The sequence below is a fragment of the Tamandua tetradactyla genome, chromosome X (assembly GCF_023851605.1).
Source record: "Tamandua tetradactyla isolate mTamTet1 chromosome X, mTamTet1.pri, whole genome shotgun sequence".
NCBI lineage: Eukaryota > Metazoa > Chordata > Mammalia > Pilosa > Myrmecophagidae > Tamandua > Tamandua tetradactyla.
In genome coordinates, this window is record NC_135353.1 from 72,532,559 (window position 1) to 72,820,916 (window position 288,358).

Below are 288,358 nucleotides of genomic sequence, written 5' to 3' on the forward strand. Positions count from 1 at the left end.
AAGAGATTTTAAGGCGTCAACCCCCTTCTTTTTTTGAAGACTGTGAAGCTGGGGACCTGAGTGGTGAAAAAACTTGCCTAATGTGACAGGCCTGTGGCAGTGCAACTTGTGCCACTTTGTGGACACATACGTAGTGAAAGACAGTGTTTCACTTTAATATACTAGCAATTTTCTCTGAAATCTTTTCTTCTACCTTTCCCTAATGAAACGGAACTCTCCAAACTTGGAAACTATACTGGGGTCCCAATTTGATGGTCTTTTTGTCTTATGTGTTAACATTACAGACATGTGGGAGATTGAAAATTGACCATTAGTATATTATGTGATTATGCCCCTCCTTCTCTTTCTTTTCCTCCCCCCCCCACCCAGCTTCAAAGAAGAACCCCTATCCCTTGATATGACCTTTTTTTTTTTCCAGGTTTTCAATATTCGTCCAGTTTCCTCAAAATTTCAAAAATTTTTATTTTGAAAGAATGAGAGAAATAAGACAGAGAAGTATCAATTACCAAGAACAATGATACTGAAGAAAATACAATTCATACTCTCCCCACACACAACCCCCCACCCCTTTCCCCATCCCTGGCATGTTAATATTAAACCACCAAAGCACATCTAACAAGGAAAAACAGCAGCATATGAAGAAAAAAGCAAATTTTCATACTGCTCAATCCAACTAACATATATCAAATGTCCTTCCCCCAGTGAAACTCCACCCACCAGAGTAATAGAGACACCACCAGGAGTGATTTGGAATTCTGCTTATTCTAGCAAAGTTCAGAGAAGAACCAGTAAGACTAGTGGATTTTTTGGTAGAGAAACACTGGATACAGCAACTCTGTCAAATTTCAGATGACTTAAGAGGACAGTTAGAGTTGGAGATTCAAATACTTCTAACAGGACCAATCCCTGCTCCCTCAACTGTAACAGTGGAGCAACTGCCAAATCTTGGTTAGTTGCTGAGAATACTGAAAGTGAAGCAGGTTTTGGTTTAAGAAAATTAAAAAAAAAAAAAAAGATGTTTGGTAATAAGTTTACTGCTTCAGCTTCAAACTGTGAGTAAAGGGGCTTAATAGGTTGGTCTTGTACAAAGACAAGGGGAAATTTCCTATTTAATATTTGAAAAATAAGACTATTAACTGCACATATCTCTTGTTTTAATTAAACTCAGTATGGTATTTAACATTTAAACAACCGTTCAAGTAGATACTAATAATTTTACATATAACCCAGTGTCTCAAACTGAAGGAACCTTTTCTTAATGTGGTGAGTTTAAGTTTTCAGCTTAATCTATTGAGGGATTTTCCCTCCCCCCCCACCATGGGAATACACCACTTATTTTATACCAGAAGTATATAGGATTCTCTTTAGATGAGGTCTATTTTATTCTGCCTTTGCTGGAATCAAGCTATAAAAGGAAGGATACCTGTGCAGGAATAGTTCAAAGTCAGAGCCTTTTCCTCTGCACATACATGTATGCAAACACACACATGGTCATTAAATTCATTTTCCTACACAATCTCACAGTCACATGCTTGCTGGAGTCCATCTCACAAATACACTTCAATAGTAGCCATATACATGTACATGCAGCAAGATGTGAGAGTTGCGCAAAGTGATTAAAGGTGGTGCACATATGTCTATGTGGGGAGGTCACTTAGGATATAGATATATACACAAGCCAATAGGGTCATTACTTTGTAGATTATATTTTTCCCTCTCCCCCAAGATAAATAAATCGGATGAAAAACACACACTAACATCTTACTGATGTCATGGAGGCAACTGCCTGAAAAGTCCACTTTTTGTACTTCTGCTTTCCTATGACACCTTCACTTTGCCCTGGGGGGCCTTCTCATACAAGGTGGGCTGCTCCTCAGTCTTCCTGGGCAAGGGCTTCTTCACAGAGGACCGGTCTTCAGGCTTGCGGGCAATCAGCAGGCGGCAGGTGAGCAAGATTCCGAACACCAGGGCGTGAGCATAGCGTTTGAGAGGATCACCAACCAGCTGGTGGAAGAAGAGCGCAGCCAACACCAGCAAGAGTAGGAAGAAGTTGGCCACATCTTTGGGACGCCCAGGCACAAGGGTCATGACGATGCCACAGGCCACCTCAAGAGTTCCAATGCTTTTGCGTAGGAGAATGGAATTGATTCCCATTTTCTTCAGCAAAGGGAGGGCTCGGACATAGCTCTTGTAAGCACGTTTCTAGAGTGGAAATACCATAAGGAAATCACTGCATTAACTATGATTTTCATGTTAGAATGATGAAAACACAACCAAGATGCTTCTTACCCACCATTCCCCTTCCACACCAGCCAATGGCATTCCCATTTCTTTACTGTGTCCCCTAAATAAAAGCCTTGTAAATAAAATAAGATCAAAACAAGCAATCTCCCGAGATACCTGTGATTTAAACCTCATTGAAAACACCAAATGGAATAAGACAGATAATTGGGTTTTATAGTTAATAATTTTTTCTAATTATCAATCATAATGTTAAGAATTTGCAAGAAAATTCACTGGGCCCATAAAAACTGGTATGTGTTAATTACATCCACATTTTCCAAACCCAGATGCATACTGTGCCAGTTTGAAAATGTTTATGTACCACTAGAAAAGCCATGTTTTAATCCTAATCGATCTTGTGGAAGCAACGCTTTCTTCTAATCCCTATTCAGTACTGTATGTTGTAACTTTAATTAGCTTATCTCCATGGAGATGTGACTCAATCAGTGTGGGTATTAAACGTGGTAGGTGGAGACATGTCTCCACCATTCCAGGTGGGTCTTGGTTGTTTTACTGGAATCCTTTAAAAGAAGAAGCACTTTGGAAAAAGCTAGAGAGCAACAAGAGAGAAAGCCAGGAGGTTCTAAGAGCGCAGAGAACATAGCCACAGGAAGCAGAGAGTCCACCAGCCAGCAACCTTTGGAGATAAAGAAGGAAAATGCCTCCCGGGGAGCTTCAAGTAACAGGAAGCCAGGAGAAAAAGCTAGCAGAAGACACTGTGCTCACCACATACCTTTCCAGATGAGAGAGAAACCCTGACCGTGTTCGCCCTGTGTCTTTCCATTTGAGACAGAAACCCTGAACCTCATCAGCCTTCTTGAACCAAGGTATCTTTCCCTGGGTGCCTTAGATTTGGACATTTCTATAGACTTGTTTTAATTAGGACATTTTTATGGCCTCAGAATGGTAAACTAGCAATTTATTAAATTCCCCTTTATAAAAGTCACTCCATTTCTAGTATATTGCATTCTGGCAACTAGCAAACTAGAACACATATGAATACCAACAAAAATGAAACAAGGCAAAGGCACAGCATGGCACAGCCTTACTAATTTGGACATCCCTAATTTGGGATTTGTGATCATTCAGAAAAGAATTGAGCTGAAATTTACATTTTTGGAATCTAAAAAAAAACTTTTAAAGTGTTTGCTAAGCAAAACCAAAAATAAAAATGTGTGCAAATGTTAGCCCCTTTTATTTTTGAAATATGGTAAGACAAAATCATGCTCATATTCATTGTGGTAAATCCCCAGACCTCTACAAGACACTATTTTACTTAGTATAGTTCAAATTCATTAATTTTAATTCAACAAATATTTATTGAACATCTACTGTGTGTTATGTGTTGGAGATATAAAAAAGAATAAGACAGGGTGAAGAAGCTTTTGTTCTAGTGGGGAAAACAATAAATAACATTATAAAGCAACAAGGATAATGTTAGATAATAGAGGTATGCACAAGGCAGACATCATAGGACAGAGGAGAGAGTAACTGGATATATTACAGAGTAATAGAAGTATATTGTCTTAGAGTAATAGATAATTCCAAGCTTTATGGCTTCTTTTTTGCTTCATTGCAAGATGATGCACCAGTGAGTAAATTGATGAAATTTCATCAAGAATTTTATTGGATTGGTTCCCTGCTTTGTTTTCATTATGTATCCTTTCATTTATTCCATATTTATGGAGTGACTCCTTTTGCTAGGCACTGAACTAGGTGCTCTAGTTACAGATATCAATTATTTAAAGGCCCTGCCTTCCTGAAGCATGCAGTTTATAAGAGGAAGAACAGAAAATGTAAATACATAAGTGCACTAAAGCATTATGGGTGTTGAATAAAATTAAGTAGTGGGTAAAGCAGAGGCACAACAAAGGAAGTGGTCAAGTTTCCTAAGAGGAAGCCTGGAAAAAGCTAGAGTTGAAATCTTAAAAGATGAAGAGGTATTAAAAAAAAGGGGGGGAGGAAAGGGCATTGCAGGCAGAGGAAGCTCCATGAGCAAAGGCCCTGAAACACATAAAAGACTGGTTTGTTGACAACATTGCCATACTTCAGCATTGGTTGGGGGAGGGAAGAAAGAAAGGTAAGACATGAGACAGGGGAGATATATATGGGTCATATCACAGAGAAATATATATGTTGTGCTATGAAACCAGACTTTATTCTATAAATCAGAGGGAAAGACATAATCAATTTGCTTTTTAGGACGTTCCTTCTGGAGACAATATAGAGAGTGGATCTGAAGTGGCATGCATGGAATCAAGGAATCCAGGTGAAAAACTAGCTAGTCACAGTGAGAATAGAGGGAAGAGGACAGATTCAGGGATGATTTGAATGCAAAATCAATAGAATTTGGTGTTTTATTGGGCATGGACACTAAAGGAAAAAGAAGAGTCAAGAAAGATTTTCAGGCACGGATGCCTGGTTAGATAGGTGCTACCGTTCTCCAAGTTTGGGAATGCAGCAGGAAGAACGCGTTGGCAGGGGAAGACAGGGAGCAGAGGGGGAACAAGCAATTCAATTTGGGGATGTTTGAGTTGAAGTATCTCTAAGACAGCCATGTAAGTGACTGTGTCTAGTAGGCAGCTCAGTAAGAGGGGTACGAGCTAAAGATACAGAATGGATAATCATCAATATATAATATTGGAGAAGATAGCATTGCTGACCAAAAGTGTGTACAGTAAGGAAAATTGTGTGACAGGACAATAAAGGAACCAGAAGAAGAAGTGAGTCTACAAAAAAAACAGACAAAAGGAGGCATGTTCAGAAAAATAGAAGGAAAATCAGGATAGATAGAGGCATGGAGGCCTAGAAGAATTTCAAGTGAGAATAGTTGAAAGCATCAGATGCAAGACAAGTGTTATAGGAATAAGGCAGAAAGTCAACTAACCACTTACAAGCGTCTGGCACTTAGAATAGTTAAATCATTTCTTCTCGCTTCTGCACAAGTGAATGCAACTTTATTTCATGGATTAATAATCATGAGTGGCATGAGATGATTCACTCTGAGGACTGTTAAAAGACTGATGGTTAAGTGAAAAAAGCATGTGTTTATATTCAAACAAACTTGGTTTCAAATTCCATCTCCTCCACTTTCTAGTTGTATGTCATGGACAAATTATTTGATCTCTCTGAGTCTCAGTTTCCTGAGCAGAAACCAGGACTAGGATGAGATGAGAGAGGTTATGGCCATGGCTGCAAAATTTATGGGGGCTCCATAAAACTCAATCCAGATGAATAATTCCATGATGAACAAAATTGCAAATTTTAAAATAAAGGCAGGATCTGAACTAACACCAATCTCCTAAAACTTCCAAAAATTTGAGGAATAAGGAATAATACCTAACTCACTTTATGAAACTAATATCATTTTAATACCCAAATCAGGTAAAGACGCTACAAGAAAGGAAAACTATAGGCCAGTTTCCCTAATGAACATAGATGCAAAAATTCTCAACAAAATACTAGCAAATCAAATCCAACATGTTAAAAGAATTATACACTACAACCAAATGGGGTTTATACCAGGAATGCAAGGATGGTTCAACACAAGAAAATCAATTAATGTAATACAGCACATAAAAAAAAACTAAAGGGGAAAATCACATGATCATCTCGATTGATCCTGAAAAAGCATTTGACAAAATTCAACCTCCTGAAGAACAAAGGAATGTCAATATTGCAAGGTGTTGAAAAGAGATGGTAACTCATATTTTAAAACTTTGGTTTATGTGTAAGACTAAAGCAAAAATGTTTACTTGGTGCAAAATTTATAATTTGACTAGTGCATTTCCTAATATAACTTATGCGACAGTTTAATTGAACACCATAACTACATGGAACCTTGAGTAGGGCATGAGATTTGGTAGGTTTGCCCAGAGTGATGCCCTGATAAATCCCAGAGTGATCTGAACAGTGAATAAAAAAGTATTTGCAAAGTCCCCTTGGGGATTTTGTGATTTGTTCATATGAAACTTAACCCCAGAAAGGATAGGCTAAGTCTACTTAAAATTAGGCCTAAGAGTCACCCCCCAAGAGAACCTCTTTTGTTGCTCGGATGTGGCCTCTCTCTCCAGCCAACACAAGAAGCAAACTCACTGCCCTCCCCCTATCTACATGGGATATGACTCCCAGGGGTCTGGACCTTCCTGGCATCGTGGGACAGAAATCCTAGAATGAGCTGAAGCTCAGCATCAAGGGATTAAGAAAACCTTCTCAACCAAAAGGGGGAAGAGTGAAATGAGACGAAGTGTCAATGGCTGAGAGATTCCAAACAGAGTGGAGAGGTTATCCTGGAGGTTATTCTTACGCATTAAGTAGATATCACCTTGTTATTCAAGATGTAATGGAGAGGCTGGAGGTATGAAAATGTAGAGCTATGTTCCAGTAACCATGTTTCTTGAAGATGATTGTATAATAATATAGCTTTCACAATGTGACTGTGTGATTGTGAAAACCTTGTGTCTGATGCTCCTTTTATCTACCTTGTCAACAGAAGAGTAGAGCACATGGAATAAAAATAAATAATAGGGGGAACAAATGTTAAAATAAATTTAGTTTGAAATGCTAGTGGTCAATGAAAGGGAGGGGTAGGGCGTATGGTATGTATAATCTTTTTTTTTCTGTTTTCGTTTTATTTCTTTTTCTGTTTTCGTTTTATTTCTTTTTCTGTTTTCTTTTTATTTTTTTTCTGAATTGATGCAAATGTTCTAAGAAATGATGAATATGCAACTAAGTGATGATATTGTGAATTACTGATTATATATGTACAATGGAATGATCACATGTTAATGTTTTAGTTCATTTGTTAAATTTTTTAAATTAATAAATAAATTTAAAAATATTCTAGAGATAATCAGAAAAAGATAAGTATGGACTGAGTATTAAATTGCACTAGGCAATTTATGTTTATTTTGATAGGTATGACAATGGTATTGTGGTTAGACAGGAAAAGGCTCTTTTTTTTAAGAGATGTGCAGAGATGTGGCATAATTTTATTCTTGGCCTGGTGGCTTAGTCTCTTTCTCTCCCTCCCTCGCCATTTTGGCACGTCTGGTTCTTCTAAGCCTCTGAATTACAAGCCTCACCAGCGACTAGTGATGATGCAGCCTTGTCTCTCTAACCCTATTGGCCTTCTCCTTAGTCCTCCACCTACCCAACATCCTCTGCTATGGGTACACTCAGGAACAGCATCTCTATGGTCACAGTCACTCATCCGTCCTCCCTGTGTGATTGGCTACCCTCCCCTGGAGGCCACACCCTAACTCCGCCTCTCCTCAAACTGTATATAATCCAGGGCTCGTCAAGCCTCGTGGTCTTTAGCTTCTGGCGGCCCTGGCATAAGCGTCTACCAAAAATAAAGCTACCTCGCTTCATGCCTTAATTGGCTCGGCCTCCAGTCCTTTAGACCCCCAGCGAGGTCTCCTGCGCGCGCCCCTTGGACCCAGACCCCCGGCTCGAGCCCCTTTTCAGCATGTGGCAGTGTCGTCTAGCAAGCAGTGAGAAGCTGAGGAGTAGAGGGTCCCCGATAGTTTAGCGGTTGGCCCAAACCGCACAGAGATATGTCATGATGCTTTAATTTAACTTTAAATTACCATAGGAAACAAAAAATGAAGCAAATATAGCAAAATTTTAATTCTAAGGGATGGGTATGTAAGTATTCATTATGCTATTTTCTACATTTTTATGTTTGAGAAATTTAATAATAAAAAGAAAAAATTAAGACAAAAAAAAAAGAGAAGCATACTCACTGCCCTCCCCCTATCTACATGGGACATGACTCCCAGGGGTCTGGACCTTCCTGGCAACGTGGGACAGAAATCCTAGAATGAGCTGAGACTCAGTATCAAGGGATTGAGAAAACCTTCTCGACCAAAAGGGGAAAGAGCAAAATGGGACAAAATAAAGTATCAATGGCTGAGAGATTCCAAACAGAGTAGAGAGGTTATTGTGGAGGTTATTCTTACACATTAAACAGATATCACCTTGTTAGTCAAGATGTAATGGAGAGGGCAGGCCGCGGTGGCTCAGCGGGCAAAGTGCTTGCCTGCTATGCCGGAGGACCTCGGTTCGATTCCCGGCCCCAGCCCATGTAACAAAAACGGAGAAACAGAATACAATAAAACAAGAAAATGTTTAAAAATGTTTCCCTTTCTTCCTTCCTTCCTTCCTTCTATCCTTCCTTCCTTCTCTCTGTCTTTCCTTTAAAAAAAAAAAAAAAAAAAAAAAAAAAAAAAAAAGATGTAATGGAGAGGCTGGAGGGAACTGCCTGAAAATGTAGAGCTGTGTTCCAGTAGCCATGTTTCTTGAAGATGATTGTATAATGATATAGGTTTCACAATGTGACTGTGTGATTGTGAAAACCTTGTGTCTGATGCTCCTTTTATCTACCTTATCAACAAACAAGTAAAGCATATGGAATAAAAATAAATAATGGGGGAACAAATGTTAAAATATATTTAGATTGAAATGCTAGTGACAAATGAAAGGGGGGGGTAAGGGGTATGGTATGTATGAATTTTTTTCTGTTATCTTTTTATTTCTTTTTCTGAATTGATGCAAATGTCTAAGAAATGATCATGATGATGAATATACAACTATATGATGATATTGTGAATTACTGATTATATATGTAGAATAGAATGATCATAAGTTAAGAATGTTTGTGTTTGTTGTTATATTTTTTAAAAAATTAAAAAATTAATAAAAAAAATTTTGTGTTTGTTATATTTTTTAAAAAATTAAAAAATTAATAAATAAAATAATAAGTCCCCTTGGGGGAATGGCATGAAAGGGGAAAAATTCAACTTCCCCATGTGGAGAATTCCTGATATTCTCACAGACATTGGGGACAACCAAAGCAATAGGTTGAGCCCTCAATCTTGGGGTTTGTTCAAATGAAACATCCCCACGAAGGATAGTCTGGGCCTGTTAAAATTAGGCCTAAGGGTCACCCCCAGAGAACCTCTTTGTTGCTCAGATGTGGCCTCTCTCTCAGCCAACACAACAAGCAAACTCACTGCCCTCCCCCTCTCTATGCAGGGCATGACTCCAAGGGGTGTAAACCTTCCTGGCAACGTGGGACAGAAATCTTAGAATGAGCTGGGACTTGGCATCAAGGAAATGAGAAAATCTTCTAGACCAAAAGGGGGAAGAGAGAAATGAGACAAAATAAAATGTCATGGCTGAGAGGCTTCAAACAGCCGAGAGGTTATCCTGGAGGTTATTCTTATGCATTATATAGGTATCACCTTTTTAGTTAAGGTATATTGGAGAGGATGGAGGGAAGTACCTGAAAATGTAGAGCTGTGTCCCAATAGTCATGTTTCTTGAAGATGATTGTGTAATGAATGATATAGCTTTCACAATGTGACTGTGTGATTGTGAAAACCTTGTCTGATGCTCCTTTTATCTATGGTATGGACGGATGAGTAAAACATAGGGATTAAAAATAAATAATAGGGGGAACGAATGTTAAAATAAATTTAGTAGATTGAAATGCTAGTGATCAATGAAAGGGAATGATAAAGGGCATAGAAGAAAGGGGAAACAAAGGCTAAAATATATTGGGTAGCTAGAAATATTAGCAATCAATGAGAGGGAGGGATAAGGGATATGGTATGTATGAGTTTTTTTCTTTTTTCTTTTTATTTCTTTTCCTAAATTGATGCAAATGTTCTAAGAAATAATCATGGTGATGAAAATACAACTATGTGATGGTATTGTGAGTTGTTGATTATATGCCAAGAATCGAATGATCATATGGTAAGAATGGTCGTGTTTGTATGTTTTTATGTTTAAAAAAAAAAAACCCTATGCCACCTTCTGAATAAAGTTAACATGATAGAGAAGAAAAAAAAATTCAACCTCTTTTTTAGATAAAAACATATCAAAAGATAGGAATCAAAGGGAACTTCCTCAATATAATAAAGGGCATATATTAAAAAACCCATAGCCAGCATTGTACTCAATGGACAGAGACTGAAAGCTTTCCCCCTAAAATCAGGAACAAGACAAGGATGCTGTCAATTCCCACTATTATTCAACACTGCACTAGAAGTTCTAGCTAGAGCAATCAGGCAGGAAAAACAAATAAAAGGCATTCAAATTGACAGGAAGAAGGAAAACTTTCATTTTCTTCAGATGACATGATAGTATACTTGGAAAATCCTGAGAAATCTACAACAAAGTTATGTGAGCTAACAAACAAATTCAGCAAAGTAGTGGGATATAAAATGAATGTGCAAAAATCAGCAATGTTTCTATACTCAAGCAATGACCTAACTGAGGAGCCAATTAAGGAAAAAATTCCATTCAAAGCAACAACTGAAAGAATCAATTAACTAGGAATGAACTTAACTGGGGATGTAAAGGACTTATACGTGGAAAACTACATAACATTGCTAAAAGAATTCAAAGATCTAAATAGGTGGAAAGACATTCCCTGCTCATGGATACAAAGGTTAAATAAAGTTAAGATGTCGATTCTACCCAAATTGATCTACAGATTAAATGCAGTACCAATCAAACCTCCAACAACCTATGTTGAAGATTTGGAAAAGATAGTTACCAAATTCATCTGGAAGGGAAAGAGACACTGAATAGCTAAAAGCATCCTTAAAAAGATGAAAGAAGTGGGAGGTTTAACACTTCCTGATTTTAAAATTTATAAAGCCACAGTGGTCAAAACAACATGGTACTTGCACAAAGAGGTACTGCCCAATGGAATCAAAACGAGAGTACAAAAATAGACCACCAAATCTATGGTCAACTGATCTTTGGCAAGGCCCCCAAATCCACTGAACTGGGACAGAATAGTCTTTTCAATAAATGGACATGGGAGAACTAGATATTAATAGCCAAAAGAATGAAAGAGGACCCTTACCATACACCCTATACAAAAATTAACTCAAGGTGGGGCAGGCCACGGTGGCTTAGCAGGCAAGAATGCTTGCCTGCCATGCCAGAGGACCCGGGTTCGATTCCCTGTGCCTGCCGATGTAAAAGTAAAAAAAAAAAAAAAATTAACTCAAGGTGAATCAAACACGTAAATATAAGAACCAGTACCATAAAGCTCTAGATGAAAATGTAGGGAAATATCTTTAAGACCTAGTAATAGGAGATACCTTCCTAACCTTTATACACAAAGCACAAGCAACAAAAGAAAAAATAAATAAATGGGAACTTCTCAACTCCTCAAAATCAAATGCTTTTGTGTCTCAAAAGACTTTGTCAAAAAGGTGAAGAAGCAGCCAACTCAATGGGAGAAAATATTTGGAAATCACACATTGGATAAAGGTTAGACATCCTATGTATATAAAGAAATCATACAACTCAACAACAAAAGAACAAACAACCCAATTTTAAAGTGGGCGAAATAAATGGATAGACATTTTTCTGAAGAGCAAATACAGATGGCTAAAAAGCACATGAAGGGATGCTTACTTTCATTAGCTAAAAGGGAAATGCAGATCAAGACTACAATGAGATACCACCTCACACCTATAAGAATGGCTGCTATTAAACAAATAGGAAACTACAAATGTTGGAGAGGATGTGGAGAAACTGGGACACTTATGCACTGTTGGTTGGAATGTAGAATGGTACAGCTGCTATGGGAGGCAGTTTAGAGGTTCTTTAGAAAACTAAATATCGAGTTGCCCTATGACCCAGCAATATCACTACTCAGTATATATCCAAAAGAGTGAAATCAGTCGACACAGACATTTGCACACTAATGTTCACAGCAGCACTGTTCACAATCACTAAAAGATGAAACTATCCAAGTGTCCATCAACAGACAAGTGGATTAACAAAATGTGGTATATACATAAAATGGAATATTATGCAGCAGTAAGATGAAACAGCATCCTGGACCACATGACAAGATGGATGAGCCTTGAGGACATAATGTTGAGTGAAATAAGCCAGAAATCAATGGATAGATATTGTATGATTCCACTTTTATGACCATGGTAAAGCAGATGGAGGTGAGAGATGCATTGACTGAGAAGCAGATTGGCGAATGATGGTATATACATATGATCAAACATTGTGCTGCTAAAAAAACGAAAGAAGTTGTAAGGCATGCAATGATGTGAATGAACATGTGGGACATTTGGTGAGGCAAAATAAGCCAGAAACAAAAGAGTGATTATTGTATGATCTCATTTAGAAAACACCTATAAGAAAACTTAGGCCTAGACTGTAAGCTTTCATAGCAGTCACATGTAGTCTGGAGTGATAATTGCTATTTCTGGTGTTTGAGGGGCTGCTTTATATATGTATAACCTGGTATTTAGGGATAAGAACAAAGTCAATCAGGTCAGGATTAAGGTAAATCAGAATACAGGGGTAAGGAAGACATTGCCTGTAGTTTAGAATTTCACCTACTCTTTGAGACAAAGGAAGAAAGGTTTTGTCCAGAACCTAAATTTTCAGTAGCACATAATATAACTCAACCTGTCTGGATAGATCATTTAAACAATCCAAACAAACGTAGCGCAGAATAAGAATGAGAGCCTTTAATCCTATATAGCTTAATGTAATGCCTGGATACATCTCAGAGTATATTAAGCAGATAATCAAAAAGCATCTACATCAATTCCCGGATCATTCACCCCCCCCCCCAAAAAAAGTATTGGCGGTGGTGTGAGGGTAATTCAGCGGTAGAATTCTTGCTTGCCATGCAGGAGACCAGGGTTCGATTCCAAGCCCATGCACTTCCCAAACAAACAAACAAGCAAACAAACAAATGAAAAACCAAACAAAGAAAAATCAACAAATGGTGCTGCAATAAAGGGATACTCACATGGAAAAAGGATGAAATATGACCCCCACCATACAGTATACAAAGAAAAAAGAAGTATTGGCAAAGCCCCTTGAGGAATGGGAAAAAAAATATGGAACTATTACACTTCACCACCAGGGAAACCCCGGATACTGTGTCAAACATTAGGGACACCCAAATCAAAAGGCCAAGGCCTTGATCTTGAGGCTTGCTCTTGTGAATCTTATGTATGTAGCAGAAAAGCTTAGCCTACCTATAGGCATGTCTAAGGGTCACCTCCGGAGGACCGCTTTTGTTGCTCAAATGTGGCCTCTCTCTCTCTCTAAGCCCAGCTCTACAAATGAAACCATTGCCCTTCCCCCTATGTGGGATAAGACATCTAGGGATGAAAGTCTCCCTAGTGGCATGGGAGATGACCTCCAGGGATGAGTCTGGCCCTAGCACCGTGGGATCAAAAATGCCATTCTGCCCAAGAGGGGGAAAAGAAGTGTAACAAATAAGGTATCAGTGGCTGAGAGAGTTCAAATAGAGTCAAGAGGCTACTCTGAAGGTTATTCTTACACATGCTTCAGTTAGACATTGCTACTATCATAACTAGCCAAACCACAACCCAAACCATCCCTGCCAATCCTAAAGAATACTTAGGGCATTATATAAGATTCTACAAAGGTTCCATGCACTAGCGTAACTTTGCAGAAACCTACAAACTCCAGATAAGTCTCTGGACCAGATAAATCCTGAAATGCAGAGGGTCAGCCTTTCTAGAACATCAACTAGTTCCATCCCCCTATCCCATCATATCAACAGCCCCTTCCAACAAGAAAAAACTATAATGACTATAGTCCATATATATAATGACTATACCTCTAAAGAGTGAGAGAAAGATCAAAGGTGATGGTGGAGTTATACAGAGAAGGTCAGCTTTAACAAATGAATATGAGTGCTGAATCAGTATATTGATATTTCTTTTAGTCTCCAGTACTTTAGAGCAGCTAGAAATAAAAACTTAAAATTGTGGAATTGTAACCGAAACCAAACTCTGAAATCTGTTCTACAACTATTTGTTGCAAGGTACTTTGAAATCTATTGCTTTTTTATATATATGTCATTTTTCACAAAAAAAGAGAAGGAAAAGTATAATAGAGAAGATAGGATTTAACAAATGAATATGACTGCTGAACCAATATATTGATATTTCTTTTGGTCTCCAGTGTCTTGGAGCAGCTAGAAGAAAAAATGAAAATTCATGGAACTGTAATCTGTACCAAACTTGAAATCTGTTGTAATTACTCATTAAAAGTTACTTGGAAATTTATTGCTTTTTTGTATATATTATTTTTCACAATAGTAAAAAAAAAAAGTCAAATAAATAAATAATAAAAATAAAGGCAGGGTTTGATTGAATGCCATAAGTACTTGGAATCTCAGGCAGGACATGAGATTTTGTTGGTATGTCCAGAGTGATGCCCTGATGAATTCCAGAGTGATTCATTCAGTGAGTGGAAAATTATTTGCAAAGCCCTCTTCAGGGAATGGTGAGAATGGGGAGAAATTCAACTTCCCCAAGTTGAATTCTTGATATTCTCACAAGCAGTGTGCACACCAAAGCTATAGGCTGAGACCCGAGTCTTGGGGTTTGTTCATATGAAACTTAACCCCACAAAGGATAGGTCAAGTCTACTTAAAATTTAGGCCTAAGAGTCACCCCCAAGAGAGCCTCTTTTATTGCTCAAATGTGGCCTCTCTCTCCAGACAACACGACGAGCAGTCTCACCACCATCCCCCCCTCTGCGTGGGACATGACTTCCAGGGGTGTGGACCTTCCTGGCAACGTGGGACAGAAATCCTAGAAAGAGCTGAGACTCAGCATCTAGGGATTGAGAAAAACCCTAGAATAAGCTGAGAATTAGCATCGACCAAAAGGGGGAAGAGTGAAATGAGACTAAGTGTCAATGGCTGAGAGATTCCAAACAGAGTCGAGAGGTTATCCTGGAGGTTATTCTTACACATTAAGTAGATATCACCTTGTTGTTCAAGATGTAGTGGAGAGGCTGGAGGGAACTGCCTGAAAATGTAGAGCTGTGTTCCAGTAGCCATGTTTCTTGATGATGATTGAATAATGACACAGCTTTCACAATGTGACTCGGTGATTGTGAAAACCTTATGTCTGATGCTCCTTTTATCTACCAAGTCACCAGAGGAGTAGAACATATGGAATAAAAATAAATAATAGGGGGAACAAATGTTAAAATAAATTTAGTTTGAAATGCTAGTGATAAATGAAAGCAAGGGGTAAGGGGTATGGTATGTATAATCTTTTTTTTTTTCTGTTATCGTTTTCTTTCTTTTTCTGTTGTCTTTTTATTTCTTTTTCTAAATCGATGCAAATTTTCTAAGAAATGATGAATATGCAACTATGTGATGATATTAAGAATTACTGATTATATATGTAGAATGGAATGATATGTTAATGTTTTTGTTAGTTTGTTGTTAATTTCTTTAATAAATTAAAAAAAAGATTAAATAAAAAAAAGGCAGGATCTAACCCTGCATTTACCCAACCTCGCGTCACTAACTTTCCCATAATTCTAGCCCTGTCATGTCCTGTCTTTATTTAAAATTTCACCTCATCCTAGTCCATACCCTATTCCCGAGCATATAGGAAATGCAAAGTGTTAGTTGTTCTTCCTTCATCTTCACATTTTAGGTAAATTCATGGATTTCCAAGTGAAATTTAGAGAGAAGTTGACCAGTAGTAGAGTAATCTCTGGGATGGACCAAGACAGATCAATGAGGAACAGAGCTAAACTGAGTAGTGGTGAAAAAACTGTCCCTTTCCTCTCACTGTTAACCTAGATAACACCGTGTCTATTCTTTCCCCCCTCTGCATTCTGATGATGGGGTGGGGGGGGAGGCATTAGTGAAAGAAATCTATACCCAAGGGATTTCCTCAACACTTTTAAGTAAAGACCATTTCTAATTAACACCACAAACCTCCCCATGAGACAATTTCTAGACCCAAGTGTAAGCTCTGACGTGATGAACACAGGAAGCAAAATGACTTTTTTTGCAGTCAGTTACGAGCCAAGGCTCCCAGATGTTGGCTGAGTTGCTTTTGGAAATGCTCCTTTTTTGGCTTGGGCTGACACCCCATCATTCAAGAATAGATTCTTATCTACAATGGAACCTGTAGCCCTTGGGCCCATTTCCTGGTCTTTAAATCATGTTTCTAAGGCTTTAGTGATCTTTTTTTCCCCTCTAAATTTGCTGGAACTCCATATTACTTTTTCAGTTGTTTGGCTAGCCTCTTAAACCACAGCTGTGAATATTTTTATGCAGCTGTTGTCTCTTTCTTTCCACCTTTTCTCAAGAGGAAACCAGATGTGAATAAACCATTTCACCAAATCTTTAGTTCAAATCTGAGTAGGTACCGTTAACGATCTATTTCTTCAGGACTCCAGACAGGGAATATTTAGTTTGCCATAAATGAGACTAAGCTTGGACCCATCCAAGAATAATCTTTTAATTATTTCTCTTCGGGAGTAGATGCAGATATCAAAAGAATCCGACTATTGCCAGCTTCATAGATAAGCTTGGTCTAGTTACCCCAATTCTCACATGAAAGGGTCACATATCTTGAGGCTAGGTCTCTAAAGTCCTTAATTGTACTGATAAGAAGAGGAAAGAGAGTTTATTGACTCATTCTTCCAAAAGGCTCTTGCATTTCACTTTGTTAGGTCTGTTTCCTTTCCATTGCAATGGCTCAGACTCTGCAAGCAGTTTCCTTATAGGGAAAGAAGTAGGAAAAAGAAGGGTTTAACCAAATGTTTCAAATATTTTCAATCAAAGGCAATCATCCAGTAATATGATTGGGACTATCATATTGGACTGGGACTATTAAGGTAAATTCCAATCTTAATTTGCCTATAAATTTCTTGGAGAAAGTTCTAAGTATCTTATTACCTCAGTTTCCCTTTTTGTTTAAATTTAAAAAGCATTTTGGAGAATTAGTCAAAGAATCATAGCATCATAGGATCAACCAGGGGCCACACAAGCATTTTATCATTAACAAACCACCCAACTAGAAATCCACACTTTCACAAGCCACAATAATTGTTTTAGTAATAGTGATGAATCAGGTCCTTTTTCGTGGTTTGAGGAGATGTGAGTCAGATGTGAATCAAAACATATGGAACCTTTCTTTAGTCATGCCTTTTTCCTTTTGTCATTTATTCTTCACAACACCCCAGGGTCCATGACATCAAACTACTGACATTAAACATGAACAGCTCAAAACTGTCTAATAATATTCATCTTCAGTTGCTATTAATAACTGACCCAAGCCAGAAGCTAACAGGACAAAATGGGAAGACAGGGCAAGTGATTAGGTCTATCAATTCACATATGCAAATTCAGTAAAAGAAAAAATAATTTGGTTAATATACTGTATAATGCCATTTATATAGAGTTCAGAAACAGGCAAAACTAATTTGCATCATTAGAAGTCAGAATAGTAATTAACGTTGATGGGGTAAGTAATTGAAAATGGTCATGAGGGAGGTTTCTGGGGGGCTGATCATGCTCTATTTCTTTATATGAATGCTACTTACAGAGGAGTTCTCTGAAAATTCATTGAACTTTATACTGAATTTATGTGCACATTGTGAATGTATGCTACATTTCAATAAATTTACAGGGAAAATGTATATGAAAGCAGAAGATGGCACTGACAAAATAAAATCTCAGCCTGGATGATGAAGCCAACATAAGGGCTGAAAAATGTACTGACTTGTGCAATTTTCCTGAATCTCTGTAGGAAAAAAAATGCCACATGTAAATCACAGATCATTTTTTAAATGTAATAAAAGTCATTGAATATTTAATTGCCAACTATTCATGTGTTGGATAAACACCTTTTAAATAATTCCACTTTCCACTGGCATAAAAGGCCCAGTTAAAGAATAATTTGGCAGACCTGGTCATAGTAACAAAAGGAAACCCCTCCCAGATTGTATCTTAGAGCAAAAGTGCCTTTCTTCTACAATCAGTCAAAGGTTACTCTGAAGCAAACAAGCTGTTGGCCATACTTAGAGGCTACCTGCTCCCTGGTGTAAACTCTAATGTATAGTTTAGTTTTTGATAGCTAACTGTGTGAATTAAGCAAAGTCACTTCATATCTCAGGGTCTCAGTTTCCTCTCTACAGGGATAAGTGCACTGTCACACCTCAGAGAGCAGTTCAAAGCATGAGTGATTTACTATCTCATTACCTAGTTAGAAAGCAATTAATGGCAGTGATTGGAAGCATAAAAGATTACCTATGAACATAAAATAAACTACCCAAACATATCTATAGTGTTTCCTCAGGGTTACACAAATAGGAGGGCATTAAACGACAGGTGAGCAAATCAATCAAATCAACAAATTTTTACTATGAAGGGAAGCAAAGAAGCAGAGACTTGCCCTTTCATTCTCAGAGCCAAAATCCCTTGGCTGCATGGTGATGGGATTTTGGTGAGTTCTTACCATTCCATATGTGGCCTCCTATTCCATATGTGGCCCTCTGTGCTTACAGGATGGAACCACTGTTACATAGAGTTGAATATGAAATTTAGGACAAATCAGCTATCATATGTTCCCAGTCACCTGCAAAGGAAACTGCTTAACAGCATGGGTAATTTCTGTCTCCCAATTTAAAGTGAATTAGTGATGGCATTTAGCCAAAGGAGTGGTCAGTCATGTTGAATTCACGTGAGATTTAGTGTACTCTATAATTATATCTTCCAAATCTGAAGAAGATTTTGATGGGATTCACTGTGTTAATTCCACAGCAGTAAGTGTGGATTTTTAAGTCTTAGCTGGCTACATAAAAGCCTGTTCACGAGGGCAATGAGAATATCATCTTGCTCTTCTAAAGGCCTGATTTCAACCCTTTTAACTGGCCAAACTAGGCAGGGAACCAATGCATAAAATAGGATCAATTATCATCATGGCTCACTGCCAGCAATTCTTGAATACCTACTATATGCAAACACTGTAGTAGACGCTTTCATATGTTATCTCTGTTAACATTCACAATAACCTTCTGAGGCAGGTATTATTATCCACATTTTACAGATGAGGAAACTGAGTCTCCAAGAGTACTAGGACTTGAACCCAAGCCTGTGTGACTCCAAAGCCTATATGCTTTCCACTAACCTTTTCTGGTTTCCCCTGCAGAGACAGGAAAGAAGTACATAGTCATTTGCCTGGTTGTTTTTTAGCAGCAATTCTCCATGGAGGGGATCACACATAGGTACAACACTAATGCTTTTAGAACAAGAAAAATATAGTAGACAGAAAAGCAAAACAAAATCTAAATTTGAAAAATTTGTTTCCAAGTAAAACAGAACCCCCAAATATAGATTGGTTCAGTTGAACCAGTACAGAAAAGGAATAAGAATGTGCCATATGTTTTCAACAATCAATTGTAGGATCCGCCGTACAAGAAAACAGTTATAACCATTTATTGACTTTAATGTCTGCTCCCAAATTTTACCTATGACTTGGGTAGTTTTGCTCTACTTAAGTCCTTCTATCAGTAAAATAAGAATAGTGAACAAAATGAATATACCTCATAGAGATGGTTTAAAGAACCAATAATCTTAAAATAACAGCAGCAACAACACTTTGAGACCTTATTTTTAAAAAAGCCACTGCAGTCAATACATGATTAACCCATCAATGCAGAGGAATCACTCTTTCTAAATGGAAAATGGAACATCCCAAATAATCATCCCAGCTGATTTAGGATTGGGGTTCTGAAGAACTCTGGCCTCCTTCTGAGAAGCAAGAAATAGTTCCTGAACTACACAATCAAGAGCCAACCAGAGAAATCTGAAAGGTGGTGACCAGCCAAAACAATGCTACAATGACTCATTCAATAAATACATATTGAGCACCTTCTTTTTACTAGAACTGAATTTTCCCCCTTTTCTATGGCTTCAAGAATCAAGTTGGGCCAAGTCCAGGCACTATCACGTGGACCCTATGCCTGAGGGCTACCTCTAGTCTGTGGTTCAATGATCAGTGCAGGAGGGGACTCTGGAAAATAGCAGTCTGAAAATCCTTTTCAAGCCTTATACTACTGTGAAATCTACCTTCCCAGTTAGATATATTCCTTCTATTCCCTCCAGATGCCCCAGAGCACAGAAGCATATACATAGGTACACACACACATACCCCCACTGGTTCTATTCTGCTGTACTAAATTACACCTATTTAAATAGGTATCATTATATGATATAAAATCTTCAAATGTGTTCATTCTTCTGCCTCTCACTGGATTACAATAGCCAGCTCCACTTCCTAGGAAGAAACCTACTATAAAGCCGTTTGTGGCCAGTCTTCCTTGTGAGCTCTTGCCAAGCTGATAGGAAGCTTCTGGTGACTCCATCTTAGTTGTATTGCCTACAGAGGCTAACACTGTCCTTAGGGTGCAGTTTTGGGGGCCTCTAATGCAGCTGAGCAGGGTTTGGGGGGCAGAGAGTACACTGAAGAAGGGTGCTATGTCCCTAAGGAAAAGGAAAGCTAAAAAATGCCTAAGGCATGCATACACACAAATATATAAATATATGTATATATGTGAAAAGTAAAGAAAAGCAAGAGCATATTCATTTATTTATAATCTGTCTATAACACCCAACTACTACCATAAGACAAAAATATAATGGCATTTCCCCTTCACCCTGTCTCTGCCCTCACCCTCTTCAAGCCCTTTGGTGGCTTCTGCAGCTCCACCCCCTATTCCCAACATAGGCTGCCTTGGATACTCATTTTGACCTGATTTCAATTCCATCTGGCTAACATGTTAGAAGCAGGGAAGGGGAGAAGGAGAAACACATTAAGATATGCCACTGGGGGTGGGGGGGTGGCAGGTTAGAACTGGGCCCTTCAGTCTTAGCCATCCTCCCTCTATCCCATGGTGATCCTGTGGTGAGGGAGACATGGAAAGACCTTGTGTCAGCTCAGATCCCGAGACACAAACCACAGCTGCCGGGAAACATTTTCTAAGCATCTACAGTTTGCTAGTCTACATCCATTTGCAGATCATGTTGAGGGGTTCTAGAAGGCTCTGCAGTAGACTCCAGTAGAGCTATTTGCTCTTCTCAGCATGTGAGGCTATTCCTCCCTACTTCAGCCCTGACAAGGAGTCCTTCTTGCCTCTTTTCTTTCTTCCCTTCTGTTCCTCCCTTAAGCGCCTTTCCTTCTTGACCTTGAGAGCCCACTAATAGGGTTCCCCTATTTACTGTAAGTCTGGCAAAAGCAGTGTGAAGCAGATTCCCAAAGTAACAGGAAGAAAGGTGGGAGATGGAAAGTGCTGGAAACATCCTCTGCCATGTCCTAGTACTCCACAGCATCAAAACAAGTCCTCATCATGCCCAACTAAGGAAAGCAGCCCAGCCCCCAGGTTGCAGAGGAGACGTTTTGGCCAGTCACCTTTGGTGATTCCAACTCTGCAGAGGGGAAAACATGCAGAGGTCCTGGCCCTGAGCATCCACAGGAGGCAAGGTGGGGATTAACGACTGGTTTGCAAGAGAGAAAAAACAGACCTTGCAGAAAATCTACCAAAAAACACAAAAATCCAGCTCTCCCTTAAGAGAAGGGGAAGAAGCAGGCATTTGGTGCCTTTATTTGGGCCAAGACTTCTTTGTCTCAAGTATAGAGATAAAATACCCAGGTGACAGAATAGGGGAATATTATCAGTCTTGGTCTGGGATGAAGAAGAGCTAGTCAGGCCCTAAAATCTGCTTGTTTTTAGCCCATTCTCTCCTAGCCCTTTCCCTCCTTTCCCTTTGTTCTTCCTCAAGATAAATAAACTCTGCAGCTTGCTATAAACTCTTAGCTCCTAGGGAAGGAATCAGACTTGCAGACTGGTTGCCTGGACTTTGGGTATGGCCTGGTGGGAGGGAAGGACTCCTGCCACTGACAGGTGTTACACAGGTCTCAGCCTTCTGGTTTAATGGGGGGTGGGGGTTGCTCGCTGGGCAGCCCCTCCCCCAACGGGCATTCAGAGGCTCTAGAACAGTTGCTCCCAGCATAGCCCACAAATGAAACCTCTCTTGCCCAGCTGCTCTTGGGTGCTGCAAAGTTGCTGGGGAAAAGGGAGGGGTCCGGGCTGGGGGTAGGGGTTAAGGGAACGGGAATTGGACCGCAGAGTGAGAAGGAAAGAAGGCGCGAGGTATTCGCAATTCCTTGAGGGTGCTGCCTCAACACCCAATTGCTTCACTTACCATCTCATTGTAGGCATCCTTGCTGAGCCTGGGGGTCAACTTGATAGTTCCCATGAAAACAAAGAAGAGTCCAAGGGCCACTGAGAGGGCCACGACAGTTACGGTTCTGGGGGATGCCATGGGGTCACCAAGGCAGGTCCCAGCTAATCCTTCTGCTTTTGCGTACCCTGTCTGTTTAAGACGCAGGCAGTTAGCACAGAGAGCTAGAGAGACGCTGCAGAGGCAGCAAGCAGCTAGAATGACAAAGGGAGAGGAGGGAGCTCCAGAGAAAAATTGAGAGATCGAGATTCAACCACTCTCACTACAACAATCGCTGGGTCCTAATGCCCTACGCTTGCTCCTCACTGGCTAAAAGCACAGTACCGAAGTTACATGACGCCCTAAACTGAGGTGGAAACTTAAAATCTTAAACGGGTAAAAAATAGGTTTTGCTTCAAGTTCGGTCACGAGCAGTCCCTAGAATAAGGAATTAGAAGAGCCTTCTTTCTATTACTTCCTACCAGGTGCACTTCTCTCATCTCTCCCCTCTTCTATCTTCCTCTAATTACTCATTCCTTTGTTTTACCTTTCCCTATCTCTCCCATTTTTTTCGTTTTCTTAAAGTAAACATTGGCCCTCAGAATTGTTATTCTTTGAAGTTGGTAGCACTCAAGGATAAAACTGCAAAATTGTCAGGCTTTACAGCTTTTAAAGAAGGCTTTATCTTCCTCTTCTTCAAAAACATTTAATCGCTTCCATTACTGTTACCAGACAAAAGCCGTGAATACTTTTTTGCCCAACTCACTCAATAAACAATTCCTGAAACACCAGGGTTTCAAAGGTAGAATGAGTTTATTACTAGGCATGTAGTAGGAGAACAGATGGCCTAGTGGCCCAAAATCTGTCTCCCCGAGTTTAGGGGGTTCAAAGTTTTTAAGGATTTTAGCAAGGCAAGGTGAGGTCATTTCAAATAGCAAGTTCAAAGCAAAACAGGAAACAGTGTTATTAATATCATTTCAATACGAGAACAGAAATTGAAGGTAGGGGAGGAGGCTATCACTTCAGTACTAAAGATGTAAGCCCAAAGGAAGGGAGACTAGTTATCTTTCAATAGCAGAGTCTAGCTGATATGATTAACAAATGTCCGGGGCTGAAGCTAGTTAATGGCTGACTTTAAATTCTTCATTAGCATTAGGGCCTTTGCCCTAAAAGAAAATGACAGATAAGAGCAGGATCAGTTTTTGTAGTCACAAAGGCACAAGATAAGGGCTTCTGCAATCATTTCAGATATCAGGGCAGTTTAATTATAGGTTAAGGCTTTCAGGTATTCTGCTCTGTCTACTCCAACATCCCAGAAAGCAAAAAGGAATATGATTCAGTAATCAAAATCATCCCTTAAATCCTAATTTCTCGGTTACATTGCCCTGTGGTTAACTCCAGTTTTAAATTTGGCATTCAAGGCTCTCCACATTTTGACCCTTGTCTTTAGAAACATATCTATCTTCCAATACCTCCCACCGTCCCTTGCCACCCCTATCTACTATCTACTCACGGCCCCATTCGACCTGACCTTCCCACTTCCCCCACCTTTGGCCATGCCCTTTCTTCACTCCACCACTTTTCATTCAACCTTTTCTTCAATGTCACCTCCTCCATAAAGCCTTTCTGACACTTTCCAAGCTGTGTATGATTTCTCCCTCCTCTGATTTCCAATAATAATAGCCAATATTCATTGACTATTAGGTGCCAGACACTATCTTTTATATGTATTAACTCATTAAAAATTTTTTTGGCGATGCTGTGAGGTAGGCCTGAGTTCCCATTTTATGGATGGGGACAGTGAGTCACACGGAGGTTGAGTAACTTGTTTAAGATTACACAGCTAGCAAATGGAGAGCCAATAGTCAAACCTTAGGCAGTTAGTATTTCTGAAACTCAGTCTCTTAACCATTGCTCTACTGCCTCTCCTATAATATATTGTACCATTAGTATGACACTTACTTGATACAGCTTAGCACTGTCATTATACACAGGCACACATACACATAATTTTTTGAGAGGCAGTGTTGATTAGAGAGAGAACAGAGTCAGACCCAGAAGGTCCAGGGTTTAAATCCTAGCTCGGCCACTAACTCTGCAACCTTGGATAAATCAATGACTCTGAGCTTCCATTCTCACATTTGTAAAATGTGGACAAAAATCCTGCCTTGTAGGGTTTTGTAAGAATCCCAAATTCATAATGTGCCTAAGACAATATCTCACATGTAATAAGAGCTCAGTGGATGCAGTTCTCTTCTTGCTCCTTCCTGATGTACTCCACTAGGAGCCACTTCTATATATTTCCCATGGTAGATAGCATAATGCCTTTTGCATACCACATCCTTATACATCTTTGTTGAGGAAGGGGAGATGGATTTAAATTCAAATCCCCCTAGGAGTAGTAACATTTTAAGATTTAGCAATTGCTCACATCTTATGATGGAAGAGTTTGATTTTTCTGATTATGATTCAAACTATAAATTACTGAGTGCCTACAATCTGTATCCAAGTGAGTTAGGCACTGGGAAAACACAGAAAAATGGGCATAGATCCTACTCCCAATGAGTTTGTTGTATAGTAGAGTAAAGTACATTCTTTTAGGTGAACTTTAGAATCACTTTATGAAGTTAAAATAAGTATGAAATTTACTTGAATTCAATTAATTTTTTTTTTTAACATGGTCAGGCACCAGGAATCAAATCCAGGCCCCCGGCATGGTAGGTGAGAACTCTGCCACTGAGCCACAGTGGCCCACCCTGAATTAATTTTTAAAAATTGTTATCTTATGGGGGTACAAGGGTAGTTCAGAGGTAGAATTCTTGCCTGCCATGCGGGAGACCTGAGTTTGATTCCTGGCCCATGCACTTCCCAAACAAACAAATAAACAAGCAAAAAAACCAAAATAAACAAAAATTCAATAAATGGTGCTGCAATAAGGGAACACTTACGTGGAAAGAGAATGAAATGTGACCCCACTATACAGCAAACAAAAAAAGAGAGAGAAAAAATTATCTTATAAAATTTAGCTTTCCCATACAGGAACGTGGTGTCTGTTTCCGTTTATTTAAACCTTAGTTGCTGAGAGATACACAAGTGTCCTTATTTTCATGGTGCAGATCCTATGATCCTATACATTTATCTTTGAGGTTGTTCTTTAGGATTTTATGCTATTTTTTTGTCATCATGAATGGATTTTTTCCCCTATTATATCTTCTACTGGTTATTGTTGGCTTATAAGAAAACTATTGATTGTTATTCAGCCACTTTGCCAAATCTTTTGTGAACACTCTTGTTAAATCCTTTTAGTTGGTAGAAAGATCATTTATTGAGGGTTCAGCATGTGTCTAGTGCCATTCTGAGTTGTTTACATATATAAGCTCATTTACTCCTAACTGCAATTCTATTGCTATTATTATTAGCTTTTGATTAGTTGGGTGATGTGATTCAAGTCATGAATCTAAAAGAAATCTCATTAAAGTCAAGGACAAAACTAGGCTGCTGCCATTTAAAGGTGTTTGGTAGTGTTCTGAATAACAGTATCATCCTTAGGCATGGGCAAGGGGGCCTCTGTCCTGGGGCCATGCTTTAGAGGATCCCTTATATCACAAATACACGTCAGTTCCTGAGCTGGGATTTGAAATCCAGGTAGGCCTGAAACCAAAAGCCCTTTTTTTTTACCACCATATTTTAATATCTTCTGTTCTATCATTTATCATAATGTGGGCTATTGGTATTGTTTATCTTTATTCGGCTCTGCAATGAAATAGAATACTGGTTTTTTTACTCTAACTTGAAACTTAACTGAGAGCCAATACCTGGTTCCCATAAAAAGATTGCCCTTTGTATTGTTCTTTAGGGTCTGAGAAATTCTGTTCTTGATCCACGCCTTTCTTTACCTCATAACATCATAACTCTTGGAATTTTGTAGGTTTTTGCTTCAAATGTAGAGGTCTTTGGGTGACGACTATTCCAGGAGTCACAAACTCATATGCTTACAAGGAGTGTAGAGTTAACATAAGTGTTGAAATCCTGTGAGACATTATGCAATAGCTATCATATATATTTTTTTGTATTGTGACCCTGACTGCTTCTGAAATTCTGGAGTGACTGCTAATGAGACCACCAGTTTTAGTGCAGACCATCATGCATCCTTTTAGTGGCTCCCAAATAGTAGTCTGAGAACTCCTAATGGTCTAGTATTCTCTCAAAGTGCTTTGTGGGCTCACAGAGTATATGTTACCTTGTTTCTGGCTTGCTATTACTTCATATCTTATCAAAAGAAGCGCTATTTTCATTTTCCCATTTGTTGTGGGAGAGGTTTGCTGTGACACTTAAAAAGTGGATATGCTATAGTCTTTTGCCTTGTCACAGTGGTTCTGATTGAAAAACCTTGAGAACCACAGCACAGTGGGTACGATACTCACACCTCTCATAGGGTCACAGATCACAACTTGTTCTGTGGGTTGAAGTGGAATGCCTTATTTTTTTTTTTATTAATTACAAAATTAACTAACACAACATTTAGAAATCATTCCATTCTACATGTACAATCAGTAAGGAATGCCTTATTTTTATTAGCTACCATCTAGCAAGCACTCACACTGTGCTATGCGCTGTATAATTGCAGTGTATTAAATATATCAACCCTTTCAGTCCTCATAGCAGCCCTTGGAAAAGGTTTGATGGGTCCTATTATCATACCGTTTTTTATAGTGGTCAAATTGAGGCTGAGAGACTTAAGTCATTTTCCCAAGGTCATCTCATAAGTAACAGAGCTAGAAATGAATTCTGCATAATAGCAGAGCAATTCCCCTGACCATTGTTAGTCAGTAGTTCTTAAAAAACTGCACATTAGAATCACCTGGATATTTGTGTTTTTTTAAACTTTATATTTTGGAATAATTTCAAACTTAAAGGAGAGTTTAAAAAAATAATACAAAAACAATGCAGAAAACTTCAATATAACCCCTATCCAGACCCAGATTTACCAACGTTTAGCATTTTGCCACATTTGCTATATCATTCTGTCTGTCTACCCATTGATCAATGATCTATATATCCATCCATCCATCCATCCATTCACCCATTATCGATCTATGTACCTACCTATCAGGAAATTTGTTTTTTTTAATTAAAAACTTTTTTATTAGAGAAGTTGTGAGTTTAAAGACAATCACACATAAAATACATGATGGTTCCCATATGCCCTCCCACCACCACTACTTGCATTGGTGTGGAACATTTGTTACAATTGATGACAGCACTTTTTTGCAATCCTATTATTTTTTCACAGCTGTTACATTTGTTACAATTGACGAGAGATTATTAAAGTAGTACTATTAACTATTGTCCATAGTTTATGTAGGGGTGTTCCCCCCCCCCCCCCGCCATATTCCCAACCTATTATTTCCATGATATCTTTTTAATTTTAACTTTTTAAATATAAAAACTAACTCATGGTCAAGAAAGCATCATGCAATGAAATGTCTTTCCCTGCCCAAAGCTTCCATCACTCTTGTTCTTAATCTTTCACCTCATCCATGGATAACCCCTGTTAGTGCTCTTTTTTCCTTTTTTGCATTTTTTATTGTATAATATAACAAAAGATATTGTATAATATAACAAAGCAAAGAAAGAAAAAAGCAATAATTTTCAAAGCACACTGCAACAAGTAGTTACAGAACAGATCCCAGAGTTTGTCATGGGATACTATTCCACCCTCTCAAATTTTTCCTTCTAGCTGCTCCTAAACACTGGAGGCTAGATAGAACATCATCATGGTGATTCAGCAGTCATACTAGTTTGCCAGATCCTGTTCTCTCTGTTACAACTCCTCCTACTTCCCTGATCCCTCTCCTAATCTATAGGGATCCCTGGGCAACACCTATTCTGACTTTTTCATGTTGAGAAGGGGCGATGACACTAAAGGATGGGGGGTGTAATTAATTGATAATCTTGGAGAGGCTGGTCCCTCTGGGTTTCAGTATTTATCTGACCGAGGAACCTTGCAGGAATTACAGGTTTCAGGAAAGCAAATAGTGCATGAAACTTTTATAAAGACTCAGTTCAATCACTAGGTGTTCTCAAGAGTCAACAGATGTGATACTGGTTGAGGTTTAGAAAACCATGGCCCTTACCACCCTCTAACTGAAGCTTACATAAGAGTTGCCTCCACAGTAGCCTCTTGACTCCCCTTGATCTCTCTTGGCCACTGATGCCTTATTTTATTAGGTATCTTTTAATGCCTCATTGACACCCCCCCCCTTGGTCTGGAAGGTGTTGTCGAACCCAAGGTGCCAGGACCAGACTCATCCCCAGGAGCCATGCCCCACATCTCCAGGGAGACTTTCACCCCTGAAGGTCGTGTCCCACTCAGGGCGGCAGAGGTGGGGGGGGGGGGGGGCAATGACTTTCCTTGCAGAGTTGAGCCGAGAGAGAGAAAAGCCACATCTGGGCAACAGAGAGGCTATCTGTAAAGAACTTCCAGGCCTCGCATGGGCAGTCTTAGCTTCTCCCCTACAGAAACAAGTTTCATAAAGGCAAGCCTCAAAATCAAGGGCTTGGCCCATTTTCCAGGGAGTCCCCTATGGTTGAGAGGGTACCTGGGGTTTCCCAGACAGGAAAGTTCAATAGGAAATTTTTTTGGGGGGTGCTGCTTAGTGTGGTCACATTTCATTATTTTTCTACGTATGTATCCCATTATTGCAGCACCATTTGTTGAATTTTTGTTTGTTTTGCTTATTTCTTTGTTTTTTGGGAGGTGCATGGACTGGGGATTGAACCTGGGTATCCAGCATGGCAGGCAAGAATTCTACCATTGAACTACCCTTGCATCCCCCAGGAAATTTGTTTTTATAAAAGGAAATTTGTGCTTATACCTGGGACACACCTGAAGAGATTCTGAATTATTGGTCTGAGGTAGGGCCCCCCACATTGGTATTTTTTAAAAGCTTCCAAAGTAGCTAATGTGTAGTTTCCCTGTGTGAAATCCCTGAACTATGTTTTGCTTTCTCAGAACTCAGTGACCTCAGCTGAATCTCAGGGAAATAAGAGGCACATGGTAGAAAAAATGAAGTGAAAAGAGAAACAAGGTTATGAGAGTGTGAGCGTTATGTTCAATTTGTGCCTCTTTCTGTCTTCTGTGGACAACATGCGTTCTTTAGAAGGTAGGGATCAACAACAAGCTCTGAGGAGAGCTTGCAGGGTAATGGTTCTTTCCTTCACTTGGCAAGATAGTGCTGAGACCCTGTACAGCATCAGGCTAATGTGTCAGTTGTATCAAAATTGCAACTGACAGGTAGGTATACTCAGCAAATAATGCTTCTCAATTTTAACTCTTTGAGTTCCTTTCAAAAGAGAATTAAGATCACATTGTACATGCATCAGCTTTTTAAAAAAATTTACTTTTTATTTTAATATAATTTCAAAGTTATAGAACAGTTGCAAAAATAATACAAAACACATATTGAGGACTCCAATGTACCCCCCACCCTAATACCAGGATCCACCGACTTTTACTACTTCATCACATTTGCTGTTGTATCGATTTATCTTACTATCTGTGCATCCATGTATCTTTCCATCCATCCATCCATCATCTCTCTGGCTATCTATCTATCTATCTGCTTTGTAGACATTTGAAAGCAGAATGTATATTTCACGTTCCTTGAACACTTAATACTTCCATGTACATTCCCCAAGTATATTCATTTATGTAACTACCTTAAGTAGTTATCAAGTTCAAGCAATTAAAGATTGATATAAAGCTTATGGTCTATATTCCAGTTTTTTCATGTGTCCAAATAATATGTTCTTTTGGGCCCTTTCTCCTCCATTGTTAGTTCCAGTCCAGGATCATAAATTGCATTTAATTGCCATTATCTCTTTAATCACTCTTTTTTTCCCCCTAATTGTGGAAGCATATATATAACATAAACTTTCCCAACTTAACCACTCCCAAACACACCATTCAGTGTGATAAATCACATTCATAATGTTGCACTTTCCTTACACCACCATCCATCATCAGAACATTCTCATCATCCCAAATAGAAACCTTATACCCATTACGCATTAACTCCCCATTCTCCATTCCCCTGGTAACCTGTACTCTACTTTCTGTCTCTGTGAATTTAAATATTCTAGTTATTTCATTTAAGTAAGATCTATCTACAATATCTGTCCTTTTTTTGCCTGGCTTATTTCACTCAACATGATATCTTCAAGGTTAATCCATGTCGTAGCATGCATTGGAACTTCATTCCTTCTATGGCTGAATAATATTCCATGGTATATATAAACCTCATTGTGTTTATCCATTCATACATTGATGAGGCGTGGGCTGCCTTCCCCGTTTGGCTATTGTGCATAGATGCAGCTATGAACATTGATGTACAGATATCTGTCTGATGTCCTGCTTTCATTTCTTTTGGGTATGTACCTAGGAGTGAGATTGCCAGGTTATATGGTAGTTCTGTTTAACTTTTTGAGGAACTACCAAACTGTTTTTCATAGCAGCTGTTACCATTTTACATTCCCACCAATAATATACTAAGGTTCCTATTTCCTGGCATCATCACCAGTACTTGTTATTTACTGTTTTAAAATTAATAGCCAATCTAATGGGTGTGACGTGGTACCTCATTGTGGTTTGATTTGCACTTTCCTAATGGCTAATGATGTTGAGCATCTTTTCATGTGCTTATTAGCCCTTCCTGTATCTTCTTTGGAGAAACTTTTATTTGAGTCCTTTGTCCATTTTTATATTGGATTGTTTGTCTTTTCATTGTTGAGTTGCAGCAGTTCTTTATATAATCTCTGTATTAAACCTTTATCAGATGTATGGTTTCCAAATATTTTCTCCCATTCTATTGGCTGTTTTTCCACTTTCTTGATAATGTCATTTGATGCATAAAAGCTTTTTATTTTGATGAGTCCAATGTACCCATTTTTTCTTTTGTTACTTATACATTGTGTCGAATCAGAAAATCCATTTCCTAATACAAGGTCCTGAAGATATTTCCGTTTTCTTCCAGGAATATCAGTTTTAGCTGTTATATTTAGGTTGTTGGTCCATTTTGAGTGAATTTTTGTATGTGATGCGAGGTAATGATACACTTTCATTCTTTGGCATATGGATATCCAGTTTTCCCGGCATGTATCAGTTTGTTGTAGCTGTCAAGACCACATTAAAAATTGAGCCTAACTCAGGAAACACCAAGCTCTTTTCAGAAATGTATTCCTCTGTGAGGGCAGCTTATGCACTGTCTCCCCCAGAGTGGAGTCCCTAGTCAGTCATCTCTTCTTCCTGGAGAGAAAGCAGCAGTGACTAAAACTGGTAGGTCAGAACATTCCACAGGATCCCTGATCACCGAGCCGTGAGGAGAGAGACCATACTTCCGTGCACGTGCTTCTCCTTAGCTTTATTACAGCGTAGGGCTCCTTTGCCCTAAATTTACTGGGAGGCTATAGAGTACACAGTGGTGGTTCTCCAAGTATGGTCTGAGTACTAGTAGCAACAGCTTCGCCTGGAAGTTCCTTGTTAGAAATGCTAATTCTAGGCCCCATCCCATACCTACTGAATCAGAAACTCTGGAGGTATGGAATCCAGTAATCCATGTTTTAACAAGTCCTTCAGGGAATTCTGATGCACACTAAAGTTTGAGAACCATTAATTAAAAATTAGAAGATTAAAAGTAGGGACACGAGGGTGCACGGGTGGTTTAGTGGTAGAATGCTCGCCTTCCATGCAGGAGACCCAGGTTTGATTCCTGGACCATGCATGCCCCCCTGCCCCCCCCCCCAAATAAAAAAAGTAGGGACACAAGCATTAGAGAATCAAATTCAAGTCCTGCTTCCACCACTCACCTTGTGACCTTGGGTAAGTTATTTACCTCTCTAAGTCTCAGTTTCCTCTTCCGTAAAATACAGCTACCAATTTTCTCTTCTATAAAAAGGTATCTACAAGTGATTATGCACATAGAGTGAGGCACAAAATAAGGATTCAATAGATGTTGGGTACTTATTATTTTTTAAAAGCTATTCTGGGTAATCACTTCCATTTCTGGTGTGATTGGGTTCCTTTGGAAAACGCCCTAATTAGTAAGTTCAGAACCAAAGTACACATCTTTTTTATTTTATATTTTTTGTTATCAAACCAAAACAACATAGAAACATGAACATTTTTTTTGGTTTAACATTTGTTGTTTATTTATCTATTTATTTATTATTTTTTAATTTATGAAAGATAACCACACACAAACACAAACATTCTTACCATATGATCATTCCATTCTTGTTAAATAATCAATAACTCACAATATCATCACATAGTTGTATATTCATTATCATGATCATTTCTTAGAATATTTGCATCAATTCATTGATCACTAACATGAACATTCTTAACATACAAACATTCTACACATGATGTACAATCAATGGCTCACAATATCGTCACATACTAGTATATTCATCACCACGATCATTTTTTAGAACATTTGCATCACTCCGGAAAAAGAAATAAAAAGAAAATTCATACATACCATATTCCTTACCCCACCCTCTCATTGACCACTAGTATTTCCACCTACTCAATAGATTTTAACCTTTGTTCGCCCTATTTTTTTCCTATACCCTTACAACTCCCTTTCATTGTTCACTAGTATTTCAATCTACTCAATTTATTTTAACATTTGTTCCCCGTATTATTATTTATTTTTAACCCATATTTTTTACTCATCTGTCAATATCGTAAAGGGAGCATCAGACACAAGGTTTTCACAATTACATAGTCACACTGCAAAAGCTATATCACTATAAATTCATCTTCAAGAAACATGGTTACTGGAACACAGATCTACAGTTTTAGCTACTTCCCTTTGGCCTCTCTAATACACCTTATACTAAAAAGGGAATATTTATAAAGTGCATAAGAATAACCTCCAGGATAACCTCTCAACTCTGTTTGAAGTCTCTCAGCTACTGACACTTTATTTTGTCTCATTCCTCTCTTCCCCCTTTCAGTCAAGGTTTTCTCAATCCCTTGATGCTGAGTCCCAGCTCATTCTAGGATTTCTGTCCCATGTTGCCAGGGAGGTTTACACCCCTGGGAGTCATGTTCCATGTAGAGAGGTGGAGGGCAGTGAGTTTGCTTGCAGTGTTGGCTTAGAGAGAGAGAGGCCACATCTGAGCAACAAAACAGGTTCTCTGGGTGTGACTCTTAGGCCTAATTTTAAGTAGGCTTAGCCTATCCTTTGTGGGGTTAAGTTTCATATGAACAACCCCCAAGATTGAAGGCTCAGCCTGTTGATTTGGTTGTCCCCATTACTTGCAACCCACACGTCTTAACAACTCAATGGGAATGGGGCAGAAAGTATTTCATCTACCAGTTCCTTCACAGAATCATGGAAAAAAAGTGGGGAAGCTCCTTAAAAGCAATCTAGTCCTTCTGTCCCATTTAACCTAACATCAGCTGTTCAAAGAAATCCAGGTGCACAGCATCAGGAAAGGAAGAGACAGGTGTCTTTATTGTTAGGGTTTGCTGAATATGGTCATTTGGAGAGGACTGAAATTATAGCCTCAGGGTAGTTGTAGAATTTGTGTGCTTGGTACTGAGTCTCAGGCATGAAGTGGAGGTTCATATACTGATGTTCTCCAATGTGGAGCAGAACATGGGATAGGTGTTCCCGTGAATTTTTTTTTTATCTAGCCCTGAAGGATAAGCTGCCTGGGATGGAATGCTATTAACATTGCATTGCAAATTTCAACACTATAAAAAGTGAAGAGTTGGGACTTTATTAGTGAGAAAATGAACAGCAGCACAAGCCATGTAAACGTGAGGTAGTAAATATCTGTTTTAGCCTAGAAACCAGAAGTACAAAGGTAGCTAGGTAGTTTGGCAACAGTTTCCAGGGTAATCCTCCCACAGACAGCACAAGAGCTTTCCCGTTATGTTAACTCTTTCTCCACATGCCCACTGGACCTTCACTTGATGTTCCATTATCATACCTCCCTCTCTCAAAAGACTCCCTCTGTGATGTCCCTATTTTTGTGAGTGGCAGTACCATTCTCCCAAGTACTATCATAAAAAACACTTAATGTTTATCAGTCAACCAAAGGACCCTTTGGAGATATCAAACTAGGAGATACAGTTTGAAAAACAGTTAGACAAATCAGGAAATGACAGACTCTTCAATTGAAAAAATAAAAACAAAAATGGCTCACAGTGGATGAAGCTAGCCATCTGCAACTCTTCCCAGAAGCAACCTCTTGTAAACATAACTTGTAGATATATTGCAAATAAGATTAAGATGCTTCCCAATATCTCACCTGGGAGCTACCAACCTGGAATGTAATTCATGTAAGATGAGCTGTTACCTTGGAAACTGTGACATGTAATGAGGATAGGAGGCAGGTAATATTGTAATGAATGAAGATTCTGGTAGCTAGTTAAAGTTGGTGAAAAAAGAACATTGGAAAATTAGTGTTTATCCAGCACTGTCAAAATAACCAGGCCATTGGTCTGGAAGATGTGCTACAAATAACCCTTTCATTTTGTACTGTAGTGATAAGAGCTCCCTCAAAACCATTAAACTCCATTGTTCAAATTGCAAGTGACCTTCTTATTACTAGTCTGATTTCTCAGGTAACTTAATAGCTGTTAGGTATGACTCCTGGTAATAGATAAGAATATTTCTGTCACTAGAAACCATATACCTTAGTGACATTTGGCTTGTAATCACTCCCAGATGAATTGACAAAATCTAGTTCTCAGTGTCAGATTCTGGATATGGGGCTTCACCAAGATGCATCAGTTCACTTTTCTTTCTCTGATATTCTGATTTGTTTCTGATTATCAATGTAATGCATGCCTATTGTAGAAAAATAAGAGAGAACAGGAATGTGGAAAGAAACTAAGAAATGAATCACCCCCAAACTTGTTACACAGAGACAACCCCATAAACATTTGGCACAATTCTGTCCAGTCTTTTTTCCAATGCATTTTTTATACATTTAAGATCATATTAAAAGCACTATTTTTTTTTTTTTTTTTTTTAGCATGGGCAGTCTCTGGAAATCGAACCCAGGTCTCCAGCATGGCAGACAAGAATTCTGCCACTTAACCACTGTTGCACCACCCTGGAGGTACTATTTTTTAATCCTTCCTTTTCTGCATTTCCATGTCACTATTACCTTTTCAAAGACAAAACATTTAGTTATATTTTTATTGAAGTAAAACATGCATATGGAAAAGTGCATTTATCAAAAGAGTACAGTTCAATGAATTTTTACAAAATCAACATACCTGTATAACCAGCATTCAGATAAAGAAATGAAACATTAAGAGCACACCAGAAGCCTCCCATTTCCCCTTGCCAATCACCACCCCCAACCCAAGGATAATGGTGTTCTGACTCTAACACCATGGCAAAAGTATAATTTTTAATGGCTCTGCAAAAGCCTATGGATATATCACATCTTCCGTAACAGTTTCCCATTCCTCTAATGCTGGGCCTTGAAGATGCTGTTTTGTTTTTTAATCCCTGAGAAGTTTTTGGGCATATATCTTTGTCCATATCAATGTTTCCTTAAAATAATTCCTAGAGGTGGAATTTTTGAGTTAAATAGTATGAAATTTGTAAAGGCTCTTGATTCATAGTGCCAAATTGCTTTCCAGGAGGGTTCTAGTATATGAGAGTACCGTCCCTCAGCCCAGGGTCAACTTTGAGAAATATCAGATCTTTTTAAATCTTCACTTATTCGATGGGTAAACCAATATCATCTATTTGATACACTTTGCATGTCCTGTTATTCTGTAATTATTAGTGAGGTAGAACAAAACACTTAATTTGACCAGATACATTTCTTTTTCTATGAATTTTCTCTCTGTGCCCTTGGTCAAGGCCTGTAATGGGACATTGTATTTGCCTTATCAATTTATAGAAGATAGAAGATCAAATTTATAGACGTTCATAATAGAAGATAGAAGACAGAATATATATATATTCTGTCCTTGTTTATGATTTAAATTTGTTAATTATATTTTTGTCATACTGATGTTCTAAAAGTTTACATAGTAAAATCTACCTACATTTTCCTTGATAAGTTTTTTCTATTGCTTTTAAGCTTAGAAAGTCCTGCATGGTCCAGATTTCAGAGGCATAATCATCTGTATTTTGTTCTAGAGCTTTTATTATTTAATTTTTTTTCTTCAACTAATCCATCTTTTCAGTTGGTGTGAAGAAATAGACCTCAAATTTTAATGGGCATCAGCTAAGGTTCTTGTTACAAGATATTCCTGAGCCTTCTGCCTTGAGATTTCAATTCAGTAGGTTTGGGGTGAGGCTCAGAACTCAGCATTTGTTATAATCATTCCAGCTGATTATATTACAGATGGATCCCTGACAATATTTTGAGAAATACTTTTAGTATGCACTGTAGCCTGCATTAGCGCAGAGATTTATCACTTCCTATCTGGATCACTGCAACAATCTCCCTCAGCTTTTAGGTCACTCCGTCTTACAATCCATCCTATACACAGTTATCAGAGTCCTCTTCCAGAAATATCTCAAGAAAATATCTTTATTAGCTTCCTACTGTTACAGAATCTAGTTCAAACTCTTCATCCTAGTCCTCCAAACCATTCATTATCTTCCGGAGCCTATCAGTCTAATCAGCAGATCTCCAATCTAATCAGCAGATCTCCAATGACTTTTCGGCACCCACTCACCCATCTAGCAAGTCCTGCCTCCCTCTGGCTCTTGTACACATATGACTATTTCTATTTTTGTGCTGCAGCCCCTGCTTCCTCTAGGTTTATTCAAATAATATGTATTCAACTTAATCCTCACCTTCTCTTCCTTTCCAGACTACCAAGAAGATCACTGTTTTCCTAGAATTACCAAAGTACCTATTGTTGTGAATTCTCCCATTGTCAGTCTTGTCCTCCCATCTTAGCCTCTAGCATAGTCCTAGGAGCAGACAAGCACACATTAAAAATGTATTTAATGGCGCCAAATCAGCCCTAACTGCCAAATGGTTTTAATACATGCTATTTCTGAGAGCTAATGCTGTAGCCTCTAAAAAATTTTTTCCTTGCACCAAAATGAGAATGTTTGACAAATTTGTAGAAATTACACTTTGTTTTGATTTGGTTTGCTGATAACAAAGTTAAACAAAGGTTGTCTTTGTTTCAGCTCTATTTAATCTAACAATATTGCTTATCACCTATGACAAGTCCATTTATTGACTTTCCAGTTGAAGAGTTTAACCTTTTCAATAATATGGGATATTTCTTTTCCCTCTTAGAAATGTAATGATTTCTCTTTTATAGAAGAACATGCTTTATCAGATTAAATAAATATAATGGGGTTAATGGCTAAATAATTACATTATAGCTTCCTTAATCGCTCTCTCTTTTTTTAACCTCTCAGTATTGTGTCTCCTCAAACAGACCTGCTTTAAATGAGTTTTGCTTGGATTCTCAGTGACATGGAGGAAGGAAACGCCCTTTTCCTTTCAGTAGATAAGCTGGGATTCATTTCAATTGTCAGATATTAATTGAGCCTCCACTGGGCTCCTGGCTCTGTGCTAGGCACAGCAGAAGAAGCCAAGATGAGAAATGATAAAGGAGTAGAGGGGCATGGGAAGGAGAAGTAAAGGTAAGAGGCAAGGAAAGGAGTAGAGCTGGCTGCCCACATAAGAGGAGAAAGGAAAAAGGGAGTTAAAGTTTCATTTGGCCTGGTCTCACTTGACAGCACTGTGTGGGCTTAGAAACCTGAAACACTGGTTTGCTTACAAGCCGTAGCAAAATGTAGGGCAGTTAGGAAGACCACAATTTGAGTCAAGCATTTACATGTTCAATCCTTTAGAATGGGAAGTAAATGATCTCTTAAAAAAAAAAAAGAAGATATATGTGCATGTGTGTGTATAAACACACAGTATATAAGATTATTTTTGAATATAATAGCTAACATTTACGGAGTGTGTGCTCCATAAGCACTTGACACATTTTAACTCATGTTCAATTTATTGCTGTATTCACAAGGGCCAATGCTGTGCCTTGCACATAATAGGCATCTTGTGCTTTGAATAAATAAGTAAATGAAAGGGTGACTAAACAGCGTTTCCCACTTAAGCCCAATTATTATTCAGCATACAGTAAACATTAAATGTCAGTTCATTTTGCTGTAATTTTTTTTCTATTAAAGCAATGATTTTTATAGTATGCACGTGCACACTCTTTAACATTTTTCTTACTCATTTGGCAGGGTTCATTACCCCTCTAAAAATTAGAGGAAACATTAGATACAGTCCAGGAACAGGTGAATGAACTAGTGGTTTTCTGGCTTCCACATGATTGTTCTATAGTTGAAGAAAAAGCTTTTCCCTGAGGGTTTAGGGTTCAGTAGCCCTGACAGGGACCTACTTAAGAAACCAGGTTTACCATGTCATAATAACAATACTTTTCTGATGCAATGTAAAAGAGAGGGAAAAGGAATGTTTGAAAAATCATATGGCCCAGAATAGGACTTTTACTATAGCATGCGATTTGAAGAAACCATCCCGTTCTTCATCTCCCAATCTTCCAGGCCTTTATGGATTCGATGCCTGCAATTCTACCATTAGAAAACCATTGCTTTGGTTGAAAGAGTTGAAGTGCAAGCATCCGTGGCATGGATAACGTTATTAACACTGGGAAGCGATTAAAAAAAAAAAAAGGTTTTAGAGGCTTATCCACATCCACCAATGAGACGGTGAGAAATGAGCAGGCCGTGGGCGGGGTCGTGGGGAGGGGAAGGTGAATTGCAGACCGAAGGCAATAGGGCAAGTAGAAACATCTATGGAGAAGACCCCGGATCAAAGTAGGGAGAGGTGTTCCTGGAGAGCTAAGGCCTGAAGCCGGGTGGTCCAGCCGGCGCCTGGGAGGAGCCCCAGGTTCCGCCACAACCCCACCAGCCCCTGGGTCTGGTCGCCTGTGCTTCGGTAGGAGAGGCTCCCGACGCAGCAGGAAATGACTCTTCGTCTTTATCTCTTCTCTAGCGTCTGCAAAGCCAGGCCATTCTCTGGCCTTTTCATTTGCCGCCTCAAGTTTGTAGGATTTATTGATAAGAAAGGTAAGGAGGTAAAATAGAGAACCTGATTTAACCCTTGCTATACAGGCTGCTTACTGCGCCAGATTGCCCGCGGGCGGAGGAATTGAGAAGGCAGGCGAGGGTGGGGACGAGAACCCGGACGCGATCTGACCATGGCTGCACGAGGTCACATCCAGTTCTTCGTCCCTGTGCCCTGACGTCCGCTCCCCAACCTGTCTGCCGTGGCCCTGCAGCCCGGCCGAGTTCCGGGTAGACTTTCCAAGCATGTGCTCCTTATTAACCTTTCCTACAGATTCGATGGGCAGAACTTGTCCAGAGAAGAAGAGGGGAATGAAATTGGAGGGGCTGGTCAAGGAACCTAATTGAGTACTTCAATCAGGTTACCTATTCAGGCCCTGGGGAATCAGTCTACCTTCCCATCTGGCTGCTCTGGACTCTAGGTCCCTTTCCTATCAATTCCTTGGGCAGGAATGGAGCAGTTGTCACAATTTTTTTTTTCCTAAGGGGGAAAACTACACAAGCATTTACTTCAAACAGGAAAAGCTGTAAAAAGTAAATAGTCTTTTCTGTGCACATTGTACCCTCTGACATTAAGAAACAAAGAAACAACTCATCTTGCCTGGTATTGCTGTGCTCCATTGAAAAATGTATTTCACTACAGAAATGGCTAAATGTGATGAAAAACTCTGTACCAGGAGTGATGGGTGGTTGGCCTCTGAATATAGTAGGGTCCTATTTTAGTACATATTTGATAATGCTGAGGAAGAGACTTAGCTACACAAGGGCCCTAAGCCTGGTATATAGGGCAAATGGACCACAGTGGTAGGAGTCCCCAGTGAGAGGACCCACTCACCCCCCCAAAAAATCTAAATACGGAGACCAGATAGCTTCCTACAAATCCCTCAGCTTCACTGTCCTTCTTCATTGTCTTTCCTCTCCGAACCCCCTGTTCTCTGCCAGAGGGATAAGCCCCCTCTTCTGGACTAGCACCATCACTCCTTATTGTATGGGCCTCCTCACCCCCATGGCATTCTTTATTCTTTGTCTCCTCTTCACTCACTTCCTTTCTCTGGCTTCTGCTCTTCTCCATATCAAATACATAAATTTCTCTTGCCTTGAAAACATGTTTGTCACTAGTCACACATTTTGATAGTATTACGAGGATGCCCAGAGCAGGCCTTCACCTTAACACCTTCCAGGAGGCACTAATGCAGAGAGCCAGGAAAGATTTTGTGTGTGGGTTGTTTTTGAAATTTCTCATATAAATGTACTTATCTTCACAGCATTGCATGCATTATTTTGTCTTGCCAGTTTTGCAGGTTGGAGACATTGAGGCCCAAAAAGCCAAGTGCCATGCTTTGAATCAGAGGCCAAGGAAGGACAGTGACACATGTTGAATATCTACTGTGTTAGGCACAGTCCTGAGCACTTCATATATATGAGGTCATTTGATTATCACCACAACCCTGAGAGGTATGTTTTCTGAGTCCTATTTTTCTAGATGCTGGCACTGAGATTCCTAGAGGTTTAGTAACTTGCTCAAGGTTACATAGCTAGAGAGAGGAAGAGTTGGGATTAGAACTTGGCTCTGAAGACCATGTTCTCAGCATTTACTGCTAGTTGCATTTTTTGGGGGGTGTTGGTACCATTAACACCTGAACTCTGGGCCAGCTTAAATATATTCTGTTAGAAATTTGAAATCCCCTAAAACTAATACATCATGTGACAGTTACTTTCTTTATACTTTATAATCATACAAAATGTGCCAGTCACACAAAATGGTATATGGGCTACATTAATATTTAGCTATAATTAGCACCCACGTCAGCATCATCTGGGTTACATATTAGGCAAATGGCATACTGATTCAGTGATACAGAGGGAGTCATGGAGGAATCTTTGTCAACAAATCTATTCCATATATTGGATTTTTAAATATATATATATATCCTCTGAATTTTGGTGTAAGCTAACATTGGGATGAAATCTAAGGTAGAGAACAAGGACAAGTGAGGTAACTTTACAGCAGATGAGTAAGGCATCAGGCCAAGTCCCTTCAAGTGTCCAGGTACTTAAAAGAGGTACTTAACGCAGCAATAAACAGACAGCAAAAAGTATAGATACTGAAAGACAGAGACCTGTGTTGGAGGAAGAGGGATGCCTTCCTGTCTCCAAAGTGAGGCCCTTTACTTGTATTCTCAGACTCCTCCATTCTAACTCTTCCAGTTTTTGCCTCATAGTTTCTTCCATTATCTCTTCCCCCTGTTTCCCTTCCTTCTTCAATATTGCCATCCCCACTCAGTTCCATATTGTCTGTAAACAGCTATTATTAGCACTTATCAAACTTTTGCCAGGTACTGGATATTATGATAAGAGTGTTATGAACATTATCTCTATTTAATCTGCTATGTACTTTTTATTAGGTATCTTTATTTAATTCTTATAACAAGCATATGAACTGGGTACTGTAACTGTGTCTCCATTTTATAGATGGAAAAAGAGAAGGCAGAGGGAATGATTAACTTGCTTAAGGCCACCTAGCTAGTGAGTGGTGGAGCCAGTGGATCACCCAGGTCAGTCTGTCTCCAAGGTCTCCCCTCCTAAAATCTCAAAACCTTTATTTGTCCCTAGTGCCTACCATTTCCCATTGCCTTAGGCCCCTTCTTTTACCTCAGACTTACTGAATGTGTCAATTCCTTCATGACTGGCATTTCCCTTGGCCTTCGTGGCTCTGCACTCTTCTGGTTCTCTTTTTGGGTCACCAGTGTCTCTTCTTGCTCCCCAAATCTTGGTTTCCCCCCAGGTTTAGTCATTGGCTTTTTGCTCCTCTATTGACTCAAAGCTCTCTTTTTATCTTACAGTTTGTACTTATGGACACTCAACCAGATATCTAGCCCTGACTTCTCTTCTGACTTCTAGTAATGGCTTCTGCACTAACTTATTATTGTTGCCATTTGAAACACAACATGTCTCAAACAATGTGCTTTTATTAACTTCCCTATTTCCTCTTCTCTAAAGCCTCCATCAGCTCACTCACAATAAAGACCATATTCTTTTCAGGGATCACAGTTCTTCCACATCTCACTTTGACTTAAATTTCAGCTTTGTTGATAACAGTCCTTAAAATGAATCCACTGTTTTAGCCAGTTTGGTTTACCCACTGACCTCCAAACATCTGGTTCACATCCCCATCATCCTTTAAGACCCAGTGCAAGGCATGGCTTGCTAGAAAGCTGTGCTGGTTTGAATCTGTGGTGGACTCCAGAAAAGCCACAACCATGTCCTTTAATCTTTATTCAATATTGCTGACTGGGAGCCTTTTGATTGTTCCCATGGAGATATGACCCACTTAATTGTGGGTGGTAGCTTTTGATCAGATGGCTTCTATGGAGTTGTGACTCCACCTATTCTAGGCAAGTCTTGATTAGTTTACTGGAATCCTTTAAAAGAGGAAGCATTTTGGAGAGAGTCCCTTTTTTTAGAGCCAGGAGAGAGCCACAAGATCTATGAGAGCCCACGCAGCCCAGAGACCTCTGGAAATGAAGGAAAACACCCTTGGGGGAACTTCATGAAACAAGAAGCCTAGAGAGAAACTAGCAGACATCGCCATGTTCTCCATGTGCTTTTCTGGTTGAGAGAGAGACCCTGATCATCATCGGCCTTTCTTGAGTGAAGGTAACTTCTTGTTGGTGCCTTAATTTGGACATTTTTGTAGACTTGTTTTATTTGGGACGTTTTCACAGCCTTAGAACTGTAAAGTTGCCACTTATAAATTCCCCCTTTTAAGAGCCATTCTGTTTATGGTATATTGCATTTGGGAGCTAGCAAACTAGAACAAAAGCCTTTCCTGACCCTTCATCAGGAACTCTGCATAGCATGTTATTTACTGCGATCTTTTCCTGTGTCTGCATTTGATCTCCTCAATCAGATTGTAGCCTTTGTGTCCCCTCCGGTATCTTGTGTGACACAGTGCCTTGCATATAGAAAGCATTTACTAAATATTAGCTGATTGATTGGCTTTGGGTGGGAGGATGGAATAGGGGAATTGGCCACAGAAATACAGCCAGAGAGGTTGAATTCTTTCCTGGAGGCAAAGACAATGTTTTCCTCCTCTTTTTATTTTGGAAGCTTAAGACAGGGCCTAGCACACAGTAATTCTATTCTGTTTAACAAGTCTGCTTTTACTGAGTTAGGCTCAGTGCCAGGCACTGTGCTAGGTGCTGGGGTTCCATAAGAGTCTGTAAATGAATGAAAGGAGTTGGGAGTTATGCAACCATTTCACAACTTTTGCATTTCCAATACTTTCGTGCAGGTGAATTTCAGGGTATTTCTTTGTTGGTAGCTGTGCTGGTTTGAAGCTATTATGTACCCCAGAAAAGCTATGTCCTTTAATCCAGTGTTGCTGGGTGGAATCTTTTTGATTATTTCCATGGAGATGTGACCCCCTCAATGGTAGGTGGAATCTTTTGATTGGAGATATGTCTCCACCCATTCAAGGCTGGGTTGCTTACTGGAGCCCTTTAAGAGAGAACCATTTTGGAAAAAGCTTCAGAGCCACAAGAGCCACCAGAACTGACAGAGCCATCAGAATGGACAGAGCCCTGGGGAAGCCATTGAAGAGAAGGCTAGCATATCTTGCCATGTGCCTTTCTAGCTGAGAGAGAAACCCTGAACTTCATTGGCCTTCTTGAACCAAAGTATCTGTCCCTGGATGCCTTAGATTAGACATTTTTGTAGCTTTTCTTTAATTTGGATATTTTTATGGCCTTAGAACTGTAAACTAACAACTTAATAAATTCCCCTTTTAAAAAGTCATTCTGTTTCTGTTGTATTACATTCTGGCAGCTTGCAAACTGAAACAGAAGGTATTAAAAGAAGAGCCATTTTGTAGTTCCAAAGTACAGCCTGAAATGCTTCCTCTCCAGGGTGGATCTCTTCAAATTGGTGTGCCAGAAAACCACTACGTTGTTCATAACTTTTCTGGTGGTTGCTAAGAAGTATCAAAGAGGACAAAAAAAAATCTGAAAAAACCAAGCCAAAATTTGGACTCTTAGATGGTTCCTGGAAGGAAAGGTAAGGCCCAGGCAAATGTCCATTCCCATGAATGAGTCTCCATCTGTGGGCCTACTGAAATTCTATATTCTTGATGTAACTAAAGTGGCATTGCAAGAATTCATGGGGCACCTGAAGTAGCTTACCAAGGATAAACTTGAGGACATCCGAAGAGTATTGCTGGAAATGCTTTGGGGTCACAGAAAATGTTCTTCTTGTCTTTAAGTGGATTTTTGGCAGAAAGGAGAAATTAAGCTGGGGACTTGTCTCTAAAAAGGTCCAGGGCAAGTATTCTGAAAGCCAGAGACCCAGAGAAATGTTAGATGGATTAGAAACAAATACTCCCAGAGCAGCCATGCAAACACAAATATACCTCATTTAATGTAACAAATGTATTGTCTAAATCAAAATTTATATATATATACACACATATAATTTTTTTTTCTTTTTTGCATGGGCAGGCACTGGGAATTGAATCTGGATCTCTGGCATGGCAGGCAAGAATTCTGCCACTGAGCCATTATTGCCCAACCTAAATCAAATATATTTTAAAAGCAATAGGGAGGTGAGCTATTTAAAGGAACCCAACATTGAAACATTTTGTAATGTGAATAATTACTTCTTGTTAAAGCTGCATTTTTCTTATATTAGGTGTGCCCATTTGTTCTGCCTTGTTAAGCAGACATTGCCAAAATGGGCTCTTTTCCCAGACTATCTCCCTAGGGGCATGAGAATCAGATCTGAATGATAAGTAAAACACTAGAGAACATGGTGGCAGGAACTGTTCACATATAGTAGGTGTTTAGTACACATTTATATAATGAATGAAGTGCCTGAATTATTTTATTCAAGATTGGCTGTTATGTGACACTGCTCTGGAAGCTAAACTATAAAGAACAGCTCAAGATAGGTGCCCAGCTTAAGTCTTCACCACTCCACTCTATCAAGGGTATGGTGATAGACCGATAGGGATCTTGACTGGTGGGTTTTACCAAGATGCTCTAGCAGGTCCTTAAACTCAACATGCTAATGACTCCCAAATTTTGACTTTAGACCAGTTATGTCTTCCAAACTCTGGATTCATATGCAGATATATATCCTGTTTTCTTTCCTCCTTGCTTTTTCATTGTTATTATAACTTTTTGCATGGGGGTAGCAGTGCCCTTGCTCTTTTTTATTTATTTTTTAATTATGTTGTAGATTTACAGAAGTCATTAAAAAAACGTAATATTCCCAGATACCCCCTGTTTTAGTTTGTTAAGCTGCTGGAAAGCAATATACAAGAAATGGAACACTATTAAAAAGGAAATTTATTAAGCTGCAAGTTTACAGTTCTAAGTCTATAGAAATGCCCAAACTAAGGCATCCAGGGAAAGATACCTGAATTCAAGATAGGCTGATGGGTCTGGAACACCTCTGTCAACTGGAAAGGAACATGGAAATGGCTGCTAGCTTTCTCTGCTCATTTCATAAGGCTTCCCTGAGGGTGTTTTTCTTCTGCATTTCCAAAGATCTGTGGCTGTGTGGGCTCTGTCAGCACTAAGGCTTTTTCCAAAATTGTTCCCTCTTAAAGGGCTCCAGTAAGCAACCGCACCTTGAATAGGTGGAGACGCATCTCCATGGAAACCATGTAATCAAAAGTTACCACCCATAATTCGGTGGGGCACATCTCCATGGAAACAATAAAAAAGATCCCACTTAGCAATACTGAATGCTTTTCTGGGATACATGACAGTTTCAAATTGGCACACCCCTCTCTTGTTGACATGTTGCATTAGTCTGGTACCTTTGTTACAATTGATGAAAGAATATTAAAATATTACTGTTAACTATAGTCCATAGTTTACATTAGGTATATTTTCCCCACATATACCACCCTATTATTTTATTTTTTCCTTTCTCTCAATTTTTATTTATATTTTGTATATTTTTTAATTGATAAACCAAAACAACATACAAACACAAACATTCTTAACATACAAATATTCCGTACATGGTGTACAATCAATGGCTCACAATATTATCACATAGTAATATATTCGTCACCATGATCATTTCTTAGAACATTTGTATCACTCCAGAAAAAGATATAAACAGAAAAAGCTCATATGTACCATACCCTTTATCCCTCCCTCTCACTGACCACTAGTATTTCCATCTAAGGGGTTCATCAATTTTATTGATTTTCTCATAGAACCAACTTCTGGTTTTGTTGATTTTCTTGATTGTTTTCATGTTCTCAGTTTCATTTATTTCTGCTCTAATCTTCATTATTTCTTTCCTTTAGCTTACTTTGCAGTTAGTTTGCTGTTCTTTCTCTAGTTCTTATAAGTGGACAGTTAATTCCTTGATTTTTGCTCTTTCTTCTTTTTTGATACAGGCATTTAGGGCAATAAATTTCCCTCTTAGCACTGCCTTTGCTGCATCCCATGAGTTTTGATATGTTGTGTTTTCATTTTCATTTGCCTCAAGATATTTACTGATTTCTCTTGTAATTTCTTCCTTGACCTACTGGTTGTTTAAGAGTATGTTCTGGAGCCTCCATATTTTTTGTGAATTTTCTGGCCCTCTGGCTGTAATTGATTTCCAACTTCATTCCTTTATGATTTGAGAAAGTGTTTTGTATGATTTCAAAAAATTATTGAGACTTCCTTTGTATATAGTCTATCCTTGAGAATGATCCATAAGCACTAGAGAAAAAGGTGTATCCTGCTGTTGTGTGGGGTGTTATGTTCTGTAAATACCTGTTAAGTCTAGTTCATTTATTATATTATTCAAATTCTCTGTTTCTTTATTGATCCTTTGTCTTAATGTTCTGTCCATTGATGAGAGTGGGGAATTGAAGCCTCCAGCTATTATGATTGATGTGTCTGTTTCTCTTTTCAGTGCTTGCCTCATATATTTTTTCTTTTTTCTTTTTTATCCAAATGTCTTTTAGAGCAGACATTATATCTTTATTCTTTTTTAAATTTATTTATTTTTATTTATGACACATACACATAAAAATGCAAACATTCCTATCATATGAGCATTCTATTCTTGTTATATAATCAATGACTCATAATATCATCACATAGTTTTATATTCATCACTATGATCATTTCTTAGAACATCTGGATCAATTCACAAAAAGAAATAAAAAGAAAACAGAAAAAAATACGTACATACCTTACCCCTTACCCCACCCCTTCAGTGAGCACCAGGATTTCAATCTACTAAATTTATTTTAACATTTGTTCTGCCTATTATTTATTTATTTTTAGTCCATATGTTTGGCTTGTCTGTCAATAAGGTAGTCAAAAGGAGCATCAGACAAAAGGCTCTCACAACCACACAGTCACACTGTGACAGCCATATCATCATACAATTATCTTCAAAAAACATGACCACCAGAGCACAGCTCCACATTTTCAGACAGTTCCCTCCAGCCTCTCCATTGCAACTTAACTAAACAGGTGATATCTATTTAATGCATAAGAATAACTTCCAAGATAACCTCTCGACTCTGTTTGGAATCTCTCAGCCACTGACACTTTATTTTGTCTCATTTTGCTCTTCCCCATTTGGTTGAGAAGATTTTCTCAATCCCTTGATGCTGAGTTCCAGCTCATTCTAGAATTTCTGTCCCATGTTGCCAGGAAGGTCCACACCCCTGGGAGTCATGTCCCTTGTAGGGAGGGGGAGGGTAGTGAGCTTGCTTGCTGTGTTGGCTGAGAGAGAGAGAGGCCATATCTGAGCAACAGAAGAGGTTCTCTTGGGGGTGACTCTTAGGCTTAATTTTAAGTAGGCTTGGCCTGTCCTTTGTGGGATTGTTTCATATGAACAAATGCCAAGATTGGAGGCTTGGCCTATTGCTTTGGCTATCCCCACTGCCTGTGAGAATATCAAGAATTCCCCACGTGGGGAAGTTGAATTTTCCCCCTTTCTCACCATTCCCCCTAGGGGACTCTGCAAATACCTATTCACTGTTCAAATTGCTCTGGAATTTATTTGGGCATCACTCTGGACTAACCTACAAAATTTCAGGTCCTACGCAAGGCTCCAAGTACTATGGTGTTCGATTAAGCTGTCCACATAAGTTATATTAGGAAATGCACTAGTTAAAATAAAAATTTTGCACCAAATAAACATTTTTTGGTTGTCTCACACATAGGTTAAAGTTTTAAAATTTTAATTACCATCTGTTATCAACACCCTGCATTATTGACATTCCTTTGTTCTTTTTCATGCAGAAACATTTTTAAATTTGCACATTTAGTCACTATCGTTATATACTCTAGGCATTCCTAGATTATACCATCTCAGTCTTTATTGTCTGTCTTTCCTTCTGATTTCATTTGTGCCCCAAGCCCTCCTCCTTCTATCATTCTCACATTCAGCTTCATTCAGAGTTCTGACATTATTGTATTACAGTTAGGTAGTATTGTGCTATCAGTTTCTGAACTTTTACAATCAGTCCTGTTGCACAATCTGTGTCCCTTCAGCTCCAATTATCCAATATCTACACTATTTCTATCTCCTGATGGTCTCTGTTAACAATGAAATTCTCCAAGTTCATTCGCTAATGTCAGTTCATATCAGTGAGACCATACAGTATTTGTCCTTTTGTTTCTGGCTAATCTCACTCAACATAATGCTCTTAAGGTCCATCCATGTTGTTACATGCTTCAAGACTTTATTCTGCCTTACAACTGCATAATATTCCATCGTATGTATATACCACAGTTTGCTTAGCCACTCATCTGTTGATGGACATTTTGGCTGTTTCCATCTCTTTGCAATTGTAAATAATGCTGCTATAAACACTGGTGTGCAAATGTCCATTTGTGTCCTTGCCCTCATGTCTTTTGAGTAGATACCTAGCAATGGTATTGCCAGATCATATGGCAGTTCTATACTTAGCTTCCTGAAGAACCGGCATACTGCGTTCGACAGCGGTTGTACCATTTGACATTCCCACCAACACTGAATAAGCGTGCCTCTTAATCCACATCCTCTCCAGCACTTGTCATTTTCTGTTTTATTGATAATGGCCATTCTGGTGGGTGTGAGATGATATCTCATTGTGGTTTAGATTTGCACTTCTCTAGAAGCCAGGGAACTTGAACTTCTTTTTATGTACCTTTTGGCCATTTGTATTTCCTCTTCTGAGAAGTGTCTGTTCATGTCTTTTGCCCATTTTGTAATTGGCTTGTCTATCTTTTTGTTGTTGAGTTGAACAGTCTCTTTATATATTATGGATACTAGACCTTTATCAGATATATCATTTCCAAATATTGTTTCCCATTGTGTAGGCTGTCTTTTTACTTTCTTGACAAAGATCTTTGATGTGCAAAAGTGTTTAATTTTGAGGAGTTCCCATTTATTTATTTCCTTCTTCAGTGCTCTTGCTTTAGGTGTAAGGTCCATAAAACCGCCTCCAATTGTAAGATTCATTAGATATCTCCCTACATTTTCCTCTAACTGTTTTATGGTCTTAGACCTAATGTTTAGATCTTTGATCCATTTTGAGTTAACTTTTGTGTAGGGTGTGAGATATGGGTCTTCTTTCATTCTTTTGCATATGGATATCCAGTTCTCTAGGCACCATTTATTGAAGAGACTGTTCTGTCCCAGATGAGTTGGATTGACTGCCTTATCAAAGATCAATTGTCCATACATGAGAGGGTCTATATCTGAACACTATTCGATTCCATTGGTCAATATATCTATCTTTATGCCAGTACCATGCTATTTTGACCACTGTAACTTCATAATATGCCTTAAAGTCAGATAGCATGAGGCCTCCAACTTCTTTTTTCTTTCTGAGGATATTTTTAGCTATTTGGGGCACCCTGCCCCTCCAGATAAATTTGGTTATTGGTTTTTCTATTTCTGAAAAGTAAGTTGTTGGGATTTTAATCGGTATTGCATTGAATCTGTAAATCAATTTAGGTAGAACTGACATCATCACTATATTTAGTCTTCCAATCCATGAACATGGTATGCTGGTATGCCCTTCCATTTATTTAGGTCTTCTGTGTTTTCTTTTGACAATTTCTTGTAGTTTTCTTTGTGAAGGTCTTTTGTATCTTTAGCTAATTTATTCCTAAATATTTTATTGTTTGGGTTGCAATTGTAAATGGAATTTTTTTCTTGATTTCTCCCTCAGATTGTTCATTACTAGTGTACAGAAACACTACAGATTTTTGAGTGTTGATCATGTAACCTGCCACTTTGCTGTACTCATTTATTAGCTCTAGTAGTTTTGCTGTGGATTTTTCAGGGTTTTCGACATATAGTATCATATCATCTGCAAACAGTGAGAATTTTCCTTCTTTCCAATTTTGATGCCTTGTATTTCTTTTTCTTGTCTAATTGCTCTGGCTAGAATTGAATAACAATGGTGACAGCAACATCCTTGTCTTGTTCTTGATCTTATGGGGAAATTTCTCAGTATTTTCCCATTGAGGATGATGCTAGCTGTGCGTTTTTCATATATTCCCTTTATTATGTTGAAGAAGCTCCTTTCTATTCCTAACTTTTGAAGTGTTTTCAACAAGAAAGGATGTTCAATCTTGTCAAATGCCTTTTCTGCATCAATTGAGATGATCATGTGGTTTTTCTGCTTTGATTTGTTGATATGGTGTATTACATTAATTGATTTTCTTATGTTGAACCATCCTTGCATACCTGGGATGAATCCTACTTGGTCAATGTGTATAATTTTTTTAATGTGTTGCTGGATTTTATTTACAAGAATTTTGTTGAGGATTTTGCATCTATATTCACTAGAGAGATTGGCCTGTAGTTTTCTTTTCTTGTAGTATCTTTGTCTGACTTTGGTATGAGGATGATATTGGCTTTGTAGAATGAGTTTGGCAGCCTTCCCTCCTCTTCAGTTTTTTTGAAGAGTTTGAGCAGGATTGGTACTAATTCTTTCTGGAATGTTTGGGAGAATTCACCTGTGAAGCCATCTGGTCCTGGACTTTTCTTTTTGGGAAGCTTCTTAATGACTGATTCAATTTCTTTACTTGTAATTGGTTTGTTGTGATATCCTATTTCTGCTTGACTCAATGTTGGTTGTTCATGCCTTTCTAGGAAGCTGTCCATTTCCTCTATATTGTCTAGTTTATTAGCATAAAGTTGGTCACAGTATCCTCTCATTACTTCCTTTAATTCTGTGGGGTCAGTGATTATGTCTCCTCTTCCATTTCTGATTTAATTTATTTGCATCCTCTGTCTTCTTCTTTTTGTTAACCTTGCTAAGTGTCCACCGATCTTATTGATTTTCTCATAGATCCAGCTTATGATCTTGTTGATTTTCTCAACTGTTTTCATGCTCTCAATTTCATTTATTTCTGCTGTAATCATCAGTATTTCTTTCCTTTTGCTTGCTTTGGGGTTAATTTGCTTTTCTTTCTCTGGTTCTTTAAAGCAGACAGTTAATACCTCGATTTTTTCCCCCTATTATTTGTTTTTATTCAATTATTCTACTCGTCTGTTGACAAGGTAGATAAAAGGAGGCTCAGACAAGGTTTTCACAATCACACAGTCACATTGTGAAAGCTATATCATTGTACAATCCTCATCATGAAACATGGCTACTGGAACACAGCTCTACATTTTCAGGCAGTTCCTTCCAGCCTCTCCATTACATCTTGAATGACAAGGTGATATCTACTTAATGCGTAAGAATGACCTCTTATCCTCCCCAGGATAACCTGTTGACTCTGTTTGGAATCTCTCAGCCATTGATACTCTGTCTCATTTCACTCTTCCCCCTTTTGGTTGAGAAGGTTTTGTCAATTGCTTCATGCTGAGTCTCCGCTCATTCTAGGGTTTTCCTCAATCCCTTGATGCTGAGTCTCAGCTCATTCTAGGATTTCTGTCCCACGTTGCAGGAAGGTCCACACCCCTGGGAGTCATGTCCCACGTAGACAGGGAGAGGGTGGTGAGTTTGCTTGTTGTGTTGGCTGGAGAGAGAGGCCATATCTGAGCAACAAAAGAGGTTCTCTTGGGGGTGACTCTTAGGCCTAATTTTAAGGAGGCTTGACCTATCCTTTGTGGGGTTAAGTTTCATATGAACAAACCCCAAGACTGGGGGCTCAGCCTAAAACTTTGGTTGTCCGCACTGCTTGTGAGAATATCAAGAATTCAACTTAGGGAGGTTGAGTTTTCCCCCTTTCTCACCATTCCCCGAAGGGGACTTTGCAAATGCTTTTTTTATTTACTGTGCAAATCACTCTGGGATTTATTGGGGCATCACTCTGGACAAACTGACAAAATCTCATGCCCTACTCAAGGTTCCATGTATTTATGGTGTTCAATTAAGCTGTCTACATAAGTTATATTAGGAAATGCCATAGTCAAAATATAAATTTTGTACTAAATAAACATTTTTTGCTTTAGTGTCACACATAAGTTAAAATTTTAAACTATTAATTGCCATCTATTTTCAACACCCTGCAGTAATGACATTCCTTTGTTCTTTCTCATGCAAAGACATTTTAAAATTTGTACATTTAGTCACTATCATTATACACTCTAAGCATGCTTAGATTATACCATCTCAGTCTTTATCACCTATCTTTCTTTCTGATTTCATTTGTGCCCTCAGCCCTCCTCCCTGTATTGTTCTCAGATTCTGCTTCATTCAGTGTTTTAACATAATTGTATTACAGTTAGGTAGTATTGTGCTGCCCATTTCTGAGGTTTTACAAGCAGTCCTGTTGCGCAATCTGCATCCCTTTAGCTCCAATTACCCAATATCTTACCCTATTTCTATCTCCTGATGGTCTCTGTTACTAAGGAAATATTCCAAGTTTATTCACTAATGTCAGTTCATATCAGTGAGACCATACAGTATTTGTCCTTTTGTTTCTGGCCACTCTCACTCAGCATCATGTCCTTAAGTTCCATCCATGTTGTTACATACTTCATAATTTTATTGTCTTACAGCTGCATAATATTCCATCACATGTATATATATGTGGTCCAGTTTTTAAGATTACACTCTATGCAGTCTTTTCACTTTCAGGAGTAAAGCTTCCTTTATTTTGTTCTTTTTCTGGGAATTATTACTCTGTTTATTTTTACTTTTTCCCCTATTATTGTTATTATTTTTTTATTGTCCTTTCATTGCCTGTAGCTAATTTTGCCTGGAGGGCAAATTCTGATAGGAGGGTGACCCTGCAACTACCTGTCTCAAGTCAGTATTATCCAGCTGAAATGGGACCATGGATCTATGAAGGTTTCATAGACCAGTTCCAAAATACCCTTGTGAGAGAGGCAGAAAAGATGCCAAAAAGTCTTTCTGATGGCTCCATGAAACTGCACTATTTTGGGTTGCACAGTAGGTGTTCTTCTGGAAACGTTTCCCCACAGCCTTAAGGGGGCCCTGGGTCTTTGAACTTACACCACCTTCCTTCCCGTCAGGGTTGTGGTTCAAACAATGACTGGTGCTCCATTTGTGGTGTGGTTTAAAAAAAAACTGCTGCTCAAAGTCTGGCCTCTTGATCTTAATTTGCTGATCAAAAGCCATGATCTGTACTGAGCTGTGAGCCCCCTTATTCTTGGGGAAGTGGGCTTCCATGTCTCTCTCCATGCTAGAAATCGGACTAAGGCTGGTAGCCTCAATAGTTGGGAATGGCACTGAGCAATTTATTCATGTTTTTTTTTTAACATGGTGTTTCAGCCTCTTTGTCATGGTGTTTCAGCTTCTTCCCTGGATGTATGCAGTACTCTCCTGGCCTCAGGAGACCCATAAGAGTTTTCTTAGACAGTTTCTGCCTGTCCACTAGCTGTTTTTGGAGGTGGAGTGAATGCTATACCTACTCTGCTATCTTTCCCAGAAGCCCTTGCTATTTTTTTAACTTAAAAAAAAAGCTTTTAAAATCGTATAATATAACATATATACAAAGCAAGTAAAGAGAAAAGCAATAGTTTTCAAAGCACTCTTCAACAAGTAGTTACAGGACAGATCCCAGAGATTGTCATGGGCTACCATAGCATCATCTCAGATTTTTCCTTCTACCTTCTCCAGAATATAGGAGGCTAGAAGGAATAAACACTTTTTTATCATCACATGCAACTTTTTTTTTCTTTTTTTGTGAAAAATAACATGTACAAAAAAGCAATAAATTTCAAAGCACAGCACAACAATTAGTTGTAGAAAAGATTTCAGGATTTGTTATGGGTTACAATTCCACAATTTTAGGTTTTTACTTCTAGCTGCTCTAAGATACTGTCAACTAAAAGAAATATTAAGTTAATGATGCAGCAATCATATACATTTGTTAAATCCTACCTTCTCTGTATAACTCCACCATCACCTTTGATCTTTCTGTCCCACTTTTTAGGGGTATTTGGGCTATACTGTTTTTTACTTTTTCATGTTGGAATAGGCTGTCCATAATATGGAGTAGGGAGATGGAACTAGTTGATGTTCTGGAAAGGCTGGCTTCTCTGCTTTCCAGGACTTGTATGGTCCAGGGACCCATCTGGAGGTTATAGGTTTCTGGAAGGTTACTGTAGTGCATAGAAGCTTTGTAGAATCTTATATAATGTCCTAGGTATTCTTTAGGATTGGCAGGAATGGTTTTGGTTGGGGTTTGGCAAGTTATGATAATAAAATGTCTAACAGAAGCTTGCTTAAGAGTGACTTCCACAGTAGCCTCTGGACTCTATTTGAACTCTCTCAGCCACTGATACCTTATTTGTTACACTTCTTTTCCCTCTTGTGGGCAGGATGGCATTGTTGAGTCCCATGGTGCCAGGGCCAGACTCATCCCTGGCGGACATCTCCCACACCACCAGGGAGACTTTTTTCCCTGGATCTCATGTCCCATGTAGTTGGGAATGCAATGGTTTCACTTGCAGTTGGGCTTAGAGAGAGAAAGAGGCTACATCTGAGCAATGTAAGAGGCCCTCCAGAGGTAACACATAGGTATACCGATAGGTGAGCTAAGCTTCTCTGCTACATACATAAGCTTCACAAGAGCAAGCCTCAAGATCAACGACTTGGTCTATAGATTTGGGTGTCCCTGATGTTTGGCACAGTATCCGGGGTTTCCCCAATGGTAAAGTTTAATAGTTTCATATTTTTTCTCCCATCCCTCAAAGGACTTTGCCAATACTTTTTGATTATCTGCTTAATATATTCTGGGACAAAATAAACCATTCTTCCTTTGGTCTTAAAGAGTAGGTGAAGTTCTAAAATACAGGCAATGTCTTCCTTACCCCTGTATTCTGAATTACCTTAACCTATGATTTTATTTTTTTGTATTTTTCCCATTGGTTTTTTTTTTAATTTATAAATTTTTTTAAAAGTACCAAAAACACCAAACGCAAACATTCTTAACTTTTAATCATTCCGTTCTACATATATAATCAGTAATTCACAATATCATCACATAGTTGCATATTCATCATCATGATCATTTCTTGGAACATTTACAACTATTCAGAAAAAGAAATAAAAAGAAAACAGAAAAAAATTCATACATACCATACCCCCCACCCCTCCTCCTCATCGATCACTAGAATTTCACTCTAAATTTATTTTAACATTTGTTCCCCCTATTATTCATCTTTATTCCATATGTTTTACTCGTCTGTTGATAAGATAGATAAAAGGAGCATCAGACACAAGTTAACCTATGATTTTTTTTTGAACTTTTAGCTTTATTTTTATTGTTGACACTATCACAGATAGAACGACCACGATCATATTAACAAACCAAAAACCTGTGCACAGAAACAAGGTGAAGAATATATATCAAGATGTTAACCACAGTCTTTGGATGGTGAAAATGTAAGTGAGTTTCTCTTCTACATTTCTGCAACTTCAAAGTTTCTATGATGAACATGTACTGTGTTTATAATGGAAATATGAGCAACAAAGATGGACTATCAAAACACTACTATAAGGACCATTCAAGGAAACTGAGACAAAATATTTAACCAAAATCCCACAACAACCATACAACTCTTTCTCAATTGCTTTCCATCTTTCTTCCCATCTTTGACTCTACATGTACTTCTAGTAACACCCGAATAATCACAGACCGGTGCACAGAAACAAGCTGAAGGAAACAGATCAAGATGTTAACAGTAGTTGGTGTTGGGAATATGGGTGATTTTTTTCTTCTATGTTACTGAATTTTCAAAGTTTTTTTATGAGAGTGTATTATATCTGTAATGGAAAATACATACATAAACTTTATTACCAAAACACCAAAGACCATTGAAGGAATTTGAGACAAAATATTTAACCATAATCCCACGACGACAATTGTAATTATTTCCCACATTTCTTTTCATTAATTTAGACTTTAAGCATGCAAATTTAACACCAATATATAATCACAAGCTTGTGCACTGGAACAAGATGGAGGAAATATATCAAGATGTTAACAGTAGTTGTTGGGTGTTGGGAATAAGGGTGAAGTTTCTCCTTTCCTAATTTATTGTATTTTCTAATTTTCTCTCTGGGTATGTACTATACTTGTAATGGAAACATAAGCAATAAACTTTGTTATCAGAACACTACCAGGAATTTGTGAAAAATTAAGATAAACGTATTTAGCCATAATTCCACCAAGGTAACATAATAGCTATTTTCAATACATAATTTGGGCACAATTATAATCATAAACCTGTGCACAGAAATAAGAATAAACAAGATATTAGAGAGTATATCTGGCTTAGGATGGTGGGAATAGATTTTTTCCCTCCAGTCTTCTGAATTTTCCAAATGTTTGACAATGAGTTCAAATTATGTCCACAATGGAAATGTTTTTATAAACTTTTTAGTAACACTACAATAAAGAACATTTGAGGAATTTAAGAAAATAATGCTCAACTATAAGCCCACCACAACACACCAGCTTTTGACTATAAGTATACATTTTTAAAACAGTTATAATTGTAGTATAAATATAATCTTGTGTCCTGCTTTTTCCACTTAATAGTCCATAAATATATTTCCACATTGCTACATAACTCTTCGTGATTATCATTTTTAAACAGCTGTATAAGAGCCCATCAACTAAATGCTTCAGCTACATTTACATAATCATTCCTCTCTTGTTTGGCATCTAAGTTCCTAATTTTTCACTATTGTAAAGTTGCACCAGACACCGTTAAATTTGGCAAGTTGCTTTCTGATAAGGTCGGTACCAGTTCACGCTGCTGAGAGTTACAAACTCTCCAAGTTCACCCATTCAAAGGGTCCAACCTGGGATCTTCCCCAACAGCTGACTGGCACGTACACCAGGCTGTAACGCACTCTGCTCTAACCGTTCAGGACATCCCACTCAATTCATTCTCACACACCGGGCCCTCCACCCATTTCCGGGGCTTTCTTCTCTCTGCTTCCTCCCTGTTGGGTCTAGTGACCCATTCGGACTCCCTTCTTTGACTTACTCATTTCTGCTTTTTGCTCTCAACTCTACAACCTCCCTAGGCTTTGGCATTCCCTGCAACTTTGACACACTCTCTGCAAGCAAGTCCTAATTGTGCAGATCTAGAAGAGTGAGGTTTAGACACATTCCCCCTAGTGTGTGTTTTCATCCTGCTTGCTCAAATCATCCACTTTTTGTTCACTTCATCTACAGATCTATTTTTTTTTAATTAAAAAAAAATTTTTCCCAGCCAAATCAAGGCCCAAATACAGTTGTTATGTGAGGGGGCAGGGAGCAAAGGAATACACAAAGTATGCAGGAAACCTCAGGTGGTGAGGTAAATTTGTGATGAAGTGGAAAGCTGAGATTAGACAAATAGCACAAATGGGCAACTCAGAAATGCTTCAGAGGCTGGAAGAGGAAGGAGCCCGATGGGAACAGAACAAATTAAGGCTGCTGGGAACCTGAGTCCATGAGAAGCTTGGGTTGGATGTAAAGAAAGCTTTTTGTTTTAACCTATGATTTTTTTCAGTTGTGCATAGTGCAGTGGGTTTTAGGAGTACATATGCCACATTATAGTAGCACTGACTCTATAAGTTAATGAAAATTAAATAAAGTTGAAAATTAAGTTCTATATCCCACTAACCACATTTAAGTGCTCAGTAGCCACATGTTGCCAGTGGTTATCATGTTGTATAGTGGAGGCATAGAATGTATACATAGTCACAGAAACTTCTACTTGACAGCACTGATATATAGCTTCACTGTTCAGCCTGATAGGTCAGATAAACTGATGAGCTTACACAAGAGCTCACTCTTGACCTTTCCTCAGTACTTTATTGGATCTGTTACTGTTTCAGCATTTTAGGTTCTTCCGCTGAGAACATGAACCAGGAATCTGTGGGACATCCTTTTCTTTTCCTGTTTGTTTTCCATTCTTTGAGGTGTTAGCTGCAAAACTGTTTTGCTCCATTGCTTACGTATTTTTTTGCGACTAAAATTTGAAGCTCAGAAGAAAATTTTACAAGGACTGGAGTCTTATCTCCAAATGCTCAGTGAAGTCAGTGTGACAATAGCTGTATCTATATGTCAGGGGCTCCATTGTCTTTTCTATTATACTTTCTATAAGCCCCCACCTCCCTATAGTTTATCTACTAAGTTCCTTTACTGGTTACTGATATCCACCAATATTTACCGGGGACTTTTCGGGGACCAGGCCCTGTGCTAAGTAATTAGCATGCGTCATTGTCTCATTTACTTTTTTTTCCAAAGAGAGAAAGAGTTTATTATTAGTTGCATTGTAGGAGAGCAGATGACCTAGCAGCCCAAAATCTATCTTTCCAAATTTAGGGGGTTCAAAGTTTTTAAGCATTTTAGCAAGGAGAGAGAGGTGAGGTCATTTCAAATAGCAAGTTCAAAGCAGAAAAGGAGACAGTATTATTATCATTTCAGTAGGAGAACATAAGCTGATAGGAGGGGAGGCAGAGCTATCACTTCAATACTAAAGGTATAAGTCAAGAGGAAGGGAGACAAGTTATCGTTCAATAACAGAATCTAGCTGACATTTTAGGAATACATATGCCACATTATAGTAGCACTGACTCTATAAGTTAATGAAAATTAAATAAATTTACAAATGTCCAGGGCTGAAGCTAGTTAAAGGTTGACTTCATTAGCATTAGGGCCTTTCCCCAACAAGAAAATGACCAGATAAAGGGCGTAATACCCTATACAGTCACAAAGGCACAAGATAAGGACTTTTATACTGATTTCAGATATTAGGACAGCCGAATTATAGTTTAGGGATTTCAGGTATTACCCTGTCTACTCCAATATCTGAGAAAGCAAAAAAGAATATTATTTAATAATTAAAATCATCCCATAAATCCTAATTTCTCAGTTACAATTCCTCCCTCTCATTTGATAATTATCTCTCAATCTTGAGGGATATCTGGGTGACAACTCTCTAACTGCTCCAAGGATGAAAGGGGTGTTGTTATTAAGGGGCAAATGCATGAAACGATGAAACAAATCAGTTTTTATTCTTGTCGAGTCCAGTATCTCTCAGTTTCAGAGCTTTCTGGCATTAGAACAATCTGAAGGTTTCAAGTCTCTGAAAACAAGCTTAGTAAGTAAAATTTTATAGAGCTCAGGATATCTTTCAGGTTTTCCAGGAATATGGTTGCTTGGGGTTTGCCATACTGTGGCAGTTTGCAATATCTGGCTGAAACTTGCATAAGAGCAATCCTCCAGAATGACCTCTTGATGTGATTTGAAATCTCTTAGCCATTGAAACTCAATTTCTTTAACCCCTTTTGGTCAACTTATCCATGATGCCAGGGCCAAGCTCAACCTTGTAACTTTTTTTTTCAGCACCCTGCAATAATGACATTCCTTTATTCTTCCTCATGCAAAAACATTTTTAAAATTTGTACATTGTGCATTTCATTATTGTTATACACTCTAGGCATTCCTAGATTATACCATCTCAATTTTTAAACATCTATCTTTCTTTCTGATTTCATTTATGTCCCCAGCTCTCCTCCCTCTATCATTCTCACATGCAGCTTCATTCAGTGTTTTAACATAATTATATTACAGTTAGGTAGTATTGTGCTGTCCATTTCTGAGCTTTTGTATCCAGTCCTGTTGCACAGTCTGTATCCCTTCAGCTCCAATTACCCAATATCTTACCCTATTTCTATCTCCTGATGATCTCTGATACCAACGACATATTCCAAGTTTATTCACTAATGTCAGTTCATATCAGTGAGACCACACAGTATTTGTCCTTTAGTTTTTGGCTTGTCTCACTCAGCATAATGTTCTCAAGGTCCATCCGTGTTGTTACATACTTCATAAGTTTATTCTGTCTTAAAGCTGCATAATATTCCATAGTATATATATATACCACAGTTTGTTGCTGGGTCATATGGCAATTCTATATTCAGCTTTTTGAGGAACTGCCAAACTGCCTCCCACAGTGGTTACACCATTTGACATTCCCACCAACAGTGAATAAGTGTGCCTCTTTCTCCGCATCCTCTCCAGCACTTGTCATTTTCTGTTTTATTGATAATGGCCATTCTGGTGGGTGTGAGATGATATCTCATTGTGGTTTTGATTTGCATTTCCCTAATAGCCAGGGAAGTTGAGTATCTCTTCATGTGCCTTTTGGCCATTTGTATTTCCTCTTATGAAAATTGTCTGTTCAAATCTTTTGCCCATTTTGTAATTGGGTTGGCTGTCTTTTTGTTGTTGAGTTGAACAATCTGTTTATATATTCTGGATACTAGACCTTTATCAGATTTATCATTTCTAAATATTGTCTCCCATTGTGTATGCTGTCTTTTTACTTTCTTGACGAAGTTCTTTGATGTGCATAAGTGTTTAATTTTGAGGAGTTCCCATTTCTTTCTTTCTTTCTTCAATGTTCTTGCTTTTGGTGTAAGTTCTAGAAAACCACCTCAAGGATAGACCATATGCTGGGTCACAAAGCAAGTCTCAATAAGTTTTAAAAGATAGAAATCATACACAACACTTTCTCAGATCATAAGGAAATGGAGTTGGAAATCAATAATAGGCAGAGTGCCAGAAAATTCACAAATATGTGAAGGCTCAACAACACATACACTCTTAAACAATCAGTGGGTCAAGGAAGAGATTACAAGAGAAATCAATAAATATCTCAAGGCAAATGAAAATGAAAATGCAACATATCAAAATTTATGGGACGCATGAAAGGCAGTGCTAAGAGGGAAATTTATTGCCCTAAATGCCTATATCAAAGTAAAAGAAAGAGCAAAAATTGAAGAATTAACCGTTCGCTTGGAAGAAGTAGAGAAAGAGCAGAAAACTAATGCCAAAGCAAGCAAAAGGAAAGAAATAATGAAGATCAGAGCAGAAATAAATGAAATTGAGAAAATGAAAACAGTTGAGAAAATTAACAAGACCATAAGCTGGTTCTATGAGAAAATCAATAAGATTGATGGATGCTTAGCAAGATTGACAAAAAGAAGAGAGAGGATGCAAATAAATAAGATCCGAAATGGAAGAGGAGATATAACCACTGACCCCACAGAAATAATGCAAGTAATGAGAGGATACTTGAACAACTTTATACTAATAAATATGACAATATAGATGAATGGACAACTTTCTAGAAAAACATGGACAACCAACTTTGACGCAAGAAGAAATAGATGATCTCAACAAACCAATCACAAGTAAAGAAATTGAATCAGTCATTAAGAAGCTCCCCAAAAAGAAAAGTCCAGGACCAGATGGCTTCACATGTGTATTATATCAAACATTCAAGATAGAATTAGTACGAATCCTGCTCAAATTCTTAAAAAAAGTTGAGGAGGAGGGAAAACTACCTAACTCATTTGATGAATCCAACATTACCCTCATGCCAATGCCAGACAAAGGTATTACAAGAAAATAAAACTACAGACCAATCTCTCTAGTGATTATAGATGCGAAAATCCTCAACAAAATTCTTGCAAATCGAATCCAGCAGCACGTTAAAAAAATTATACACCATGACCAAGTAGGATTCATCCCAGGTATGCATGGATGGTTCAACATAAGAAAATCAATCAATGTAATACAGCATATCAACAAATCAAAGCAGAAAAAACACATGATCATCTTGATTGATGCAGAAAAGTCATTTGACAAAATTCAACATCCTTTCTTGTTGAAAACACTTAAAGGATAGGAATAGAAGGGAACTTCCTCAACATAATGAAGGGAATATATGAAAAGCCCACAGCTAAAATCATCCTCAATGGGGAAAAACGAAAAACTTTCCCCCTAAGATCAGGAACAAGACAAGGATGTCCACTATCACCAGTTTTATTCAACATTGTGTTGGAAGTTCTAGCCAGAGCAATTAGACAAGAAAAAGAAATACAAGGCATCAAAATTGGAAAGGAAGAAATAAAACTCTCACTGTTTGCAGATGATATGATATTATATGTCAAAAACCCTGAAAAATCAACAGCAAAACTGCTAGAGCTATTAAATGAGTACAGCAAAGTAGCAGGTTACAAGATCAACACTCAAAAATCTGTAGTGTTTCTATACACTGTATTCTCGTTTGAAAGGATGTATGTCCCCTAGAAAAACCATGTTTTAACTAAATCCAATTTAAGAAAGGCAGAGTAATCCCTATTCAATACTGTATGTTTGAAACTGTAATCAGATCGTTTCCCTGGAGATGTGATTTAATCAAGAGTGGTTAAGATGGATTAGGTGATGATATGTCTCCATCCAATTGGGTGGGTCTTGATAAGTTTCTTGAGTCCTATAAAAGAGGAAACATTTTGGAGAATGAGAAATTCAGAGAGCAGAGCAGAATGACATAGCCACCAGAAGCAGAGTCTACCAGCCAGCGACCTTTGGAGATGAAGAAGGAAAATGCCTCCCATGGAGCTTCCTGAAACAGGAAGCTGGGAGAAGAAGCTCACAGATGATGCTGTGTTTGCCATGCGCCCTTCCAGATGAGAGAGGAACCCTGACTGTGTTTGCCATGTGCCTTTCCAGATGAGAGAGAAACTCTGTGTTCACCATATGCCATTCTACTTGAGAGAGAAACCTTGAACTTCATCGGCCTTCTTGAACCAAGGTATCATTACCTGGATACCTTTGATTGGACATTTCTACAGACTTGTTTTAATTGGGACATTTTCTCGGCCTTACAACTGTAAACTAGCAACTTATTAAATTCCCCTTTTTAAAAACCATTCCATTTCTGGTATATTGCATTCCTGCAGCTAGCAAACTAGAACACACTAGTGATGAACAGTCTGAGGGGAAAAAAGGAAAAAAATTCCATTTACAATTGCAGCCAAAAGAATAAAATATTTAGGAATAATCTGAACTAAGATACAAAAGACTTATGCAAAGAAAACTACAAGAAGTTGTGAAAAGAAATCACAGATGACCTATATAAATGGAAGCACATACTGTGTTCATGGATTGGAACATTAAATATAATTAAGGTGTCGGTTCTACTTAAATTGATTTATAGATTCAATGCAATGCCAATTAAAATCCCAAAAACTTACTTTCCAGAAATAGAAAAGCCACTAACCAAATTTACCTGGAGGGGCATTGTGCATAGCTGAATACTGAATAGCTAAAAAATATCCTGAGAAAGAAAAATGAAGTTGGAGGCCTCACACTACCTAACTTTAAGGCATATTATGAAGCTACAGTGTTCAAAACAGCATGATACTGGCATAAAGATAGATATACTGACCAATGGAATTGATTAGAGTGTTCAAATATAGACCCTCTCATCTATGGACAATTGATCTTTGATTAAGCAGTCAAGGCAACTCACCTGGGACAGAACAGTCTCTTCAATAAATGGTCCCTAGTGAACTGGATATCCATATGAAAAAAATGAAAGAGGATCCATGCCTCACATCCTATAAAAAATTAACTCAAAATGAATCAAAGACTTAAACATTAGATCTAAGACTATAAAACTTTTAGAAGAAAATGTAGGGAGATATCTTATACATCTTATAATAGGAGGCAGTTTCCTAGACCTTACACCCAAAGCATATGCACTGAAGAAATAAATAAATAAATGGGAATTCCTCAAAATTAAACAGTTTTGTGCATCAAAAAACTTCGTCAAGAAAGGGAAAAGACAGCCTACACGATGGGAGACATTATTTGGAAATGATATATCTGACAAAGGTCCAGTATCTAGAATATATAAAGAGACCGTTCATCTCAACAGCAAAAGACAGACAACCCAGTTACAAAATCGGCAGAAGATTTGAACAGACACTTCTCTGAAGAGGAAATACAAATGGCCAAAAGGCACTTGAAAAGATGGTCAGCTTCCCTGGCAATTAGGGAAATGCAAATCAAAATCACAATGAGGTATCTCACACCCACCAGAATGACCATTATCAATAAACAGAAAATGACAGGTGTTAGAGAGGGTATGGAGAACGAGGCACACTTATCCATTGTTGGTGGGAATGTCAAATGGTATAACCGCTGTGGAAGGCAGTTTGGTGGTTCCTCAGGAAGCTAAATATAGAATTGCAATATGACCTGGCAATAGCATTGTTAGGTATCTACTCAGAGGACATGAGGGCAGGGACACAAGTGGACATTTGCACACCAACGTTTTTAGCAACATTATTTATAATTGCAAAGAGATGGAAACAGCCAAAATGTCCATCAACAGATGAGTGGCTAAACAAATTGTGGTATATACATACGATGGAATATTATGCAGCTGTAAGAATAAAGTTATGAAGTGTGCAACAATATGGATGGACCTTAAGGGCATTCTGCTGAGTGAGATTAGCCAGAAACAAAAGGACAAATACTGTATGGTCTCACTGACATGGATTGCCATTAATAAATAAACTTGGAGAATTTCATTGGTAACAGAGACCATCAGGAATTAGAAATAGGGTAAGATACTGGGTAATTAGAGCTGAAGGGATACAGATTGTGCAATAGGACTGATTGTAAAAACTCAGAAACGGATAGCACAATACTGCCTAACTAATACAGTTAGGTTAAAACACTGAATGAAGCTGAATGTGAGAATGATAGCGGGAGGAGAGCTGGGGGCACAAATGAAATCAGAAATAAATATAGACGATAAAGACTGAGATGGTATAATCTAGGAATGCCTAGATTGTATAATGATAGTGACTAAATGTACAAATTTTAAAAATTGCTTTTGCGTGAGGAAGAATATATGAATGTCATTACTGCGGGGTGTTGAAAATTGGTAGTAATTAATATTTAAAAATTTTAACTTATGTGTGATAGTAAAGCAAAAAAATGTTTATTTCGTACAAAATTTATATTTTGACTTGTGCATTTCCTAATACAACTTATGAAGACAGCTTAATTGAACACCATAAGTCCATGGATCCTTGAGTAGGGCATGAGATTTTGTAGGTTTGTCCAGAGTGGTGCCCCGATAAATCCCCAAGTGATTTGAACAGTGAATAAAAAATATTTGCAAAGTCCCCTTCAGGGAATGGTGAGAAAGGGGGAAAATTCAACTTCCCCAAATGGAATTCTTGATATTTTCACAAGCAGTGGGGACAACCAAAGCAATAGGCTGAGCCCCCAATCATGGGATTTGTTCATGTGAAACTTCACCCCACAAAAGATAGGTCAAGCTTACTTAAATTTAGGACTAAGAGTCACCCCCAGGAGAACCTCTTTTGTTGCTCAAATGTGGTCTCTCTCTCCAGCTAACACAACAAGCAAACTCACCGCCCTCCCCCTGCTTACATGGGACATGACTCCCAGGGGCTGGACCTTCCTGGCAGCATGGGACAGAAATCCTAGAATGAGCTGACTCAGCATCAAGGGATTGATAAAAACGCTAGAAGGAGCTGAGACTCAGCATCAAGGGATTGAGAAAACCTTCTTGACTAAAAGGGAGAGGAGTGAAATAAGACAAAATAAAGTGTCAATGGCTTGAGAGATTCCAAACAGAGTTGAGAGGTTATCCTGGAAGTTATTCTTACACACTGAGTAGATGTCACCTTGTTATTCAAGATGTAATGGAGAGGCTGGAGGGAACTGCCTGAAAATGTATAGCTGTGTTCCAGTAGCCATGTTTCTTGAAGATGATTGTATAATGATATAGCTTTCACAATATGACTATGCGTTTGTGAAAACCTTATGTCTGATGGTGCTTTTATCTACCTTATCAACAGATGAGTAAAACATATGGAATAACCATAAATAATGGGGGAACAAATGTTAAACTTAGATTGAAATGCTCATTTTTAACTAATGAGATGACACATTTTTACACAGCTAAGGACATGATAAAGTAAACATAAAGTATAAGAAGATATTTTGATAAAACATAGTTTCTTGTTTTTGTTTTTTTAATTTTTTTCATAAATTAAAAATTTTTTTTTAAAATATGATGAGACACAAATATTCTTAACATATGATCTTCCATCCCACATATATAATCAGTGATTCACAATATCATCACAAAGTTGCATATTCATCATCAGAATTAAGTCTTATAACATTTGCATCAATTCATAAAAAGAAGTAAAAAGAACACAGAAAAAAATTCAAACAGACCATGCCCCTTACTCCTCCCTTTCATTGATCATTAGCATTTCAATCTACTAAATTTATTTTAACATTTGTTTCTCCTATTTTTCATTTATTTTTAATCCATATGTTTTACCTATCTGTCCATAAAGTAGATAAAAGAATCATCAGACATAAGGTTTTCACAATCACACCGTAACACTGTGAAAGCTATATCATTATACAATTATCTTCAAGATACATGGCTACTGGGACATAACTCTACATTTTCAGGCAGTTCCCTCCTGCCTCTCTGTTATGCCTTAACTAAAAAGGTGATATCTATTTAATGTTTATGAATAACCTCCAGGATAACCTCTTGACTCTGTTTGTAATCTCTCAACCATTGACACTTCATTTTGTCTCATTTCTCTCTTCCACATTTCAGTTGAGAAGGTTTTCTCAGTCCCTTGGTACTGAGTCCCAGCTTATTCTGGGATTTCTGTCCCACATTGCCAGGAAGGTCCACACCCCTGGGAGTCATGTCCCACTTAGAGAGGGGGCAGTCAGTGAGTTTGCTTTTTGTGTTGGTTGAGAGAGAGAGGCCACATCTGAGCAACAAAAGAGGTTCTCTAGTGGGTGAGTCTTAGGCCTAATTTTAAGTAGGCTTAGCCTATCCTTTGCGGGGTTAAGTTCATCTGAACAAACCTCAAGATTGTGGCCTCAGCCTATTGCTTTGGTTGTGCCCACTGCTGGTGAGAATATCAAGAATTCTCTAATTGGGGAAGTTGAATTTTCCCCCTTTCTCACTAGTACTCCAAGGGGACTTTACAAATAGTTTTTTATTCACTGTTCAAATCCTTCTGCGATTTATTGAGGCATCACTCTGGACAAACCTACAAAATCTCATGCCCTACTCAAGGCTGCATGGCCTCATGGTGTTCAATTAAGCTGCCCACATAAGTTATATTAGGAAATGCATTAGTCGATATACAAATTTTGTACCAAGTACACATTTTTTGTTTAGTCTCCCACAGAAGTTAAAGTTTTAAAATATTAATTACCATCTATTTTCAACACCATGCATTTTTGACATTCCTTTGTTTTTTCTCATGCAAGCATTTTTTAATTTGTACATTTAGTCACAATCATTATACACTCTAGGCATTCCTAGATTGTACCATCTCAGGCTTTATCGTATGTCTTTCCTTCCGATTTCATTTGTGCCCCCAGGCCTCCTCCCTCTCTCATTCTCACATTTAGCTTCATTCAGCATTCTAACATTATTGTATTACAGTTAGGTAGTATTGTGGTATTCGTTTCTGAGTTTTTACAATCAGTCCCATTGCACAATCTGTATCCCTTCAGTTCCAGTTACCTAATATCTACCCTATTTCTATATCCTGATGACCTCTGTTCTTGACTGAAATTCTCCAAGTTTATTCACCAATGTCAATTCTTATCAGTGAGACCATATAGTATTTGTCCTTTCGTTTCTGCTTAGGGCTAATTTTCAGTAGGCTTAGCCTATTCTTTGTAGGATTAATTTTCATGTGAAGAATCCCCAAGTATGGGGGCTCAGCCTATTGCTTTGGTTGTCCCCATTGCTTGTGAGAATGTCAAGAATTCTCCACTTTGGGTAATTGAATTTTCCCCCTTTCTCACCGTTCCCCCAAGAGGACTTTGCATATACTTTTTTATTCACTGTTCAAATCTAAAGAATATCTTTTTATTCCAAACAGTTACACAATATTTGTTCTTTAATTTTATAAAAATGAAGTGCTAAAAAGAAATTTCATTTAATATGTTTTAGGTTGCATAAAAATGCTTAAAGAAAGTTATAAAAGTAAAAACGTTTTCTAATCTTTTGTCAGTAATTAATCTTTTTACATAATGATAAACAGCATTATAATAATTTGTTTAACCAGATCTTCTCAGTTTTGCCTCGAAAAATACAATACAAAACAAAAAAAAACACCATGAAGCTCAGTAAATCAGTAATTTCCTCCTCAAAAAATAAAAGTTTAAAAGGAGTGAATGAGGCGCTAATACAAAAAAAAAAGGAGGTAAATGTCATTTATTTACTAATTTATGTGCAGTGGCCTATGGTTAACTATTTATTTATTTACTTTTTTTACATGGGCAGGCACTGGGAATCGAACCTGGGTCCTCTGGCATTGCAGGCAAGCATTCCTGCCTGCTGAGCCACCGTGGCCCACCCTGGTTAACTATTTAAATGCCTATCTAAAAATAAAATAATTGAAAAATTCGCAGAAGGGAAGTATAAAAAAAGTTATGGAAAAACATGGAAAATTGTTCAATGTATTAATGTGTCTATTTTTCACATAAATGCCTGCTTAACCCTAAATTTACCTGAACACTCATGTAATGCTACTGCAAATGCTTTAGCAAAAATTACTGTAAATACCATTACTAAAAAGAAAACAAAAAAAGCTCTGCTCTTGCACAATGGGTATCATTGCAATTTGAACATTTAGGTACACAAGCTATGCACACGTGGGCACAAGTCAAAGGAATTAATTTGCCTTTTTCGATTATAAATCAAAAATCAAAGTAAAATTTGTAAAAAAAAATTGCTTTATGAACAATATCAAAATACTAATAAAAAACTTGGCAAAAAACACACTCTCTACTCAAATATGGCAAAGTAATTCAGTGCGTATGCACCTATGTAAACACCTACTGACATTTAACATTTGCTTTGCCTCTAGCCAGTAAAACAGCAGTGCATGGCTGTAACATCTACTGCATGCTTTTTTTTTTTAAAAATCACTCTTCAAAAAGTGGTTAAGACACTGAATGAAGCTGCATGATGTGAGAATGATAGAGGGAGGAGGGCTGGGGAAATAAATTAAATCAGAAAGTAAGATAGATGTTAAAGATTGAGATGGTATAATCTACGAATGCCTAGAGTGTATAATAATAGTGACTGAATGTACAATTTTAAAAATGTTTTTGCATGAGGAAGAACAAAGGAATGTCATTATTGCAGGATGCTGAAAATAGATGGTAAGTAATATTTTAAAATTTCTACTTATGTGTGAGACTAAAGCAGAAAATGTTTATTTCGTACTAAATTTATATTTTGACTAGTGCATTTCCTAATATAACTTATGTAGATGGCTTAATTGAACACCATAAGTACATGGAACCTTGAGTAGGACATGAGATTTTGTTGATTTGTCTAGAGTGATGCCCCGATGAATCCCAGAGCGATTCGATCAATGAGTGAAAAAGTATTTGCAAAGCCCCCTTTGGGGAATGGTGAGAACGGGGAGAAATTCAACTTCCCCAAGTTGAATTCTTGATATTCACACAAGCAGTTTGGACAACCAAAGCTATAGGCTGAGCCCCCAGTCTTGGGGTCTGTTCATATGAAACTTAACCCCACAAAGGATAGGTCAAGTCTACTTAAAATTTAGGCCTAAGAGTCACCCCCAGGAGAGCCTCTTTTGTTGCTCAGATGTGGCCTCTCTCTCCAGCCAACACGACGAGCAGTCTCACCACACTCCCCCTCTCTGCGTGGGACATGACTTCCAGGGGTGTGGACCTTCCTGGCAACGTGGGGCAGAAATCCTGGAATGAGCTGAGACTCAGCATCAAGGGATTGAGAAAAACCCTAGAATGAGCTGAGACTTAGCATCAAGGGATTGAGAAAACCTTCTCGATCAAAAGGGGGAAGAGTGAAATGAGACAAAGTGGCAATGGCTGAGAGATTCCAAACAGAGTCGAGAGGTTATCCTGGAGGTTATTCTTACGCATTAAGTAGATATCACCTTGTTAGTTAAGATGTAGTGGAGAGGCTGGAGGGAACTGCCTGAAAATGTAGAGCTGTGTTCCAGTAGCCATGTTTCTTGATGATGATTGAACAATGATATAGCTTTCACAGTGTGACTCTGTGATTGTGAAAACCTTGTGTCTGATGCTCCTTTTATCTACCATACCAACAGACGAGTAGAACATATGGAATAAAAATAAATAATAGGGGGAACAAATGTTAAAATAAATTTAGTTTGAAATGCTAGTGATCCATGAAAGCGAGGGGTAAGGGGTATGGTATGTATAACCTTTTTTTTTCTGTTATCGTTTTATTTCTTTTTCTGTTGTCTTTTTATCTTTTTCTAAATCGATGCAAATGTTCTAAGAAATGATGTATACAACTATGTGATGATATTAAGAATTACTGATTATGTAAAATGGAATGATATGTTAATGTTTCTGTTTGTTTTTATTTTTTTGATTGATAAATTTAAAAAAAGTGGTTAAGGGTAGATCCCAGAGTTTGTCATGGGCTACCATATGATCCTCTCAAATTTTTCCTTCTTGCTGCTCCAGAATATAGGAGGCTAGAGAGCTTAAATACTTTTTATCATCACAGTTGATTTTTTTCCTTCTTTTTTGTGATAAATGACATATATACAAAAAAGCTATAAATTTCCAAGCACAGCCCCACAATTAGTTGTAGAACATATTTCAGACTTTGACGTGGGTTACAATTTCACAATTTTAGGTGTTTAGATCTAGCTGCTCTAAAATACTGGAGACTAAAATAAATGATTCAGAATTCATATTCATTTGTTAAGACCTATCTTCTATGTATAATTCCACCATCACATTTTATCTTTCCATACCTCTCTTTGGTGTTGTTTTGGCTATGGCAGTTCTAAATTTTTGTTGTTGGAAGGGTCTGTCACTAATATGGGGAAGGGAGATGAAACTATCTGATGTTCTGGAGAGGCTGAGCTAGGTTTCAGGACTTATCTGGACCCGGGACACATATGGATGTTGTAGGTTTCTGAAAAGTTACTCTAGTGCCTGGAACCCTTTTAGAATCTTATATATTGCCCTAGGTGTTATTTAGGATTGGCTGGAATCGTCCTGGTTGGGGATTGGCAGGTTATGATAGGTAGTAAGATCTACCTGAAGCTTGCATAAGATCAACCTCCAGAGTAGCCTCTCGACTCTATTGGAACTCTTTCTGCAACTCATCCCTTATTAATTACACTTCTTTTCCCCCTTTTGCTTAGGATGGAATTGTTGATCTCATGGTGCCAGATCTGGATTCATTCTGGCAGTTATCTTCTACGTTGCCAGGGAGACTTTCACCCCTGGATATCATGTCCCATGTAGGGGAGAGGGCAATGATTTCACTTGCAAAGTTGGGTTTAAAGAGAATGAGGCCGCATCTGAGCAACAGCAGAGGACCTCCAGAAGTAACTCTTACGCATGCCTATAGTTAGTCTAAGCTTCTATGCTACCTACATAACCTTCACAAGAGAAAGCTTCATGATGAAGGGCATCGCCTACTGATTTGGGTGTCCCTAAAGTTTAACACAGTATCAGGGGATTCCATGATGGTAAGGTTTAATAGTTTCATAGTCTTTCTCCCCTCCCTCAGGGTACTTTGCCAATACTGTTTGATTATCTGCTTAATATACTCTAGGCTGCTTCCAGGCATTACAATAATCTATACAGGATTAAAGGACTTTTTCTCATTTTGTGCTCTCTGTGTTTCAGTTGTTCAAATGCCCTGTGCAGATAGATTGAATTAGATTATGCACTACAGAAAATTTAAGTTCCAGACCATATAAAACACTCTCCCATTGGTCTCAAAGAGTCCATGTGGTTCTAAAAGATAGACACTGTCTTCCTTGCCCCTATGTTCTGAATTACTTTAACCCCACCCCTTTCAATCTTGTTCAACTTCAATATGGTAATATTACTTCTAGACCCACTAGAGAATCACTTTCACTCCTATCTATTCCCTTACATTGGAGTTCAACCTCTTTAGCCAATGGTTCACCCATCTGTAGCGTCTATGTATCTCTGAGTCCTCTATCTGCTGTATTATAAGCCTCTGATTATACCTTTATGCTCGTCATAAAAGTGGACTCATCCAGTATCTATTCTTTTGTGCCTGGATAACTTTACTCAGCATCAAGGCTCATCCATCTTGTCATGTGCTTCAGGATATTTTGTCTTACTGCTGCACAATATTCCATCGTGTGTATATACTACATTTTGTTGATCCACTCATCTGTTGGTGGGCATTTGCTTTGTTTCCATCTTTTGGTGATTGTGAATAATGCTGCTATTAACATCAGTGTGTAAATGACTGTTGGTGTTGTTGCTTTCAGCTCTTTTGGGTATATACCAAGTAGTGCTAGTGCTGGGTCATAGGGCAACTCGATATTTAATTTCCTAAGGAACCACCAAACAGTCTTCCTTAGTGGCCGCACCATTATATATTCCCACCAGCAGTGCATAAATGCCACATTCTCTCCAACATTTATAGTTTCCTGATTGTTTAGTAGCAGCTATTCTTATAGGTGTGAGGTTGTACCTCATTGTAGTCTTGATCTGCATTTCCCTTATAGCCAGTGAAAATGAGCATCTGTTCATACTTTTGAGCCATCTGTATTTACTCTTCAGAAAAATTCCTATTCATATCTTTAGCCCATTTTATAATTGGGTTGTTGATTTTTTTGTCGTCCATTTGTGTGATTTCTTTGTGTATACAGGAAACCAAACCTTTGACTGATATGTAATTTCCAAATATTTTCTCCCATTCAGTTGGCTGCCTCTTCACCTTTTTGACAAAGTCTTTTGAGGTGCGGGAGCATTTGATTTTGAGGAGTTCCCATTTATCTATTTTTTTTTTTTGCTTGTTCTTTTACATGTAAAGTTTAGGAAGCTACCTCCTATTACTAGGTCTTGAAGATGTTTCTCTGCATTTTCTTCTAGAAGCTCTATGGTGCTACTTCTTATATTTATGTGTTTGATCCACTTTGAGTTAATGTTTGTGTAGGGTGTAAGATAGGGACACTCTTCTGTTCTCTTGTCTATTAATATCCAGTTCTTCCATGCCCAATTATTGAAAAGACTATTTTGTCCCAGTTCAGAGGACTTGGGGTCCTTATCAAAAATCAGTTGGCCATAGATTTGGTGGTCTGTTTCTGCATTCTCCATTCTGTTCCATTGATCAATGCTTCTGTTTTTGTGCCAGTACCAGGCTGTTTTGACTACTGTGGCTTTATAATAGGTTTTAACGTCACGGAGTGTTAATCTTCCCACTTCGTTCTTCTCTTTTAGGATGCTTTTAGCTATTTGGATTCTGTTTCCCTTCTAGATGAATTTGGAAGTTAGCTTTTCCAAATCTTCAAAGTAGATTATTGGAAGTTTGATTGATAATGTGTTGAATGTGTAGATCAATTTTGGAAGAAGTGACATCTTGACTATGTTTAGTCTTCCTATCCATGAGCAGGAAGTATCTTTCCACCTAGTTAGATCTTCTTTGATTTCTTTTAGCACTGTGTTGTAGTTCTCTGTGTAGAAGTCCTTTACATCCTTAGTTAAGTTCATTCCTAAGTATTTGATTCTTTTAGTTGCTATTTTGGATGTAATTTTTTTCCATAACTGACTCCTCAGCTAGGTCATTGCTTGTGTATAGAAATATTACTGACTTTTGCACCTTAATTTTACATCCCTCCTCCTTCTCAATTTGTTTATAAGTTCAAGTAACTTTGCTGTACGTTTCTGAGGATCTTCTAACAATAGTATCATATCATCTGCAAATAATGAGAGTTTCACTCCTTCTTTTTCAGTTTCGATGCCTTTTATTTCTTTGTCCTGCCTGATTGCTCTAGCCAGAACTTCTAGCATAATGTTGAATAATGGTGGTGACAGTGGGCATCTTTGTTTTGTACCTAATCTTAGGGGGAAGGCTTTCAGTCTCTCTCCATTGAGTATGATGCTGGCTATCAGTTTTCATATATTCCCTTTACCATATTGAGGCAATTGTCTTTTATTCCTATGTTTTGGAAAGCTTTTATCAGAAAAGAATGCTAATTTTGTCGAATGCTCTTTCAGCATCAATTGAGATGATCATGTGACTTTTCCCTTTTGATTTGTTAATGTGCTGTATTATATTAATGGAGTTTCTTGTGTTGAACCATCCTTACATTCCTGGTATAAATCCCTCTTATCCTGGTGTATAATTCTTTTAATGTGCTGTTGGATTCAATTTGGTAATATTTTATTGAGAATTTTTGCATCTATATCCATTAGGGAGATTGGACTGCAGTTTTGCTTTCTTATAGCATCTTTACCTCGTTTGGGTATTAAAATGATATTAGCTTCATAAAGTGAGTTAGGTAGAGTTTCTTTTTCCTCAATTCTTTGGAAAAGTTTGAGCAGGATTCGCTTTAGTTCTTTATGGAATCTTTGATAAAATTCCTGTTTGAAGCCATCTGACCCTGGGCTTTTCTGTGTCAGAAGATTTTTGATGACTGATTGACTCTGTTTACTCGTGATTGGTTTGTCGAGATCTTGTATATCTTCCTGAGTCAGGGTAGCTTGTTTGTTTGTTTCCAGGAATTTGTCCATTTCACCTAAGTTGTCTAATTTGTTGGTATATAGTTGTTCATAGTATCCTCTTATGATTTCTTTTATTTCTTCAGGGTCTGTGGTAATGCACCCCCTCTCATTTCTGATTTTGTTCATTTGCATCCTCTCTCTTTTTTCTTCATCAGTGTTGCTAGTGGCCCATCAATTTTATTGATTTTCTCAAAGAACCAACTTTTGGTTTTATTGATTCTGTTGTTCTTTTGTTCTCCCATTCATTTATCTCTGTTATAATCTTTGTTATTTCTTTTCCCCTAATTGCTTTGGGGTTAGTTTGCTGTTCTTTCTCATGTTCCTCATGGCTTGCTCTTACATCCTCGATTTTTCCTCTTTCTTGTGCTTAAGGCAATAAATTTCCCTCTCAGTACAGCCTTTGCCACAGCCCATAAATTCTGATAAGTTGTATTGACATTTTCACTCATCTTCAGATAGCTACTGATTTCTCTAGCAATTTTTTCTTTGACCCACAGGTTGTTTAAGAGTGTGTTATTTAATCTCCTTGTATTTGCTGTGTTATCATTCTTTGGTGGTTATTGAGATCCATCTTCATCCCATTGTGATCAGAGAAAGTGCACTGAATAATTTCAATATTTTTAAATTTATAGAGACCTATTTTGTGCCCCAGCATGTGATCCATCATGGAGAATGTTCCATGAGCACTAGAGAAGAATGTATAACTTTGTGGTTAGGGATGCAATAACCTATATATGTCTGTTAGGTCTGATTCATTTATCCAGTTATTTAACTTCATTGTTTCCTTGTTGATCTTCTCTCTGGTTATTCTGTCTATAGAGGAAAGTGGTGTATTGAAGTCTCCTACTATTATTGTTGAAACATCTGTCACTCCCTTCAGTTTTGCCAATGTCTGTCTCATGTAGTTTGGAGCTCCTTGATTGGGAGCATAAACATTTATGATTGTTATATATCTTCTTGGTGAATTGACCCTTTAATTAGTATATAGTGTCCTTCTTTGTCTCTTCTGATGTCTTTACATTTAAAGTCTATTTTGACCAATATTAGTATAGCTACTCCTGCTTTCTTTTGGGTACAGCCTGCATGGAAAATCTTCTTCCATCCTTTCTCTTTCAATCTATTTGTGTCCTTGTGTCTATGATGAGTTTCTTGTAAACAGCATATAGGTGGATTATGTTTCTGAAACCATTCTGTGAATCTATATCCTTTAATTTTTAAGTTTATTCCATTAACATTCAAAGTTATTACTGAAAAGGCATTTCTTGATTCCATCATCTCATCTTTTTTATTTTATTTTTAGATGTGTATATTCTTTTCCATAGTTCTTTTTGTATTCTTTAAATTGGTACTCTTCAATTCTGTGCCCTCCTCCAGACCTCCCTCTCATGTCTTTTATTTTTAGGTGGCCAAACTCCTTTTAGTATTTCTTATAGGACTGGTTCTCTTGTTGACAAATTCTTTCAGGACTCTTTGTATGTGAAAACTTTAATCTCTCCCTCAATTTTGAAGGAACATTTGGCTGGGTACCGAATTCTTGGCTCAAAGTCTTTCTCTTTCAGGGTCTTGAATGTATCATACCACTGCCGTCTTGCTTCCAGGGTGCTACTTGAATAGTCTCAACTCATTCGTATTTGGTTTCCCTTGTATGTAATGGATTGTTTTTCTCTTGCTGCTTTCAGAATTTTCTGCTTCTCTTCAATATTTGACAGACTGATTAGTATGTGCTTTGGGGAAACCTATTTGGATTTATTCTGTTTGGAGTTCTTTCAGCTTCTTTGACTTGTATATTTATGTCCTTTATGAGAGTTGGGAAGTTTTCCCGATTATATCCTGAACTACTCTTCATAGACATTTACTCCTCTCTTCTCCTCTGGGACCCCAATGATCCTTATATTTGCATGCTTTGTTTTGTCTATCATTTCACCGAGTTCCCATTCAATTTTTTCCTTTTTTTTCCCTTGCCATTTGCTGTTTTTAGTCTTCGAAGTCAATTATTCTGTCCTCTGTATCAATTATTCTTTCTTCTGTCTCTTCAAATCTGGTGTTGCGTGCCAGTAGTATGTTTCTCATTTGGTCAACAGAGTCTTTAATCTCCATGATTTCTGCTATTTTTCTACTTATTCTTTCAAATTCCTCTTTGTGCTCTTTTACTGTGTTCTTGATCTCCTTTCTGTCATTTGCTATCCCACTTATTTTATTAAGTAGGATGTATGAACATCTTTGATTAGTTGTTCCAGTGTCTGTGTCTCCCTGGTGTTTTAATTTGGTCATTAGGCAGGGCTATAGCTGTCTGCATTGCGATATGCTTAGTGATCTTCTGCTGTACTCGTGGCATGTAAATACATTGATTGATTTACTTTAGGAGTTCATTTCTTTCAGTAGTCTAAAGGCCTTTTGTTTGCAGGGTGGTTGTACAGCAGAGAGCAGGGCACGACGTGGTACACTCGGTACAGTGATATTTTTCAGGGCAGGTATGGGCACAGGTGGAGGATGTTTCCCTGATGTTTGTGAATGTGGGTGCCCAGCAACCAGGGAGGATATAGAATCATTGGTGTCTCAGAAGGAGAAGAGAGCAGTAAAAGTCTAGGAAGAGTAGTTGAGGATATAGTGGTGGAAAACTTGCCAACCCTCATAAAGGACATAAATATACAAGTCAAAGAAGCCCAAAGAACTCCAAACAGAATGAATCCATTCTGGGGGGGGGGGCATAACCCTAGTATGTGCTGATCTAATGCATGGGGCCCTTTGTGCACATGTGAAGAGCTGTGTCAGCAGGTTGGCATTACACTTTCATGGATTGAGGGCAGAAGTGACCCGACTGTTTAGGTTGGCACTTTCTCGGAGCTGGGAAATGAGGCTGAAGGCTGTGAACATGCATGGTTCTAGGACTGTTGTAAAGTGTGGTGCCCAAAGCTGAATGATGTGATTTGGGGCCTGTGTGTATTCGTGGGCCTGGGAGTGCCAAAAGTGTTGCACAGATCTCAGTGAGGGTGGGGTGAGGCTGTGTGACACTACGGGAGGGGAGCAGGAAGCAGAGGCAGGGTTAGCCTAGGTATGGAGATTAGTCCCCTCAGCCTTTATGTGCTGGCAACAGCCTGCAGAGAACAGGGAGGAGCAAATAGTGCTCGGGAGGTGTGCAGGAGAGGTGGGTTGGGCTGCACCTGGAGTGTGGGTGTGGGGCAAGTATGTGCACTGGGGGCTGGTGGGGTGGGGCACCTGGAGTACGGGGAATGGAAGAAGGTGGTGAGATTCAGGTGTGTAGTGTGAACCACTGGTCATGGGGCTGTGCTGATGAAGGTAGTGTGCCCAAGGAACATGGCCTGGCTTACTTCCTCATCCTGTGTTCCTGTCCATGCAATCCCATGGGGTCCACAGCTCCACACCTCTGCACCAGGCTCCAGCCTCTCAGTTCCTCAGCCTCTGCAACCAGGGCTGCTGCATGTGGTATAGAAGGCTCTCCCAGGTCAGCCACACTCTCTAATCACTGCATCAGTCGCCCTCCTGTCCCCTCTCCGACCTTTCTGTGAACCAGGGCTAATCTCAAGCCACTCTAATTGGCCATCTTCCTGGAAGTCCCCCTTTTTACTATTTTTAAGTGTGAAATTCAGTGGTATTAATTGCTTTTAAACTATTGTGCAACAATCACTATCTTCCATTTGTAAAAGTTTTCATCACTCAAAACAGAAACTGTACTCTTTAACCAATAACTCCCCATTACCTCCCTTGGTAATCTCTAGCTTATTTTCTACTTCTGAATTTGATTATTTTAGGCCTTTCATATCATTGGAATCATACAGTATTTTCTCTTTTGTATCTGGTTGCCATGTGTGCTGGTTTGAAAGGATTATGTGGCTTGGAAAGCCATCTTTTAATCCTAATCCATCTTGTGGAGGCAGCTGTTTCCTTTAATCACTGTTAAACACTGCAAGTTAGAAACTTGTTTAGATTATCTCCATGGAGATATGACTCACCTAATTGTGGGTATTAACCTTTGATTAGAGGGAAATATGACTCTATCCATTCCATGTTGGTCTTGATTAGTTTACTGGAATATTTTAAAAGAGGAAGCATTTTTGAAAGTTTTAAAGCCACAAGAGAGCCAGAAAGCCACAAGAACCACAGAGCCCATGTAGCCAGAGACTTTTGAAGATGAAGAAGGAATACACCCTCAGGGGAGCTTCATGAAATAAGAAGCCTGGAAAGAAAGCTAGCAGATGTCACCATGTTCACCATGTGCCTTTCTAGTTAAGAGAGAAACCCTGAAGTTCGTTGGCTTTTCTTGAGTGATGGTAACCTCCTTTTGGTGCCTTAATTTGGACTTTTTTTAATAGACTTGCTTTAATTGGGACATTTTCACGGCCTTAGATCTGTAAACTTGCAACTTAATAAATTCCCCCTTTTAAATGCTGTTCTGTTTCTGATATATCATCAAATTCTAGCAGCTAGTAACGTAGAGCACCATGCCTGGAGGAGAAGTGCACTTGACATCTTGTGTGTACAGACTAGGTATCCCAAACGCACTGGTCAGATCCCCATAACAAAGAATTGCGTGACCCAAAATGTCAACAATGCTGTGGTTGAGAATCTCGGGAATAAAGACTTAAAAGAGATGAGAGTGTTAGCCATTCAGAAGTCTGTATGAAGAGCATTTCAGTCAAAGAGAACAGCCATTGATAAGGACCTAAGATGGAAGTGTGGCTGGCTTTTTTGGAGGAACTGAATGTAGGCCCAAAGGAAAAGGAAAAGAATCATAGGAGATGAGGTAATAGTTAATGGGGGGTGAGATCATGTAGTGACTTCATGTTCATTGTAGGGATGTTGGCTGTCATTCTGAGTGAAATGGGGAGCTATTGGAGATTTTCATTGGGGAATGAAGTGATATAATTTAAGTTCTAACAGGATCACTCTGGCTGTTCTAGTGAGAATATATTATTGGGGTGCAATAGTAGAATCAGGGAGATGATGTAAGAGACTGTTGCATAATCCAAATGAAAGGTGACATAGATTCAGACCAGTGTGGTAGCAGTGAAGGTACATATATTGTGAAGATATGACAAGATTTCCTGATAGAATGAATGTGAATATGAGAGAGAGAATTAATGAATGGTTCCAGGTATTCGAGTGGAACAGGTGGATGGATGGAGTTATCAATGACTGAGCTGGGAAGGACTGCAGTAGAACAGATTTTGGGGGGAAGAGTAGTAGTTCAGTTTTGAATTTGTTGCATTTGAGATGCTTTTAGACAGCCAAATGGATATGTCAAGTAGGCAGTTGAACATAATAAGTTGGTGATCAAGAGATAGAAATTTGGGAGACATCAACATAGAAATGGATTTTCTTTTAGCCATTGGATTAGAAAAGATCACTAAAGAATTGAGAGTAGATGGAAAAGATAAGAGAAACATGGACTGAGCCCTGAAACTTTCCCATTTTAAGAGTTCTAGTAGAACTGGAGGAGTCAATAAAGGAGATTGAGGAGGAGCAGCCAATGAGGCTTGTAAAAAACCAGTAGAGTGTGGTGCCTTGGATGCCAAGTAAATAAAGTGAACTGGGGAGGAGGGACTCCTCAGCTGTGCCAAGTTCTGATGATTGGTTAAGTAAGATGAAGACTGAGACTGGACCATTGGACTTCATGACAAGGAGGTCTTTGGTGACCTTAGTGTGGACAGTTTTGGTGGAGTAGTGGGTACCTGATTAGATTGGGTGAATGGGAGGAGAAGTAGAGGAGGCAGTGGGTATATACAATTATTTTGAAGAGATTTTCTACAAAGGGAAGCAGAGAAATGGGTCAGTAGCTGGTGGGAAAAGGAGGGACAAGAGAGATTCTTTTATTCCTTTTTAATGATGGGAGAATAGGGGCATGCTTGTTTGTTGATGGGAATGATCTAGTAGTAAAGGGAAAAAGAGGATGATGCAGGAGAGAAAGAAGGAAAAATTGTTGGAGAAATGACCTTAAGTAAGTTTATACCTTTTTTATTCCTTTATTTCTTTTTAGGAGGAATGTGCTGCCATTTTAACCAGAACACCCCTTCAGTCTTAACACTTTGTCATTCTCAAATAAGAACAGGCATTTCAGTTTCAATTTTATAAATGAAGAAACCAAGGCCCTAGGTCACACAGTGGAGAATCTGTATGTCATATTTACTCACCCATTATCTTCCAGGTCAAGCTCACTTTTTCAATTTCCATTCTTCCAGGACTTCTATGACACTTGAATATTGGTTCTAAAACACATTCCTTTCTAACCTGCCTGTAAACAGCAGTTGAATCAGTCGTTCTTTAAACAACCTCAAAAATTGAAAACTATATTCATAATAGTTAAGCATATTTTATATTAGTTATATAAAATTATAGCGAGTGATCAAATTCAGGCTTAGTTGATTTTACCCTTTCAGGCAGCACTGCTTTTTGGTATAACTGCTTCTTCCCTGCATAATTTTGGGTTCATTTGAAAATATAGTGAACTCAGAACACATGGATCATGAAGATAAAAGTACCTAGTAAATCAGTGTGTCTGTTGCAGTAGCACTGGCTTTTATTTGGGAAATGTGGCCTTTGGAATTTAAAAATATTTATTTGTATGAGATATCTTCATGCACCATACAGTTCATGCAAAGTATTCAATTACTGGCTCACAATATCATCTCTTAGTTGTGTATTCATCACCACAATCATTTTTAGAACATCTGCATCTCTCTAGAAATAGAACTAAAAAGAAAAAAGCCATAAATCCCATACCCCTTACCCATCCCTCTCATTGACCACTACTATTGCAATCTACCCATTTTTTTTTATACCTTATGCTCTCTATTATTTATTTATTTTTGTCCTTATTTTTTTTACTCATCTGTACATACCCTGGATATAGGGAGCATCAGACACAAGGTTTTCACAATCACACAGTTACATTATAACAGCTCTATAGTTATACAATCATCTTCAAGTATCAAGACTGTTGAAATACAGTTCAACAGTTTCACATACTTCTGTCTAGCCACTGCAATACAACATAAACTAAAAAGAAATATTTACTTAATGCATTGGAATAACTTCCAGGATAACTTCTCAACTCTGTTTGAAGTCTCTCAGTCACTGAAACTATTTTGTCTCATTTCTCTCTTCCCCCTTTTAGTCAAGAAGGCTTTCTCAATCCCATGATGCCAGGTCCCAGCTCATCCCCTGGAGTCATGTCCCACATTGCCAGGGAGATCTGCACCCCTGTGAGTCATGTCCCACATAGTGGGGAGGGCAGTGAGTTCACCTGCTGAATTGGCATAGAGAGAGAGGCCACGTATGAGAAACAAAAGAGGTTTTCTGGGGATGACATTTAGGCATAATTATAAGTAGGTTTAGCTTCTCCTTTGCAGGAATAATTTTCATAGGGGCAAGCCCCAAGATTGAGGGCTTAGCCTATTGAATTGTTTCTCCCTACTGCTTGCAAGAATATCAGGAATTCCCCAGGTGGAGAAGTTTATTATTTCCTCCTTTCTCCCCATTCCCTCAAGGGGACTTTGCAGATACTTTTTTTATTCATCCCAAATTACTCTGGGATTTATCAGGACATCACACTAACTTGTCCAAACCAACTAGATCTCACACCCTATTCAAGAGTCTATGTAATTATGGTGCTGAATAAACTGACCATATAAGTTAATTTAGATAATCCACTACCAAAAATATAAATTTTGCACCGAGTAAACATCTCTTTGGCTGTAAGGATTTTTGATATCCCATCAACTAAATCAGGATTGCATTTTGTTTCTGTTGCCCAGAAGGAAATTAAAGATTCACCTAAGGTTTAGTGTAGTTGGTATCTAGTTGTATGAAGAAATATAGAAATAATGTTTTTTTACCAGGAAGTTATAAACAAGAATGGAATCATAGAAGCAATTCATAGCAGTGGAAGATCATTGTAGTCCATGCTGTATTTAGAATAAACTGAAATTCTACATATGAATACCTTTCTTGCTTATTCATTCATACTTTCTTTCAATAATATATATTGAGCACCTTTATGCCAGGCCAGGGATACAACCATAAATCTTCATGAGGCTCACAGTTTGGAATACATTGGATACTATCTTTCTGTAAGGTCGCAGTGTATCTCTACATCACCTAGCATGAATAATCAGCTTTGGAACTTGTTAGTTTTGCCTGTGAAATTATACTGTTTGCTTCTCAACAGTACAAAATATTCATTCACCAATTCCCAATAGAGCCTTCCCTTCTATTTCATCCATTAAGATATTAGGATACTGGAGTGAGCTTTTTTTTTTTTTTATCTTTCAGTGACTTTCTGTTGACAGGGAGCAGACCATCTTTATCATCCTCATTTCTTTTTTTTTTTTTTTCACAACCACACAGTCAAGTTGCGAAAGCTATATCATCTTCAAGAAACATGGCTACTGGAACACAGCTCTACAGTTTCAAGCACTTCCCTCTATCCTCTCTCATACACCTTAAACTAAAAAGGGGATATCTATATAATGCACAAAACTAAACTCCAGGATAACCTCTTGACTGTGTTTGAAATCTCTCAGCCATTGACACTTTATTATATCTCATTTCTCCCTTCCCCCTTTTGGTTGAGAAAGTTTTCTCAATCCCTTGATGCTGAGTCCCAGTTCATTGTAGGATTTCTGTACCACACTGCCAGGGAGGATTACACCCCTAAGAGTCATGTCGCATGTAGAGAAGGGGATGGCAGTGATCTTGCTTGTCATGTTGGCTGAGAGAGAGATAGGCCACATCTGAGCAACAAAAGAGGTTCTCTGTGGGTGACTCTTAGGTCTAATTTTAAGTAGGCTTAGCCTATCCTTTGCAGGGAAAAGTTTCATATGAACAAACCTCAAGATTGAGGGCTCAGCCTATTGCTTTGGTTGTCCCCACTGTTTGCAAGAGTATCAGGAATTCTCCAAATGGAAAAGTTGAAATTTCCCCCTTTCTCACCATTCCCCCAAGGGGACTTTGCAAATACTTATTTATTCACTGTTCAAATCACTCTGGGATTTATTGGGGCATCACGCTGGACAAACCTACAAAATCTCATGCCCTATTCAAGGTTCCATGTACTTATAGTATTCAATTAACCTGTCCATATAAGTTATATTAGGAAACGCACTAGTCAAAATGTAAATTTTGTAAAAATGAAAGTTTTTTCTTTAGTCATCACAGAAGTTGAAGTTTTAAAATATGAATGACCATCTATTTTTAAAACCCTGCAATATTGAAATTCTTATGCAAAAACATTTTAAAATTAATTTTTATTAATAAAATCAATCAACATACAATACAAACATTCTTAACATATGAACATTCTATACTTGGTATGCAATCACTGGCTCACATACATAGTTGCATATTCACCACCATGATCATTTCTCAGAACATTTACATCACTACAGAAAAAGAAATAAAAAGAAAAATTCATACATAGCATACCCCTTACCCCTCCTTTTCATTGACCGCTAGTATTTCCCTCTACGCAATTTATTTTAACGTTTGTTCCCCCTATTCTTTATTTACTTTTAATCCATATCATCTGTTCATACCTTAGATAAAAGGAGCATCAGAACAAGGTTTTCACAATCACACAGTCACTTGCGAAAACTCTATTATAAATATATAATAATCTTAAAGGAACGTGGCTTTAGGAACAGTTCCAGGCACTTCCTTCTAGCCTCTCTAATACACCTTAAACTAAAAAGGGTTTATCTATAGAATGCATAAGAATAACCTCCAGGATAACCTCCTGACTCTATTTGAAACTCTCAGCCACTGACACTTTATTTTGTCTCATTCCTCTCTTCCCCATTTCTGTTGAGAAGGTTTACTCAATTCCTTGATGCTGAGTCCCAACTCATACTAGGATTTCTGTCCCACATTGCCAGGAAGGTTTACACCCCTGGGAATCATGTTCCATGTAAAGAGGGGGAAGGCAGTGAGTTTGCTTGCCATGTTGGCTGAGAGATAGGCCACATCTGAGCAACAAAAGAGGTTTTCTGGGTGGGACTCCTAGGCTTAATTTGAGGTAGGCTTAGCCTATCCTTTGCAGAGATACGTTTCATATGAACAGGCCCCAAGATTGAGAGTTCGGCCTATTGATTTTGTTGTCCTCACTGCTTGTGAGAATATCAGGCCTTCTTCATATTGAGAAGTTGAATTTTTCTTCTTTCTCACCACTCACCCAAGGGGACTTTGCAAAAACATTTTTTAATTTGTACATTTAGTCACTATCATTGTACACTCTAGGCATTCCTAGATTACAACATCTCAGTCTTTATTGTCTATCTTTCCTGCTGGTTTCATATGCGTCCCCAGCCCTCCTTCCTCTATCCTTCTCACATTCAGCTTCATTCAGTGTTCTTACATTATTGTGCTGCCATCAGGTAGTATTGTGCGATCCATTTCTGAATTTTTACAATCAGTCCTGTTGCACAATCTGTATCCCTTCAGCTCCAATTATCTAATATCTACCCTATTTCTATCTCCTGGTAAGACCTGTGTTCTTAACTGAAATTCTATAAGTTCACTCAATGTTAGTTCATATCAGAGAGACCATACAGAATTTCTCCTTTTGTTTCTGGCTAAACTTATTCAGCATAATGTCTTTAAGGTCTATCCATGTTCTTACATGCTTCATGACTTTATTCTGTCTTACTGTGCCACTGTATGTCGCATACTGTGCCATTGTATGTATATACCACAGCTTGTTTAGCCACTCATCTGTTGATGGACATTTGGGTTGTTTCCATCACTTGGCAATTGTAAATAATTCTGCTACAAATATTGGTGTGCAGATGTCCATTTGTGTCCTTGCCCTCATGCCCTCTGAGTAGAAACCTAGCTATGGTATTGCTGGGTCATATGGCAGTTCTATACTTAGATTCCTGAGGAACCGCCAAACTGCCTTCCACAGTGGTTGTGCCATTTGACATTCCCACCAACAGTGGATAAGTGTGCCTCTTTTTCCACATCCTCTCCAGTACTTGTCATTTTTTGTTTTATTTAAAATTTTTTTTATTAATTAAAAATTAAAAAAATATGACAACAAAGAAACAGAAACATTCTTAACATATCATTCTGTTCTACATATAAAATCTGTAATTCACAATATAATCACATAGTTGCATATTCATCATCATGATCATTTCTTGGAACATTTGCATGTATTCAGAAACAGAAATAAAATGAAAACAGAAAAAAATTCATACATACCATACCCCTTACCCCTTTCTTTTTTTAAATTTATTTATTTTTTATTTATGATACATAACTACATACAAACACAAACATTCTTATAGTATGATCATTCTGTTCTTGTTATATAATCAATAACTCACACTGTCATCACATAGTTGTATATTCATCATCATGATCATTTCTTACAACGTCTGCATCAATTCAGAAAAAGCAATAAAAAGAAGACAAAAAAAAATTCATAAGTACCGTACCCCTTACCCCTCCCCTTCACCAATCACCAGCATTTCAGTCTACTAAATTTATTTTAACATTTGTTCCCTTATTGTTTATTTATTTTTAATCCATATATTTGTCCATTGTTAAGGTAGACAAAAGGAGCATCAGGCACAAGGCTCTCACAATCACACAACAACACTGGGAGAGCCGTATCATCATATAATTATCTTCAAGAAACATGGCCACCAGAGCACAGCTCCACATTTTGAGGCAGTTCCCTCCAGCCTCTCCATTACATCATGACTAACAAGTTGATATCTGTTTAATGCGTAAGGATAATCTCCAGGATAACCTCTTGACTCTGTTTGGAATCTCTCAGCCATTGACACTTTATTTTGTCTCATTTCACTCTTCCCCCTTTTGGTCAAGAAGATTTTCTCAATCCCTTGATGCTGAGTTCCAGCTCATTCTAGGATTTCTGTCCCATGTTGCCAGGAAGGTCCAAACACCTGGGAGTCATGTCCCACATACAGAGGGGGAGGGGAGTGAGTATTCTTGCTGTGTTGGCCAAGAGAGAGGCCACATCTGAGCAACAGAAGAGGTTCTCTTGGGGGTGACTCTTAGGCCTAATTTTAAGTAGGCTTAGCCTATCCTTTGCAGGATTAAGTTTCATATGAACAAACCCCAAGATTGGAGACTTGGCCTATTGCTTTGGCTGTTTCCACTGCCTGTGAGAATATTAAGAATTCTCCACTTGGGGAAGTTGAATTTTCCCCCTTTCTCACCATTGCCCCTAGGGGACTCTGCAAATACTTCCCTATTCACTGTTCAAATCACTCTGGGATTTATCTGGGCATCACTCTGGACTAACCTACAAAATCTCATGCCCTACACAAGGTTCCAAGTACTACAGTGTTCAATTAAACTGCCCACATAAGTTATATTAGGAAATGCACTAGTCAAAATATAAATTTTGTACCAAATAAACATTTTTTGCTTGTCTCACACATAGGTTAAAGTTTTAAAATATTAATTACCATCTATTTTCAACACCCTGCATTATTGGCATTCCTTTGTTCTTCCTTATGCAGAAACATTTTTGAATTTGCACATTTAGTCACTATCATTATATGCTCTAGGCATTCCTAGATTATACCATCTCAGTCTTTATTGTCTATCTTTCCTTCTGATTTCATTTTGCCCCAAGCCTCCTCCCTCTATCATTCTCACATTCAGCTTCATTCACTGTTCTAACATTATTGTATTACAGTTAGGTAGTATTGTGCTATCTATTTCTGAATTTTTACAATCTGTCCTGTTGCACAGTCTGCATCCCTTCAGCTCCAGTTACCCAATATCTACTGTATTCCTGTCTCCTGATGGTCTCTGTTACCAACTGAAATTCTCCAAGTTCATTTGCTAATGTCAGTTCACATCAGTGAGACCATACAGTATTTGTCCTTTTGTTTCTGGCTAATCTCACTCAGCGTTAATGTCCTTAAAGTCCATCCATGTTGTTACATGCTTCATGAGTTTATTCTGTCTTACAGCTGCATAATATTCCATCATGTGTATATACCACAGCTTGTTTATCCACTCGTCTGTTGATGGACATTTTGGCTGTTTCCTTCTCTTGGTAATTGTAAATAATGCTGCTATAAACGTTGGTGTGCAAATGTCCATTTGTGTTCTTGCCCTCATGTTCTCTGAGTAGATACCTAGCAATGGTATTGCTGGATCATATGGCAGTTCTATACTTAGCTTTCTGAGGAACCACCACACTGTCTTCCACAGCAGTTGTACCATTTGACATTCCCACCAACAGTGGATAAGTGTGCCTCTTTCTCCACATCCTCTCCTGCACTTGTCATTTTCTGTTTTTTGATAATGGCCATTCTGGTGGGTGTGAGATGATATCTCATGGTGGTTTTGATTTGCATTTCCCTAATAGCCAGGGAAGTTGAGCATCTTTTCATGTGCTTTTTGGCCATTTGTGTTTCCTCTTCTGAGAAGTGTCTGTTTATGTCTTTTGCCCATTTTGTAATTGAGTTGTCTGTCTTTTTGTTGTTGCATTGAACAATCTCTATATATATTCTGGATACTAGACCTTTATCTGATATATCATTTCCAAATATCATTTCTTGTACCCTGACACTTTATTGTACTCATGTACAATACATGTACTCATGTACTCTGGCTAGAACTTCCAAAACAATGCTGAATAACAATGGTGATAGTGGACATCCTTGTCTTGTTCCTGATCTTATGGGGAAAGTTTTCAGTTTTTCCCCATTGAGGATGATGTCAGCTTGGGTTTTTCATATATTCCCTTTTTCTGTCGAGGATGGTCCTCTCTATTTCTATGCTTTGAAGTGTTTTCAACAAGAAAGGATGTTCAATTTTGTCAAATACCTTTTCTACGTCAATTGAGGTGATCATGTGGCTTTTCTGCTTTGATTTGTTGATATGGTGTATTACATTAATTGATTTTCTTATGTTGAACCATCCTTGCATACCGGGGATGAATTTTACTTGATCATGGTGTATAATTCTTTTAATGTGCATATGGATTCGATTTGCAAGAATTTTGCTGAGGATTTTGGTGTCTATATTCATTAGTGAGATTGGTCTGTAATTTTCTTTTCTTGTGGTATCTTTGTCTGGCTTTGGTATGGGGTTGATGTTGGCTTCATTGAATGAATTAGGTAGCCTTCCCTCCTCTTCAGTTTTTTTGAAGAGTTTGAGTGGGATTCATACTAATTCTTTCTTGAATGTTTGTTAGAATTCACATGTGAAGCAGTCTGGTCCTGGACTTTTCTTTTTGTGGAGCTTCTTAATGACTGATTCAATTTCTTTACTTGTGATTGATTGTTGAAGTCGCCTATTTCTTCTCAAGTCAATATTGGTTGTTCATACCTTTCTGGGAAGTTGTCTGTTTCATCTATGTTGTCTAGTTTGTTAGCATAAAGTTGTTTATAGTATCCTGTCATTACCTACTTTATTTCTGCAGGTCAGTCGTTATGTCTCCTCTTCCATTTCTGATTTTATTTTGCATCCTCTCTTTTCTTCTTTTTGTCAAACTTGCTAAGGGCCCATCAATATTATTGATGTTCTCATTGAACAAACTTCTGGTTTTGTTGATTTTCTTGATTGTTTTCATGTTCTCAATTTCATTTATTTCTGCTCTAATCTTCATTATTTATTTCCTTTTGCTTGCTTTGGGGTTAGTTTGCTGTTCTTTCTCTGGTTCTTATAAGTGAACAGTTAATTCCTCAATTCTTGCTCTTTCCTCTTTTTTGATATAGGCATTTAGGATAATAAATTTCCCACTTAGCATTGTCTTTGCTGCATCCCATAAATTTTGATATGTTTTGTTTTCCTTTTCATTTGCCTTGAGATATTTACTGATTTCTCATGTAATTTCTTCCTTAACCTACTGGTTGTTTAAGAGTGTGTTGTTGAGCCTCCATATATTTGTGAATTTTCTGGCACTCTGCCTTTTATTGATTTTAAACTTCATTCCTTTGTGATCCAAGAAAGTGTTACATATGATTTCAACATTTTAAAATTTATTGAGATTATCTTTGTGACCCAGCATATGGTCTGTCCTTGAGAATGATCCATGAGCACTTGAGAAAACGGTGTATCCTGCTGTTGTGGGTTGTAATGTTCTATAAATGTCTGCTATGTCTACTTCATTTATTTTATCATTCAAGTTCTCTGTTTCTTCATTGATCCTCTGTCTAGATGTTCTGTCCACTGAAGAGAGCATGGAATTGAAGTCTCCAACTATTATGGTAGACATGTCATTTTCTCTTTTCAGTGTTTGCCTCATGTATTTTTTAGCACTCTGGCTTGGTGCATAAATATTTATGATTCTTTTGTCTTCTTGTTGCATTGTCCCTTTTATTAATACATAGTGTCCTTCTTTGGCTCTTTTAAGTGTTTTACATTTGAAATCTAATTCGTTGGATATTAGTATAGCTACTCCTGCTCTTTTCTTATTGTTGTTTGCATGAAATATCTTTTCCCAACCTTTCTCTTTGAACCTATGTTTGTCCTTGGGTCTAAAATGCATCTCCTGTAGATTGCATATAGTTGGGTCCTATATTTTAATCCATTCTGCCACGCTATGCCTTTAGATTGGGGAGTTTAATCCATTAATATTTAGTGTTATTACTGTAAGGGAAGTACTTCTACCATTTTGCCCTTTGGATTTTTTATGTCATATCTAAGTTTTCCTCTTTTTACCTTTACTGATAGTCTTCATTTCTACACTCTTCTTCACACCTCTCTCTGCTGTCTTTTCCTATTTGTCTGTAGTGCTCCCTTTAGTATTTCTTGGAAAGTTGGTGTCTTGGTCACAAATTGTCTCAGTGATTTTTTTGTCTGCAAATGTTTTAATTTCCCCCTCATTTTTGAAGAACAGTTTTGCTGAATGTACAATTCTTGGTTGGCAGTTTCTCTCTTTTATTAACTTAAATATATCATACCACTCTCTTCTCACCTCCATGTTCTCTGCCGAGAAATCTATGCATAGTCTTATTGGGCTTCCCTTGTATGTGATGGATTGGTTTTCTCTTTCTGCTTTCAAAATACTCTTTCTGTTTGTCATCTGACTTTCTGCTTACTGAATATCTTCAAGTATGTCTATTTGGACCTATTCTGTTTGGTGTATGCTGCACTTCTCAGATTTTATTTTTAAGTCTTTTGTAAGAGTTGGGAAATTTTCAGTGATCATTTCCTCCATTAATCTATCTCCTCCTTTCCCCTTTTCTTGTCCTTCTGGGACACCCACAACACATATATTCATGCTCTTTATGTTATCATTCAGTTCCCTGAGTCCCTGCTCATGTTATTCCATTCTTTTTCTTATATTTTCTTTTGCATGTCAGATTTCAGATGTCTCATCCTCTAGTTAACTAATCTTGTCTTCTGCCTCTTCAAACTAACATTTGTATATTTCCTTTGTTTTTTTTATCTCTTCTATTGTGCCTTCCATTGCCATAAGTTCTGTGATTTGTTGTTTCAGACCTTTGATTTCTTCTTTTTGTTTGTCCCTTGCCTTCTTTATATTTTCCCTCAATTCATTGATTTGATTTTTGTTAAGATTTTCCACGTCTGTTCGAACATCCTGAATTAATTATTCCAAATTCTGTATCTCATTTGAATTGTTGGTTTGTTCCTTTGATTGGGCCATATGTTCAATTTTCCTAGTATGAATCGTTATTTTTTGCTGGTGTCTAGGCATTTAATTTTCTTAATTGGTTCATTCTGAAGGTTGTTTTCAGTCTTTTACCTAGGATTTTCTTGCTGGATGTGTTTTTTTTTTTTTTTTTTTGACATTCAGTTTGGCTTGTTTTAGCCCTCTAGCATAGGTTTTGTTTAACAGATCAAAATTTTTCAGTTCTTGTTTTCTTTTTTCTTGTCCTCCTTTTATGGTGCCTTTTTTTTTCCTTAAGAGGGTCTATTCAGTTATTATAGACTCCAGTCATTTTTTCCCAGACCAGACTGGCCTCTTCACGGGAGGGAACAGTTATCTGCATCAGTTTTCCCTGAGGGTGAGACCAAACAGGTTGACAGATTTTCCTATGAAGCCTCTGAACTTTGTGTTTTTCCTATCCTGCACAGTACTCCATGTTTGTCTGCCTGTGGGTCCCACCAGCATAAAGTGATGTGGTGCCTTTAATTTCAGTAGACTCTCCCTGCTGGGGGCATGGTTGAGGCAAAGGAGAGGTTGTAGCCTGACTTTAATGGCTTCAGTTTTCCAGTGCCTGGGTTCTGAATTCCTTAAGGGAGTGATTCCACCTGAGCTGGGCCCCACCCCTCTCCTGGGTATACACAACCTCTAGGGAATTACCTCCTTTCACCTGACCAGCCTCTTTGTCTCTCAGACAAGCTTAATTCTTCCCTTTCCCAAGGCAGTTGGAGCCTGAGAGCAGTTAAGCAGTAGAGAAGAGGAAAAAAAAATCCATTTCAGAGCAGTACCTCCATTATTCATATTTGTTAGTCGAGAGCTTAAGTTGGTACGTTGCTCTATGTATCTCCAGTTCCTATGTGCCCCCTCTTTATTTTTAGAGCCCAGACTTTTTCAAGTATTTTGAAATGTCCTATCCAAAAAAGCTGTGTTGTTTTTCCCCTCAGCCATGACCCCTCTGAGCCAGGGCAAAAACTAGTAACTTTAGCTTTTATTTGAGTTTTAGCTGAGCTTGGGGCCTATTTTTATTAGTCAGAATTTATTAATTAATTCCACAATTGGAGCTTGTTTGGGTTCAGCCCCTTGCTGTTAGTAAAGTCTTTTTCCTTTCCTCTCTAGGAAGCATCCTTTGGGGGAAGGGCACCAGCTTCTGTTTCGGGGACCCACAGTTCTGGGTAGGATCACAGCTCATCCAGCTTGTCTAGACTTTGGTAAGCTGTTTGTCTGGTCACTGATGTGGCCCCAGCAGTTGTTCTGTACTGTTCCTGGCTATTTACTAGTTGCTCTGGAGGACAAACTAAGTTCCTCACCTCACTAAGCTTCCATCTTCTGTATAACAATATAGCTTTTGAAATGTGAATGTGTGATTGTGAAAACCTCATGTCTGATGGTCCTTTTACATGTTGTATGGACGGATTAGTAAAAAATATGCATAAAAATAAACAAATAATGGGGGGAAAAGGTTAACATAAATTGAGTAGATTGAGATACAAGTGTTCAATGAGAGGGACAAGTAAGGGGTATGGCATGTATGAGTTTTTTCTTTTTTTTCTTTTGCTGGAGAGATGCAAATGTTCAAAAAAATGATCATGGTGATGAATACACAACTATATGATGTAATTGTGAATCATTGATTGTACACAATGTATAGAATGTATGTCAAGAATGGTTGTATATTTGTTTGTTCTTTACAATAAAAAATACTTAAAAAAATAATCATAATCCCTTTCCATTCCCAGGATTTTGGTAAGACTCATAGGATTATAAGGTGCAGGTTCTGCATCAACCCTTACTATTACTATGCTGTAATTGGTTTTTGGAAGTTTCAAGGCAGAGAACAGAAACTACAGATCTTCAGAATATTTGTGTGAATTAGGCAGAGGGGTACCGGATAAGGAGGAGGAGATGGCAAGTGTTGTAGTTTGTAAGCTTCTGGAATATAATATATCAGAAACAGAACAGCTTTTAAAAAGGGGAACATGTTAAGCTGCTCGTTTACAGTTCTAAGGCTGTGAAAACGTTAATATTACAGCAAAGCTATTGAAATGTCCAACGTAAGGCATCCTGAGAAAGATACCTTGGTTCAAGAAGGCTGTTAATGTTCAGGGTTTTTCTTAACTGGAAAGGAGCATGGTGAACATGGCAATATCTGCTACCTTTCTCTCCAGGCTTCTTGTTCCATGAAGCTCCCCTGGTGGGCATTTTTCTTCTTCATCTCCAAAGGTCTGTGGCTGTGTGGACTCTGTTGGTACTGGTTGCTCTCATGGCTCTAAAACTTTTTCCAAAATGGTTCCCTCTTAAAGGGCTCCAATAAGCAACCCCACCTTGAATGGTTGGAGACATATCTCTATGTATACCATCTAATCAAAGTTAACACCCACAGTTGGGTGAGCCACATCTCTGTGGAAACAGTCAGAAAGATCCCACTTATCAATATTAAATGAAGATTAAAGGACATGGCTTTTCTGGGGTGCACAACAGATTCAAGCCAGCCCAGCAAGGATACTCTTTAACCATGTTGCTAGCACAGTCTAACCATAGAGACTGTGGCTAGGTTAACCAAGTTAGTTATCACATGATTACATCTAAGTATTTTCACAAGAACATTACCCATGGAAATTCGTGAGTACCCTACTGAATTCAAAAGCCAATTCATTTAAGATTAAGATGTACACATACAAGGGAAACCCAATAAGACTATGTGTAGATTTCTCAGCAGAAACCATGGAAGCTAGAAGACAGTGGGATGATATATTTAAATTACTAAAAGAGAAAAACTGCCAACCAAGACTCCTATATCCAGCAAAATTATCCTTCAAAAATGAGGGAGAAATTAAAACATTCTCAGACAAAAAGTCACTGAGAGAATTTGTGACCAAGAGACCAGCTCTGCAAGAAATACTAAAGGGAGCACTAGAGTCAGATACAAAAAGACAGAAGAGAGAGGTAGGGAGAAGAGTGTAGAAAGAAGGAAAATCAGATATGGTATATATAATACAAAAGGCAAAATGTTAGAGGAAAATATTATCCAAACAGTAATAACACTAAATGTCAATGACTGAATTCCCCAATCAAAAGACATAGATTGGCAGAATGGATTAAAAAACAGGATCCTTCTATATGCTGTCTACAGGAAACACATCTTAGACCCAAAGATAAACATAGGTTGAAAGTGAAAGGTTGGGAAAAGATATTTCATGCAAATAACAACCAGAAAAGAGCAGGAGTGGCTATACTAATATCCAACAAATTAGACTTCAAATGTAAAACAGTTAAAAGAGACAAAGAAGGACACTATATACTAATAAAAGGAACAATTAAACAAGAAGACATAACAATCATAAATATTTACGCACCGAACCAGAATGCCCCAAAATACGTGAGGAATACACTGCAAACACTGAAAAGGGAAATAGACTCATATACCATAATAGTTGGAGACTTCAATTCACCACTCTCATCAATGGACAGAACAACTAGACAGAGGATCAATAAAGAAATAGAGAATCTGAATATTACTATAAATGAGCTAGACTTAACAGACATTTATAGGACATTACATCCCACAACAGCAGGATACACCTTTTTCTCAAGTGCTCATGGATCATTCTCAAAGATAGACCATATGCTGGGTCACAAAGCAAGTCTTAACAAATTTAAAAAGATTGAAATCATACACAACACTTTCTCGGATCATAAAGGAATGAAGTTGGAAATCAATAATAGGCGGAGTGCCAGAAAATTCACAAATATGTGGAGGCTCAACAACACACTCCTAAACAACGAGTGGGTCAAAGAAGAAATTGCTAGAGAAATTAGCAAATACCTCAAGGCGAATGAAAATGAAAACACAACATATCAAAACTTATGGGATGCAGCAAAGGCAGTGGTAAGAGGGAAATTTATTGCTCTAAATGCCTATATCAGAAAAGAAGAAAAGGCAAAAATTCAGGAATTAACTATCCATTTGGAAGAACTGGAGAAAGAACAACAAGCTAATCCCAAAGCAAGCAAAAGGAAAGAAATAACAAAGATTAGAGCAGAAATAAATGAAATTGAAAACATGAAAACAATAGAGAAAATCAATAAGGCCAGAAGTTGGTTCTATGAGAAAATCAATAAGATTGATGGGCCCTTAGCAAGATTGACAAAAAGAAGAAGAGAGAGAATGCAAATAAATAAGATCAGAAATGGAAGAGGAGACATAACTACTGACCTCTCAGAAATAAAGGAGGTAACAACAGGATACTATGAACAACTTTACGCTAATAAATACAACAATTTAGAGGAAATGGACAGGTTCCTGGAAAGACATGAACAACCAACTTTGACTCAAGAAGACATAGATGACCTCAACAAACCAATAACAAGTAAAGAAATTGAATCAGTCATTCAAAAGCTTCCTAAAAAGAAAAGTCCAGGACCTGACGGCTTCACATGTGAATTCTATCAAACATTCCAGAAAGAATTAGTACCAACTCTCCTCAAACTCTTCAAAAAAATCGAAGCGGAGGGAAAACTACCTAATTCATTCTATGAAGCCAACATTACCCTCATACCAAAACCAGGCAAAGATATTACAAGAAAAGAAAACTACAGGCCGATCTCTCTAATGAATATAGATGCAAAAATCCTCAATAAAATTCTAGCAAATCATATCCAACAACACATTAAAAGAATTATTCATCATGACCAAGTAGGATTCATCCCAGGTATGCAAGGATGGTTCAACATAAGAAAATCAATTAATGTAATACACCATATCAACAAATCAAAGCAGAAAAATCACATGATCATCTCAATTGATGCAGAGAAGGCATTTGACAAGATTCAACATCCTTTCCTGTTGAAAACACTTCAAAGAATAGGAATACAAGGGAACTTCCTTAAAATGATAGAGAGAATATATGAAAAACCCACAGCTAATATCATCCTCAATGGGGAAAAATTGAAAACTTTCCCCCTAAGATCAGGAACAAGACAAGGATGTCCACTATCACCACTATTATTCAACATTGTGTTGGAGATTCTAGCCAGAGCAATTAGACAAGAAAAAGAAATACAAGGCATCAAAATTGGAAAGGAAGAAGTAAAACTCTCACTGTTTGCAGACGATATGATACTATACGTCGAAAACCCGGAAAAATCCACAACAAAACTACTAGAGCTAATAAATGAGTACAGCAAAGTAGCAGGTTACAAGATCAACATTCAAAAATCTGTAGCATTTCTATACACTAGCAATGACAAGCAGAGGGGGAAATCAAGAAACAAATCCCATTTACAATTGCAACTAAAAGAATAAAATGCCTAGGAATAAATTTAACTAAAGAGACAAAAAACCTATATAAAGAAAACTACAAAAAACTGCTAAAAGAAATCACAGAAGACCTAAATAGATGGAAGGGCATACCGTGTTCATGGATTGGAAGACTAAATATAGTTAAGATGTCAATCCTACCTAAATTGATTTACAGATTCAATGCAATACCAATCAAAATCCCAACAACTTATTTTTCAGAAATAGAAAAACCAATAAGCAAATTTATCTGGAAGGGCAGGGTGCCCCGAATTGCTAAAAACATCTTGAGGAAAAAAAACGAAGCTGGAGGTCTCGCGCTGCCTGACTTTAAGGCATATTATGAAGCCACAGTGGTCAAAACAGCATGGTATTGGCATAAAGATAGATATATCAACCAATGGAATCGAATAGAGTGCTCAGATATAGACCCTCTCATCTGTGGACATTTGATCTTTGATAAGGCAGTCAAGCCAACTCACCTGGGACAGAACAGTCTCTTCAGTAAATGGTGCCTAGAGAACTGGATATCCATATGCAAAAGAATGAAAGAAGACCCATATCTCACACCCTACACAAAAGTTAACTCAAAATGGATCAAAGATCTAAACATTAGGTCTAAGACCATAAAACAGTTAGAGGAAAATGTAGGGAGATATCTTATGAATCTTACAATTGGAGGCGGTTTTATGGACCTTACACCTAAAGCAAGAGCACTGAAGAAGGAAATAAATAAATGGGAACTCCTCAAAATTAAACACTTTTGTGCATCAAAGAACTTCATCAAGAAAGTAGAAAGACAGCCTACACAATGGGAATCAATATTTGGAAACGATATATCAGATAAAGGTCTAGTATCCAGAATTTATAATGAGATTGTTCAACTCAACAACAAAAAGACAGCCAACCCAATTACAAAATGGGAAAAAGACTTGAATAGACACCTCTCAGAGGAGGAAATACAAATGGCCAAGAGGCACATGAAGAGATGCTCAATGTCCCTGGCCATTAGAGAAATGCAAATCAAAACCACAATGAGATATCATCTCACACCCACCAGAATGGCCATTATCAACAAAACAGAAAATGACAAGTGCTGGAGAGGATGCGGTGAAAGAGGCACACTTATCCACTGTTGGTGGGAATGTCAAATGGTGCAACCAGTATGGAAGGCAGTTTGGCGGTTCCTCAAAAAGCTGAATATAGAATTGCCATACGAACCAGCAATACCATTGCTGGGAATCTACTCAAAGGAATTAAGGGCAAAAACTCAAACGGACATTTGCACACCAATGTTTATAGCAGCGTTATTTACAATTGCAAAGAGATGGAAACAGCCAAAATGTCCATCAACAGACGAGTGGCTAAACAAACTGTGGTATATACATACGATGGAATATTATGCAGCTTTAAGGCAGGATAAACTTATGAAGCATGTAATAACATGGATGGACCTAGAGAACATTATGCTGAGTGAGTCTAGCCAAAAACTAAAAGACAATGTTTTTTGTCTTTGGGACCAATGTATGGTCCCAATGATGTGAATCGACACTCGAGAATAAACTTGGAATATGTCATTGGTAACAGAGTTCAGCAGGAGTTAGAAACAGGGTAAGATAATGGGTAATTGGAGCTAATGGGATACAGACTGTGCTATAGGACTAGATACAAAAACTCAAAAATGGACAGCACAATAATACCTAATTGTAAAGTAATCATGTTAAAACACTGAACTGGAGCTGCATCCGAGGTATAGGTTTTTGTTTTGTTTTGTTTTGTTTTGTTTTGTTCTTACTATTATTACTTTTATTTTTTTTCTCTATATTAACATTCTATATCTTTTTTGGTTATATTGCTAGTTCTTCTAAACCAATGCAAATGTACTAAGAAACGGTGATCATGCATCTATGTGATGATGTTAAGAATTACTGATTGCATATGTAGAATGGTATGATTTCTAAAAAAAAAAAAAATGGTCAGCACAATACTACCTAATTGTAATGTAATTACGTTAAAACACTGAATGAAGGTACATCTGAGGTATAGTTTTTTTTTCTTATATATCTTTGTACTTTTTATTTTTATTTTTATTTTCTCTCTATATTATCATTTTATTTCTTTTTCTGTTGTCTTGCTATTTCTTTCTCTAAATCGATGCATATGTACTAAGAAATGATGACCATACACCTATGTGATGATATTAAGAATTACTGATTGCATATGTAGAATGGAATGATTTCTAAATGTTGTGTTAGTTAATTTTTTTTAATTAATAAAAAAAAGATGTAGTCAGAATTTCATAACCGAAATAATACTTTACATTTATAATATACTTAGAATTTTCAAGCATCCTCACAATAAAATACTCCTTTATTTATTTGATCATCTCAGCCAATTTGGGCAGTAGGCAGAAGAAGATGTATTGTCACCCTCCTTTTACAGATAAGGAAATGGAGGCACAGAAGTGCCCAAGGTTAAAGAAAGTGTATATAGCAAAGCCATAACTTGAACCCAGGTCCTTTGATTCCTGGTCTAGTGTTTTTTAACTCTATAACTCCAACATGGTTTATTGTGAAATATCCTTGTGTCAAGCTAGTGATTAGACTCTCAGTAGTGATATCAGAATTGTTAAATGTTTTGAACTCAAAGGAAGGATTTAGTTTCCATGCTCAGTGTTTTCTGTGCTTACTCTATCCTTTCTCTTAAGACTCAGATCTTCTGAGGTGCTGCTTGGGTATGTGGTTGGGGTGTTTAAAAGTGGAGAAAAATCAAAAGGTTATTACTTCTTTATGATGGGACAAAAGCTTAGTTTAGCTCTTCATTTACCGCAAGAATAACTTTCACACTTTAGAGAATATTAGGCTAAAACCAGAGAAGGTGCCATATCTGTTGTGTAAGATTTTTCAAAAGCGGATAAGTAAAACAGGGCTTCTACTGCGATGTGGAAATAACTTTTTGTGTATGTGTGCTATAAAGCATTCCTTCATCTTAAGTGTCATGTATAATAGGATTTGCAAAATGTCTTGTATGACTACTACAGGAACGACTACTGTAGGGCTTGCAAAGAGAATTTGTCAGAGATGAATCTTTGCGTGACTTTTGATTTTGTGATCTTGGCAGGAGAAACTCTATGTTCAGAAAGGAGACTATAAAGAAGTTTTCCACCAAAGGGCCAAGAGATGTCTGTGACTTGACCTCAGTTTACTTCCAGAAAAGTTAAACCTGGGGCAGCCAAACAGCAAGTCGGAGGCTGATGGCTTTCCATAATATGGTTTGTGGATTGCTGATACAGTGTTGCTAATAGTGGAGGATCCGGGCTAAGTGGTTCTGGCCTCCCTACACCAACCTGGTCTGTGAACTGAGGCTAGGATGTAGATAAGAGTGTCTATATTACATATATCCCTAAGAGGAGCTCTCAGGGCCTCGGCAAAGAGGCTCTATTACTGTTTCAGTTTACTAAAGCTGACAAAATGCAATATACCAGAAATGGACGGCTTTTTTTTTGTTTTAACATGGGCAGGCACTGGGCACTGAACCTGGTTCTCCTGCGTGGCAGGCAAGATGGCAGGCAAGAACTCTGCCACCATTGCCCGCCCTGGACTGACTTTTAACAATAGGATTTATTAGCTTACAAATTTACAGTTAGGTCATGAAAATGTTCCAATTAAGGCATCAACAAGACTATACCTTCTCTGAAGACTGGTTACTGGAGAGCTTGGGCTCCTCTGTCAAATAGCAAGATTCATGGCGACATCTGCTGGTCCTTCTCTCCTGGGTTTCATTGCTTTAGCTTCTGGCTTCTCCATCTTTGGTTCTGGGTGTTTTTCTGTGAGCTGCTCTTAATTCATCTCCCTTTTCCTGTATGTGTTTTATCCTCTTAAGAAGGGCTCCAGTGTGAGGATCAAGACCTTCCTTGAATGAGGTAGGTCACATCTCAACTGAAATAACATAATCAAAAGGTCCCACCTATAATAGCTCTACACCCACAGGAATGGATGAAAAGAACATGACCTTTTCTGGGGTAAATAATAGCTTCAAACTAGCACGGTCATCTGGCTGAGATGTTGGGCCCTCCCACCCCCACCAACCACTAGAGATAGAATGGTCTGCCACACCAAGGTGCTTTTTTATTTTATCCTCTTCCAGCACCATGATCCATGGCTGCTATCAACAATCCCTCAACCAGCTTCTATTTGGGGTCCCCTATATCTTTGAAAATCTTCTGGGCTTGAAGATCCACATCTCTTCGGGTGCTTTTTTTTCTATATTAACACCACTCATGCAGAGATGCTGTATTGGATTATGGAGGATTTGAATGGAGTTAACTTTGACACATCCTCCTTGACATCTGCTGTGGATGTAACATGAACCACAGAACCTGGCAGAATCTACATGCTACTTAGTTACCAAATACCACCCACATGGTACACAGGGCCCTTGCAGTGTATTGGAGGAGCTGGTAGTGGTGATACAGGCCTACTCCTATTGGTTTAAAGCCCTAGAATATTCTACTAGTATTTTCTCTTACTTCCCAAGGTATGATTGGCCTCTCTCTGGCTCAGCGTACATCCCAGATCCTCAGGTTTGAATTGTAGAGCAGAGAGTAGAGAATGTCAGGTGGATACATCTTCAATGGAACACTACTCACAGTTTGGGGGAGAAATTAAAGTCTTACTTGTTTCTCTGTTTTGGAAAAGGTTGTGTGATAAAGGGCATCTGCTGTGTCCCCTACCTGCAGTGAGGAAGAGAGGGAATTCTAGCATAGTCAGAGTTGGTTCCTGATGGTTTTCCAAAAAAAGTCCCAATAACTTTCTCTACTCTTTTTTTCTTTCTGTCTAGAAGAGTCAGAGGGAGCTAACAAACCTAGCTTATAGGAAACCTAGCCTATAGGAAGGGAAATTAACAAAACTTTGAATAGTATAGAAAAACCTTGTTGACATTAGGCTCATGAGGCATCATAGCATAATACAATAGATTTCAAACTATTTTTAACAGCAGAACCTTTTCCTCAAACAAAACCTTATGCCAAACTGCACTACTGAAAACAGATCCTCTTGTACCTTTGACCCTACCTCCAGGCAGTTCCTGAGGAACTTTGTGAAAATCCCTAATATAGCAAAAAGAGCACTTGAGTAAAAGTGAAGCTTCTGTTTTTGGCATGGATACTTATGTGCCATGTGAGTTTAAGTTGTAAAGTAATACTGTCTGAGTTGTAAAATAATACTATCTAGTTTTTAAAGCTTAAAGTCTTCCTGAGATATTCCAAGCAAAATGGTTTTGGGAAAAACAAATCGAAGCAGGTCTGAAAGCATTTCTTTTATTGTTTTTTTTTTTTTCAGAGATGTGCTAGATCCAAAGGGGAAATGGCAGAGACCTGGCATGTGTACATTTCTGTAAAACTGAAAAGTTTCCCCCTCGTAGCTGGGCTTAAGTTATGTCATGTGGACATCTCTTCTGCAGGCCTCACTAACTGTGATTCCACACCAACTGAGCAGAGAACATTTTGCCACAGCTACTCAAGTCAAAGGAAGATGGGAGATTAACTGCTGCTGTGGAGAACCCAGCCCAGGCTGGACTGCATAAGAATGGATAGCTTCTCTGTTACAGGTCTGGTTAGGTGCTCCCCCTGATGTACACCAGCTTTTGGTCCCTCATTCCACACCTTGTTCTGGGTGGTTCCAGTGGACTGGCCCTGCATCTGCTTTTCCTGTACTCCTAACCAATCCTAGGCACTGGTGAATTGGGAGTTCATGATGTTCAGGACCATGATAGTTTATTTATATTAATATGAAGGTATTTCTTCCTTCATATTACCAGGTGGTTGAAGCCATTTGAAACTGCAGGACCATCTGCAAAATAGTTTTTGTTTCCTGTAAACCCACAAGGAACATTAATGAGTGAGTCTTGTTTTCTTTAAAAATTTTTTTCTGATTTTCAAAGTAATACATGTTCATTGTGCACAATTTGCAAGATGCAGAAAAGTATTAAAAAAGTATATATTGTACCACCATCAGGAGTCATAGAGTCAGGAGTAGGGTGAGACAAGTAAGGCACTTACCTCAGGTATAAAATTTAAGAGGGAGGCAAAGTGATTGAGATTGAGAGATTATCTCAGTAATCAAGATACTTCTTATGTAATATTTTCAAATGTCAAAATTAATTTAAAAATCCATAATGAAGCAAATACTGAAATTTTAAAGATGGGATCAGCCCCTATACTTGTTGACCCCTGCCTCACTTACCTTGCCCTAATCTTGGCCCTGGTTCCAGTAAGACTTTATTTGCCCAAACAGGCAGCTGGCCTGCAGGCTACAGTTTACCAATATTGCACTAAAATATTATTTGTCTAGATTACTGAATTTTGGTGCCCTCTTAAATTTTGCACTGTAGGTGAGTGCCTTTCACTTCATTCTATTCTGACCCTTGTCAATTACGTTAATTTTTGCAATGTTTTCAAACTTTTTGTAATTTCTCTCTCTTTCTCTTTCTTTTTAACACAAGTAACATGATTTTGTGATAACATTCAAACAACATAGAGAGTTATGTGTAAAGTTCAGATGATATTTCTAGATAAAACAAGTGAGAATTAAAATGAAATAAATTGTGATTTCAAGTCAATTTCCTAGGAAAAAACAGTACGCCTAAGGAAAACTAGAGGACAAAATCAATGATGATAAAAATAATCCAGAAATTAATGAATTATTAAAAAAAACTGTGAACTTGACAAATAAACAAGTAGGTGTTATTGGAGAAAAAGAATAGATAAATAAACCCAATCAAGAGTATAAAGGGATAAAACACAAAACCACAAAATCTTAAATAAGAAAAAGGGTATAATCACAGAAATGAAGAAATTTTAAAAAATAAAGAAGTGCTTTATATAGCTCTCTCCAAGGGCTATAATCTAGATGAAATAGATGATTTTTTTTGGAAAATGCAAATGGATACTGTTAACTCTGAAGATATAGTAAACCTAAAGAGACCAATAGCTAGGAGAAAAATTGATAAAGTTGTCAAAGAGCTTCCCCCACCCCAAATAAAAGACTTTCTTCAAAGTCCTATTTCTTTGGCTATTTTCACATATACTAGCTGTTTTCTATTTTTAATTTTTGTTATATCATTTAAGAATACTTTTGAGTATATGATAAAAGTATCATCTCAAATCAATGGGAAAAGATGAACTATTCAATAAATGGCATGGGACAAGTGGTAGCCATGGTGAAAAAAATAAAGCCACATTGCTTTATTATACCAGGATAAATAGGCCAAGGATTTAAATATTAAAAGGAAACTGTAGGGCGGGCCACGGTGGCTCAGTAGGCAAGCATGCGTGCCTGCCATGCCAGAGGACCCGGTTTCAATTCCCGGTGCCTGTCCATGTAAAAAAAAAAGGAAACTGTAAATGTACTCCAGGAAATCATAGAATAATTTCTTTGTAATTTTGGAATGATGAAATAATTTCTAACTGTAAAATTCAGAAGATTATTAAATTTGACTATAGAAAAATCAGTAACTTCTCCCTTCTTTACACCATTCACAAAAACTAATTTTAAATGGCCGATCAGCTAAATGTAAGAGATGAAACCAAAAAACTCTTAGTAGGAAACATAGGAGTAAATCTTTATAACAGGTTGGGCAATGGTTTCTTGGATAGTAAGAACATAAGCAATAGAAGAAAAAAATAGATAAATTGGACATCATCTAAATTAAAAATGTTGGTGATGCAAATGATACCATGAAGAAAGTGAAAAGGCAACTCACAGAAGGGGAGAAAATTTTTGCATATCATTTATCTGATAAGCAACTTGTGTCTAGACTATATAAAGAACTATTAAAACTCAATAGTAAAAAGGTGATTAAAAAATTAGGAAAGACCTGAATGGGCATTTTCCAAAAAAAGATGTACAAATAGCCAAAAGCACATGAAAAGATGTTCAACATTATTTGCCATCAGGGTAATGCAAATCAAAACCAGGAGATACAACTTTACACCCTTTAGGATGGCTATAATCTCAAAGATAGGAAAGCTTTTGTGAGGACATGGAGAACTGGAAACCTCATACTGCTGGTGGGAATATAAAAAGATGCAGCTGCTTTGGAAGAGAGTCTAGCAGTTCCTCAAGTGGCTAAACATGGAGTTTCCATATAACCCAGGAATACTTCTCCTAGTTATATACCTAAAATGAAATGAAAACATGTGTCACAAGAAAACCTGTACATGAATGTTCATAGTAGTAATATTCATAATAGCTAAAAGGTGGAAACAACCCAAATGCTCATCATCTGATGTATATTTTAACTGGGTGAGTTGTATGCTAAGTGAATTATATCTCAACAAAATGGTTTAAAACATTGGTAACTTTTGCATGGTAAAAAGCACCATAAGTAATGACAAGAGACAGGGTAAAATTGAGAAAAATTTTGCAGTTCATATACCAGACAAAGACTCTTAATATATAATGAGATCCTGGAAACAGTGAGAAAAGGGTCAACAGTCCATTAGAAAAATAAGCAGATAATATGAAAAAGAAATATTATAACTGTGTTTATAAGAAATGAAAGGAGCTCATTTAATAAAAATGCAAAATAAAACTACCCTAAGATACCGTTCTTTACATCTGAGATTTGTAAATGTTCAAAAAGTTGATAGACTATTGGTAATACTATGAGGAAAGATGAACTCTGAAAAATTACTGGCACCATCTCCAGGAAGGAAAATATAGTGATTTAGAATAATATCACAAATACATATATACCCTTTGGTCCACTGCTCTTGTTTGCTAGCAGCTGGAATGCAATATGCCAGAAACAGAATGGCTTTTAAGAAGGGGAATTTAATAAGTTGTTAGTTTACACTTCTAAGGCCGAGAAAATTTCCCAATTAAAACAAGTCTATAGAAATGTCCAATCTAAGGCATCCAGGGAAAAATATCTTGGTTCTAGAAGGCTGATGAAGTTCAGGATTTCTCTCTCAAGTGAGAAGGCACATGGTGATCATAGTCAGGGCTTCTCTCTCAACTGGAAGGGCACATGGCAAACACAGCGTCATCTGCTAGCTTCCTCTCCTGGTTTCCTGTTTCATGAAGCTCCCTGGGAGGTGTTTTCCTTCTTCATCTTCAAAGGTGGCTAGCTGGTGCACTCTGCTTCTCTTGGGAATGTTGTTCTGCTCTGCTCTTTCTGAATCTCTCAGAATCTCCCTCATCCTCCAAAATATTTCTTCTTTTATAGGACTTTAGTAAACTATTCAAGACCCACGCAAATGGGTGGAGACACTCCTCCACCTAATCCAGTTTAACAGCCACTCTTGACTAAATCACATCTCCAAGGAGATTATCTAATCACAGTTTCAAATATGCAATACTGAATAGGGATTAGAAGAAACAGCTGCCTTTACAAAATGGGATTAGAATTAAAACGTGGCTTTTCTAGGGTACATACATCCTTTCAAACCAGCACATCCACTAATTCCATTTCTGATGGTTTATCATACAAATACACATATACACATGTGAACTGACATATAAACCATGTTATTTATGGGAACATTATAACAAGAATTGAAATATTCTCAATGTCCATCAGTAGGAAACTGATAAAATTGTGCTATCTCCATTCAGTGGAAATATCATACAGCTATAAATAAGAAGATGCTCTCTGTGTACTAATCTCTAAGGTATGTTATTATTTTTTTTAAATTTTTTATTAATTAAAAAATTACAGGAAAGAAACACAAACATTTTCAGTATATGCTCATTCAATTCTACATATATGATAAGTAATTCACAATATCATCACGTAGTTGCATATTCATCATCATGATCATTTCTTAGAACATTTGCATCAATTCAGAAAAAGAAATGAAAAGAAAACAAAAAAATAAAACAAAAACAAAACAAAAATTTTACATACCATACCCCTTACCCCTCCCTTTCATTGATCAATAGCATTTCAAACTAAATTTATTTTAACATTTGTTCCCCCTATTATTTATTTTTATTCCATATGTTCTACTCCTTTGTTGACAAGGTAGATAAAAGGAGCATCAGACACAAGGTTTTCACAATCACGCAGTCTCATTGTGAAAGCTGTGTCATTATTCAATCATCATCAAGAAACATGGCTACTGGAACACAGCTGTACATTTTCAGGCAGTTCCCTCCAGCCTCTCCATTACATCTTGAATAACAAGATGATATCTACTTGATGCTTAAGAATAACCTCCAGGATAACCTCTGGACTCTGGAATCTCTCAGCCATTGACACTTTGTCTCATTTCCCTCTTCCCCCTTTTGGTCGAGAAGGTTTTCTCAATCCCTTGATGCTGAGTCTCCATTCATTCCAAGATCTCTGTCCCACGTTGCCAGGAAGGTCCACACCCCTTGGAGTCATGTCCCATGTAGAGAGGGGTAGGGTGGCGAGACTGCTCATTGTGTTGACTGGAGAGAGGGGCCACATCTGAGCAACAATAGAGGCTCTCTTGGGGGTAACTCTTAGGCCTAAATTTTAAGTAGACTTGACCTATCCTTTGCGGGGTTAAGTTTCATATGGACAAACCCCAAGACTGGGGGCTCTGCCTATAGCTTTGGTTAGGCCTAGTTTTAAGTAGGTTTGACCTATCTTTTGTGGGATTAAGTTTCATATGAACAAATCCCAAGATTGGAGGCTTGGCCTATTGCTTTGGCTATCCCCACTGCCTGTAAGAATATCAAGAATTCTCCACTTGGAGAAGTTGAATTTTCCCCCTTTCTTACCATTCCCCCTAGGGCACTCTGCAAATACTTCCCTATTCACTGTTCAAATTGCTCTGGTAATCCATGTTTTTAAACTCATCTGTCCATACCCTGAATATAAGGAGTATCAGACACAAGGTTTTCACAGCCACACAGTCACATTTTAAATGTTACATATTTATACAATCATCTTCAAGAATCTAGGCTACTGGAACACAGCTCAACAAGTTCAGGTACTTCCTTCTAGCCACTCCAATACACCATAAATTAAAAAGGGATATCTATATAGTGCATAAGAATAATCTCCAGTATAATCTCTTGACTCTATTTGAAATCTCTCAGCCACTGAAACTTTGTCTCATTTCTCTCTTCCCCTTTTTGTCAAGAACGCTTTCTCAATCCCATAATGCCAGGTCCCAGCTCATCCCATATTTCTGTCCCATGTTTCCAGGGAGATTTACCCTCCTGGGAGTCATGTCCTATGTAGGGGGTGGAGGGCAGTGAGTTCACTTGCTGAGTTGTCTTTGAGAGAGAGGGGCCACATCTGAGCAACAAAGAAGCTCTCTTGGTGTTTCTCTTAGGTCTAATTTTAAGTAGGCTTAGCCTGTCCTTTGCAGGAATACGTTTCATGGGGGCGAACCCCAAGATCGAGTGTTCAGCCTATTGATTTGGTCATCCCCACTGCTTGTGAGAATATCAGAAATTCTCCAAATGGGGAACTTGAATATTTCCTCCTTCCTCCTGATTCCCCAAAGGGGATTTTGGAAATAGTTCTGTATTCACTCCCCAAATCACTCTTGGATTTATCAAGGTATCAAACTCCAAGATCTCACACCCTAGGGAACATTCCATGTACTTAAGGTGTTCAGTTAAACTAACCATACAAGTTAAATTAGGAAATGCACTACCCAAAATGTAAAATTTGCACCCAGCAAGCATCTCTTCCTTTAGTCTCACACAGAAGTTGAAATTTAAAATATGGATGATATTATCCTTTACCCTGTATTCTGATATATCTTAGTCCTATCCAGATCACCTTCATTCATGTCTCTACTTGATGTCTGATCACTTTTTCCACTGTGTATACAGTTCCTGTATGGGATACTGACTTTCATAGCTTCAGAACTCTAACTCTGAGTCTCAGGTGTCACATAAACACTCAAGGTTTCTGGTAAAAAACATATTATATACAAACAACTGAGTATCTCAAAATTTAGAATTAACAGTTACACCTCCTGAATATATGTCTGCTGTAAGAGTTTACAATCTAGGACCCTTTACAATAAGCCCTATCCTAATAACCCATGTTCTTCACTTTAGTTCACTGAATTTTTACATTATAGTTAGCCCATATGATTGAGGCATGATAATATCTTTTTGTTCCAGACATTTCATTCAGCATACAGCTCTTAAGGTTCATTCACCTAGTTGTATGCCTCACAACTTCATTCCTTCTTGCAACTTCTCAGTTAGTCCATTGTATATATACATCATATTTCCCTCTTCCATTCCTTAATTGTTTTATCTTTAGGCCATCTCCATTCATTGTGGATTGGGAACACTGCTGCCAGAAACACCAGCATGCAAATATCCATTCATGTCCCCATACTTAATTCTTCCAGGTATATACTGAGCAGTGGAGTTTCTGGATCATATGGCAGACACACCCCTAGCTTCCAGTGGAACCCCTACACTGCCCTCCAAGGGGCTGCACCTCTTATTTCCATATGGACAGTGAATAGGTATATCTCTTTCTCTGCATATTCTCTAGCACTTGTTTCTGTTCATTTTTAAATAATTTTATTCACACATCATACAATCCAGCCTAAGTGTGTAGATATGCCTTCACCAGTGTACTCTATCTGAAGACCTTCCCTTTTCTTCTGCAAAGTATCCACATCCCTTTCCCTATCATTCTGCCTTTTGACATTCAGCTTTGGCATAATGTCTTTATTACATTGAGTGGAAGCATATTACAATGTTTTTGTTGACTATAGACCCTAGCCTGCGTTGATTGTACTTTTCCTATATACCATCCCATTTTCAACACCTTGCAACGCTGACATTCATTTCTTCTCCCTCTTGCAAAAACGTTTTATATTTGTACATATAAACACTTGTCCATTGATGGACATTTGGGGCTGTTTCTATCTATTGGCAATCATGAATAATGCCATTATAAACATTGGTGTACAAATGTATGTTTGTGTCCTTGCCTTCAGTTCCTTTAATATACACCTAATAATGGAATTGCTGAATCATATGGCAGTTCTATACTTAGCTTTCTGAGGAACCAACAAACTGCCTTCCAGACAGTTTGCACCATTCTACACTCCCACCAACAGAGAATAAGTGTGCTTCTTTTTCCACATCCACTCCAGCACTTGTCATTTCCTGTTTTGTTTCATAATGGACATTCTATTGGCTGTGAGATGATATCTCATTGTGGTTTTATTTTACATTTACCTAATAGTGAGGTTCTGTATCCTTCTATATGCCATTTAGCCAATTGTATTTCTTCTTCTGAAAAGTTTCTGATCATGTTTTTGCCCATTTTATATTTTAGGTTGTTTGTCTTTTTGTTGTTGAGTTGTAGAATCTCTTTATATATTCTGGATATCAAACCCTTATCTGATATGTGGTTTCTAAATATTGTCTCCCATTGTGTGTACTGCCTTTCTACTTTCTTTTCAAAGTTTTTTTAATGCACAAAAGTGTTTAATTTTGAGAAGATCCCACTTATCTTTATCTTTTTTCATTGCTTGTGTTTTGGACATACGGTCTAGGAAACCATCTCTTATCAAAGATTTATAAGATGTTTCTCTAAATTTTCTTCTAAAAGTTTATGACCTTAAGCTCTGATGTTTAGTTCTTTGATCCACTTTGAGTTAATTTTTGTGTAGCATGTGAGATATGGATCTTCTTTCATTTCTTTGTATATGGATATCCAGTTCCCCAAGCACCATTTATTGAAGAGATCTCTCTCTGTCCCAGTTGGGTTAGCTTGACTGCCTTATCAAAGTTTAGTTGTCCTTTGATGAGAGGGTCTATTTCTGAACACTCAATTCAATTCCATTGGTCAGTATATCTATCTTTATGTGAGTACCATGCTGTTTTGACCACAGTAGCTTTGTAATATGCTTTAAAGTCAGATAGTGTGAGACTTCCCACTTCATTTTTCTTTCTCAAGATACTGTTAGCTCTTCAGGGCATCTTGCCCTTCCAAATAAATTTGATTATTGGTTTTTCTATTTCTGCGAAGTATGTTGATGGAATTTTAATTGGTATGCATTGAATCTATAGATAAATTTAGGTAGGATTGACATCTTAACTACATTTAGGCCTCCAATCCATGTATGCTGTGTGCCCTTCCATTTAGTTAGGTCTTCTGTGATTTCTTTTGGCAATGTCTTATAGTTTATAGATGTTTTGTATCCTTAGTTAAATTTAATCCTAAATGTTTTATTCTTCCGGTTGCTGTTGTAAATCTCTGCTCACGGTTTTTTTTTTTTTTTCAGCACTCTGGCTCAGTACCAAAATATTTGGTTATTAAATCTTCTTGTTGAATTTTTCCTTTTATTAGTACATAGTGTCCTTCTTGGTCCCTTTTTATTATTTTACATTTGAAGTCTAATTTGTTGGATATTAGTGTAACTACCCTTTCTTTTTTCTGATTGTTGTTTGCATGAAATATCTTTTCTTTTCCCACCTTTCACTTTCAATGATTTTTGTCCTTGGGCATAAAGTGAGTCTCCTGTATACAGCATATAGATGGGAATTGTTTTCTAATCCATTCTGCCAGTCTGTCTTTTGGTTGGGGAGTTTCATCTATGAACATTTAATGTTATTACTGTAAAGGCAGCAATTTCTTCTACCATTTTGTCTTTTATATGTCACATCTAATTTTTTAAAAATCTTTTTACCTCTATTACTAGTATTCATTTTTATACTCTTCTGCAGACCTTTTCTGTCTTTTCCTATGTTCCTGTAGTTCTCCTTTTAGTATTTCTTTTAGAGCCAGTGTCTTAGTCCCAAATTGTCTCAGTCACTGTTTATCTGAAAATATTTTAATCTCCTCATCACTTTTTAAAATTTAAAACACAGCACTTTTTATTCCATATGTCCAAGAATGTGTTACCCATACAAAACAGCACAGATTAGGAAATTTTCTATACTTTCAATGATCGAAGTATAACTTTTATAAAGTTAAAAACAGTTTTCACACTAATACATAGTGAGCACATTATCTCATTAATGAACCAACAAGATAACAAAACTAGTTCAAAAAATATATATATGAAATGTATCTATATATATTCAAGGGAAAAAACAGTGCTAGAATATGATTGCTAAAATAGATTCAAAACTGTTTAATGTCCAAAAGAGCAAAGGAACAGTAATCTTTGGGGTTATATTCTCTACCAGTCAAGAATTAATATATCTTCCCTGTTTTCTAAAAGTTAATATCTAAGTTTATAAAGTCTCAGCTATAATGAATAATAAATAGTCAAACAAAGTTGCATTGCCCTAATCAGGTGACCATTAAGCAGGCTTCCTAGATTATTCTCTAGTTTGATATTAAAGAGACAGAGTCATGTTTTTCTTTATTTACAAGTTTTGGATATATTTTTTTAACACATTAGAAGGTAAACTGGAAGTTTTCTTCTTCCAACATTTGTAAGTGTCATTTTATTCCACACCAATAAAAGTAAGGAAGCTCAAACAGAAAGATCCCTTAAGTGAAAATGCATTACAATAAGACAACACTTAATGAGTTTCTAATATGAGTGATAATGTTGCAAACGGATGTCAATTCTCAAGATAGTCTTTGTCTTTACACAAATACATGATTTTCATAATTCCTATTCAACAATCTAACATGTTCTCTACCAAGAGAGTCCTGTTAAATATGCTTTGTCATTACTGATCCTTCCACAAATTAATCTTTCCTCCTTAACCAACAGTTATAGTCAATGAGCTGCACCCAAATCTTAAAAAACACAATTTAAATATCAACATCTAAATTATTTCACAAGAATAGTAAATAAAAGACAGTAAAGCTCAGTTTTCAGATCTTTAAAAGAAGAGGATTTAACAGAATGTCTACAACCCCAACTCCATCTAAACACTGTTTGAAATACCGAAAAAAGGATGAAGAATATTTATTATACTTATATATTACATGCGCTGAAATCAGGGAGCAATACCAATCTTTCACTGTTGAAGACTAATAGCCTACTTTTACTCTTTAAGATCTGACTGTAGTCATTATCCCTTCTTTTACCTCTTTCTAGTTGCTCCTTCTCATCTGCATTTCAACTCATTTAAAACTCTCTCATCTTAAACCAAACTAAAATAAACCTTCTTTTGTACCCTATGTAATTCTCCAACTACAATTTTTCCTCTTCATTGCCAAACTTCTCATATCTTGAATAGCTTACCAGATAATATGGTTTACTCCGTACTTCTTTCTATTAACATAATATATATTTCAATATTAATGAGAACTACAATGTTTCTCAAGCTTTTTTGAAGGGTTAAATTTTCTGGGTCTCCTATGGCAGTCTATTTTTAGATCAATAAAGGCTTACAATAATCCTGGAATTTATATCAATAGTAAGACAGTAGGTTAAAACAGTCAAACACAGTCTACTCCGATCCTCCCTGCATATGTTCCTCAAACATATTCATTTCATTTAAAATGAAAAAGGAAAAATTTTCATTTTGAATACAAAAGGAGTGAGGACTGAGGCTGGGAAGTCCACTGGTAGAAGAGTCATTGCAAATGGCAGAGTCCTTTCAAAGTGTGTGACCTGGTGCAACGCTTTGGCCCTGGCAATCTGAGTCAGTTCTTTATGATCTTCAATACTCCTCTTACTTTCAAATCTATCACTGGCAGCTGCCATAGTTGTTCCCCTCCCCTTCATTTTTGAAGTATAGTTTGCTGCATATAGAATTCTTGGTTGGCAGTTTTTCTCTTTCAGAATCTGAAATATATCATACTACTGCCTTCTTACGTCCATGGCTTCTGCTGAGAAACCCACACATAGTCTTATTGAGCTTCTCTTATATGTGATGGATTGCTTTTCTATTGCTGCTTTCTAGATTCTCTCTTTGTTTTGTCACTGGACAATCTGATTAGGAAGTGTCTTGGAGTATGTCTATTTGGATCTGTTCTGTTTTGGCTACACTGCACTTCCTGGATCTGTAATTTTATGTCTTTCATAAGAGTTGGGAAATTTTCAGTGATTATTTCCTCCATTAGTCTTTCTCTTCCTTTTCCCTTCTCTTCTTCTTCTGGGACACTCAGAACATGTATATTCATGGACTTCATGTTGTCATTCAATTCCCATAATTCCCTCCTCATATTTATCCATTTTTTACCTATATTTTCTTTTGTATGTTGGATTTCAAATGTTCTGTCATCTAATTCACTAATCCTTCCTTCTGACTCTTCAAATCTATTATTTTAGGTTTCCATTATTTGTTCATCTCTCATATTTGCATTTCATTCCCATAAGTTCTGTGATTTGTTTTTTCTAACTTTTGAGTTATTCCTTATGTTTACCCAATGTCTTCTTTATATCCTCTCTCAACTCGTTGCTTTGATTTTTGATGAGATTTTGTATATTTGTTCAAACATCCTGGATTAGTAGTTTTAACTCCTGTATCTCATTTGAAGTGTTGATTTGTTCCCTTGACTGGGCCATATCTTCAGTTTTCCTAGTATGACTCATTTTTTTTCCTGGCATCTATGCATTTAATTTCCTTAGTTTATTCTGGAGGTTGTTTTCACTAGGATTTTCTTGGTGGATGGCTTTGTTTTTTGTCTGCTCTTTGGAATACAGCTCAACTTAGTCTGGACCTCTAGCATAGGTGCAGTTTAATTGATCAGAATTTTTCAGTTTTTATTGTTCTATTCCTTGTCCTGCCTAATATGGAAATCTTTTTTTTTTGAGGAGGATCTCTTCAGATATGATTGACCCCTGTCAGATTTTCCTGAGCAGATGGGCCCATGTCTCAGAAGGAGAGAGTAGCCTGTATCAAGCTTCCTTAAGGGTGAGACCCAGAAGGTTGTCAGACTTTCCTATGAAGCCTCCAGACTCTGTGCTTTTCCTATCCTGCCCAGCATGTGGCACTTGTCTGCACAGAGCTTCCCACAAGTGTAAAGTGATGTAGTGCCTTTAATTTCAGCAGCCTCTCCTTGCCAGGTGCGTGGTTGAGTCAGAGGCAGAGGTAGAGGGTGGGCATAGGTTGTTTCTGTTTTCCAGCACCTGGCACCTGAATTTCCTAAAGGAGGGCTTTCATTTAATATAGGCCCTGCCTCCCTTTTCTTGGGGTATATACACCCATTAGGGCATAATCTACCTGAGTGTTTACTTTGTCTCTCAGACATGCCTTAATTTTGCTCTTGTCTGGGGCAATGCTGGAGCCTGAGAGTGCTTGTTGTTCTATCTAATGAGCTGTTGAGGAGTTGACAAAAAAAGTCTTTTCAGAACTGGACCCCTGCTCTGTGGGTTTGCCAAGCAAGAACTAGAGTTTGTGCACAGCTGTTTGTATTCCCCCTTTCTGGGGGACCAGCCCTTTTCCAGTATTGTATGCTATCCAACTCAAAAAGCCTTTTTTTTTCCTGTTAGCCTTGTCCCCTCTCTGCCAGGGCAAAAGCTCCTGGTTCCTTTAGTGATTACTCCAGATTTATCTGTGCTCATGGCCTGTTTTTAGTAGTCAGAATTTTTTAATTCACTCCACAGTTGTAACTCCGTTTAGCTAACTACTTGCTTCTAGTAGAGCCTGTTTTCTTTCCCTTTGGGGAATCAGCCTGCTGTACCTGTGGGGAAGGGGTGCCAGACTACACACTTAGTAGTCTATGTGTGATCTCAGCATTTCCACCTGTTCCAGACTGGTGTACAATGTGTATCTGCTCACCAATGTTCCCTCAGCAGTTGTTCTTACAGTTCCTGGCCATTTACTAGCAGCTTTTGAGGACAAACTAAATTCCACACCTCAGTATGCTGGCATCTTGCCCCACTAGATATGTTTTTAACACTTCTGAGTTCATGTGATAACCAAGAATTAAAACTAAAAATAGAATCTAGCTTTTTAAAAAAGCAGAGTAAGCTTTGAAGTAATTGCAGGGTGACTGAGTGATCATCATAGGGATTCTTTTCTTTTGGGTTTTCTAGGCTTTGAGGTTTGCAGAATGCCCTTTTAAAATGTGGTTACCCCTAAGAGCAATAGCATCCACCAGCTCTCATTCAGAGTGGGAGAATTGCTTATAGGGGAGACCTTGCAGGAAAGGAAATCTTCAAGGAAGAGATTGAATACCTATAATTATGCTGTGTAATTGGAACAGAAGGCTCCAGAATTCCATAAGGATCCTATAAATACTATAATAAATGGGATATTGAAACTGACTATACATTCAACATTTTCTAGTCCATAGTCTCTTCAGTTTTAGAGTTTTGGATACTTGCCCCACAATTTAAATTATTCTCTGACTGTCCTGTCATCCTAAGTATATGTAACTCAGTGATCATTGCTGATTTGCAAAATGATGTTGTCAACTGGAATTTTCTTATTTTTAATTTTCTTTTTTTGCTTCTGGACTTTTTTAATGTAAACATTTTTGATTTACTAGTTTTCAGAGTAATGAAACAATTGCAGCATTTTCCTGAGAACTGATATCTTGCTTGGTATTTACTTCATTCTTTTTCTCTTTTTAAAAAGTGTATCTAGGGTACACAGGTGGTTCAGTGGCAGAATGCTTGCCTTCTATGTGGGACACCCAGGTTCGATTCCTGGACCATACACACAAAAACAAAAAGTGCAATTGGTAGCGCCATCTCTTTCTCTCTGAAGGAATATTTATTTTTTGTCCAGACATTCTGGCTGTACCATATCATCATAAAGTTCTTCTCTTTATTTGTGGAATTAGAAAATGGGTTCATTTTGGTTTTCTTCCTCACAAAGTCTTTCCAGCCATTGCAGTTGCTAGTCTTGTCTTCTTGTCAGACTTTGGCTTTTTATGAAGATGCTCAGTGTCCTGAAGTGAAAGCAACTCACCCCTGGCCTCCTCATCACTGTATAATTTCAGTATATTTTCTCTTTTTGGCACTGAGTTCTTTCCTGATTTGGGCCATGCAGATGGTTATAGCTTTGGCTTTCTGCTCTTCCATGGGCATGCTGTTTAGCTCCTTGGAAATTTCTTGCTGTTCTTCATTAGAAGAGTGGTGCACATCCACCCATTCACTGCCAGCATTCTCCTCCTCACTGAGACTGGCACTGGCACTTTTCCACCCATCTTCATTATTTTCAGGAACTCTTCCTCTTTCTCAGCTTCCAGAACTTCTGCTCCTGGGATGTAATCTTTAGCATCTAATTCTCCATATTCTTGCATTCTTGTTTCAATTAGGCTTTTGTAGGCTTACCTCAGAATTTCTTCTGCAACACCTGAGGATTTAATGTTCTGAAAAGCTGTGTCAAAGTTCTAGCAGATATCATCACATTCTTATCTTTGTGTGTTTTACACTGGGACAGGTCTTGGAAAAGTTCTTCATTCATGGCTAGAGGACATCAAGCTGTTATCTCTTTTATAGCATTGATTCCTACTGTCATGACTTTTCCAGAGTTTTTGTCAGTAACAAAATTTTTGGTCACTTGAACAATGACTGAGTGATCTCTGGGGTACCAGGTAATGACATGTTTGTGCAGCAGACAGAAGGATCTTTGTTATTTCTCTGCACAAAGGGATAGAAGTTAAAAAGAAAAATCTCATGAATTCTCACCAATCTCAAGATAAGGTTCCTTAGAACTTAGAACTCTCTAGTTGCTTTAGTTATTTTTCTGCAAAATCTTGAAGATCATGAATCAAATGAATAGCTGAAAAGTTAAACATTTCTGGCTTTTTCTTCTTTTGTTTCTTGAGCATTTTCTTCACCTTTTCCACCCTTTTTTTTTTCTGTTTGGAGCTTTTCTACCCTGTGGCATACTGCACTAGCAGGTCTCTTGCTGTTGGTCCTTCATCTTCAGATTATAGTCACTGTCCTTTTCCTCCTCTTTATCTTTCCGTAGGAAGAATGTCAAAGCAGCAGCTAACATCTTGGTGACTTTGGAGAAACATGCAGTTATGATGACATTGACAGTTTTGGCATCATTCCAGATGTTTCTTTTGTAGAATTCAGTCATCACATCCAAAGATATTTTGGCTGCAGTTTCATTGCTGTTTTTTCACATAGAGTACATGAAATTCTGCAATACAATATTCACTTTATTGATCATGTGTTTTGCATTTATATTCTAAATATCAGCCACAATGTGAGTGTGTGCAAAATCTTTTGCAAGAGTTTATCATGACAATGCAGAAGTTCAAAGAAGAGTTCTAGCAAACTTGATGGATTCATGAGATTCTTATTTCTCAGGAAGATCAAAGCTTTGCAAAATGTCGTTTCAAGATATGGATCCAAGATAGTGTGATTGTAAGAGAGCAGATCTTTCAGATCTTGAGGAAAGTCATATAGATATTCTGGGTAGCAGTGACTAATCTTTGCTATAAGCATCTCTAACTCTACCAGTTTTTCGTTGGGTTTATTTGATTGTAATTTAAAAATCTCCACATTGGATTTGTAGTGATTATATTGCTGTAGAAACACTTCAGTGAAGGCCTGTGGGTGCTGCTTGATCAGCTTCTGCAACTGCAGCAGGTTGTTGGGCAGCTAGTTGTTCTTGCTGGACATGTTGAATGCAGACTGGCTCAGCAGTGAGTGGTTCTCAGAAAACCCTGGGGTTTATTTTTTATTTTTTTGCATGGGAAGGCGCCGGGAACTGAACCTGGGTCTCCAGGATGGCAGGCAAGAATTTTGCCACTGAGCCACCATTGCACTGCCCTGGAATTTATTTTTAATTCTTCTTATTCTTAAACTATTTTTTTGGCCTAATTCTTTTTTGTTATTGTGAAAAATAACATATATACAAAAAAACAGTGAATTTCAAAGCACACTGTAACAATTATTTATAGAAAATATTTCAGAGTTTGTATGGGTTATAGTTCCACAATTTTAGGTTTTTATTTCTAGCTGCTCCAAGACACAGGAGATGAAGAGAGACATCAATATGATAATTCAGAAATCATACTCATTGTTAAATCTTATCTTCTGTGTTCTAACTCTTCCTTCTCCTTTGATCTTTCTCCCACTCTTTAGGGATGTTTGGGCTATTCCCATTCTAACTTTCTCATGTTGGGAAGGGCTGTCAATAATAAAAATAATAATAATATTAATAACAATAATTGATAGGGAGATGAAACTGCCTTTCAGGACTTATCTGACCTAGAAACCCATCTGAGGGTGTAAGTTTCTGGAAAGTGAACATAGTGCATAGAACCTTTATAGAATCTCAGATAACACCCTAGGTGTTCTTTTGAGTGCCAGGAATGGTTTTTATTGGGTATTGGCAAACCATGATAAGTAGCAATGTCTAGCTGAAGCTTGCATAAGAGTAGCCACTAGAGTAGCCTCTTGACTCTATTTGAATTATCTCGGCCACTGAAGATATTTGTTACAATTCTTTTCCTCCTTTTGGGCAGGAAGATATTGGTGATCCCCCAATGCTCATCCCTGGGAATCATATCATCTTTTGCCAGGGAGACTTTCACCCCTGGGTATCATGTCCCACGTAGAGGGAGGGTAATGATTTCATTTGCAGAGTTGGCTTAGAGTGGGAGTGGTTTAAATTATTTTTATTAGCATATTTTATTGTGAAATATAACATATATAAAATAGGCAATAAGTTTTGAAGAACATTGTAACAGGTACTTATCAAACAGATTTCAAAGTTTGGTATGGGTTACTGGTCCACAATTTGTTTTTTCCTTCTAGTTGCTCTAAGACACTGGAGACTAAAAGAAATGTCAATATAATGATTCCACAGTCATACTCATTTGTTAAATCCTATCTTCTCCATTGTAACTCCTCCCTTGACCTTTCTTCCTATCTTTAGGGCTATTTGGGCTCTACCCATTCTAACTTTTTCATGTTGAAAAGGGTTGTTGGTTGTATGGGATAAGGGGATGGTACTAGTTGATGTTTTTAGAGAGGCTGGCCCCTCTGGTTTCAGGACTTATCTGGCCTAAGAGCCATCTTATTTCCAGAATAAGATTATTCTAGAAAGTAATCATAGTGCATGAAACTTTTATAAAATCTCAGATAGAGCCCTGGGTCTTCTTTAGGGTTAACAAGAATGGTTTTGACAAACTGTGGTAATGAGCAATATCTAGCTGAAGCTAGCATAAGAGTAGCCTCCAGAATAGCCTCTCAACTCTATTTGAGCTCTCTTAGCCACTGATACCTTATTTTCTTATATTTATTTTCCTTTTTTTGGTCAGGAAGGTGTTGTTGACCCTACAGTGCCAGGGCCAGGTTCTTCCCCGGGAGTCATGTCCCTTGTTGCCAGGGAGACTTTCACCCCGGATGTCATGTCTCATGTGTATGTGGGGGGGATATGGTAATGATTTTCCTGCAGAGTTGGGCTTACAGAGAGAGAGAGAGAGAGAGAGAGAGAGAGAGACCACCTTTGAACAACAAATGAGGTTTTCTGGAAGTAACTCTTGAGCATGTAACTACAGGTAGGCTTAACTTCTTTACTACAGAAACGAGCTTCATAAAAGCATGGCTCAAGATCAAGGGCTTGTCCTATTAACTTGGGAGTCTCTAATGTTTGAGACAGTATCGGGTTTCCCCAGTGGTAAAATTTAATATTTTCATATTTTTCTTCCTGTCCCTCAAGGGACTTTGCCAATACTTTTGAATTAACTGCCCAACATACTCATGGATGTATCTGGGTATTACATTAAGCTATACAGAATTAAAAGCCCTCATTCCCCTTCTGGGCTCCATGTGTTTGGGTTGTTTAAATGAATTATCCAGAGAGGTTGAGTTAATATGCTATAGAAAATATAAGTTTTGGACAAATAAACTTCTCTGTTCCTTTGGTCTCATACAATAGATGAAGTTCTAAAGTACAAACAGTATCCTCCTTACCCCTGTATTACCTTATTCCTGACCCAACTAGCTTTGTTCTTATCTCTAATTGAAATTTGATATCTTTTCAATTTATTTAACAGTTGTTGTATGTAGCAATGCTGACTTTCAGAGCTGCAGAACTCCAACTTTGAGTCTTAGGTCTCACGCAGTTAGACAAAGTTCCAGGGAGATACCAAGTTTTACATAAAAGTACAGCATCTCAAAATCTAGAAAGAAAATTAACAGCTCTGGACCAAATGGAACTGCTATAAGAGCTTGAAATCTGGACCCCAATTTTCTTATAGGTATTTTCTAAGAGAGGCCATAGAGTATTTATTCTTTTGTTTCTGGCTTATTTTGCACTGTATAATGTCCCAAAGGTTCATTCATCTCATTGCATTCCTCATGATTTCTTTCCTTTCTGTAGCTGCACAATGTTCTATTATATATATACCCCACAGTTCACCCTTCTTCTCAGTTGATGTATACTTCTGCCTTCTCCATCTATTGGGCATCATGGATAATGTCCAAAGTCAATAATCCATGTCTCACATTATCCTCACTTAGTTGTACAATCATCATCACTTTCAATTTTTGACAATTTTCATTGTCCCAAAGAGAAAAATAACTAATAAACACATACTCACCAAACAGAAACTCCAAATCTCCCCTTAACTATTGTCCTCCCCACCCCCCAATTATTTACTCACGGTGTTGCTGTGGTACTGTTGATGTCTTCCTATTAAATATAGAACATGGCATGCATTAGTAGTTTACCCCATACCCCAATAGTACTGACTCTTTGTACAAGATGCATACCTTTGAATTAGCTCATGCAAGAACTTATTTACAGGCCACTGTTGTCCCCCCCCACCTTGCCAAACATTGTACTCAACCCAAGCAGCTTGCACCAGGACCTGTCCCAGTACATGGGTGACTGGCTGGCCAAGGTCGTCACCAAGAAGTTCAGCAATCAAGAGACTATTGTGGAGATTGGTGAAAGTGTGAGAGGTGAAGATGTCTACATCATTCACTTCGGCTGTGGAGAGATCAATGACAACCTGATAGAACTTCTCATTATGATCAATACCTTCAAAATCATATCATCTATGGTGACTTCTGCCATCCCATGTTTTCCCTATGCTCAGCAAGATGAAGAAGACAAGAGCTGTGCACCAATTTCTGCAAACTTTGTGGCCAATATGCTTTCAGTTGCTGGGTTGGATCACATCATCACCATGGATCTGCACAGCTCTCAGATACAGAGATTCTCTCATATTCCTGTGTATAACTCACATGTGGAGACTTATATGTGGTTCTGTAGTGGATTCAGGAAAACATTGATGAGTGGAGGAACTGCATCATCATTTCACTTGATGCATGGGGAGCCAAAAGGGTCACATCAGCTGCAGACAATCTGAACGTGGAATTTGCTTTGTTTCACAAAGAAAGGAAGAAAGCAAATGAAGTAGGACAGATGGTGCTGGTGGGGGACATGAAGGATCATGTGGTTGTCCTTGTGGATGACATGGCCAACACGTGTGGCACCATCTGCCAGGTCTCTGACAAGTTACTATCAGCTGGAGCCACCAAAGTTCATGATATCCTAAGCCAGAAGATCTTCTCAAGGCTGGCTATTTCCAGAATAAACAATGCTGCCTTTGAGACTGTTGTCATTATAAACATAATTCTGCAGGAGTACAACATGAAACACTTCTCCATGATTCAGGTTATTGATAGCTCAATGATCTTGGCAGAAGCAATCCAGAGGACACATAACAGTGAACTTGTGTCTTACCTGTTTAGCCATGTCCTATTATAACTCCAAAAGGTGACATGTCAAACAAGCCTGCTCTTGGTATCTTTTAATTTTAAGACTCCACAGTGCTAAAAATGCATCAATTCTTTGTATATTCTGAGATTAATTCCACCCCCCCCCCCTTTAAAGCATGAGACTCTTTATTTCCAGGATTTTTGGGGGAGAGAGGGGATTTATTTATTTTATAAATGAACTCTCTTAAAGGAGAAATTTAGTGTTTTCTTAACTTGTTCTAATGGTTGACCTTTTCCTTTGTCTTTCAGTGACTTATGACTACACCTTGAAGTATTTAATTCTATGGTGGAGATTCCTAGTATGTATATTTCAGAGATTGTGAAAGCTAACTTCTGATTAAAGCTAGTGTGTATATGCTGAGAATACCTATGGACATATGGGGTAAAACCCTGTGTAGAATTAACCCTATACTTTTTAAAAAACTTTTTAAATTGTGTAATATATGCAATATAACATATATACAAAGCAAACAAAGAAAAAAAGCAATAGTTTTCAAAGCACTCTTCAACAAATAGTAATAGGACAGATCCCTGAGTTTGTCATGGGCTACCACACCATCATCTCAGATTTTTACTTCTAGCTGCTCCAGAACATTGGAGGCTAGAAGGAATATATATTTTTCTATCATCACTTTTTTGAGTGTGAAAAATAACATATATAAAAGAAAAGCAATAAATTTCAAAGCACAACACAACAATTAGTTGTTGAACAGATTTCAGAGTTTGGTAAGGGTTATGGTTCCACAATTTTAAGTTTTTACTTCTATTTGCTCTAAGATGCTGGAGACTAAAAGAAATGTTAATATAATGATTCAGCAAGCATACTCGTTTGTTAAACTATACCTTCTCTGTGTAACTCCACCATAACCTTTGATCTTTCTTTCCCACTCTTTAGGGGTATTTAGGCGATGCCAATTCTACCTTTTTCGTGTTGGAAGGGCTGACAGTAATAAGGGATTAGGAGATAGAACTAGCTGATGTTCTGCAGAGGCTGGGCCCTCTAGGTTTCATGACTTATCTGGTCCAGGGACCCATCTGGAGGTTGTAGATTTCTGGAACGTTACCCTTCTGCATGGAACCTTTGTGGAATCCTATATGTATTGCTCTAGTTGTTCTTTAGGATTGGCTGGAATGGTTTTGGTAGGAGTTTGGCAAATTATGATAGGTGGCAATGTGTAACTGAAGTTTGCATAAGAGCAACCACCAGAGTAGCCACTCAACTATTTGAACTCTCTCAGCCACTGATACCTTATTTGTTACACTTCTGTTCTTCATTTTGGTCAGGATGGCATTGTTGATCCCATGATGCCAGGGCCAGACTCATCCCTGGGAGTCATCTCCCACACCACCAGGGAGACTTTCATCCCTGGGTGTCATGTCTCACACATTGGGAAGGCAATGATTTCACTTGCAGAGCTGGGCTTAGAGAGGGTGAAGCCTCATCTGAGCAACAAAAGAGGTTCTATGGAGGTGATTCTTAGGCACACCTATTGGTAGGCTAAGCTTTTCTGCTACATACATAAGCTTCACAAGAGGAAGCCCCAAGATTAAGGGTTTGGCCTATTGATTTGGGTGTCCCTAATGTTTGACACAGTATCAAGGGTTTCCCTGATGGTAAAGTTTAATAGTTGCATATTTTCACCCTTCCCTCATGGAACATTTTTGTTTTTTTAACATGGGTAGGCACTGGGAATTGAACCCGGGTCCTCTGGCATGGCAGGCGAGCATTCTTGCCTGCTGAGCCACCGTGGCCTGCCCCCTCATGGAACTTTGATCCAGGCATTACATTAAGCTGTACAGGATTAAAGGCCCTCATTTTTATTATGGGCTCACAATATTTTGATTATTTAAATGAGCTATCTAGACAGGTTGAGTTAGATTATGTGCTACAGAAAATTTAGGTTCTGGACAAAATAAACCTTTATTCCTTTGGTCATGAAGAGTTATAAGGTTCTAAAAGATAGACAATATCTTCATTACCACTGTTTTCTGAATTATTTTAATCCCGACCTGATCACCTTCATTCTTATCTCTGAATACCAGGTTATACATATATAGAACAGCTTCTAAAAATCCAGAAATAATAATTACCACTCTGGACAAAATGTGACTACCACAAGAGCTTACAATCTTGGCCTGTTTTCTTATGAGCATTTTCTAAATGAGACCATACAATATTTTCTCCTGTGTTTCTGGCTTATTGTGCCTCACCAGTTGTCCTACACATTCATTCACAGTGTTGCATGCCTCCCAACTTTGTTCCTTTTTGTAGCAACACAATATTCGATCATATGTGTACACCATTGTTTGCCAACCTACTTCTCAGTCTGTGCATCCTTCAGCCACCTGCGTTCATTAGGCATCATGTTTAATGTCCAAAGTCCATGGTCCATCAATACTCTCAATTTTGGAAAATTTAATTGCTCCCAAAATAAAGAAAACCAATAAAAAATCTCACCAAATAGGAAATCTAGACCTTCCCTTAACTCTTGTCCCTCCCCTCATTATTTACCCCTGGTGTGCTGTAGTATTGCTGATGTTTTCCTGTTAAACATATCTTATAGCATGTAATAGCAGTTTGCCCCCATACCCTAAACTTAAACACTCTTTGTACAAGAATCATACATTTGAAGTATTTCATGCATGAACTTATTTATATTTGTACTGTGACCATAGTTCTATACAACCTCTTTCAATCATGTTTACGTTCAATATGGTACTATTACTTATAGACCCACTAGAGAACCACGTTCACTTCTATCTATTCCCTTACATTTGAGTTCAACCTCATTAGGTAACCATTCACCCATCTCTAGCTTCTATATATCTCTAAATCCCCTATATTCTGTATTATAAGCCTCTAATTTTACCTTTACCATGGTAATAAAAGTGGAGTCATACATTATCTATCCGCTTGTATCTGACTTATTTCATTCAGCATTATGTCCTCAAAGCTCATGCATCTTCTCATGTGCTTCAGGGTGCCATTTCGTCTTACTGCTGCCAAATAGTCCATCGTATATATATATATACCACATTTTGTTAATCCACTCGTCTGTTGATGGGCATTTGGATTGTTTCCCTCTTTGGTGATTTTGAATAATGCTGCTATGAACATCAGGGTACAAATGTCTTTTTGTGTCACTGCTTTCAGCTCTTCTGAGTATATACCAAGTAGTACTATTGCTGGGTCATAGGGCAACTCAATATTTAGTTTCCTAAGGAACCACCAAACTGTCTTCCATAGTGGCTGTACTACTATACATTCCCATCAGCAGTGCATAAGTGTCCCTATTTCTCAACATCCTCTCCAACATTTGTAGTTTCCTGTTTGTTTAATAGCAGCTGTTCTGATAGGTGTGAGGTAGTATCTCATTGTAGTCCTGATCTGCATTTCCCTTATAGCTAATGAAATGACCATGTATTCATGTGCTTTTGAGCATCTGTATTTGCTCTTCAGAAAATGCCTATTAATACCTTCAGCCCATTTTATAATTGGATTGTTTGTTCTTTTGTTGTTGAGTTGTATGATTTATTTATGTATACAGGATATGAAATCTTTGTCTGGTATGTGATTTCTAAATATTTTCTCTCATTGAGTTGGCTACCTCTTCACCTTTTTGACAAAGTCTTTTGAGGTGCTAAAGCATTTGATATTTTTTTCTTTTTTTTTTTTTTTGTATGAGCAGATACTGGGAAATGAACCCAGGTCTCTGGCATGGCAGGTGAGAAGTCTGCCACTGAGCCACTGTTGCACCACCTGCATTTGATTTTAAGGTGTTCTTATTTATCTATTTTTATTTTGTTGCTTGTGCTTTGGTTATAAAGTTTAAAAAGCTACTTCCTATTACTAGGTCTTAAAGATGTTTCACATTTTCTTCTAGAAGCTTTATGGTACTAGTTCTTATATTTAGGTGTTTGATCCACCCTGAGTTAATTTTTGTATAGGGTGTGAGGTAAGGGTCCTCTTTCATTCTTTTGGCCAGTTATCCCATGCCCATTTATTGAAAAGACTATTTGTCCCAGTTCAGAGGATTTGGGTCCCTTGTCAAAAACAGATCTGGTGGTCTATTTTTGCACTCTCAGTTCTATTCCTTTGGTCAATACTTCTGTCTTTGTGCCAGTACCATGCTGTTTTGACCACTGTGGCTTTATTTTAAGTTTTACGATTAGGAAGTGTTAATTCTCCCTGTGGTAGTTTGATTCAGTTGTCAACTTGGCTAGGTGAAGGCACCTAGTTCTGTTGCTGTGGACATGCGCCAGTGGTAGGTGAATCTCATCTGTTGCTAATTACATCTGCAGTCGGCTAGGAGGCATGTCTGCTGCAATGAGTGACGTTTGACTTAATTGGCTGGTGCTTAAATGAGAGATCACAATGTAGCACAGCTAAGCAGCTCGGCATTCCTCATCTCAGCACTAGCAGCTCAGCCCAGGCCTTTGGAGATGCAGAAAGAAGTCACCCCGGGGAAAGTTGTTGGAAACCAGGGGCCTGGAGAGAAGACCAGCAGAGACCATCCTGTGCCTTCCACGTAAGAAAGAACCTCAGTGGAAAGTTAGCTGCCTTTCCTCTGAAGAACCAACAAAATAAATCCCCTTTTATTAAAAGCCAATCCGTCTCTGGTATATTGCATTCCAGCAGCTAGCAAACCAGAACACTTGCACTTAGGTCTTCTTTTTTAGGATACTTTTAGTTATTTGGGGTCTCTTTCCCTTCCTGATGAATTTGGTTAGTAGCTTTTCCAAGTCTTCAAAGTGGGTTGTTGGAATTTTGATTGGTACTGCATTGAAACTATAGATCAATTTGGGTAGAATTGACATCTTAACTATATTTAAGCCACCTACCCATGAGCAGGGAATGCCTTTCTACCTATTTAGATCTTCTTTGATTTCTTTTAGCAAAGTTAGTAGCTTTCTGTGTATAAATCCTTTACATACCTAGTTAAGTTCATTCATAGGTAATTGATTCTTTTAGTTACTATTTTGAATGGAAGTTTTCTTTAACTGACTCCTCAATTAGGTCATTGCTTGTGTATACAAATGTTACTGATTTTTGCACATTAATTTTATATCCCACCACCTTGCTGAGTTTGTTTGTTAGCTCCAGTAACTTTGTAGATTTCTCAGGAAATTCCAAGTATAGTATCATATCATCTGCAAATAATGAAATTTTACTTCTTCCTTTCTAATTTGGATGCCTTTTATTTCTTTGTCCTGCCGAATTGCTCTAGCTAGAACTTCTAGTTCAATGTTGACTAATAGTGGTGACAGAGGGCATCCTTGTCTTATTTCCAATCTTACAGGGAAAGCTTTCAGTCTCTCTCCATTGAGTATGCTGCTGGCTATGAGTTTTTCATATATGCCCTTTATCATATTGAGGAAGTTACCTTTGATTCCTATCTTTCTTTTTAATTCCAAAACACACATGGGGCCATGTTTTATTATTCAGATGGTTCTCAGCACATCCTGTCCCATATTACAGTTGCTTATATACATTTCTTATAATTTCCAAGTCATTCAGCTTTATAATGCCCAGCACTTAGCCCATTGCTGTCCTTGTTGGAGGCATTCAAATTATGGTAGATATCAGTTTTGGTTAATATTCTACCAGCAGTATCTGGACTCCTTCTTTCAAACAAACTTGTGACTAGAAGAGGCAAAGATCATTGGCCACATTCTTGCCAGTATGACTGATTAAAATCCACTTATAGCTGAATCGGTCAGTTTCCAGCAGATGCTGTGAGTTTTGTTGGTTAAAGAAGCTTTCATTGGATTAATTTTGCTTTCTATGTGTGTTTTGGCAAAAAAAAAAAAAAGAAAAATAAAGACAGTTTCTGTAACAACAGTGATGGAATACATGAAATATGACTGCTTCTTAATAATGTCAGTCAGTTAATGAAGAAAATAAGAGATTAATAAAACAAAACATCTGGCAGTAGGTCTTCCAAAAGAGAGGAAAAAAGACTAACAAACAAATATGTATGCTTTACCACTTACAAGTCTTTCACATGCATTCTTCTTTGACCCTCACAACAACCCTTTGAGGTAAGCAGCACAGACATTCTTCTCATTTAAAGATGAGAAAAGTGAACCTAAGAGAAGTTAATTGATATGCCAAGGTTCTACAATTAGTAGATGGTTTGTATTAATATCAGTATTTGGCCTAAAATATCAGTACTCAACCTCCCCTCATATGCGCCCTACCTACTTCACAGGGACAGTGAAGATAAAATGAATTCAAGGCTAGAAAAATACTTCGAGGGAAAAAGCACTATATAATTATATCCACAAACTATAATCTTCCATGATATATGGCACATTCCCCTTCTCATACCAGCTTGTGCGGGAACCCATAATTTTATATTGCCTCTGTTCTGTGCTCAACTAAGCAGTTTTCTAAGGATAAGGAAAGGGAAATGTAATCCTGTTTAAAGTTATATAAATTGCAATCAAGGTAACTGCTATTAGAACAAATTGAAAACACAGAAAGGCCAATGTCAAGTAGGATTCACTGAAGCACAGAGCAAAGCAAGACAACTCTATCAGGTAGGGCATAATTGCATAGAATAGAAATGTGGTGTCAGAGTTCACACTGGCACACATGGTTATCTAAGGCAAAGTGGTAGCAAAGAAGAATTATTCATGCTGCATTATATAAACAAGAGCAGAGGATTCATGGGAAGCTGTGCAAATGCATCTTATGTCACAGCAGATCTCTCCAGCTAACAGCAGGGAATATAAACAACTATGTCATCCTCATTTTAAGGAATGGCTGTACCTGTGCTCATTTCCTGAACTAAACCAAGGAACATCCCCATACTAAACTTCTTTGGCTAAAATACAGCCGGTACCATCATTACTAATCAGAAGTCTTTTAAGGTAATGAAAACTATGGGATGGTTGTTTAGATTTTTTTCAGGATTTACTTTAGATTCTCCTGCTGTAAGACCCAAAGAAAGTTATATTGAGTTTTTATTGGTGATTCTGTGTGTATAATAAAGTATGATAATTGAATTTAGCATATTAAAAGAGTTCTATAGCATCTATTCAGAAAAGACTATATACTATACAAACCATTTTCAGTGTCTTTTCAATTGAGAAGAATCCTATTCAGCATGCTTCTCCTCCTGAGGTGGTTCATACTGAGAAAGCTTTGTTTTCAGTTTTTTATTTTCATTTACAATAGCTTCATATTTCTCTTTCATTTCTGCCAATTCTAGGTGAAGCAGTTCTATTTCTGGATTTTCTAGGGTAGCAGCTCCTAAGTGATGCTTTAAAAAATCCAAAGAACTATTAGGTCTTTCTGGTTCTTCATGTAGGGCTACCAACACCTTAGTCAACATATCCAGCAACCCCAACTTCTCCAAGTGCCTCTGGAACTGCTTGCACTTGGTGGCTTTGTAATGGGCTATAGTGACAGTGGCCATGGTGTAGCTGGCACCCAAGACTGTAGCTCTGATTCCTATCTTTTGAAGTACTTTTATCAGAAGAGGAGGTCGAATTTTGTTGAATGTTTTTTTGGCATCAATCGAAATGATCATGTCATTTTCCCTGTCCGGTTTGTTAATGTGCTGTATTACATTAATTGATTATCTTTATTTTTCTTTTTTTAACTTTTTATTAATTAAAAAAAATTACAAGAAAGGACTACAAACATTTCCAACACATGCTCATTCCGCTCTACACATACACACAGCAATTCACAATATCATCACATGGTTGCATATTCATCATTATGATCATTTCCCAGAACATTTGCATCAATTCAGAAAAAGAAATAAAAAGACAACAGAAAAATAAAACAAAAACAGAAAAAAAAATTTTTACATACCATACCCCTTACCCCTCCCTTTCATTGATCACTAGCATTTCAAACTAAATTTGTTTTAACATTTGTTCCCCCTATTATTTATTTTTATTCCATATGTTCTACTCATCTGTCAACAAGGTAGATAAAAAGAGCATCAGACACAAGGTTTTCACAATCACACAGTCACATTGTGAAGGCAATATCATTATACAATCATCCACAAGAAACATGGCTACTGGAACACAGCTCTACATTTTCAGGCAGTTCCTTCCAGCCTCTCCATTACATCTTGGATAACAAGGTGATATCTACTTAATGCATAAGAATAACCTCCAGGATAACCTCTCGACTCTGTTTGGAATCTCTCAGCCACTGACACTTTGTCTCATTTCACTCTTCCCCCTTTTGGTCAAGAAGGTTTTCTCAATCCCTTGATGCTGGGTCTCAGCTCATTGTAGAGTTTTTCTCAATCCCTTGATACTGAATCTCAGCACATTCAGGGATTTCTGTCCCACGTTGCCAGGAAGGTCCACACCCCTGGGAGTCATGTCCCACGTAGATAGGGGGAAGGTGGTGAGTTTGCTTGCTGTGTGGGCTGGAGAGAGAGGCCACATCTGAGCAACAAAAGAGGTTCTCTTGGGGGTGACTCTTAGGCCTAATTTTAAGTAGGCTTGACCTATCCCCTGTGGGGTTAAGTTTCATATGAACAAACCCCAAGACTTGAAGGTCAGCCTATAGCTTTGGTTGTCCACACTGCTTGTGAGAATATCAAGAATTCAACTTGGGGAGGTTGAATTTTCCCCCATTCTCACCATTCCTGGAAGGGGACTTTGCAAATACTTTTCCACTCTCTGATCAAATCACTCTGGGATTCATCGGGGCATCACTCTGGACAAACCAACAAAATTTCATGTCCTACACAAGGTTCCATGTACTTATGGTGTTCAATTAAGCTGTCTACATAAGTTATATTAGGAAATGCACTAGTCAAAATATAAATTTAGTACCAAATAAACATTTTTTTGCTTTAGTCTCATACATACGTTGAAATTTTAAAATATTACTTACCATCTATTTTCAGCACCCTGCAATAATGACATTCCTTTGTTCTTCCTCATGCAAAAACATTTTTAAAACTTGTACATTTAGTCACTATTATTATACACTCTAGGCATTCCTAGATTATACCATCTCAATCTTTATCGTCTATCTTTCTTCTTAATTTCATTTATATCCCCAGCCCTCCTCCCTCTATCATTCTCATATGCAGCTTCATTCAGTGTTTTAACATAATTGTATTACATTTAGGGAGTATTGTGCTGTCCATTTCTGAGTTTTTGTATTCAGTCCTGTTGCACTGTCTGTATCCCTTCATCTCCAATTACCCAATATCTTACCCTATTTTTATCTCCTGATGGTCTCTGTTACCAACGAAATATTCCAAATTTATTCACTAATGTCAGTTCATATCAGTGAGGACCATACAGTATTTGTCCTTTTGTTTTTAGCTAATCTCACCCAGCATAATGCCCTTAAGGTCCATCCATGTTGTTGCATACTTCATAACTTTATTCTGTCTTACAGCTGCATAATATTCCATTGTATGTATATACCACAGTTTGTTTAGCCACCCATCTGTTGATGGACATTTTGGCTGTTTCCATCTCTTGGTAAAAATTGTAAATAATGCTGCTATAAACATTGATGTGCAAATGTTCATTTGTTTCCTTGCCCTCATGTCCTTTGAGTAGAGACAGCACATAGACCGGTTCTGTTTTTCAATCCATTCTGCCAACCTATGTCTTTTGATTGGGGAGTTCAATCCATTAACATTTAGTGTTATTACTGCATGGGTAGTACTTTCTTCTACTATTTTGCCTTCTGGATTTTATATGTCATATCTAATTTTCCTTCTTCCTACCTTTACTCATAGTCTTCCTTTCTACACTCTTCTCCACACCTCTCTCTTCTGTCTTTTTGTACCGGTCTCTACTGCTCCCTTTAGTATTTCTTGCAGAGCTGGTCTCTTGGTCACAAATTCTCTCAGTGATTTTTTGTCTGAAAATGTTTTAATTTCTCCCTCATTTTTGAAGGACAATTTTGCTGGATATAAAATTCGTGGTTGGCAGTTTTTCTCTTTTAATAATTTAAATATTTCATCCCACTGTCTTCTCACCTCCATGGTTTCTGCTGAGAAATCTACACATAGTCTTTTTGGGCTTCCCTTGTATGTGATGGATTGCTTTTTTCTTGCTACTTTCAAGATTCTCTCTTTCTCTTTGACCTCTGACATTCTGATTAGTAAATATCTTGGAGTACTTCTATTTGGATCTATTCTCTTTGGGGTACGCTGCACTTCTTGGACCTGTAATTTTAAGTCTTTCATAAGAGTTGGGAAATTTTCAGTGATAATTTCCTCCATTAGTTTTTCTCCTCCTTTTCCCTTCTCTTCTCCTTCTCGGACACCCACAACACGTATATTCATGCACTTCATATTGTCCTTCAATTCCCTGAGTCCCTGCTCATATTTTTCCATTTTTTCCCTATATTTTCTTTTTCTTGCTGGATTTCAGATGTTCCATCCTCCAGTTCACTATTCCTATGTTCTACCTCTCGAAATCTACCATTGTAGGCTTCCATTGTTTTTTTCACCTCCTCTACCATGCCTTTCATTCCCATAAGTTCTGTGATTTGTTTTTTCAGACTTTCGATTTCTTCTTTTTGTTCATTCCTTGCCTTCTTTATATCCTCCCTCAATTCATTGATTTGGGTTTTGATGAGGTTTTCCATGTCTGTTGGTATATTCTGAATTAATTGTTTCAGCTCCTGTATGTCATTTGAATTGTTGGTTTGTTCCTTTGACTGGGCCATATCTTCAATTTTCCTGGTGTGATTTGTTTTAATTTGATCATTAGGCTGGACTATATCTGTCTGCATCTTGATATATGTGATGATCTTCTATTGTCTTCTCAGTGTGTAACTATCTTGATTAGTTTACTTTGTAAGCTGTTTTCCTTCAGTAGTCTAAACCTTTGTATTTGCAGGATGGATGTGGAGCAGGATGAAGGGTACAGGGTAGGGCACAACAGTACAGTGATGCATTGCAGTGCAGGTTGGAGAAGCTATGCTGATGCCTTTGAGCAGGAGTGCATGTTGTGGGGTTGTAGAGGGGCAATGTGGGGGCCATGTGTATGTGGTACAGATTAGGCAGATCTTGGATCACAGGAGCAGGGTGCAGCATGGGGGACACAGAGGTAGAGCATTCCTTGTCCCTGTCTCCCTGTCTGTACACTCCTGATGACTCCATTTGGAAAGGAGCTCATTAGGCTGTTTCCACCAGGTGGATGGTCTCAGGTTCTCTGTCTCAGTTCTTCAGATTTTGTTACCAGGGCCTCCCTATGCCATGTAGAAGGCCCTTCTGGGTCACTTACACCCTGGAATTGCTATCTCAGTTGCTTTCTCATCCTTTCTTTTGCTGTTCGTTGGAGCAGGGATGAACTCAACTGATCCTATTCTGCCATCTTCCAGGGACCTGATGTCTAGCCCTTTTGCAATATTTTGTGCTGTCCAGCTCAAAAAGCCTCAGGGTTTTTTTTTTCCATAATCCCACGTCCTCTCTCCTTGGGCAGAAGCTCTTAGTACCTTTAATGCTTATTCCTGGTTTCACTGTGCTGGGAGCCTATTTTCAGTGGTCAGAATTTGTTAATTTATTCCACATGTGGAGCTTGGTTGAGCTAAGCTCTTGCTGCTGTAAATTCTGTTTCCTTTCCCCTAAGGGAACCAGCCTGCTTCACCTGTGGGGTAGAGGTGCCAGGCTCCATAACTTGGGGGACTTACAGTTCTGTGTGAGGTCTTAGCTGGTCTCAGTTGTGTGTCCAGTCACTGATGTAGCCCCAACAGTTGTTCTGTACTGTTCCTGGCTGTTTACTAGCTGCTCTGGATCTAAAACTGGAGGATGAACTAAATTCCACACCTCACTAAGCTGCCATCTTGCCCTTGTCCCCAACCCTGTATTTTTTTGTAGTTTTTTTTTTAATGTTTTTTATTGTATAGTATAACATATATACAAAGCAAAGAAATAAAAAAGCAATTTTTTTCAAAGCACTCTTCAACAAGTGGTTACAGGACCAATCCCAGAGTTTGTCATGGGCTGCCATATGATCTTCTGATATTTTTCCTTCTAGCTGTTCCAGAATATAGGAGGCTAGAGGGCTTAAATAGTTTTTTATCATCCCAGTCGACTTTTTTTCCTTCCTTTTTTTGTGATAAATAATATATAGAGAGAAAAGCTATAAATTTCAAATAATTGTACCACAATTAGTTGTAGAACATATTTCAGAGTTTGACATGGGTTATAATATCACAATTTTAGGTTTTTACTCTAGTTGCTCTAAAATACTGGAGACTTAAAGGAGATATGAATTCAATGATTCAGCATTCATATTCATTTATTAAGTCCTATCTTCTATGTATAATTCCACTATCACCTTTGGTCTTTCCATACCTCCCTTTAGGGGCATTTGGGCTATGGAAATTCTAAATTTTTGCTATTGGAAGGGTCTGTCACTAATATGGGGTAGGAAGATGAAACCATCTGATGTTCTGGAGAGGCTGGACTAGGTTTCAGGACTTATCTGGAGGTTGTAGGTCTCTGGAAAGTTACTCTAGTGAACAGAATGGCTTTTTTGAAAGGGGAATTTATTAAGTTGCATGTTTAGAGTTTTAAGGCTATGAAATGTCCAAATTAAGGCACCAAGAAGAGGTTATCTTCACTAACCTGGGAGGGCACATGGTGATGTCTGCTAGTTTTCTCTCCTGGCTTCTTGTTTCATAAAGCTCCTCTGAGGGCATTTTCCTTCTTCATCTCCAAAGGTGTCTAGCTACATGGGCTAAAAGTTTTTCCAAAATGATTCCCTCTTAAACGGCTCCAGTAAGCAAACACCACCTTGAATGGGTGAAAACACATGTCCATGGCGACCATCTAAGGAAAAGTTACCATCCACAATTGGTAATTTTGGGGCACATCTCCATGGAAAGAATAAAAAAGTCCCACCTGGCAATATTGAATGAGGATTAAAGAACTTGACTTTTTTGGGGTACACAACACATTCAAACCAGCACATTCCACCATTTGGAACACCAAAAGACATGTTCTTTCCAAATGCAAAATACATTCATTCCCTCACAATATCAGAAAGCCTTAAATAATCTTAGTAATAGTACAAATGCAATAGAAAATTAGAAACAGTATAAAATATCATCAAAGTCAGCTACAGACATGGTCTGTCCTAAGGCAAAATTCTCCCCTGGCTCTGAACCTGTAAAAGTCAGAGCAAGTTACTTCCTGCCAACAAACAAAGGAGGCACAGTTATAAGATACATATTGCCATTTCCATACGGAGAAATTTGAAGGAACACAGGCATCACTTGACCCAAGGAGTTTCAAAGACCTGCAGGGCAAATTCCATTAGATTTCAAAGTCTAAGCATCATTTATTTTGGGGGCTTTAGAAAGCTGAAGCCCCACACTTTCCAAAGGCCTACACAACAGCCTTTCTCTCTCCCATTGCCACCTTGGGAGACACTGGGGAGACCATCTTTTTCTTGGCTCCACCCTCTCCAAGCATTGGGCCTCACCCTGGCTCTCTGCCATCTCCAGGGCACATGTTCAACCCCTCCATGTGGTGGTAACCAGGCTCTCCCCAATCCCCAAAGAATGTGCTGCCCCCTCTCCAAGGCCTGAGGCAGCATGACTCTTCCACTGCAGCTAGGTGCAAGGCCCATCCTCTGCCTTTGGGGCAAACTCACTCTCTCCAAGTACTTGGGTGATCCACTCTCCTGGCTGGAGGTTTCTAGACTTCAGACCTCAGCCTCCATGTTTCTGCCTCTGAAGACATCCTACCTTCACTTTGTGCCTGTCTTGAACCTTTTAGTCCAAACTGACAGTGGTTCCATTTATACAGATCCCACAACACTCTTGTTGGCTTTCTATGTAGGAGGCAAAGATCATGCCCATCAGACAAAAGGAGTTTCAACAAATCCTTCCTGGATAACTCCATCTCCAATCCTGGCCCTTTGTGAAATGGCTGACTGGTTCCACATTTGTTAAATCCTCATATGGGGCGCTATTCTCTGGGGTTTCCCTTTCTGGAACCCAAGAATTTTCCAGACCATTAATTTGTGGTTTTTTATACCCAAGAGTTCAGTTCTCATCTTATCTCTTTCCTGCCACATTTCACTATAAGGTGCGAGGAGAAACCAAGCTGCACTTTCCCCATTTAGTTTGGAAATGTCTTCTGTAAAAATCCATGTTCATGGCTTTTATAATCTGCTTTCCTGCAAAAGCCACTAGTTAATTCTGCCAGATTATCTGCTATTTTAAAACAAGGATCTACTTTCTTCTAGTTTGCAATAACATCTGTATCGTTTCTGTCTAATGCCTTATCAAAAGTGTATTTAGAGGGTGGGCCACGGTGGCTCAGCAGGCAAGAATGCTGGCCTGCCATGCCAGAGGACCCGGGTTCGATTCCTGGTTCCTGCCCATGTTAAAAAAAATGTACATTTAGAGTCCACATTTCTACCATCTCACCGTCTCTTCAAATCATTCCTGGCCTTCTCTATCAAGCTCCTCACAACTCCTCCAAAATCTTCCTTTTTTTCCATTTTATTTTTAAATTAAAAAATATTTATTATTGAGAAATCATCACCCACATACATTTCATACACGGTATACAATCAGTGGCTCACCATATCATCACATAGTTGTGTATTCATTACCATGATCATTTTAAAATCATTTGCATAACTCCAGAAAAAGAAATAAGAAGAAAAAACTCACACATACCATATACCTTACCCCTCCCTCTCATTGACCTCTAGCATTTCCATCTACCCAATTTATTTTGCCCTTTATCTCCCCTATTAATTAGTTGATTACTTAATTTATATCCATATTTGCTACTCATCTGTCCATACCCTGGATATAAGGGGCATTAGACACAAGCTTTTTCACAATCACAGAGTCACATTGTAAATGTTGCGTGTTTATACAATCATCTTCAAGAATCTAGGCTACTGGAACACAGCACAACAGTTTCAGGTACTTCCCTCTAGCCACTCCAATACACCATAAACTGAAAAAGGATATCTATATAATGCATCAGAATAACCTCCTGGATAACCTGTTGACTCTGCTTGAAATCTCTCAGCCACTGAAATTTTATTTTGTCTCATTTCTCTCTACCCCTTTTGGTCAAGAATGCTTTCTCAATCTCTTGATGCTGGGTCCCAGCTCATCCCACCTTTCTGTCCTATGTTGCCAGGGAGATTTGCACCTTGGGAGTCATGTCCCACCCAATGGGTTTACCTGTTGAGTTGGCTTAGAGAGAGAGAGGCCACATCTGAGCAACAAAAGAGCTTCTCTGCAGGAGACTCTTAGGCCTGATTTTAAGTAAGTTTAGCCTATCCTTTCCAGGAATATATTTCATAGGGATGAACCCCAAGATCAAGGGCTCAGCCTATTGATTTGGTTGTCCCTGCTGTTAGCAAGAATATCAGAAATTCTACAAATAGGGAAGCTGAATATTTTCTCATTTCTCCCCATTCCCCCAAGGGAAGTTTGCATATATTTCTTTATTTACTGCCCAGATTACTCAGGGATTTATTGCAGCATCACACTAACCTGGAGAAACCAACAAAATCTCATGCCCTATTCAAGATTCCATGTACTTATGGTGTTTGACTAAGCTGACCATACAAGTTATATTAGGAAATGCACTACCCAAAATATGAATTTTGCACCAAATAAACATCTCTCCCTTTAACCACACTCAGAAGTTGAAGTTTTAAAATTTGGATGATATCATCCTTTACCCATACTTCTGATATACTTTAGTCTTATTCAGATAAGCTTCATTCATATCTCCACTCAATATCTGATCACTTTTTCAATAGTTCCTGTATGGGATACTGCTGACTTTTATACCTTCAGAGCTCTAATCTGAGTCTCATGTGTCACATACACACCTGAAGTTTCTGGAAAAGACCATGTGATATACAAACAGCTCAGTATCTCAGAACTTAGAATGTACCGTTACATCTCCCGAATTTATGTGACTGCGATAAGAGCAGTCTAGGACACTTAACAATAAGTCCAAAACTGATAACCAATGCTCTTGACTTTAGTTCACCGAATTTTTATAGTATAGTTAGTCCATATGATTGAGGCATTATAATATTTGTCTTTTTCATCTGACATTTCATTCAACATACAGCTCTTAAGGTTCATTCACCTAGTTGCATGCCTCACAGCTGCATTCCTTCTTGCAGCTGCTCAGTAGTCAATTGTATGTGTACACCACAGTTCCCCCTTCCATTCCTCAGTCATTGTGTCTTTAGGCTACCTCCATTCCTTGAGGATGGGGAACACTGCCACCTGAAACACCAGTGTACAAGTGTTCATTCGAGTCCCCATACTCCATTCTTCCAGGTATATACTGAGCAATAGGGTTTCAGGAACGTATGGCAAACCCACCTCTAGCCTCTTGTGGAACCACCACACTGCCCTCCAAGGGGCTGCACCTCTCAGATTTCCTACCAACAGTGAATAGGTGCATCTCTTTCTCCACCTTTTCTCTAGCAGTTGTTTTTCTCTGTTCGTTTTTAAACAGTTTTATTCACACATCATACAAAATAGCCTAATTGTATAGACATGCCTTCACCAACATACTCTATACGGAGAGATTTCCTTTTTTCCTACACAGAACCCATACCCCTTTCCCAATCTCCCCACTTGTTGACATTAATTTTGGCACAATGCCTTTGTTACATTCAGTGGAAGCATATTGCGGTGTTACTGTTGACTATAGACCCAAGGTTACTAGACTGTACTTGTTCCCTTATACCATCTACTTTCAACCTCCTGCAATAATGACATTCAGCTGTTCTCCCTCATGCGAAAACACTTTATAATTTGTACATTTAATCACCATCATTGTACACTCTAGCCATTCCTAAATTATTCCGTGTTATCCATTATACTTTATTTTTCCTTCTGGTTTCATATGTGGCCCCAGCCTTTCTCCCTCTATCATACTCACATTCTGCTCCATTCAGTGTGCTTACATTATTGTGCTGCAATCAGGTAGTATTGTGCTATCCAGTTTTGAATTTTTATAATCAGTCCTGTTGCACAATATGTATTCCTTCAGCACTAATTGCCCAATTGCTATCCCATTTTTATCTTCTGATATCTGTGTCCTTAACTTCAAGTCTCCAAGTTCATGCATTAATGTTAGTTCATGTTAGTGAGACGATACAGTGGTTATCCTTTTTTTTCTGGCTAATATAACTCAACATAATGTTCTCAAGATCCACCCACATTGTTAAATGCTTCATGACTTTATTCTGTCTTACAGCTGTGTAATAATCCATTGTATGTATATACCACAGCTTGTTTAGGCAGTCATCCATTGATGGACATTGAGCTGTTTCCATCCCTTGGTAATTGTAAATAATACTGCTATAAATGTTGTGCAAATGTCTGTTTGTGTCCTTGCCCTCGTGTCTTCTGAATAGATACCTAGGAATGGGATTGCTGGATCATATGGCAGTTCTATACTTAGCTTCCTGAGGAACCACCAAACTGCTTTCCAGAGTGGTTATCCTCTCCAGCTCTTGTTTTCTGTTTTTTTTTTGATAATGGCCATTCTAGTGGGTGTCAGATGATAACTCATTGTGGTTTCCATTTCCATTTCCCTATAGCCAGTGATATTGAGCATCTTTTCATGTGCCTTTTAGCCATTTGGGTTTCCTCTTCTGGAAAGTGTCTGTTCATGTCTTTTGTGCATATTTTTATTGGGTTGTTTGTATTTTTGTGTTGAGTCAACGAATCTCTTTGTATATTCTAGATACCAAACTCTTATCTGATATATGGTTTCCAAATATTGTCTCTCATTGTGTAGGCTACATTTTTATTTTCTTGACAAAGTTCTTCAATGCACAAAAGTGTTTACTTTTGAGGTGTTCCCATTTATCTATTTCTTTCTTTGATGCTTTTGCTTTGGATATAAGATCTAGGAAACTGCCTCCTGTTAAAGTTTTATAAGATATATCCCTACATTTTCTTCTAGAAGTTTTATGGTCTTAGTGCTAATGTTTAGGTCTTTCATCCATTTTAAGTTAATTTTTGTATAAGGTGTGAGATATGGATCCTCTTTCATTCTTTTGCATGTGGCTATCCAGTTCTCCAAGCACTATTTATTGAAGAGGCTGCTCTGTCCCAGGTGGGTTGACTTGACTGCCTTATGAAAGATCAGTTGTCCATAGGTGAGAGGGTCTATATCTGAACACTCTATTTGATTCCATTGTTCAGTATATCTGTTTTTATGCCAGTATCATGCTATTTTGACCACTGTAGCTTCATAGAATGCTTTAAAGTCAGGTAGTGTGAAACCCCCCACTTCATTTTTCTTCTCAATATATTGTTAGCTATTCAGAGCACTCTGCCCTTCCAAGTAAACTTGGTTATTGGTTTTTCTATTTCTGCAAAGTAAGTTTTTGTGATTTTAATTGGTATTGCATTTAATCTATAAATCAATTTAGGTAGAATTGACATCTTAACTTTATTTAGTCTTACACTCTATGACTACAGTATGCCCTTCCATTTATTTATGTCTTCCATGATTTCTTTTAGCAATTTCTTGTAGTTTTCTGTGTATAGGTCTTTTGTATCCTCAGTAAAATTTACTCCTGAATTTTTTTTTGGGGGGGGTTGCAATTGTAGATGGAGATTTTTTCTTGATTTCCTACTCAGATTGCTCATTATTAGTGAATACAAACACTACTCATTTTGGGAGAGGTTGATCTCGTACCCTGCCACTTTGCTGTACTCATTTATTAGCTTTAGTTGCTTTACTGTGAATTTTTGGGGGGTTTTCAACATATAGGATTATATCATTTGCAGACAGTGAGCGTTTTACTTCTTCCTTTCCAAATTTGTATGCCTTTTATTTCTTGTCCTTGTCTCATTGCTTTGGCCAGAACTTCCAACACAATGTTTAACAGTGGTGACAGTGGACATCCTTGACTTGTTCCTGATCTTAGGGGGAAAGCTTTCAGTCTTTCCCCATTGAGGATTATTATGTTGTGGAATTTTCATTTATTCCTTTTATCATGTTGAGGAAGTTGCTTTCTATACCTATCCTTTGAAGTGTTTTGATCAAGGAAGGATGTTGAATTTTGTCAAATGCCTTTTTCTGTATCAATTGAGATGACCATGTGATGTTTTTGCTTTGATTTGTTGATATGGTGTATTATATTAATTTATTTTCTTATGTTGAACCATCCTTGCATACCTGGAATAAATCCCACTTGGTCATCGTGTATAAATCTTTTAATGTCGGTTGGACCATGGTGGTACAGCAGGTAGAGTTCTATTTCCTTTTTAATCTTCTGTCTGGTTGTTCTATTTACAGAGGAGAGTGTGTATTGAAGTCTTCTACTATTATTGTTGAAATATGTATCACTTCCTTCAGTTTTGCCAATGTCTGTCTAATGTACTTTGGAGCTCCTTGATTGGGAGCATAAAAATTTTGATTGTTTTATCTTCTTGGTGAATTGACGTTTTAATTAGTATATAGTGTCCTTCTTTGTCTCTTATAACGTCTTTACATTTAAAGTCTATTTTGCCTGTTATTTGTAAAGCTACTTCTGCTTTCCTTTGGTTACAACTTGTATGGAAAATCTATGTCTTTTAAATGTTACATTTAGTCCATTAACATTCAAAGTTATTACTGAAAAGGCAAGTCTTGATCCCACCACCTTATCTTTTTTACTTTATTTGTCAGATCTATGTATTATTTTCCCTCTTTTTGTATTCTTTAAATTATCCTTAGTGGTAGTCTTCAATTTTGTGCCCTCCTTCAGACCTCCCTTTCCTGTCTTTTTTTTTTCAGCTGGCAGAACTCCTTTCAGTATTTCTTGTAGGGCTGGTCTCTTGTTGACAAATTCTTTCAGTACTTCTTTGACTGTGAAAACTTTAATCTCTCCATCAATTTTGAAGGGCAGTTTGACTGGGTACAGAATTCTTGACTGGAAGTCTTTCTCTTTCAGGATCCTGAATATATCATATCACTGCCTTCTCACCTCCAGGGTGCTAGTTGAATAGTATGAATTCAGTCTTATTTGGTTTCCCTTGTATGTAGTAGATTGTTTTTCTCTTGCCACTTTCAGGATTTTCTGTTTCTCTTCAACATTTGACATACTAATTAGTATGTGCTTTGGGGAAGGCCTATTTGGATTTATTCTGCTTGGAGTTTGTTGGGCTCCTTTGACTTGTATATTTATGTCCTTTATGAGGGTTGGGAAGTTTTCCCCCATTATATTATCAACTACTCTTCCTAGTCCTTTACTCCTCTCTTCTTCTTGGACAACAATGATTCTTATATTTGTGCCCTTTGCTTTGTCTATCATTTCCCTGAGTTCCCATTCAGTTTTTTCTATCTTTTTAGCCATTTGTTGTTTAGAGTATTTGAAGTTAATTATCCTGCCCTCTATATCACTTATTCTTTCTTCTCTCTCTTCAAATTTGGTGTTGTGTGCCTCTAGTATGTTTTTTATTTGGTCAACAGAGTCTTTAATCTCTTTAATATCTTCTATTTTTAAATTTATTCTTTCCCATTTCTCTTTGTCCTTTTCTACTGTCTTCTTGATCTCCTTTATGTCATTTGCTATCTCACTTATTTTATTAAGTAAAGTTGTATGAACATCTTTGAGTAGTTGTTCCCATGTCTGTGTCTCCACTGGTGTTTTCATTTGGTCATTAGGCAGGGCTATATCTGTCTGCATTATGATATGTTTAGTGGTCTTCTGCTGTCTTCATGGCATGTAAATATCTTGATTGATTTATTTTGGGAATTGATGTCTTTCAGTAGTCTAAGGCCTTGTGTTTGTGCTATGGTTGTACAGCAGGGAGCAGGCACGGGGTGGGGCACTCAGTGTGGTCATTTGTTTCAGGCAGGTATGGGTGCAGGCTGGGGATGTTACAATGATGCTTGTGAACATTGCTGCCCTGTGGCCAGGGAGGATGTAGCTGAGCAGGTGCACTGGTCTGGGGGTCATAACCCTGCGATGTACTGGTTTAAGGCATGGGGCCCTTTGTGCACATGCATATAGATGTGGCAGCAGGTTAGCATTATGCCTTCATGGATTTTTGGCAGTTGTGACCCAGCTGTACAGGCCGGCACTTTCTCAGAGCTGGGATGTGAGTCTGAGGTCTGTGCACATGCATGGTTCTAGGACTGCTGTAAAGTGCAGTTCCCAGAGCTGAATGACATGATTGGGGGCCCATGCACACTTGTGGGCCTGGGACTGCTATAAATGGATGTGGAGTGCTCAGGGAGGGTAGGTGAGGCTGGACAACACTATGGGTTGGGGGGGCAGAGGTAGCCTAGGAATGGAGCCTAATACTCACCATGTTTATGTGCTGGCAATAGCCTGCAGGGAACAGGGAGTGGGAGGTAGTGCTTGGGAGGTGTGCAGGTGAGGTGGTTTGGGTTGCACTTGGGATGGGGGTGTGGGGCAGGTACATGCACTGGGGGCTGGTGGGGTCAGTGTGCCTAGAGTGTGGGGAATGGGAGTGGGTGATGTGGTTCAGGTGCCTGGGGTGTGGGGTGAGCCAACATTTACTGGCCTGCACTGGTGAGGGTAGTGCACCCAAGGAATGCAGCCTTGCTCACTTCCTAGTCCCGCGTTCCTATCCATGCACTCCCATGGGCTCTGTGGCTCTGCACCTCCATGCCAGGGTCCAGCTTTCTGCCTTTCAGTTTCTCAGCCTCTGCAACCAGGGCTGCCATATGTGGTGCAGAAGCTGCTCCCAGTTCAGCCGCACTCCTGAATTGCCATCTCAGTCACCCTTTTGTCCCTTCTAACTTTTCCATGGAGCAGGACTAAGCTCAAGCTAGTCTAGTTGGCCATCTTCCAGGAAGTCTCCCCTTTTTCAACTTTTTAAACAGTTCCTATATGGGGTACTGCTGACTTTCATAGCTTCAGAGCTCTGACTCTGAGTCTCAGGTGTCATATAAATACCCAAAGTTTCTGGGAAAGACCATGTTGTATACAAACAGCTCAGTATCTCAGAATTTATAATTAACAGTTATACCTCCTGAATATTTGTGACTGCTATAAGAGCTTACAATCTAGGACCTTTTTCCATAAGCCCCAACCTGATAACCCATGCTCTCGACTTTTAGTTCACTGAATTTTTAAATTATAGTTAGTTCATATGAATGAAGCATGATAATGTTTGTTTTTTTGTTCCTGATAGTTCATTCAATATACAGCTCTTAAGGTTCATTCTTTTAATTGCATGCATCACAATTTCATTCCTTCTTGTGGCCACTCAGTAGACCATTGTATGTATACACCATAATTCCCCCTTCCATTCCTCAGTCATTGTAACTTAGGCCATGCCTTTGCTACCATACTGTATCTGAAGACATTTCTTTTTCTTCCATACAGAATCCATACCCCTTTCCAAATCTCCCCACCTGTTGACATTCAGTTTTGGCATAATGCCTGTGTTACATTCAGTGGAAGCAGTTACTGTTGACACTAGACCCTAGCTTATATTGGTTGTACTTTTCCTCATATACTATTTTCAATACCCTGCAATACTGACATTCATTTGTTGTCCCTCATGCAAAACCATTTTTTAAATTTGTATATTTAATCACCATTATTGTACACTCTAGACTTTCCTACATTATACCATGTCAGTCTTTATCCTCTATCTTTTCTTCTGGTTTTATATGTGCCCCCAGCCCTTCTCCCTCTATCATACTCACATTCAGCTTCATTCAGTGTCCTTATGTTATTGTGCTATAATCAGGTTCTATTGTGCTATCCATTTCTGAATTTTTACAAATCAGACCTGTTGTACAATCTGTATTCCCTCAGCACCAATTGCCCAATTTTTATTCTATTTCTATCTCCTGATAACATGTGTTCTTAACTTCAGTTCTCCAAGTTCACACATTAATGTTAGTTCATATCAGTGAGACCATACCATTTTGTTTCTGGCTTAATTTCACTCAGCTTAATGTCTTCAAGGTCCATCCACATTGTTACATGCTTTATGACTTTATTCTGTCTTACAACTGTGTCAATATTCCGTTGTATGTGTATACTGCAGATTGTTTAGCCGCTCATCTGTTGATGGATATTTGGTTTGTTTCCATCTCCTGGCAATTGTAGTAAGACTGCTATAAACATCCACATGAAAATTTCATCTAACCCCCACTAGAATGGTCATTATCAAAAAAAAAAAACAGAAAAGAACAAGTGCTGGAGAGGATGTGGAGATAGAGGCACACTATCCACTGTTGGTGGGAATGTAAAATAGTACAAGTGCTGTGGAAGGCAGTTTGATGGTTCCTCAGGAAGCTAAGTATAGAACTGCCATATGATCCAGCAATGCCATTGCTAGGTATCTATTCAGAGGACATGAGGGCAAGGACACAAACGGACATTTGTTTCCCCTCATTTTTGCTTTTTTTTTTTTTTTTTTTTTTTTGGCACAGGCAGGTTCCAGGAATCAAACCTGGGTTTCCAGCATGGCAGGTGAAAAATCTACCACTGAGCCACCATTGCACTCCACCATCACCATTTTTGAAGGACAGTCTTGCTGGATATAGAAATCTTGGTTGGCAATTTTTCTGTTTTAGAATCATAAAGGTATCATACCAATGCTTTCTCACCTCCATGGCTTCTGCTGAGAACTCCACACATAGTCTTATTGGGCTTCCCTTGTCTGTGATGGTTTGCTTTTCTCTTGCTGCTGTCAAAATTCTCTCTTCCTCTTTGACATCTCACAATCTGATTAGAAAGTGTCTTGGAGTATATCTATTTGAATCTATTCTGTTTGGGTTATGCTGCACTTCTTGGATCTGTAATGTTATGTCTTCCATAAGAGTTGGGAAATTTTCAGTGATAATTTCCTCCATTAGTCTTTCTCCTCCTTTTTCCTTCTCTTCACCTTTGGGGACACCCACAACAAATATATTCATGTGCTTCGTGCTGCCATACATTTCCCTGAGACCCTTCTCATATTTTTTTCCATCCTTTTCCCTATATTTTCTTTTATGTGTCCAATTGCAGATGTCCAGTCCTCTAGTTCACTAATCCTTTCTTCTACCTCTTCAGATCTGTTGTAGGTTGCCATTGTTTTCTTTTTTCATCTCTTCTGTGTGCCTTTCATTCTGATAAGTTCTGTGATTTATTTTTTCAAACTTTCTATTTCTTCTTTTTGTTTGTCCGGTTTTTTTTCACTTTTTAAAATTTTATAATATAGCATGTATACAGAGCAAAGAAAGAAAAAACAATAATTTTCAAAGCACTCTTCAACAAGTAGTTACAGGACAGCTCCCAGAGTTTGTCCTGTGCTACCATACCATCATCTCAGATTGTTCCTTCTTGCTGCTCCAGAATATAGGTGGCTAGAAGGAATAAATATTTTTTATCATCACAATCCTTTTTTGTGTGTGAAAAATAACATATATACAAAAAAAGAATAAATTTCAAAGCACATCACTTTTATTAACTGTAGAACAGATTTCAGAGTTTGGTATGGGTTTCAATTCCACAATTTTTGGTTTTTACTTCTAGCTGCTCTAAGTACTGGAGACTAAAAGAAATATCAATTTAATGATTCAGCAATCATATTCAGTTGTTAAACCCTACCTTCTCTCTATAACTCCACTGTCACCTTTGATCTTTCTCCCACTCTTTAGGGCTATTTGGGCTATGACCATTCTCTTTTTCATGTTGGCAGGGCTGTGAATAATATGGGGTAGGGAAATAGAGCTAGCTGATGTTCTAGAGAGCCAATGCCTTCTTTATATCCTTCCTCAACTCATTGATTTGATTTTTGATGATATTTTCCATGTCTGTTCAAATATCCTGAATTAGTTGTTTCAATCCTGTATCTCATTTGAATTGTTGCTGTGTTCTTTGACTGGGCCATATGTTCAATTCTCCTAGTATGAATCATCATTTTTTTGTTGGCATATAAGCATTTGATCTCCTTAATTCATTTATTCTAGAGGTTGTTTTCACTCTTTTACCTTGTTCTTGCTGGTTGGCTTTGCTCTCCATCTCTTCTTTGACATTCAGTTAAACTTATTCTAGACCTCTAACATAGGTTCTGTTTAACTGATCAGAATTTTTCAGTTCTTGGTTTTCTGTTTCTTGCCCTGCCTATAATAGAGACATTTTTTTTTTTGAGGAGGGCCTCCTCAGATATTATAGACCTCAGTCAGACTGTCCAAAATCTCAAGAGGAGAGAGTTACTTGCAAGAGTTTTCCCTGAGGATGAGACCTAGCATGTTGACAGACTTTCCTACAAAGCTTCTAGACTGTGTGCTTTTCCTATTTTGCCCAGCATGTGGCTGTTGTCTGCCTATGACTTCCCACTACGGTAAAGTGATATGGTGCCTTTAATTTCAGAAGACTCTCCCTGCCATGGGTGTAGCTGAGACAGAGTAAGTTTGTAGGTTGGCATCATTGCTTCAGTTTTCTATTCCCTGGGGCCTCAGTTCCTTGAGGGAGGAATTCTACTTTAGCTGGGTGGCACCTTTCTCCTGGGAAAGAGACACACTTTAGGAATTAACTCCTTTCACCTGACTAGATGCTTTGTCTCTCAGACAAGCTTAATTCTGCCCTTTCCTGGGACACTGCTGGAGCCTGAGAAGGCTTCCACTTCTATCTAATGAGCTGTTAAGTAGTAGAAACTAAGAAAAAAATAATATCCTTTTCAGAGCAGCACCCCCACTCCTCTGGTTTTCAATCAACAGCTGAAGTTGGTACATGGCTGTATATATCTCCAGGCTATATGTGCTTCCTTTTTGTGGGGTACAGCCTTTTTGCAGGATTTTGTGTTGTCCAACTCAAAAAACCTCAGTGTTGTTTTTTTTCCATCAGCCCTGCCCCCTCTCTCCTGGGACAAAAACTCCTATAAACTTTAGTGCTTATTGCTGGTTCCTCTGTGCTTGAGGCCTATTAACAGTAGTCAGAATTTGTTAATTTATTCCACAAGTGGAATTTGGTTGAGCTAACCCCTTGGGGGAACCAGCCTGCTGCAACTGTGTGGTAGGGGCTCTGGCCTCTGTGGCTTTGGGGACTTATAGTTCTGTGTGGTGTCTCAGCTGGTCCACCTTGTCCAGACTGGTGTATGCTGTGTGTCTGGTTGCTAATGTATCCTCAGCAGTTATTCTGTACTGTTCCTGGCTATTTACTAGCTGCTCGGGAGGACTAACTAAATTCCACACTTCACTAAGCCACCATCTTGCCCTCCCTCCCCCTTATCAATTTAAAAAGCTGTTCCAGCATGTTTGGTATTTGCAAACTGCAGCAGCAACCCACTTCTCTGGTCCCAAATCCTGTTGCAGTTTGTAAGCTGCCAGAAAGCAATATACCAGAAACAGAACAGCTTTTTTTTTTTTTTTTTTTTTTTGACATGGGCAGGTTCCGGGAAATGAACCTGGGTCTCCAGCATGGCAGGCAAGAACTCTGCCACTGAGCCACCATTGCCCCAGAATGGCTTTTAAAAGGGGGAAGTTATTAAGTTGCAAATTTACAGTTCTAAGGCTGTGGAAAAGTCCAAATTAAGGCACCAAGAAGAGGTTATATTCACTCAAGGAAGGCAGGGGAATTTCAGGGTTTCTCTCTCATCTAGAAGGGCACATGGTGAAGTCTGCTAGTTTTCTCTCCTGGCTTCTTGTTTCATGCAGCTCCCCCTGGGGTGTTTTCCTTCTTCATCTCCAAAGGTCTCTGACTGTCTGGGCTAAAGGTTTTTCCAAAAATGGTTCCCTCTTAAAGAGCTCCAGGAAACAACCCCACTTTGAATGAATGGAGACACATCTCCATTGAAACCATCTAATTAAATGTTATCACCCACAATTGGGTGTGTCACTTCTGTATGGAAACATTCAGAAAGCTCCTACCCAGCAATATTGAGTAGGAATTAAAGAACTTTGCTTTTCTCAGTTTACTAGTTTGCTAGCTGCCTGAATGCAATATACCAGAAACAGAATAGCTTTTAAAAGGGGGAACCTAATAGGTTGCAAGTTCACAGTTGTAAGGCCATGAAAATATCCATATTAAAGCAAGACTACAGAAATGTCCAATCTAAGGCATCCAGAGAAAGATACCTAGGTTCAAGAAGATTGATGACATTCAGAGTTTCTCTCTCAACTGGAAAGGCACATGGCAAATATGGTGGCATCTGCGAGCTTTCTCTCCAGGCTTCTTGTCTCATGAAGCTCCTCCAGGGGCATATTCCTTCTTCATCTCCAAAGGTCTCTGGCCGTGAGGGCTCTTTCCAAAATTTTCCCTTTTGAAGGGCTCCAGTAAGTAACCCCACCTTGAATGGGTGGACACACCTCCATGGAAACCATGCAATAAAAAATTATCATGCACAATTGGGTGGGTCATCATCTCTATGGAAACAATAAGAAAGCTCCCACCCAGCAATATTGAATGGGGATTAAAGAACTTGGCTTTTCTTGGTGTTCTAGTTTGCTAGCTGCTTGAATGCAATATACCAGAAACAGAATGGCTTTTAAAATGGGAATTTAATAAGTTGCAAGTTTACAGTTCTGAGGATGTGAAAATGTCCAAGTTAAAACAAGGCTATAGAAATGTCCAATCTAAGGCTTCCAGGGAAAGATACCTTGGTTCAAGAAGATCGCTGACATTTTCTCTCAACTGTAAAGACACATAGCAAACATGATGGTATCTGCTAGCTTTTTCTTCAGGCTTCTTGTTTCATGAAGCTCCCCCAGGGGCATATTCCTTCTTCATCTCCAAAGGTCTCTGGCTGTGAGGGCTCTGTAGCTCTTTCCAAAATGGTTCCCATTTAAAGGGCTCCAGTAAGCAACACCCACCTTGAATGGGGGGAGACATATCTCCATGGGAACCATCTAATCAAAAGTTACCACCCACAATTAGGTGGGTCACATCTCCATGGATAATTAAAAATCACCCAGCAGTACCGAATAAGGATTAAAGGGCATGGCTTTTCTGGGATCCACAAATTCAAACCAGCACACTGGGGTACACAGCATTTTCAAACTGGCACAGCCACCAAATGCATATTTGAACATTGTTTTCTTTGTTTTTGATGAAATGTTTCTTTGCCCTTTGTATTTGGAAGTAGCAAATCCCTAGGTAACTGATTATTTTCACTGAAATTTTTACATGAAAATGTAGGCAGAAGAGTACTACAAAAAATACAAGTAAGTAAATATTTCTCCCTTAGGATAATGTTTTTAAAAATGGCCCCAAAGGGATGGCGGCAGGAAAATTCACTGAGGAGTTACATTCTCCAGAAGACAGGCTTTACAATGTTCTCCCAAGTACAGCACTTCACTGCCTTTGTATCAGAAACCAAGCATTGGGCCGTTTGTGAATTTTATTATATACACGTTGGTGAGACAGAGACCTAAACTATTGAATTCAGCCTCAAAAGAAGATAATTGACTTAAATGGACAAGGCCTAGCAATAATAAACTTCTCTCCCTTCTGCTGAATCTTAGAACTCATAGCAAACAAATTCTTAGTATTCTAGATTCTGTAGATAGAAAATCAAACATCAAAATCATTAACAAGCTTGAAAAACAGCATTAAAGGTTTTGAACTTCTCAACACCAGAGGGTGAATTGAAGCTAGAAAGTAACATGTTAGTTGTTGCAGAAACTAGCATTTACTGCACCTAAAACAGGCTGTGGGGAAGAATTAAATTGTATCCTTGTAAAAATCATTGTAGCTATGCAATACAGATTGAGTATACCCAGAAAGAATTGGCTTGAGATGTTGTTCTAGTTTACTAACTGCTGAAATGCAGTATACCAGAAACAGAACGGCTTTTAAAGGGGAATTTATTAAGTTGCAAGTTTATAGTTCTGAGGCCATTAAAATGTTCCAATTAAAGCAGGTCTATAAAAATGTCCAAAGTAGGGCACCAAGAGGTTACCTTCACTCAAGAAAGGCTGATGAATTTCAGGGTTTCTCTCTCAACTGGAAAGGCACATGGCAAACATGGCGATGTCTACTAGCTTTCTCTCTAGGCTTCTTGTTTCATGAAGCTCCCCTGGGGGCATATCCATTCTTCATCTCCAAAGGTCTCTGGCTGCAAGGGCTCTGTGTTTCTTGCGGCTCTGAAGCTTTTCCCAGAATATTTCCTCTTTTAAATGATTCCAGTAAAGTAATCAAGACCCACCTGGAATGGGTGGAGTCACATCTCCCTCTAATCAAAGGTTAATACCCACAATTGGGTGTGTCACCTCTCCATGGAAATAATCTCATCAAGTTTGCAATTTACAGTTGAATAGGGATTAATAGAAATGGCTGCCTCCACAAGATGGATCTGGATTAAAACATGGCTTTTCTGTGGTACATAATCCTTTCAAACTGGCACAGATGTGTAAAGAGCTGATTTTGATGCTGTATGTTTTAAATTTTTGATAAATGTGACATCTGTATTGGGATTTCTTTGCTTAGAAAAATGGAAATTAATTGTAGACAAGCATATGTAGACATATGTAGACTACTTACATATTAATTGTAGACATGCATAAATGTCTACAAATTAAATATAGACATGTTGATGTGACAAAAATCAATTGATTTAAAGGTAATAATTTCAACTGCGGTATTTAGAATCTAAGAATGTATAGAGTTACTTTACAAATAATGATCTCTAGATTAAAAAATAAATAGAAACATTTGCCTTGTCATGCTGATTTAAGAAATTATTGTTTCTCATTGTTTAACCCCATTTTAAAATTTTAAGTACTTTTGGATACGCTGATGAACTAATTTGACTGACTTAGACATTGCACAGTAGCAATGTTGAAATTAAATATTTGATGGTTTAGTTCAGCAAAGATGAAGACTCCTCATAAGCAGTTTAATTCCATGACTTTCATATTCCTGCTGTCCACGGTGTAGAAATGTCAGAGAGATGACCAAATATTTGGGTCCTCTCCAACTGCTGAACATGGGCAGACTTGGTATATAACTAGGCAAAAAGGCAAGCCAGAGAAATATAAATGTACCAAAATTGTTTAGCCTCTTACAAAATTGTATCAGTGAATGTATAGATACTCATATATTAACTTGCCTTTGTTAGGTATCTTGTCAACTATATTCAGAAAGGTAGCATTTTCAGTGCTTGTATTAGGTTATATTATGGAATTTTAAGTTCCTCCCATACTCTGTTTAAATATTTCAATAAAATCATGCTTTCATGTAAAAAATAAAAAAGGAAAATAAAACTTATTTATATTTGTAGTCTTAATCAGTGGGAAACATGGCTCTATACAATCCATTTCAATCCTGTTCACCGTCACTATGGCAATATTACTTATAAACCCACTTCACTTATATTTCAGTTCGACCTCATTAGGTATCCATTCACCTTTTTGTAGCTTTCCCTATATTCTATATTATAAAACTCTGAGTTTACTTTTATTAAGGTAATAATTGAAAAATCATACAGTAACTATCTTTTTGTATCTGGATTATTTCACTCAGCATTATGTCCTCAAGGTTCATCCATGTTGTCATATGCTACATTTCTTCTTACTGTTGCATAATATTCCATCATATATATGTATATATACTGTATGGGCTCTTAGATTGTTTCCATCTTTTGCTGATTGCAAATAATGCTGCTATGAACACCAGTGTGCAAATGTCTGTTTGGGTCACTGCTTTCAGCTCTTCTGGGTATATACCAAGTAGTGTTATTTCTGAGTCATACAGTAATTCTGTATTTAGTTTTCTAAGGAACCACTAGACTGTCTTCCATAGTGGTGTACCATTATACATTCCCACCAGCAACGCATAAATGTCCCAATTTTTCCATATCCTCTCCAACATTTGTAGTTTCCTCTTTGTTTAATGGTAGCCATTCTTATAGGTGTAAGGTGATACCTCGTAGTCTTAATCTACATTTATTTGACAGCTAATGAAAATGAGCATCTCTTCATATGCTTTTTAGCCATCTGTATTTGCTCTTTGTAAAACTGTCTATTCATATCTTTAGCCCATTTTAGAATTAGGTTGTTCTTTTGTTATTGAGTTGTATGATTTCTTTATGTATAGAGGATATCAAACTTTTATCTGATGTGTGATTTCCAAATATTTTCTCCTATTGAGTTGGCCACTTCGCCTTTTTGATAAAGTTTTTTGAGGCACAAAAGCATTTGATTTATTTTATAATCAAATTAACATTTTGATTCACGTTCTATTTTTTAATGTTTTATTTAGAAATAACTTCAAATTTACAGAGAAGTTGCACAGATATTACAAAGAACATTTTTATACTCATAAAATTCACCAGTGTTTAATAGATATACAATTTTATTTTTCCCCTGAACTTTCTAAGAATAGTTTGCATACATCATGTTCCTTTATCCCTTTGTGTTTATGTTTAAATATTTTTATTGAGAAGTCTTCACACACATACAGTTCATACATGGTATAAAATCAGTGGCTCAGAATATCATCACATAGTTGTGTATTCATTACCATGATGATTTTAAAACATTTGCATCACTCCAGAAAAAGCAATAAAAGACAAAACTCATACATCCCATAGCCCTTACCCTTCCATCTCATTGAGTTATTTCAATCAATCCAATTAATAACCCTTTATTATCCCCTATCATTTATTTTTATCCTTATTTTTTACTCATCTGTCCATACCCTGGACAACAGGAGCATCAGACACAAGGTTCTCACAAGCACACGGTCACATTGTAAAAGCTACATAGTTAGACAATCGTCTTCAAGAATCAAGGCTACTGGAACACAGCTCAACGGTTTCAGGCATTTCCCTCCAGCCACTCCAATACACCATACACTAAAAAGAGATATCTGTTTAATGCATAAGAATAACCTCTAGGATAACCTTTCAACTCTCTTTTAAACCTCTAAGCCACTGAAGCTTTATTTTCTCTCATACCTCTCTTCCCCTTTTTGGTCAGGAAGGCTTTCTCAATACCATGATCTTGGGTCTCTGCTCATCCTGGGAGTCCTGTCCTACAGAGATTTATACCCATGGGAGTCATGTCCAATGTAGGTGGAAGGGCAGTGAGTTCACCTGCTGAGTTGGCTTAGAGAGAGAGGCCATATCTGAGCAACAAAAGAGGTTCTCTGGGGGTGACTTCTAGGCATAATTATAAGTAGGCATAGCTTCTCTTTTGCAGTAATAAGTTTCATAGGGGTGCACCCAAAGTTCAAGGGCTCAACCTATTGAATTGGTTGTCCTCAATGCTTGTGAGAATGTCAGGAATTCTTCAAATGGGGAAGTTAAATATTTCCTCCTTTCTCCCCAATCCCCCAAAGGGAATTTGCATTTACTTTTTAAATTCTCTGCCTAAATTACTCTGGATTACACCAGAGTATCACACTAATCTGTTGTATTAGGAAGGATAATCTAGAGAGAACTAACAGGAGATATCTGTAAATGTGAGATTTACAGAGATGTCTGACACAAATGTGGGAATAGAAGAGTCCAAAATCCATAGGGCATGCTGAGAAGCTGGCAGCTCAAATGAAGGGTCTCAATGAACCCCAGGCTTGCCAGTATAAGGAGCACTGAAAAAGTCTCTCTTCTTCCTTAATAATTGTCAACTGATTGGTTTATCTCATTTGTGGGAGACACACCCTTAGTCGATTGAAGATGTAATCAGCCACATCTTGAAGCACTTGACTGATGATTTAATACACCAGCCTTCTGGTTTATCAACCAGCCAGGAAATATCCTTGCAGAAACAGTCAGACCAGACAACTGGGCATCATCACCTGGCCAAGTTGACACCATAACCTAACTATCAGACCTGTACAAATCAGTAAATTCTCACATTCTTTCAAGATTCCATGTAATTATGGTGTTCAAATAAACTGACCATACAAGTTAAATTAGAACTGAAATATAAATTTTGCACCCAATAAATATATTTCCCTTTGGTCTCACACAGAAATTGAAGTTTTAAAATATGGACCATATCATCCTTACCCTGTATTCTGATTTAACCCTATTTCTATCCAAATCAGCTTCATTCATATCTCTAGTTGAAGAGAATTAACATCTTAACTTCATCTAACCTTCCTATCCATGAGCACGGAATATCTTTCTATCTATTTAGATCTTCTTTGATTTATTTTAGCAATGTTATATAATTTTATGAATACAGATCCTTTACATCCCTTTTTAAGTTTATTCCTAGATACTTGATTTTTTTAGATGCTATTTTGAATGGACTTTTTCCCTTATTTTTCTCCTCAGTTCAGTAATTGCTGGTGTATAGAAACATCACAGATTTTTTAAATTTTATTTTTAAACTTTTTTATTGTATAGTATAAAATATATACAAAGCGAAGAAATAAAACAGCAAGAGTTTTCAAAGCACTCTTCAAAAAGCGGTTGCAGGATAGATCCCAGGGTTTGTCGTGGGCTACCATATGATCCTCTCATATTTTCCCTTCTAGCTGCTCCAGAATATAGGAGGATGGAGACCTTAAATACTTTTTTATTATCACAATTGACTTTTTTTCCTCCTTTTTTGTGAACAAATAACATATATACAAAAAAGCTGTAAATTTCCAAGCACGGCACCACAATTAGTTGTAGAACATATTTCAGACTTTGACACAGGTTACAGTATCACAATTTTAGGTTTTTACTTCTAGCTGCTCTAAAACACTGGAGACTAAAAGAGATATCAATTTAATGATTCAGCATTGATATTCATTGGCTAAGTCCTATCTTCTATGTATAATTCCACCATCACCTTTGATCTTTCCATACCTCTCTTGGGTTGTTTGGGCTATGGCAATTCTAAATTTTTGATATTGGAAGGGTCTGTCATTAATATAGGAGATGGAACCATCTAATGTTCAGGAGAGGCTGGACTAGGTTTCAGGACTTATCCGGACCAGGGACCCATATAGAGGTTGTAGGTTCCTGGCAAGTTACTCTAGTGCCTGGAACCCTTGTGGAATCTTATATATTGCCCTAGGTGTTCTTTAGGATTGGCTGGAATGGTCCTGGTTGGGGGTTGGCAGGTTATGATAGGTAGCAATGTCTAACTGAAGCTTGGTTAATAGCAACTCCCAGAGTAGCCTCTGGGCTCTATTTGAATGCTCTCTGCCACTGATACTTTATTAATTGTACTTTTCCCCCCTTTTTGGTCAGGATGGAATTGTTGATCCCACAGTTCCAGGTCTAGATTCATCCTTGGGAGTCATCTCCCACATCACCAGGGAGACTTTCACCCCTGGATGTCTTGTCCCATGTAGGGGGGTAGGGTAATGATTTTACTTGCAGAGTTGGGCTTAGAGAGACTGAGGCCACATCTGAGCAACAACAGAGGTCCTCCAGAAGTAACTCTTAGGCATGCCTATAGGTAGTCTAAGCTTCTCTGGTACCTACATAAGCTTCACAAGAGTAAACCTCATGATTGAGGGCATGGCCTATTGCTTTATGTATCCATACACTTTGACCCAGTATCAGGGGATTCCCTGATGGTAAGGATTAATAGTTCCATAGGCTTTTTCCCCTCCCTCAGGGGCCTTTGCCCATACTTTTTGATTATCTGCTTAATATACTCTAGGATGTTTCTGGGCATTACAACAATCTATAATGAAGGACCTCTTTCTTATTCTGTGCTCTCTGTGTTTCAGTTGTTCAAATGAGCTATCCGGATAGGTTGAGTTAGATAATGCACTACAGAAAATTTTAGCTCCAGATCAAATAAACCTTTCTTCCCTTGGTCTCAAAGAGATTGTGTGGTTCTAAAATATAGACACTGTCTTCCTTTCCCCTATGTTCTGAATTACTTTAACCCCAATCTGTTTGGCCTCATTCTTGTCTCTAAATATCAAGCTATATATAAAACAGCTTCTCAAAATCCAGAAATAATAATCATCACTCTGGACTTAATGTGTCTGCTTTAAAAGCTTACAGTCAAGGCCCCTGTTTCCTTATCAGCATTTTCTAAAGGTGACCATACCATTGTTGTTCTTTTGTTTCTGGCTTATTTTGCCTCACCAAATGTCCCACATATTCATTCTCATCATTGCATGCCTCATGACATTGTTCCTTTTTGTAGCAGCACAACTGTTGTTCATAAGTATACACCATGGTTCGCCAATCTACTTCTCCATCAGTACATCCTTCAGCCATCTGAAGGGAATCATGTAGAGGGCCCAAAGTCCACAGTCCTTCAGCAATTCTCAGTTTTAGATAATTTAATTGTTCCAAAGACAAAGAAAACCAATAAACACACCCTCACCAAATACGAAATCTCAACCTCCTCTTAGCTCTTGTCCCTCACCCCATTATTTACCTCTGCTGTTGCTGTGGTAGTGATGATAGTTTCTTTTTGAACATAGCTCATAGCATGCAATAGTAGTTTTCCCCCTTTACCCTGAATTTAAACACTGTTTATACGAGAATCATATCTTTGAAGTAATTCTTACAAGAACTCATTCATATTTCTAGTGTGAGTCACTGGGACCCGTAGGTCTATACAACCCCTTTCAATCTTGTTCATCTTCAATATGGTAATATTACTTCTAGACCCACTAGAGAGTCACCTTCACTTCTATCTATTCCCTTACATTGGAGTTCAACCTCATTAGCTAACAGTTCACCCATCTTTAGCTTCTATGTATTTCTAAGTCCCCTGTATTCTGTATTATAAGCCTCTGATTATACCTTTATGCTAGTCATAAAAGTGGAATCATACATTATCTGTCCTTTTGTGTCTGGCTAATTTCTCTCAGCATTGTGTCCTCAAGGCTCATCCATCTTGTCATGTGCTTCAGGACGTCATTTTGTCTTACTGCTGCATAATATTCCATCCTATGTATGTACCACATTTTGTTGATCAATTCGCGTATTGATGGGCATTAGGTTTGTTTCCATCTTTTGGCGATTGTGAATAATGCTGGTATGAACATAGGTGTGCGAATGTCTGTTTGTGTCGTTGCTTTCAGCTCTTCTGGGTATATACCAAGTAGTGCTATTGCTGGGTCATAGGGCAACTCAATATTTAGTTTCCTAAGGAACGACCAAACAGTCTTCCATAGTGGCTGCAGCATTATACATTCCCACCAGCAGTGCATAAGTGTCCCAGTTTCTCCACATCTTCTCCAGCATTTATAGTTTCCTGTTTGTTTAATAGCAGCCATTCTTATAGGTGTGAGGTGGTATCTCATTGTAGTCTTGATCTCCATTTCCCTTGTAGCCAGTGAAAATGAGCATCTCTTCATGTGCTTTTGAGCCATCAGTATTTGCTCTTTAGAAAAATGCCTATTGATATCTTTAGCCCATTTTATAATTGGGTTGTTTGTCCTTTTGTTGTTAAGTTGGATTTTTTTGTATATGCAGGAAATCAAACCTTTGTCTGATATTTAATTTCTAAATATTTTCTCCCATTGAGCTGGCTGCCTTTTCACCTTTTTGACAAAATCTTTTGAGGTGCAGAAGCATTTCCTTTTTTTGTTTTTTAAGTCAGTGTTTTACATTCAGTTTCAGTCACTTTTTCTATTTGATGCTCAAATTTTCATCAGTTTGGCTAGTGAATCTCTTCAGGATGATTCCCATGTCTTTTTGACATTCCTCCATTGGTCTTTGAGTACTTCCTTAATTTCTTGCTTAAGATTCACAGGCCAGACACCTCTCAGAGGAGGAAATACAAATGGCCAAAAGGCACATGAAGAGATGCTCAATGTCCCTGGCCATTAGAGAAATGCAAATCAAAACCACAATGAGATATCATCTCACACCCACCAGAATGGCCATTATCAACAAAACAGAAAATGACAAGTGCTGGAGAGGATGCGGAGAAAGAGGCACACTTATCCACTGTTGGTGGGAATGTCAAATGGTGCAACCACTGTGGAAGGCAGCTTGGTGGTTCCTCAAAAAGCTGAATATAGAATTGCCATACGACCCAGCAATACCATTGCTGGGAATCTACTCAAAGGAATTAAGGGCAAAAACTCAAACGGACATTTGCACACCAATGTTTATAGCAGCGTTATTTACAACTGCAAAGAGATGGAAACAACCAAAATGTCCATCAACAGACGAGTGGCTAAACAAACTGTGGTATATACATATGATGGAATATTATGCAGCTTTAAGGCAGGATAAACTTATGAAGCATGTAATAACATGGATGGACCTAGAGAACATTATGCTGAGTGAGTCTAGCCAAAAACTAAAAGACAAATACTGTATGGTCCCAATGATGTGAATCGACACTCGAGAATAAACTTGGAATATGTCATTGGTAACAGAGTTCAGGAGGAGTTAGAAACAGGGTAAGATAATGGGTAATTGGAGCTGATGGGATACAGACTGTGCAATAGGACTAGATACAAAAACTCAAAAATGGACAGCACAATAATACCTAATTGTAAAGTAATCATGTTAAAACACTGAATGAAACTGCATCCGAGCTATAGGTTTTTGTTTTGTTTTGTTTTGTTCTTACTATTATTACTTTTATTTTTTTCTCTATATTGACATTCTATATCTTTTTCGGTTGTATTGCTAGTTCTTCTAAACCAATGCAAATGTACTAAGAAACGATGATCATGCATCTATGTGATGATGTTAAGAATTACTGATTGCATATGTAGAATGGTATGATTTCTAAAAAAAAAAAAAAATGGACAGCACAATACTACCTAATTGTAATGTAATTATGTTAAAACACTGAATGAAGCTGCATCTGAGCTATAGTTTTTTCTTATATATTTTTGTATTTTTTATTTTTATTTTTTCTCTATATTATCATTTTATTTCTTTTTCTGTTGTCTTGCTATTTCTTTTTCTAAATCAACGCATATGTACTAAGAAATGATGATCATACACTATGTGATGATATTAAGAATTACTGATTGCATATGTAGAATGGAATGATTTCTAAATGTTGTGTTAGCTAATTTTTTTAATTAATAAAAAAAATAATAATATGTTACACCACTGTATTAGTATACTTGAAAGTGGTTAAAATGGGAAATTTTATGTCATATATATAATGCGGACTACCACAATTTTAAATTAAAAAAAAAAGAATAAATGTTGTTTGCCTTTTTCAAAAAAAAAAAAGAAAATAACTTTTAACTTAACTAGTTACAATAAAAGGTAACATACTTAAGAACAATTCAGTTGGATCCCTGAGCCTGGTGTGTTGTTGTTATTGTTTTTTTGAGCCTGGTGTTTTTTAACTAAAAGTTTAATTTCTGATGTGATGTTAGTAAGTTTAATTTCAATGACTCGTCTTGAACATTTAGCATTTCTGTTTTTTTTTGTTTTTTGATAATATATTATTTACTGAACTAAAATTACTTTTCCATATAAGACATTGGAAAACGAAGTATTTTGCCATTTCATATCATGTTGTTTGGAAAAAAGGTTAATTATTTCGATTCTTACAATAAAGCCATTTTACCTTTTTCAAAAAAAAAAAGATTCACAGGCTTGCCTTACATTTCCCCTGCCCCAGCCCTGGAATCAGACATTTTAAGGAGCCCTGATACCTATGAATGGACAATCGTATTTAGCAAACAAGATCTGGATGCTGGGTGTTAGAAGTAAAATTTAATAGTACTGTATTCCAGCCTATGACCTGTAAAACAATACAGTAATCAACTGTCCTGATTTTCCCTGGATGTTTGACTTTGGTTATTAAAACCAAGAACATCCTTGGGAAACCAGGACAAACTGGTTACCCTAAATTGTTCACATTGTTCATACATATAAAGATTAAAGGAAGCATAGTGGTAAATTGGATTTGTCACATGGGGACAATAGTAATTGAAGTACTTGTAAATTCCTACGTGATTTAAGGCTTTGCACTAAAGAAACTCTTTCGCTGTAAAATATCTAAGTGTAGGGCAGTAGACTGCAAAGTTATCTGCACTTTTGGATCATCTAGAGAGCCATTAGAACTATTGATGCCTGGGTTCCAAAGATTCCAATTTAAATGATCTAGGGAAGTACTCAGGTATCAGTTGTTTTAAAATATCCCCCAATGATTCTAATTTGCAGCCAGAGTTGAGAACTGGTATTTTGTGTATTGCTTTACCTTTCAAAGTGTGGTCCTTGGACCAGCAGTGTTGGCATCACCTGGGTGCTTGTTAAAAATGTAAATGTTCAGTTTCCATCCCAATTGAATCAGAAATGCTGAGGGTGGGGCCCAGCAGTCCGCATTTTCAGAAGCTATCCAGATGATTCTGATGCACAATAAAATTTGAGAACCACTGGTTTAGGCAACTGTTCACAGCCTTGGTTGCACATTAGAATCACCTGGGGCCCTTCTAAAAACTGTGGTTCTGGGCTCCATTCCCAAAGACATTCTGATTTAATTAATCTTGAGTGGAGCCTTAGAATCATTATTTTAAAAGCTCCTCAGATGATTCTAATGTGCCGCCATGGATGAGGATCACCAGTCTAAGGTTTTTGTCTTTAAGCACAGTGTTTAGCTTGATAAGTAAAGTGCACAAGTTGCATATAAAAACTAGTTGGGTAATAACATAGGCCAAATGGATTGCTTTTTTCTGCTTCCTTCTCTAGACCCATTCAGGTTCTCTGAACACAGGTTTGCAGTAATTTTCAAAAGTTTTCTTCTCTTTAAAGCATTTCCTTTCCCATTCCTTCTACAATTATTTTGATGGATGTGATAGAGTGGGGCTTAGATACCATCATTTGCTAGTAATCCTAGTTAAGCCTTAAAATTAACCTTCCTAAGTACAAGAGAAAAGTGATCTCATCTTAATATTAAAGTAGGACAATTGTGTTAAAATTGTCCTCATTCTGCTTCCTACCTGTCTCCCAGAACTCTTTCTTCTAATTGGATTCATCTCTGGAGCTGCTGAACTGCCTGCTGAATGCCAAATTTTGACATCACCTGTATCTCGGGATTCATAAGCCAGTGATGGCATGTTGGAATTACCTGGGGACCGTTAAAAGAAAAATGTTAAAAAATTCCTATTTTCTGTGCCCCTCCTCCACATATTCTGATTTAATTGGTCTGGAGTATGGCCCTAGCATCTGGCTTTTTAAAAGATTTTTAAAAGGTGATTTTCATATGTTGCCAGTGTTGTGATCCTCTGATTAGGATTATAGTTTCCCAGCTTTTTCTGCACATTAAAATCACCCGAGATTGTTTTTAAAATTCCAAAGTCCAGGCCCACACCTCAGACCAATTAAATCACTATCTCTGGGGGTGAGACACAGGCATTGGTAATTTTGAAGTTCCCCCAGCGATTCCATTGTGCAACCAGTGTTGAGAACTACAGGATTATGGTATAATGCTATTTGAGTATTTTGGGAGTGGAAGGTTGAAGAGAGGAGAAAGAATATTTCAGACTTCAAACTCTTCACCTTGAAAAATACATTGCCAATTTATGACCTATAGGGTCAGCATTACCATTTTTCTAAGAAATATATATATATTTCAAAGTGGCATGACCATAAAATGCAGTTATGACCAATTGAAGTTCACTTAGAGCTCACCAATTAATATGAATGGAAAGGGACAGTTGAAGTGGAGTACAACTATAATGTCTGACATTTAAAACATTTTCCATCAGCTGATTCTATTCCAACAATATATGTATTTCCACATTATATTTTCCCTCATTTCTCCTCAAAGAAGACAAAGTGTGGTGGCAATGCCCACATCTAGCCCAGAGCCACCCAATAGAGGAACATATATGTATCCTTAAGTCCATTTGTAACTGTTACCCAGGATACATGGAGAAGAAAAGCCTTTCCTCTGAGGACCTAAAAAATAAATTTAAGTATTTAAAGGTATTACTATTCACCACTTGTATTTACTGATTACTTTACTTGTTGTAACCAAGCCAAGGAGTAAGAGGGCTCTATTATACTTAACTGTTAAATAGTCTATCTCCTCTAGTTAGACTAAAGCTTGAGAGAATAAGAGTTATAACTTGCTCCTGGTTGTATTCCTGTCTAGCACCTAGCACAGTCTGAAATATAGCAGGTGCTCAGAGGGGCAATAGAGCATACTGGCCAGGAGGACCAGCTGTGGAATAAGGCAGACCTGGGTTTGAATCCTGGCTGCATCACTTGCATGCTGTGCAACCTTGGGCAAGTGACTTAACCTCTCTAACCCTTTGTCCCCTGCCCACCTCTCCTTGGTAAAATATGGGTGGTAATAGTTTTTATGTCTTGGAATTGTTGTGACCAATTCAATGAAACAATATATGTAAAGTTCTAGGTCTCCAGAAAGGTTTTTCTTCATAAGTTTATTTTCTCAGAAATTGAACGTAGACCAGATAAATCCTGAAACCCAGAGGTACCAGTCTCTCTAAGAACAACCAGGTTCATTCCTCTATACCAGAAGATCAATACCCCTTCTCAGCATGATAAAGTTAAATGGTCATTGCCCAGATAGCCCTGAAGATTGAGAGAAAGATCAAATGAGAGGAATGAGGTGTAACTGAGAAATTAGGATTTAACAAATAACTGTGACTACTGACTCATAGATATTTCTTTTTAGAGTTCAGTGTTGTAGAATAGCCAGAAGGAAATGCCTGAAATTGTTGAAATGTAATTCAGTAGCCTTGATCTTTGATAATGATTGTATAACTATATTGTAAAAAGAAAAAAAATAGTTGCCTGTATTGGTATGGATCTATTTCAGGATTTTTTGTTTTCCACTGATTTGTGTATCTGTCAATACTGCACTGTCTTAGTTAACCTTCCTCTATTGTAAATCTTAAAATTGGGTATATTGCAATATCAGTGGCCAATAAGAGTGAGAGGTATGGGATGTTTGGGGTTTTCTTTTTTCTTTTAATTTCATTTTCTGGAGTAATGCAGATGTTCTAAAAATGATCCTGGTGATGCATACACAACTATGTGATGATATTGTGAACCATTGTTTGTATACTTTGGATGGACTGCATGGTGTGTGAAGAAATATTAATAAAAATACATACAAAGAAAAAAATCGTGTGTTGGGGACAGGGGTGTGGATTCTAAAAGCATTGTGGTGCTCTTCATTCCCTTAGAGCTTGGTGCAACCCTTTAGAGATCTACTCTTATATGTATATTGTTACATAGTTGTAATCAGTATGTACACCTGCTGTTTCCTAGTCTGCTGCTTTCACTTAATATGATTTCAAATTCTAGTTTCTACCTACACAGCACGTGTAATTATCATCTTTAATGGCTGCATAACATTCCAATGTATCTAACAGTGTGACAGTTCTTAGGACTAGGTTCATTTTTCTGAGCAGATCCAAAATGCCTGCTGTCTCTTAGCACCAGAGGTCTAATTTAGTTCCTGGAAGTGGAGCTAGCAGAAGCATGAATCATCGTTGCACAGTATAATTTGAGTGCTTTGTTAACATTGCTCTGCCCACCACCAACAGCAGAGCCTCCCTGGGCTCCCCGGACTTGAGCTGTGTACTTCATAGGGACCAAAGTGGGAGTACAAGCCCCTTGACTCCCATGACCCTGAGCTGATACTATCCATATGCCAACAGCAGGTTTTCTGCTGCTTTTTCTCTTGCCTGTAATAACCACTTCACCTGTGTTTGCCAAAGAGCTTGAAAGAAAAAGCCAGGGGAGTGGGAGGATGGATTATTATAGCTGAAAAAAATAAGGCACAGGTAACGGATACCATGGCTACAATTCTTTTAGGTGAACCTGTGAAAATGAAGAGGGATGAGCGGATGATTTTAGGTTCTGGAAAATTGGGTGGCATTTCTCATTCTCCACACCACTTTCTATCAGAGATTCAAATTTTGGCCATCCAATAAAGAGTTTACAGGTGTGAGTGATAAAGCAGTGAGTCCAAGCCTGGCTCCTATCCCCACCAAGGCCAAGAACATTTTAGAGTTAAGAATGCTAGTTGGCTAGACTTTCCTGAGAAAAGGAGTGTTGTATTCTGCGCTCTTCATTATTAAGTCTTGCTAGTAGCACTGCCTTGAAAAATAGTGATTCTATGAGGTTATTGATAGGAACAATTGATAATCAAAACACAACATCAAACACTCAGATCTGCAGAGGACTTGTAGCTAGGTTATTAACTCCATGCTCCAATCCTAAATTATTACTGTTCTTCTTAAACCTTTACTATGTTCAAACTATATGACCCCTGTTCTACAGATCAGAGACTAAATATCAGCCTTGCTGATAGGGTGATCCAAGTGGGTAGCAGCAACATAGACCCAAAGATTGATGATGGAGTTCAGGTGTTGTGAACCATTCAGAACAAAGGGACACCTCTACTTATATATATATCGGATTCTCTAGTCAGAAAGTATGGACTGGTCTAGTAAGACAAAATGGACAAGTATTCAGAGCCATGCAGAGATTTTGAATGATGAGCCAGGGCCATGTGCTGGAAGTGCCTCTGATAAGAACTAGGCCTTGCAAGTCCTAAAGGAGGGAGGACAAGACTGTTACAACCAAAGAAGAGAAACCCCGAGACAACTATCTGCCTGAAAGAAAATTTGCTCTCCAAGGTCAAGGAAATATCCTTGGTCCCTGGGCAGCCATGCTGAGACATAAATTTGGAAGAACTCTTTGGTAGATTTAGGATTCTCAAAGAAGAGGATTTGGGAGGTGAAGTTACCACAGATTCTCTATAGTTTTTGTACTTTAGAATCTAAAACATCTCTCTTTGGGTTGTTCTCTACAGAAAAAGGGATACCTCTCCCAGAAGCAGGATATAGCTGACTAATGTGTGACTAAACTTCTCCTCTAATAATAATAGTAGTAGCTAGCATTTAATGAGCTACTTATGATGTCCCAGGCATTATGCTAAACATTGTATGTGGATTGTCCCCTTTAATCCTCACAACAAACTTGTGAGGCAGGTACTGTAATTCCTGTCTTCACTGGGGGAAATTGCCAGGTCACACAGTTTGCTAAGGCATTTGGGAAGTACATTAACAGCCTGCAGCAATAAAATGAAGAATCACTCAAAAAATAATTTGCCCTTCATATAAATAAGGGTATGCTAGCTACATTTGGGGGGCTTATTCCTTAAATAACTTCCTTTGGTTGATAGATTCTATATATGAAAATTTGATTGACACCAGGAACATGTATATTGCACAAAAGGAAGTTCACCAGTGTATTTAAGTTCAGTTTTGTTAGAGATAGTATCAGCGTCACTTCTCCAGTCTTCCTGTGTTCACAGGTAGCTCTTCTGTCCTCTTTTAACCACACTTCCCCTTCTTATTTGTTTGAAAAAGTACCCCTGCCTCATTAACACACATGCCATGAAGAGAAATGTTGGATGATCCCATTTTCTTAAGAGCCATGGTAATAGTTTCCTGCCTGAAACTCTTCCTCGGTAAAGATACTTGGTGCATTCCTGGGTGAGAATTATGGTCATCAGAATTCTTCAGTAGTGTTTATCAGGCAACTTGGAGAAAGGTAGATGGGACCCAGTATGGCCAGAGGAGACCCAGGGAAGATGTAGTAGTTTTGCATAGGGTAGAGCACTGAAATACAAGGGATCTGGATTCTAGGACTAACTCTGCCAGTAATCATCTGTTCAATCTTGGGCAGGTCGCTTAACCTATCTATACCTCAAGTTTCTCATCTACATAACAACTGGTGTTGGATTAGAGGCTCTGTAAATTTCCTTCCAGCTCCATGACTAATAAGCTGAGCCTCATTCAAAAAGCTTTCTGGGGAAAAGGCTAGGCCACCAGGTGACTGAGGTGGTTCCCTTGACAACAAGGCTGAATGCAATGCACAAGAGCAAAAGATGCTGCCTTAGATAGGGTCAGATGCTCCAGATGAGGTTGAACTTAGCACTATGCCTGGCATATAGAAGGCACTCAATACATGGTGGCTGTGGTGCTGATGGTGATTGTCATAGTAGTAGTAATAGTAAATAGCTGCCATCACCACTACCACCCTTGGGAAGAAGGGTCAGATGCACTCAAGCTCCTACAGGTTGTTTTTTTTAAGCATCTTAAAAAAAATTTTTTTTAATTAGAGAAGTGGTAGATTTACGGAAAATTCATATAAAAAATACGGCATTCACATATAACCTTACCCCCCTATTATTAACACTTTGCATTAGTGTGCTACCTTTGTTAAAATTGATGAAAGAATAGTATATTTGTACTATTAACTGTAGTCCATAGTTTACATTAGGGTGTATTATTTTCCAATATACCACCCTATTACTAACACCTTGCATTACTGTAGTATATTTGTTCTAATTCATCAAAGAACATTTTTATATTTGTACTATTAATTATAGTTCATTGTTTCTAATAGGGTTCACTGTGTGACGCACTCAAGCTTCTAACCAAAGTGTTAGGATAGACAGCAGTTACTGTTCTTGAAGGGACAGCAAAGGAATTGTTTGTGGACTGCATATGGCTGGGAATTTTTTTAAAATATATTTTTATTGAGATATCTTCACACACCACACAGTCCATCCAAAGTATCAATCAGTGGCTCACAATATCATCACATAGTTGTGCATTCATCACCATGATCATATTTAGAACATTTGCGTCACTCCAGAAAAGAAATTTTAAAAAGTAAAAACCATACATCCTGGGTGTGCCACACTGGCTCAGCAGGCAGAGTTCTCACCTGCCATGCCAGAGACCCGGGTTCAATTCCTGGTGTCTGCCCATGCAAAAAAATAAAAAAATAAAAAATAAAAACCATACATCCCAATCCCTTACTCACCCCTCTCATTGACCATAGTATTGCAATCTACCGAATTTTTTTTACCCCTTATTGCCCCCTATTATTTTGAAATGTTTACATTGTATAATATAACATATATATATATAAAGCAATAATTATCAAAGCACTTCAACAAGAATTTGTCATAGACTACCATTCCATCATCTCAGATTTTTCCTTCTAGCTGCTCCAAAACACTGGAGGCTAGAAGGAATATTAATATAGTGATTCAGCAGCCATACTCCTCTGCTAAATCCCATTTTCTCTGTCTCCAAGTTTAAAGGGATCTTTGGGGAATACCTTTTCTGAATTTTAGGTTGTGTAGGGGTATCCACACTAAAGGATAGGAGGATGTAATTAATTGATAATTCTGGACAGGCTGGTCCCTCTGGGTTTCAGGATTTATCTGACCTAGGAACACTCTGGGAATCATATGTTCCAGGAAGGCATTAAACTTGTCTCAGTTTGAGTCCTAGGTGTTCTTAAAAGACAACAGGAATGCTATTGATTGGGATTTAGCAAACCATGGAAATTAGCACTATCTAACTGAAGGTTGCATAAGAGCAGCCTCCAGAACAGCCTCTTGACTCCATGTGATCTCTCTTGGCCACTGATGCCTTATTTTATTGCACTTTTTGCCCCCTTTTGGTCAGGAGGGCATTGTTGATCCCATCATGCCCCATGCTGTCAGGTAAATTTTCACCCCTGAGTGGCTTGTACCATGTAGGGGGGAGTGCAAGGATTTTCCTTGCAGTGTTCCCCCTATTATTTATTTTTGTCCTTGTTTTTTCACTCCTCTGTCTATACCCTGGATAAAGGAAGGGTCAGCCACAAGGTTTTTACAATCACATGGTACATTGTAAAAGCTCTATAGTTATACAATCGTCTTCAAGAATCAAGGCTACTGGAATACAGTTCAACATTTTCAGGAACTTCCTTCCAGCCACTCGAAATACACCATAAATTAAAAAGGGATATCTATAAAATGCATAAGAATAACCTGAGTATAACCTCTTGACTCTGTTTGAAATCTCTCAGCCACTGACACTTGGTGTCATTTCTCTCTTCCCCCTTTTGATCAAGAAGGCTTACTTATTCCATGATGCCAGGTCCCAGCTCATCCCTAAGAGTCATGTTCTATGTTGCCAGGGAGATTTACACTTCTGGGAGCCATGTCCCACCTAGGGGAGAGGGCAGTGAATTCACCTGCTGAGTTGGCTTAGAGAGGCCACATTAAGCCACAAAAGAGATTCTCTGGGGTGACTCAGACATAATTATAAGTATACTTAGCTTCTCCTTTTCAGAAATAAGTTTCATAAGGGGGAGTCCCAAGATCATTGGCTGGGAATATAAAATCAAATCAGTTTTAAAGACATGACTGAAAATGATTCAGCAGAGCGTAAATCTCAGTAAGAACATTCCATTTATTTTTGCCAGCCCCATTTATTCCCAAAAATTTAAAGGGAAAAAAGTATAAGTATAATTCCAATCTAATTATATGCTTCTAAGCATGAATTTCAGTTGGTCACCCAAAATGAATTGTCCACAGGCTTTGTCAGGAGCATATGGATGCAAAAACGTTAAGTCATTTCTCCTTTGCACAATTGCCTTCATTGTCAAATGGATGACACCTAACCTTTCTTATTCCCTGATGTTCCTGCTGTTTTGGGCCTCTCAGTAGGTACAGGATTATCTTGATGGCTATTATATAGATGCACAGGAACAATGGGGGTTCTCAGGACTGTGACGTTAGAGTAGGTGGAGTTGTTGGGGGAGTGTAGAGGTATAACCATAGAAATAGAAAAACTTGAGTGGTTATGATGGTTCCGGAGATGAGCTCATTTGTAGAAGGTGGAATATTAGATATTTCTTTTTATTTCCCTCCACTTTTCTCTTTGATAGTCTGTTAAAAGTCTAATAAGAGAAAGAAAATAGTCACTGCAAGTAAAAAAAAAGTGCCAGGTTTCCAGTCCTTCCCTGACCACTTCAGGATGTTGACCTGTTTCAAGGGGGGGGGGGCGGGGTGTAGACTGCACCTCACATGACACCCACCCCCTCCTCTGGCCTCATATTTTTTATCACTCTTGCTCTCTTCCCTTTCCCCTTCATTTAAGGCATACAAACCACAGGAACCAAAGGATTCGTCACAAGGATTTTCCAGTAACATGTCCTCAGCATCCCATGTATTCATTCTCTTTTTTGCCTTGGGTTCTAAGGATATAGAAATGAAATTGAATTTCAATTTTGAACAAACAGTGATACTGGAAAAACACTTCTTTAACTGTTTTACTAGATTCCCTCCACTCAACTCATCCTCACCCCTTAAAACCAGAGTAGTACCTAGCTCCTCTTTAGTGACCCTGGCCAAGCCCAGACTCCTTTATGTAGCTTTAACAGTCAAAGGTTCCAGGATAGGTTAGAGAGCTGAGGTGACAAAATGACAGTTGATGGTCTTCGAGATGGGGGTTACAAGTAACACTGAGGAGGACTGGCTGTTAACAATAGTGAGCCTTCAAATCCTTACTGATTTTTTTAAATGTTAATACTTTTATGGTATTGGAAGAAATGATATTCATTATAAAAAAGAAAATTTTCAGTAATGCAGAAAAATTCAAAGAAGGGCATCTAGGCCTTGTACTTCTCAAAATTACCTAATATCTCACTCCCCTCAGAAAACCACTGCTACATATTTGGGTGATATCCCTCCAGATATCTCATGCTGTATATGCTGTATTCTAATTTGCTATTTTCCATAACATTTTGTGTTATGGAACAACACAAAATGGAACAAACTACCCACCATAAAGATTTTTACCAATTTATACTTCCACCAATGATAACCTTTAAAATAACCCTATAGCCATCCAAAGATCATGTGTTTAACCTGGTACTGGATCTCCTAGAAGACAGTCCCCCAAAACTCACTCTGCACTTCTTCCATTTGTCTTCTCCTTCCCCTAATCACCAACCATAGTATGTGAGAAAAGAGTTTCAGACTCAAAATAGGAATACTATTTTAGAAATTATGAGGAAAGGGCCATATCTCTTTTCTTCGTTGACTAACCACTGATCTAGCATTACCTTCAAAGGGATCATCACCAATTTCTGGAGCTGGAGTCTGCAAGTCACAACATTGTTTTTCGTGGAGCTCAGTAGTATTCTTAGCTCCATTTCCTTCAGAACATTCTCCTTCCTCCATGGGTTCATCTAAAGCACATGTTACTGAGATATTCTTTTTAGGCCTTAATTTTAAACGTTCTTTCTGTACAGCAAGAAAATAGGTGAAAGTCAGTTAGTTTGCAAGAATTCAGGGATTGGTCCGTGAGGCAATAATATAAAAGAGCCATTTACCTGTAGGATTGGCTTGAAAGGCCTAGCTTCCATTGAGATATGTGCTAAATCCAGTCTTTTGTCTTTGGTCATTCCCACCCTGGTAGTGAAGCTGAGGAAGGTAGAAAAGACAAAGCAGTAGGAGAAACAAATGTACTTCATTCTTGTGGAAGAACCCATTACCCTATCCTTTCCATATGCCTTTTGGCAATGAAAGTGACTACAGAGCAAGAGAACATTTAGGATTTTCACATCTCAAAACCTTGATCACCTCCTAGTTTCTTTCTCTTCCATTCAACATTGCTGTTCTTTCCTATCATTCCTCATTATTGGAAAGATCAGAGGCTGAAAATGTGGGGTAGCTCCATAACATTCATCCACAGAGTAATGACAAGAGGCTCCTTAAGGGGTTCATGTTCCTTTTCTTCTCCACATGGCAAATCAGGGAATAGAAACCCTGTTTTGGAGAAGCTATAATGCTAATAGGATGGCTTTACCTTTATACAACACATCTTACCAATATGACTACTCAGTTGTGTGTACCTAAAAAGTTGATCACTGCCCTAGTCTCATTTGGGTCAGCTGCTCTTGAGAGAATTGGTCAGTGCTGCTTGGAATCAAAGCATCTCCCAGAATTCTCTGCTTATGTTGAATATTGACTCCTCCATTTATTCTTTTCAGTTAACTCAACAGAAGCAGATCAGTACCTCTCTGACGAGCATCTTTCTCCAAAGCCTCTGGTGCCCTTGCAGGTTACGATATTTGAGGTGGGTGATAGGCTCATGCCACATTGCTGTTGGTGAGTACACAGCTCTTCATATTTATCCCAAATGGCAGCCAATAACCAGTGGAGGCCTTCAATTATGGGCTGATGGTTCATTCTCTGGAGATGTTTGATGGCTGAACAGGGCTCCTGTGACAAAAAGAGAAGTGAAAGCTCAAGCCCTAGAGTCTGGGAACACTAGGGCCAATAGACCCAATCACTCTCATCCAAAGAGCAGAGGTCCACATATACTCTGCTATGCTGAGAGGCTCTAGGACTTCCTAGGAGACATTCAGCATTAACTTCTTAGAAGGTCTCAAAAGCTCAGGTCCTTCAACCAATTCAGTGGACTGAGCCCTTAATCTTGGGACTTGCCCCTATTAAGCTTATTCCTGCAAAGGAGAAGCTAAGCCTACTTATAATTATGCCTAAGAGTCAACCCAGAGAACTTCTTTTGTGGCTCAGATATGACCTCTCTCTCTAAGCCAACTCAGCAGGTGAACTCACTGCCCTACCACCTACATGAGACATGACTCACAGGGGTATAAATCTCCCTGGTAATGTGGGACAGGACTCCCAGGAATGAGCCAGAATCTGGCATCATGGGAATGAGAAAGCCTTCTTGACCAAAAGAGGGAAGAGAGAAATGAGACAAAATAAAGTCTCAGGAACTGAGAGATTTCAAACAGAGTTGAGAGGTTATCCTGGAGGTTATTCTCATGCATTATATAGATATCCCTTTTTAGTTTATGGTGTATTGGGGTGGCTAGAGGGAAGTACCTGATATAGTTGAACTGTGTTCCAGTAGCCTTGATTCTTGAAGGAGATTGTATAACTATATTGGTTTTACAGTGTGACTGTGTGATTGTGAAAACCTTGTGTGATTCTCCTTTTATCCAGGGTATGGACAGATGAGTAAAAAAAAAAAGATTAAAAAATAAATTAATAATAAGGGGAGATAAAGGATAAAAATTTGGTAGATTGAAATATTGTGGGTCAATGAGAGGGAAGAGTAAGCAGTATGGAATGTATGAGTTCTTTTATAAATATATATATATATATCTTTTTTCTGGAGTGATGCAAATGTTCTAAAAATGATCATGGTGAAGAATACACAATTATATGATATATGTATAATATGGTTTGACTGTATGTGTGTAGCTATTTCTCAATTTAAATATATTTTTTTAAAACACTAAGGTCCTTTAATAAAGTGATTGAGTTGTAATGTCCTGGATGTGTGACCTTGGACAACTGACTTAGAGTCTGTGAGTCTTAGCTTTCTCATCTATAAATTGAATATATTAAAATTTCTAACTTCATAGAGCTAGTATGAAGGCTTGATGAGAAAATAGATGTGAAAATGTTATAAGAATATGCTATTTATTATCACCATGAAGTCAGAAATCATCACTGCAGATATTGCCTTGCAGGGAGAAGCTTTGCCCAAAACTCAACATATCATGGGCTGATTATGAAATGTGCCAAAGAACACATCAGCTGGGCTCTAGAGGGAGAGGAAAGGAAGGGATTGGCACTTACCACTCGGCACAGGGACTTATTCTCATTCACTAGCTTTTCTAGGAGTAGATATTCAATAATATCACAAGGCAGGAGGGCATCCTTCTTGTCTTGTTTATTGGCCAGGCTAGACCAGGGCATAGGAGAGAGGGAGGAAAGAAGAGAGGAAGCGTGAAACAAAAATAGAGGCAAGGAGCAAGAAGAGATGTAAAACTCCTCTTAGAATTAGGTTTCAAGACAAACCCAAGGAGATGAGCCAGAAACTGCTCTAGCCAACTCTCAATGGAGGGAAGAAATGGCACAAATAATTTGTATTGAGGATAATTCCCAGGCCTCATTCTTAATCCCCCTACATTATACCATTAAACTGTAATTAGAATTGCTAACTAGGATATGAACAGAATTGGAGTTTTTCCATCCTCTGCTGAATTCTGTTTATGCTCTAGTGGGAGTGATAATGAGGAATGAAAAAGGCAAAAAAAGGAGTGAAGGAGGGGTGAAAACTGACTGGTAACCTGAATTATCACCCTGGAATAACTGTTAGTTACTCAACTCTTGAGCAACCTGCTAAGGGAGTTGACCATTGGCAAAGATTATGCAAAACAGGGGTTGTTCTCTGCCACTGCGAGGTCTCAGGATCAGAGACTGAAACCAGAAAAGGGGAGAAGCAAATTTGAGAAGGCAGACTTCAAGAAGAGTTGTGGGATAGGGGTGGTAGATCTAGACACTACTCTCCATTTCCCTTTGATGCTTGATTTCAAAATTACCACTTTGCAATTAGGTAACATGTTTTCTATGACAGTGTGTGGTAGAAAGTGGCTCCTGAAAACAGCCCTCAGAGGACTGGGCCCCTTCACCTCACTAAGCCTAAGGGATGAGGCGGTCCAGTTGTACTTGACAAAAGGGTCACCCAGTCCTTCATCTGCATAGATATCTTCTTTTTTCCCCCTCATTTTTAAAAACAGCTTTAAAAATTGAGATCAATAGCTATCTTCTTGAGGCATAAAAATGGAAAGGGGGAATTGAGCATAAAGGCAGAGTCTTACAGTAAGATGGGTTTCCCTGACACTCTTTGATCAGATAGCAGACACGTTAAGATGCTCTTCACTTCTTGCATACGTCCTACGTCACTGGAATCCAGAACAAAAATAAGCCCATGTGCCTGTGCATAGTAGTTTGGCCATATTTCCCTGCTCTTCAGGTCTCCATTCAGGTCATAGATGGAAACTTCATACTCATCTAACAGGAGTGTAGTCAGTTTAGACTTCATACAATTGTCCATCCTACTGGGAAGCACTATAAATGGAGAAGAGAGGAGAAGCAACCATAAAGCAGAGAAATACAGTTAGATGAAAGAATTTTTAAACATTTAGCTAAACCTTGACTAGAACATGCCCTGAAAAATCCTACTGAAACATCCTTCCCTCTTGCTCCTACTCACTGATTCATATTCCTTTGACATTACTTTGCCCATGCTACCTTTTCCTGCCTCAATAATTCAGTGACTGTCCAGGATAGAATATAGACTCCTTTGCCTCCTAACTTGCCAGACCTTTCTCCTAGCACTCTAACCAGACTGATGTCTTCATTGTTCCTAGTACATGCCTAGTTTCTTCCTCCCTCTGCTTCTTTGTTCACATACAACCACCACCACCACCTGCCCAAGAATATCATGTTCTCTTTTCCATGGGGCTTCACAATTTGCTATTCTCTCTGCTTAGAACACTCTTCCAGTATTGGACTGGTTAAGGCCTATTTTATTTTTAAATCAATTTAGATCTTGTTTCCTCTAGAAAGCCTTTCCTAACTCACACCACCATCCTCCAGTCTCCATAAGGTGCCTTTCCTCTGGGTTTACCACTGTCATAGTATATATTTGAGTGTTATAAATGATAAGAGTTACTTATCTGGATTATAAAATGAACAGAACAGGAACCCTTTCAATTTTATCCACTGTTATACTCATGATGTCTAGCATAGCAACTTGCACATAGGTGCTCAATAAAAATTTGTTGAATGAATTATTGATGATTGAATGAATACATGTATGAAGGAATAAGGTGCCTTTCTCTCCCACCCTTTCTTCAAGGCCCAGCTCAAGTACCATTTTCTTCAGGGAACCTTCTCAGACCTGCCTAGCTCTCCTTCTTTCTCTCATTGAGCACATAGTCTATTGAACTGGTCCTTCACCTCTTTCTGTTCTTGCTCTGCCTCCCAAGCTAAAATATAAGCTCTATGAGGCAGAGGTTGTGCCTTTCCTTACATGTATTAGGTGTTCAATAAATGTTTATCATGGCTTTTTCCAAGGATGAGGGTGAAGTCTCCTCCTTCATTTCTCTTCCAAGATACCATGAAACACTCAGATACACTTCACCTTTAGAAGCCAGAATATAAAATCCCATAGAGGGTGGGCCATGGTGGCTCAGTGGCAGAGTTCTCACCTGCCACGCTGGAGACCCGGGTTCGATTCCCAGTGTCTGCCCATGCCCCCCCCCCCAAAAAAATCCCACAGGGATTTCCATACCTCATTCATTTCTCATAGAAATGCAGTTCAAAACGACAGTCTACACATATTCCAGTGTGCTGTACCGACAGTTCTGGCCTAGCTTTCTGTCACATTTGTAGCAAAATGATTTTATACCTTCTCTATTTCCCACACCTAGGCATTCTAAGACCAGAATCAGTAACTTCTTATATATAGTCTGAAGTCTATGACACTTTCCATAGGATTGCCAGAATGAGTCATTAAGCTGAGAAGTTAGTAACATGTTTTTAAAACTTTGGAAATATATAATTACACACAATTGTTTGTGTATACATGTGTATATATATTATCCTTACATTTTAATTTGATTTTATAACTCCTCTTCTGCTTTCATGTTAGTCAATGATCTTTTTAATTATAGTTTTCAAGTCATGTATAATTTTCAGTCACAACTTTGATGTGATATTTGTTATGTCCCTGTTAGACTACTTAAAATTAAGTGAATAAGTTAAATACCACATGTAATTTTTAAATCTTGTTTCCTGTATCAAGGAATGCTTTATACTACTTTTCCCTGCCAGAATAAAACATTTTCCTTAGTTATCTTTTTTACTTGAAACTTTACCAATTCCTTCAATAAGGCAATTTATTGTTGGTGAAACTTAGATGCCATGAGAATTTGTTCTCTGACAATGTGCATTTCTCTTATTTCCTCTATTAATTTAAAAATGCCTTGAGGACAGGTACTGAGTCTAATTCATCTTTATATCCTTAGCAGAGTATTTCTTAAAGCATGGTCTGGAGACTGATACATAGTGATTACATAGAGGTGATTGTTATATAGAAGAATCCTAAAAGAAATGAGTCAGATTCTGTAGACTTGGGACCAAAGTATTTGTATGTTTAACAAACTCTCTATGGGTAACAAAATGCCCAAGTGATTCTTTTGCACTTTAAAGCTTGAGAACAAAATCCCTAGGAAGCAGTGAAATGCATCCCTGGTTGTATATCAGCATCACCTGGTGAGTTTATGAGGCTAGATTCCATGGGCCCTCCCCACCCAAAAGTATTTGAATCTCCAGGTCTTGGTTCTGTGGTTTTGAAACCTCTGCAGGTCATGGTGATCATTGGTTGTCAATGCACATTGTGCTCCAGTGAACACCTGTAGAGCTTTCAAAACAGCTGTTAGTCAACAGGTTGAGCCCTCAATCTTGGGATTCATCCCTATGAAACTTATCCGTGAAAAGGATAGGCTAAGCCTACATAAAGTTAGGCCTAAGAGTCACTTGCAGAGAACCTCTTTTGATGCTCAGATGTGGCCTCTCTCTCTCTCTCAGCCAACATGGCAAGCAAACTCACTGCCCTCCCCCCTCTCTACGTGGGACATGACTCCCAGGGGTGTAAACCTCCCTGGCAGCATAGGACAGAAATCCTAGAATGAGCTGGGACTCAACATCAAGGGATTGAGAAAACCTCCTCGACCAAAAGGGAGAAGAGAGAAATGAGGCAAAATAAAGTGTCTGTGGCTGAGAGATTTCAAATAGAGTTGAGAGTTTATCCTTAGGCATTATATAGATATCCCCTTTTTAGTTTAAGGAGTATTGAGAGGCTAGAGGGCAGTGCCTGAAACTGTAGAGCTGTGTTCCAGTAGCCATGTTTCTTGAAGATGATTGTATAATGATATAGCTTTCGCAATGTGACTGTGTGATTGTGAAAACATTGCTCTGATGCTCCTTTTATCTATGGTATGGACAGATGAGTAAAAATATACGGATGAAAAATAAGGAAATAATAAGGGGAACAAATGTTAAAATAAATTGGGTAGAGGGAAATACTAGTTGTCAATGAGAGGGAGGGGTAAAGGGCATGGTATGTATGAGTTTCTTCTATTTTCTTTTTATTTCTTTTTCTGGAGTGATGCAAATATTCTAAGAAACGATCATGGTGATGAATATACAACTATGTGATGATATCGTAAGCCATTGATTGCATACCAAATATGAAAAGTTCATATGTTAAGAATGTTCATGTTTGTATGTTGTTTGGTTTTATCAATAAAAATTTTCAAAAAACACAAACTGCTGCTAGGCCTCATTCTCTGAGGGTTTGATCCCATAGTTATAGGGTGGGGCACAAGCATTTATATATATATATATGTGTGTGTGTGTATATATATATATATATATATATATATATTAAAAAGCTCCCAGGTGATTGAAATGTGTGGCCAAGTTTGAGAGGCACTGGTGTAAATGTTCTCATTTAGGACACCTGTTTGTGCTCATGCTTGGTTTCTGGCCCACATGACTATGTCAGACAAAGCAGTCATAGTGAATACTATGATCGATAATAATGGCTTGAATAGTATGATCGATAATAATGGCTTGTGACCCAAAATATTTTATAGCTGGCATCTTCAAACATTCATACAAAACTGGAATTTCCTTCTTGGGCAATTATCTGTTTTGGGCAATCATGTTATAAACATTTGCAGGAGCAGGGGAGGTCAGCTGTTGGATTTGGGGCACAGAGTAACCTACTAGATTGACTCTGATGGTCCTGCATGGACAGAGGTGTCCTAAGACACTATTAAAAATGACATTTTTGTATAAATGTTATATTTCACACACAAAAAATATTAAATTAAAGAAAAGGAATGTAACATCAGTGATACTCTACTTCTTGGCCATTAAAAACTGCTTTGAGAATGAAGTCACAACCATAAACCAGCAGCTTTATGAATTAACCCTCAAGTTATTCACCGAGCAAAAGGCAAGTTATGTAGTAATGAAATAAACAAAATAGACCCCAGGCTCTGTCCTCTAGGAATTAGAACAAAAAACACAATATTCTCACAGACAAAACAGTGTGTGGCTAATTCAAGATGAGTGCTTCCCAAACCTGGTTGACCATCAGAAACATAATTTTTAAATCTTGTTTCCTGCATCAAGGAATGCTTTAACTCTGTAATGTGGAGTTCTTAAAATATAGATTCCCAGGTACTACCCAGACTGAGTCCAAGGGTGGGGCTGATTTGAGGCTCTAGAAAATTATCCCCAGTTTTATCAATAAGTTTATGGCTTACCAAGGACCCTTGATTTTCCCACTCCTGCTTACTTTTTAACCATTCCTCCCTGTTAGAGTTTTCCAGAGAATTAGAAGGGACAAGAAAAGAGTCATTTGCTACCTATAAGTTGGGATACTAGGCTGAACTATTGGCCAAAATGATTGTGCTTGGAGCTGCTATTGGCAGAGGTGGGGGGTGAGGAAAAAATTATGAAAAGGCAACATGTAGTTTCAGGAGAATTGTGGTCTGAGGGAAACATTCATTCCACAAATATCTGAGTACCTACTCGAAGGTACTTAAAGTACAGAGGCTAGAGGTACAGAGATGGAAAGATCCATTACTTCTTCACAAGGGGCTCTCCATCTAGGAGATGGACTTGCAATTGTACAATGATGTGATAAATGCAATGATAGATGGATGCACAGAGTAGAGTGGGAGCTGAGGAAGGAGGCTGTGGGAGTTAAAGAAGGTTTTCCTGAGGTCAAACCTGTGATGTGACTTGAGTTGTTTGATTAAGTAGGTAGATAATGAAGGGGATGACATACTAGTCAGTGGGAAAAGCATGTACAGAAAGCAAGGGCATGTGAACTAGAATGGTTTGATGGTGGAAGAATGGCAAATCATTTGTTTTGGTGCAGTGATGGAGCATATGTGGAGAACATGGGAAGTAAAGCTGGAGAAGGATTCAGGAACTAAATCATGGAGGGCTTGTATGCCATGCTAAGGAATTTAAGTTCTATTTTGAAGACAATGTGGAGGTATTGAGTGGTTTTGATATTACATCCCATAGCTTAAACAGGCTAACACCTGAGGAGAGGGGTGTGCGTGTGTGTGTGTGTGTTTGTTAAGAGGTGTTTATCTTCAAAAAGAGGGAAACTGAGGGCCATGAAGTATGCTTAGAAAGGAATGACTATTTCATTGTGCCTTGGGGCCTATGGGAGATCTAAACCAGTGTCTAATGCTGTTGGTTCCTTACATCTTTGGAAGGCCTCCACGAGGACAGTTTTGCCTGAGTTGTCCAAGCCAATGATAATGAGGGTCACGCTCCTGGAAATGGAAAAGAAAAACGAACACTATTAGTTCTAAGGCTAAACAAAAGAGTTATTTCCTTAGTATCTGTGGTTCTTCCTATAGTAGTTCCACTGCATGTACCATAAAAGGCACAGCCAAAGTGATGCAAAGTGGTCTGTGTACCCCTCCCCAAACTTCCAAGGATGCTTCTTTTCAATGAATCACTTGCTTTGTAGAATTACCCATCTTCTCCCCATCCTCCTCCATCCTTGCAGACACTGCTCAATCACTTCCTTTAATAATATATATCATGAAGATTTGTCCCTTGAGGGGATGAGGGCAGATACATTGAAAGAAAATGGTGAATTAAGCCCAGAGAAATAATTGCAATATTACCTTCGTGTCTCTTCAGTTGTCTTTAGACGAGACCAGCAGGAAGTCAGAAGATGGAACATGATTCAGCTTGGTTCTTTAATAGTAAGGGAAGCAAGTAAAATATAAATCAGTCCCATTATTAACACTGCACTAAACCTAAGACAGCTTATGACAACACAGGTACTGATAAACAGAAAGCCTGGGACTGTCAGAAGTCTATGTCTTCATTCTATAAAATGCTATCTGTAAATGTTATGGTGGAGGGAGTGGTTATCCTCAACTCCAGTGGCAGGTTCTTTGCTGATAAGTGCCTTCCTGTAAAATGGGGGTGATTTCTTACTAAAGGAATGCACACAGACACAGTGGCATCAGGTATGGCCTATCTCTTCAACCATATATCATCTTTGCTAGGAATATCTTCATTCATCTTTGGGACAGGGGTGATGGTTTCTGCCTTTGGAAAGAAACAGCTTAAGGTTTCAAGAAGCACCTATTGGAAAGACTCATTCTACATAACAACTGTCCACTGGGCTTGGTTCTTTTACTGTCTCTACTTCAAAGATGTGGGTGTTGATGATCCACTGTCGTGGATTTCATATAATTCCTAGAGCTGCAAGGGACTTTAGAGATCATCCTGTCTAATAGATTTCAACCATCAGTTCAGGTGCCCTACTCTCGAAGATTCCCATTCATTTGACTTGTAGATGGGACCTGGGAGCGTCATGAGCTTCCCAAGGGATTTTAATGTGTAGCTAGATTTGGCAGTCATTGTCCAAGTACAAAGGGGTAACATAGGCAAACGCTTCAAGGTTCATCCATGTTGTAGCTTCTATCAGCACTTTTCCTTTTTATGGATGATTAATATTCCATTTATATATATACCACATCTTGTTTATCCATTCATTCATTGATGGACACTTGGATTGCTTCCACCTTTTGGCTACTATGAATAATGCTGCCAAGAACATTTGTGTACAAGTTTTTGTTTGAACTTGTTTTCAGCACTCCTGGTATGTCCTAAGAGTGGAATTGCTAAGTAATATGGTATTCCATGTCTAATATTTTGAGAAACTGTTAAACTGTTTTCCAAAGGGGCTGTACCATTTTATATTCCCATCAGCAATATGTGAGGGTTTCAGTTTCTCCACATCCTCGTCAACACTTATTGTTGACTGTCTTTTTAATTTCAGCTATCCTGGGGTGTGTGAAGTAGTATCTAATTGTGGTTATTTCCCTAATAACTAAATATTGTTGTAGTCCAGAGCTGAGGGAGGCCCTGGTTGGGCTAAAGTACATCATTTAATAGTCAGCTGGGCTTTGCTTAGCTATCTGATGAGCACAGTTTGTGTTCCAGCTTATAAGTGGATGACTTAGCTGAGTTCTGCCGTTATCCACTGTTTTGTTGAATAGAGACTCACATTTCATAGCATTTCTTAGAGTACAAACTCACTCCCTAGGAAATCAATTGGTTTTCCATAATGCCCTCTGGAGATTGGCTCCTATGCCAGGCAAAAGAGAAAACTTATTTATATGACCTGTGAACAGAAATAGCCTTCCTTACTTCAGCTTTGTTCATGAAGCTGTAAAGACCTGGAAACTGAAGCACCAGAGTCTAATTGTCCAGATTCCACAATAGCTATCTCCCTGTGAGACTAGGCTGATAATAGTTTCATGTCTATTTCCTTATAATTGGTAGAGTATCCTAGCTTGATCTCAGGCTCCCTGTTGCCAGTGCCACCAAGAAGGGTCAAACTGTGTTTCCACTTGGTATCATACAAGTTCTTCCTTTACAAGGATAGGTAAGTAGTATAACCATGTGGGAAAACTATTGAACTATGGATTACTGTTCCTATCCCAGTGAGTCCCCTCAATAGCCTGGGATGAAATAACAAAATTAAACCTACTGTTTTTAGATTCCTTATCTGTTCAGTGGAGATTATCAATTTTGCTTACCTTGAAGTGGTTAATTATTTATGCAATAAGAAGTTGGTTCTGTAGAGTAATCAGGAAGGTGTATTGAATTTTCTAGCCTTCTTGCCTGATTTACACAGCTCAGGTATCTGCTTATAAAGGGTATGGCAATGTCCTAACAATGGCTATCAAGGTTCTGTTATATCTATGGCAACCACTACCTGGTTCTTAGCAATCAAACTCATATCTCTCTACTTTGTATGATTATAGCTATTACTAAATGAACTTTTAATCATTGTCATTTTTATTAATTTTTACAAAATATTTGTAAATAACTTAACCATGTCCAAGCACTCATTTAAGCACTTTATACATATACATCATTTAATCCTCACTACAACATGGCAAAGTAGAGATTGTCAGTCCTACTTTTAAGAAATGAGGAAACCTAGGTTCACAAAGAGATTAAGTAACTTGGCCAAGGTCACCCAGCTAGTAAGTGGCAAAGCCAGAATTAAAATCCAGACAGTCTGGCTTCTGAGTCTGTGCATTAGGTTAAAGGTCTTACAGATTGTGAGTGAGAAGACCTCAGGTACCAGAGAAACTGCCTCTGCTCTGGGCCTCTCTATCTCTTTTGGCCAGACTGCATCATATGTATTATTTTTCAGTAGACTTATTAAAAAAATAAGCTTTATCTTTTTAGAATGGTTTTAGATTTACAGAAATATTGTGATGATAGCACAGAGTTCCCATGTACCCTGAACCCAGTTTCCCCTAATATTAACATCTTACATTAGTATGGTAAATTTGTTACCATTAATGAACTATTATTGATACATTATTATTAACTAAAGTTAAAAACATCATTCAGATTGCCTTACTTTTTTTTTTTTCTTTTTTTTTTTTTTTTTTTTAAAGAGGGAGGAAGGGAAGGAAAGACAGAGAGAAGGAAGGAAGGATGGAAGGAAGGAAGGGAGGAAGAAAGGGAAACATCTTTAAACATTTTCTTGTTTTATTATATTTTGTTTGTTTGTTTGTTTTTTACATGGGCTGGGGCCGGGAATCGAACCGGGGTCCTCCGGCATGGCAGGCAAGCACTCTTGCCTGCTGAGCCACCGCGGCCCGCCCCAAGATTGCCTTACTTTTTAACTAATGACCTTTTCTGATCCAAGATCCCATACAGGATGTCTCATTACTTTTAGTTGTCATGTGTCCTTAGGCTCCTCTTACCTGGGACAGTTTCTCAGACTTTCCTTATTTTTGATGACCTTGACAGTTTTTATTAATACATAGTATCCTTCTTTGTCTCTTTTAACTGTTTTACATTTGAAGTCTAATTTGTTGGATATTAGTGTAGCTACTCCTGCTCTTTTCTGATTGTTATTTGCATGAAATATCTTTTCCCAACCTTTCACTTTCAACCTAATGTTTATCTATGGGTCTAAGATGTGTTTCCTGTAGACAGCATATAGATGGGTCCTGTTTTTTTTAATCCATTCTGCCAGTCTATGTCTTTTGATTGGGGAATTTAATCCACTAACATTTAGTGTTATTAGTGTAAGGGCAGTACTTTCTTCTACCATTTTGCCTTTTGGATTTAATATGTCATATCTAATTTTCCTTCTTTTTACCTTTACTTATAGTCTTCCTTTCTACACTCTTCACACCTCTCTCTTCTGTCTTTTTGTATCTGTCTCTAGTGCTCCCTTTAATATTTCTTGCAGAGTTGGTCTCTTGCTCACAAATTCTCTGTGATTTCTTGTCTGAAAATGTTTTTATTTCTCCCTCATTTTTGAAGGACAATTTTGCTGGATATAGAATTCTTGGTTGACAGTTTTTCTCTTTTAGTAATTTAGATATATCATCCCTCTGTCTTCTTGCCTCCATGGCTTCTGCTGAGAAATCTACGCATAGTCTTATTGGGCTTCCCTTGTATGTGATGGATTGCTTTTCTCTTGCTACTTTCAAGATTCTCTCTTTCTCTTTGACCTCTGACATTCTGATTAGTAAGTGTCTTGGAGTATGTCTATTTGGATCTATTCTCTTTGGGGTATGCTGCACTTCTTGGATCTGTAATGCTAAGTCTTTCATAAGAGTTGGGAAATTTTCAGTGATAATTTCTTCCATTAGTTTTTCTCCTCCTTTTCCCTTCTCTTCTCCTTCTGGGACACCCACAACACGTATATTTGTGCGCTTCATATTATCATTCAATTCCCTGAGTCCCTGCTCATATTTTTCCATGTTTTCCCTATAATTTCTGTTTCTTGTTGGATGTCAGATGTTATGTCCTTCAGTTCACTAATCCTAACCTCTGTCTCTTGAAATCTACCATTGTAGGTTTCCATTGTTTTTTTATCTCTTCTACCTTGACTTTCATTCCCATAAGTTCTGTGATTTGTTTATTCAGACTTTCCATTTCTTCTTTTTGTTCATTCCTTGCCTTCTTCATATCCTCCCTCAATTCATTGATTTGGGTTTTGATGAGGTTTTCCATCTCTGTTCGTATATTCTGAATTAATTGTTTCAGCTCTTGTATCTCATTTCAGTTGTTGGTTTATTCCTTTGACTGGGCCATATCTTCAATTTTCCTGGTGTGATTTGTTACTTTCTGTTGGTGTCTAAACATTTAATTACCTTAATTAGTTTATTCTGGAGATTGCTTTCACTTCTCTTACCTAGGGTTTTCTTGCTAGATGAATTTTTTGTCTCTCTGTTCTTCCAGTTCAGCTTTTTCTGGACCTCTGTGTTAGGTTTTGTTTAACAGAGGATAATTTTTCAGTTCTTGTTTTCTTGTTTCTTAACCTGCTTGTATGGTGCTTTTTCCCTCCCCACCCTTAGGAGGGTCTACGTAGGTACTATAGACTCCAGCTGGGTTTTCCCATACTAAACTGGCCTCCTACCGGGGGAAGGAGTCACCTGAGTCAGTTTTCCCTGAGGGTGAGACCCAGCAGGTTAAAAGACTTTCCTGTGAAGTCTCTGGGCTCTGTTTCTCTTATCCTGCCCAGTATTTCATGCTTGTCTGCCTGTGGGTCCCACCAGCAAAAGATGTTGTGGCACCTTTAACTTTGGAAGACTCTCCCGGCTGGGGGCATGGTGGAGACAGAGGAGAGTTTGTAGGCTGGTTTTAATGGCTTCAAATTGCCAGGCCCTGGGTTCTGGATTCCTTGATGGAGGGATTCCACCTGAGTTGGGCTTCACCCCTCCCCTGGGGAAGGCACAGGTGGGAGACAGCTCTGAAAGCAGTCTGTTTCTGCCTATGCCTGGGGAAGTTGCAGCCTGAGCTGTCCCACTGCTGAATCCAGAGGCAGCCACATCTCCGTAGAAACACAGCCACAAAAACCTCCATTTCCTCCCCTTTCCTCTTTTTCTGTGAGCCCAATGGGCGACCTCTGCCTTGACCAGTTTCACCTGAGGTGGGGGCCTATTTTTAGTAGTCAGAATTCGCTAATTAATGCCACAATTAGTGTTTGGTTGGACTCAACCCCTGCTGCTGTTAGTCTCTTACATTTCCCTCTGGGAAGCAGTCTGTGGGGGAGGGGTGCTGGGCACTGGCCACAGCAGCTTGGGGAACTCACGGTTCTGGGAGGCTCACAGCTGGTCCAGCTGGTCCAGACTGGGGTATGCTGTGTGTCTGGTCACTGACGTGGCTCCGGGAGCTGTTCTGTACTGTTTCTGGTTATTTAGTGATTGTTCTGGAGGACGAACTAAAACGCACACATTGCTAAGCCGCCATCTTGGCCCCTCCTCCTTGACACTTTATTTTGTCTCATTTTGCTCTTCCCCCTATTGGTCCAGAAGGTTTTCTCAATCCCTTGGTGCTGAGTCCCAGCTCATTCTAGGATTTCTGTCCCATGTTGCCAGGAAGGTCCACACCCCTGGGAGTCATGTCCCATGCAGAAAGGGGGAGGGCAGTGAGTTTGCTTGTCATGTTGGCTGAGAAAGAAAGGCCACATCTGAGCAACAAAAATGTTGATGCTTAGGCCTAATTTTAAGTATGCTTAGCCTATCTTTTGCGGGGATAAGTTTCATTTCATAAGCATTTTTAAATGAAGCTGCTTTCAGAAATAAAAACAGTAGACTTTTAAAATAATTTTTTAGTAATTACAAAGAAATTACAAGAAAGAAACGCAAACATCCGTAATATATGCTCATTCCGTTCTACATATATAATCAGTAATTCACAAGATCATCACATAATTGCATATTCATCATCATGATCATTTCTTAGAACATTTGCATCAATTCAGAAAAAGAAATAAAAAGACAACAGAAAAATAAAACAAAAACAGAAAAAGAAAAAAAATTACATACCATACCCCTTACCCCTGCTTTCATTGATCACTAGCATTTCAAACTGAATTTATTTTAGCTTTTGTTCCCCCTACTATTTATTTTTATTCCATATGTTCTACTCATCTGTTGACAAGGTAGATAAAAGGAGAATCAGACACAAGGTCTTCACAATCACACAGTCACATTGTAAAAGCTATATCGTTATACAGTTATCATCAAGAAACACGGCTACTGGAACACAGCTCTACATTTTCAGGCAGTTCCCTGCAGTCTCTCCATTACATCTTGGATAACAAGGTGATAACTATTTAATGCGTAAGAATAACCTCCAGGATAACCTCTTGACTCTGTTTGGAATCTCACAGCCATTGACACTTTGTCTCATTTCACTCTTCTCATTTTTGGTCTAGAAGGTTTTCTCAATCCCTTGAGGCTGGGTATCAGCTCATTCTAGAGTTTTTCTCAATCCCTTGATGCTGAGTCTCAGCTCATTCAGGGATTTCTGTCCCTCGTTGTCAGGAAGGTCCACACCCCTGGGAGTCATGTCCCCGGTAGACAGGGGGAGAGTCGTGAATTTGCTTGTTGTGTTGGCTGGAGAGAGAGGCCACATCTGAGCAACAAAAGAGGTTCTCTTGGGGGTGACTCTTAGGCCTAATTTTAAGTAGGCTTGACATATCCTTTGTAGGGTTAAGTTGCATGTGAACAAACCCCAAGACTGGGGGCTCAGTTTATAGCTTTGGTTGTCTGCACTGCTTGTGAGAATATCAAGAATTCAACTTGGGGAGGTTGAATTTTCCCCTGTTCTCACCATTCCCTGAAGGAGAGTTTGTAAATATTTTTCCACTCACTGATCAAATCACTCTGGGATTCATCGGGGCATCACTCTGGACAAACCAATAAAATCTCAGGTCCTACCCAAGGTTCCAAGTACTTATGTTGTTCAACCAACTATCTACATAAGTTATATTAGGAGATGCACTAGTCAAACTATAAATTTTGTACCAAATAAACATTTTTTTGATTTAGCATCACACATAAGTTGAAATTTTAAAATATTAATTACCATCTATTTTCAGCACCCTGCAATAATGACATTCCTTTGTTCTTCCTCATGCAAAAACATTTTTAAATTTGTACATTTAGTCATTATCATTATACACTCTAGGCATTCCTAGATTATACCATCTCAATCTTTTTTGGCTATCTTTCTTTGTGATTTCATTTATGCCCCCAGTCCTCCTCCCTTTATCATTCTCACATTCAGCTTCATTCAGTGTTTTAACATAATTGTATTACAGTTAGGTAGTGTTGTGCTGTCCATTTCTGAGTTTTTATATTCAGTCCTGTTGCACAATCTGTATCCCTTCAGCTCCAGTTACCCAAAATCTTACCCTATTTCTATGTCCTGATGTTCTCTGTTACCAACGAAATATTCCAAGTTTATTCAATAACGTCAGTTCATATCAGTGAGACCATACAGTATTTCTCCTTTTGTTTTTGCCTAATCACACTCAGCATAATATCCTTAAGGTCCATCCATGTTGTTACATACTTCATAACTTTATTCTGTCTCGCAGCTGCATAATATTTCTTCATATGTATATGCCACAGTTTGTTTAGCCACCCGTCCGTTGATGGACATTTTGGCTGTTTCCATCTCTTTGCAATTGTAAATAATGCTGCTATAAACATTGGTGTGCAAATGTCTGTTTGTGTCCTTGCTCTCATGTCCTTTGAGTAGAGACAGCATATAGATGGGCCTTGTTTTTTAATCCATTCTGCCAGTCCATGTCTTTTGATTGGGGAGTTTAATTCATTAACATTTAGTGTTATTACTGCATGGGTAGTACTTTCTTCTACTATTTTGCCTCCTGAATTTTATATGTCATATCTAATTTTCCTTCTTTTTACCTTTACTCATAGTCTTCCTTTCTACACTCTTCTCCACTCCTCTCTCTTCTGTCTTTTTTTATCTGTCTCCAGTGCTCCCTTTAGTATTTCTTGCAGAGCTGGTCTCTTGGTCACAAATTCTGTCAGTGATTTTCTGTCTGAAAATGTTTTAATTTCTCCCTCATTTTTGAAGGACAATTTTGCTGGATATAGGATTCTTGGTTGGAAGTTTTTGTCTTTTAATAATTTAAATATATCACCCCACTGTCTTCTCACCTCCATGGTTTCTGCTGAGAGATCTACACATATTCTTATTGGGTTTCCCTTGTATGTGACGGTTTGCTTTTCTCTTGCTGCTTTCAAGATTCTCTCCTTCTCTTTGACCTCTGACATTATGATTAGTAAATGTCTTGGAGTACGTCTATTTGGATCTATTCTCTTTTGGGGTATGGTGCACTTCTTGGATCTGTAATTTTAAGTCTTTCATAAGAGTTGGGAAATTTTCCATGATAATTTCCTCCATTAGTTCTTCTCTTCCTTTTCCGTTCTCTTCTCCTTCTGGGACACCCACAACATGTATATTTGTGTGCTTCATATTGTCTTTCAGTTCCCTGAGTCCCTGCTCATATTTTTCCATTTTTTCCCTATATTTTCTTTTTCTTGCCGGATTTTAGATGTTCCATCCTCCAGTTCAGAAATCCTATGTTCTGTCCCTCAAAATCTACCATTGTAGATTTCCGTTGTTTTTTTTTTTCATCTCTTCTACTGTGCCTTTCATTCCCATAAGTTCTGTGATTTGTTTTTTCAGACTTTTGATTTCTTCTTTTTGTTCATTCCTTGCCTTCTTTATATCCTCCCTCAATTCATTGATATGGTTTTTGATGAGGTCTTCCATGTCTGTTGGTATATTCTGAATTAATTGTTTCAGCTCATATATCTCATTTGAATTGTTGGTTTGTTCCTTTGACTGGGCCATAGCTTCAATTTTTTGAGTGTGATTTGTTATTTTTTGCTGGCATTTAAGCATCTAATTACCTTAATTAGTTTATTCTGGAGATTGCTTTCACTTCTTTTACCTAGGGTTTTCTTGCTGGATGAATTTGTTGTCTGTCTGTTCTTTGACATTCAGTTCAGCTTTATCTGGACCTCTAGCTTACTTTTGTTTAACAGAGGAGAATTTTTCACTTCTTGTTTTCTTTTTTTTTCTTTTTTCTTTTGTTTTTTTTTTTTGTTGTTGTTTGTTTTTTTAGTTCTTGTTTTCTTGTTTCTTGCCCTGCTTGTATGGTGCATTTTTCCCCCTACCCTTGGGAGGGTCTACATAGGTATTATAGACCCCAGCCGGATTTTCCCAGACCAAACTAGCCTCCTACCAGGAGGAAAGAGTCCCCTGTGTCGGTTTTCCCTGAGGGTGAGACCCATCAGGTTGAGACTTTCCTGTGAAGTTTCTGGACTCTGTTTTTCTTATCCTGCGCAGTATGTAGTGCTCGTCTGCCTGCAGGTCCCACCAGCATAAGATGATGTGGTACCTTTAACTTTAGCAGACTCTCCTGCTGGGGGCATGGTGGAGACAGAGGAGAGGTTGTAGGCTGGTTTTAATGTCTTCAAATTGCCAAGCCCTGGTGTCTGAATTTCTTAAGGCAGGAATTCCACCTGAGTTGGGCTTCACCACTCCCCTGGGGAAGGCACAGGCTGCAGACAAGCCCTCAAACGAGCTTGTTTCTGCCTATGCCTGGGGCAGTTGCAACCTGAGAAGTCCTGCCACTGTATCCAAAGGCAGTCAAGCCTTTGTAGAAACACAGCCACAAAAACCAAACCTCTGTTTCTTTTTTTTTTTTTTCTTTTTCCATCAGCCCTGCCCCCTTGGTGCCGGGGCAAAAATGAGTGACCTCCGCTTTGACCAGGTTCACCTGAGCTGGGGGCCTATTTTTAGTAGTCAGAATTTGTTAATTAATTCCACAATTGGTGTTTGGTTGCACTCAGCCCCTGCTGCTGGTAAAGTCTCTTTCCTTTCCCCTCTGGGAAGCAGCTGTGGGGGGGGGCACTGGCCGCCACAGCTTGGGGAACTTATGGTTCTAGGGGTGCTCGAGCTGGTCCTGCTGGTCCAGACTGGGGTATGCTGTTTGTCCAGTCACTGACGTGTCCCCAGGAGCTGTTCTGTACTGTTTCTGGTTATTTAGTAGTTGTTCTGGAGGATGAACTAAAATGCAGACATTGCTAAGCTGCCATCTTGGCCCAGACTTGACCATGACAGTTTTGAGGAGTACCAATCAGGTATTTTGTAGAATTTCCCTTGACTAGAGTTTGTCTTGTGTTTTTCTCATGATTAAACTGGGGTTATAGGTTTGGGAGAGGAAAACCACAGAGATAAAGGGCCATTCTCATAAAATCATATTTAGAAGTACATGTTATTAATATGACTTAACACTGTTGATGTTGACCTTGGTCATCTAGCTGAGACAGTATTTGTGAGCTTTCTGCATTGTAAAGTTACTTTTTCCCCACCTTTCCATGCTGTCCTCTTTGGAAGGAAGTCACTATATGCAGCCTACACTTAAGGAGTAGGGATTTATTCTCAACCTCCTTGAAGGTGGCAAATCTACATAAATTACTTTGCATCTTCTGCATGGGAGATTTATTTTCCCCAGTTTATTCATTTATTCAATTATTTATTTATGTTGGTATGAATTTAGGGATATTTATTTTATACTTTGGGTTATAATTCAGTACTGTTTATTTATTAACAGGCACACCTCAGAGATATAGCGTGTTCAGTTCCAGACCACCACAATAAAGTGAATCACACAAATATTTTGGTTTCCCAGTGCACATAAAAGTTTTCTGTTTACATACTGTAGTCTATTAAGTGTGCAGTAACATTATGTCTAAAACAACAACATATACACCTTAATTTAAAAATACTGTATTGCTAAAAAAATGTTAACCATCATCTGAACTTTCAGAAGGTCATGATCTTTTGGCTGTTGAGGTAGCTGTGGCAATTTCTTAAAATAAGACAGCAATGAAGTCTATGGCATTGCTTGACTCTGCCTTTCACAAAAAATTTCTCTGTATTGTGTGATGCTGCTAGGTCACATTTTACTCACAGTAGAACTACTTTCAAAATTGGAGTCACTCCTCTCAAATTCTGCCACTGCTTTGTCAGTAAAGTTTAGGTAATATTCTAAATCCTTTGTCATTTCAAAAACCTTCTCAGCATCTTCACCAAGAGTTAACTCCATCTCAGGAAACCACTTTCTTTGCTCATCCATAAGAAGCAACTCCTCCTCTGTTAAAGTTTTATCATGAGATTGCAGCAATTTGATCACAACTTCAGGCTCCACTTTTAATTCTAGTTCTCTTGCTGTTTCAACCACATCTGCAGGTACTTCCTCCACAGAAGTCTGGAGGACCTCAAAGTCATCCATGAGGATTGGAACCAACTGCTTCCAAACTCACATTACTGTTGATATTTTGACTTCCTCTCATGAATCACAAGTGTTCTTAATGGTATCTAGAATGGTGACTCCTTTTCAGAAGGTTTTTAATAGATTTTTTTCAGATTCATCAGAGGAATTGCTATCTATGGCAATTATAATCTTATGAAATGTATTTCTTAAATAATAAGGTTTGAAAGTTGAAATGACTCCTTGATCCATGGGCTGCAGAATGGATGTTGTGTTAGCAGGCATGAAAACAACATAAATCTCATTGTACATCTCCATCAGAGCACTTGTGTGACCAGGTACGTTGTCAATCCGCAGTAATTTCTTAATGGAATCTTTTTTCTGACCAGTAGGTCTCAAGAGTGGGCTTCAAATATTCAGAAAAACATGTTGTAACTGACTCCTCAGTTAGTTCATTGCTTGTGTATAAAAATATTACTGATTTTGCACATTAATTTTATATTCTGCCACCTTGCTGAATTTATTTATTAACTCAAGTAACTTTGCTGTAGATTTCTCAGGATCTTCCAAGTATAGTATCATGTAATCTGCAAATAATGAGAGTTTTACTTCTTCCTTTCCAATTAGGATGCCTTTTATTTCTTTGTCCTGTCTGATTGCTCTAGCTAGAACTTCTAGCACAATGTTGAATAATAGTGGTGACAGTGGGCTTCCTTGTCTTGTACCTGATCTTAGGGGGAAGGCTTTCAGTCTCTCTCCATTGAGTATGATGCTGGCTATCGGTTTTTCATATATTCCCATTATCATATGGAGGAAGTTACCTTTGATTCCTAGGTTTTTGAGTGTTTTTTATCAGAAAAGGATGCTGAATTGTGTGGAATGCTCTTTCAGCATCAATCGAGATGATCATGTGATTTTTCCCTTTCGATTTGTTAATGTACTGTATTACATTAATTGATTTTCTTGTGTTGAACCATCATTGCATTCCTGGTATAAACTCCACTTGGTCATGCTGTATAATTTTTTAAATGTGCTATTGGATTCAATTTACTAATATTTTATTGAGAGTTTTTGCATCTATGTTCATTAGATTGAACAGGCCAGGAGATTGGCCTGTTTAGTTTTCCTTTTTTATAGTATCTTTACCCAGTTTGGGCATTAAAATATTAGCTTCATAAAGTTAGTTAAGTAGAGTTCCTTTTTCCTCAATTTTTTGGAAAAGGTTGAGCAAGATTGGTGCTAGGTCTTTCTGGAATGTTTGATAAAAATCCCCTGTGAAGCCATCTAGCCCTCACTTTTCTTCGTAAGATTTTTGGTGACTTATTGAATCTCTTTACTTGTAATTCGTTTGTTGAGATCTTCTGTTTCTTCCTGAATCAGTGTAGCTTGTTTGTATGTCTCCAGGAATTTGTCCATTTCATCTAAATTGTCTGGTTTGTTGGTGTATAGTTGTTCATAGTATCCTGTTATGATTTCTTTTATTTCTTGAGGGTCTGTGGTAGCACACCCCTTCTCATTTCTGATTTTGTTTATTTGCATCCTCTCTCTTTTTTTCCTTGTCAGTCTTGCTAGTGGCCCATCAATTTTATTGATATTTCAAAGAACCAACTTTTGCTTTCATTGATTCTTTCTATTGTTCTTTTGTCCTCCCATTCATTTATCTCTGCTTTAGTCTTTGTTATTTCTCTTCTCCTATTTGCTTTGGGGTTAGTTTTCTATTCTTCCTCATGTTCCTCCAGGTTTACTGTTAAGTCCTCGATTTTTGCTCTTTTTTGTTTTTTAATATAGCCATTTAGGTCAATAAATTTCCCTCTCAGAACAACCTTTGCTTCATCCCATACATTCTGATAAGTTGTATTCTCATTTTCATTCATCCCCAGATAGCTACTGATTTCTCTAGCAATTTCCTCTTTGACCCACTGGTTGTTTTTTAAGAGAGTGTTATTTAATCTCCATACATTTGTGAATGTTCTCATTCTCTGGTGGTTATTGAGATCCAGCTTCATCCCATTGTGATCAGAGAAAGAACTTTGAATAATTTCAATATTATTAAATTTATAAAGACCTATTTTGTGCCCCAGCATATAATCTGTCCTGGAGAATGTTCCATGAGAACTAGAGAAGAATGTATAACCTTGTGCTTTGGGGTGCAATGACCTATATATGTCTGTTAGGTCTAATTCATTTATCAAGTTACTTAACTTCTCTATTTTGTTGTTGATCTTTTGTCTGGTTGTTCTATCTACAGAGGATAATGGTGTATTGCAGTCTCCTACTATTATTGTTGAAGCATCTATTGCTTGCTTCAGTTTTACCCATGTCTATCTCATCTATTTTGGAGCTCCTTAATTGGGAAAATAAACATTTATGATTGTTGTATCTTCTCCATGAATTGACCTTAAGTTAGTATATAATGTCCTTCTTTGTCTCTTATGATGTCTTTATATTTAAAGTCTATTTTGTCCAATATTAATATAGCTACTCCTGCTTTCTTTTGGTTACAACTTGCATGGAAAATCTTTTTCCATCTGTTCAATTTCAATCTATTTGTATCTTTGTGTCTAAGATGAGTCTCTTGTAAGCAGTATATAGCTGGATTATGTTTCTTAAACCATTCTGCTAATCTGTATCTCTTAATTGGGAAGTTTTGTCCCTTAACATTTGAAATTATTACAGAAAAGGCATTTCTTGGTTCCACCATCTTATCTTTTTTTGTTTTAATTGTCAGATCTATATATTCTTTTCACTCTTTTTTTTGTTGTTTCATTTAAATTACCCTTAGTGGTACTCATCAATTTTGTGCTCTCCTCCAGATCTGCCTCTCCTATCTTTTTTTTCAGCCAGCAGAACTCTTTTTAGTATTTCTTGTAGGGTCAGTCTCTTGTTGACAAATTCTTTCAGGACTTCTTTGTCTGTGAAAACTTTAATCTTTCCCTCAATTAATTTTTTCTCTCTCCCTCAATGTTGGAGGACAATTTGGCTGAGTACAGAATTCTTGGCTGGAAGTCTTTCTCTTTCAGGATCTTGAATATATCATACCACTGCCTTCTCACCTCCAGAATGCTAGTTGAGTAGTCTGAACTCAGTCTTATTTGATTTCCCTTGTATGAGTAGATTGATTATCTCTTGCTGCTTTCAGGATTTTCTGCTTCTCTTCAACATTTGACAGACTGATTAGTATGTATCTTGGGAAAGCCCTATTTGGATTTATTCTGTTTGGAGTTCTTTGGGCTTCTTTGACTTATATATTTATTTCCTTTATGAGGGTTGGGAAGTTTTCCCCATTACATCCTCAACTACTCTTCCTAGCTCTTTACTCCTCTCTTCTCCTTCTGAGACAGCAGTGATTCTTCTATTTGTGCTGTTTGTTTTGTCTTTCATTTCCCTGAGTTCCCATTCAATTTTTTCCATCCTCTTTGCCATTTGCTGTTTTGAGTCTTCGACGTCAATTATCCTGTCCTCTATATCACTTATTCTTTCTTCTGTCTCTTCAAATCTGGTGTTGTGTGCCTTTGGTATGTTTTTTCTTTTAGTCAACAGAGTCTTTAATCTCTGTGATTTCCACTGTTTTCTATTTATTCTTTCAAATTCCTCTTTGTGTTCTTCTACTGTCTTCATGATCTTCTTTATGTCATTTGCTATCCCACTTATTTTATTAAGTAGAGTTGTATGAACATCTTTGTTTAGTTGTTCTGATGTTTGTGTCTCCTCAAGTGTTTTAATTTGTTCATTAGACAGGGCTATATCTGTCTGCATTGTAATATGCTTAGTGATCTTTTGCTGTCTTTGTGGCATGTGAATATCTTGATTGATTTACTTTGGGAGTTGATTTCTTTCAGTCTAAGGCCTTGTGTTTGTGGGATGGTTGTATAGCAGGGAGCAGAGCACAGGGTGGAGCACTCAGTATAGTGATTTGTTTCAGGGCAGATATGGGCACAGGTTGGGGATATTATGCTGATGCTTGTGAATGTGGTCACCCAGTGTCCAGGGAGGATGTAGCTCTGTGGGTGCACTGGTCTTGGGGGCATAACCCTCTTCTGCACTGGTCTAAGGCATGGGGTCCTTTGTGTGCATGCAAAAAGCTGCGGCAGCAGGTCAGCATTATGCCTTCATGGATTGGGGGCAGATGTGACCTGACTTTGCAAGTCAGCACTTTTTCAGAGCTGAGAAGTCAGGCTGAGGGCTGTATGCATGCATGATTCTTGAACTGCTATAAAGCGTTGTTCCTAGAGGTGAATGACGTGATTGGGGGCCCATGCACATATGTGGGCCTGGGAGTGCTGTAAATGGATGCACTCAGCTGAGGGAAGGTAGGGTGAGGCTGTGCAACACTATGGGGGGCAGGGGTAGCCTAGGTATGGAGGTTAGTACCTGCAACCTTTATGCACTGGCAACAGCCTGCAGGGAACAGGGAGAGGGAGGTAGTGCTCTGGAGGTGTGCAGGAGAGGTGGGTTGGGCTGCCCTTCGGGCGGGGGTGTGGGGCAGTTGTGTGCACTGGGGGCTGGTCAGTGGGGCACACACTGGAGCACAGGAAATGGGAGCAGGTGATGGGGTTCAGGTGTGTAGGAGTCGCCGGTCATGGGGCTATGCTGGTGAGGGTAGCACACCCAAGGAATGAAGCCTGGCTTACTTCCTACTCCCACGCTCCCATCCCTGCTGTCCCACTGGCTCAATGCCTCTGCGCCTCCGTGCCAGTCTCCAGCTTTCTGCCTCTCAGTTCCTCAGCCTCTGCAACTTGGGCTGCTGCATTTGGTGCATCAGTCTCTCTCAAGTCAGCTGCCCTCCAAAAATTGCCACCTCAGTAGCCCTCCTATCCCTTCTCTAACTTTTCCATGGAGCAAGTCTAATCTCAAGCTATTCTAGTTGGCCATATTCCTAGAAATCCTCCTTATATTTGCTTTTATTTGCATTGAAGGTCTCCTTTTTCTCTTGGTTTGTCAGTTAATCCCCACCAAACCAAAGCCTGGACCTCATCCAGGGAATGCAACTCTACTTTAGGATCTGTTTGAAGCTGGGCTGATAGGCAGTGTGACAGATTGCACTTTCCATTTCTTCCCAGCAGATGGTACTCTGGGTCCTCCTCTTCCCCTCTGGCCTGCCTCTCACTGGGTAAGCTGGGTGAAGTGGTTGGGGATTCCATGCAATTCCAGCCAGGTTCTCTCACCCCAGTGTGTGCTGAAAGCTGCCAGCCCTAGGACTGGGGGGTGGGCAGTGTGCCTACCTCAGCAGAGAGTCCCCTTCTGGGCCCAATGGGCCTGGAAGCCCCCAAGAAACTGCTTGGAATGACCTTGGGCTGTAGGACTGGGTATTTCAGCTGCTCCTGTGTACAGCCAACCCAGATATGCCTGGTGGCTGGGTGTGGCTTGGGGCTCAGGGGTGCAGGGTGCAGTATGGGGTATGGGGTGGGTCATAGGGGTGGGACACTGAAGCATGAGGCAGGGCATGGTGCAGGTCATGGGGCATGGGGTTATGGGGAGTTCAGAGTGTTCTGTGGGGGTCTGGGGTGTGGGGGTGCACACATTGGTGCTGGGGTGCAGGGTGGAGCATGGGGCATGGGTTGCTGTGTGTCTTCCTTCCTTATCCCTGCCTCCCTGTCCATTCACTCTTAGGGCTCCAAGACTCCATGTGGACAGGGGAGCAGTAAGCTCTGTGCTCTAGCTGGCTCATCTCTCTTAGCAGGGAAAGCAAGTTTACTGGCTTTGGGTTTTCCAGGGAAGCTCCAGGATGTTTTGCTGAGGAGGCTGATATCCCAAGCTAGCTATACGGGCAAGCACTCCCTAGGCATATCCTCTTGTCCACAGTGTAGTCATGACTGAACACGCTCACCCCATTCTCTGCATTCTGATTCCTCAGCTTTTTAATCCAGTATCTCCCTATAGAGTGTAGAAGACCTTGTCAGGTCACTCACACTCTGGAACTGCTCTCCCAGTGATTTTTCTGTCACCCCTAGTTGTTCCATGGAACAGGGGTGAACTCAGCTTATCCTATTCTGCCATCTTCCTGGATGTCTTATCTGTGAATATCTTTAACTCTTGCTCTTTTTTGAAGGACAGTTTCACTGGATAAAGAATTTTTGGCAGTTTTTCTCTTTCAGGCTCTTCTCACTTTCATGGTTTCTGATGAGAAATTCGCACATTATCTTTTTCCTTTATATCTGAGGAATCACTTTTCTCTTACTGCTCTTAGGATTCTCTCTTTATCTTTGGCATTTGGCATTCTGATTAGTATGTGTCTTATTGTAGGTCTGTTAGGACTCCATTTGGAGTACCCTGTACTTCTTAGACATGTATATTTATGTCTTTCAAAAAAGTTAGAAATTTTTCTGTCATGTTCTTCAGTTATTCTTTCTGCCCCTTTTCCTTTCTTTTCTCCTTCTGGGACACCCATGATGCATATGTTTTTGTGCTTCATGGTGTCATTCAATTCCCTGAGACCCTGCTCAGTATTTTTCAGCTCTTTTTCTATTTGTTTTTTTTTGTGTGTGTGTGTGTGTGTGTGTGACATCTCAACTGTCCTCTCTTCTAGTTCTCTGATTCTTTCTTCTGTCTTTTCAGATCTGCTGTTGTGTGCCTCTATTATATTTGTAATCTCTTCTATTGTGCCTTTCATTCCCATATGTTCTGTTACTTTTTCTATTCATTCTTTAAATTTTCCTTTATGCTCGCCCAGTGTCTTCTTCATATCCTATATCTTTTCAATTATATTTTCCTTCATCTCCTTGAATTGATTAATGTTAATAGTTTTTTATTTGTATTGACATCTCCTGTTAGTTGATCCAACTTTTTTGCCTCCTCCAAAGTTTTAATTTGTTCCTTTAATTGCACCATATATTCCTGGCTCTTTGTATGGCTTGTAGTTTTTGCTAATATCTTAGCGTCTGATTTTCTTGATGAGTTTACTTTGAAGGTTAGCTTCTCTTGCCTAGGGTTTTGTTGTTGATTGGCTTTGTGTTCAAATTTTTCTTTGATTCTTCATTCAGTTTATTCTAGACCTTTAGTATTGCCCATGTTTAACTGATCAGATGTGTTCAGACCCTCTTCATCTGATCCTTGCCCTGGTTATGTTGGTACAGTTTTTAAGATTGCACTATTTGTGCAATTGCTTCACCCCAAGGGGAAAGCTCCCTTTCCCTGGCTCCTCTGCAAATCTTGATCTGTTCTGTTTGTTTTTGTTTTGCCTCTCTCTATATTTTTTACTCTCCTTTTATTGCCTCTAGCTACTTTTGCCTAGAGGGCAAAATTTGGGGAAAGTTGTACCCAAGAGATGACTTTCCCAAGTCAGTATTTTCCAGCCAGTACAGTACCAGGGGTCCATAAAGTGGGCATAGACCAGTTCCAAAGAGCCCTTAGGAAAGTTGTCAAAAAGCCTCTTCAATGGCTGCCCGATGTGGCACTTTCTTGTCCTGTAAAATATATGTCTCTCTTCAAATTTTTCCCTGCAGTCTTATGTAGGCTTTGCTTCTTTGAATCTCCACTGCCTTTGCCTCTGTCGGTGGCAGGATTGAAACAATCGTGTTGCTATCCCTGTCTATGGTGGGCTGAAAGAGCTGCTCAGAGCAGGACCCAGCAATGTAAACTCACTGATCAATTGTTGTGATTGATACTTAACCTTGCCCCATCCTATTCTTGGGGAAGAGAGGGTCCACCTTCCTCTCAGTCTGCAGGAGACTGCTATGTACCAGACCTCAGATGGCTAGCTTTGAAAATGGGGGATGGGTGCTAGAAGTCACCACTGAATAATTTACTCAGAGTGTTTTACCTCACTGTCTCAGTTTCTATGTCTTGCTGTTCTCTGGATGTGTACAATGCTCCCCTGGCCTCCCAAATCCCAGAACAGTTGTTTCAGAGAGTTTTTGCCTGTCCACTAGCTATTTTATGGAGGATGATTGAGTATTAGAGCTCCTGACTCTGCCATTGTCCTGGAAGTCTTGGAATAGCACTTTTAATTTCCTTCAGGAACTTTTACTTTGCATTCACAACTTGGCTAACTGGCACAAGAAGCTTAGCTTTTGGCCTATCTTGGCATTCAACATGCCTTCCTCACCAAGCTTAATCATTTCTTACTTTTGATTTAAAGTGAGAGCTGTGTGTCTCTTCCTTTCACTTGAACACTTAGAGGCCCATGGTAGGGTTATTAAATTGCCTAATTTCAATACTGTTGTGTCTCAGGGAATAGGGAGGCCTGAGGAGAGAGAGTGAGATGGGGAAAGCCTGGTCTATGGAGCAGTGAAAATGCATGTTTATTAAGTTTGATGTCTCATATGGGTGTGGATTTTGGGGCCCCAAACAATTACAATGGTAACATCAAAGATCACCAATCACAGTTCACCATAACAGATATAGTAATAATTTAAAAATTTGAAATATTGTGAGAATTACCAAAATGTATCATAGAGGCATGAAGTGATCATATGCTGTTTGAAAAATGGCACTGATAGACTTGCTATGCAGGGTGGCCACAAATCTTAATTTGTAAAAAACACAGTATTTGTGAAGCACAGTAAAGCATAGTGCAATAAAACAAGTTATGCCTATATTTATTTGCTTGAATTGTTACAGCTTTGTCCATTGCAACCTCTTTCATTTGGTTCCTGTATCCCTTTGACATATCCCCATCTTTTTTGGGGGGAGCACTTCCTTACTTGTCACTACAGGAAGCTCCAGGATTATCTTCTGTATTTCCAGCCCTACTCCTACAATCAGCCGTTTCTGCAAAATGCCATAGTTAGTATTATAGGAGAATAGTTTTAGGAACCAATATATCAGTGCTAGGTATGTTCATTGCTACTGGGGTGTTATTGCTTCTAGACCCTTTCAGCTGACAGAGCAAGGAAATAAATGTGTATATACTAATTACTGTATATGCACATCTATAACTATTTATGTAACCATGTGTATTTATATTGAGCTAAACATGAATTCATAACTGATGTCTCTAACTTTAACCCATCACCATGTGGATCATTCTACTCTCCCTTTGCCTGTATGTAGTCTTTCACTCCAATGATGAGAAACCTGACTTTCATCATTCATTTACTTAATTGTTCAATTCCAGTATAATGCACACCCATGTCAGAATTGTTAACCCATATATCCGATATAAACAACTTTAACAGCTAGAGTACCATGCTATGTAACTCCACTCATTTCCAATGTTATTTAAGTCAGCACATTTTCCCCATCCTCCTTCAGTAAGGTCACAAAATACATTTGTAATATACATACTTATTCTTCATTCCAAATTTCTAACTGGATTAGAGACTAGATCCTCTTAGTACTGGGAACCATCTCCTAAGACTTTTAGTAGGACATCTATATGTACCTGTTTTCCCAGAACAGACCCATTGTCTGTTATCCAAGAGCATGGGTCAGGCAAACCAATGACCAAATTTAGCCCTTGGCTTGTTTTTTCTTGTGGCCCCTGGACTAATAGTGGTTTTTACCTCTTCAACGGGTTACCCTATCTTTAGCTGAGTGGGTTGCTTTACAGCTTTTTGATATGTCTCAGCTAAAGGGTTTTCTAAATACATAAACTGATTTATGACCTATTTGAGATTGCGTTTTCCCCACACTTTCCATCCAAAGGGAACTCTCATATTTTCCAGCCACAGAGATCTCTCTATAGCCAACCTCCTGTGCTAGGCTTCCTGTGCTTGTATTCTGTACTTATTTCCTCAAAGGAAGTAATGCACTTGATGCTAGCCTGTTCTTTCTTAGCTTTTTTCTGCCATGCCCAGAAATGTGTTAGGTGAAGAATATTTACTTTACCGTTTCTACATCTTTATTTAATTGTTTACTTCTTATGTGTATGACCCTGAATTCATGTTGCTTTTTTTGGCACCTGCGTAGTACTATGAAGGGAAACTTCAGACTGAAGAAGATGAATGAGGATACATCGTGACTTAATCAGGCCTCACAATGATTAAATGTCTGCGGGGTAATATGTTAGTAATAACTAGCATCATTTACTTGTTACCAATTGGTTAGGATAAATTGGGGTAGTGTGTCATTTAGGGGCCTTAAGAGAAACATATGTATATATATTTATCCCCAGAGAAACATATATGTTTATAGTTGATATTTAACCTTTTAATTGCAATGACATATGAACAACTCAAAATTTCCCATTGTACCCACTCTCAAGTGTACAATTCATTTGTATCAATTATGTTCACTATATTGTTCTACCATCAGCAGAGAGATTGAATTTGTTAGGTTGATTTTAGGAATTGGCTCACACAATTGTGGAGGCTGGCAAGTCCAAAATCTGTAAGGCAGGTCTTCAACTTATTAGAGAAGGCTTACCCACATAATCAAGGGTGATGAAGTAAAGGTATTGTAGATGTTAACCACATCTATGAAATACCTTCACAGAAACACCTAACTAAATTATGTTTGATGAAATAGCTAAGACTATAGCTTAGTGAGGTTGACAGATTAATACTAGCCATCAGCACCCACCTCTTGTCAACTTGGGACCCATATACCATCGCTTTAAACCATACTCAATATCTAAATAAAGGCAACAATAAAGTCATAGCTACCACCTAACATTGTATAACCACCCTTTGTACAAACAAAAATGTACTAATACTTTCCTCAAAAGAGGGTCAAAGTCCTTGGGTGATGCTCACTCAGATTCTTAATATCCTATAAGTTAAATACTATGATGTAAAGTTAACTATTATTACTACATCTTATGTTTTATGATAAGGGAATAAAGGGGAGGAAAACAAAAATATTTGTTGTGTGTGTATACATATATATGAATTCTCAATAATAATAATCCTTCTTTCTCCAATTGGTCATGTTATCATAACCTGTATTTGTAACTATCTTCTTCCACTACCCAATCCATATTCCTTTTGCCCTAAGGAAGCATCTCAGCTGGTCATGGTTGTTTGCCTAGAGGAATGACCCAAACCTTCTGTGCCAGTTTAAAAGGATTTATGTACGCTAGAAAAGCCAGGTTTTAATCCTAATCAGTCTTGTGAGGGCAATGGTTTCTTCTAATCCCTATTCAGTACTATAGGTTGGAAACTTTATTAGGTTATCTCCACAGAAATGTGACTCAATCAATTGTGGGTATTAAACTTGGTTAAAAGGAGACGTGTCTCCACCTATTCTACATGGGTCTTGATTAGTTTACTGGAATCCTATAAAGGAGGAGACAGTTTAGAGTGAGTTCCTTTTGAGAATGAGGAGAGAGCAGCAGAACCACAACAGAAGGATGAGAGAATGACTCCACCAGCCAGCGACTTTTGGAGATGAAGAAGGAAAATGCCTCCCAGGGAGCTTCATGAAGCAAGAGGCCTGGAGAGAAAGCCAGCAGATGCCGCCATGTTTTCCAAGTGTCCTTCCAGCTGAGAGAGAAATGCTGAAAGACATCAGCCTTCTTGAACCAGGGTATCTTTACCTGGTTACCTTAGATTGAACATTTCTATAGACTTGTTTTAATGGGACATTTTCTTGCCCTTAGAACTGTAAACTTTGCAACATATTAAATTACCCTTTTTAAAATCCATCTGTTTCTTGTATATTCCATTCTGGCAGCTAGCAAACTGGAATACCTTCATTGTTAATGGCTCTGGCCATTAGTAGTCCTGCCTGAATTATTGTACTATTCCATTGACTTTAATCATAGGGTATGGCAATAATAAGGGATACCCTAAGAAATCTCCTACATTCGAGGCATACCCTTCATTACCTCCATGTGTAATATCTGTCAAGTTTCCTTCCTGTAAACAGGACCAGTCACTCCAGTCAGTACAGTAGTTCTCTTATTTGCCTGTTGATTCAGAAGCATGTGGAGCCCAAAGTGGCGGGGTGTCAGTATTAACTTCCAGTATAATGGAATCATTGTTGCATCTCCTGGTAAAATATTCCTCCCTTTGAAATTTAGACCTCTAGACCAGCAAAGAATAGCATTTTTCTGGTGGCTCATTAGGGTAATAATGAGAGGTGCTGCTCCCATTTCCTCCCCTTGATAACTTGGACCTGTGATCTTGGCTATGGGAGAAATTGCAGTATATACTGGATGTTGATTTATACCATATACAGCCTTCTGGAGAATGCTGCCCCAGTTCTGCAGGGTATCATCACCTAGTTTGCTATAACTGAGTCTTGGAAAAGGCCGTTCTACAGCTCTGTCAATCCAATTACTTCAAGATGATGGGGAACATGACAAGACCAATGAATTTCATGAGTATGGGCCCATTGCTACACTTCATTTGCTGTGAAATGAGTTCCTTGATCAGAAACAATGTTGGTGGATAGGGAATTCTGTAAGTCTACGGATATAAGTTTTGGCAGAAGCATTGCATGCAGAGAAGGCAAATCCATATCCAGAGTAAATTTCTTTTCAAGTAAAAACAAAATGCTGTCCCTCTCATGATGGAGATGGTCCATTGTAATCAACATGCTCTCCAGGAGGCTGAATAGTCATTCCAGGTAATCATATCAGAGACTGAGTGTTGGTTTTTACTGCGGGCAGAGTGAGCACTCAGCCATGGCCATAGCCAGGTTGGCCTTGGTGAGTGGAAGTCCATGTTGCTAAGCCAATGCATCACCTCCGCCCTTGTCATGATGGCCACTTTTTTAATGAACCCATTGGGCAATGATAGGAATGACTGGGGAAAAAGGCTGACTGGTATCTACAAAACAGATAATCTCATCCATTTGGTTATTAAAATCTTCCTCTGCTGAAGTCACCCTGTAGTGAGTATTCACATGGGACACAAGTATCTTAAATTTTTTTTTTGCCCATTTAGACAGGTCTACCCACATACTTCTCCAGACTTCTTTTTTCTTCAATTTTCTAATCAGGTTCTTTCCAAGTCCCTGACCATCCAGTCAAACCATTGGCCAGAGCCCATGATTTGGTATACAAATGCACCTCCAGCCATTATTCCTTCAGAGTAAAATGAACAACCAGGTGCACTGATTGAAATTCTGCCCACTGGGACAATTCCCTTCACTATTGTTCTACAGGGATGTGCCAAAAATGGGCTGTAGTATTGCAGTTGCCCACTTTTGGGTCATACCTGCATATGTACAGAATTATCTGTACACCAGGCCTGAGTTTTCTCTTCCTCATCAACTGATTCTAGGGAACTCCCTATGAGGCCTCAGCTGTTGGCTAGGAAAGGGAAGGTAATATGGCAGAGTGGGGACCATGGACATTTGAGCCACTTCCTCATGTAACTTACTTGTGCCTTCAGGACCTGCTCAAGTCTGATGAACACTTTCATTTGATTATGGAATGTTGCTGTGCACACCCAACTTTTTTATGGCTTGATGGGTTAGATAACACCCAGTTTATGATAGGCAACTGAGGTCTCATCATAACTTGGTGGCCTATAGTTAAGCATTCAGTCTCTACTAAGGCCCAGTAGCAGGCCAAAAGCTGTTTCTCAAAAGAAGAGTAGTTATGTGCAGAGTATGACAGGGCTTTGCTCCAGAATCTTAAGGCTCTGTACTGCAATTCCCCTATAGGGGACTGCTAGTAGCTCCAAACAGCATCTCTGTCACTGATGCTTCTAGCATCATTGGTTCTCCTGGATCATATTGCCCAAGTGGCAGAGAAGCTTGCATGGCAACCTGAACCTGTTGCAGAACCTTCTCTTGTTCTGGTCCCTACTCAAAACTAGTAGCTTTTCTGGTTACTTGGTAAATGGGCCAGAGTAGTACCACTGGATGCCTAGAAATTTCACTGAGGTGGAAGGATCATGAATTTTTGTTGGATTTATTTTCAACCCTTGCGGTAGTTAGATTCAGGTGTCAACTTGGCTAGGTGAAGGTACCTAGTTCTATTGCTGTGGACATGAGCCAATGGCATGTGAACTTCATCTATTGCTGATTACATCTGCAGTCGGCTAGAAGGCATGCTTGCTGCAATGAATATTTGATTTAATTGGCTGGTGCTTAAATGAGAGAGCTCAACGTAGCATAGCTCAAGCAGCTCGTCATACCTCATCTCAGCACTTGCAGCTCTACCCAGGCCTTTGGAGATGCAGAATGGAATCACCCTGGGGAAAATTGTTGGCACCCAGAGGCCTGGAGAGAAGGCCAGCAGAGATTGTCCTGTGCCTTTCCATGTAAGAAAGAACCTCAGTTGAAAGTTAGCTGCCTTTCCTCTGAAGAACTATACATTAACTACATAAATCCCCTTTTATTGAAAGCCAATCCATCTCTGGCTTTTGCATTCTGGCAGCTAGCAAACTAGAACAACTCTCATATGCAAATATTTTACCAGTAAGTCTAGAGTAGTTGCTGCCTCTTGCTCACTAGGTCCAATTAGTCTAAAGTCAGGAATGCTCTGGACCAGTGTAATGTCTTGTGGAAGTGAAAGGTAATCAAGGTCTCTGGGACTAAATTATGACATGGCAGGAGAGTTGATATACCTCTGATGAAAGACTGTGAAGGTGTATTGCCTGCCTTGCCAGCTAAAAGTAAACTGCTTTTGGTGGTGTTTTCTAAAAGGTATTGATTAAGAAAAGCATTTGCCAGATCAAAAACTGTATACCGGGTACCAGGGGATGTGTTAAATTGCTCCAGTAATGAAACCACCTGATTAAATTTGTGATAATCCACTTTCATTCTCTAAGCTCCAGCAGTTTTCTGCACATGCAAAATAGCTGAGTTTAATGAGGATGTGGTGGGAATCACACCACCACCACCCTTCCCCGCCACCACGTCCTTAATTACTTAATGGTGGTACTAACCTCTGCATTTCATCCAGGAATGCAGTATTGCTTTTGGTTTACTATTTTCCTAGGCAGAGGCAGTTCTAGTGTCTTCTGCTTGGCCTTTCCTATCATAATGGCCTTCTCTGCACATGTCAGGCATCAATGTGGGTATTTGGCCAGTTACTGTGTGTCTATTCCAATTAGGCATTCTGGAACTGGGGAATTAACCACAAGATAAGCTTGGGGACCTTCTATGCAACAGACCTGACCTAAAACTCCTTGATCACTTGCCCTTCATAAACCCCTACTCTGACTAGTGGACCACCATGACATTTCGAGCCTCCTGGAATTACATCCAGGTTCCAGTAATCCCTGAAATGTTTTAGTCATTTCCTTTTTCCCAACAAACAATTTTACCTGTGTAAAAGACAATTTACCAGTGCACAAAGCATCCCTCTGGGGAAAGTTGGCAGAAAGATTAACGGTATAAATTTTGAGGAGTGTAATAGGGTGCTTTCTCAAGGGAACCTGGCCTCCCTTTCCAGGTGTTCTGGATCTATGAACTGGCTTGAGTCTGGGAATTGATTGAGGGTCTGTGACTTTTGTTTTTTATTTTTTAATGTTTTTTTAATTGTGAAAAATAACATATACAAAAAAAACCCCAATACATTTCCAAGTGCATTTTAGCAAGTAGTTGTACAACAGATTTTAAAGTTTGATATGGTTACAGTTCCATGATTTTTCATTTTTTTCTTCTATCTGCTCTGAGACACTGGAGACCAAAAGGAATACCAATATATTGATTCAGCCATCATATTCATTTTTTAAATACTGTGTTCTCTATTATACTCTTCCTTATCTTTTTTTTTGTGAAATGTAACATATATATGAAAAGGCAATAAATTTCAAAGTACAGTGCAACAATTAGTTGTACAATAGATTTCAGAGTTTGGTATGGGTTACAATTCCACAATTTTAAGTTCTTATTTCTAGCTTCTCTAAGGTACTGGAGACTAAAAGAAATAACAGTAAACTGATTCAGCACTCATACTCATTTGTTAAAGCCGAATTTCCCTGTATAACTCCACTATCACCTTTGATCTTTCTCTAACTCTTTAGGGGTATTTGGGCTAAACCCTTTCTAACTCTTTCAGGGTGGAAAAGGCTGTTGATAATAAGGGATAGGAGGATGGTACCAGTTGATGTTCTGGAAAGGCTGGCTCCTATGCATTTCAGGACTTATCTGGCCTAGGGACTCATCTGGAGGTTGTATGTTTCTGGAAAGTTATCCTAGTTCATGGAACCTTTGTAGAATCTTATATAATGCCCTAGATATTCTTTAGGATTGACAGGAATGGTTTTGGTTGGGGTTTGGCAAATTATCATAGACAGCAATGTCTAAATGAAGCTTGTGTAAGAGTGAATTTTCAGAGTGGCCTCTTGACTCTATTTTAATTCTCCCAGCCTCTGATACCTTATTTGTTGCACTTCTTTTCCCCCTTTTGGTTAGAATGACATTGTTGATTCCATGGGTGCCAGGGCCAGACTCATCTCGGGGAGTCATTTCCCATGCCATCAGGAAGACTTTCACCCCTGTATGCTATGTTGCATGTAGTGGGGAGAGTAATGGTTTCACTTGCAAAGTTGGGCTTAGAGAAAAGCCACATCTGAGCAACAAAAGAGACCCTCCAGAGATGACTCTAAGGTATACCTATAGGTAGGGTAAGCCTCTCTGCTACCTACATAAGTTTCACAAGAGAATGCCTCAAGATCAAGGGCCTGGCCTATTGGTTTGGGTGTCTCTAATGTTTGACACAGTATATGGGATTTCCTGGTGGCAAAAGTTTAATTGTTCCATATTGCTTTTCCCATCCCTCAAGGGACTTTGCCAATACTCTTTGATTATCTGTATAATATGCTCTGGGATGTATCCAGGCATTACATTAAACTATACAGGATTAAAGGCTCTCATTCTTATTCTGGGCTCTCTGAATTTGGATTGTTTAAATGATTCATCCAGACAGGTTGAGTTAGATTACATGCCATTGAAAATTTAAGTTTTAGATAACATAAATCCTTCTTTCTTGGGTCTCAAAGAGTAGGTGAAGTTTTAAAATATAGGCAATGTGTTCCTTACCCCGTATTCTGAAGTACCTTAATCCTGACCTGATTGTCTTTGTTCTTATCTCTAAATACCAGGTTATATGTACATAAAACAGCCCCTCAAACACCAGAAATTACAATTACCACTCCAGACTAAATGTGACTGTTATAAGAGCTTACAGTCTAGGCCCCAGTTTTCTTAAGGTATTTTCTAAATGAGATCATATAATATTTGTCCGTTTGTTTCTGGCTTATATTGCCTGACTAAATGTCTCACATGTTCATTCATTTCACTGCATTTCTTATAACTTCCTTTTTGTAGCAGCACAATATTTGATCATATGTATACACCATTTTTCACCAATCTACTTCTCAGTCAGTGTATTTTTCAGCCACCTTCATCTGCTGAGCCTCATGTATAATTTCCAAAGTCAACAGCCCATCAATTGTAGATAATTTCATTGTTCCCAAGAGAAAGATAGCCAATAAATGCACTCTAACCAAGTAGAAAATCAAACTTCCCCTAACACTTGTCCCTACCCCATTATGCACCCCTGGTATTGCTCTAGTACTGTTGATGTTTTCTTCTTAAACATAGCCCATAGCATGCAATAGCTATACCCTACACCCTGAAATTATACATGCTTTGTACAAGATTCATACCTTTGCAGTAGTTCATGCAATAACTTATTTATAATTGTAGTGTTAATCAGTGGGACACTGTGGCAGTTTGAATCTGTGGTGGGCCCCAGAAAAGCCATGCCTTTTAATCCTCATTCAATATTACTGGGTGGGAGCATTTTGATTATTTCCATGGAGATGTGACCCACCCAATTGTGGGTGGTAACTTTTGATTAGATGAGTTCCATGGAGGTGTTTCTCCACCCACTGAAGGTGGAGTTGCTTGCTGGAATCCTATAAAAGAGGAAACATTTTTGGAGCAGAGAGAGCTGGATTAGGTGATGACATGTCTCCACCCACTTGGGTGGGTCTTGATTAGTTTCTGAAGTCCTATAAAAGAGATTCAGAGAGATCCAGAGAAGAATGACATAGCCATGAGAAGCAGAGAGCCCACTAGCCAGCGACCTTTGGAGATGAAGAAGGAAAATGCCTCCTGGGCAGCTTCATGAAACCGGAAGCCAGGAGAGAAAGCTAGCAGATGATGCCATGTTCACCATGTGCCCTTTCAGCTGAGAGAGAAGCCCTGACTGCTCACCATATGCCTTCTCACTTGAGAAAGAGACCCTGAACTTCATTGGCCTTCTTCTTTTTTAATTTTTTTTATTAATTAATTAGTTTTTAAATACCAAAAAACACCAAACGCAAACATTCTTAACTTTTGATTGTTCCATTCTACATATATAATCAGTAATTCACAATATCATCGCACATTTGCATATTCATTATCATGATCATTTCTTAGAACATTTGCATCTATTCAGAAAAAGAAATAAAAAGAAAACAGAAAAAAACTCGTACATACCATACCCCTTACCCCTCCCCTTCATTGATTACTAGCATTTCAATCGAAATTTTTTTTTTTTTTTTTTTTTTTTAAAGGAAAGACAGAGAGAAGGAAGGAAGGATAGAAGGAAGGAAGGAAGGAAGGAAGAAAGGGAAACATCTTTAAACATTTTCTTGTTTTTATTGTATTTTGTTTTTCCGTTTTTTGTTACATGGGCTGGGGCCGGGAATCGAACCGAGGTCCTCCGGCATAGCAGGCAAGCACTTTGCCCGCTGAGCCACCGCGGCCCGCCCCCGAAATTTATTTTAATGTTTGTTGCCCCTATTATTTATTTTTATTCCATATGTTTTACTCATCTGTTGATATGGTAGATATAAGGAGCATCAGACACAAGGTTTTCCCAATCATGCATATAATTTCACATTGTGAAAGCTATATCATTACACAATCATCTTCAAGAAACCTGGCTACTGGAACACAGCTCTACATTTTTAGGCAATTCCCTCCAGCCTCTCCATTTCATCTTGACTAATAATGTGATATCTATTTAATGCATAAGGACAACCTCTCGACTCTGTTTGGAATCTCTCAACCATTGACACTTTATTTTGTCTCATTTCACTCTTCCCCATCTTGGTCGAGAAGGTTTTCTCAATCCCTTGATGTTGAGTCTCAGCTCACTGTAGGATTTCTGTCCCATGTTGCCAGGAAGGCCCACATGCCTGGGAGTCATGTCCCATGTAGACAGGGGAAGGGTGGTGAGTTTGCTTGTTGTGTTGGCTGGAGAGAGAGGCCACATCTGAGCAACAAAAGAGGTTCCCTTGGGGGTGACTCTTAGGCCTAGTTTTAAGTAGGCTTGACTTATCCATTGTGGGGTTAAGTTTTATATGAATAAACCCCTAGACTGGGGCTCAGCCTATAGCTTTGGTTGTCCGCACTGCTTGTGAGAATATCAACAATTCAACTTGGGGAAGTTGAATTTTCCCTCTTTCTCACCATTCCCCAAAGGGGATTTTACAAATACTTTTTTATTCACTGTTCAAATCACTCTGGAATTTATCGGGGCATCACTCTGGACAAACCTACAAAATCTCATGTCCTACTCAAGGTTCCATGTACTCATGGTGTTCAATTAAGCTGTCTACATAAGTTATATTAGGAAATGAATTAGTCAAAGTATAAATTTTGTACCAAATAACATTTTTTGCTTTAGTCTCACACATAAGTTGAAATTTTAAAATATTAATTACCATCTATTTTCAGCACCCTGCAGTAATGACATTCCTTTGTTCTTCCTCATGCAAAAACATTTTTAAAATTTGTACATTGAGTCACTATCATTATACACTCCAGGTATTCCTAGATTATACCATCTCAGTCTTTATCATCTATCTTTCTTTCTGATTTCATTTGTGTCCCCATCCCTCCTCCCTCTATGATTCTCACATTCAGCTTCATTCAGTGTTTTAACATAACTGTATTACAGTTAGGTAATATTTTGCTGTCCATTTCTGAGTTTTTACATTCAGTCCTGTTGCACAATCTGTATCCTTTCAGCTCCAATTACCCAATATCTTACCCTATTTCTATCTCCTGATGGTCTCTGACACCAACGAAATTCTCCAAGTTTATTCAGTAATGTCAGTTCATATCAGTGCAACCATACAGTATTTGTCCTTTTGTTTCTGGCTAATCTCACTCAGCATAATGTCCTTAAGGTCCATCCATGTTCCTACATACTTCATAACTTTATTTTGTCTTAAACGTATTCCATACATATAAGATGGAATATGTATATATCACAGTTTGTTTAGCCAATCGTCTGTTGATGGACATTTTGGCTGTTTCCATCTCTTCACAATTGCAAATAATGCTGCTATAAACATTGGTATGCAAATGTCCATTTCTGTCCTTGCCCTTATGTCCTCTGAGTAGATACCTAACAATGGTATTGCCGGGTCATACGGCAATTATATATTTAGCTTTTGGAGGAACCGCCAAACTGCCTTCCACAGTGGTTGTACCATTTGACATTCCCACCAACAGTGGATAAATGTGCCTCTTTCTCCACATCCTCTCCAGCACTTGTCATTTTCTGTTTTATTGATAATGGCCATTCTGGTGGGTGTGAGATGATATCTCATGGTGGTTTTGATTTGCATTTCCCTAATAGCCAGGGAAGTTGAGTATCTCTTCATGTGCCTTTTGGCCATTTGTATTTCCTCTTCTGAGAATTGTCTGTTCAAGTCTTTTGCCCATTTTGTAATTGGGTTGGCTGTCTTTTTGTTGTTGAGTTGAACAATCTCTTTATATATTATGGATACTAGACCTTTATCAGATTTATCATTTCTAAATATTGTCTCCCATTGTGTAGGCTGTCTTTTTACTTTCTTGATGAAGTTCTTTGATGTGCATAAGTGTTTAATTTTGAGGAGTTCCCATTTCTTTCTTTCTTTCTTCAATGTTCTTGCTTTTGGTGTAAGTTCTAGAAAACCACCTCCTAGTATAAGATTTATAAGATATTTCCCGACATTTTCTTCTAACAGTTTTACGGTCTTAGATCTGATGTTTAGGTCTTTGATCCAAGTTGAGTTAATTTTTGTATAGGGTGTGAGATATGGGTCCTCTTTCATTCTTTTGCATATGGATATCCAATTCTCTAGGCACCATTTATTGAAGAGACTGTTGTATTCCAGGTGAGTTGGCTTGACTGCCTTATCAAAGATCAATTATCCATAGATGGGAGGGTCTATATCTGAACACTCTATTCTATTCCATTGGTCAGTATATCTATCTTTATGCCAGTACCATGCTGTTTTGACCACTGTAGCTTCATAATGCGCCTTAAAAAAAAAAAAAAGGTAGCGTGAGACCTCCACCTACACTTTTTTTTCTGAGAATACTTTTATCGATTCAGGGCACCCTGCCCTTCCAGATAAATTTGGTTATTGGTTTTTCTATTTCTGAAAAGTAAGGTTGTTTGGATTTTAATTGGTATTGCATGGAATCTGTAGATCAATTTAGGTAGAATTGACATCTTAACTATATTTAGTCCTCCAATCCATGAACACAGTATGCACTTCCATCTATTTAGGTCTTCTCTGATTTCTTTTAACAATTTCTTATAGTTTTCTTTGTATAAGCCTTTTGTCCCTTTAGTTAAATTTATTCCTAGATATTTTATTCTTTTGATTGCAATTGTAAATGGAATTCTTTTCTTGATTTCCCTCTTAGATTGTTCATTACTAGTATATAGAAACACTACTGATTTTTGAGTGTTCATCTTGTAACCTGCCACTTTGCTGTACTCATTTATTAGCTGTAGTAGTTTTGCTGTGGATTTTTTGGGTTTTTTTGACATATAGTATCATATCATCTGAAACAGTAAGAGTTTTACTTCTTCCTTTCCAATTGTGATGTGTTGTATTTTTTTTTTCTTGTCTAATTGCTCTGGATAGAACTTCCAACACAATGTTGAATGGCAGTGGTGATAGTGGACATCCTTATCTTGTTCCTGATCTTAAAAGGAAAGTTTTCAGTTTTTCCCCATTGAGTATGATGTTAGCTGTGGGTTTTTCATATATTCCCTTTATCATTTTGAGGAAGTTCCCTTCTATTACTATCCTTTGAAGTGTTTTCAACAGGAAAGGATGTTGAATTTTGTCAAATGCCTTTTCTGCATCAATCGAGATGATCATGTGGTTTTTCTGTTTTGATTTGTTGACATGGTGTATTACATTAATTGATTTTTTTATGTTGAACCATCCTTGCATACCTAGGATGAATCCTACTTGGTCATGATATATAATTCTTTTAATGTGTTGCTGGATTCGATTTGCTAGAATTTTGTTGAGGATTTTTGCATCTATGTTCATTAGAGAGATTAGCCTGTAGTTTTCTTTATTTATAATATCATTGTCTGGCTTTGGTATGCGGGTGCTGTTGGCTTTTTAGAATGAGTTAGGCAGCTTTCCCTCCTCTTCAATTTTTTTGACGTGTTCAAGCAGGATTGGTACTAATTCTTTCTGAAATGTTTGGTGAAATTCACATGTGAAGCCATCTGGTCCTGGACTTTTCTCTTTGGGTAGCTTCTTAATGACTGATTCAATTTCTTTACTTGTGATTGGTTTGTTGAGTTTGTCTATTTCTTCTTGCATCGAAGTTGGTTGTCCATGCCTTTCTAGAATGTTGTCCATTCATTTACATTGTCATATTTATTAGCATAAAGTTTTTCATAGTATCCTCTCATTACTTCCATTATTTCTGTGGGGTCAGTGATTATGTCTCCTCTTCCATTTCTGATCTTATTTATTTGCATCCTCTCTCTTCTTCTTTTTGTCAGTCTTGCTAAGCGTCCATCAATCTTATTAATTTTCTCATAGAACCAGCTTATGGTCTTGCTAATTTTCTCAACTGTTTTCATGTTCTCAATTTCATTTATTTCTGCTGTAATTGTCAGTATTTCTTTCCTTTTGCTTGCTTTGGGGTTAATTTACTGTTCTTTCTCAACTTCCTCCAAGTGAACAGTTAATTCCTCAATTTTTGCCCTTTCTTCTTTTTTGATATAGGCATTTCAGGCAATTAATTTCCCTGCTAGCACTGCCTTTGATGCATCCCATAAGTTTTGATATGTTGCGTTTTCATTTTCATTTGCCTCGAGATATTTACTGATTACATAGTGTCCTTCTTTGTTTCTTTTACTGTTTTACATTTGAAGTCTAATTTGTTGGATATTGGTATAGCTACTCCTGCTCTTTTCTGATTGTTATTTTCATGAAATATCTTTTCCCAACCTTTCACTTTCAACGTATGTTTATCCTTGGATCTAAGATGTGTTTCCTGTAGACAGCATATAAATGGCTCCTTTTTAAAATCCATTCTGTTAGTCTATGTCTTTTGATTGGGGAGTTTAATCCATTAACATTTAGTGTTATTAGTGTAAGGGCAGTACTTTCTTCTACCATTTTGCCTTTTGGATTTTATATGTCATATCTAGTTTTCCTTCTTTTTACCTTTGCTCATAGTCTGGCTTTTTATAGTCTTCTCCACACCTCTCTCTCCTGTCTTTTCATATCTGCCTCTTGTGCTCCCTTTATTATTTCTTGCAGAGACAGTCTGTTGGTCACAAATTCTCTCAGTGATTTTTTGACTGAACATGTTTTAAATTCCCCCTCGTTTTTGAAAGACAATTTTGCTGGATATAGAATTTTTGGTTGGCATTTTTCTCTTTTAGCAATTTAAATATATCATCCCACTGTCTTCTTGCCTCCTTGGCTTCTGCTGAGAAATCTACACATAGTCTTATTGGGCTTCCCTTGTATGTGATGGATTGCTTTTCTCTTGCTGCTTTCAAGATCCTCTCTTTCTCTTTGACCTCTGACATTCTGATTAGTAAGTGTCTTGGAGTACATCTTTTTGGATCCATTCTCTTTGGGGTATGCTGCACTTCTTGGATCTGTAATTTTAAGCCTTTCATAAGAGTTGGGAAATTTTCAGTGATAATTTCCTCCATTAGTTTTTCTCCTCCTTTGCCCATCTCTTCTCCTGGGACACCCACAATACATATATTCATGCACTTCATTTTGTCATTCAATTCCCTGAGTCCCTGCTCATATTTTTCCATTTTTTCCCCTATATTTTATTTTGCTTGTTGGATTTCGAATGTTCCATCCTCCAGTTTACTAATCCTATCTTCTGCCTCTCGATATATAACATTGTAGGTTTCCATTGTTTTTTCATCTCTTCTACTGTGGCTTTCATTCCCACAAGTTCTGTGATTTGTTTTTTCAGACTTTCAATTTCTTCTTTTTGTTCATTTCTTGCCATCTTCATATCCTCCCTCAATTCATTGATTTGATTTTTGATGAGGATTTCCATGGCTGTTCACACATTCTGAATTGTTTTAACTCCTGTATCTCATTTGAATTGTTGGTTTGTTCCTTTGACTGAGCCATATCTTCAATTTTCCTAGTGTGATTTGCTTTTTTTTTTTGCTGGTGTCTAGGCATTTAATTACCTTAATTAGTTTATTCTGGAGATTGTTTTCACTTCTTTTACCTAGGGTTTTCTTGCTGGATGAATTTGTTGTCTATCTGTTCTTTGAAATTCAGTTCCCTGGTCACTTTGACCTACTTATGCCCCTGGACCAACAAGCCAAGAAGGGGATTACATTATTGTCTGGGGTGATTGACCCTGACTATCAGGGGGAAGTAGGACTGCACCTACACAATGGAGATAAAAAAGAACTTTCTTGGAATATAGGAGATCCCCTAGGGTGTCTTTTAGTACTACCATGCCCTGTGATTAAAATCAATGGAAAACTGCAACAACCCAATCCAGGTAGGACTACCAATGGCTCTGAAACTTCAGGAATGAAGGTACGAGTCACCCCACCAGGCAAAGAACCACGGCCAGCTGAAGTGCTTGCTGAGGATAAAGGGAACATGGAATGGGAAGTGGAAGAAGATAGTGGCAAATATGAACTTTGACCATGTAATCCGTTACAGAAACAAGGACTGTAATGCTGTTTTGTTCATATTATACTATTTTAGTTGTAAGATATCAAGTTTAAGAATGAATATTATCCAAGGATTTGCACCCTATTCTGGAGAGATTTAATGTGTTTCCAGTTATATGCGGGACAGTTGAATATTGTTAGGTGAAAGATAAACCTAACAATAGCTTTTATTGTTTTTTAGTTAGAAATAGGTATGGTTTAAGGTGGTATGTATAGCTGCCAAGTTGACAAGGTGTGAACTATCATGGTCAAGTTCCTGTGTCAACTTGGCCAAGTGGTGATACCTGTTTGTCTGGTTGAGCAAGTGCTGGCCTGTCTGTTGTGATGATGACATTTCATAGAATTAAATCATGATCATGTCAGCTGCATCCACAGCTGTTTCCATTTGTAATCAGCCAAGAGGAGTGTCTTCTGTAATGAGTGATACTTAATCTAATCACTGGAAGCCATTTAAGGAGGATTCAGAAGAGACAGGCTCTCTTCCTGCTTTGGCCAGAGACCTTCTCCTGTGGAGCTTGTCCAGACCCTACATAGGAATCGTCAGCTTCACAGCCTGCCCTGCGGATTTTGGACTCTCCATTCCCACTGTTATGTGAGGCCCTTTTATAAATTTTATATTTGCAAGTGTTTCCTGTTGATTCTATTTCTTTCGAGAACCCTAACTAATGCAGATCGTGTTCCTTTTTCCTCAATTTTTTGGAAACGTTTGAGCAGGATTGGTGTAAGTTCATTTTGGAATGTTTGCTAAAATTCCCCTGTGAAGCCATCTGGCCCTGGGCTTTTCTATGTAGGAAGATTTTTGATGAGTGATTGAATCTCTTTACTTGTGATTGGATTGCTGAGATCTTCTATATCTTCCTGAGTCAGTGTAGCTTGTTCATGTGTTTCCAGGAATTTGTCCGTTTCATCTAAGTTGACTAGTTTGTTGGCATATACTTGTTCATAGTATCCTCTTATGATTTCTCTGATTTCTTCAGGGTCTGTGGTTATGCACCCCTTCTCATTTCTGATTTTCTTTATTTGCATCCTGTCTCTTTTTTTCTTTGTCGGTCTTGCTAGTGGTCCATCAATTTTATTGATTTTCTCAATGAATGAACTTTTATTTTTATTGATTCTTTCTATTATTCTTTTGTTCTCCCCTCCATTTAACTCTGCTTTAATCTTTTTTTATTTCTTTTCTTCTATTTGCTTTGGGGTTAGTTTGCTGTTCTTTCTCAAGTTCCTCCAGGTGAGCAGTTAAGTCATCAATTTTTGCTCTTTCTTATTTTTTAATATCATCATTTAGGGCAATAATTTTCCCTCTCGGCACAGCCTTTGCCACATCCCATAAGTTCTGATACATTCTGTTCTCATTTTCTTTCATCTCCAGATAGCTAGTGATTTCTCTAGCAATTTCTTCCTTGAACCCCTGGTTGTTTAAGAGTGTGTTATTTAATCTCCATATATTTGTCAATGTTCTCATTCTTTGGTGGTTATTGATATCCAGCTTTCACTCCATTGTTATCAGAGAAAGTGCTTTGAATAATGTCTATGTTTTTAAATTTATGAAGACCTGTTTTGTGCTACAGCATATGATCTATCCTGGAGAATGTTCCATGAGCGCTAGGGAAGAATTTATATCCTGGTGTTTTGGGGTGTAATGACCTATATACATCTGTTAGGTCTAATTCATTTATCAAGTTGTTTAACTTCTCTATTTCCTTCTTGATCTTCTGTCTTGTTGTTCTATCTATAGAGGAGATAGATTACTGCTCTATCTTACTATATTACTAATAATACTTACTATTATTGTTGAAACATCTATTACTCCTTCCAGTTTTGTCATTGTCTGTCTCATGTATTTTGGAGCTCCTTGATTGGGAACATAAACATTCATGATTGTTATTTCTTCTTGGTTAATTGTCTTTTTCGTTAATATATAGTGTCCTTCTTTGTCTCTTACGATGTCTTTCCATTTAATGTCTGTTTTGTCCAATATTAGTATAGCTACTCCTGCGTTCTTTTGGTTACAACTTGAGTGGAACATCTTTTTCCATCCTTTACTTTCAATCTATTTGCAGCCTCGTGTCTAAGATGAGTCTCTTTTTTTAAATTTTAAAAAAAAATACCAAAAACACCAAACAAACACAAACATTTGTAACTTTTGATCATTCCGTTCTACATATATGATCAGTAATTCACAATGACATCACATAGTTGCATATTCATCATCATGATCATTTCTTGGAATGTTTGCATCTATTCAGAAAAAGAAATAAAAAGAAAAAAGAAAAAAAATTCATACATACCATACCCCCCACCCCTCCCCTCACCGATCAGCATTTCACTCTAAAATTTTTTTTTCCTTTTTTTTTTGTATGTTGTATGGCAGAAGTCACATTTCATTCTTTTTCCATGTGAGTATCCCATTACTGCAGCACCATTTGTTGAATTTTTGTCCGTGTTTTGGGAAGTGCTTGGGCCAGGAATCAAATCTAAATTTATTTTATCATTTGTTTCCCCTATTATTCATAAGATGAGTCTCTTATAAGCAGCGTATATCTGGATTATATTTTTAAATTCATTCTGCCAATCTGTACCTTTTAATTGGTAAGTTCACCAATTAAATTGGTAACTTTCACATTAACATTCAAAGTTATTACTGAAAAGGTGTTTCTTGAATCCACCATCTTATCTTTTGGATTTTTTTGTAAGGTCTATATATTCTTTTCCCTCTTTCTTTTTTTATCCTTTATGTTACCCTTACTGGTACTCTTCAATTCTGTCCCCTCCTCCGGACCTCTGTCTCCTGTCTTTTTTTCCACCTGGCAGAGCTCCCTTTAGTATTTCTTGTAGGGCCCGTCTCTTGTTGACAGATTCTTTCAGGATTTGTTTGTCTGTGAAATTTTTAATCTCACCCTCAGTTTTGAAGGAAAATTTGGCTGGGTACAGAATTCTTGGCTGGAAGTCTTTCTTTTTCAGGATCTTAAATATATCATACCACTGCCTTGTCATCTCCATAGTGCCAGTTGAGTAGTCAGAACTCAGTCTTATGTCGTTAACCCTTTTATGTAGTAGATTGTTTTTCTCATGTCATGCTTTCAGGATTTTCTGCTTCTCTTCAACATTTGACAGATTGATTAGCATGTGTCTTGGGGAAGGCCTATTTGGATTCATTCTATTTGGAGTTTTTTGAGCTTCTTTGACTTGTATATTTATGTCCTTTATAAGGGTTAGGAAGTTTTCCCCCATTATAGCCTCAATTAATCTTCCTAGCCCTTTTCTCTTCTCCTTCTGGGGCACCATTGAGTCTTATATTTGTGCTCTTTGTTTTTCCCATCATTTCCTTGTGATCCAATTCAAATTTTTCCATCTTTGTTGCCATTTGCTGTTTTTGAGTGTTCAAAATCAGTTGTTTGTCCTCTAGTTGCCTCTTCAAATATGCTGTTGTGTGTCTCTAGTATGTTTTTTATTTAGTCTACAGCATCTTTTAATCTCTGTGATGTCTGCTCTTTATCTATTTATTCTTTCAAATTCCTCTTTATGCTCCTTTAGTGTCTTCTTGATCTCCTTTATGTCATTAGCCATCCCACTTATTTTATTTAGTAGAGTTGTATGAACATCTTTGATTAGCTGTCCCAACATCTGTGTCTCCTCTGGTGTTTTAAGCTGGGCTGTCTGTCTGCATCACGATATGCATAGGATGTCCTGCTGTCTTCATGGCATGTAAATATCTTGATTGGCTTACTTTGGAAGTTGATTTTCTTCAGTAATCTAAAGCCTTGTATTTGCGGGATGAATGTGGAGCAAGATGCAGGGCACAGTGCAGTGCACAACAGTGTGGTGATGCATTTCAGCGCAGGTATAGGCATATGTTGGTGATGCTACACTGGTGCCTGTGAGTGTAGGTGCTCAGTGTCAGTGATGATGTTGCTGTGTGGGTGCATGGGTCTGGAGTGCATGACCCAGGTATGTGCTGGTCTAGAGTGTGGGACTCTTTGGGCACATGCGCAGAGCTTATGGCAGAGGGTTGGCATTGTGACTATGTGGACTGGGGGCAGATGTGGCCCAGTTGCACAGGTGAGCACTTGCCCAGAGCTGGGGGGAGGAGCATGACTGTGCAGACCTGGGAGGATTGTAAACTGATGTACACATGCACAGAGCTCACAGGGGGCGGGGTGGGGTTGCATGACTGTATGCACTGTGTTCAGGTGTAGCCTGGGTATGGAGGTAAGCATCCATAGTCTTTATACACTGTCGAGTGCCTGAAGGGGACAAGGATTGGGAGGGGCGGGTCAAGACTGTACTTTTGCAGGAGAGGTGGGTTGGGCTGGGGCAGGTATGTACACACTTGGGGTGAGGGTGTGGGGTAGGTACATGCATGTGGGGTTGGCAGGGCAGGGGCACTTGGAGCATGGGGTGGGTGGATGGATAGCAGTGTTCAGGTGCATGAGGTGTGGGGTGAGGGATGAGTCACAGGTCATGGGGCTGCTTTGGTGATGGTAGCATATTCAAGGAATGCAGCTTGGGTTACTTTCTAGTCCCCATCTCCCCATCCATGCACTCCTGAGGGCTCTGGGCTTCTGCATTAGGCTACTTGTACCAGCCAGATGGTCTCTGGTTCTCTACTTCTCAGCCCTCAGCTTTGCTGCCAGGGCCTCCCTATGTGGTGCAGAAGAACCTCCCAAGTCACTTACACACTGAAATCACTTTCTTTGATTAGTTGTTCCAAAATCTGTGTCTCCTCTAGTGTTTTAATTTGGCCATTAGACTGGGCTACATCTGTCTGTATCTTCATATGGTTAGTGATCTTCTCTTGTCTTTGAGATATGTAAATATCTTGATAGGTTTACTTTGGAAGTTGATTTCCTTCAATAAGCTAAAGCTTTGTGTTTGCAGGATGGATGTGGAGCAGGATGTGGGCTGTGGGGAGGGCCACAATAGTGTAATGATGGGTTGTGGTACAGGTATATGCACAGGTCAGGGATGCTATGCTGCTACATATAAGCATGGGAGGTGCATCGTGGGTTTGTGGTGGTGCAGTGCAGCAGCACTGAGGGTGAGGTACACCTCAGGCAGGCCTTGGAGTACAGGAGTTGGGTGTGGCATGGGGGACACAGAGGGAGGGTCAGCGGGATGCAGATGAGGGTGCTGTGTGGACAGTGCTGGGGCTGGTGTGTGGGCCAGATGCAGGTAGGCACTTGAAGTGTGTGGGTCATTGATGTCAGGGTGTGAAGTACAGGGCACAGAAGTCGGCAGAGGGAGGGCAGGGTATGGATATGTTCCTGCACAGGGAGAGGGGTCCAGGGGGGCCAGGATGCAGATATGGGAGTGTGTAGGGATGGAGCACAGGTCCCAGAAGTTGTGGGATGTGTGACAGGGGTGGGTGATGTTGGGTGGCTAGGATCCTGGCATCAGTGGGCCAGTGTGGGGGGTGGGGGGCAGGGGTTCACACATGCAGGGTGGAGGCTATGTCCCACAGATGCCCATGAGACTACCTGCCAGGTGTGGGAGAAGGGCACTTGTGCTGGGAGTGGGTCAAGTGTGTGTATGTGTGTGGGGCAGGGGTCAAGACGTCAGTGTATGGATATATAGATGCCCAGTTGGGAGGATGTAGCTCTGCACATGCTTGGGTCTGTGGGATGGGGTCCTGGTGTGCATATGTTCTGGAGGGCAGGACCCTGGTATGCACATGCACAGAGCCCAGGGGCCCTAGGGTAGAGTTGCCCCTGCATGGGCTGGGGCCTGGTGTGGCCCAGATTTGCAGGTCAGAATTTGCCCAGAGCTGAGGGGGTGTGGTGTGCATGGACAAGTGCATGTGCACGTGCAGGTGCACTGGTCTTGGTAGGTTGGATCCTGATTTATGCATGTGCAGAGCTGGTGAGAGGGGAGTGGGGCAGGGCTGCAGGAGTGCAGGGGTGGGTTGGGCACTGCCTGAGTATGAAGGCAAACACTCGCAGCCTGGACAGGCAGGCAGCTGCTTGCAGGAGGTTGGGAGAAGGCAGGGTCAAGGGGTTGGATGCGGGCATGAAGGCTTTGGCAGTTTTGGGGCAAGACAGTTCCCCAGTGTGGGAGAGGCAGACCTGGCTGGGACAGTCTTGTGTGCATGTGCGGGGTGGGGGTATGGAGTGAGGATGCACAGGGATGGGGGTCAGGGTGAGGGTTCTTGAAGCATGGAGTGCAGGTGATGGGGTTCAGGTGTGTGGGGTGTGGGGTGAGTTGCAGTTCATGGAGCGGGGGTGGCAAGTGTGAGGGTAGTGCTTTGAAGGACCATGGCTTGGCTTACTTCCTTGTCCCTATCTCCCTGTCTATTCACTCCTGAGGGCTCCACGCCTCCATTTGAAAGGGGCATGTTAGGCTGCTTGCACTAGCTAGAGGGTCTCCAATTCTCTGCATCTCAATTCTTCTGCTTTGGCAACCAGGACCTCACTATGTGGTGTAAAAGACCCTCCCACATCACTTAAACCCTGAAATCACTCTCCTGGTCATTTTTCTGTCACTTCTCTAGCTGTTCCTTGGAGCAGGGGTGAACTCAACTGATCCTATCCTGCCATCTTCCCAGAACTCCTAGGAGCTTTTTTTAAAAAAAGAAAAATTCAATACATTGACTATTTATTGTCTCTTAGTATTTGACAGTAATCAGCACAGAAGATCAAAAGATGATCATAGAGCTTACAGTCTGTTGTGCAATTCCAGTAATGTAAGACATGATTAAAGTTGTGTGATTTTTGCTCTTTTCCACTTGTGGACTCTTATTTGTTAGAATTCTCCAGGACCCTCAAACCCCCTACCTCCCACTCTTGTGATGTAGCTAGCCCTTAACATAGCTCTCCACACTGCAGTTACAGACTGCATTTCTGTGATAACTCTTTAACCCAGCATCAAACTTAGGCAACTTCACCCCTGTGATAAATTCCCTTACTTGGTGCCTGACAAAACTCCACAGTTACAGTCCCACCAAAACTATAGTAGCCTTTAAATTTTAACCCCACCAATGAAGGGCTTACAACTTCCTGTTTGATCCCCCATTTCTACCCCAACCAACAGAAAACCTCAGTTTCCCATGCCTGCCCAAACCCTCAGTTCTTCCACTATAAAGGATCTTCCCTTATCCTCCCCAGATGGTTGAAGTCTGACTTCAGACCCCCACCATGCTGATGCCTAAATAAATTCCTTCACCGGTGGTCAGTTTGCCTCCGAGCCTTATGTGAACCTAACATTTTGGTGCTGAAACCTAGGAAGGCTTCTTTGAGACAAAGTGATCAATGGGGAGCTTCCACCTTGCCACTGCCAACCAAACAAATAACAGTGGACACTGATTCTGCAATTGGGTGAGTCTTGGGACCTCTCCAGAGGTCATTCCATTTCCAAAGGGGAACTGTCCCTTTCCCGTCTGAAAACCCTAGTGCTAGGTCTGTGATCCCCTTTGGCAGTGGGGAACTGTCCCCTAACCTTGATCCCCTGACTCTGGGGATGCCTGGTCCCAGGATCAGTGACCTGTTTTCCTTGGGTTGAGGATGAGGAACATGGGGATGTGTGTCTCCCCCCCACCCCTATGAATCCAAGATTCGTAGACTCACCCATTTCTCAGGGGAGTCTCAGTTCTTCTCTGGAGGATATAGTTGCCTTGTTGCACCTGTCTCTTTCTCTTCTCACCACTCCCCAGGTCTTTAAGACTCATTCCTCCATAGACAGCACTCATTCTGTTGCCACCACGGGCACCCCTTTAGGGTTCCTCCAATCCAGAGGGCAATATCTGACCAAAAAAAAAGAAAAAAAAAAAAAACCAGCAACCACTCATTTTTTACTCCACATCAATTTGGTTACAATATAAATAAAACAATAACAGCCAAGGCCTAAGCGTGGTACTTTTAACATTCAAGTCCTTCGAGACCTTGAGGACTTTATATAGCACAATGGCAAATGGTCTGAGGTTCCCAACATTCCACCTTTCTTTTTCCTCTGTAACCATCCTTCACTCTGCCAATCCTATACCCCTACCAAATTTTGCTCCTCCGTGAATGCCCTCCTCTCATCTCTTCTCCAAAGAAATCAGAAAAATCCTCTGTGGAAAAATTGCCTATAGGGTCCTCTACCAACTTTGACCTTGCTGATTGTGTGCCACCCCCTCCCTCTTATGCACCATCAGCACTTTCTGAACCTTCTTTGACTTGCATAGGGCGCCCCCTCACCAAACTTGTTTCACTTATCAAATCCTTCTCCTTGCTCCCCCCAACTCTTCATTTGATCCAACCAAGTACCTTCTACTTAAAATCCTTTCCCCTTCTTCCCTACACAGCCCCTCCTAGCTGAGCCAAAACTGCTGCCAGTTTCCTTTTTCTCTTTCTAACCTTTCTCAGGTCAAACAGCATCTAAGTTCATATTCTACTAACCCCACCTAATTTATTAAAGAATTTCAGTAACTTACTGTGTCCCATAACCTCTCCTAGTGAAATCTAAACATTTAATGCCTGTTAGTTTGTGTGTTCATTTTAGTTATTGTGTGTTACTTAAATATAATTAGTGTTAAATGTCTGTTTCAATTTGTTATTTAGTATGTTTCTGCATCTGTATTAGTCAAAAGTTCCTAATTGGTTCTCTCTCAAAAGTATTTCTGTTTTTGTTTCTTGTATAACTAAGTTTCTATTTGTGTCTGTCTACCTGTTCGATGTATATTCTCATAACTTTGGATGATAATGCCAAATTCAAAAAAAAATTTTAAATCTCTATTTGAACTTCTTATAAATAATTAAGTGTCTTATATAAATATAAAAATTGATACTTATAAATTTAACCCAGCATCTGCCATCAGGCAACTGCATCTCTGTGATAAATCCCCTCACTCAGTGCCCGACAAAACTCCACAGTTACAACCCCACCAAAACTATAGCAGCCTTTAAATTTTAAACCCCACCAATGAAGAGCTTAAAATCTCCTGCTTGACCCCCCACATCTACCCCAATCAACAAAAAAAACCCAATTTCCTGCACCTGACTAAAACCTCAGTCCCTCCACTATAACAGATCTTCCCTATCCTCCCCAGTTGGGTTGAAGTCTGACTTCAGACCACCACCATGCCGGTGCCTGAGTAAATTCCTTTGCCTGTGGTCAGTGTGCCTCCAAGCCTTATGTGAACCTAACAATATTGTTATACCTTATTGTTATATAAATAATCAGAATTTTTGGCATCAAATGTTTGGTAGCTTTGGAGGGTTAATTGTTTTTTTTAGAATAAAAGGTTTGCTGTGAGTTCTAATGTGTGTCCCCCATTTGAGAGCCAAAAGACAAAATCAGAGTCCTTTAATCTACTTAGTAATAAGCAATTTTAGATATTTAGCCAAAGATATCTTCATAACTAATGAAATAATTCGCTTCTTCCTATCTCCCCCCTCCCCCAGAGCAAGAATCCAGTCAGAATGAATCTTCTTAATTACCAATAATTAGCACTTGTTGATACAGACTAAATAGTCTATGATGAAATAAGCACATGTTCTTAGGGAAAAGATTTTTGATGGTTTTCTCCATCACTTGGATGGAAGACCTCTAAGCATCACTTGTTGCTACTTTCTGAGTAGGTAAGCATCATGCAAATAGCTTTTCTTTTTTTTTCATGGGCAGGCACCAGGAAATGAACCCAGTTCTCTGGCATGACAGGCAAGAACTCTGCCTGCTGAGCCACTGTGGCCCTAAATAGCTTTTTAAATGCCTCCATTATGATCTTGTTTCTGAGATTGTAGATCAGAGAATTCAGCATGGGTGTTATCGTGTTATAGAAGGCTGACACTACCTTGTCCTGGTCAGGTGTGTGGAATGACTGAGGGAGAACATAATTGTAGAATGTAGCGCCACAGAAAATGCTGACTACAGTCAAATGAGATGAACATGTGGTAAAGGCCTTTTTCCGACTTTCAACAGAGCACGTGTGGTGGATGGTTAACAAGATGAGAATGGGAGGTTGAGATGATAGAGATGGGGAAAAATAACATGAGTACACAACAGATGTACATCTGGGTTTCCTACAAGGATGTGTCAGCATAGACTAGCTTAAGAATCACAAGTATCTCACAGGAGAAATGGCTGATGCTGTGGGAGCCACAGTTGGGGACTTTCCTGGTGATAGGTTTGAACAGAAAGCTATCAAGAGAGCTGCCAAAACCAGGCACCAGCAGCCAGCAGATGACATACTTTGTGACTCATCAGGATTGGCTACCTAAGAGGGTCATAGACAGCTACATAGTGGTCATAGGCTATGAGACCCAGAAGAAAGAACTCCAAACCAATCATAGTAAAGTGAAAGAACATCTGGATGTGGCAATCCACAAAGGAAATGGTCTCTTCTTTGGACACCATGTTATCCATGAGCTTTGTGATGGTGCTGCAAAGGAAAAGGATGTTCATGATGGACAAATGACTGAGAAGGAACTACATGGGGTTATGGAGGTGGGAGTCCACCTGAATAAAAAAGATCATCACCAAATTCAGTTACAGATGCCAAGAAAATAGCAAGGATAATTGAAATGCCATACCTGTAGCCTTACTGTTCACCAGAAGCCCCAGCAGGATAAAATCTGAGGGTGAAGTTCTGTTCGTCATTGCCATTGCCATTGCCTATGACAGATCCAGGAGAGCAAAATGCCACAAAAATCAGGAAGGAAGGTGTGAGGTAGCATAGTCAATATGGTAGAAACCTATGGTGGAGACAACATCTCAGAAGGTACTGGTCAGGGTGAAAATTTCCAGAGCAGAATGCTGGGGGAAAAACAAACTATCACATAAAAAAAACAGTGCCTATGAGTCTAGGTTTTCCTTTGGAGAACAATCCAGTTTTATTGAGAGATATTCACATACCATATAATCCATCCAGGTTTATAATCAATGGATTTTAGTATAAGCGCAGACTTGTGCATTCATCACCATGATCAATTTAGAATATTTTCATTATCTCAAAAAGGAAAACCCCATACTCCTTAACAGTCCCCTTTCCATCCCTCTATCCTTCCCCACCCCTACTATAATCACTAAGCTAATTCTTTCTCTGCCAAAGGCTTTTTATGTTTGGACTTCAAGGATGCAGCTTTAGCTGCTGCACTTAAGAGACCCCCAAATCTGTATATACTTGGTATATTATTCAGGATTCTATAGGGAAACAGAACCAACAGGGGATATATATATATATATATATATATATATATATAGTAAACATTATGAGATTTTTTAGTAGGAATTGGCTCATGAGACTATAGGGATGGGCAAGTCCACATTCCATAGGGCAGGCTGCAAGTTAGGATCGCTGAAGTTTTTTTTTTTTTTAATTTTTATTGAGAAATTTTTACCCACATACACTTCATACATGGTGTACAATCAGTGGCTCACGATATCATTACATAGTTGTGTATACATCACCATGATCATTTTTTAGAACATTTGCATCACACTAGAAAAAGAAATAAAAAGAAAAAGAAAAAATTCAGATGATATCCATTACCACTCCCTCTCATTAACCATTAGTATTTTCATCTACCCAATTTATTTTACCCTTTGCCCCCATATTATTTATTTATTATTCATACTTTTTTACTCATCTGTCCATACCCTGGATAAAAGAATCATCAGACACAAGGTTTTCACAATCACACAGACACATTGTAAAAGCTATATTGTCCTACAATTGTCTTCAAGAATCAAGGCTACTGGAACACAGCTCAACAGTTTCACTCTGATGGTTTTTGATGAATTCCCCAGGAGAAGCTGGCTGGCTGAAGTAGAGGTAGAGATTCTCCCTTCTGACTGCTAAAATCATCACTTCTCCTTTGAAGGCCTTCCACCAATTGGATGAGACTTCTCTCATTTGTTTAATGAAATCTCCTCAGTTGATAGGAGATGTAATCAACAATATATGCAGTCTGCTTACTGATGATTTAAATACATAGGATATCTTCACAGTAACAATCAGGTCAGTGCTGGCCTGACCGAATAACTGGTTACCATAATGTGGCCAACTTGACACATGAACTTAACCATCATGCATGGCCAATCCTCAGTGAAACTGAACACTCAGAAACCTTGATTGGGCTTTCTAGAGTGTTAGCTTCCCACCCTTGTCTCATAATCACTCACTTCCTCCCCACTATGTCCTTTCACATATCTCTTTCTTTTCCCTGTCAAACTCTGTTTCAATTTGCTAATGCTAATGCTAATGCTGTGATATACCAGAAATTGATTGGCTTTTATAAAGGGGATTTATTAAGTGACAAGTTACAATTCTAAGGCTATGAAAATGTCCAGATTAAGGCATCAACAAGAGGATACCTTCACTCAAGAAAGCCTGATTGTATCTGGAGTTTCTCTGCCATAATGGAAGGCACATGGCAATGTCTGTTGGTCCTTTGCTCCAGGGCTTTTTGCTTTCAGCTCCTGGTTCTAGTGGTCTCCTCTCTGAGCTTCTGGCTGTTGCCAAACATTTCCAAATGCCTACTTACCTCCAAATGTCCAGTCTCTTAAGGGACTCCAGTAAGCTGATTAAGACCCACCCTAAATGGGTAGGGTCACATCACCTAATCAAAAGGTCCCACCCACAATTGGGTGGGTCTTAGCTCCATGGAAACAACATAATCAAGAGGTCCTACCTAACAATAGGTCTGCCCCCATAAGATTGAGTTAAAAGAACATGGCTTTTCTGGGGGTACATATCAGTTTCAAACCAGCACATTCCATCCTTTAGACCCCAAAAAAACATTTTTTTTACAAATGCAAAATGCATTCTTTCCATCATAATATCACAAAAACCTTAAGCTATTTCAGTAACAATATAAATATAATACCAAGTCAAACATGTACAAAATCTCATCACAATCAGTTACAAGCATGGTTTGTCCTAAGGCAAATTCTCCTCTGGTTGTGGACCTGTGAAACTCAGAGCAAGGTATCTGCTTCCAATATATGAAGGAAGAACAGTCATAGGATAAACATTTCCTAGGGAAAAATGAAAAGGAGAACAGGGGTCGTTAGATCCAAACATTTCCAAAAACCTGCAGGGAATACTTCATTAGATTTCAAAGTCTGAAAGCCATTTACAGAATGATGTTTCCTCTTCAGGGCTTGAGAAAGCAGCAGTCCCACTCTTTCCAAGGGTTTACAGAGAAGCACTTCTCTCTCCAAACACTGGGGTGAGGTTTTTAACATATCCAAGCACTGGAGAAACCACCTTCTTCTCTTCCCCATCCTCCTCAAACATCTGGGTCACACCCAGACTCTCTGCCATCTCTGGGGCACACACTCAACCCCTTCAGAATAATGGGGTGGCAGCCAGGCTCTCCCCAATCCCCAGGGAATGTGCTCTGAGGTCTGAGGGTGCAACATTCTTCTTGAGCAATGAAATGGAAGGCCCACTCTCTGCTTCCAGGGCAAATTCACCTTCTCCACATGTGTGGATGGATCCACTCTCCTGGCCCAAGTTCCTGGCTCCAGATCTTAGCTTCCATGGTTATGCATTTGAAGTGATTTTTTTCCTTCAACCTGTTCTTTTTTTCCCTTTCTGTCCAAACTGGCCATGGTTCCATTAATACAGATCTCACAAGAAACTTTTTGGTTTTCCATGCAGCATACAGGGATTACAACCATCAGACAATAGGACCTTACACAGATCCTTTTGGGATAATCCCATCTCCAAACCTGGCTTGTGCTGAAATGGCTGACTGATTCCATGTTTGGTTAAATCCACACATGGGGCACTATTCTTTGGGGGATCACTTTCTGGAAGCCCAGAATTTTCCAGACCATCAATTTCTGGTTTCTTTGTACCCAAGAGTTTAGTTCTCAGTTTATCTTTTTCCTGCCATATTTTACTACAAGCTACAATGAGAAGCCAGGCTGAATTTTCCATATTTATTTTGGAAATTTCCTCAGTTAGATATCCAAGCTTGTCACTTTCAAATTCTCCTTTCCATCCAGCATGAAGATTCAGTTGGGTCAATTTCTCTGCCACTTTAAAACAAGGTTGCCTTCCTTCCAGTTTGCAAGGATACATTCATCATCCCTAAGGCCTCATCAGAAACATCTTGAGCATCCATATTTGTATTAACAGTCTCTTCAAAGCAACCCAAGCTTTTCTTATTCACCTCCTCACAATTCTTTCAGAGTCTTCCCCTTATCCATGTAAAAAGCCATTCCAGGGTGGGCCACGGTGGCTCAGCAGGCAAGAATGCTTGCCTGCCATGCCAGAGGACCCGGGTCCGATTCTCAGTGCCTGCCCATGTAAAAAAAAAAAAGCCATTCCAGCATGTTTGGTATTTGCAAACAGTAGCACACTACTTCTCTGGCACCAAAATCTGTTTTGGTTTGCTCAAGAGGCTGGATTGCAATATGCCAGAAATGGATTGACTTTTACCAGGGGGATTTATTAGGTTACAAATTTACAGTTCTAATGCCATAAAAATGTCCAAATTAAGGCATCAACAAGAGGATACCTTCACTCAAGAAATAACAATTGTGTCTGGGGTTTCTCTGTCACATGGGAAGGCACATGATGATGTCTGTTGGTCCTTTGTTCCCAGGTTTCATTGCTTTCAGCTCCTGTTTCCAGTGGCCTCCTCTCTGAGCTTCTGTCTCCAAACATCTCCAAACATCTATGTCTGCTCTCTCATAGGAAAGCTGTAAGATCCACCCTGAAAGGGCCTGTGTGTGTGTGTGTGTATGTGTCACATCTCCATGGAAACAACATAATCAAAAGCCTCACCCACAACTGGGTGGGCCACATCTCCATGGAAACAACCTAATCAAGAGGCCCAACCCAGCAATAGATCTGCCTCCACAAAATTGGATTAAATAACATTGCATTTCTAGTGTACATTACAACTTCATAACAACACAAAAACTAATTTAAGAAAGGACATCAGATGATAGATCTATGAAATATGCTCTACCTCATCAGTAATTAGGGAATTCAAACTAAAACACAATGAGATTCCACTACACACACATCATAGTGGCTAAAATGAAAAGACTGACAATGTTGTGTACTGATGAAGATGTGGATCAGCTGGAACTTTCATACACTATTCATGGTAGTGTAAATTGTTATAATCACCTTAGAAAGCTATTCAGCAGTACCTACTAGAGCTGAATTCATGCATTCCCATTAACCTAGGAATTCCACTTCTAGATATTTAATCAAGAGAAATTTCCATGTGTGCACAAGGATACACGTGTTCTAGTTTGATAGCTCCCTGAATGCTATATACCAGAAACGGAACGTCTTTTCAAAAGGCGAATTTATTAAGTTGCAAATTATAGTTCTAAGGCTATGAAACCATCCAATATTAAAGCAAGATTATGAAAATGCCCAGTCTAAGGCATCCAGGGAAAGATACTTTGGTTCAAGAAGGCTGATGATGTTCAAGGTCTCTCTCTCAGCCGGAAAGGCATATGACAAACATGGCACCATCTGCTAGCTTTCTCTTCAGGCTTCTTGTTTCATGAAGCTCCCCCAGGGGCGGTTTCCTTCTCCATCTCCAAAGGTCTCTGGCTGCATGGGTTCTCATGGTTCTTATGGCTCTTGTGGTTCTGTGGCTCTCTCCAAAATGTTTCCTCTTTTAAAGGATTCTAGTAAACTAATCAAGACCCACGTGGAATGGATGGAGTCACATCTCCCTCTAATTAAAGGTTAATACTCACAATTGGGTGCGTCACATCTTGGTGGAGATAATCTAATCAGGTTTCCAACCAACAGTACTGAATACGGATTAAAAGAAACAGCCAACTCTACAAGATGGATCAGGATTAAAACATGGCTTTTCTGGGGTACATAATCCTTTCAAACTGACACAACATGTATGTACAGATGTCCACTGAAGTATTGTTTGCAAAAGTTAAAAATGCAGGTTCAATTCTGAGTGCCTGTCCATGCAAAAAAAAAAAAAAAAAAAGAAAAGAAAAGTAAAAAATGGAAAGCAACGTAAATGACCATCAACAGAATGGATACATAAATTATGGTATATCTGTATGATGGATTTCACATTGCAGTTTCAATGAATGAATTATAGCTACATATAATAACATGAACTAGAACAACATATATCAAAACCATACTATTAAGGGAGAAAGTTGCAGAACATTTCTGCATAATAACATTTATGTAAAATATAAAACACAAAACAGTACTGTATAATGTTATGGTTACATGCATAGGTGGTAAAATAAAAAAAGTTTTCACTAATTATTTGTTCACACACACACACATACAGCCAGTTATTTACAAATCTAGTACTATAAACCAGTTTTTTTTCATTCTTTTTTAACTCAACTAAATAATGGAAGCTTCAGAATCCAGAGTCTATGCACAATCATTAACTTAGCTCCTTGTATCTAGTAGCTAGGTCTTGTTTAGATCAGAACACATTATAGGAGTTTGGTGAGTTGGGGAATCAACAGGGTTAATCATCTCTTTTATATTAAGGAAAGAGGCAGGGTTGCTATAAACTTTTTTTCCACATTCTTGGCCTTTGTTTACCGGCCAGGAATGTCAGTTGTTTGACCTGCTTAAGGGGTATCACTAAACAGGTAATGTGAAATACTAGTAAGAGGGTGACCGCTCCACTTCTTGGTCATGTTAACTAGCTCAGCCAGCAGCTGCTGAGGCAGGGACACAAAACCCAGTTCAGAGACTAGAAAGCTATAAGTGGTCTCTGGTGTAATTAAAACTTAATATTGGAAAAGTGCTTGAATATAAATTCTTAATTCTGAATAACACAGGTTTTTTTTTAGCAATTGATTTTTAAATTAATTAAAAATTTTTTTAAACGTAACAACAAACACAAACATTCTTACATATGATCATTCCATTCTACATATATAATCATTAATTCACAATATCATCACATAGTTGTATATTCATCATGATGATAATTTCTTAGAACATTTGTATCAATTCAGAAAAAGAAATAAAAAGACAACAGAAAAAAATTCATACATACTATACCCCTTACCCCTCCCTTTCATTGATCACTAGCATTTCAATCTACTAAAGTTATTTTAACATTTGTTCCCCCTATTATTTATTTTTAATCTGTATGTTTACTTGTCTGTTGAAAAGGTAGATAAAAGGAGCATCAGACATAAGGTTTTCACAATCACACAGTCACATTGTGAAAGCTATACCATTATACAATTATCTTCAAGAAACATGGCTACTGGGACACAGCTCTACATTTTCAGGCAGTTCCCTCCAGCCTCTCCATTATGCCTTAACTAAAAAGGTGATATATATTTTTTAAAAATATTTTTATTGATAAATATTAACATATAAATATTCCATACATGGTGTACAGTCTATTGTTCGCAATATCATCACAGAGCTGTGTAATCATCACCATGATAATTTTTTTTGAGCATTCGCATCACTCCAGAAAAAGAAATAAAAAGGAAAAAGAAAAAACTCATACATACCATACCTCTTACCCCTCCCTCTCATTGAACATTAGTTTTTCCATATAACCAATTTATTTTAATCTTTGCCCTCTATTATTTACTTATTTTTATCCATATTTAATTTTTTTGATAAACAACATACGACACAAACATTCTTAACATACAAACATTCCATACATGGTGTACAATCAATGGCTCACAATATCATCACATAGTAGTATATGCATCACCATGATCATTTTTTAGAATATTTACACCACTCCAGAAAAAGAAATAAAAGGCAAAATGAGAAAGGTCATACATACCATACCACTTACCCCTCTCTCTCATTGACCACTAGTATTTCTATCTATCCAATATACTTTAACCTTTGTTCCGCTTCTTTTTTCTATACCCTTTACCACTCCCTTTCATTGATCACTAGTATTTCAATCTACCCAATTTGTTTTAACATTTGTTCCCCCTATTATTTATTTATTTTTAATCCATATGTTTTACTCATCTGTCCATACCTTAGATAAAAGAAACATCAGACACAAGATTTTCGCAATCATACAGTCACATTGTAAAAGCTATATCATTATACAATCATCTTCAAGAAACAAGGCTACTGCAACACAGCTCTGCAGTTTCCAGCCTCTCCATTACATGTTAACTAAACAGGTGATATCTAATTAATGCATAAGAATAACCTCCAGGATGACTTCTGTTTGGAATCTCTCAGCCATTGACACTTTATTTTGTCTCGTTTCGCTCTTCCCCCTTTTTGGTCGAGAAGGTTTTCGCAATCCCTTAATGCTGAGTCCCAACTCATTCTAGGATTTCTGTCCCACGTTGCCCAGAAGGTTTACATCCCTGGGAGTCATGCCCCACATAGAGAGAGGGAGGGCAGTGAGTTTGCTTGTTGTGTTGGCTGAGAGAGAGAGGCCACATCTGAGCAGCAAAAGAGGTTCTCTTGGGGGTGACTCTTAGGCCTACTTTTAAGTAGGTTTAGCCTATCCTTTGTGGGATTAAGTTTCATATGAACAAACCCCAAGATTGGGGGCTCAGCCTATTGCTTTGGTTGTCCCCACTGTTTGTGAGAATATCAAGAATTCTCCACTTGGGGAAATTGAATTTTCCCCCTTTCTCACCATTCCCCGAAGGGGACTTTGCAAATACTTTTTCAATTCAATGTTCAACTCACTCTGGGATTTGTTGGGGCATCACTCTGGACAAACCTACAAAAACTCATGCCGTACTCAAGGTTCCATGTACTTAAGGTGTTCAATTAAGCTGTCCATATAAGTTATATTAGGAACTACACTAGTCAAAATATAAATTTTGTACCAAATAAACATTTTTTGCTTTAGTCTCACACATAAATTAAAATTTTAAAATATTAATTACCATCTATTTTCAACACCCTGCAGTATTGACCTTCCTTTGCTTTTCTTCATGCAAAAACATTTTTAAATTTATACATTTAGTCACTATAATTATACACTCTAGGCATTCCTAGATTATACCATCTCAGTCTTTATCATTTATCTTTCATTCTGATTTCCTTTTGAATAACACAGGTTTTAATGTAAAAGGCATATAGGGCATTTAGGAGAAAACAGAATTCTGGAAATGGAAGGGCAATACATTATCCCTGCTCTTTCTAATTTACTGTGGTTACTTTTTTCTTAATTACTAAGCACTGGCCTTTAAATTTTACTTTTTGTGAGCTAAGACATTAAAAATCTACCTGGGGGGGCTGGGGGTTGGTGCATGAAATAGAGCAGGAGGAAAAGAAAAGAAGAGACTCAAATGGGCTTTTTTCCCATTCTTTGATGTTGAAATTGATGGTCTGACCTGCTTAGTTTATGCATTTAATCTAGTAATGACTCGAGAATATCTTTAAAAGAGATTTGAGTTCTACATAGGACTGTATAACACAGTGAACCCTATTGCAAATGATGGACAAAAGTTAATAGTACAATAGAAAAATGTTCTTTCTGAATTATAATAAATGTACCACACTAATGCAAGGTGTTAATAATAGGAGGGTAGGTGGGAACTCTGTATTTTATGCATGATTTTTCTGTAAACTATAACTTCTCTAATAAAAAAGTACAGATAGATACAGTGATGTAGCAAAATATTAAGAACTGGATATAGATGAAGGGACTACAAGAGTTTACCTCACTATTTCTATTGTTTGTAGATTTTTTAAGTTTCAAAAAGTTGAAGGAAACAAATAAATAGTATAATTTCTCCCATAAATCTGGCAACAGGAAATAAAGAGCTATTTTTTAATTTTGAAGAAACAAACCTACATATGGCATATGTCTAAGCCTAAATTAAAAACAGAAAACCATGAATATTAAAAAGTAGAAGTAAGTAACAGTGATTATCTTTGGTAGTAGACCTATCAATGCTTTTTTTTCTTCCTTTTATTTTTCTTTCTTTTTCAATTTTTTGACAATGATTTTGTCTCACTTTTCTAATAGAAAATGTAGCATAACATCAATTTATATTTATTTTAACTAAGTAATACATGCATATATTTCTTTGTAACATATTAAAACATTATATATAAGACCAAAGTCCTTTTTTGACCACCAGCTCCATTAATCTCAAACTTCTTCCTCCATCTCCCAACAGTAACTACTGTCACCAGCTTGATGAGTACCCTTCCAAGCCTTTAAAAAATATATTGACATACATATATAGACCCAAGAATGCATGTTATATTGTGATTTTTTAAATATAAATATCATAAGTATATAATACATGCTCTTTTTTTAACTGAAAGAAATTTTTGAGATCTTCCCAAGTTAGTATATGAAGATCTGGTCATTTACCTCAACAGGAAGTAAATTAGTTGTTTAAGGCTGGGGGTTGGGGAGGAGGAGCATGGAGAGTATGGGGATTGACTTTTAATGGATATGAGATTTCTCTTGATGGGGGGCAAATTATTAGATTGTGTTGATGATTGCATAGACATATAAGTATAAAAAAACATTGAATCGCACACTTTAAATGGATGAATTGAATAGTATATGAATGATATCTTAAACTGTTTTTTTAAAAGAAGACATTACAAAAAGAGTTTTGGATTCTACTCCCACCTCCACCAGCTCTGTAACCTTGAGCAAATCAATTAACCTCTTTGAACTTCAGATGCCTCATCTATAAAATGGAGACAATAATAGTATCTACTTAAAAGGGTTGTTGAAGTATATGAAGTGCTTAGCATGGTGCCAAGCACATAGTAAGAGCTCAATTAATTAAAGGTTATTGTTCTTCTTGTTGTTACAGGGTCATGGAAGCAAAGGAGACAAGAGTTTCAAGAACGAGAGAGAAGTCTGGTCTACATAATGCCAAATGCAGCAGAGAGGTCAAGAAGGATAAGAATTGAGAAAAGACAAAGGTTTTGAGACTTCATTAGAAGTGCTGAGTGATATTTACATTTGAGGCTTATTTTTATGGGACATGGGAATCAAAGTTTAAAAAGAAACCCATCACTTTTTTGTGGTCAGCATATATACTTTAATGTTAGAATAAGCAGTATTTATATGGAGTGGGTGTAAACAAGGTAGCTGTGGCTGAGACAGCACTATTAGAATTTTCTGTGATGGTGGAAATGTTTAATTTCTGTGCTGCTCAATGCAATAGCCATTAATCACATGTGGCTATTGAGCACTTGAAGTGTGGCTAATGTGACTAAGGAACTGAATTCTTAATTTTATTTAATTTAATTAGTTTAAATTTAAATAGCTACATCTGGTTTGTGGTTACCATATGGATTGGGCAGCTCTGGTGGCCCTGGAAAAGCCATCAGACTAATGGGGTAAGCAGGTATATATTCTTGAAACCAATTAAATATCAAAAGAATTGGGGTCAAACAGTAGAGGCTTAATTGTCCAGAAGAAGAGTGATATCCTCTGGGCGGGAGAATTTGGGAAGAGTCTTGTAGAGCAGATGCAATTTGGGCTTGACCATGAGGGATGTATAGTGTTTAGACAGGAGGAAAGAGGACAGGAGGTCATTCCAAGTGGATTGGGGGTGGCGTATACAAATGTTTGAAATTGGAAATGTTTCCTATAAGAGAAGGTTGAGGAAAATAGTCATTCTTTAATACAGCATTCATAGTAGGAGTTAGGTGAGTTTGGGCCAGGTCATGGACAGCCTTGAATGCAAGAATGAAGTTTGGGCTTTGTCCAATAAGCAAATGTTTCACAGTGTGGTCCTTCATTAGGACCTTGCTTTGAACACAGACCTACTAAATCAAAATTTCTGGGTAGGAGCCTAGGAAATCAGTATTTCAAACAAGTGTCCCATGTGTTTCTGATGCACATTAGAGTTTGAGATCTACCAGATAGGCAGCCATTGGAAGCTTTTGGTCAAAGCAGCAGCGTGTTGATAGAGTTGTCTTAGGAAGCTTAATTAGGTAGGAAGGTGTAAGATGCAGAAACTAGAGTAAGGAAACTAGTCAGGTGACAAACTAGTAAAGTTACTGTTAAAGTAGTTCAGAAATAACTTCACAAATCCCTATCTTCTTTATGGCTGATTTCCTTGGAATTGTCAAATTCATTCCTAAAATATGGATTTACAGTACAATTTGTGTTCTATTTTAAATGACTAGGACCCAGGCGCCAGAGTCTGCCCGCCAGGGTTCAAATTCCAGCTCTACCATCTACGCTGGGGTTTTCCCCCCTCTGCCATTTTAGTTTAGACAAGTCACATAACTTTTTTTGTGCTTCAGTTTCCTTATCTATACACTAGAGATGATCACTGCTCTTATCTCAGATGGGCATTGTGAGCATTAAATGAGGTCATGGCTTACAAAAGTCCCTGGAACATAGTAATCACTAAGTAAATGTTGGTATTGATATTATTTCAACTAAATAGTGCTTTTAGTTTATGGCAATTATTATAATACTTAAAGTTAGTTAACTTTTAAGAAAAAGTGTTAAATTTGCTGATTCAGCAAATTAAAACTGTACCCTATTCCTTTTGCTTAATGAGTTGTATTTCAAAGCATAACTCCACTTAATTTAGCATATGATTATCCTTATTTAATAAGTCAAAGAGGAATGATTGTTCTTCCCATTGAACGTATTAAGCTATTACTTGTTCTGGGCTATGAATTAAATGTCTCTTAAAACTTTGTACTTTTTATATTGCTACTGGTTTGAAGTGAATGTTCTTTATGATGTTTATTACAGAAAAAAGGAATGAACTGTTGATGAAAATAAAATGTAGTTCCTTGTCTGGACATGTGGCTTGGTGTCTGTGACCCCACAAACTATCTGGGGGAGCAGTGGCAGCTTTTTCAAGGAATGAAAAAGTTCCTGCAGGTGTCTAACTAGTTTGTTTGTGAAACTTTAGCTGCTGTGTCACTCTTTTTCTAGGCCCCACCAAAGCAGAAAGCTTCTGCTAGCCTCTCCAGTTTCCTTTGCACAGTCACCTTAAAATCCTATGGGCAGAGAGGGAGAGAAATAGTTTAAAATCCATGATAGCCACCTACTCTTCTGAGACAGGCTGAGCCAGGAAAGTGCCTTAGACTCTTCTTTCTATATTCAGAAACAAAGTTACTCCTAATTTTGTTCACTTAGCTTCCCTAGATAGTTGAAAACGATGGATTTATGGCATGGTCAAGGTTCTTTTATTATGTTTTGAAATGATTAATACATATTTCTCCCTAGCATCATCCCAGTTATCCTTTTTCCTGGAGGCAGCCACTGTTACCAGTTTCTTTTATATTCTTCCAGAGATATACCTATATGTATAAAATATGGATAGATATATACACATACATATGTTTCTTTTTCCCCATTCTTAATTTTTATACAGATTGTAGCGTAACATAAATGCTATTCTGTACTTAATTTTTCATAATATTTATTGGAGACTGTTTTGTATAACTACATAAAGAGCTTTATTATGGCTATGTGGCTGCATAGTATTCCATAACTATTGCAGGTGTACCATAATTTTTAATCAGTTCTTTATTGATGGGTATTTAAGTTGCACCCAATCTTTGGCTATTATCAACATGCTTATACATATATTTCACATGTAAGAATATATATATGTATGCATATATATAGAAGAAACTGGTTAGGTCACTTTAGCTCTTGGCCTGTTCAAATTTCTTCTTAGCTATAAAACCGTAGTACTACGTATGGAGTCAAAGATTCTAGAATGTGGAGTCACAAGAAGTTAGAGATCCCAGAGAAGGCCAAAGTCACACAGAGAGTTAGAGGCAGATCCAGGACTAAAACCTATGATTTTTTAATCCAGTCCATAACATACCTCTTTTTTACTGCATCACACTGTTTTCAATCAGAGAGATTTGGCAGAGCCTGGGTTGGATTTCTGTCCCACCAAGCAGAACTGTGCAGAATCTGTCCTACAGGGACCTTACTACCTGTATTTACCTGATTTCTTTCTCCAGGGTCTGACCTTTGCCAGCCTGATTTATGCTACCATCCCTGCTGTTTTGATCTCTCCCACTAATAATAAATATCTCTTTTTTTAAAAGTTAGAGCTGAAGTCCTTTATTGTTTAGAGATCCTTTAGTAGCAAAGCCAAGTGTGAGAGGCAGAGGTCCTGGTGGGGCAGGGGTGGTGGTGGTGATCTGGTAATGCCATGAGATTCATCATCTCACCTGTTGCATTCTACTCTTATCTTGTCAATTGACTTATCGTGCATCATGCACTGAGTCTATGGGGAATCCCCTTTTTCCTTTTTGGTACTGCTGTAATATCTTCCTCCCTTGGTCATACGGTTGAGCACCTCAATGTCCAACAAGTGCTTAATGTGCCCAGTAAGCAAGAATATGAAAGGGTGTGCAAATAGTTTAATTCTTAACTGGATTGTACTAGGGAGCAAACTAGTGGTGATATTCTTGTATGTAGCCTAAGGAAATCAAGGGCTTTTGTGTGAGGGACATACAACGTGTGTAGAATAACTTTTCAAGTCTCTCTTACTACTAACCCAGGCCACAGAGGGGTGAAATGCTGCAAATATTTATGAAATGCACATTTGATGATAGATAAATTGTTCTAGGAACAGACTGTAGCAAAGGGTGTGTAGTTGGGCAGCATGGGTGATAAGGTTGGAGATGGAAATAGTGTGGAATCAGATTATAGAGGAACTTGAATGGCAGACAGAAAGAGTTGATTTGGAATGTTATAGAAATAAATGCATTGTTGATTTGTGTATTTGGGGAGGGAAGAGGGCACAGGAAAGAAGAAAGATTAAAAGAAAAATACTGGGATTCTAAATTCTTCTTAGGTTTACACAGCAGATTTGCCTGGAAGGAGGGACTTTCAGCTTTTTTTGAAAACCTGAAAAGAACTCGGGAAAACTGGGATGATTACCCTACCTGAGACCATCTTGAAACCAGCTTCCAAAAGCTGTGCTGTATACTGTTGGTGGAGAACTTGGTCCCAGTTGGAAGGCGCAATCAATTACCATTTTCTTTGAAGTGTTCTCAGAAAGTTCTGACTTCCCTCCTGAAACTGAAAGGAGGAAGGATGAACCTTCTTGCCCAGCTGCTAGCACAGGTCCTGACCCAGATGGTGAATAAAGGCAACAAACTTTAAATATTAAATCTGTCTCTTAATCAGCCCTGGGGAAAGGGGGTGGCAGGTGAGAGAAGTTTAAATAACACAAAAACATTAAGTCTCTTTTAAAGTCATCCCTCTTCATCCAGCCTTCATATTGGTGGCTGCTCTTTGCCCACTCCTCACATAGGTTCTTTTTACTGGATTTCTGTGACAAAAGGAGATTGGCACAGACTCTGCCACTTTATATTATTACCAAGAGGCAGATGTTTCTGTTTTTCTCTGGGGTTTAGAATTATGCAAATGAAGGCATGAAATCAAAGGCTCAGTAAGCCAGGGGAGGGTTGCTCTAAGAATTGAGGCAATTTTCAGAGCTCTTTAAGACACCCTTCTCAGTTTTTACTAACAGCTCTCTTGGCTTCTTGCCAGTCTATTTAGATTTTGGCACCACTTCAGAACCTTTCAGCCAAAGACCTGAAAGTTGATTCTAAAGCTCCTATCGTGGCCTCACTTTGCAAGTGGAGAAATCAAGGCAGATATTAAGAGCTTCAGTGTCTGTGAGTTGACCTTGAGTCTTGAAACCACCCACACCCACCCCCCTTCCTCCTATCTTCCTTTGTCTGCATTCAGTCTTGCAGGAGAGGAAATTCTATGACCCAATTGCCTCCCAGCCCCCTCCCAACTACAGTGATATTATCTGGAGCGCAATAGGACCTAGGGAGGTTCGAGCCTGCGGCAGAAGCGAACACACCTGCTTAACAGCTTGGGTTGAGCAAGTGTGAGAGCCAGGCAGTTAGCTAGTTAGAGAGGGCAGGGTAAGAATGGGCGCCTGCTGCTCTAAGAGAAAGGTGATAGGTGTGTCTCTCTCCGGGGTCAGGGGTTCATGGTGAGAAGTGCTTCTAAGGAGTGGCCCAAGCCCCTTATTGTCGCGCCTTCCATTTGGATACTCTTTCGGCTGGCTTCCCTGGAACTCTTCTGCTGGTTTTGTTTGGCCTCCACTGTCCCCTCCCATCTTGTTGGCCCCAGCCATCACGGCGCCTTAGTTCCTGCGCTGCCGATCTCTAGTCTGGAATCGTGAGCTAGGCAGGACCCCGGCGGTAGGCGGCGCCCAAGAGTTTGACGACATCTGCCCAGCCAAGTTGGCGTCCTGCCTCACTAGCCAAGTTTCTCAGTGGAGAAGAAGCCTTCCTTTGATCTTGTACCGCGCGCACGCGCACGCTCTCTTCTACTTTCCCCGAGAGGACGCTCCGGTACTGGTCTGTGGCATTGCTCTTTCCTGCGGCGGAGAGGTGGGATGGGATGGAGGGGCAAAGCTTGAGAAATCCAAGGAGCTGTCCTCGAAGAGTGCCGGTAAGCTCGCGAGCTAATAGCCAGAGCTAGCAATAGCACTGAACCGAATCTCCGAAGGAACTCTCAGGCTGCACGCCCTCTTCTTCTGCGCTGACTCAGTTCTTGGCTGACTTGAAAGTGCACCCTAAAGTGCACTCTCGCGAGGAGGTGCTGAGTATCGGTGCCCTGACAGACTGGCTACCCACTTGCCTGTGATCTGAGAAAGAAGAAACTGCCACAGAAACAGCCCTTACCATGGCTTGACTCTGAGCACCTGGAATTGGAATCCAGACTGGGCTCTGAGATGCTTCCTTTTGCCTTGTCCAAATTTCACAGCACATATGTTGACGATTGGAATCTTGGTCCAATTGAGAGTCAGGTTCAAAGTGTATTCCAGAGCTCTCTATTCCAAACTCCAACAAGTCTAATTTGAGGCTAAAAGAGAAGGGTGTCATGCTCTAACTAGGGGATCTCCATTCCAGACCTGGACTTAACAGAACCTTCCTCACGGATACTTGGAGTACAGTTGCTACAGGAGTTCTCTTGGGAGAGGGGTGTGTAACGTGTTCTGAAGACCAGACTGCAACACACAGAACCTCGACAATGGACAGAGTTTATGAAATTCCTGAGGAGCCAAATGTGGATCAAATTTCACCTCTAGAGGAAGATGTCATCCGAGGGGCCAATCCACGCTTTACCTTTCCATTTGGCATCCTTTTCTCCACCTTTCTGTACTGTGGAGAGGCTGCGTCTGCCATGTATATGGTTAGAATCTACCGGAAAAATAATGAAACCTATTGGATGGCATACACCTTCTCCTTCTTTATGTTTTCATCCATTATGGTCCAGTTGACCCTCATTTTTGTCCACAGAGATCTGGCCAAAGATAAGCCTCTATTGCTGTTTATGCATCTAATCCTCTTGGGGCCTGTTATCAGGTGAGCAACTTTTTCTTCTCTCTCTCTATTCCTTTATCTCCAGACTTGTTCAGAGAAAGATGAATCTAATCTTTACTAGACTGGTATTGTGCTTCTAATAAAATCCTCCCATTCCCTTCAACTCTTGACTTCCCTGCCTACCATCCAAATAATCTTACCTGAAATTTTAAATGCTACCATGATAAATATGTGGCATGTACCTGTGTCCCCAAATTATATAATGGTACCATTGATAATAACTTCATTAGATAATGTTTCCTCTGTGGGTTTGGGTTATGAAAACTGAAACGGACCAGTAGACTTGGTCAACCTATGCACACAAGCCATAGCTGCAGAGTGCGTTATTTTGACTCTGCCTTTTAGACTCTCTGTAAATCGGATGAAAGCTCCTTTCCCTCTCTATCCCATCCCACATTCAGTTTCTTTGCCCTGAGCTGCTTGGGCTGGTGCTGCTGCCATTTTCAAATGTTTCAGAATTATTTGACATCTGAAAAATACTGAAGCCATCCATGGTAATCCAGTGCCCCGACCCATTGTAGTTCGTTTTTCTCTGTCAATTAAAAAGTCTTCTATTTAACCCTGTGTATCTTTCTGCCATAAAGGTACATAGTTAGAAGGGGGCAAAGGAAAATGGTCTATCTCCCCATTTGGAAGCAGTAACACAATGAAATAGTATCAACTCTATCCATTAAGATTGGCGTGAACAGACTAGGATGTGCTTTATTCTAGGGAGATAGGCATCTGTGTCAGCAGACTCATCTAGGTGCTATGGGATTTTCAAGGTAGGGAGATGTTGCAAAACTTATGAGGTCAGGAGGGAGGAATGGACCAAGTTTGTCTTGATTGCAAGAGAAGCAGAAACCTTCAGTCACCTGAGGAATATGGGTCAGAGTGTTGATGTAATTGAAACGGGGACATAACGCAATCCTAAAGAACTAAAAACAGTTTGTGATACTGATTAAGGATGGAATCTCCCATTTAAAAAATCAGTATAATTGTAAACAAGGAGGAATTGATTAGGTTCCATAAGAGAAAAAAATGGGATATCAACAGAAATAGTGGCCTGAAATTCAGGAAACCTGGACTCCAGTTCTCCTCTGTCATTAGTTGCATGGCCTTGGTGAAATCTCTTTAAGATATGTGAGTCTCAGTTCCCTCTTCTGAAAGGTAAATGGGCTAGATCATGGGTTTCAAACTCAAATGCTTACAGAAACCAGGCAAGAGGCTTATATGAGTGAAGCAGGCCAAGTATAAGAAAAATAGTAGCTTCATGTGTAATATTAAATGAAAACTAAGTCTCAACGTCAGAGAAATGATGTAGAGTACTGAGTGCGGTGGCAATCTGGAGTCTGATGATTTGCTGAAAGGAAGCAGCTGCTCTACAGCTCCAGGCAGTTTTTCCTTGTTGGAATTCAGACCCAGTATTGCCAGATCCTCCAGTATTTCAGGAGAAAGCCCCCCAAACAGGCTTTCATATGAAAAGTCATGATTTTAAGTGTTGGCAACTGATAAACACAAACACTGTATGGACCGAACCACATTCGTGGGTCAGATGTGACTAAGTGACTATATGTAGCTTTTGAACTAGGTGATCTAAAGATCCTTTCCAGTCCTAAATCTTTGAAATTAAGCTGTACAAGAAAGTCCTCATTTTCAACTTGGAACCAAGACATAAATGGAGCAAGGCCTATACCAAACATTCTTTCTTCCTTTTTCAAATGCAATATGTTGATTTACCAGATTAAGCACTCTCAAGATGCAAAATTCAGCAAATACTGCCCTAACCCCCAGTTTTGACTTCCCTTTTTTATTTGGTTTCCCAAGCCATCTTTGATTTGGGCCCTGTGTATGGAGTGTTGAGTGCTGTATTTCATTGCCATGGGTCAGCTTCCACTAGAGATTGGGAAGCATTTATTACCTCAGTCAGGTAACCCCACAGTAGGGACAAAATAATTAAAAACTCATAAATTATACTCTTGATATGCTTATTTTCAAGGCCAATTGCTTTTTAGGTAGGTAAGAACTTGTTTAGCACTATCAGGCACAAGAAGGTGTTTGGAGAGTTTGGCTCCCTTTATGAGAGCAAACATACTTCTGGAAATGAAAATGTACTCCAATTTATTGAAGCCTATAATCAAGGTAGACACCTTTACTTAAACCAGTGAATAGCTTTAAGAATAGAAGCATAAACAGAAGTATTCATGCAACCGCCTCCTCCCAGTAATTATATTCAGCAATAGCATTATTGGGCTTGGGTTGAAATCTAAAACCTTTTGTTGAAAATGCACCTACACATTTTCCACAAATCAGAAAAGAGCATTGATTGTTCCTTTGTGTGCCTTCCTTTTATTTCTCTCCCAGATTTTAGAGTTTGTCCCTAGAAAGTGAAAGTTTGAAACGTCATGCTTCAGAATGTCACACATGCACCAATCTCAGAGGGGTCCTATGGAAAATGGCAGTCAGCTCTTGTTATAAATTTTTCCACCGGGAGCCAAAGCCTGGGGAATATATAAATCTCTGAGCCTCTGATCTATCTTTCTCTTAAATCTCATTGCTGTTATTATGTTTTCCACCATCATTTCTCACCGTGTATTCTTTCTTCCTTTTCACTCATTCACTCAGCAAATATTTGTCAAATACCACTATGTGATAAGGCAGTGAGCAAGATAAATACTACCCTTCCCTCAGTCCATCAGGGAAGATGTCTTCATTTTAACCACAAATGTTCTTACTTGTCATAGAAATGGTCTGCAGTTTCCATTCATTTCAGGGAGAATGGGTAAGTGGTAACTCAGGTATTTCAAAACTAGATGTTCCAGTAGTTTTTCTTCTATTTGCCACATCAGAACTGCTAACCATCTCTGATATATAATATGGGGAGGTGGGAGGGGTATAGCAGGAAATGTGGTCTTTTCACTGTCTCAGGTGTGGTAGGCTCTCGAAGAAGATTGTCCTGTTTGAAAAGAAAGAATCAAATTTAAGAGGCTGTTGTACCCAAATAGGTCAAGAATCATAAAAGGCAACCTTTGGAGAGAACTTTTGTGGGTATATGTGAAGAAAACTTTTGAGGTTCCCTAGGTATATGGTATATTCGGTTCTAAGTTAAGTTTTCAAGAACACTTGTTGCTGAACTGCTTTCCTGTGGATATAAGAGGTTTTTTTTTCCTGATTTCCCACCCCCATAGACTTTTTGGCTGAGACATTTATAGCTGTGGGCTCTGTCTTGAAAAAGCAGAACATAAAAACACTAATTTATAGAGCTGAATGATTTGAATAAGAAATGCTTTACCTAAGGAACTTGAGGTACTCTGAAATACAGGACCTTGGTACCTTCATCATTCTCTTTCAACACAGAAAACAGTACTTACTTAGGGCATTTGTATTCCAGGCACTTTTCTACCACAGACCTACTCTTAAGAAGACAAAACAATTCCTTGAATCCTTAAAGAAGTATGTCTGAATTAGTATTCTTAGTGGGTGAGGGATAGAAAAAAAGGGTTTAGATTTCAAGTAACCTCTAAGAGGCATGATCAACCCTTTGATTCTTGAGAAATGAGCAAGACAAGAGACAACCTCCATTTTTCCCCCTCACTACAACCTTCCTTCTCAAGACAACTTTAGTTAAGTTCCCATGATGCTTTACTTCTGCAGATGTTTGGAAGCCATGATTAAGTACCTCACACTGTGGAAGAAGGAGGGGCAGGAGGAGCCCTATGTCAGCCTCACCCGAAAGAAGATGTTAATAAATGGCGAGGAGGTGCTGATAGAATGGGAAGTGGGCCACTCCATCCGGACCCTGGCTATGCACCGCAATACCTACAAACGCATGTCACAGATTCAAGCCTTCCTGGGCTCAGTGCCCCAGCTGACCTATCAGCTGTATGTGACCTTGATCTCTGCAGAGGTTCCCCTGGGTAGAGGTGAGTGTGGTCAGGTGAGGGGAGAGCTCCACTAAAATCTTAGAAGTCTAAACCTGAGCTGTCCATAGGCTACTGGCCACTAACTTCATGTGGATATTAAAATTAAAATTAAATTAAATTAAAAAAATTCATTTCCTCAGTCATATTAGCCACATTTTAAGTATTCAATGGCCACATGTAACTAGTGGCTACTGTATTAGCACAGACATAGATCATTTCCATAGTCACAGAAAGTTCTATTTTATAACACTGGTCAAAGAACTCAGGGAGTCAGACATCTCAGGCCTGCCAGATTTCTAAGTTGAGATAAGCTATTTAGACTAAAAATGCCTCAAATAAACCCTCTCTGGGCCCAGAAGATGCTAATATTCCCAATAATCAGGGGCTATTTTACCTTGCCTATGGTGTTTACATTATGATTCGATTTTTTATTGCTGTTTAGGTATAGAAGTCTTTAAATAAGAGGTTTCAAATATTACCGATCATCAGAATCCTGTGTTAAGCTTCTTTTAAAAATTGCATTCCATCCCCATATTTGAATCAATCACAGAGTGTGGGGAAGCCAGGAATCTGTATTTTTTAAAAGCATCCTAGTTGATTCCAATCAACCACATTTGAGAACTACTAACTTAATCATTTCTCCCAATTCCAGTGGAGAGGAAGAAAAGGGGCATGAAATGAACACAGATGAGAGTCAGGCCTGGTCTTAGTTTTGACCTTCTTTGTGATCATTGGAGGGGGTTACCAAAGCCTTAATTTTCCACTTGTAAAAGAGGGATCCTGAGATGAGTAAGAGCTCTAGGGAAGGATAAAATGTGAGTCTGTGTTTTCGAAATCAAATAAAGTGCTGTTAGAGTTTTAAAAATATGAGATTAGCTATATCTACTTGGGCTGGAGCTGGTACCAGTGTGGGTACTTGGACCATTGCCTTGTTAGATACTAACCCTGCTTGGCAAAGCTCCACATCATGGAGATGTAAGGAGAAAATTCATCCTCTTTTCTCTCAAAGAGCTGTGGAGATATAAGGAGAAATATTCACCTTCTTTTCTCTTTTTCTCCATTAAGAATTGTTCATGATGTTCTATTGGTCTTGAACCTTCTCACTTACCTAGAATTGACAGTTGTTTGAGGAGAAAATTCTCTGGAAATGATGAGGCTTTTTCTCTTGAGAATTTTGAGGGTACACATTACATAAGTAATACATGCACAAACTGATTTACCTACAGATAATTGTATATGCACAGAAAATTTGTGGAAAATCAGCAAGAAACTACCTCTGGGGAGTGGGAATGAGAAGTCAGCAGACTTTTACTTTTTATTTTATACTCTTCTGTATAGTTTGAAATTTTTACCATGATCGTGTATTACTATTTTTAGTCCTTATTTTTTTAATTATAAAACTCAGGCTTGAAACTGTTGAACTATATTCCAGTAGCCTTGGTTCTTGAAGATGACTGTATAACTATATAGCTTTTACAATGTGACTGTGTGGTTGTGAAAATCTCGTGTCTGATGCTCCTTTTATCTAGGGTTTGAACAGATGATTAAAAAATATGAAAAAAAGCAAATAATAAATGGGGGGGCAAAGATTAAAATAAATTGGGTAGATGGAAATACTAGTGGTCGATGAGAGGGGGGGTAAGGAGGATGGTATGTAAGGTTTTTTTATTTTTCTGGAGTGATACAAATGTTCTAAAAATGATCATGGTGATGAATACATATGATAATATTGTGAGCCATTGTATACTTTGGATGGACCGTGTGGTGTGTGACGATATCTCAATAACAAAAATAAAAAGTCAGGCATAGTTATGGTAAAAATTCAAAACCATGTGGAATATATATAAAATAGGAAATGTAATCTTACTCCCCAGAAGTAAGCTCTGCTAAACATTCAGTGCATATCCTTTCAGACTTTTTTTTACTATGGAAATAACAGTATTTCCATACTATATATGGAAATATAAACATACACACAATATCTATGTATATATATTTTTGCCACAAAAATGGACTGTATTAAACATTGATTCAGCCACAAATATTTTTCAAAAGTATGCCAATATATCTTTCTTCACAGTTATTTTTATAATATGTATATATATAATGTGGATGTTATATATATTTCCTTTATATGACTTGGACTATTATGTTTTACTTCCCTAATCCTCTACTGAAATAATTAAGTTTCTTTCTAACTTTTCACATGAAAAGTTTGTTACTAATTACAAGCTATGCTACAGTGAGTATCTTTGTAAATATCTGTGTACTTGAATGAGACTTTATAGGATAAATTCTTCGCAGTACAGTTGCTGAGTGAAAGGATATGCATGTTAGATATTTGATAGATATTTTCAAATAACCTTCCCAAAAGGTTGTATGAAAAATATATATATTTCAACTTTAATGAAATATCACTGAAATTCAGGAAATGGTCTGTATTTAAAGTGTACAATTTGATCAGTTTTGACATATGCATACAGCCATCAATCCATCTCCTCAATTAAGATAAACTTCATGACTGCCAAAAAAAAAAAGTGGTATGAATTTATACTCCCACCATGTATGAATGTGCCTGTTTCTCCACATCCTAAACTAAATGTTATTTAGTTGTATGATTGTAAAATAACTGGTAGCTTTAATTTGATGCTTTAGTTATGAGTGAAGCTGAGCATCTTTTCATGTTTGTTTATTGTGTACATTCTGTGAGTTGCTTACTTATATGATTTACTCACTTTTTCTAATGGGTTGTCTTTTTCTTATTAATTTATAGAAGTTATTAATTATTCTAGATCTTAATCCTTTTTCTTCTGTGGATGAATGTGTATATATACATTTGTATAATGTTTTGTCTATACACACACACATTTTCTCTGTTTGTGTACATGTCATAAGTGTGACATGCAAGATACAATATACACATTATGTTATGTAGCATCCTTTGGCATTCTGAAGCATTAAATTTTTATGTAGTCAAATCTTTTATTGCTTTTGGGGGGATTTTGTGCCTTTCTTACAAAGGCCTTTCAAAACTCATACCCAGTAGAGCAATTTATCCCTATCTTCCAAATACATTAATTCTAAGATCAACTTGTCAATCCCACCACCAACACTGAAAAAAGCAAAACAAAGCAGATGGTAACAACAGCAAATGAAGTATTTCATTGAGATTCTGATTGGGATTGCATTAAGTTATTTATAATACTTGGAGGTAATTTACATCTTTAGTGTTAATTTCATATCGGAAGATGATAAATCTCTCCAATTTGTTAAACATTTTTAACATACTTCAGTAAAGTTATATCACTTTTTTGCTATAGGTCTTGCACATTTTCATAAAGCTTATTTCTAACTGTTCTATCCGTTTTTAAGTCCTGATTTTCTAACTGCTGGTGTAGTGCCCAGGTAAAGGAAGTTCACGTACTATGCTTTTGGAAATAGGGGATGATGATGACGATAGCAGCTAGCAGATAACATTTACTGTGTTCTAGGCATTGCTCTAAACCCTTTACATGTAATTATCTCATTTAATCCCAACAACCCTAAAAGGTAATTACTGCTATTAACTACATTTTCCAAATGTGAAAACAGAGGCACTGAGAGATTAAGTAAATTCCCCAAGGTCCCACAAATAGTAGGTGACAAAGATTGGATTGGCACCCAGAATGTCTGCCTCTAGAACCTGTGTTTCTAACTATGTCACTATTCAAAAGATGTGAGGGAAGCTTTCTCCAAGGCCTTGTTTTCAATTCTTTGGTGATTTAGCTTATTTAAAACTTTGACAGTACTATCTCTTTTACAGTTTTGAAAGCAACTTCTTGGTTTAATTTTCCTCACTTTCCCCTATCTTCTCCTTGCTGCCCCTTTCCTAGGCCTTTGTTTTTTTCTTGGAGGCCATCTGGATCAATATGAATGGGCAAATTCACTAACAGTATTATGGTCTCTTCTGTGAATTTTTTGAAAGGCGACAGATGGGTTTTTGCATTTATTGGAAGGATCAGGCTTTCTTCCTTTGATTATATTGCTATCAATAAACGAGTTCTAATTTAAGAGAAAGCATTGACACATTTGGCTGGATGTATACTCTGAAATTCCCATTTCCACACAACATGTCAGCCCTTGAGGGTAAAACTGCATCGTTTATAAAGCCAAGAGTAATCACTTTAGGAGGGTCTCCCATTTCAGTCTTTGAGCATCTACCGCTCAACTTACAGCTGAAAATGACCTCAGAAAAAATCTTTGGTTCCTTTTGGGTTTCCATGAGAAAGTCTTTACTTTTCTTGCAAGTTGAATTGACTGCTCCCTGGCTTTAGTTTCCTTGGAACCCGTCTTTTAATGGGAACAGAAAGCTCTGGCTTTTCTTTTGAATGAATACCCCTCAGTTACCCCTCTCCTTGAAGGCACTGGATTTTTCCTTATTAGTCAATATCCTTTGACATAAAGGAAGTAAAAGAAAGGGCCACCTCTGTTTTCTATAGCTGAGACTAAGTATAGCAAGGTAGAGAGCATCCTGAGTCTTTGGGGACCCTACTCCAACATAAACCAGTGGTATATATGTCATGGCTATGAAAATTTTTAACCACTCTACTGGAAATTTAGGGATTCTTAAAGTATACTAGAACATGGGGGTGATGAATTAACATTGCTGATGATAAATATAGGCAATTCTAGAGTATCTCAGTGAATTGGGAAACTGAGACACCAGATATATTCAGTGACTTGCACAAGATCCCACACAGCTGAACCAAGGGCTTCTAATCTTAGGCATTTTATACTTCCTCTTTAAACACAGAACTCTTTGTCACTCCGCTAACATTTATTTATTACCCACTATGTTCCAGACAGTGTGTTAAGCTCTGGTCATACATCACTGAACAAAATAGATATGGTCCATTCTGTCTTCATGGAATTCCTTGTATACACTTGACACGTCACTGGGTTAAGCATTCTTGAAGCACACACACATAAGATTAGTTTCTTGAAGAAAATATGCATCTATGTAGGGACTTCTATTAGCAAGGTCATTTTTTATGATTCTCCATAGACTGGATTTTCTCAGATGGAGTTCTTTCCGCCTCCTTTAATGTTTGCTCAGAAGTCTACTTCATCATGTGGATTCTGCTTTATCCCTTTATATATAATGTTTTTATGTTAATAACCTCTCCATGTTAGTACTGAGACTCACTCTTCTTAAAGAGGTCCTTTTGTATTTTTACATGCTGAAAGTATTATACTGTATGTTCATCGCAGGAAATTTAGAAAACAGAGAAAAGTTGAAAAAAGCTGATACAAAACCCTATTACAAAAGGCATTTTGTTTTATGTTTTTCCATATTCTTTCTATGCATGCTATTTGTTTACATAGCTATGATCATACTTAAGTTTGCTCTTAAATGGGGTCCTGATATGTCACCTATCATCTCTGATCCTTGTTTTTTGTTTGTTTTTTTTTTTACAGCTGTGCTAATGGTCTTTTCCCTGGTATCTGTCACCTATGGGGCTACCCTCTGCAATATGTTGGCTATCCAGATCAAGTACGATGAATACAAAGTTCGCCTTGGGCCTCTAGAAGTCCTCTGCATTGCCATCTGGCGAACATTGGAGATCACTTCCCGCTTAGTGATTCTGGTGCTCTTCTCAGCCACCTTGAAATTGAAGGCTGTGCCCTTCTTACTGCTAAACTTCCTGATCATCCTCTTTGAACCTTGGGTTAAGTTCTGGAGGAGTGGTGCCCAGATGCCCAATAACATTGAGAAAAATTTCAGCCGGGTAGGCACACTGATAGTGCTGATTTCAGTCACTGTACTCTATGCTGGCATTAACTTCTCTTGCTGGTCAGCCATGCAGTTGAGGTTGGCAGACAGGGAACTTGTTGACAAAGGCCAGAACTGGGGATATATGGGCTTGCACTATAGTGTGCGGTTAGTTGAGAATGTGATCATGGTCTTGGTTTTTAAGTTCTTTGGAGTGAAAGTATTACTAAATTACTGTCATTCCTTCATTGCCTTGCAGCTCATTATTGCTTACCTGATTTCCATTGGCTTCATGCTCCTTTTCTTCCAGTACTTGCATCCATTGCGCTCACTCTTCACCCACAATGTTGTAGACTACCTACACTGTATCTGCTGCCACCGGCACTCTCAGGGCAGAGCTGAGAACTTGGAGCCATCCTTTGAAGCTGAAGCAAGGCAAAACATTGTCTGATTCTACTCTGGGTATTTTGGGATGGATTGGGGTTTCCAAGAACAACTGTGAAACCAAAGGAAAAGATGAGGTTCTTGAGTAGGTACTTACCAGGATATTTTCTTGCGTTTTCAGATAAGCCCATCAGAAGAAAGGACAGCCCCCAAATAGGTTTTATTTCCTAAAGACTGCAATATTTGAACACCAGAAATATCCACTATGGAAGATTCAGAGATACCATTCACTGTTTCATCCGCCACTCAGGTCTGGCTGTCCTTGGGATAACTTACCTCCAAGCCCCTTATGCTCTCTATACTTTTACAGCTCCGTTCATTTACTTGAGGCTTCACCAGGCTTTTCTAGGCTCAGCTATAGGTTCAGAATCCCAATAGAATATATTCTGACACATCAGAGAATGTGACAGTTTACCAGATGTGGGACCCTTCCAGGGACCAGTGTGAGTAGTGTGGAACCTGCAACTGTGAGAGTGGCTTGGGCCTTTTTAATTCCAGGGAGAAGTCTGGCTGAAAGGATGACCCCTATTGTTAAAAGAGTTACTCCCCTATGTTAGCTCTCTGTTGGGATTAAGCTGGTGGTTGTTCTGCAAGGCCCTCTTATTTCAGCGGCCTTCATAAGCATATTCTGGGGTGGGAGTGAGGGTAGGATTCCTTTGGGCACAAGCCAGACTCTAATTTCAGGGATGTTCATGGACCTCTAGCTTGTCGGTGGAGTAGTGAAGTGAAATCTCTCACTGTACTGCTTCATTAACAAGGATTTCCTCCAACCCAGCTTTTTTTGTGTGTGTGCTCATAGTGTTTTACTCCTTGGCATGGACCTCAAAGTAACTGAACTGTAATAAAAAATGTTTCTAATATGTGCAAGAAATGAAGACTGCCTTGTGTCTGCTACTGCTCTGAGTATTGTATTGATTTGTTTTTTATGGGGGAGAGAAAGTAATAATGGCTGGAACATGATCTTCATGTTGTTTGGGGTTGAATGAGGAGGAGGGAAATCAGACCACATTAAATCATCATCAGTCCTTTATCTTCCCACAGAATTTTACTCTCTAATAAGAAGCATTTGTTTGTTGACACTTTGTATATTCCCATGCCTCCAGTGGATGATTGCAGGTTTCAATTTCTCATTTATCTGCATATTTACATTTCATCTTAGCTAGGTATTTTTATGGAAATGTCTACTAGATGGCTCTAAGGTAACCAAGGAATTGAGGTTCTTATGGCCACTACCTGCTGAGATAGAGTATCCCAACATTTACCAAACTCCTGCTTGCCCTTTACCGATCAGGAGAGTAAGAGAAACTCCTGGCAGAATTCACCAGTTATGGCCACCATAATGCTGCAAGAAATAGTGAAAAATCTGACTTAAGCCTTCCCATTCACATCCATTTTTACTCTTGAGATCATGCTAAGGATTTATCTTTAGCCATTTCCTCTTCTCTAACCCAGTGTCAAGACATTATGTTGGAGTAACACCCTCTCCTAGTAGCATGGCTGTTGGGCAGAATCATCCTATTTTCTGGCACGCCTGTGGTGGTTTTCCATCTTCAACCACTGTTTGGGGCCAAAAGGATCAGCTACTTAATTTGAAAGAGAGTGAAGTGATTTGCTCTGGAGCAGAAGAGATTTCTTTTTTCAACCCCAACTCCCTCATTCTGTTTTTCATAATGAAGAAGAAACTTAGGTTGTCATAAAATGCACATGCTGCTCTTTCCTGACTGTTAGTTAAGGTGAACTTGAAAAAAAATCTATCAGACCTCCAAAAGAATACATGGCTCTGTTGGATTCAAGCAAGACTTTCTCCCCAGTGGTCAACATATCCTCAATTAAGAGCAGGGACAGTGTGGAACTATAATTTGGCTGATAAAAATCATCTAATTCAGCTACTTAAAGTTCAGGTACTATGGAGACATAGACACACATTGAGCCTGGCATGACAATTAGAGACAGAGCAGAGAAGTACAAGCCAGAAATGGTTGCTTGGTCCTGGATCAGGCAGATTTTTCTTCACATTGCTCTGGCCTCAGTGACTTAATATACTGGGAATGCAAGAAGTTTAGAGAGAAGGGTGTGGAGCAGCTTTCAACCTGAAAAACCTGCTGCCCTCATCAGAGGGAAAGCGATGTTAATGATACCTCATGTCGATGTATCTTCAGAACTTGGTGGACTTTCTGTTCCACAGAAGTCTTCCAGATACACATGAGAAGGGACTGTAGAATGTGGTAACATAGAGGAAGCACACTTTTCCATCTGCAAACACTTCTTTAATCTACTATTCTCTTTTTATCCTCTGAAATCTTAAAGCAATAGAGGGTACTTGAGTAGGGGGAAGTCTTGCTGAGTGGGACAGGAGGCAGAGAAGGGGCCAGCAAATGAGAAAAGGGGATTGGAAAAGGAAGCAGAATCACTGAGTCTGGGAAAAAGAACTAGGTCATTCTATCAACAGCTGGGAGATTATTCTCAAATCATTGGGAATTTGGTGGACTAAGTATGGACAAATTAGGGAAATATATTAAAGAGAATAATAGTTGTCAGTTTCATTCACCTCACAAATACTTTAACTATGGGCATAGAACTGTGAGGCACTGTGGAAGAATTAAGTAATAGCTAATATTTATGAGCACTTGTTCTATGCCTAGCACAGAACTAGGTGTGTTATATGCATTATTCCATTCAATTCTCATAGCAAGCCTGAGGAGGTAGGTACTGTTGTTATCCCCCATTTTACAGATGAGTATTCTAAGGCACAGAAAGGTTAAGTGACAGGATTCAGTCTTAGGCAGTCAAGCTCCAGAGCTTACACTCTTAATTGTGACACAAGCTTCTTAAATCCTCTTAGGTCCCTTGTGGAATTCAGGAATATTTCCTGGGCTGTGGCTGGGTTCGTACCAAACCTTCTTTCCCTCTAACACTTCTTATCAGGGGATACCACTCAATTAACTCTAGGGTAAGGGTAGGGGTCAAATCCTAAATAGCCTGGTGTGAAAACTGAGTGCTTAAAATGCACTTGTAGATTGAGACTAGGTGTGTGTGGGGTGTGGAGAGATTGGGAGATGGGGAAAGGGTGGTAGAGAAGCCTATTTCCTTTCCAGTTTTAGATCTTTGCTCCTGTATGTTGTTTAACACACACCTTCCAAACCGTAGTCATGGGGAAAAAATTGGAGGAAGCAATTCCCACTCAGATTTTTGTGACTCTGCCCCCAGAAACAACTAATCAGAGTAGGGCAGAGCTAAAGTCCATTCTCTTTCACTTCCTCTGCCAACACTGCTCTTACTCCCGCTGAGAAGCTGATGACTAGTTCTAGAGAAGGCCAGTGGATACGGAAGAGGAAGAATGATGCCTGTCTCTCAGCTGTCTCAATCCTGAGAGCCTCAAACTCTTTCAGGCAGCTCTCTCACTCTTGTACTTTAGAAGGCCATTACAGAGATTACTGCTACTTCCCAGGGTGGAAGGAGGATGAAGGATGGGATTAGGGGTGGTTAGCTATAGGGTAGGATACTCACCAGCGCGTTTCATCTAAACCCACAGAGCTCCATCTCTAGGAAGTCTATAGAAAAGCCCTCCAAAATATTTACCTACCCAAGAGTGTAGGTCAGAATCCTTTGAAGCTTTTGCTATTGGGTTGTCTTCACAGGACACACATGCCCATAATATTTTGTCTTTCCTCCCGAAAGACTGGAAAAATCAGTCATATCACTTTAGACCTTAGAAGGGCTGGGTTGCACAGTGAAAGTATGTCATGGGTCTTGGCAACAAAGCATGTGCCATGTGAAACTGGGAAGTAGCAAGTTCAACCTGTATGCAATTGAAGACCATAATGAAATACAAGAACTAGGTGTGAAAAGAACCTATTTCCATGTATTAAAATATACTGAACATCTGAATAACACTTTATAATAGGGTGCATTTATCTACATTAGCTCAGCTACAAATGCATCATTAACACAAGCCCTCTGAGTTGTAACGTGGATTTGCATTATTTTCACCTTCAATTTAATTCATCAAACATTATTAAGCTCTTATTTTATGCCAGGAAGACATATATGGATATTTCATAGTGCTAGATAGATGCTGAAGGACTCAAAAATGAATCCCAAATGTCTAGTGTAAGTGAAGTTGTAAATAAATAGGCACACACTTACATCATTGGTATGTGTCAAATATTGGTACAAATTTTTGGAGGTTGATATGTCAGTATTTATAAAAAAGCAGGCATATTTTATTAAAACTTTTTTTATTGTATTATATAACGTACATACAAAGCAAAGAAAGAAAAAAGCAATCGTTTCGAAAACACTCTTCAACAAGTAGTTACAGGACAGAGCCCAGAGTTTGTCATGGGCTACCATACTATCATCTCAGATATTACCTTCTAGCTGCTCTAGAACATTGGAGGCTAGAAGGAATATATATATATTTTTTATCATCACTTTTTTCTTTTTTTTTTTTTGAAACATGACAAATATACTAAAAGACAAAAAATTTCAAAGCACAGCACAACAATTAGTTGTAGAATAGATTTCAGAGTTTGAATGAGTTACAATTTCACAATTTTAGGTTTTCACTCCTAGCTGCTCTAAGATACTGGAGAATAAAGGAAATACCAATATAATGATTAGGCAGTCATACTCATTTGTTAAATCCTACCTTCTCTGTATAATCCATCATCACCTTTGATCTTTCTACCCCACTCTTTAGGGTTATTTGGGCTATGCCCATTCTAACTTTTTCATGTTGGAAGGGGCTGTCAATAATATGGGATAGGGGGATGGAATTAGATGATGTTCTGGAGAGGCTGACCCCTCTGCATTTCAGGACTTATCTGGTCCAGGGACCTATCTGGAGTTTGTAGGTTTCTGGAAAGTTACCCTACCACATGGAACCCTTGTAGAATCGTATATACACCCTAGGTGTTCTTTCGGATTGGCAGGAATGGTTTTGGTTGTGGTTTGGCAAATTATGATAGGTAGCGATATCTAACTGAAGCATGCATAAGAGTGATCTCAAGAGTAGCCTCTCAGCTCCATTTGAACTCTCCCACTGACACTTTATTAGTTATACTTCTTTTCCCCCTTTTGGTCAGGATGGAATTGTTTATCCCACAGTGCCCGGGCTGGACTCATCCCTGGGAGTCATCTCACACGCCACCAGGGAGTTTTTCACCCCTGGATGTCTTGTCCCATGTAGAGGGGAGGGCAATGATTTCTTTTACAGAGTTGGGCTTAGAGAGAGTGAGGTCATATTTGAGCAACAAAAGAGGTCCTCCAGAAGTAACTCTTAGGCATACCTGTAGGTAGGTTAAACTCCTCAACATACATATGCTTCAGAAGAGTAAGCCTCAAGATCAAGGACTTGGCCTATTGATTTGGGTGTCCGTAATGTTTGACACAGTATCAGGGGATTCCTTGATGGTAAAGTTTAATAGTTCCATAATTTTTCTCCCATCCCTCAAGGGACCTTGCCATTACTTTTTGATTATCTGTTTAATATATTTTACCATGTATCAGGCATTACATTAAGCTATACAGGATTAAAGGCCCTCATTCTTATTCTGTGCTCCCTGTGTTTCAATTATTCAATGAGCTATCCAGATAGATTGAGTTAGATTATGTGCCACAGAAAATTTAGGTTCCAGACAAAGTAGGTCTTTCTTCCTTTGGGCTCAAAGAGTATGTGTGGTTCTGAAATATAGACAACATCTTCCTTACCCCTGTGTTCTGAATTACTTAAATTCAGATAGGTTTCGTTCTTATCTCTGAATACCAGTTTATAGATATATAAAACAGCCTTTCAAAATCCAGAAATAATAATTACCCCTTTGGTCTAAATGTGTCTGCTACAAGAGCTTACAGTCTAGGCCACTGCTTTCTTATAAACATTTTCTAAAGGAAACCATACAACAATTGTTCTTTCATTTCTGGCTTATTTTGCCTCACCAAATATCCCACAGGTTCATACACATCGTTGTATGCCTCACTACTTCCTTCCTTTTTGTAGCAGCACAATATTCGATCATATGTATACACCATCATTCACCAATCTACTTTTCAGTCATTATATCCTTCAGCCACCTGCATTTATTAGGCATCATATATAACTCTCAAAGTCCACAGCCCATCAACACTCTCAATTTTAGATAATTTCATTGTTCCCAAGAGAAAAATAACCAATAAACAAACTCTCACAAAATAGGAGATCTAAACCTCCCCTTAACTTTTGTCCCTCCCCCCATTATTTACCCCTGCTGTTGCTGTGGTAGTGCTGATGCTTTCCTGTTAAACACAGCCCATAGCTTGCAATAGTAGTTTTCCCTCTGTACCCTGGACTTAAACACTCTTTGTACACGAATCAAACCTTTGAAGTAAGTTCTTGCTAGAACTAATTTATATTTCTACTGTTAATCAATAGGACACATAGGTCTATACAAACATTTTCAATCTTGTTCATCTTCAATATGGTAAAATTACTTATGACCCACCATAAGTAATATTATAGAACTGCCTTCACTTCTATCTATTCCCTTACATTTGAGTTCAACCTCATTAGCTAACCATTCAAGCATCCCTAGCTTCTGTGTATCTCTAAGTCCTCTTTATTCTGTATTATATGCCTCTGATTTTACCTTTACAATGGTCATAAAAGTGAAGTCTACAGCATCTATCCTTTTGTGTCCAGCTTATTTCACTCAGCATTATATCCTCAAGGCTCATCCATCTTCTCATGTGCTTCAGAACATCATTTCATCTTACTGCTGCATAATATTCCATTGTATGTATATACCACATTTTGTTAATCCACTCATCTATTAATGGGCATTTGGATTGTTTCCATCTTTCGGCGATTGTGAATAATGCTGCTATGAACATCAGTGTGCAAATGTCTGTTTGTGTCACTGCTTTCAGCTCTTCTGGTTATATACCAAGTAGTGCTATTGCTGGGTCATAGGGCAACTAGATATTTAGTTTCATAAGGAACCGCCAAACTGTTCCCCATAGTGTGTACCATTATACATTCCCACTAGCAGTGCATAAATATCCAATTTCTCCACATCCCCTCCAACATTTATAGTTAAGCAGGCATACTTTTTGTCCTAGGATATTAACCTCTAAGACTTTGTTCTATAGAGACAGTCACAAGGGTACAAAGAGACATGTACAGGGATATTTATTGCTGCACAGTTTATAATGGTGAAAAATTGATAATGACTCAGTTTTTGGGTATGGGGATGTGATTAAATTTTGGCAACTCCATAATTGGAATACTGTATGACTATTAGGAAAAATTGGTAGATTCATACAGCATGTGCTAAGTGAAAAGATGAGTGAGAAAAGCAAGTTGAACAGTACTCCTGTAAACCCTAAAGAATACCCAGGGCTTTATCTGAGACTCTATGAAAGTTTCACTAATGAAGTTTATTTTTCAGAAACCTATTACCTCCAGATGGTTCCTAAGCCATATAAGCCCTGAAACCCAGAGTCACCACTCTCTCCAAGAGTATCATATCCGTCAGTTGCATTCTCCTACCCCATAATGTCGACACCCCTTTTCAACATGAAGATATTAGAATGGTCTTTGCCCAAATATCTCTAAGGAGTGGGAGAAGGATCACAGGAGAAAGAGTTGTATCAGAGAAGATAGGATTTAACAAATGAGTATGACTACTGAACCATTATATTGATATTTCTTTTCAGTCTCCAGTGTCTTGGAGCAGCTAGAAGGAAACACTGGAGATGGTAGAACTGTAACACATACCATACTTAGAAATTTGTCCTAAAACTACTTGTTAAAATGTACTTTGAAATTTATTGCATTTTTTGTATATATATTTCACAATAAAAATGTTTAAAAAATAAAACAATACAGAAAAATAGCAAGTTGAAGAACAAACTGTATAGGATGAGGTCATGAAGAATTATCCAAAAATTGAAAATAAGGGTGTGTTGGAAGAATAATGCCCCTCGCCAAAAGATCTCCACACCTTAATTTTGGAACCTGTGGATATATTATGTGGCTAGGGATAATTAAGATTGCTAGTCAATTAACCCTAAAATGGGGAGATTATCCAGGTGGGCCTGCTCTAATCACAAGGGTCTTTATAAGAAAGAAGGTGATTTGAAGATGCTGTACTGCTGCCTTTGATGAAGGAAGGGGCTGCAAACTAAAGAATGCAGCAGGAGAAAGCAAGAAAACAGATTCTCCCCTACTACCTACACCTTGATTTCAGCCCATTGAAACGAAGTTTGTGAGAGAATCAATTTCTGTTTTAAACCACTAAGTTTGTGATAATTTGTTACAGTAGCAATAGGACATTAAGTCAAAGGGAAAAGATGATTTCTTGAAGTTTAAATGTCACACTATGAACATTTTCTAACAGGTGTGCCTAAGGTCCATCTGACTTTCTAGGTCTAGAGAGCTGTAATCTAGCACAATTGATTGGGGTCCAGTTATTTCACAATTCTGTAAAATTAATAAGATGAAATGATATTCTTTTCTGCTCACCTAAAGAAGACACAAAGATATTAGGTTTTATTGCCCTTTAGGACATTAACCAACTTTGACTGTAACATAGCAATCTTAACTTAGCATTCCTTTGTTTTTTTCACAGACCATATTTAATTTCTAGTTATTTCCTTTTTTGAATTGACTTGACCTTGCCATCCTGCTGGTCTCCTACTTGATGAGTTAAATAAAACTTCGACACATGTTCTCTATTTGTATGAAACTTATGTTTGTTTCATTAGCAATTTTCAGAATTATATTTTTAACAATTATCCCATTTTTATTAAATACAAAGCAAAAACAACAGTAGCAGGGACCTGGAGTAATTTGTTCCACATCTTGATGGCAGTTCTCTGGGGGTTGGAATAGGGGAGATTTTGTAGATTTCTCCTGTTTTAGGTATTCTACAATATTTGAATTTAACTTTATGTGATATTTCTATTCAGAAAAATATATTGATTTAAAGAATAAATATATAAAACAATGATTCACACCAATGCCTGCCCTCACTCAACAAGTTTATGATCTGTCTGGAGAGACAGACATGTACTATATACAACTAAGTAGAAATATAAGACATGTTATGACAGGTGCCCTTGAAGGAAGGTGCTGTCATGTATCGAGTGCATACTAGATACCAAGTTACAAGTTAGGCTATTTATATAATTTCATTTTATCATCACAATGACACTGTGTGGTAGATGCTACCTATCTCCATTTTCCCATGAAGAAGCTAAAGTTGAGAGTAACTTATCCAAGATCTCACAAATAGGAAGGAGAAGAGCCAAAATTGAAACCCTGGTCTTTTTTTATTCCAAAGTACATACTCTTTCCATTCTACCATACTGCCTCCCATAGATATTGGGTCCCTTCATCTGGACTGGGTAGGATTGAAGTCAAATGAGCATTTTACACTTGTATTTTGGTTCTTTAAATGGGACAGGTCCATTCAGACTTCACACAGAAAAGAACAGGCAAAAGGCCCTTATCCCTAATAATTATTCAATCTAGCCCATGGCTTAGACTGCTCTCTATGATTCCCTGCCCTCCATGCATTCATATTCTTGTCTATGGGCTCCACTCCCTCTTTACTTTCCTTATGTATTTGGCTCTTCTTCTCTAGTTTACTAACCTCTGGCCTCACTTGACTCTCCAAGTTGCTCTTCCCATTGGATTGGCTCACTTGCCAATAAGAGATTCCTCCTGCCAGCCTCAGTCTCAGTATCCACACTTGATAGGCAAGCTCCCCTCTCTTCCAGACAGGAGACTAGGATTGAACAGACATAGCCAGTTCAGGAAATTAGAATTTCCCTGAGTGTGTATAGGGCGCTATGTCAGGAATTCCGTGCCAAGGCAGAAAAGTAAGGACTTATTCAAGTAAGAATAAAGTTAAAAACTGAGGTTTTTAGGATGGGAAGGTATATAATAGGTTTAGCCCTAGAGTTTAGGGCTGTGGCTTGGCTTGGGGAGCAGTGGGTCATTGGGTATTGAGACAGGAAGAGAAGAAATGCAAATACTTGGCTTTCCTGAATACTTTTTAGTGAGGTTGTTTCCATGGAGTTTTATTGCCTAACCATTGGAGCCTGCTTCTGCTTTTGCTTTCCCTATAAATCTGGTCCTGTGAGGCAATGAGATATAAGCAAAGTGCTGTGGTAGCACCGAGGAAAGAGAGATTCAGGTCTAGCTGGGTAGATGAGAAGAAGTAAACAGGATGTGAGATTTGAACTAAATCTTGAGGGAAAAGTAGGGTTTCCATTGGTGGTGGGTAGGGGTGCATTTTAGTGTGTGTGTGTGGGGGGATTTATGAATTCCATTACCAGAATTATCCAATAACCCTAAATAGAAATCTATTTGTTTCTATTGACTATATATTAACTACCGATTCCCCCTCCCTGGGATGACTATATATTAACTACCAATTCCCCCTCCCTGGGAACTGGTACTCTGCTTTCCATCTCTGTGAATTTGCATATTACAATTATTTCATATGAGTGGAATCATACAGTATCTATCACCTTGTGTATAACTTATTTCAGTCAACAATAGATCTTCATGGTACATGTTTAGTAGCATGGGATAGTTCTTCATTCCTTTCTAAAGATGAGCAACATTTCATTATACAGCTATACCACATTTTGTTTATCCATTCATCTGTTGATAGACATTTGGGTTGCTTCCAACTTTTGGCTATTGTGAATAATGCTGCTATGAACATTGTTGTACATATATCTTTCCAAGTCCCTGCTTTCAATTCTTTTGGGTATATACCAAGAAGTGGGATTGCCTGGTCATATAGTAGTTATACGTTTAACTTCTCAAAGATCTACCAAACTGTTTTCCATAGTGACTTTACCATTCTACATTCCTACCAACAATGCACTAAGATTCTTATTTTTCCCCACCTCCTCACCAGCACTTATTTTCTGTGTTTTTTTTTTTTTTAATAATAGCCATTCTTGTGGGTATTAGGTAGTATCTCATTGTGGTTTTGAATTGCATTTCCCTAATGGCTAATAATGTTGAGCATCTCTTCATGTGCTTATTGTTCATTTGTACATCTGCTCTGGAGAAATGGCTATTTAAGTCTTTTCCCATTTTTAAGGTGGGCTGCTTATCTTTTTTGTTGAGTTATAGGAGTTCTTTATATATTCTGGATATTAGACCCTTATCAGATATATGGTTCCCAAACATTTTCTACAATTCTGTTGGTTGGCTTTTCACTATCTTGAAAATGTCTTTCAATGCATTAAAGTTTTTAATTTTGATAAAGTCCCACTTATATATTTTTTCTTTTGTTGTTCATGCTTTTTGTATAAGTGATAAGAATCTATTGCTCAACACAAGGCACTGAAGATATATGTTTATGTTTTCTGCAAAGAGTTTTATAATTTTAGCACTTATATTTAGGTCATTGGTCCATTTTCAGGTAATTTCTTGTATATGGTGTGAGGTAGTGGTTAACTTTCATTCTCTTGCATATAGATATCCAGCTTTCCCAGCATCATTTCTTGAAGAGACTATTCTTTTTTTTATTTGATTTTTATTAGTATATATTTACACACATGCAGTCCATCCAAAGTATACAACCAATGTTTTACAATATCATCACATAGTTGTGTATTCATCACCATGATCATCTTTACAACATTTGCATCACTCCAGAAAAAGAAAAAAGAAAGAAAAAGCTCATACATCCCATACCCCTTACCCCTCCCTCGTATTGACCACTAGTATTTCAATCTACCCAATTTTTTTTTACCCCTCATCTCCTCTATTATTTATGTATTTATTATCCTTATTTTTTCTCATCTGCCCATATTTGGATAAAAGGAGCATCAGACACAAGATTTTCATAATCACACAGTCATATTATAAAAGTCATGTAGTTATACAATCATCTTCAAGAATCAAGGCTACTGGAATACAGTTCAACAGCTTTAGGTATTTCACTCTAGCTACTCCAATACAACAAAAATTGAAAGGGGATATCTATATATTGCATAAGAATAACCTTCAGGATAACCTCTCGACTCTTTAAAATCTCTCAACCACTGAAACTTATTTTGTCTCATTTCTCTCTTCCCTCTTTTGGCCAAGAAGGCTTTCTCAATCCCATGATGCTGGGTCCTGGCTCATCCCAGTAGTCACATCCCATGTTGCCAGGGAGATTTACATCCCGAGAAGTCATGTTCCACCTGGGGGGTGTTTGTGCACTGAGCTCACCTGCTGACTTAGCTTAGAGAGAGAGGCCACATCTGAGCAGCAAAAAAGGTTCTCTGAGGGTGACTCTTGGGCATAATTATAAGTAGGCTTAACTTCTCCTTTGCAGTAATAAGTTTAATAGGGGTGAACCCCAAGATTGAGGACTCAGACTATTGAATTGGTTGTCCCCACTGCTTGCAAGAATATCAGGAATTCCCCAGATGAGGAAGTTGAATATTTCCTCCATTCTTTCCAGTCCCCCAAGGGGACTTTGCAAATCCTTATTTATTCTCTACCCAAATTACTCTGGGATGTATTGGTGCATCACACAACCCTGTACAAACCAACAAGATCACATACTCTATTCAAGATTCCATGTAATTATTGTGTTAAAAATAAACTGACCATAAAAATTAAATCACATAATGCACTACCCAAAATATAAATTTTTCACCAAATAAACATCTTTCCCTTTGGTCTCACACAGAAGTTGAAGTTTTAAAATGTGGACCATATCATCCCTTACCCTGTATTCTGATTTACCTTAGTCTTATCCAGATCAGCTTCATTCATGTCTCTAATTGAGGTCTGATCACTTTCTTAACTTTTTAAACAATTACTGTGTAAAGTAATGCTGACTTTCATAACTTCAGTGCTGTTCTAGTTTGCTAGCTGCCAGAATACAATACACCAGAAATGGAATGGCTTTTAAAAACGGGAATTTAATTAGTTACAAGTTTGCAGTTCTAAGGCCACGAAAATGTCCCAATTAAAGCAAACCTATAGAAATGTCCAATCTAAGGCATCCAGGAAAATATACCTTGATTCAAGAAGGCCGATTAAGTTCTGGGTTTCTCTCTCAAGCGAGAAGGCACATGGTGAACATGGTCAAGGTTCCTCTTAGATCTGGAAAGGCATGTGGTAAACACAGCATCATCAGCTAGCTCTCTCTCCTGGCTTCCTGTTTCATGAAGCTCCCCGGGAGGTGTTTTCTTTCTTCATCTCCAAGGGTCACTGGCTGGTGGACTCTCTGCTTCTTGTGGCTTTGCCATTCTACAGCATTCTCCAAAATACTTCTTCTTTTATAGGATTCCAATAAACTAATTAAGGCCCATCTGGAATGGAGGGAGACACATCTCTAAGGAGATAATCTAATCAAGTCCCCACCATTATAGTGCTAAATAGGCTCTAAGGGAAATGATTGCCCCCACAAGATTGGATTAAGATTAAAACATTACTTTTCTAGGGTACATAAGTCCTTTCAAATCAGCACAAGTGCTCTAACTCGTATTCTTAGGTGTCACAAAAATATCCAAAGTTTCAGGGAATGATGAGTTTATACACAAATAGCTCAGTATCTCAGAATTTAGAAGTAATAGTTACAACTCCTGAATATATGTGACTGCTATAAGATCTTACAATCTAGGACTCTTTACAATATGCTCCAATCTGATAACCCATGCTCTTGACTTCAATTCTCCAAGTTTGTATATTATAGTTAGTCCACATGAGTGAGGCATGATAATATTTGTCTTTTTGTTTCTGCCATTTCATTCAACATACTGTCCTCAAGGTTCATTCACTTAGTTTCATGTCTCACAACTCTATTCCTTCTTGCATCTGCTCAGTAGTCCATATACACCACAGTTCCCCCTTCCATTCTTCATTGTACCCTTAGGCTACCTCCATCTATTTGAATCTTCAACACTGCCACCATAAACATCAGTGTGAAATATCCATTCATGTTCCCACTCTCTGTTCCTCCAGGAATATACCTAGCAACGCTGTTGCAGGATCATATGGCAACCCCACCCTTAACCTCCCGTGGAACCATCACACTGCCTCCAGAGGAGCTGCACAAAGAGACTGTTCTTTCCTCATTGAGTGGACTTGGTACCCTTGTTGAAACTCAACTGGCCACTGATATGAGAGGTTATCTCTAGACTCAGTTCCAGTCTGTTGTTCTATATGTCTGTCATTCTGCCAGTGCCACACTATTTTGATTACTGTAGCTTTTTAATAATGAGCTTTGAAACTGGAAAGTGTGAGTCTTCCAGCTTTGTCTTCTTTTTCAAGATGGTTTTGACTGTCTGAGGCCCCTTGCAATTCCATATGAATTTGATGATTAGCTTTTTCATTTCTGTGAAGAAGGCAGTTGGAACTTTGATTGGAATTGTATTGAATCTGTAAATTGCTTTGGGTAGTATTGATATCTTAACAATATTAAGTATGCCAATCCATGGGCATAGAATACCTTTCCATTTACTTAGCTCTTCTTTCATTTCTTTCAGTAATGATTTGTAGATTTCCATGTACAACTTCTTTACATCCTTAGTTAAATTTATTCCTAAATATTTCAGTTTTTACTTGCTATTTTAAATGAAACTGCCTTCTTGATTTCATTTTCAAATTGTTCCTTGCAGGTGTATAGAAACACAACTGATTTTTTTTTTTGTATTGATCTTGTATCCCACTACTTTGCTGAATGCATTTATTATCTCTGGTAGCTTTATTGTAGATGCATCAAAATTTTCTATATAGAAGATCATGTCATCTGTGAATAGGGATAGTTTTACTTCTTCCTTTCCAATTTAGATTTCTTGAATTTCTTTTTCTTGCCTAATTGCTCTTACAAGGACTTTCAGGAAATGTTGAGGACAATGGCAGTAGTGTACATCCTTATCTTGTTCCTGATTTTTTGGGGAAAACTTCCAGTCTTTTACCATTCAGTTGGATCTTAGCTGTGGGTTTTTCATATATCCCTTTGTTGTATTGAGGAAGTTCCCTTCTATATCTAGGTTTTTGAGTGCTTATATTATGAAAGGGTGCAGTATTTCATAAAATGCCTTTTCTGCATGAACTGAGGTGATCATGGATTTTATTCTTTCATTATATTAATGTGGTGTGTTACATTGATTATTGACTTTCATATATGGAAACACCCTTGCACACCTGGGATAAATCCCACTTGGTCATGATGTATAATCCTCTTAACATGTTGCTGAATTCTGTTTGTTAGTGTGTTGTTGAGGATTTTTGTATCTATATTCATCAGGAGTTCTGGTCTATAGCTTTCTTTTTTTATATTTTTATCCAGCTTTGTTATCAAGGTAATGCTGGCTACATAGAATAAGTTAGGATATATTCCCCCTTATTCTTGCTTTTGAAATAGTTTGAGAAAGATTGGTATCAATTCTTCTACAAATGTTCGGTAGATTTCACTGGTAAAGCCATCTGGTTCTGAAATTTTCTTTGTTGGGCGGTTTTGATTACTATTTCTGGTGGGTTTGTTTTGTTAGGTTGCATGTTTCCAGGAATTTGTCCATTTCTTCTAGGTTATGTAATATGTTGGCATACAATTGTTCATAATATTGTCTTTTAATTCTTTTTATTTCTGTAAGGTTTGTGGTAATGTCCCCAGTTTCATTTCTTGTTTTAGTCATTTGAGACCTCTCTTTTCTACTTGGTCAGTCTAGCTGAAGGTTTAACAATTTTGTTGATCTTTTTGAAGAACCAAATTTGATTTCATTGATTTTCTACCATTTTTCTATTTATTTTGTTTATCCATCCTAATCTTTAGTACGCCCTTCTTTCTCCTAGTTTTGGATTTGGCTTGCTCTTCTCTTTTCTAATTCCTTAAGGTATAAACTTAGGTTATTGATTTGATTTGGGATATTTCTTCTTTTCAAATGTAAGCATTTATAGCTATAAATTTCCTATTTAGTACTGCTTTCACTGCATCACATAAATTTTGGTATGTTATATTTTCATTTGTCTCAATGTATTTTCTACTTTTACTTGTAATTTCTCCTTTGAACCATTAGTTGTTTAAGTATGTGCTGTTTAATTTCCATATATTTGTGAATTTTCTAGATTTCCTTCTGTTATTGATTGATTTCTGATTACCATCCTGGATAGAGAAGATTTTTATAATATCTCAATCCTTTTAAATGTCTTGAGAGTTGTCTTTGGCCTGACACCTGGTCTATCCTGGAGAGTGAAATGTCATTATAATGATTCAGCACTCATACTCATTTGTTAAACCTGATCTTCTCTGTATAGCTCCACTATCACCTTTGATCTTTCTCCCACTCTTTAGGGGTATTTGGGCTATGCCCATTCTAACTTTTTCATGTTGGAAGGAGCTGTCAATAATACGGGATAGGGGGATGGATCTAGTTGATGTTCTGGAGAGGCTGGCCCCTCTGCATTTCAGGACTTATCTGGTCTAGGGACCCATCTGGAGGTTTAGGGTTCTTGAAAGTTACCCTAGCACATGAAACCTTAGTAGAATTTTATATATTGCCCTAGGTGTTCTTTAGGTTGGCTGGAATGGTTTTGATAGGAGTTTTGCAAGTTATAATAGGTAGTAATGTCTAACTGAAGCAGATGTAAGAGTAACCTCCACAGTAGCCTCTTGACTCTGAATTTTTCCAGCCATTGATACATTATTTGTTACACTTATTTCCCCCATTTTGGACAGGATGGCATTGCTGATCCCACAGTGCCAGGACCAGGCTTATGCCTGAGAGTCATCTCCCACACTGCCAGAATCTTTCATCCCTGGATGGCATGTCCCATGTAGGGAGGAGGGCAATGATTTCACTTGCAGAGTTGGATCTAGAGAGAGTGAGGTCACATCTGAGCAAACAAAAGAGGTATTCCAGAAGTAACTCTTAAGCATACCCATAGGTAGGCTAAGCTCCTCCACTACCTACAAAAGCTTCACAAGAGTAAGCCTCAACAAAGTGTCAATGGCTGAGAGATTCCAAACAGAGTCGAGAGGTTATCCTGGAGGTTATTCTTACGCATTAAGTAGATATCACCTTGTTGTTCAAGATGTAGTGGAGAGGCTGGAGGGAATTGCCTGAAAATGTAGTGCTGTGTTCCAGTAGCCATGTTTCTTGATGATGATTGAACAATGATATAGCTTTCACAATGAGACTCTGTGAATGTGAAAACCTTATGTCTGATGCTCCTTTTAGCTACTATATCAACAGAAGAGTAGAACATATGGAATAAAAATAAATAATAGGGTGAACAAATGTTAAAATAAATTCAGTTTGAAATTTGTGGTAAATGAAAGCGAGGTGTAGGGGGTAAAGGGGTATGGTACATGTAGTTTTTTTTTTTTCTCTATTATCATTTTATTTCTTTTTCCGTTGTCTTTTTATTTCTTTTTCTAAATCGATGCAAATGTACTAAGAAATGATGAATATGCAACTATGTGATGATATTAAGAATTACTGATTGTATATGTAGAATGGAATGATTTCCAAGTGTTTTGTTTGTTAATTTTTTTTAATTAATAAAAAAAAGAGTAATCCTCAAGATCAAGTGATTTGGGTGTCCTAATATCTGAGTTTATTTAAGACAATTTACTTAAAGTCTTTGTAAGTACACTGCTTGAACATCCTTAGGGTAATTTTATTAGTATCTTTTATCCTGTGAATAGGCCATACTTTCTTTTTTCTTTGCATGTCTCAATTTTTTGTTGAAAACTAGACATTTTAAGTACTATAATTTTCTATTTTAGAACTCAGATCTTCCCATCTCCCTAGGATTTGTTGTTGCTGCTTTTTGTGGATTTTTGAGTGATTGTTTAGTGACTTTTCTAATTATTTTTATAAATCTGTATTCTTTGTCCTTTGTAGCCCCCAAAGGCTATGCTCCACTAGCTTAATGGTCAGCTAAATCTCTGCTTTGTGGAGATTTCTTTAAACACCTGGAGCCTAAAAAAGAACGAAGAACATTAAAAAAGAAAACAATACTCTCCCAGTCTTTACAGATTGGCTGTCTGTTGATAGCACTCCTATAATCCTTAGGTTGTTTGCAACTCTTCCTCAGCCTTCACTTCCTGCTTGTGTGTTGTCTGAAAGTGGTGAGTTGTGAAAGCTTAGGATCTTCTCAGGCCTTTTCAGAGCATGCATCCAGCCCTGGATATACACTTGGTCTCCTCATTTGCCTGGTATATGCATGAATTTTTAAAAAGCCTTTAATCCCCCCAGGTATCTCATTCCCAACCTCTCCCTTCCCAGGCCTTGGAGTCTACCAATTGCTTCTGCCAGGCTGTTGCCACCAATACACTTGCTTTTAAATGCTTTCAGCACTTGCTGCCCAGGAAGCTGCAGGAACCAAGAGAACACTCAAGTTGGGCTAAACAAAGGCAAGCTCTTGCACCCTTCCTTTAGGGAGCCACCAAACAGATTGAAACGCATTCACAATTCTTTGAGAATAAACTCCGTAGTATTTCTAGTCATAGTAGCAACCTGAACCAGGAGTGCAAACTGCCATCTTCATGGCTGTCACTGATATGGAGAGTGGGGATGGCAAGCAGGCAATTAAAAATATCACAGCTCTTTCTTCCCACAATGCAGCAGCTTCATTCTTCATTAAACTCTCCCCTGATTGTTGTAATTTTCTTTTTACTAGATTTCCAGAGTTCTGCGAAACTTTATTTGGAAGGTTTGGCAGCTTATTAGTTGCTTTTGTGGACAGATAGAGCCTTGGAGTTACCTACTTCACTTTTGGTGATTTTAGCTTTTATTTTTTTGTAATGACAAGAATGCCAACTTCCTAGCTTTTTACAGGCCTGAGCTAAAATAACACATCCCTTCATTATTTTTAATGCATACATTATCCTATCATTGGCCAGTGGAATCCTCTTGAAAATGTCTCCTATGCCCTTTTGACAGAATCTCAGTAATCTTTCATAGCTTTCTTGCATTCCATGATATCCCAGGCTCATCTTGTATATTTAAGGCCTCAGAGCTGGAAAGCTACATCTCCAAGGGATCTGGTTCCTTTCAGTGGGAAATGGTATTTAAATATCTAAACCTGGTTACTAAGGAAGGGTATTTGTGGCTGCTGGGTTGTCATTGATTCTAAACTTTTCAGTGAATAGAGCTACGAAAAAAATAGTTTTAAAAGAAGAAAGCTCATGAGTTCATAATAACATTTCCTATCCAAAGTTGATAGTACAGGGTTTTACCTAACTTCCTTATTTTATACTTGTATCTTTTTTTTTACTTCCTCCTTAACATTCTGGATTCTAATTACACTAACTTCATACTTGCTTTATTCCAAATAAGCCAACAACCTTGAAATAACGATGCTAAAATTACTATTAACAATAACACTATTGAAAGCAGCTTAAGATTTTTTGTGGTTCATTTTGTCCTTAGACCATGTAGAGATTTATAGCCAAATACTGTGATTTAAGGCCACTTGAAGTTATTCTCTTTTCTGTTATGATTATGCCACCAACTTGATAAACTATAAAGATCATTTTTTTCTATTTGTTTTCAATTTTTAGGGATTTATTTTTATTTTTTCCTTTGGAATTATTTTACTTTTAATCATGGTTCCAAAGTCAATACAAGATAACAAGGTAGATTCAGAGTGTAGCTTCCATCTCTATCAGTGCACCCTGTTCCTTCTTTCCCCGTTTTGTTAGATTTTGGTTCATACTTTGATTTTTCATATTGCAAAATATAAGCAAATATACCTGTGTTTATATGTGTGTATTTCTCCCCTTTTTTGTACTCATAAAGTGGCATAGTATGAAAAACTATTCTCTATCATGCATTTTCCATTTAATATGTCTTGGGGATAATTCTTTGTCATTATATGAAGATTATCTTCATTACTTTTTATAACTGCATATTACTCCATTGTGTGGATGTACTGTTTCTTTTAGTCTTTTTTTAAAAGAATATAAAACTATTTATTGACCACTGTTAACCAGCATTTACAATAAAGTAAACAATATACCGCTGTATAACATTCTGATGACTATGAAGTTATTGTTTTTCCTAGCTTCTGCTGAACAAGTAACCCAAATACTGAAAAGATTGAGCCTAAATGTAAGGAATGTGTTTGGGGTAAAGAAAAAACATGCAGGTCAACAGTTTAGATTTCAAAAGTCTGTTTACCCATTATGTCAAAAGGTTGTAAACTGCAACATCTTTAACCATCTGATTAGGTTTCTATGAATCATGACCTTTTTAGTCAGTACAGCACAGGGATTTCAACTTTCCATAAAGGAATGACTCTCTAGAAGAAACCTTTAAATGACCTTTTATCTAAGACTCGCTTGGCTAATGAAAACACAACAGTATTTACCTTGTTTTCTCATCTGGGTGGGGAGATTGTTGGTTGTGGTAGTTTCTTCTTAGAGTTTTGCAAATATTTTGCATTTACATGACTAAAGATATGACATAGATTTTGCTCTGGATGCTTTAAATTATATAATTCAATTATTTGTATTATGTTTAAATTGTTCAATTAATTATTGAATCATCTATTTATTTTGAAAGTTTATGACTTTAGGAAAACTTTCAGTTTAGCTTGAAGTGACTTCTTGCTCAGAAATGGCATCACAAAAGCACCATGGAGTTATCCATGGTTGTAAAATGCCATTTTTTAAAATGGCTTTGTTTTTGATGATGTAAAATATAATAATAAAAAATAAAAATTACATATGTATGTATTTATATATACACACACACAGAAACAAACAAAAAACCCAGAATGATCTCCTTAGGCATAATGGGATTAAACACAAGTCCTGATTCAGTAATAACTATGGAAATTTTTCCCACATTTAGAAAAGCTATTCTCTAATGCAAAGGAAATAATATACCATGGTATCAAATGTTGTTTTATGATAAATGAAACAACTACGGTAAGCTTTTATTTGTTCAAAGTGATATTGATGCAAAACAAAACAAAAATCAATACCCCCCAAAAAACTAACAAATCCCCCAATAATACTACTTCAAAACAAACATATCAAACTTGATTTTCCTTAGAATTTTAGTTATTCTTCACACTAAATAAATAAAAAAGACCCAGATTTTAAATATGTGTAATTATATATAAAAAGCAATGCAAATTTACTGAGCTTCATTTTCTGGACAAGAATGTCAAGTTAACCTCTCTTCATAAAAAGCAATTACAATTTGAATACACTTCATTTTTATCTCTTTTGCTAGCACCAGCTCTGCTTCATCTGAATCTTTCCATTTCATGAGAAGCATTAATTCTCCACTACTGTCTGTGACACCAATTATGTGTTCAAGATCAAGACCTCTAGCAAAGTCTTCTGGTTTGTCAGCAGCATCTCCTTTCTTCTTTGATTTGCTGTCATCAGATTCATTGTCAGATAAAGATTTTCTTTTTGTACCATCTTTTTCTTTACCAGCTTTTTGAAAATTAAAAAATGTCCCAATTAACTCTGGGCAATCTAAATTTTCTTCAGGTTCCCAAGTATTGTTAGCATCTGTTAATCTCTTCCATTTCAAGAAATATTCCTCCTTCCCATTCACTACACATCGAACCAGTACTTTTTCCACCACAAATTCTTCAGGTTCTGCCTCTTCAACTTTTTTGCTCTTTTCATTTTGCTCCTTTACCATTTTTTGCAATGTATTTTTATTGGAGGCCATATTTTATTGCAGACTTGAAGAGCTATTATTCACTGCCTTCAAGCTTCACTGATTCTGGGTCTGCTGTATCTCTGGCCCTGCACGCCTCCAGCTGGTGTCATCTCTTTTAGTCTTTTGATCTTACAAATAATGCTATAATGAACAGCACTGGGCATACGTCACTTTACATTTTTTCCAGTATGTCTTTGAGATAGAGTCTGTGAAGGGAGATTGCAGTATATATGGATATGTGATTTCACCAGATCTTGACAAATTCCCCTCCATAAAGGGTACACCATTTTGCATTCCCACCAGCAATGTGTGAGATCCCAGGCCTCTTTACATCTCTTCAGAGAGCCACTGTTGCTCAAATTCATAACTCTAACCTTTATTGCATGGAAGAGATTTCACCTCCCTTACCACTCATTGCACAGAAATATATCAGTGCTTGCATCCTATTTTTTTCTATATATATATACATATACCCTTTGCTAAAAACAAATGGGTTGTCTGACAATAATGAGGAACATTATATGTCAAGCCTTGGCTTGTTATGAGCCACTTCTCAAGCTGCCTGGGGCTGAGGAAGGTTCTGAAACATGTTAAACTGCCCTGACAGCCTGATTGCAAATGAGTTGTCATACTCTGCTGCCTACACCAACCATGTGATTTTGCCCATGCACCTGTGTTTGGTAAGCATAGCCCAGTGCACACAGGCAGAATAAGATATTATGCATTTTTATTCTTCCCTCATACACTTGTATTCTGCTTATTATCAACTTTGAAATAAACCCATTAGAAGCTCCCAAAAGACAAACAACAATAATCTTTTTTCACCTGTGCACTTGCCTTCCCTTCCATTTGCAGCCTCTTCAGTGTCTTCTTGGAGCTCTAGCCATCCTGTGGCAGATCAGCAGACTTGAGAACTAAAATGTTGACTTCATAAGTCTGAAAAAAATGTTTTCTAAAATATCACAGACACAGGTCCCCCATGACCACCTTTGGCAACATTGTGAAGTAGAACATGTTTATCACCAGTGTCCAGATTTTTTTCTAAGCCTCCCTTCATTCTCATGCTTCCACCTTCTTTAACCTTAAATACTCAGGGCCCCAGTGTTTTCAGCACCCCCAGTTCAACCCCATTAATACCTTCTTGCCCATGCTACTCTCCCAGAGAGTTTGTTCTCTGGTTGCAAAAGGAAAAGCTCTGTCTTTGACTAAAGGGATTTCATGCATCAGGGATGGTGGCAATGGCAGGATGGGGGAAAATGTACAAACTTGTGAGGGAATGACTTTTTCCTGAAATTATGCCATGCAGGCATCATCTAGTCAGCCTATTCAGGGACTGTGTCTTAGCAAGCTGAGAGAGGAACTGAAAGCACTTTTTAATATAATTACAAATGTTCACAATATATCTGTTATTTCTATGCATGGCAGGTGCAGGGTACCAGCAGCTCATTATAGCTATCCCAGAGCTGACTTGATATTTTAGTGGCAGTCTATAAGGTAAGCTCTGAAGGGTTCTGGGAAGACACCAAAACTCCAAAGCTGTTTTTCACCAGACTTTTGCTCTTCTGCGAATTTTAATATATGAAAATACATATTTTAAATTATAAAAGCAATGCAGGGTTCTACTTAAAGATGGCAGCTTGAACACATGCATTTGTTTTTGCTCTTTATAAGGGGACTTAGTAGTCCCCTTATAATGACAGGGAAGGGATTTTTAAAAATGCATAACTCACAAGAACCAAGAGAATAGGAGAGGAGTTAGCAGCAATAGTATTTTTGAAAGTTGGAAAGCAGATCGTGAAGTGGGTTATTTACTCAATTGACCGGAGAAATCTGAACTTTAGACCAATAATGAGAATGTCCAATCTACACCATGGGTATCCCACCTCCCATCAAGGGCTCAGGAACTGACTGCACCTTTAGAACTAGGAGTGAAGATAGGACTAAAAATAGGAGAATTGGTTGAAAGTTTGTCTAAGTAGTTAGATCTCCAGATCTCTCCCCTTACTCCATGTATACAGGCAACTCCCCCTTCCCCTAGCAAAAAATTGGAGACTTGTTCTCTGGAGAAGGTAAAATTGAGAATCTCTGGACAGAAAAGACACCAGATACAATCGAGAAAAACGATATCCAACCAGAAACAGGAAGATTAGTGAATGTTTGTGTACCCATAGCTGATAACTTCAACTCTCTTCCCTACCCAGCTTCCAAAAAGCTGCTGGCCAGGCCCTTATCCTCCAGTTAAGAGATCAGAAGACTCTTCTCTGGAGAATCAAATGAGCTCAAGAAGAAAGAGCTAATACTGATGTCAAGGTTTCCCTAATGAAATGGCCCAACCAGATTATCCTACAGAGAAGGTCACAATCAATAAGTATCAATTACAAGCATTGAACTTCTAATCAGCTTTTTAAGTTCTCCAGTGTTATGGATCAGATAGCCAAGGAGCAGTACACAGCTGAAGAAGTTCTCTAATGTGAAAGATAAAGACCAAAATAAACATAGCAAAAACAATTTGAAGGAAACAGATGATTCAGGGTTTCAAAGCCTGGGTTTCCTCTAACCAAACACAGAGCCTGAGGAAAGGGCTTGCCTACAGTAAATCCCTGTTGACAATTAGGTTCTATCTTGCCAAGACATTCTGAGGAGCTCTATAGAACCAGTCTCAGAATTGTCACCCTGTGTGAAAAGGGAGAGAATTTATTCACTGGCTCTCATCCCTCATTGGTCAAGGATGTCAACTGTCCTGCATACAACACCCAGGGTGATGATTACTGGAGTGCAGAGCAGATTTCCCCAAGCAAACTTATGTAGGCCAGGAGAACACTGGGACATAAAACATTATTTGGTGTAGGTGAAGTGAGACACTATCAGATTATAGGAGCACAAAGTTGGTTGCTATAGCAATGACTGGGCTAAATGATGGGCTGAGAGTATGTGAAGCAATGTATCACAGGTGTCTGCTATATAGGGAAAAAAACAATTTATAAAAGCTATTATTAATATCCCTAGAGATAAGATAGACAAAACTGAGTTACTATTTTTAAAAAATAAGGAATGATCAGAGAAGAATAAAAAAATCTTTGGAAATAAAAATATGACAGCAGAAAAAAATCAATAAAAGTGTTGAAAGTAAAGTTGAGGAAGTCTTCCAGAAAGGAGAGCAAAGAGATAAAGGTTGAAATAGAATGAAAATGAGAAAATTAGAGAAGCTGTCCAGTAGGTTCAATATCTGAATAACAGGAGTTTTAGTAAGAGAGGAGAGAAAATGAAAGGAAGGAAATTATCAATATATTAATTAAAGCAATTATCCCAAAATTGAAGGTCATGAGTTTCCAGGTTGAAAGATCTCACAACTGATGAAAATATCCACATGAAGACACATCTTTATAAAATTTCTGAACATTCAGTTAAAAAGATCCTACAAGATTCCAGAGATAAAACAGATCACATACAAAGGATCAGAAATTAAAATGGCTTTGGACTTCTCAATATAAACACTGGAAACTAAAAGATGATAAAGAAATGCCTCCCAAATTTTGAAGGATAATTATTTTCAACCTAAACTTCTCTACCCAGTCAAGCTGTCAATGAAGTATGAGGATAGAATGAAGACATTTTCTAACAAGTGAGATTTCAAAAATTTACCCCTCATGCATCTTAGAAAGATCCAAAACAAGAGTTTTAAACAAATAAAGAGAAAGACTTGGATAAGAGGCAAAAGGATCCATCTAAGAAAAAGGATGATTGTGAATGGAGATCATGAGATAACAACAGCACAGAAAAGGAGTATAGTAGACAGGACACAGGAAGTAGAAGGCAACCAGCACAGTCATGTTAGAGACTTTAGGAGCGATATCTGCAAGATACCTAATATATCAGAATATGTGGAGATGAAATTGAGATAACTGATAGAGTTTAAGTTTGAATTCCTGCTAAGTACATGGAAAGCTATGTAAACAAAGAAGTAAAATTATTAGCTCCAGGGAGAACAAAAATTTGTGCCAGTAAGTAAGAGGATTCATGATACCTCATGGAATACATGGAAGCTAGAGATGGGTGAATGGTTAGCTAATGAGGTTGAACTAAAATTGTAAGGGAATAGATAGAAGTGAAGGTGGTTCACTACAGAGTCTATAAGTACTATTACAATATTGAAGGTGAACATGATTGAAAGGGATTGTATAGACTCATGTGTCCCACTGATTAACATTACAAATATAAACAAGTACTTGCATGAACCACTGCAAAGGTAGGGATCTTTTACAAAGAATGTATAAGTTTGGGGAATAGGAGGAAAACTGCTATTGCATGTGATGGGCTATGTTTAGCCCATCAATAGTACCACAGTGAAAACATCAATAGTACCACAGCAATACAAGGGGTACATAATGGGGGTGGGGGACAAGAATTAGGGGGAGGATTGGATTTTCTAGTTGGTGATGTTGTGTTTATGGGTTATCTTTCTTTGAGGAACAAAGAAATTATCTAAAACTGAGAGTGTTGATATACTGTTGACCTTGGATGTTATACATGAGGTCCAGTAGATGGAGGTGGCAGAAAGATACACTGAGAAGTAAACTGGTGAACAATGGTGTATACATATGATTGAATAGTATGCTGCTACAAAAAGGCATGAAGTTGTGAGGCATGCAACGATGTGAATGAACCCATGGAACATTTGGTAAAGCAAAATAAGCTAGAAAAAAAAGAACAAATATTGTATGAACTCATTTAGAAAACACTTATAATAAAACTGGGGCCTAGTTTCCAAGCTATTATAATAGTTACATTTAGTTCAGAATGGTACATGGTATTTCTGGATTGTGAGGACTGTTTTATATGTGTATGACCTGGTATTTAGAGTTAAGAATGAAGCTGATCATGTTGGGATTAAGGTAATTAAGAATTCAGGGGTACCCAAGATGACAGCTTAATGATGTATGGAGTTTAGTTTGTTTTCTAGAGTAGCTAGTAAATAGCCAGGAGCAGCAAAGAACAACTGCTGGTGCCACATCAATGACCAGACACACAGCATACACCAGTCTGGACAAACTGCGACCAGCTGCAAAACACACAAAGCTACAGAACTGCAAGGCTTCTCAGGTTCCAACTGCCCAAGGCAAGGGCAGAATTAAGCTTGTCTGAGTGATAGTGAGGCTAATAAGGTGAAAGGAGTTAATTCCCTGGAGGCTGTGCCTTCCCTAGAAGAGGGGTGGGGCCCAGCTCAGATGGAATCCTTCCCCCAAGGAATTCAGAACCCAGGTTCTGGAAAACTGAAGCAATTAAAGCCAGCCTACAACCTCACCATTGTCTCAACCACACCTCCAGTAGGGAGAGTCTGCTGAAGTTAAAGTCACTACATAACTTTATACTGGTGGGAAACTGCAGGCAGACAAGTACCACATACTGGGTGGGTTAGGAAAACCACAGACTCTAGAGGCTTCATAGGAAAGTCTGTCAAACTGCAGGGTCTCACCATCAGGGAAAACTGATGCAGGTGACTCCTTCCTTTTGTGAGAGGAGGCCAGTCCTGTCTGGGAAAATCTGACCATGGTCTATACTATCTAGGTAGACCCTCCTTAAAAACAAAAGAGGCTCCATATAGGCATAGCAAGAAGCAGAAAAAGAACTGAAAAATTCTGATCCATTAAACTAAACCTATACTAGAGGTCTAGAATAAGCTGAAATGAATGTCAAAGAACACTTAGAGAACAAAGCCATCCAGCAGGAAAATCATAGGTAAAAGTGTGAAAACAATCTCCAAAATAAACTAATTAAGGAAATCAAATGCCTAGGTGCCAGCAAAAAATGAGTCATACTAGAAAAATTGAAAATATGGCCCATTCAAAGGAACAAACCAACAATTCAAATGAGATACAGGAGTTGAAACAACTGATTTAGGATGTTCAAACAGACATGGAAAATCTCATCAAAAATCAAATCAATGACTAGAGGGAAGATATAAAGAAGGCAATGGGTGAACAAAAGGAGGAAATCAAAAGTCTGAAAAAACAAATCACAGAACTTATGAGAATGAAAGGCACAGTAGAAGAGATTAAAAAAGAAACAATAGAAACCAACATTAGATTTGAAGAGGCTGAAGAAAGGTTTAGTGAACTGGAGGACTGGACATCTGGAATCAAACATGCAAAAAATATATATAGGGAAAAGAATGGAAAAATATGAGGAGGGATTCAGGTAATTGAATGCAAACATGAAACACATGAACATACATGTTGTGGGTGTCCCAGAAGGAGAAGAAAAGGGAAAAGGAAGAGAAAGATTAATGTAGGAAATTATCACTGAATTTCCCATCTCTTATGAAAGACATAAAACTGAAGATCCAAGAAGTGCAGAGAACCCCAAAGACAGTAGGTCCAAATAGACACACTCCAAGACATTTACCAATCAGACTGTCAGATGTCAAAGAGAAAGAGAGAATCTTGAAAGCAGCAAGAGAAAAGCAATCCATCACATACAGGGGGTGGTAGTTAGATTCAGGTGTCAACTTGGCTAGGTGAAGGTGCCTAGTTCTATTGCTGGGGACATAAGCCAATGGCATGTGAGCCTCATCTGTTGTTGATTACACCTGCAGTGGGCTAGGAGGCATGCCTGCTGCAATGAATGATGATTGATTTAATTGGATGGTGCTTGAATGAGAGCGCTTAACGTAGCACAGCCCAAGCAGCTCAGCATATCTTGTCCCAGTACTCACAGCTCAGCCCAGACCTTTGGAGATGCAGAAAGAAATCACCCTGGGGAAAGTTGCTGGAACTCAGAGGCATGGAGAGAAGATCAACAGAGATCACCCTGTGCCTTCCCAAGTGAGAAAGAGCCTCAGTTGAAAGTTAGGTGCCTTTCCTCTGAAGAACTAGCAAAATAAATCTTCATTTTTTCTAAATTAAAATTAAAAAAATATATAATAACAAATTCCAACATTCTTAACTTATGATCACTCTGTTCTACACATATAATCAGCAATTCACAATATCATCACATAGTTGCATATTCATCATGATGATCATTTCTTAGAACATTTGCACCAATTCAGAAAAAGAAATAAAAAGACAACAGAAACAAATTCATACATATCATACCCCTTAGCCCTACCTTTCATTGATCACTAGCATTTCAATCTAAATTTGTTTTAACATTTTTTCTGCTAATAGGCAGTTCCCTCCAGCCTCTCCATTACATCTTGACTAACAGGGTGATATCTATTTAATGCATAAGAATAACCTCAAGGATAACCTCTCAACTCTGTTTGGAATCTCTCAGCCATTGACACTTTATTTTGTCTCATTTCGCTCTTCCCCCTTTTGGTTGAGAAAGTTTTCTCAATCCCATGATGCTGAGTCTCAGCTCAATCTAGGATTTTTTGTCCCACGTTGCCAGGAAAGTCCACACCCCTGGGAGTCCTGTCCCACACAGACAGGGGAAGGGTGGTGAGTTTGCTTGTTGTATTGGCTGGAGATAGAGGTGACATCTGAGCAATAAAAGAGGTTCCCTTGGGGGTGACACTTAGGCCTAGTTTTAAGTAGGCCTTCATATGAGCTAACTTCATTTCAGGAACTGCCTGAAAATGTAGAGCTGTTTTCCAGTACCCATCTTTCTTGAAGATAATTGTATAATGATATAGCTGTCACAATGTGACTGTGTGACTGTGAAAATCTTGTGTCTGATGCTCCTATTATGTACCTTATCAACAGATGAATAAAACATATGGAATAAAAATAAATAATAGGCAGAACAAATGTTAAAATAAATTTAGATTGAAATGCTAGTTCATATGAATTAAGCTTCATATGAACAAACCCCAAGACTGGGGCTCAGCCTATAGCTTTGGTTGTCTGCACTGCTTGTAAGAATATCAAGAATTCAACTTGGGGAAGTTGTATTTTCCCTCTTTCTCACCATTCCCCAAAGAAGACTTTGCAAATACTTTTTTATTCACTGTTCAAATCACTCTGGGATTAATTGGGGCATCACTCTGGACAAACCTACAAAATCTCATGTCCTACTCAAGGTTCCATGTACTTATGGTGTTAAATTAAGCCATCAACATAAGTTATATTAGGAAATGAATTAGTGAAAACATAAATTTTGTACCAAATAAACATTTTTGCTTTAGTCTCACACGTAAGTTGAAATTTTAAAATATTAATTACTATCTTTTTTCAGCACCCTGCAGTGATGACATTCCTTTGCTCTTCCAAATGCAAAAACATTTTTAAAATTTGTATATTGGGTCATTATCATTATGCACTCTAGGCATTCCTTGATTATACCATCTCAGTCTTTATCATCTATCTTTCTTTCTGATTTCATTTGTGCTCCCATCCCTCCTCCCTCTATCATTCTCACATTCAGCTTCATTCAGTGTTTTATCCACCAAGAATGGATAAATGTGCCTCTTTCTCCACATCCTCTCCAGCACTTGTCATTTTCTGTTTTATTGATAATGGCCATTCTGGTGGGCATGAGGTGATATTTCATTGTGGCTTTGATTTGCATTTCCCTAATAGCCAGGGAAGTTGAGTATCTTTTCATGTGCCTTTGGCCATTTGTATTTCCTCTTCTGAGAAGTGTCTGTTCATGCCTTTTGCCCATTTTGTAATTGGGTTATCTGTCTTTTTGTTGTTGAGTTGAACAATCTCTTTATATATTCTGGATACTAGACCTTTATCAGATATATCATTTCCAAATGTTGCCTCCCATTGTGCAGGCTGTCTTTTTACTTTCTTGATGAAGATGTGCAAAAGTGTTTAATTTTGAGGAGTTCCCATTTTTTTCTTTCTTTCTTCAATGCTCATGCTTTGGATGTAAGGTCTACGAAACTGCCTCCTATTATAAGATTGATAAGATATTTCTCTGCATTTTCTTCTAGAAGTTTTATGGTCTTAGATCTAATGTTTAGGTCTTTAATCCATTTTGAGTTAATTTTTGTATAGGGTGTGAGATATGGATCCTCTTTCATTCTTTTGTATGTGGATATCCAGTTCTCTAGGCACCATTTATTGAAAAGACTGTTCTGTCCCAGGTGAGTTGGCTTGACAGCCTTATCAAAGATCAATTGTCCATAGATGAGAGGGTCTGTATCTGAACACTGTATTCAATTCCATTGGTAAATATATCTATCTTTATGCCAGTACCATGCTGTTTTGACCACTGTAGCTTCATAATACGCCTTAAACTCAGGTAGCGTGAGGCATCCAAATTCATTCTTCTTTCTCAGGATATTTTTAGCTATTCAGGGCACCCCCTGCCCTTCCAGATAAACTTGGTTATTGGTTTTCATATTTCTGAAAAGTAAGTTGTTGGCATTTTAATTGGTATTGCATTGAATCTGTAAATCAATGTAGGTAGAATTGACATCTTAATTATATTTAATCTTCTAATCCATGAACATGTTATTTATGTCTTCTGTGATTTCTTTTGACAATTTCTTGTAATTTTCCTTGTATGCATCTTTTGTGTCTTTAGTTAAGTTTATTCCTAAATACTTTATTCTCTTGGTTGCAATTGGAAATGGAATTTTGTTCTGAATTTTCCCCTCAGATTGTTCATTGCTAGTGTATAGAAACACTACAGATTTTTGATTGTTGATCTTGTAACCTGCCACTTCGCTGTACTCATTTCTTAGCTCTAGTAGTTTTGCTGTGGATTTTCAAGGTTTTTGACATATAGTATCATATCATCTGCAAACAGTGAGAGTTTTACTTCTTCCTTTCCAATTTTGATGCCTTGTATTTCTTTTTCTTTTCTAATTGCTCTGGCTAGAACTTCCAACACAATGTTAAATAACAAGGGTGATATTGGACATCCTTGTCTTGTTCCTGATCTTAGGGGGAAGTTTTCAGTTTTTCCCTGTTGAGGATGATGCTAGCTGTGGGTTTTTCATATAGTACCTTTATTATGTTGAGGAAGTTCCCTTCTATTCCTATCCTTTGAAATGTTTTCAACAAAAAAGTATGTTGAAATTTGTCAAATGCCTTTTCTGTATCAATTGAGATGATCATGTGGTTTTTCTGTTTGATTTGTTGATATGGTGTACTACATTAATTGACTTTCTTATGTTGAACCATCCTTGCATATCTGGGATGAATCCTACTTGGTCATGGTGTCTAATTTTTTTAATGTGTTGCTGGATTCGATTTGCAAGAATTTTGTTAAGGATTTTTGTATCTATATTCATTAGGGAGATTGGTCTGTAGTTTTCTTTTCTTGTAATATCTTTGTCTGACTTTGGTATGAGGGTGATGTAGAATGAGTTAGGTAGCTTTCACTCCTCTTCAATTTTTTTGAAGAGTTTAAGCAGAATTGAAACTAATTATTTCTTGAATGTTTGGTAGAATTCATATGTGAAGCCATCTAGTCCTGGACTTTTCTTTTCTGGGGAGCTTTTTTTTTTTTTCAGAATGTGACTGTGTGATTGTGAAAACCTTGTCTCCAATGCTCCCTTCATCACCCTTGTCAACAGACGACTAGAACCTGTGGAATCAAAAGAGATAATGGTGGAACAAATGTTAAAATAAATTTAGTTGGAAATGCTAGTGGAGCTAGGGGAGTTTTTGAATGACTAATTCAATATTCTTTACTTGTCCTTGGTTTGTTGGGGTTGTCTATTTCTTCTCAAGTCAATGTTGGTTGTTCATGCCTTTCTAGGAAGTTGTCCATTTCATCTATGTTGTCAAGTTTATTGGCGTAAAGTTGTTCATAGTATCCTCTCATTACTTCCTTTATTTCTGTGGGGTCAGTAGTTATGTCTCCTCTTCCATTTCTGATTCAATTTATCTACATCCTCTCTCCTTTTTGTCAGTCTTGCTAAGGGTCCATCAATCTTATTGATTTTCTCATAGAACCAACTTCTGGTTTTGTTGATTTTCTTTATTGTTTTCATGTTCTCCATTTCATTTATTTCTGCTCTAATCTTCACTATTTCTTTCCTTTTGCTTGCTTTGGGGTTAATTTGCTGTTCTTTCTCGACTTCCTCCAAGTGAACAGTTAATTCCTCAATTTTTGCCCTTTCTTCTTTTTTTATATAGGCATTTCAAGCAATTAATTTCCCTGTTAGCACTGCCTTTGCTGCATCCTATAAGTTTTGATATGTTGTGTTGTCATTTTCATTTGCCTCGAGATATTTACTGATTTCTCTCGTAATTTCTTCTTTGACACACTTGTTCTTTAACAGTGGTTTTGAACCTCCACATATTTGTGAATTTTCTGGCCCTCTTCATATTATTGATTTCCAGCTTCATTCCTTTATGATCTGAAAAAGTGTTTTGTATGATTTCAATCTTTTTAAATTTATTGAGACTTTATTTGTGACCCAGCATATGGTTTATCCTTCAGAATGATCCATGAGCACTTGAGAAAAAGGTGTATCCTGCTGTTGTGGGGTGTAATGTTCTATATATGGCTGTTAAGTCTATCTCATTTATTGTTTTATTCAAATTCTCTGTTTCTTTATTGATCCACTGTCTAGATGTTCTGTCCATTGATGAGAGTGGGAAATTGAAGTCTCCAATTATTATGGTAGATGTGTCTATTTCTCTTTTCAGTGTTTTCCTCATGTATTTTGGAGCATTCTGGCTTGGTGCATAAATATTTATGATTGTTATGTCTTCTTGTTGAATTGTTCCTTTTATTAATACATAGTGTCCTTCTTTGTCTCTTTTAACTGTTTTATATTTGAAGTCTAATTTGTTGGATATTAGTATAGCTACTCCTGCTCTTTTCTTTTTTTTTTGGATGAAAGAACAACTTTTAATAAGACATATTAACAATGTGGTATAATTATAGAATTATTAAAAATATATAGTTGTGTATAATTATTAATGCCAACAAACAATAGCAATTACTATTATATCTGATGCTTTACCCAAGGCCTTATTTACCTTGACAAATACATGTCTTAATAATCTGTATAATAGTATTTGTTATTCTAACACAGTGCAGATGAATAATTTATACTAGATGCTTTTGTAAAGAGAAAGCAGGACAAGCAAGCATAGTAAAGAGAAAAATATAAGCATAAATGGAAAACTGTTAGTTTGAGGTTATATTGTTGATTATTTCCACACACTCCATTAATCACAAATCATCTTAGCTGTGGAACATGTGCCTTAAACA

The 288,358-nt window shown here is 38.3% G+C and overlaps 3 protein-coding genes, 1 long non-coding RNA gene and 5 pseudogenes across 7 annotated transcripts; 3 read left to right on the forward strand and 6 right to left on the reverse strand.

Annotated features, from left to right (window-relative positions):
- Positions 1-530: 530 nt before the first annotated feature.
- TMEM35A (transmembrane protein 35A) lies at positions 531-22,609 on the reverse strand. Its single transcript, XM_077146771.1, has 2 exons — positions 22,340-22,609; positions 531-2,202 (listed from the first exon to the last, which is right to left on the reverse strand). Exons 1-2 carry the CDS (start codon positions 22,457-22,459, stop codon positions 1,819-1,821), a joined length of 504 nt encoding a protein of 167 aa, XP_077002886.1. The 5' UTR covers positions 22,460-22,609; the 3' UTR covers positions 531-1,818.
- A 16,548-nt stretch (positions 22,610-39,157) lies between these two features.
- LOC143670202 (uncharacterized) lies at positions 39,158-240,040 on the forward strand. Of its 4 annotated transcripts, none has more exons than XR_013169296.1 (5): positions 39,158-39,474; positions 40,765-40,926; positions 93,082-93,173; positions 103,079-103,158; positions 237,946-240,040. It is a non-coding gene; the product is annotated as an uncharacterized LOC143670202 (long non-coding RNA). The 4 variants fall into 4 exon arrangements; XR_013169297.1 differs by lacking the exon at positions 237,946-240,040 and adding an exon at positions 172,444-172,659; XR_013169298.1 differs by lacking the exon at positions 103,079-103,158.
- Positions 115,806-118,724, reverse strand: LOC143670940 (protein SDA1 homolog pseudogene; annotated as a pseudogene).
- Positions 122,279-123,581, forward strand: LOC143670782 (ribose-phosphate pyrophosphokinase 2 pseudogene; annotated as a pseudogene).
- Positions 129,928-130,378, reverse strand: LOC143670942 (c-Myc-binding protein pseudogene; annotated as a pseudogene).
- ARL13A (ARF like GTPase 13A) lies at positions 169,844-183,080 on the reverse strand. The gene is made up of 10 exons (XM_077144847.1): positions 182,938-183,080; positions 181,006-181,078; positions 180,575-180,645; positions 175,093-175,342; positions 174,068-174,173; positions 172,470-172,675; positions 171,784-171,874; positions 171,514-171,694; positions 170,557-170,643; positions 169,844-170,346 (listed from the first exon to the last, which is right to left on the reverse strand). The coding sequence occupies exons 2-10, from the start codon at positions 181,062-181,064 to the stop codon at positions 170,339-170,341; spliced, it is 1,059 nt and encodes a 352-aa protein (XP_077000962.1). The 5' UTR covers positions 181,065-181,078; positions 182,938-183,080; the 3' UTR covers positions 169,844-170,338.
- On the reverse strand, positions 222,231-227,832 carry LOC143670943 (olfactory receptor 2T11-like; annotated as a pseudogene).
- Positions 240,041-242,291: 2,251 nt separating the features above from the next.
- Positions 242,292-256,819, forward strand: XKRX (XK related X-linked). The gene is made up of 3 exons (XM_077144795.1): positions 242,292-244,468; positions 248,120-248,388; positions 253,846-256,819. Exons 1-3 carry the CDS (start codon positions 244,134-244,136, stop codon positions 254,589-254,591), a joined length of 1,350 nt encoding a protein of 449 aa, XP_077000910.1. The 5' UTR covers positions 242,292-244,133; the 3' UTR covers positions 254,592-256,819.
- An 18,897-nt stretch (positions 256,820-275,716) lies between these two features.
- LOC143670807 (chromobox protein homolog 3 pseudogene) lies at positions 275,717-276,238 on the reverse strand (annotated as a pseudogene).
- Positions 276,239-288,358: the final 12,120 nt, after the last annotated feature.

What these genes read in the sequence shown, in the direction of transcription:
- TMEM35A (XM_077146771.1), bottom strand. Translation starts at nt 22,459, where the DNA reads ATGGCATCCCCCAGAACCGTAACTGTCGTGGCCCTCTCAGTGGCCCTT. An exon ending in AGGATGCCTACAATGAGATG is followed by an intron (nt 2,203 to 22,339) that starts GTAAGTGAAGCA and finishes TTTCCACTCTAG; the next exon opens with AAACGTGCTTACAAGAGCTA.
- ARL13A (XM_077144847.1), bottom strand. Translation starts at nt 181,064, where the DNA reads ATGTTCCATCTTCTGACTTCCTGCTGGTCTCGTCTAAAGACAACTGAA. An exon ending in ACAACTGAAGAGACACGAAG is followed by an intron (nt 180,646 to 181,005) that starts GTAATATTGCAA and finishes TTCCATTTCCAG; the next exon opens with GAGCGTGACCCTCATTATCA. An exon ending in GAAAGATGCTCGTCAGAGAG is followed by an intron (nt 171,875 to 172,469) that starts GTACTGATCTGC and finishes TACCTTCCTCAG; the next exon opens with CTTCACTACCAGGGTGGGAA.
- XKRX (XM_077144795.1), top strand. Translation starts at nt 244,134, where the DNA reads ATGGACAGAGTTTATGAAATTCCTGAGGAGCCAAATGTGGATCAAATT. An exon ending in CTCTTGGGGCCTGTTATCAG is followed by an intron (nt 244,469 to 248,119) that starts GTGAGCAACTTT and finishes TTACTTCTGCAG; the next exon opens with ATGTTTGGAAGCCATGATTA. An exon ending in AGAGGTTCCCCTGGGTAGAG is followed by an intron (nt 248,389 to 253,845) that starts GTGAGTGTGGTC and finishes TTTTTTTTACAG; the next exon opens with CTGTGCTAATGGTCTTTTCC.